At 35.3% G+C, this 253975-nt stretch overlaps 2 protein-coding genes across 6 annotated transcripts; one reads left to right on the forward strand and one right to left on the reverse strand.

The window, feature by feature from the left end:
- Positions 1-575: 575 nt before the first annotated feature.
- LOC140756127 (85/88 kDa calcium-independent phospholipase A2) lies at positions 576-21555 on the reverse strand. 2 transcript variants are annotated; one of them, XM_073091564.1, is made up of 18 exons: positions 20804-21555; positions 19886-20119; positions 19294-19524; positions 18938-19115; positions 14114-14324; positions 13717-13807; positions 12499-12666; positions 12126-12257; positions 11223-11391; positions 9493-9934; positions 8617-8790; positions 7859-8127; positions 7106-7249; positions 6207-6333; positions 5519-5664; positions 4698-4813; positions 3063-3273; positions 576-2302 (listed from the first exon to the last, which is right to left on the reverse strand). In XM_073091564.1, the coding sequence occupies exons 1-18, from the start codon at positions 21371-21373 to the stop codon at positions 2283-2285; spliced, it is 3633 nt and encodes a 1210-aa protein (XP_072947665.1). In that variant the 5' UTR covers positions 21374-21555; the 3' UTR covers positions 576-2282. The 2 variants fall into 2 exon arrangements, with proteins under 2 accessions (XP_072947665.1, XP_072947664.1); XM_073091563.1 differs by lacking the exons at positions 18938-19115; positions 19294-19524; positions 19886-20119; positions 20804-21555 and adding an exon at positions 14424-14600.
- Positions 21556-22277: 722 nt separating this feature from the next.
- On the forward strand, positions 22278-159048 carry Eip63E (cyclin dependent kinase Eip63E). Of its 4 annotated transcripts, none has more exons than XM_073091573.1 (11): positions 22278-22489; positions 75609-75695; positions 114236-114394; positions 129212-129420; positions 134681-134772; positions 143741-143915; positions 147334-147458; positions 149041-149177; positions 149645-149784; positions 152118-152379; positions 152958-159048. In XM_073091573.1, exons 1-11 carry the CDS (start codon positions 22420-22422, stop codon positions 153023-153025), a joined length of 1524 nt encoding a protein of 507 aa, XP_072947674.1. In that variant the 5' UTR covers positions 22278-22419; the 3' UTR covers positions 153026-159048. The 4 variants fall into 4 exon arrangements, with proteins under 4 accessions (XP_072947674.1, XP_072947676.1, XP_072947675.1 ...); XM_073091575.1 differs by lacking the exon at positions 22278-22489 and adding an exon at positions 31880-32415; XM_073091574.1 differs by lacking the exon at positions 22278-22489 and adding an exon at positions 40083-40522.
- Positions 159049-253975: the final 94927 nt, after the last annotated feature.

The raw sequence follows: 253975 nt of genomic DNA on the forward strand, positions 1-253975 counted from the left end.
AGATCATAAAGTTAGTTAGTAATATTATGCGTCATACCATGGTCATATTATGCGATGTTAACGATATTTATATTTTAAATGTAACACCTGCTGACGGTCAGCTTATTTATCAACGCTGGATAACACTTCTAACTAAAAAAATCGAAACAATGTTATTGGCATAAGATGTTATAAGTTTTAAGTTTCTTAAAAGATTGCGCAAATTTCTGCCATTTGGTCGATAGGAGCTTTACTTATAGTAAAGTCTCTTTTGTCATCATTATACTTTGTAGGTTACACTATACCCGAATTTCATTTTAAATTTCAACAACTTTTTTACATACATACGCTTTGAAACATTAACTTAACAGTATATTAAAATGAATTTTTGAATGAACATTGATTTATAATTAGTTATAAATACAAATGTAAAATAGAATTTGACGTCAATATCTTCAAAACGCATTTTCGACAAGGCCATACATAAAAATTAATTGCAATTTCAAATTAGACTAATATGGAATTGAAAATAAACATTTGTTTAAGCAACTGAATATCTAAATTATCTAAAACAATTAACACAGCTAGTATATAATCTTACATATAAAGCGTATATTGTTAAAACACCAATTTTAATAAACTATTTATAATTCCACATAATTAATATATTTTTTGTCATATTTAAGTAATTATAAAAAAAATTCAACCTAATAATTAAATACAGAGTTAAGGTCAAAACAGTATAAATTAAATAATTTCAATAAATTTAATACTTCAATATTTGTTGAATTCCCAATAGAACGTCATTTTAAACATACATGTATATTATGTCCATTCGAGACAAGTCATATTTCCATTTAAATTAACGCTACGCCCCCTTTTGTCTTGGAATAAATCGTTTGTCGAATTTATTATATTTAGTCAAACGGTCTCTCTCAATATGGAACAACTATAGGAATATAGAATTAAAGCGTATGATCTCATCTGCAAGCGAAATGAAGCATGAAACCATACGTTAAACATGGTACCTATTTTATATAATTATCTATTTAACCAAACAAAGTAACTCTTATACGAAATTAGCCATACAAATGCGTTCATATAACAGTTGACGAACATGAATGTTTAGATTGTACTCTTAGATTCGAATTCCTATATGATGGATGCGACTTTAGTAGTTGTTTTATTTTACTTTTAAGTATAAATACATTTAGATATACGCTACATAATAATTATGCGAAATCTCAACCATTGCATTATTAATACATCACAGAAAGTTAATTATTATTTTCAAACAATTTTCATATATTTGACAGACAAATTTATAATAAAATTATCTATAATGCTGGACTTTTTAGGTGAATAAAAAGTTCTAATCAATAATGATGAGTTATGACAACATAATAACAAATTCAACAACAAAGTACATAATGTACTGTACGTAATGAACACCTATAATTATGGAATTATTGCACAGGTACAGTGATTGTTCGAAAATATACAATTAAACAAGCGCTACCAAAACACTTCAAATCATTACCACGTTATGAAAATATTCATTTAAATAAATTCTTACTTTATATCTGCACATAAAAAATAAGTTTTTATAGAACAGGTTATCTATCATTATGCTTCCATGCTATGTATTATGGTAATATATTATGCTAATTTAAGAAATATAACATCTACCCATTGGTAAGTAATTAATAAATAATGTCACTTATACATAAGTATGTCAAATCGTGTGAGCCGCGCATTGGGCGAATAATTAAGTCAAGTCAGATTATTCACCCTTTGTGACAAGTATTTACCGACATTGCCAAAATAATTACTATAATTTTTAAAACAATGAACGTTGTATTTGTAAGTAATTAATAAATAATGTCACTTGTACATAAGTATGTCAAATCGTGTGAGCCGCGCATTGGGCGAATAATTAAGTGAAGTCAGGTTATTCATCCTTTGTGACAAGTATTTACCGACATTGCCAAAATAATTACTATGATTTTTTACAACAATGAAGGTGTTTTTAAGACAATCATCTTACCGATGCTTACTTTTGGCAACGTCGACAAATGCATCCAACAGTGCGACTATAAATTTAACTAAATTCATACCCGTTAGTTAAAAATAAACAACAATAAATAATTATTATACATAAATCTCTCACTATATCTACTTATACTATATACCCAAGCTACAGTATACATTTCATAATATGAGAAGAATACACACACAGTTTAAGCGCATTTACCTCAAATGAGTGAGATTTACTGAAATTGTACGAATGGACCATAGATTTATTATTTCTTTTTATTGTCATCTGAAATGAGAAAAAAGTACTTTTGAACATATATAACATACAATTACAAATACTTACAAATTAAATACATGTGCATGTCTATTTGTACATACGCGTATGTCTATTTGTACATACGCTTAAGTTCTTACATATCTTTCATGCACACACACATGTATTTGCCCATATGTGCATAAGTGCATTCATACTCACACACATACACACATGTTCCATGCTCAGATCCACAATACAAATAATAATGTATTATTTAGATGTGTGCTGGACATTAATCATAATCAATTATTATACTTAACATGTAATTTTATATTTGCTCGCTTCAAAGGCAAAGTAAGACTAGTAGATATAGTACATTTTAATGCATATCATGTTTACACCTTATTTAGCAAATAAAGATTATGATTAAGTTTTTTTTATAATGTGTGATAAGCAGCGAGCATGCAATACATCTGTAAGTGGCTTTTGCTGGTCATTGTAATCAATCTCATATAAGATTAGATTATTTTCTGAGGTCTATGGACTAAGCTGAAACGAAAGAAGAATGGCTCTCTTACCATACCCATTAAAACAAAGTGCTTAACACTGCTGTTAATAGGCAAAAATAGATTAACGTATGTATATCTTTTTTTGGCCTGTGTTAAAGGCAAACTAAGACGATGTTGAAATTCTTTTAACACCTATCAGCTTACTTAGCAAATAGAGGTTATGATTACATGAAACCGATGTTACGTCAAAAAGGAAAAATCAAGTTTAAAGATGATATTACCCCTGAGGAGGTGCGCCAGCTCCCTGACGCGGTCGCGGTGGTCGCGCATGTAGGCCTGCGCGTCCCACAGCGCCGCCACCAGGCACTCGTCCGCGCGCTCGTCCATCGCCACGTCGCGCGCCAGCCGCGGCGAGAACCGGTAGTACGGCGCGCCCAGCGCCGCGCACCACGCGCGCGCGCGCTCCACCACGCGCCCGTCCGCCTGCGTGGCCTGCGGGCAGCGGGGGGTCAGTGCTGGGCAATGTGGGGGAACCGGTAGTACGGCGCGCCCAGCGCCGCGCACCACGCGCGCGCGCGCTCCACCACGCGCCCGTCCGCCTGCGTGGCCTGCGGGCAGCGGGGGGTCAGTGCTGGGCAATGTGGGGGAACCGGTAGTACGGCGCGCCCAGCGCCGCGCACCACGCGCGCGCGCGCTCCACCACGCGCCCGTCCGCCTGCGTGGCCTGCGGGCAGCGGGGGGTCAGTGCTGGGCAATGTGGGGGAACCGGTAGTACGGCGCGCCCAGCGCCGCGCACCACGCGCGCGCGCGCTCCACCACGCGCCCGTCCGCCTGCGTGGCCTGCGGGCAGCGGGGGGTCAGTGCTGGGCAATGTGGGGGAACCGGTAGTACGGCGCGCCCAGCGCCGCGCACCACGCGCGCGCGCGCTCCACCACGCGCCCGTCCGCCTGCGTGGCCTGCGGGCAGCGGGGGGTCAGTGCTGGGCAATGTGGGGGAACCGGTAGTACGGCGCGCCCAGCGCCGCGCACCACGCGCGCGCGCGCTCCACCACGCGCCCGTCCGCCTGCGTGGCCTGCGGGCAGCGGGGGGTCAGTGCTGGGCAATGTGGGGGAACCGGTAGTACGGCGCGCCCAGCGCCGCGCACCACGCGCGCGCGCGCTCCACCACGCGCCCGTCCGCCTGCGTGGCCTGCGGGCAGCGGGGGGTCAGTGCTGGGCAATGTGGGGGAACCGGTAGTACGGCGCGCCCAGCGCCGCGCACCACGCGCGCGCGCGCTCCACCACGCGCCCGTCCGCCTGCGTGGCCTGCGGGCAGCGGGGGGTCAGTGCTGGGCAATGTGGGGGAACCGGTAGTACGGCGCGCCCAGCGCCGCGCACCACGCGCGCGCGCGCTCCACCACGCGCCCGTCCGCCTGCGTGGCCTGCGGGCAGCGGGGGGTCAGTGCTGGGCAATGTGGGGGAACCGGTAGTACGGCGCGCCCAGCGCCGCGCACCACGCGCGCGCGCGCTCCACCACGCGCCCGTCCGCCTGCGTGGCCTGCGGGCAGCGGGGGGTCAGTGCTGGGCAATGTGGGGGAACCGGTAGTACGGCGCGCCCAGCGCCGCGCACCACGCGCGCGTCCGCCTGCATCGCCTTGCACAACTAAGGGTGAATACTATACCAACGCGCTCGTCCCTCTGCATAGTCATAAAGGTTAGTGCTTCGTCATGTTTCCAGTCGCCTGCGGGCACAAAGGTGCGTTACTGCTGTGCGTCATCGCTTAAAGGGAAGAGGGGCTAGTTGTTCATCACGTGGCCGGGCTGTTGTGCACACAGCGGGACTTTAGTACCGTACCACTGTCTGGGAGGAAGTAGACTAAATAATGCCTACTTAGGCTGGAGGGTTGATGATACACTAACTCGTAAGTAATGATTTACCTGATCGACCAGGAGACTGCCTATCGCCGTCAGCCCCAGAGCCAGGCGCGCCGTGTCCCAAAGGCTCTCCGGTTTAAACACATCTATATCTTTTAACTTCGTTACTGGAGGCATGCCTGGAATGAATCATATATGAAATATTATTTAATAATGAGATACCTTTATAATCTTTACTAATACGTATCGGCAAGTTGACGAGCATGCAGTCCACCTGATGGTAAGAGACTACTGCCGTCTATGGGCATCTGTAAACAATCCCAGATAGGATTAGATATTCCTACCTGCGGTCGATCACAGATGCGCCGCTACCCTAGAGGATTAAGCTGGAACGCCTCGGAAAAGTATGTCTCCCTTACCACACCATTCAAACCATAACACAGCAGCGCTATACTCCGCTGTTATGAGGCAGAAATAGATGTGGCGGTGGTGTCGCCGGAGTCGAATCATAAAGAGTTCTACCACATTCAGAGCTGCTGGAAGAGATTTCATTTTGAAATAAGCAGTACTTTGTACTGTATTTATATCTCCATAACATTTCCGTGTACAAAAACTTATAAATAAATAATAATTATTATTTATACACAGAAATCGCTAATCGCTTGCTAAACGGTGAAGGAAACATCGTGAGGAAACCTGCATACCTGAGAGATCTATAAAAAAAAACTCTAAGGTATGTGAAGTCTACCAATACGCATTTGGCCAGCGCGGTGGACTATGGCCTAATCCTTCTCATTATAAGAGGAGACACGTGCCTAGCAGTGGGACAGTTATGGGTTGTTGATGATGATAGACAGAAATGCATTAAAATGACTGTTCAATACCTGTTCCGCAGGATACGACGACCTTCAAGTAGGTCTTCTTAGCGGCTTCCATCTGGCCGGTGCCTTCCAACGCCAGCCGTAACTCGGCCAGCTCAGTCAATGCGTCCAATGTCGGGTTGTTGCCCATTAATCCACCGTCTAAATACCTGCAAGATTGCAATATAGCTTCATTACAAAATGAGTTGAAGTACGAACGCTTTCAATAGCCGTATTTTTATGTGTTACTCATCATACAAACGATCTATTAAAATGTATTGCTTTTTCGAACATTTTTACGAATTTGATGAATATCGGTATTAATTCTAAATCGGTGCGACCACACATACCGTTGTCCTTTCCGGGGTCGCTTACTGGACGGTTCGAGTTTCCACTCTTGCCGCCCGCAACCCCGGAAGCTCCCTTTTAGTCGCCTCTTACGACATGCAGAGGATACCGTAGCCCTATTCTAGTTCCGGAACTATAGGGACAACGGAGTTCAACAGAGTATCTGTAGTTGTGTTGGACCGCATTGTCTGTCTGACTATACCTGCGCGCATGAACTTCGGAGCAACACTAAGCCCGCTCCACATTCTCGCGAGAAGGCGAGAAAAACCCGGTTCGTATCGGCTCCACATTCTCGTGCTTTTCTCGCGTTCTCGCGTTTTCGCTGGAATGTAGAGCGGGCCTAACAGTTTGTCGTGCAGTGTACCTGCCGGAGGCGCGGAAGTAGGAGGGTGCGGCGCCGGTGGCGCGCGCGGCCTGCCACTGCAGCTGCTGCGCGGGCGGCGGCGCGCGGCCCAGCGCGCCCGCCGCGTCGCCCGCCTCGCCGCGCGGACCTGCACACACACCACGTTACTTCAGGCCCGGCCAATAGATAAGTATAGATATCTCACCGCCTTGTAATTGAAAGAAAACATTAAATGGCTTAACCGGCTGACAAATATGTCAGCAATTTAATGGCTGTCATGGTATAATTTACGCGGAACGATGCCGACACGCGCTGTTAAGTGGTGCAAAAACACGAAATCGAAAAAAAAGTGCGGAGAAATATCGTTTCATTCGTGATCTAAAAACTACATTTTTTAATATTTTTCAATCACGAAAATAGATGACAGTGACCATCTGAATTGTCAAAACTGGTAACATTTTCGTGTTAGGATTGAGTAATCTTTACTTATCTATGCATAACGCACGCAACTTTACTCGCGCGAAATATTTTTTACGATTGCATACCCAAAGTCCCAAAGGATTATGAAATTAAAAAATAAACTTGAGAATAAGATATTAAAAATAAAATTGCAATTGGTCTAGAAACACTGGAGTTACTCATGATTATATAAAATCGTGTTTTTCTAATTTTCCATTAAAATTGTCTAGAAAACATCTAATATGAAAATAACCAAAACCCCATTCAAATTGAACCAGTAGTTCTTAAGAAAATCACGGAAACACAAATTGGAGTGGATTAAATAAGGAACCCAATTACTAATCTGCCATCTGTCCTTCTGTCACAAGGCTCTATCATTTATAAACAACATGATTTTTCCAGTTTACTTATAAAATTAAAACATTTTGATACAGATAACATAATACTCAATGTATACTCACTGATAGTCCCATTGTACTCGTCGAGAATATCTTGTGCAGACTGATAATTTCTGAATATGTGCAAATCCACCGGCTTTCTGTCCGCTAGCAACGCCAAGATCATCAGCTTCGGGTGTTCGATATCAGCCATTACTCTATCGGTCCCTGGAAATATACAAAAAAAAATATTTGAAAAAATGACATAAGAATGACAATAAAAATTACACCATAATTACATATAAAAGTCCGTACAACTAGTAAAATTAAAACCATAAGTTTTGTTTTTTTATGACATTGGTAAAGTAAACATTGTTTCTAGTAAGTGATGTCAGAGTTATGATGTGCAATATGGTAAATTTTATCGACAAATGTCTCAACTATTATGAAATTGCGACAAATTAAGCAAATTACATCTATTATTTTACAAATTCATCTACTATTTCTTTTTAATTTCTACATTTTAACTGTGTACACAGTTCCGACCACGTTATTTATTTATGTATTTATTTAAATTAAAATTACAGCTAACGTTACAGGTTTATACCTAATACGTTAGAGTAAGAAAACATAATTGTTATACATTAATAAATTTAGTGCATATAGTCAATTATAGTAAATTTCAGATAAATTGGTACATTTATAATCAAGTAGGTACATCGTTACTTACGTCAGTCATAATTAATTATTACATAATCATTATCTAATTTCCACATTACATTAAATTCATAATTATAATAGGTTACAAAAAAATCAGACCTAACAAATACCAGTTACCCAGACAGTCCTGCAGGATGGCCTCTAGCGCCTCGGAAGGATAGGGCCGCATGCCAACAAACGCATGCTCCTTCATCCGGAAGTACAGCCGCTGGCACTGGCGCAGGCTCTTGCCGCTCGCCAGCGCCAGCGCCAGGATGCCGCCCGTGCTGGTGCCCGCCACCCAGTCGAAGCACTGGATGATGGGCACCCCCACCGCCGCCTCCAGGTTGAGGAGCAGTTGCACTAGCACCAGGCCCTTGATGCCGCCGCCGTCCAAGCACAACAGGCTGAAAAACAGATAAGGGATTTCAAAGTAAATGAAATTTAATGAAGATACCTTTCATCAAAACCTATAATTAAATCATAGCTCATCATAGCATATTTTTAAGGTGGTAGAACTCTTTGTGGTTTCACTCCGACTCTGACTGCACATCTATTTCTGCCTATTAACAGTAGTGTCAAGCGCTGCTGTGTTTTGGTTTGAAGGATGTGGTAAGGAAGACATACTTATCCAAGGCATTCCAGCTTAGTCCTCAGGGGTAGCGGCGCATCTGTGGCCGACCTCAGGTGGGAATATCTAATCTTATTTGGGGTTGATTACAGATATTCATGGACAGCAGTAGCTTACTATCAGGTGGACTGCTTGCTCGTCTGCTACACCCATATTATAAAAAAAAATATCTAACTATAAATAAAATAGGGATTAAGGACGAAAATTAAAATGATAGAAAAATTATCAGCTAAGAGGTGATATTAGTGACGTAGTATGGTCGTACCGTCCCTGCTTTTGCTCGGCATCCATGGCGGCGGCCTTGGCCATGGTGGCGGCGGTGAGCATGTCGTTGATCATCTCGCGCGCGGAGCCCTGCGCCACGGGCGGCGGCGGCACCCCGTTATACTCCCCGCGGGACGAACAGCTCGGCCCGCACCCCGGCGTGTCCGACGAACATCTGACGATAGGCATTACTTTTAAACTAATAAAAATAAATTGTTAGATACTTAATTGTATCAGGTGTTACTGTGCGGAAATCCATGCTTTTAAGTTAAGATTAAACCTTATCCTGACGATCCTCCGTTTTGGAGCGAAACACGTATTTGTGGTTATATGTATGGTGGTGTATATTTTTGATTTTTTTCATTTGCACGGCTCCTTTGTGGGAGGGAGGGTGATACATACTACATAGTTTAAAATATATACCATCATACATATTTGTAGCGGATTGTTGCCAAGTAGTTTTAATGTTAACTTAAAGCAAACTGTCGTTATATTTCATAAACCATAGACAATAAAACTACCAGAATTACCTTAGAAAATGCTCCGTTCTGTTTGCACAGAAATATGTTACAATATTTATTTCTTTCCAAAACAGACTAAGATTCCTTTTATAAACATTAAAACGCTTTTATGAATTCGAATTTTGTAACTTAAGCTATTAGCACTTAGGGAGGTGAATAAGTATCATTTAGTTTTAAGACTCACAATTAAGATCAATCGATTATTCAAAATACATGGCTACTATTTTATAGTGACTAATATACTAAACTTCAATGCATGGTAAATACGATAAGAACCCAACGGCGCATCCGCTACAATATTATCGTTTCGAAAATTCCTTGCCATTGAGTTTAACTACGAAAAATTTATCAGTCACCTTTCGGCTCCAACAGCGTGCAGAACGTACAGTATCTTATCGAAGGTCCCGTTCGACATATCCGTTGGGACCGTATGCCGAGGGGTATATCCGGCGTTGTTTCTCGCCTCTAGATCCGCCCCGAACACTATCAACGCTTTCACAATCGTTATGTTCATCTGTTTCACTGCCAAATGTAGGGGTGTGTTGCCTTCGTTATCGCCTACTGAGTGCTCTGCTCCTCGAGATAGGAGCGCCATGGCACACTCCAGTCTACCGCGTAGTACGTGTATATGTAACGCGGTCCGGCCATCGAAGTTGATAGAGTTTATGTCACAGTTCTTGTCGGCGAGCGCCTCTATCACTTCCCTGGATATCGCCCAGTGGAGAGGCGTGCCTCCACGCTTCATGTCCTGCTGGTAGAGCTTCGGCTGGTTCACATTTACTATGTCGCCTACAATACCTGTAACACATACGTTAATACGATCAGTAATTTAACAGTTATATCTACACATTTGCTTTTCTTACAACGCGGCATTTTACAAATGCCATATACGCGCTCTTTACTATTCTTATAAAATGGTAATAAAATACTCAAACCGGCACTTAAAGGTCCCATTTAGTTTAGTCATTTTAATTGATAAACCATATTGTTTAACTTTAATACAAATAATTGCAATTACAAAAAAATTACCCGCTACTTCCGACAGAAAACACTGATTAGAACACATTGTTACAAATAATTTTACATAACCAGTATCACTTATAGCATCCTTTGGAAGCATATGACAATAATATATCATGCTTCGTCTACTTATACCACTCATAATGTTAGAACACTATAGGTTTGAATTATTCATTTAAATTATATCATGGAGACAAATTAATTTCGAACAATATGCAATTATCTTTTCCACAGCCATAAAACATTAGTCATAGTACATTTATTATTTCTTTTATAGGTTTTGAATGGCGTTTGCTCTCTCGGTTACAAATGGATTGCCAATTTCAAACTTGTGACATCAGGATCAATGGAGCTTTGGCTTTTGGTTTGATTGTTCGATAGCATGGAAAATTTATATATTAATAAATATGGAATGCATTCCATTCAGTAAAGGAAAGTATAGTCATGGAATTAAAAGAGATTCTGAATTTTAATAACAGCAACACCTTTAGGGTCTAACAAAGAACGACGAATGTACGAATAAACTGTACTATACGGTATAATAAAATTAATAAATAAAAATAGAAAATTTATATTATAAGACTGTATGTGGTAAAAATATAGTTTTCGTAGTTTTTCCTGAAATTTCAATATTTCTGCCTGGTTTACCAAAATTTATTAATAATATTTTACTAATATTGTAAGATGGGAAATTTCTTGACTGAATAAAACCAAAATGTTGATTACGACTTCTGTGGTCACCTCGATCCCCATAACCCTACTACTATAGCATACCGGGTAGCGTGCTGGTGATGCGGTTTTTTTTATAATATAGTAGCAGACGAGCATGCAGTCCATCTGACGGTAAGTGGCTACTGCCGCCCATGGACATCTGTACCTGAGGTCGGCCACAAACGCGCCGCTACCCCTGAGGACTAAGCTGGAACGCCTCGGAAAAGTATGTCTCCCTTACCACACCCTTCAAAACGGAACACAGCGCTTAACACTGCTGTTATGAGGCAGAAATAGATGCGGCGGTGGTGCCGCCGGAGTCGAACCACAAAGGGTTCTACCACCTTCAGCATACCGGGCAGGGTGCTGGTGGTGCGGCTGTTGGTGGAGAGGTTGACGTCGGCGCCGGCGAGCAGCAGCGCGCGCACGCAGTCGGGCGCGTCCGCCAGGCACGCCACGTGCAGCGGCGTGTAGCCCTGCCGGTTGTACACGTTCAGCGACGACGTGTTCCGGGACGCTATTATCTGGAACAATTGATATTATTTATTTATTTATTTGAACTTTATTGTAAAGAGAAATGTATATATATATAGGGTGAATTTTTCAAACAATTATTGCACTTCATCATCATCATCGTCGACAACCCATTACTGTCCCACTGCTGGGCACGGGTCTCCTCTCATAATGAGAAGGATTAGGCCATAGTCCACCGCGCTGGCCAAGTGCGAATTGGTAGACTTCACATACCTTTGAGATATTTTTTTATAAATCTCAGGTATGCAGGTTTCCTCACGATGTTTTCCTTCACCGTTTAGCAAGTGATTATTAATTATTATACGCACATAACTTTGAAATGAAATGAAATTTATTCTACGATAACCTGTTAGAATGATCGGTTGAGATGGTTCAGACTAAAATTTAATACGACAAGTAAACAGCAGATGGTGACAGGCAAGGTGGAGGGCAAGAGACCCAGAGGACGCGGCCCAAAACGTTGGTCAGACCACGTATCGGACAGGTCAGCGAGACGATACACCAGGCCCTTTATCGCAATCTGAAAAGACACTATACAGCAAAGAAGTCACGATCGTCAGCCTTGAGGGACCCACTAAAGAGAAATAGAGGGTCATTTAGTATGTAGGTACAAAAGAGGTACAGGCTAAATAAGACGTTAACATGAAATAATTTTGCAATGTTATATTTCTTTTTTATAAGATAAGGTACTTAAGATCAAGGTTAGGTTGAAGGCAATACTCACATTAATGATTTCCTTGTTACTCGCCGATGCATAATGATAAACTGTGTTGCCATCAGTGTCCACTGTATCCAAAGTACACTTGAGGGAAATGAGACTTTGGACCATTCGTACATTGCCTGTTTTAATTGCCACCTGAAAGAGATTATTTATTTCAAAATATTGGTTTGTTTCTCTGAAATATTAAAATGCAAATGATATGTTATCATACTTTCAAGGATATTTTAAGTGTAAGTCTCATTTCGAAACAATTTGAAACGAAAACCTATATGAAGATGATTTTTTATGTTTATTTTCACCTCAAAATTCCTCTAACTATCCTTGCATTTCTTCATATTAATACTATTATTGTAAAATTGAGGGCAAGAAGACTTACCATAAGTGGTGTGGCGCCAGTCGTCGGGTCCACATCATTGATGTGTTTCTGAACATCTGGCTCATTAAAGAGTTCATAGAGCCCAAAATGCGCAACCAAATGTGCTATTGTCCACGATTTGTTTTCACTTAGTGTGTCGCAAATCTTCTGTAGACTAGCTACTGTGCACTGCAATTTGATGTTTGTTGTGATTAAAATAAAAGCATTATGTTAGTTAGTATGTTATATTATTTTCTTTTAAACGCGGACAAAGCCGCGGGCAAAAACTAGTAGTCTATAGTTGAAGTTATTACAAATGTACCACCCTGCATCTTCACAACTGATTTAAGAATATACCTACTAATAATTCAAATCTAATTTGAAAGTGGCAGCTTCCATAATATTTTTAAGCATTCAAAGAATATTGTCGTCAACCCTTCACTAAGTGCTGAGGATAGGCTGGCATGAAATCTTTTCCAATATTGTGACAGTTTCAAACCATAGTCGTAGTCATTCTCGCCAAGTATGAGTTAGTAACCTTCACAGCAGCTTTGAAAACTTTTTAAAGAACACTCAGGTGTACATAGGTTATCTGGTAGGTGTTTGAATCCAATTAATATAGTTGTCAAAGAGCCACATTGATTGTACATAATGAATCAAAGAATATACTGTGCCAAATCTACATATACAATTTATTGTAGTTATATAATAATAAGACGGAAATCATGATTGTACTAATCGATGAGATATAAAGATGACTAAGCTACACATGACACCATTGACCTAATTAGATTATGATTATATTTGTACATTGAACCCTCGAGAAATAGATGGCAGGTTGACATTAAAGAAAACATTACTTATGTAGATAATTCATAAATACTACAAAATAATTATTTGAGCCAAATATTACTTTTTAAATTACAATTAATGAATATGACGGTAATCATTATTAATTTCATTTCATCATTATATGATGGATATTGTTTGAACAATTTGTTAGATAAAGTGTAGATCAATAATCATGCTACTTTAGTAGTTATATAAATAATTTAAACATATATTGTCATTTAAATTAATCCTTTAATCTACAAACAATAGCAGATGAATATTTTTGGTGTAGCCTTTGAGTTTGTAAGATTTGTGAGTAGTGAGATTTTTCCAAAAACTTCAAAAAATAAGATATAATGAAAATTAAGTATTACATAATTTAATGAAAGCAAATATTATATAGCTTACCTCTTTTGTAATTTTGATGTACAGAGGTATTTTATCCTTAAAAACAATAAATCTTTCTTCAGACACTTCAGGATTCTCCGATCGGTACAAACTGCAAATTTAATTTAAAAGCAATTACAATGTAGAATTTTTAGAAGAAAAATTGTGCATTAAAAATTTCATAGTCAATCACGAAATTTTAACTTAGATTCTATTCATGGTAAAGCCTGATCTCTGCTCTGAAATTACTCTTATATTCAGATATTGTGGTTTGTAGTTTGCCTACAGCCACACCTCTCACTTATGATCCTACCTTGATACAGCAGCATGGTTTAAAGGGATGGCCGATCTCAGATAATAACTTAACTTCAGATAAGCTCATTTTCAACTTCAATAAAAAAAACAGCATTAAACTAACCTGTACATTTGATGCAAGCTCTCTGTGAATGGTTTTTGTAATACGATTTCATAGTATTTGTCTTTATTATTTTTTCCATCTGAAGGAATTTTAGGACCGTAAAGTAATATAGAATCCTCTCTGTATCTTATCGGTCTTGAAATATAGTTGTCGGAGCGCACTTCTAGTACTTTGGACGGCGATTCCTCCGTTCCAAGGAGACCACGAAAAACTACAAAAAATACACTATTATATTTTCTTACAAAAAGCAATTATTTCACAACAAAAAAAAATAAAATAATATTTTAATCAAAGCGCAATATTTACTTACAAGAGTTCAGCATTTTTGGTCGCAGTAATCTAAACTCTTTATATTGTTTATGCCGATATAATATATTCAGGGATTTTACACAAAATGCAATGCTAGTTATTGAATTTTCTTATGGTCTCTTGTCATTTTCTTTTTCAGAAATCAGACAAGTTGAAATTATTCTGTCAATTACTGACAATCGGTTATCCGTCATAAGTCATTGTATTATTGTTTGTGTTACCAGATATCGATTTTAAAATTACGTCATTTATACAAAAAGTTTACAAATACGTGGACCAAATTATATCTTAAATTGAAAATTTCCTAATATTATACAAATGATTAATTTCTTAGCGGTAAAATAAAATAATATAAATATTTTTTACGATAATAAATTACAAATATAATTATACATTGTACTAAATCAAAAAAGGTAAAATAATTCAAAATTTACATGTTTATATACAACTTTACTTATAGTATAAACTTGTTTGAAAAAAAACTACACTGCCTTTTGCACCATGCAAATAAACTCTACTTTTTTAGTGATTAATTGTGAAATAATATCAAGAAAATTTTCCAAGATTTTTAAATTATATATTTGTAGTGTAACTACTTATTGCTTAAATCTATAAATTTAAATATCAATACATTGTAATATATTTAGAATATAAATAACAATATAATTTCAACACGTAAATAACATAAAATTGTATACTGTAAGTCATATAATTCATTAATTGTATAAAATAAATCATGTATGTACGCCGGACAAACAGTCCCAACTTTATATAGGTAGTTTCGCCGCTCTCTGCTCTTTGCGCAGCTCTCGTGTGCAGGTCTGAATGAGCGGCGCGAACGCCATTTGCAATACGATTGAATGTAAAAGAAACAGTTCTCCGTTGGCGCCAATTGGCTACTTGACACTTTTTGGGAAAGTATTGTAATGAATTAGTATACGTATTATATATGCCTTTCATTGATCACTTTTTCGAAAAAAGGGCTATTTATTAATAAAAAACAAAGTTTCTTTACGGTAAACGGAACGTCGCGTTAAATCAGGCGGTCAAGTGTCATTTTGTGGCGAAACGTCATTATACTGTAAACAAACAACGCTCGGAAGAAAATAGGGAGTTATTTAGCTTTTATAACTAAAATTCAAATAAATGACAAGTTATAAGACGTGTGCAGTGACGATGTGTACAAGTACGATCGCTAAATATCCTAACAAATTTGCTTATACACGTTCCAAAACCGAAATCTCATAAACGTTAAAAGAACTTGCAGACAGAGGATTCAAACATATAATAGAAGTATTAATGAGAAAAAAGAATAAGGAGATTCCTCTGATTCCTCTACTCTAAATCATCAAACCCGTATGTAATCAGAACAAAACAGCAAGTTAAAGTATTCATATATTTCATATATTATAAAGATGTCTACGATAAGAATAGAGTTAGAATAGTATTAGTTAAGAACAGTTCACATAAGAATATAAGTATAGTTTAAAAAGCTTGATAATCACTTAAAGACAACCTTTTTTCTATCGGAAATCGGTTAAGAAATGTTTTAACTGTCCCAAATGATTAAATGTAAATATAAAGAATATTTTACTTACGTTGTTTATTTGTGATTTCCATAGGTCATTTCATGGAAGTTTTTGTATTCATTTTTATTTATTGCATTGTATATCTTCTTTAAGCAGATTCACGCTATCAGCTTTAATATACTGTGGATTCATTTCGGTTCACAACATAAATTCAACCAACTCTAACAGCAAACGATATCATTTTTATTTGTCTTGTTTATTATGCGTGTGGTGACGTCACCTGACATTTAAGGCAGCACTGTCACCGTTTTGGGATTTAAAATCCACGGATAAAAAATCGAAAATTTCTTTTAAAAAATTAAAATACTTAGAACATATTAAAAATTAAACTAAATACTGCATAATTTATGTTTACTTATACGCTATCATATTGGATATATTTCATATTTTATTGTTATAACTGTCAAGTACCCAATTTGGTAAGCACGCATCGCTCCCTAAATATTCATGACGACCCGCATGGCAGAACAGTCACCATACCGGTCTGACACGCAGCGGGCCCCGGGCGGTTCCCGGCCATACAGATTCCAAATGATGAATTTAGATGCCTGTTTCTACAAGTTTGTTTAAATCCCATGGGTGTGGGAAAATTGTTTTCTCAGGGCAACACAGAAAAGAAAGTCCAATAAATATAATTTTAGTAGTTAGTAAAGAAAAAATGAGTTTCCTACATTCTTTAAATGTTGAAATCTTATAGTGTGACTTAGTGTCATTAGTATTAAAATCAATATTTCGAAAATATATTATAAGTTTTGAACTATGTTGAAGTCACAGATATTAAATACCAACAGGTTAATACAGGTCTGTGGTTAGGTTCTAGGGCGTAACATGGGCATAACCCGCGAAAATGAAAATTTTTGATTACTTCAATTTTAATGTTCCAGAATTATATTTAAGAATTTCAATATTATATTTATACGAAATCTACTCTCTCAAAATTGAAATCTTAAATTTCAACACTTTCTATTTGGGTTATTGCGCAAGGCCCCTGCATGCGAGGTTCTGGGCGGTAGCCCTGATCACCATCCTCTAAAGCCTTAACACTTTCATAATGAGCTAAAGGTAAAATGTTATAGAATATTGTTTAGATTCTCACTTCTGCTATTAAGACTAGTTCTTACCAACTACCAGTAACTTATAAAATTGATATATTGTACATAAAACAACAAAATTAAAATAGCAAATTAATATTTAATCATTTATTTATTGGTTAAATAATAGTAGGAATACACAGTGATTGTCAGATATATGGAAAATAATATAACTCATTTAGCACTACGTAACATAATTATAATAATATAAGAAAAATCTTTGGTAAGTACCTATATTTTATTCAATACAATTCAATTAAATGACTAGCTTCCAAATCTTGGCAAATAAGTACATAACATAGTTTAAGTTACAATATTTAGGACAATGTGTATAAATAAATTCGAACTACAGGTGAAGATAATATAAAAAACGCATTAAACATTTTTTTTATCCATTTGGGAATAGCTAGTGTTACATCATATGGTTGACGCCTATAATATATATCTTTCTGCAACTGTATGATAAAAATCGAATTCGCACCACTACTGGTGGTAAAACATATGAGTTACGTGTTGTTGCATATTTTAAACCACAGAAAGACTTGATAAAGCTTATAGTATTTACAGGACATGTAATAAGTATTCAGTGGTCAGATTGGTGCAAGAATTTAAAAAAAAAAAAATATGATTTAACTATATCTATCGAAACTAGCGGTATAACAATGTAATGTTTGTACTGCTATGTCAGTAAAATGATAAAACAAGCATTAGAAAACCGTTGTATAAATTACCAACTATTACATCAATCTATAATATTTCAGCAATTTACATTACATTACACATCAATCAATTTGTACATTATATTGTATATTTCGTTTCTTATAAAGTGGCCTCAATATTTAAGTCTAGACAATAATAACATAACTATATTACACCAGAAAAATTAAACATAAAGTAAAATGATTATATTAAAAAAATCATTGGTCACAGGTATAACAATTCTTCAGTACTTGCATAACATATTTAAAAAGGTAAACATTTAATCTCACGAATCTTTCAATAATTAAACAGTTTTGTGTGAAAAATTCACATCATATACTGCAGTTATTGAACATTTTCAGATCTCAATATCACATTCAGGATATCTCAAAGAATTTAAGTGGATAAGTGGTGGTAAGTGATAGATTATATTACCAAGAAATAATGATTGCTTCTTCAAAAATGTCATATTTATATTTTCGAATTGTGATTTATATGTATTTGTGTATTATAGTACAATTATGTAATAGTATATTTAGTACAGCTTTTGTACATATGTAAATACACAAGTAACACAAAAGATGTAGTATAACTAGTATAGTATTATTCATATATGTCATTTTGCATACTATAACATTCTTCCATATTAACATAATAGTATATTTTTAGATAATTATCTACATTTCAATATGATTGAAGTAAATAATACGAATTACTATAAAACAAGCAAGCTAATTGGATTTCTGGTTTTTTTTAAATCACATGTCAAAAACAAAAGTACTGTAATACTGTTAACTTTTCTTCATTATAAAATAAAGAAAAGGGGAAATATATTTGGAATGTGTAGAAATATAAGCAGTATCATGCTCACAATTTATGAACGAGAATGTATGTGATGCTGGATACATTTATCATGTTCACTCCTTAGATACTTAAACAATATTTAGATAATGTTTAGAAATGCACTAACAAAATCAACTTATAATCATTAGAATAATTAGGTAGAATTTACTTGCATTTACTTTATTAACCATTCTTGAATTATTTGTATATATTATTTGTAAGGAGTAAACATTCTGTACAGATCTAGTAATGAGGGAAAACCTGACGTATCTAAGCTGCATGACTTTGGTTACTGTTTGAGCCGGGTAAATTATCTGGGTTAGAAAGGGGATCGAGTTCAGCAAACAGTTTGAACCAAGCTGCTTTATCATCTTTCTTTGGCACCGTAACAGCTTTTTGAGGAGACGTAGGACTCTTATTAATGTTGTTAGCTTCTGGAGCCAATGGACCAGACATACCAGGACTAAGATTCTGAAAAAATAAGAAATCCTTGTTAACTATAGGTATTCATAATAATGTTAGATGAATATTACAGATCTTTCCCATACATCAGGTATATATGTTATAATATAAAAGATATAAGGTTACTGAGTATTGCTTTGCTATTGAAACTATTGAAAAACCTTTGAAGCGCCCAAATAAAACCCACCTGTATCAGATGTGCGGGCATAAAGTATGCATAATTAGTAGGCATGTTGCAATCTAGACTCAACCCAGCCAAATCAGAGTTCACACCACTGCTGCTAGTTGATGCATCGTTTGCGGTGTTGATCAGGTCAGCGGATGTTGAAGGTTCCTCTGAGCTTGTTTTTGGTGCTTCATCGGGATTGGCTTTTCCATCTGCTTGAGATGTTTCTGGCTGCTCATCTCTATATTCATCCTGAAAATTAATTTTGTAGATTTTATTTATTGTGATGTTAGATAAAATTAAACTGCAACTATAGGAAATATTTATGAATCTTAGTCCTCTCATAATTCCTCAAAAAATACTCCAGTGAGTTTTGTTTTTCCATTTAAATAGGAAACATATTGTATACCACGTTGGCAACATTCTTTGAGATATACATAAGTGAGAGCCTAGTATGTTATTGATAAAGTATGCAACATTTTTTTCCCTAACTATTGCATGTCAACAATATTTTGTATACACTTGTTGTTCTCGTATCATCGTCATATAAAATAGTTTTCCTAAACTCTAAAATATTACTTTCAGTGTTTGTTTATTTAGGTTTTAGAGTTACCTGAAAGAATAGCATCTGATCACTGTCTGGAGGTGTGTCTTCTTCTTGGTCAATTTCAGGTTTACCCAGAGTACTCTTTAGTATGTTAAACTCGTACTGGGGAGCTGCATTCATTGTATCTACAGTGGTCAACAGAGTGTGGGATACTTTGGATGCAAAAGTCATGAAGGAGTTCTGGTAAGATGACAACACATGGGAAAACATGTTGCATCTTGCTGCAGCCAACAAGTCTATCTGAAAATTAGAAAAATAAATAAGCACAAGGACTACTTAATACTTACAAATTTAATCTGTATACAATCTCACAATTATATCAATGATCATTAATATAATATTAATATAATATTGAAGACTATTGTAATAAAAGTATATGTAATGTAAATTAATAAGTAAAAAAACCTAAAGTAAAATTACTTCACATATTAAGAGCAAGTGTAACTGATAAAGGTGGAAAGATGCAGGAAGTCTAAGTAAAGAACAAATAATTATAGTTTAAAAACTAAACACCACGCTAAAATTGCACAAGGAAAATCATTAATTCCTGACGATCCTAATGAGGTGAATGTATGAAAATTATTAAAATCATGTATGTATTGTCATCGTTTTTTCATAAGTGTTCAAAACTTTAAATTAATCGGATCATTAAAAATCGAGTTTAAAGGTTTTGTTACATACATACATACAGGTTGAGCTAATAGAAGTGTGGTAAAAAGATACAAAGCAAAAAACTTCAAAGGGAAAAAAAATATGACGGTATTCTGTGACTTTGATCCACGTTATGCCATATAAATTATGTGAATAATCAATATAATATAACATCAGTAAATAATATATATGCGGAATAAATAAAACTTTCTCCAGTATGGTGTCCTTTTACTACTTTTACTACATAGTAAGAATAACATTTGAAGTACCTACCTTTTGTAGAACATCCAAAGTAAGTTTATCAAAAATCTTTTTGCTTTCGCGTACTTGTCGCTGCGCTTTCCTGAAATTATCCAGGCCGCGGCCGGTGTCCGGGTCCAGCTGCGCACAGGTCGACTTCATCCAACTCAGCGCCGCACGGTACTCAATACGTGCCTTCTCCATAGCTGACACGGTCGCCCGCATATCTTTTACCGCGCGACATCTAAACGTTTCAACTTCGTGATACAGTCTCAATAAAGGCCCGCGCACACCTAATCGCTGTTGTCCCGAATAAGAGATCGCTTTGCCAGCTGACACCATGTGTTTGCCAGCCGCATCGTTACTCTTACCAGCTTCCCGCAAGAACTTCCCCAAAGAATTCTCTTCCTGCGCCAAAAGGCACAGTCGCTGCTGGTACTGATCTAAAACTCGTTGCAGCTCCAAGCAACTATCCGATATTGATCGAAACAACTCTAATTTCGCATCTAGTTCAGCGTCAGATGCCACAATACACTCGTCTTCCTTGGTTCCTAATTTATTCAACACAGTCTTTTTTGTTACCCAGTATTGATGTTGCATCATATTTACCTAAAATTGTGTATATTTGGAATGAAAAATGAGATAATAAACTAAGATTGTGTGATTTATATTATTTCCTTTTATCTAATCAGTGACATTTGCCATAGCCACACCATGAATCCATGACACCATAGCCAGCCACACCATCTGACTTTTTGGCACAATGTAGACTATAACAAACTGATAAGTTCTGTCATAGACATAGAGTACCATATATACTTCACAAGAAATAGGGATGCTCGATAATATGTCGATCTAAATGAATATTATTAAAAGCAATAACATTGATGTCGTTATATTTAAATAATTGAAACGTTACTTTTATGAATACCATAATCGAATACTTCACTATCTGTTTGGATTCCAAAATTACAACATTGAGATTAATTGTCTAAAGTCAAGAAAATTTTTAGTTCTTAAAATCAATACATTTTATTAATCTCTGTTATTATTTACTTAATAACCTATTTCTCTAGGCTTAGCAAGCAGGCTTGTCCTAGTAGAAATTTATTTACTCTATTGATGTTTATATTGATGTAAAGACCATCGATTATTACAAACAAAATTTGTTTTCTATGTCGATACATATCGATAGTCGCATTATCGATTTTTAGTTAGTGCTGATAAAATCGAAGTCCTTATGCTAAATAAATAGTTACTTACTGGTGTTACCGACTTATAAATTTTAACATCTCCATCAGTTTAATTTTGGAATTTTATTACTATATGATTTATATAAAAATATATTAGAATATTTTATAAATATAAATTTCTAATGGAAACATTAGAAAGATATTTATGATTTTTTTGAAATTATTTTAATTGCATAGGCAAGCAATAGAGTAAATCTGTCTTTTTCGCCGGTCCAAAAATAGCCTAATACATCTATTGTCTATGATACCATATTTACAATCGGAATGTGGTATGGCCGCCGTGTTTCGCATTATGTGAGAATGTATTGCGTTATCAATTTAAATGCTAGATAATAATATGCAATATTTTACTAGATGAGAGTTATTTAATAGCACAAACTTGTGGACATTGTTACAATGTACTGTGCGAGTGATAAAACTATAGCCGGAGTGTCATCGTCACAGTCTTCGAAGAATGTCAAAGATGGTAAGTTTGTAGTTGTCAGTTTTTTTAGTTGAGATTTTGGTTATGTTGATTGATCTTTTAAATTTATAACAGGCGCACGATCGATAAGATAAAACTAATACGTTGGATCAAGTTGTATTAATACCTGTCAAAAGTTTCTATAATTTAAAAAGTTCGTAAAAACTAATTCGTTTACATGAATCGGTGTTCTTTTTTGTTTTTACACATCATAACTGTTTTTAGCTTAAATTTTATTTACATCAAGGTGCACATTATGATGTACCCGCATAGGTACCCGTTTAAAATTATAAATTTTAACCAAACACATTGATGTTTGCCTTGAAATGTCTTTGTAATGTACTTGGTCTCAACTAAATACATTCTCGTATGATTTTCGCTGTAACAAAATCTAAAATTAAAGATAAAGATTAAAGATAAAGCCTCAAGGTTAGTGTAATATTTTAGGATAATTAAGTACGATTATGTTATTTTTTAAATTTTAGGATAAAAAAGTGAATGGACTGAGTGTAGGAATATAGTTAGAACATGCAGTTTTATTACACTGCCTTTCACTGTCACCTTTGGGCTCATTACCATTTTCTTGATCATAAGATAAATGTTGCTTGCATTCATTACTTAGTATCACTTTACTATTATATAATTCTAATTAGTAACTTAAATTTTAATGAGATACATTTGTTGTTTTCATTAATTAAAAAAAAATACCTCTACTTTATCTACTTTAATGGTTTAAAACTTTAAATATTATTTGGACAACAAATTGATTGTTTGACTCAGATGAGTTTGCATTATAACTTTATGTTAAAAGTGAATATATATTTTTAATGTTTGACTTGAATATGTGCTTTTATACTATAAGCCTTTAGCTCATATAAATAAAGCCCTAAAGATGGTCTTAGTGCCCCAACAATAAATATGTAACATGTAGATAAAACATTTGCATATTTGCTTTGTTGAAATTGCACTCTTTTACAAGAAACAACTACTGGATTACTTTATGGCTAAGGGTATGGCTAGTTTTAATGATGGAAATAATTTACCTTGTAGAAATAAGTGTAAACTTACCCAAATGCATTATAATTACTCAATATTGTAATGCTTATTTATTTTATTATATCAATATTTTATTAAATAAAAGTGCATAAATAAAATTAATGGAAATAAAAAAAAAATACTAGTACTTTTTAGTAAAATTATTATCGGTATAAACTGGACATAAAATTTATGGGTCTGGTCTGGAGTTCTCAGAGACCTTGAATCTAAATGAAAATTAAGAAAGTGGAAAAATACATGTAGTGGGAAAATACTACATGTATCTCTTTTTTTACAAATCTTTCAATGGTATAAAAATCTCTGTAGATTATCTATTTAACTTTAATACCACAAAAAATCTGTCCATTTCACGGATTCCACAAGAATATAGAAAATATTGAACAGTACAAAATTATAAGAAAATTCGGAAAAACTGAAACTTAGCACACAAATTTTAGTAATTAACACAAAACTTAAAGTTAGGTAGGTTACAATTATTCTTGAAGAGTTCCACTATAAAAAGTTTCCATTTTTCAGCAATATATAACAATTTCGGCACAGCTTAATAATTTTTATATGTTACATATGTTAAGCTTTAATTTGTATAAATATATGAAAGAATTAAAAATAAGTGACAAATAGTGAGTGTTTTCTGTTAGGTGAAATTGGCTGTAACCAAATTTCTATGTCATTCTGGTAAAAACATTCCACCATAGAATTTTATATGTATGATTAGACCACTAATCCATGACATTTTAGTATGATGGCGTGGTTCCGAAACGTCGCGGAAAGGGTGGCGGGTCAAGGACGAGCGGCGCCGCAATTCGTAAAGTCGCTTGTCTTTTTGACGTGCTTGCATCGATCTGGCTATATTAAGATCTAGTGAGAGTTCTAGTGGGAGGAACTATTTTTAACGTGCTTGTTTTGTAGCTACCCCTGTGTTTGGATACAATGCAATTTTAGAACGTAACGAAGCTTTAGTTTCGTCGTTTTGTTCTGTAGTTCGGAAAAGCGCGGCGAGTCAAGGACAAAGATAATATCGGTATTTGTAGTCGATTGTCTCCTTGACGTACTTCATCGATTTTATTATACATATTAAGATTTAGTGAGAAATTTGGATTTAATACTGACATTTTAAGTAGCATGTTTGAAGGTTGAAAAAGATGTCCAATGTCAATCGTTGAAAAATAAACTTATAACTTATCAAGAATATTGAAGTAGTTCAGCAAATGTAAATTTAAAATCTTAATAGTTTCTTTTACGCGATACTTAATAAATCGTAGATAGTAAGAGACTTTATCGGTGATCAGCTAGGAGATAATCTTGGTAGGTACGAGCCCTTTATTGGATAAAGAAATTTCTGATCGCGAAATCAGATTACATCAGCACTTTAGGGATTTATAGTCGACGATTTAAAATAGTTACTAGGTCCAAGAATGCGTTGATTTTTATTTATTATAATATTGTAGCCAGCTTCTTTTAACGACCTTAAAAACATCTACCCAGTGAACATATTTTCTACACAATGCTAATTTCCTTGCGCATTGTCAGTTCAATTTCGACACTTTACAAGTACACGTGAATTACGTTTTAATAGAAATAGCCACTAATCAGTTTTATCGTTCCTATCAACCGAATTACGTACATTTTTATCCCAACGATAACGTCATCAAGTGTTTTATGTAGTTGTTCTGTACTTTTGTTAGTAAATTGCGTCATATTTTTCAAGTATGCCAAATTTTCATACGTATGACTCGAAGATATGATGCCAGGGGTTGGACTAACTATGCCTGATTTCAAACGATTTCAGTCTTCAAATCAATTCATCTAATAGATGGAGACATGAGCTATAACTTGAAATATAATCTATACTAATATTATAAAGAGGAAAACTTTGTTTGTTTGTTTAATTGTAATGAATAGGCTCAACAACTAGTTGACCGATTTTAAAAATTCTTTCACCATTCGAAAGCTACATTATCCACGAGTAACATAGGCTATATTTTATGTGAAATATATTTGATAAATAGATTTTGAGGCGGTACAAAGTTTGCCGGGTCAACTAGTTTTCATATAAAAGGAGATCGTTGTATTTATGACGTAAGTAAATATAGTTTTCATCATGTTTGTGTTTACATAGTTGCTGCAGATGGACTACAGGGTTTACTTACTCTGAACTAAAGTTAAAAGTATATAAATATCCATGTAAAACTTTGTGTTTCCACTTTTAAAAGCACTGTCACTGTATTCGCTAGTGAAAAAACTTTTCCGGTAAAACAGCATACACAAATTCACAAGCAACTATATCTATGTACGTCAGTTTTTAAAACTTTATTCTACTGTTTTCTGGTCCTTTATGAATAACTTTTTAGCTAATAAATCCGGTCATTAAAATCATTCAATCATAATTTAACCAACTAAGATCGAAAATTGACAATTTGTAGTACACAGGAATTTTCTTGTATACCTAAGTACTATGCTCATCGAATAGTATTTTTAATCTGGGTAGGTAACTAATACTAGTATTTTATCACGTTTATAATCTTTATGATCTAATTTTGTCATCGAAGGCGTTTTTCCGTAGAGAATTTTTTGATTTGTGAAATTAAAATATACACATGAGTTAAACCAATAAAAAATTAGGTACATACAACTCTCATAGCTTTTAAGCAGAATTTGCTATTTACGTAGATATCTACATGTTTTCGAGCGCTAAAGTAAACTCGAACTTTGCCCCAGTTTGAAATAACATTTCCAGGTTTCAGGTAGGGTTGTTAACCCCGATTGGCATGATATAATTTTCTTATTTAATGAGCAAACAAATTCGTCATGAAATATCCGGGTACGTTGTATACTAAATTTGTAAGTAAATTAATTATAAAATTTACTGGTACTTAGTGATAGGATGGCTATGTTTTTATTTTTTATACTATAGGAGTAGCAGACGAGCATGCAGTCCACCTGATGGTAAGTGGCTACTGCCGCCCATGGACATCTGTAATCAACCCCAGATAGATAGATAGATATTCCTACCTGAGGTCGGCCACAGATGCGCCGCTACTCCTGAGGACTAAGCTGTAACACCTCGGTAAAGTCTGTCTCCCTTACCACACCCTTCAAACCGGAACACAGCAGCCTAATAACGCCTAAGCCTGCTGTTGTTAGGTAGAAATAGGTGTGGCGGTGGTGCCGCCGGAGTCGAACCACAAAGGATTCTACCACCTTCAAAAGGTACCACCGCTACTTCTATTCCTAGTGTTATACGTTTACTCATAGATTAGTAAAGATTACCCACTCCTAACAAGAAAATGTACCCAGTTTTGAGAATTGAAATAGATGCGTAAAAAAGTTTTGCTAGGTTTCGGTGCTAAAATGTCCCTAAAATATTTGAAATTATTATTATAAATTATTTAATTATCATGTAAATTACGCAGTATTAGTTATTTATTCGTAAATTTTCTCTAAAAATGTTTTTATTTGTCAAAATTCAAAAAAAGAACTTACTATAATAAGCCATTTGCAGCTTCATTCAATTTCAAGGCGGCGAAGTATCTTTACTAATCTATGCGTTTACTGTGAAAGATCGTGGCTGTTGGTGACTTAGATATGAGGCGGCCATCCTAGTTGTCTGCAGTGGTATAGCATACGTGATCGGCTTCAGGTAGAGTCTCTGCTCTGTTTCGAGTTGCTTACAGTCAATAGTGACCACTTATCATCAGATGGACTAATACTCGTTTGCTAATACAATCTTTGAAAATAAACTTATCTCAATGTACCAATCTGTGTTTATTATACATTTTAACTATGTTTGCTTGAAATTACTTGTGTAGTACGTGAGGAGACCTAAGTTCCAGGTTATTGGCCAGTAATGTTCGCTTTCTAAATGTCACAGGTCGATGTAAGACTCGATAAAATGGAAGATTGGTGGATACCTCATTACGGGGAATTGAATTCGTTGCTACGATAAATTTATTTCTCCACCGCGCAGTCGTTCGTGCCCGTACTTTATGTATCGGTCGAGACGTTATTAAAAGGCAGTGTGGAAATTGTACTTTTTAGAGTTCCGCACCCAGTCTGTCTATGTGTCTGTCACTTAAGGCTCTATCCCTTAGACTGTGGTAGACTGACACATTGAAATTTGTATAATCTGATGACCAACTAAACCAACAAACCCGAAAAATAAAAAAATAGCCGCACAGAGTGGTTTTAGTTGTCCATGGGCGTCGGTAACCACTTACTACCAGATGAGAGTTATAATAGATAGATGCGTGTCAAATAGAAAATTGAGTCGTTCAAATTGTCGTACTTTTCACTTACTTCTGTGTTACGATATTACAATCCCGCCTACCTGACCCGCTTCTGCTTATCGAATTTACTTGGAAACTGCACGATTTAGTCCTAACCTGTATAATTTCTCAACATAATGTTAATTCAACGGTTGCGTTTTGCTCTGATGTTTAATCGAGCCTTCGAATACGAAACATTTCGTATCAAATGAGGTATACTTTTATGTTTTGTGTAAAGGCAACGTATAGGAACGAGGGTTGTCGTATCTTGGTGTTGTCGTGAAATGTATTTATGGGTTTTCGGAATGAAACGTCGTAGAACGATGTAAAAATAAAGGATACCTTGCTACCTAACGGTTAATTTGTAAACGCGAGAAGGACATATATTTTCAGGTACAGATGACATATCGTTCCAGGTCAGAGATGAACGAGATAATAAAGCTGCATGTATGTCAAGACCATGAATTTACATTAAATGAAAATCAAGCGATTGCCAATTGGACACATCACACGTTAGCTACCTCGCACATCTCTAGAATAGGCACCCTAATTATAAGTAAATTAACTAGAAAATTATTATAAAAACAAGAAAATACTGTTTAATATAGCCTATATCACTCCTACAATTTAATGAATCTAACGACTTATTATGTTAATATCCATCAAGCCGTTTAGGGTGCAGGCGAGCCAAATAATAACACATACATACATACACACATACTATTTTACGAATATTATTACTCTCTGCAGTCGGGTAAGAAAATAAGATAATGGATACATCAGGTATATCAACAAGTCAAAATCTGCGATCAATTATGTCCATTAACATAACGATTTCTAGTTATTCGAAAGTGAGTCAAGTAGTTAGTCATTGCATTAGAGTTACCTACAAGTACTGTTGAGATATTCTTCCGCGAAATAAACTGAGGTCATCAATACATTTGTTCATTATTTTTATTACTCAATCAAAAGATTAGGTGAATAATTTTCCTGATGCCATTATCATATGATTTTTAAATTTACTAGGAATTGGGAACATTTAAAAAAAATAATTCTCATAAATCAAATTCGTTAAACGTTAACAATACGAATATTATTAATATTAATAATACTATTATTAACGATGATAATAAAGAAACAAAGTCACCTAGAATCACAAATAGTAGGGCTTAGGGTATCAAGCCGCGGTTACCCTTAGGACTTGTAGTGTAATATCTTCGTCTTCTGAAGCCAGATAGAAGAGTAACAGTAATCGTGATTGAAACAGCATCATTATTCATTCAAAATTGTATAAAGTGTATTTCGTTGGAGTTATGCATATGTAGCAGTAACTTGTGAATGAATGGCGTTCGATTTTATCGCTTACCGGAGCGTGGGAGGCGCTCGTTGATCGTCATCCACCAAATGGTACAGTCAGACCTCCACATCCGTTATCACCTCCATTCAGCTGTATTTTTGGCAAGGAACGCCGTCTTTAACGAATTTTCTTTCAATATCAACATGGTCTGTTAACGTTAACAACTTTTCAAATTAATATTCAATCTATTAAATTTTTGCCTATCAAAGTTTAAAAGACATTTTATAGTCGACGCTTTCTCGATATCTATTAATAGTAAAATCCTAAAATTATGATGCCAACTATAGAATTGTTATTTGGAACATAAATCTTTTTATTAACTGGAGTAAACTCATCATTGCGGTAGTTACACTGATGTTAGCTTACTTGGCTGCAACCTTACAGCATGAAATCGGAGCCAAAGTTTATCGTCCCTCCCTCAATATGGAAATGTTTATCAATATATGCCAAGAACGGTGACTTCTACAACGATCTGGTGTACTATGTTGCTTAAATTAGCGGATCGCTTGCAACCGAAAGTTACTATAGTTTCATATGAATACTATGTTGTTGTAGGAATTCCATACATCAAGAACAAGAAATCGAAGTATGTATTTAAATCCTGTTCAACACATTAGGACACCGAATTTCATATAAAAATAGTAGAATAGTTCAGCCTAGAAGTGATACTTAAATTAATAAAATTAAAGTTCTCAGAGGTATGTGAAGTCTATCAATTCGCAATTGGCCAGCGCGATGGAATATTGGTTAAGCCTTCTAATTTTGAGAGGAGCCCCTTGACCAGCAGTGGGACAGTAATGGGTTGATGATGATACAGCATCAATCAAGAGCTACACTACATCATGCTACAAAACCTTTTGTAATTGGTTTGCTCTATTGCTAATGTACATCCGAAAAGGCCGTATAAATATTTAAATAGGTAAATAAAATTGCTTTATAATAAAACAAGCTCAAATTATCAAGAACGGCGAACACTCACAGGGACCTTTCACGCCACGGATTCCCTTTGAAGGCATCCGTATTCTATTTGTATAAATTTACCGATTCAGCGTTTGTGGTCGCGTCGTGGCCTGTTTGAGGCGCTTTGAGGCGCGTTCGAGTGAGGTCGTGTTACTCAACCATAATGATAATCAGATCATTTCGAGTTTACGCTTTCTTTTTTCGGTATGATTTAAGAGCAGAAGCGTGGTTGAGCTAACTGAATAGACGACTTATGTTAAAAAAATCGGAATACATATTAATGGTTTGTCTTTTTGTTGTAGCAATTTTTGTACGAAACGAAGAAATGCTTCACATGTGAAGTGTGATGAGAAGGCACCGTCCTGGTCTCCTTCATTGAATACCTTAGTTTCCACGTACGATATTCGACGGAAAAATAGGAGTGATTTTAAAAGGATGCCAATTAAAAGTATATAATATCACCATTGTTACCAGTATATGAATGTAATCACATGTGATATAAATATCTATGTACCCTTGCATTCAGTTTACGCTGCTGAGTACAAATACTCGTTAGATTTTACACACTCGTGACCCTACAAGCGATGCTGCCGTGTGTAAATGAAAATGTTGATTTAAATGTGAAGCTCCGTGTAGTGCTTTGCGAACTTACGTTGTCGGAGCTTTCGTTAAGTGCTTTCAAATAGGAAAAAGCACTAAATTCACTTAATAAGTAAACTAATTTTAATTGCAGCTCGTGTCGATAAAAAGTGATAAAAACATCCAGTATTTACTACATTGGATGTTTTTATTAGTTTTTATACGTTGTATTGACGTGGTAGAGTATTCCAGTTGTAGTCTCCTAGTTGTAGAAAAAATGTGAAATAGTGTGGCAGTTCATGATGGCATTGATGGCAATCGAAAATGGTTGTATGAAATATTTTCCACAACTGTATTGTAATCTGCCATACTTAACAATACTCTGATATTTTGTAATGTTCTTTAAGGAAAATAGCGGTAAAGCCAATATGCACATTATATCCGTTATATATACCAACACAATTATACAGGACAGGTTATATTAGGACGTTGTAATTAATTGTGCTATATAGGCTTACCTCTTCCTATCCTATCAACTTTTAGTACAAACCATTAAAATGTATTATAATTTGTTTCATACAAATGTATATTGTGAACAAATAAAAGGAAAAATCACGGAGTGCTAAGAGTAATAATTAGCCAAATTTCCTTATTTAATGAATTCCGTATTTAATTAATTTAAAACGTTTGCACATCTGCTTTCGCTTCTTTAATTAGGCATTTATCTTTACTGCTACAAATCTAAATTACAAATCAAATAAGTTGTCTTTGTCTAAATGTGTAAGGCAGAAAGTTTAACTTAGTATTAAATTGACCGACCGTGTTTCATAATCCACAGCAACATTTTAAGATGATGAATTAAAATTAATTACTTTGCTTACAAGGTATTTTCCGCTTGGTAGGTGACTCTTATGAACTTTCTTTATTTACCGCTACATTATAAATTCAACCTCCGACGTCAGCTGTGGCATTAATCTTTCAGAGATAATAGCTTGTGAGCGGCAATTACAAATTGCCGGGTATGCATACGGTAACGAATGTATTGATGCGTCGAGCGCGGAGCGCAGAGCGAGGTGTATTCATGAAAGGCCGGGGTGCTCCGGGTACCGTCTGACACAATTCCGGGCGCCGGCGCGGCGGGTCGGGAGACTGCAACCCGGCCAGACGGCACGCGGTCACCCTCACGAACGCTCCCGCCCTACTGAGCTCCCGTGTTTTGCGATCGCGAACTTTTCCAACGAAATTTAAATTTCAAATCCCTTCGATTCCGTTCGAAAATAATGCCGTTCTGACTCGTGACCATTGTTCGAGTAAACAATGAAACGTGTGTAGTCCCACTTCCTGGATTCGATTATTGAAGCGATTGTTTCTGGACGGGTGAAGAGTGCGCGCTGGCTAAAGTCCGGATAATAGTGGAATAGGACAAAGCATTTTCGGACCTGCGCTTCATTTATTCCCTCGGTGTGTGTTGTGACAATCTATTTTCATTGTGTGACTATATAGCACGAACTTTGCGAACGGTTTTCGGCCGAAGCGAGCTAAAACTTCGACTGGAGTTTCTCAGTACTGACGGGTAAAGTTTTAGTGAATAGACGGCTTTCATAAATCGGTCAAACTGTATTCCTTCGAGAGCTTTAAGGTCTACGAGTATGACGAGGACAGAACTTACAACGGACACGATGAAGATAGGTTTGGAGGCACTAATAAGAAAAGTAAGTTATAGGAATAATAACATTTAATCTGTTTTGTTTTATTGTTTTTTTCATTTAGTCATAATTTGTGATAATGGCCGTGCCGTCTACATATTTACAATATTTCAATATCACAGATTGTTAGTAATTATCTCACGTAGACATTTTACTGAAGTTATCGATTTGCGTGATTCAGCACAAGACTCAATATAAATATGGCGCTGATTTAATAACAATGGATTTCTTCAAATTTATAAATGATATAATGCAGTCTTATCTATTACTTTTACTAATGGTTTTGTACTGATCATCAAGAAATTATTGATTTTGCCGACAAGCAAGTTAAGGGATTTAAAAATTGTTTTTCAACGTATCTTATGATTGGGAAAATTATATAATGAGGTCGAACAGGTAAGTATGTATTTTATATAAGTAAAGGTGTTAGCTCGTGTAATTTATATTACAGCTATATGATTTGAAACATACACTATTGCGGAATTTATAAAATTTTATTGAATAACCGGTACTCACGATAAGAGTTTATATATTTCGATGTTCTGACCTACTTCCATCGATCGTGGTCACGGCGAAACTCAATGTATACAACAATATTTTTATTTACGCCCAATACACGATTACCTCAAATCGGCCAAGTGCGAGTCTAGCTCGCACACGGAGGATTCCGTAACACCATGAAATATTTAACGCTATATTTTAAATTAGTATTTTTAGTATTTGTTACCATAGCAGTCATGGAAGTAGATGCAATGTGGCTTGAAAGTGTCTGACTATTATAGTTCAATAGAGAAACCAAAAAGCCTTGAAAAAACTGACATGTTGTTTTGGTAATTGGGCACATTGTAAAAAATATTTAGTGTCAATCTAATACGCTTCTTGGGATAGAACACCGCGGTGGCTTAGTACCTGATACCGTTTTTACTCTTTGGGCACGGAACCCAAAAAACGTAGCATAAGAGATTTACAAGTATGTCGTGGGCACTTGCCTCATGAAATTTTAACGATAACATGAAATTTATGAACGGTAGTCAATCGATAAATACGAGTCATGATGTTTTCGCATGCGATTGTATCTTTGCAGATATACATATTTTTAATTAGATACTTACTTGATTCTGTAATATTTATTATAGCTTTTATTGACCGATTTGTAGAACGATATAATTATTTCAATATTGTCTCAATTTTGAAAATTAAAATAATTAACTTAAAAAACTATGACTAACTGATAGACAGACAATACACTGTTAAATAGGCGACTCTAAAAGTATAAATGAAATCTAAAATAGGATGTTTAAAAATGTTATTTATATACAATAAGTGGCACATGCAAGAAGAAAGCATCCTAATACAGTCGTTAATTATGTCCCATTCACTAAATGGCCTTAACATATTTATATAAATATTATAAATAGTTTTTGATAATATCGTAGTCTTTTATCTAATATCGTTTCATGAATTATGTAACGAACCAATGCGGAAATATTTCTTATGTAAACAGTGAATCCCAAACATTTACCTATAAAGAGTGACTCAACGTTATTGTTTGCATTTCGGTAATATATTAATAAATGTTTTGGTTTCGGTTTAATATTAGCGTTCACGCGATGACTGTGTGAGTATCGCGCGGAAACATTAACCTCTGGACCATAATAACTCCTAGCAATCGCTTATCTATGAGCGAGAGCAATCTGCGTATTGGCTTGGCCTCTTTCCGACTGTATGGAGTTATAGATTTTGCTATTTATGGCGGATATACGAGTAACAAAGAACTCGATTCAAACAACCCTTATTTGCGGTTTTCCAGAGGTGGGTGTTACAAAGAAACAGATTGCCTATAAAGGGAGAACGATATAAACAACACTAAATGCTAATGAAGCTATATATGGAGTAGGTAATAAATAAGATAAGTGCTGTCAATTATTGCATCTTATGTCGTGTAATTCATTCACCTCGCTGTAGGTTAGGTGCGAGGAAAAGACTATAATTAAAGCTTCTAAGTCTTGAGTACTTTATCGCTGTTGTAATGATTGTATGTGTCCTATAGACTTATAGAAAGCTCCTATACTTGTGATACAATTTTGTTGATTTTTAAAATATACTGTTAGAGTATGGTGACGGCAAACGATGAATCAGAATGTGGTAAATCGTGATATCACCTTTTTCCGTATCGAATTGAAATTCAGCCTGATAGGGAGTTTTGATAACCGAACTGGCAGTGAAAATATTAATGGTAAAGGCAATTTTGAAAAGTGGTAGAACTGTTATCGTTTGACCGAAGGGATACCACGATGGATTTGTTAGTATTACCGCATGTAAAGCACAGTTCTTGCATTTCTGTGGTAAGGTGTTAATACCAGCTGTTTAACATGTAATACCACCATGGTAGATCTCAGGAGTCCCAAGTATCTATGTCCCTGTTCGATATGGAGTTGGTTACGATTATAAGTAAACTAGTTGTCCCGCAAACGTTGTGTATCCATATAATTAAAAAAAATGTTAAAGGTGAACAACCCTTATCACTTAGGGGTATGAAAAATAGATAGTAGCCGATTCTTAGACCTAAAAAAATATAATACTATAAATATTCCTATAAAACTTGGTGAAAATCGGTAAAGCCGTTTCGGAGGAGTACGGTCTATAATTGTGACACAAAATTTTATATATAAGATTAACCATCAGATGGACAGCAGCAAGGCCATTACTAAATTAATCGTATAATTTTTTTTTAAAGTGTTAACTAGAACTTGCACTTCATGTACTTTATTCTGCAAAATGTCTTTTAAAGTAAATATAGTGTTACATGCGGCATTTACCTGATTCTGCAGTATTCAGCTCCACCTGGCTCGCTGGAATTTATATTTCCCCTAGCTTTGATATTAACCGCGCTTGCACCGAACCACGTAAAGTTCATAGAAATAAATATAAAGAGTATTTTCAGGTAGTGCGATAAATGTTTTTGAACGGTATCGCTACTTACAAAGTGTTTATAAGTAAGTTTAATTGAAGGCCAGGTGATATGGAATCTACCTACTTTTATATTCTAAGTAATAGTTGATTTTTGTTGGATATTTTGCATTTCGCAGGAACCGAAAATTGTCAACTACATTAATACAGTTAAAATCTAATTTAAAATTATCATCCGTCCTTTTCAAAAGCGTTAGAAACTTTACATAACCAATGTCTGTAATTCCTTAGTATAATTTAAAGTGATGCAATTCTCTTCTTACTTATGACGTCATATAATATAACAATAACACATAATTATAATTGTTTAAGAGTATGACGTTGCATTAAAATGAACTGAACGACTGTAATAATCATATAATTTTTTAATTTAATAATTACCAATTTTTGTACAATTACGTGGCAACTCTGAATAACACTACTAAAACGGCCGATATGTACATGTTACATATAATAATGTTAATTAAATTATTACGTTTACTTCAGTTATTTTACAAATCTTATGAATGTAACTTCACCTGCGATATGATTTCAATAGTACTGTATTTTTAACTATTTTATGTTCTTTTTGTGACGTCAAAACCGCATTAAATCTACCTGCAGTTGCGGAGGAGTGTTACGTAGGAAGGAATCTGATCTAGAACTATTCTTAGGAAGAGCATTGTAGTTAATAGTTTACACGCTTTACACGCTGTTAATACCTTGACCTATGTTTGTCCTTAACCATTAGCTTCTACGAACTTAATTATTTTAAACTGCAAACGCTCATGTATTAGGTGCTGTCCCAAAGGAACTCTTATTTCTCCCGGCAGTTAGTTTATACAGATAAATGGAGCACCCCACGCTTTTTTCACAACTATACTATTTACTGTTCCTTAATTTATTCCTAGATTTAAAATGATTTTCTACTTTTTAGTTGATTTTATTATAAAAGGATGTTTTTTAGTTTTTTGAACTATATTTATTATAATCATAGAAATATTATTTTCCTGTTATATTATTTATGTTATTATAATATATAAATTACAACTTCCTTTAATATTGCACACAAAGTTGTGGTTTTACTGTATACAAGTAAACATTTAATGATTGTGGGCCGCTAACATATTTGTTACAAAGTTAACAATGATCTGCGAATGCGTCGGCAAAGACGCTGAGTCAACTAATTAGCAGCTAACGTTATATCGGCACAACTGTAAACATAGTGTTCGTTGAAATTCCATTTGGGATTTACAGCCGCTCACGTGATTTTTAATTTCGTTTCTTCCCTTGTTTTAAGATACTGAACACCAGTAATGCTTTCCATCTTGTAAAGCAGTTGAGGTAATTCTTTTGTTTAAATGTATAAATGAGTTTTGTATATGAACACCAAAAATAAAATAGAGATTTTTAACTCATCTTGAATAAAGGTGCGTTTCTCCTTTCTACCCTTGATGTTGGAATTGGAAGGCCCTGCTCCTTTGTTTAATTTTTAATAATCTACCGTATAATATCCAAGTTATTTACAAGGTGTAAACGGAATAAATCCTCAGGAAACAACCTAAATATTAGTGAAAATCTGAGCTCACAAACGAACAGACAGATAGCCGCTCGGAGACTTTTTCTTAGCTGTGTGAAGATAGATGAAAAAAATTTACCACGAATGAATTTACGCGTCATTAGCAACGTAATTAGTTCGATAAAAGATAGAAACAATTATATCTTTGAGATTGCTATTTATATTATAAATGTAAGTCAAGACATCACTCGATTGGAATTTGTAGCCTTATCTTATAATTGTGGCGAATATATATTTTACAATGTTTCAATGTAATATTATAGCTTTGCATACATTTGTATTAAAATGTAAATGTTTCTGATACGTGCGCTAAGAAAGCATTTTCTTATGCTATCTGCACTGGCTTTCTATCGCAATTATGTATGTTATAAGTTTATAACCCTCTTTCCAAATCTATTAACAATGAACTTATGGTGGAATGAAATTGTTTGTTATATTCTCCCTATGGTTAGTATCTATCGTAATTTCAAAATTTGTCATTAGAATTAAGCAGATACCCTAACTCAAAAAAAAAATGATCTCGTCATAGAGCGCTATCTATTGACTGTACAAGTATGCCTTTTCTTTCAAAATGGAATCGAAATCATACACGAAGTCATTTCAGAGATTGACGTGTAGGAAATAGGAATACAGTGACATGTTATTTATTATATATATTATACATTTTTTAATACTTTGCATCTAGGTACATAGATCATCATAATACATGGTATTATGTTACCCCACCCACATGACCGCAACTAATCTGCTACAAAATGAAGCGCCCGATGCAAAATTAATTACATTCCATCCGAATGTAATTGATCTCTATTACATTAATAGTGAGCTTCAATTAATTTGGACGGAATTAATTTAAATTTTTGATTAGATCTATAACATGTTACAGATAAGTAATGGAGTGGGTAAGCTACACGTCAACGTTAATAAGTGATTTATTTGCACGCTTGTACGCTGACGTAGAGGTAACACTAAATAAACCTGAGAATTATTTATGTGATTCTGTTCATACATTTGGTTGTAGTCGATTTCATATTTTTTTTATAATATAGGAGTAGCAGACGAGCATGCAGTCCACCTGATGGTAAGTGGCTACTGCCGCCCATAGACATCTGTAATACACCCCAGATAGGATTAGATATTCCTACCTGAGGTCGGCCACAGATGCGCCGCTAACCCTGAGGACTAAGCTGGAACGCCTCGGAAAAGTCTGTCTCCCTTACCACAACCTTCAAACCGGAACACAGCAGCGCCTAACACTGCTGTTATTAGGTAGAAATAGGTGTGGCGGTGGTGCCGCCGGACTCGAACCACAAAGAGTTCTACCACCTTCAAATGGTAATTAACTATCTACCCATAGCGTTAAAGCTGTTTGTCTGTGAAATAAGTTTGAACTTTTTTACCTAGTACAAGTATTAGACTGATGAAGATTGAAAGCTTGAGATGAGCGATCTGGAATACTACAATGCGTTCAAATTTATTTCCAAGAGCCGTAACGATCTTAAGTTATGATTGCACTTGCCATCAGGCTTGTTTGATTCTTCGCATACGTTAAAATCTGAACATGTACCTCCTTCTTTTCTAGCCTGTAAAAACACAAATTTAGTAAAGTTCTTATTGATCGTAAACGTAGTATATCGCAAATAGAATCGGATTGGTTACCTTACAAGTAAAGCAGTTACCTCGAATAGAGGCTGCGCACTCTAGACTAATATAATCGTATTTATTGCTTATTTCTGTAAACTAGGTAGGCATATACCTACGCTTTATATTCTCAATTGAAGCTGTAAATGTATTTATAATATATGCTTATTATAAATTTCATCTATAGCGCAATATGGAGTTGTAAACTTCAACTGAATATTACATAGGTTCTACTCTACGTATGTATATACTACGTAATGGCATTGAATAATGTACAGAACCGTCCACTCGAGAATATTAATGATAGAAGTTTCTATTGAAATCTGAAATAAGTTGGTATTGAATGTGAATGCAGTATAGCAGTCGCGCTAGAGTAGGTTCAGTGCACTTTATACCTAAACCAGTTGCGCAGAGACCTGGCCGAGTGCCTACGCGCTCTAGCTCAGTGTCGTATGCAATGTAGTATCATAGAATCTCAGAATTTAAACTTTTTTTACCCGAGTGGTAATGTATTTCAAGCGTATGTATGTCTTAACCTTTTGTACTCCCTACAATCCAAACGGCTTGATGGATTATAACATATGAGGTGTAGTGGGATTCCTCTAAATTGTAGCAGTGGGTATATGTTTCAGTAGTCGGGTTCTTTGTTTTTATAATTATTGCATTGCAAGTTCTACTTGTTTTATTTGTGATGTCCCTACCTGCGCAAACGCACTTACGTGCATTACTCCAAATTTTACAATTTATCACTAAACTTGCAAATTTTTAGGGGTAAATTCAATCATTATTCATCCTTGTACATTCCTCCTTCACATTAGTATCGTTTAAATTATTAGGCCGCACTCCAATAGATAAAATTAAAAAATATGTTGTATCCCTGAAAACAACCCCAATAATCAACCCCAGATAGGATTATATATCCTACCTGGAGTCGGCCACAGGTGCGCCGCTACCCATGAGGACTAAGCTGGAACGCCTCGGAAAAGTCTGTCTCCCTTACCCACACCCTTCAAACCAGAACACAGCACCGCTCAACGCTGCTGTTATGAGGCAGAAATAGGTGTGGCGGTGGTGCCGCCGGAGTCGTAACACAAAATATTCTACCACCTCTAAAATCTTAAATAAGAGGATTTTTTAGGCGACACCAATTTCAAAATGTGTCATATTTCAATTTAACAATTTAGTTTTGGTATTAGCAATAAAAAGAAAAACAATTATTTAGTCCATTCGATTTTAGGTAGTCTATAGTAGCTGGGCAATCCGTATACGTCGCAATAACCCCAAAAACTGGTATTTGACCAGCTGTTTATCACATTGATACATACCTCGGTGTCAATGCCCACTGGGAAAATTTGTCCTAATTTCTGTGTGGCGTCTGCATCGCTCAATGTAATACGATTGTTTATGTTTGCCTACTTGCACGCGTAACTCACGCGACAACCTCCGCGGTCGTCGCCTAGTCGCAAGATAAGAGTAGGTAAACGGGTGGTGAACGGCCGTCGATCGAGTCGCTCGACGGTGGAGTGGCTGTCGGCCGGGCAGTAAGCCCCGGCGCCTCGACGCGGAAGGACGGCGTACGCGCAGCTCTCGACTGCAACAAAACCAGGCCGCTCTCATGTGATAGTTCGCATTTCTCTCGCTCATTATGGGAAAAAGTGCGCAGTGACCACTCCGTTTCATAAACCCGTTATCTTCACACAATTTCACGGTTTACGTTACCGCATGTGCATCAGAATTCGATCGCCGAAAGCGTTGTTTGGCGTTGGTTGATTTTTATCTATGTGGGCTACGTGATAAGTGAAGTGTGTGTTGTATTGTTGGTGGTCGCGGATATTCGCCATCTGCGAACGTTTCTCAAAAGTGCTGAATTGGTTTTGTGAATGAGTCAGCTAACGGGCGTCGGGATTGTTAACTTCGTCAACGTCCTGCCCACGATCTCTGAAGGTAATGTAACTGGCTCTTTGTGATAGCGTTGTTTGTATAATAGATACGACAGTGTTGTGTTCAATTATTATACTATTAGTCATATTCAAAGTCTATCGAAGACAAGTGTTGCATTGTTTTGTAATAATTATAAATGAAATAACATATATTAAACTATTATCATATATGTAGCTTGAACGGTTCTGTCAATGTAGATGATGATTGTCTATTTAGATTTGTTTTGCCACTTCATCTAACTTTTACAAAAAAATTGTTTTCACAAGTATTTGCCCCTACAAAAGCGAAATTAGAAGCGAAATTAAAAGAAGTGATTGAAAGCAGATGCCACTGTTAGCGCGTTTGTAAAATGTTAGAAAATTTCATAAATACTATGTATTAATAATATAATTGCAACCGAATATTTTAAGTGAGTGAACCCCGGTCTTCCGAACATACATACATACATACATACATACATACATACATACATACATACATACATACAGACATACAGACATACATACATACATACGTACATACATACATAGGTACTATTATAGTCGTAAATTCATAATGAATATATTATGTTTTTTTGACAATTAAAATGTAAAGTAGTAACTGAATTACGTGTTTATTTGTGTTTAATTAATGAGGAAGTTTATGTAACAATCTTTTATCCTTAAGTGTACTCAAAACTATAGGTACAGTACGTATATAATGCAATTTTTGTATCATATAATACTATTGAATAACATACACCTACTTATTTATTTATTTATTTATTTACGATTATACTATTAATCATACTATTCTATACTACCCGAAGATGCTGAATCGATGCAGAATTTGATACGTATACAAATACAAAATATACATAAAAATTATAAACTTTTCGTTAAGGCAATTAAAACCGTTTTAAACACGTTAACATGGTGTTGTTTTCCCGTCATCGTAAATGAATGTTTGAATTGTTTAAAAACCATAAATATTGTGAGTGCAACTATGTAAATATTTTGCATTATTTACTTAACAATACACAAGAATACTCACATGTATGTATACTTCCATGCTAGCTTGCAAAATAACCTGTCACTATATAACAATAAATATTCTATCTAGTTATTTAAAATGTATGCATTCCAATAAAAATATTGTTAACACCTCAGAAATCCAACAAATGGGCGTGGCTGAGGTTTCCATTTACTTTAAAATTACCAAAATTACTACTATGTAGTTCGTATATGAAATTAAATGGATTGACTCACTAAAGATTAGATAATCTATATTAAACTTATCAAAGGATATTTTTTCATACCACGAAATTCAATGAGTTGTTTTTGTAATACTCACCAATTTAACAGCGTGTTGTCGCTGTTGAATGTAACCCTGGAAATAACTGTCTGCTTATTTTTTACTGCCAGTCTCGAGTGGTCACTATTAAAAGTGTATTTTTCTTCTCCACCGCTGTAATTTAACTCTTAAAATACACTTTGCACTTTCGTTAAACTATTACTATACTCACTTGTCGGGAAAATTTGATTTGTAGCTTAAATAAGCTATTGTTAAATTATATAATTTAAACACTAGCGGCACTTGTCGAAACAACAAGAACTTTTAACATCAACAACATCACCATGATAAATGTTGTTTACTTAAGGCGTTGCATCTGATGATCTGGGTCCATTATCAGCTCAGCTCAATAATCCCATTGTAACATTGTCACTGAAGTCACGCAGGTATTAAAAAAGCTCAAAAGGCGAATGCCCCTTATTTACAATCAATCTATCAAATTTTTGCCCGCCAAAAATCGAAATTTGCAATATTCTCATTGAAAACATTTGATAATTTCGACATTTTGTGAAAAAAAAAACCATATAGATTGAGCATTACTAAAGGCATTAAGTGAAAATTGTTAAAAATTTGGTCGCAAGATACATATTTTCATACCAAATTAATAAAAATCTTGTTAAAATCACTCCAGACAAAACTTTAGCCTGCGTAAAATATTTATGGTGTGTCAAATTCAGTTCACATCCTGATTTGGTTTGACAGGTTCAACCGTTATTAATGGGCGCAGCGTTGAGAAAGTTATCACATGATGATTAATGAAGTCTTAACGTAATTAAGATAGCTTCATTTTTATAAATAAAAAATAAAATTAATTTTATTTTTTATTTATAAAAATGAAGCTTTTATAATTTATATAAATAAAATTAAGTATCTGAAGGTGATGGTTATAAAGCTATAGATGGTTATATACTAAATAATTATAAGAGTGTTGGCACTAAACGGCTTTTGCTCGTTAAAAATCTATCCAAATTTATACCAAAGATCGAATTTTTACACTTTCTAGTATGAAGTAAATATTATATGCCGATGTTTGGTAGGCTAAACATTTAATATATTGAGGTAGAAGTAGATTTTGCATAGAACAGTAAAGGTTACTATTATTTGGGAAATATTTAAGTTCACTATATAAACATTGTAAAGTTTAACAATGTATCTATTAAGACTTAAATCAACAGAATACCTTTGTCACCGTAAGCAAAAAACGTTTTACTTACGCTGGTGGTACTCAGAGCTTTTGGGTCTTGTTTATAAGAATTTGGCTTTCTCGTTCGAAAAAAAGAACTGTTATTTCTGTTTTAACAATATTATTTGTATAAAATATTTCATAAATATTTATGAAAAGCAAATTAATTGATTGGTAAAGTTTATTATCGATTTAATCGTGAGTGATTTCGAATTTTCGATTAGCAACAAAAACGTTTTATAATGCATAAGCGGGAATTATTTTTGAAATTGTTTACAAAGGTTTACAACATAGTTTTGATGCAATTTTAAATGTTGAAAATACCAAAGAGTCAAACTTGTAATGTCTAGATGTGGTATAAAGTTAAGATAAGCAGAGTTTTTACGAGCGCTCGGTAGGTTGCGCGAGCGTGGAACAATACTTAGGGTTGTCAACATTTTCAAATGGTTATAGTATTTTTTAGGAATAGGCCACGAAAATATGGTACAGTCCAAATATATAGATCGTGACAAATATCTAAGAATGGAGAAAATAATAAAGATTCGTGTAGTATTTTGGCGTATTATATATTTTTCTGCAGTGTACAGTACAGTGCACGGGGGAATAAAACAAACACATATGCAAGGCTAAATAAAAAAAAAATGTGAAAAATGTTACGTAACTCCTTCCAGCATTTTTCGCTAATACATAAGCATTCGACGCTATTAAAGTTTAGTATTTCACCATGCACAATTCACTCTGTATATAATACACAAATCTCGAATATGTTATTGAATGTTACAGCGCGGTTAGCATCCCTACGTATACTGCAAAGGTCACTTCCTTTTTTTGCTTTTTCTTTGGCCGTTCGATTGCACTTACATAGTTTGCAATCTTAACGGTCTTTTGTGAACTGAGAACAGTTGCTACATTGTCTCAGAACGATCGTATTAGTATTTAACTATGACAATAGTTCCATGTGGTATTCGATCTTTCCCTAAGGGAATTTTATGTAACACGAGCTTCCTTGCCGCGTAAGATGTACCATGTGTTCTTTGATAAGTAAAATAAAAAGATACTTCACCGCTGTGAAATTGAATGAAGCCACAAAAGGGTGATTTTATCGTTTATTGTTTAAATTCTTGACAAAAAACATTTTTAGAGCAAAATTTACGTATCAATAACAAATACTAATCAATTTACGTAATAAATAAATATTTAAAACAATATAGAGTCCTTTTAGAACGGAGACGTGACAACACTTTATTTACGCAACAATTTCAATTCTCAAAACTGGTCACACTTTCTTGTTAGGAGTGAACTATCTATGTATTTTACTCATCTAAGCACGTGTTGCTCTTTATGAAAACATTTATAATTTCTTGAAAGTCAGTTTTATAGTCATTTGACTAACCCGAACTTGCAACTTCAGAGAAAACTACTTTAAAATATACACGTGTGGGCGTTGGAAAGCTCAACAACCTATAAATCATTGTTCTCTACATTTTGTTTATTTGTGTTTTTTAATGTGTGTACTGTGCATGGCAAGTTTATGTTTTTGCATCTACTCGTACATCTACAAACGTGGTAGAACCCCTTATCGTTTGACTCCGGCGGCTCCACCGCCACATTTCTGCCTAATAACAGCAGTGTTAAGCGTTGTTGTGTCCTGGTTTGAAGGATGTGTTAGGGCAACAAGCTTTTCCGAGGCATTCCAGCTTAGTCCTAACGGGTGGTGGGGGTCCGTATAGACTTGCAATTAAGTCGATTATTTATTCGTAGGGACTAGCAGAACATCTGTGATCGGCTTCAGATAGGATCTCCCTTCTTTATGGACTTGGTTTCAATTAATATTCTTTGACGATAGTGATCACTTATAATCTTGTAGACTGAATGCAAGTTTTCTCCTTCAATAAAAAAAAATGTATATGCTCAATACTGATATAATAATTAGTTTTGCCTCAATAGTGCACACGAAGAATCGTGATCTGTGCTAGCGGAAATATAATTGTTTCTTCCTCGTAGAAACGGAAACGTCGTGACATTTGACGACATTGTCCTTTGAGCATGTTTGACTTAATAACTATAGCAATTTAATAACACGGTACATTTTCTCGTATGTCTATAACAACCGTTTAATCTTATTAATTCTATTAGTGTCTCATTTTTATCGTCTGTTAAACTGTAATATTTCAGTTTTCATTATCACTAATTAAGATGTTAAGAACATCAAGACAAGTTATTTTATTGTTAGTATTAAATTTTAATATTTTTAGCCAAATTTAAAGCCATTTAGATTATAGTAAACGCCAAGTAGAGAGCTTTAGGTTAAAGAATTGAAGATTAGATATGTCTAGTCTAATAACGTTCTCTCGTTATAACAAAGTGGTATAACGATATATTAATATTTTAACAACAAAACAAGGGACTCATTATTCATTCGCTTCGTCGTGTCCTTTGTCTAGTTTATGATGGACAGAGCGATCACTGTTTAAATTTAAACAAGGAACTTCAATCTCAGGGTTAATGCTTGTGTAAATATAGTTTGTTCAGAGAAAAATATCTGTGGTGTTATTTTACTCAGTTACTATTTAACGATGTTGAAATATATCCTATCCAACCCTAGATTGAATTTAATATTCGATTTATATTTCTTATCCAAATCTTCAACTCCATTCCAATAATTGAATATTTAATTAAAAGGTATTTTGATTCTTTAAGTAAATATAAAGGAAAAGTGAATCCAGCTGTGGTGCGCCGATAACGAAATACGCCAACTACGGAAACGTGGAATGTGATTTTAACAGTACGCTCTGTATGTAGAGTTCTAGTGGGCTATGCAGAATCCACAGAAATATGCTCTTATGAAATTAGTTATATATGTTCTAACGGTAATTGTAATTGCTATTATAGTAGCTAGATTTCTTTGAGCATACATAAACGTATATTTCACATAAAAACGGTTTAACTCGTATGTTTTCCGGACAACCAGTTCCACCTGACCTCCGCCGCGACCTCGCTGCACGATAATGACATGATCTCGAACAAGACTATGTAGTGGAGCTCTAATAAAATAAGGCTTACTTTTTATCTAAAGAAAATGTATCTATCACATAATCTTTTCTACGTTAAGACAGGTTATTTTATTAGGCTGTTTTTAAAGATGGGGATAAGCTTGGGTATTACTGAATGTAATAGGACAATTTGAAAAAAATCTTTAATTAATAACAAACAGCTCAAAACAAAGGTCTAATCTAAAAAGATATTGTAGAATTATAGAAGCATGAAACGAAATAAAATTCCCCTAACTTTTAACTTTTTCCTATTCGAAAGCAATGGAAGTACAAATGACTGTCGAAAGTGTGGGCGTCACAGGCCCAAGCTCAACTCAATTAATGGGGCTTGTAACGATCAGACTGCCCTCCGCCCTCGTGGTCTCTGCAAACAGTGACACATCCACAAAGGAACAGAGAACAGTGCCAGGTGCGCCACCCGGATGCGCCGCCAACGGAAACGAACGAAATCTGTGAATGTGTACGATGTTGTCAACACGACCTTGGCCACGCATCCGCCATTCGACATGCGGCAGACAGAAGATGGCATTCGAGGCAGGTGCCGGCGGCAGGTCACCGACCCCGCCGGACGTGGACGATTAATCGCGTCGTAAATACAATCGCGACAACCCGGTTACATCTTCCGATAAGTGTGCTGCATACGGCATGCCTTATCACCACTAGGACGTACCTACGTAGCTACGATTACGTCTCCTTTGTTTCCGTTTTGGGTTTGTGTGTCAATGTGTTATGTTCACAACTTTGCACTAGTAACAGAGATTCGATGCTCTCGGAAAAACTCCCATTATATAAGCTCATTTACTTACATTCAAAATCAAAACGTGATTTCCATTTTATTATTTTATTTTATGCGTTTTTCTGCCTATCGTATATTTGGTTACTTTTTTTGGTAAAGAGATCAAGAAGCACAAATTGCGTTCCCAAAATCCGGCTTAACATACTTTGATTTAATTTATCAGTAGTTTAATCTAACACTGATTGTTTACCCTTATTCCTCTACGAAAGCAAGGGTTAATGCTAGAATGATTCCTATTAAAGAAACGCGTAAAAGACTCAGTATAAAACCAATTAAATAAATCCAACATACGCTACCCATAGGCGGTTCCTGTTAAGTTTCTTTGATTTGCGGATGTGTGTCTAAGTTAACGGCCGTGGTAAGTGGTAACTAGATGTTTGTTTAATGGCTCTCGATATCTGGACCTTGGGAAGAAATCTACGTTTGTATGTTGTTGTCCAGTTGTGGAGTCAGACATTTAATTATTACTATCAAAAAGGCTTCTTGATTTATGTAATCTGTTCTTTAACTTTTTATAACAAATTAAACGTGAGAATTACTATTAAAACAAGAACCCACTGCTAAAAAAATGCTAATGTGACTCCTTCAATTTTGACGAATCCAACGACAACTATATTTTACAATTCGTCAAGCCATTTGGGCTTCAAGTCGTGTCAAAGAATGAAACATACATACTTATGCTCAAAGAATATTACCCTCCGCGGTCGGATAAAAAATTAGTCGTTTTATGGTTTTATGGATTGTACAGTCCGCCTCCGACATCTGTACGATTAACACCAGGAAGTAGTTTCGAGCAATTATAGACAATTTTCAAGATGGCTACGTGTATTGATACTCGTTAGCCCGGTTACTTCTGTCCACAGCGCTTCCTCCGCTTCACGGTCCTTTGAGAATAAACTTCTTTGACATTAACGAACGTCATTAAATGTTTTAACGACGGTATTAATTTCTTCTTGAATAACTTCTTCTACGTTATCATTTTGTCTTGTCTTATCTAATCATCTAATTGAATTATCTAATCTTATTGTTTAAGCTGTCTATTACTACCTTAAAACGTAAATTGTAGTGTCATTTTCCGTGTGTTGTAATATAGCCGGTATATACCCTTATACCGTACGTTCAACTCATTTGCTTTTACTTTAGTATATTATGTTCTCTGTTTTATCTCCCTCACGCACTCTCACCTTTCCCCCTTTCCCCTTGTTTCCCTCTCTCCACACAACTAAGAAGCTTATGAGGCATTATCAAACCGCACAGTGGATTACAAGACGCTCAAAACTTTCCTACAACCACCGACGTTTGTTTCGCAGTGGCGTCGTTGACAGCACTTAATGTATGGTCGGGATCCTCAGATTTTATCTTTACATCGTCGCGTGTAAATATATTGCTTTCCTTAACTGCCGCTGCTTTAAAACTGTAAGAATTTATATTTTCATTAATATGTCAAAATATTGTGATAATTTGTGATGTTGGTTGTTGATTGGCCCATAACAAGAGTATGAACTTGATGGTAAATCACTTTTAGGTAGTAGTGTAGGTTAATTAGTCGTTAGATTAGACGTTCTTGATATTAAAGCTGAAAGAAAACTTATATAAAACTGTAAAATGTAAAAATGCAATTGTTATGAATGTCTGCAGTATTTATTTGGTTTCATTTATTTTGATTAAAAATTTTAAGGTTTATTTAATCGTATATTATACGAGTATGTCTTAAACTAACTACAAGCAATTTTAATCGAAATCTACGTGAGTCTTGGATACAAAGAAAATGATTAACATGGTACGTGTCGTTACGATACACATTCTCACGTACACCATCATGTTTGAGATAAGTACGAAATTACGTATTATCAAAATTTCAGTAATTTTACGCTATTATATTATCCGTCTACTATATCAACGTATTAACAGTCACTATCTACTTTTATCGCTTAATATATTTTCTTGGTATTTATCAAAAACATTTTTTTCCTCGTAATTAAGAATTGTAAATATGGATTTTCATAATTTGTAGTTGATAAGTTAGATACGTTTTAGAAACCACTTTAGAATTTAATTTGTTGTATTTCATTTAATGTTTGAGTTAAATTAATTTCATATTTAGACATTATAGAACTACACAAAACTTTTTCGATATATCGAGATAGCCGAAACATAGGTGAAATTCTTATAGGTACAATTGTTTTTCGATTTCTATTATATTGCAATAGTCGAACTGGTATCAAGAGGGAACGCTTCGCTGGCCACAGTGCAGAGCAAGTTGGTTGCGCTTCGATAACCCCGCTCTTACGTTATTTGGAGTATATTGGGGTGTAGTATAGTGCAGTGTACGAAGAAAACTGTTCTCTATATTGAGTTTTAATTAAATATACAGTTAGCAGTCTGGTAGTCTGGAAATTATATTACATAAAAAAGCTTAAAAATACATTTGAGCGTTCTATGCATTATTAAATTTTTGCCTAGAATTTTTATAATAAGCAGTAATAGCTTAATGGCACGTATAAATTCCCTTGTTTCATGGCCGTGAAGTCGTGCGTGTGTTTAATATGGCCTACATTTTAAAATGTTGTTTTATTCGCAGAGCGAGCGTGTATATTCATTATGTAGAGTGGTCACTGCAGTATTGACGAATAAACCTCGAATATAAATTCAAAAGTATTACCAGAACATTTCAGTAACCATATTAATGCACTAACATTAAATTCAGAACCAGGTATCAGCCTTCTAATACATTTAAAATGATTCCACCGGGGTATTTCAGTGCTGTGTAGGAAGAAATATCTAATTTGAATGAAGTATAAAACGTGGGTCAGACGGAAGGCATGCGAGTCGCGGAAAGAATCGGAAACACGTTCACATAAAACGATAACAAAACTACACAAACTACGAGCCGTTTCTATAATGTAAATAAATAAACCGGGCAAAAACTACGTCTCCTGTCCGCGCCTAACGTCGCTTCTGTGTGACTTGAGCTGCAGATGCAAGATGATCTGACGAGTAATAAATCGAATTGCAACGGTGAGCGGTATCCGAGTAACGAGTGCTAAACATGCGCAATGTTTCGCTTTCTTGCCTCCAGTTGTTTTAATATCTCTCCACAGCATTGTTTCACTGTTTTCATTTATTTTATAGATGGAAATTTTATTATACTCTTTGCAAATGATTTTGGTGAGTGTATTAAACTTTTTGCCTGCCAAGTGACGTTACAAAACCTCAGGTGTAGTAAATAGCAGTACCTGGAGTTAGACTGTATTATTACTAAAGGCTTTGACAATAGGTTCTATCTAATAATTTCAAATAAGTATCCATAATTTATATAAACTATTTTTCGATATATTCTTCAACGATTTGCATGATATCATTTAGCTTATTACTTATTTAATTATATTAGAATGTCTAGTAAGGTGCCTAAAATATTTGTGGTACACAAAGCGCCTTCTCAAGGTACTTCTGTGATATTCTTAGCCACTAAATATTGCGTCAAAGGTTCATACGACGAACTCAGAGCTACTAAGACGGCTCGGGTACTCTGTAATTAAATTAGGCTTACCTTTCTTCGCTATATCTGAATATTTTAAGACTAATAAGGGTTCTTTTATGTCTAAAATAGCCTCGCGGAGACGTACGTATCGGCCAAATTGTGCAGAAAAAATATGATGACTGTGACTTGTTATATATGCAAATATTGAATGTTTTCTCAAATACCTTCTAATGTTCTTACTGAAATAAACGTAATTACAATTTATTCAGTGGAAAAGTAGAACGGAAAATCGGTCAAGCTGTTAGTTCCAGTTCTGAAATCTAGTTCGTGTTAATTTAGTATTAATTTGATCGTTGCCTCAAATTTGTTTGCAAAACATCGGTACTGAAAAAGAAGTATGCAATGTATTTTTAGTTACTCCTGAGTTATTATCAGTTTACCGCATTCGTTGTGTAAACTAAATACTGGTACATTATGTTTTTGTGTTTACGATGACGACACTTGGTTGTTTCGTATTTCTGTGATCATGTTCGTTAAATAACTTGTGTTATTATAGACAAAATCTGCAAAAAAAATCCTAATTTAGCAATAGATTCATCTTCGTTGAAGGATTTTAATTAATCTTACATTTTATTAAATAATATCTAGTCTCTCTATTTCTGTTTCGTTGGGCTTTGGAGTAGGTATTGCCCGATTCGTTGTTTCGTTATACATAGAGTTTGACTTAAGTAAACGTCTTTAAGTTATGTAATACAGCAGTAAGTACATATAAGCACAAAGGCGCCATTCGAGCGGCAACTCGACCTCGAACCTGCGACCCTGCGCGTACCGCCAATTGTGATGCTAATGCGGTTTGAACTGCGCACTGGAAACTGTGTTCGTGTATGTGGCACGGTGTGTTGTTAAGTCAACATTGGGTTTGTTTTTCAACTTTTGAAAGAAGTAAATTTAAGATGTGTACACCTTTCAACTTTGATTTGGATGCGTATTGCATATGCAAGAGCATGAAAAAGCGTTAAGTAGTAATTTTTAAATAGAACCATGTTATAATTCCGTTTAGAAAACAGATCAGAAGAGTTCTTGCGACAGAAGAGAATTTTAGATCAGTATTATTGTATGAGACGAGAACTGAGAAGTCTTAGGTTTAGGATTTAAACATTTAAGTATCTTTTCCGTGTTACCTACTTACAATAGCCGCATCGTCTCATCATAGGCCGCTGCCGCAATCCAAATTGCTCGGAAGTCGTTCATTGTACCTACTCAAATTGTACACAATGAATAAATATTCCACAAACGTACCACTGACGTGGGTATGTTCCTGTCCGGGCGTACTTTGTTGTTTTTATAACGTTTTATTGTCGTACCACAAAAACCGACTCGTACCCATTGTGTACGCCGTCGTCACCTTAACCCTTTAATGGTCTGAAACGTATAAATTAAAATTATAATTCAATTCTTGCGCCTTTTTCGGTTAGTAATTATCGAGAATGGTAGACGACTTGACCTCACAGATAATTCGAACCAGACTACCGCATATTTTACAAGCTTTTATTAACACTTAACTGCCGTCGATAAAAACGTTCATTAAGTTATTATTCTTGTATTTTCTGTATTAACATCTTCCCGTTCCTTGGTATATTAAGTTTTTTTATTGTTCTTATAAAGCTTACAATCTAGCTTGTAATATTTAAATAATAAGGTTCCAGAAAGTACCAATCTAATTATTTCAGTCGATATGAGTATGTACGATATGGACGAGACAGTATGAATTTTTAATTGCACTACGTTATTTTTATACAATTAAGTCAATTAATATACTACTTTAATTTCATCTCATTAGGGATAAGTTTTCCTTAAATGTTTTGACAAAGCCACGTCTAATTATAGAATGGTTGAGTAGTACGCAGACCGCAGTTAATCGCTTTTAATCGGTAGTAGGCAGTTCAAGTTCAGTGTTAATTGTGGCTTTAACTGAATGATTGTCTTCCTCCGGTGAACTTCGGTACACAACCAAAGCAATTAATAGGTACATTAATTTTATTGTTTTTAATTTATCCCAGAACTGTTTCGCGCGCGGACATATCCGTATGTTATTTTCCAAGATTTTTTTTTGTTTTTTATCTAGGTTGAAAAGTAGTTAAATAGTCTAAAGTATTATTTCTGTATGATCCCGATTAACCGTGGTTCCATTTCCGTTGCCATTCAAGGCTCAAAACAAAGTGGCGCTAGACACTGGTGTATTTGAAGGCTTTTGAGGATGATGAGAGAGATGCACAGGACGCACTAATACGCGACATTTCCAACTTACACCTTTAATTAATAAAGTCGACATTTGACAATTTCTGCTACAAATTGTAAAATTTCGATCTATGGTAGGAAAAAATTGGCTAGATTGCTGTTTTTATAGTACAAGAAAATGAGTTTAGCGGTTCCTAAGACTAGACCATATAGAAACACACACAGGTAAGAATGTATTATCTAACATCATATAACAATTATCTTACAAAATACAAAAGTACATATACATAATAAGGTAAAGTAATTAAATCCAATCGCAAACATGCCGTGTTAGCGAACCACTAAACGGCTTCATTTGATAATTATGTCATACGAGCGTAACATGAGTTAACACTCTGTACGGCGCGGGTACCTTTGTTATCAGCGGTACGGGGAAATAAGTGTGACATTTCAGTGATTGCCACAAACATCGGTAACGACGGGGAAAATAGGTCTTATCGAATTTCTATTTAGACAAGGTATGGTATGAGTAGGTATGAGTTTTACGAAGAATTCTGAATAGCTAATTGTAGGAACGTATGTGTGAGTTATCTGTTTAGTTGAACGTAACGAGTATAAAGTAAATAATAGTTTGAATGTAGTATTCGGAGTCGCTGCTTAATGTTAATGATTATGTTAATTTGAGTAACATTGAATATGCAATACAACTTTACAGTTATTAGTGTCTCAGCTGAATTTAACTTCAAGATATTAGCAGTAAATTTAAGTCTTACTTTCATAAATTTTGGTAACAATTTATGTAAATTAGTAGATTTTGTATACTCATAAATCATAACATTTAATCGAAACTAGTTGGTTTACTGAGCCTCGCTTTGTAATTATTAATTTTACCTGAATAAGCTAATTTTCCTTAGAATGTAGTCAATTAGGATTAATTATGACATTCAAAAGACCTTAGAAAATGTAAGCTTGGGACAATCAAGTTAAAGATCCTGATATTACGTCGTCGTCTAAAGCCGACCACCATCTCATTCATCAAAGATCTAATTCAGACTAATCTATCTAAGATCGAACCGACACAAACTGGTGTTATGCTATAGGGATGTGACCATGTTGCTCTTATTGATCAGCGATTCTGAAATATTGCTTTGTATTTTGTATAGGTATACTAGCTGACCCGGCAAACGTCGTGTTGCCATATAAAAAAAAATGTTTAGGGTGAACAACCCTTATCAATTAAGGGTATGAAAAATAGATAGTAGCCGATTCTCAGGCCTACTGAATATGCATATAAATTTGGTGAAAATCGATAAAGCCGTTTTGGAGGACTACGGTAACTAACATTGTGACACGATAATTGTATATATAAGATGTTTACAATGTCCACGTAAATAATTTCAAATCAATCGGATGGTGCCTTTTTGTAGAAAGAGACACATACACAAATATTCGTTTAAAAGTAGAAGATAAAGTGCAAACACAAGCTGTTGGCGAGGAGCTATTGAGGCTCGTAGAGTCGTAGACACTCGCAAACAATCTCGAACAAAGGACTCGCAGTTATATTTCCTCTCCGAGCGCTGGATGGACTGCCTCTTGTACCGGTAATTATAGTTGCTCTCTTGCCTTTCCAGCCGGAACAAGGTAATGTGCATTGCTTTCTGACAGAAATAGGCAAGGGGTGGTAAGCATACAACGAGTATATTCTCTAAAATGCTCCCCTCGTTTACTCCAAAAGTGAGACATTTCAATGTAACTGGTCCTAATAATTTACAGTAAGGGAAAACCTCTTTCTTTCCACAATTTATTTTATGATTCCTTTAAAGACCAGACCATTATTCTAATATCCCAATTAAAGCATAAAATTTTATGGTTCGGCCATAAACATCTCGTGTAAAATACCTCCGCAATTTATGGATTTTGAAAGGATACTGGTCGCTTACAGCGGGTTTATTCTTTATGTTTACAAGGCAAAAAATGTGTATTTGTCATACATTATTTCGGGCATATTTTTGTCAATTCTTAAAATCCAAAATAAAACAACACATTGAACTATATTATTTTATTTTTAATTTATAAGAAGAATATTTCATTACAAGATTTGAACTTATAAATCGGACTTTGTTTAAATCAATTTCAAACAACTTATTTACCATATGCTTTCGAGAACTGTCACTGTATCCTACTCATCATTGCTTACGGACGTGAGATTTTGTAATTAATTTATTTTTATCACGAATTGTAAGACTTATGTATGCATAAAGCGTTTTACGTTCGACAACATTAAGTTGTTTGTGGTTTAAAATAAAGCTTGTATAAGTATAATGATAGTCAGTTTAAAAATATAAAAATAAAGTGCAATGTTTATCTTAAGCCGTTTATTTCATGACCATATATTACCGTGTCATTGAACAAAACATCGTATCGTGGTAGCATGTCGGTTGCATATCTAAAAGCAATTGAATTATAGTTCAAACAAAACACCAGCTATAGTAGCTCCACTTTACCCACTAAAAAGCTTAAGATTAGGTGTCTAGATATAATGGCGAGTGGTTCGTCAGTTGAGGAGCCACAATGTAATACCAATTGAATTACATTATGTGTTTATGATATCAGTGCAATTACAGAGTTCATTGGCGTTTGCCTCCGAATGAAAACGCCTCGCTATTTTTAGAGTCACGTGATTTCCATGCGAAATCGTTACTTTGTGTCTCACGTATATGTTAGTTTATATTGGGTTATTATTAAGCTAAAATGTTCTACATATTCAATATACCTAACACAGTTCAGAATTTGATGTTTAAGGCAAAAATTGGCCGAGATTGATTATAATTATTTATTTTTAATGACGGGCGTGAGATTTTTTGTGCTTCTCTACAATATCGTATGAAAAATAGAGTAGTTTTTTTTTTTTTTTTTTTTTTTTTTTTTTTTTTTTTTTTTTTTTTTTTTTTTTTCTTTTTCGCGGGTAGGAGTGAAATTAACAACACACGTTTTTAGAGCTCTAAGTGTAATTTAAAATTTAAAATATTAAAACATCCCTACATGTGTACATAAGTGTATGTAAGGGTTTAGTACCTACCAGCTTATAATCCTTTTAAATAATTCCAACTTCTATTTACACCACGGAACAAACAACAAGATTTACACTGATCACTACTCTGACATAGAAAATATGGAGTCTGTCAAAGAATCCCTTGCTGAGATGACAGAGCTTTTCAACAACAGGATGAACGAGTTCCAGAAGGAATTAAAGAAGACCAGTCCCACAGCGGTGTCCACCACTTCTTTAGCGTCGGAGTTCACAGCTTTTAAAACTTTCATCCTGTCAGCCCTAAGCACCCTTCAGCGACAAGTGGAATTCCTTGGACATGAGATGGACCGTGTTGAAACTAGGGCACGACGAAAAATGCTTCTGTTGCACGGTATTCCTGAGGAGAAGTCGGAGGATACTGTATCTATTGTTGCTGGGATTATGAGAGATAAACTCAACATATCTACATTTTCTTCAGCCTCCATTAGTCGTTGTCACCGGTTGGGTCGTCCCATGGAAAAGAGGCCGCGACCAGTTATTGTTAAATTCCGTGAAGCTCCTCTGCGTGACAAAATATGGTTTACAAAAACCAAACTCAGGGGCACGGGGATCACATTGTCTGAGTTTCTGACTCAAACTAGGCATGCTGTGTTTATGGAGGCTCGCCGGCGGCATGGTGTCAAGCAATGCTGGACTCGCGACGGCCTGATCCATGTTCTGGCGGCGGATGGCTCTCGCCACCAAGTAGACAGCTTGGTGGGTCTTGATGCCGTTCCCAAAGCGCCGGCTTCAGTTTCCCCGGCCCAGACGACCAGTGATGCACAAAAGCAGGACCGGATTGCTTCCCGCCTCAAAAGAACCCAGAAGAAGTAATGATATGTATTCTCAATGTTTCTTTTCTTACTATTTCATTACATTACTTTTTTCTGCACTGTTGGTAACAACTAATTCACTGCTCAATTGTTTACATCACTATTTGCTTTTGGAATGTCTTTATTCGTACCATTGGATGCGATATTTTGCAATGTTTCTTCGAAATTTTCTTATGTGGGTAAAAATAACAAAATACAACTATTTACAATTTTATAGTACTTTGACTTTTGAGTTGTGAGACTTGTGACAATGACAACTGACGTGCTGTCAATTGACTGCCTCACGGTGCCCAGTGCGGTGACGTCTGTTAGTTGTCTAACCTGACGTTTAGTGTTTACCAATGTAGATTGCGTTCCGTTTTATCATTTTCTTTATCTTATTACCATTATTGTTTTAATTGTTATTTTTAATTAGTAATTTTATAAAGCGTAGTGTATTTCAGTATTTGTATTATGTTTATATTTTAGTTACATATTACCTGTGATTCATAATATGTAGCTGGTAGGTGTTAGACCTAAATGATTAATGTTTGTTTGTTATAATTATTATTTTAATATTGTTTGCCTTTTTTAGTATAATAGTTGTAGTTTAATAGTAATATTTATTTTCATGTTATGTCAGCAACTAGTAGTAATGATAGCTTGCCTTATGTATCCTTTTCTTCATCTTCCGACGAGTTAAGCAGCGATGACAGTTTTCAAAGCATTTCCTCCCTACATACCACGTTAGAAACTCATTTTTGTAATTTGCAGAAAAATTTCAATGTCTGTCACATTAATGCACAGAGTATTCCAGCACATTACCCCGATCTCATTAGTACTTTTGATAGCAAAGATATTCATGCAGTCCTTGTTTCAGAGTCATGGTTGAAACCATGCCTCCCATCTACATCTTTCTCACTTCCGGGCTTTCACTTGATTCGCAATGATCGCACTGGCCGGGGCGGTGGCGGTGTTGCTATTTATTTACGTTCACACATCCCCTTTTCCATTGTCCATATGTCAACATTATCTCAACCTGGAAGTGAAGCGGAGTGTCTCTTTGTCGAAGTTTTATTCTCCAATGCCAAGTTACTCTTAGGAGTATTTTATAGTCCCTCTTTAAACGTAGACTACTTCTCCTCTTTCGAAAAAATTTTGGAAGATCTTTGTCCCATTTATTCTCACTCCATACTTATGGGAGATTTTAATACATGCCTTCTTAAAAACGACATAAGAGCTACTCGTCTGAAATCTTTAGCAGAAGCAGCCAATTTACACATTCTACCTCTTTCTGCAACTCACTCATTTCCAAATTCTATCCCGTCACTTCTTGACTTGATATTTGTATCCTCTCTTGACCATGTATCTAAGCATGGTCAATGTGCTGCTGACGCTTTCTCCTACCATGATCTCATTTTTCTATCTTATAAACTAAAGCCTCCCAAAGCTAAGTCAAGGATACTTCTTCGGCGCAATTTTAACAACATGGACATCGACGCTTTCCGTTCTGATATTGCCAAAGCTGATTGGAGCCCCATTTATAGTGCTGACAACATTGACGAACAGGTGGCTATCTTTAACTCTCTTCTAGTGCAGATTCTTGATTTGCATGCCCCTGTTCGTCCTGTTCGTGTCCGTCATCTTCCTGCTCCTTGGTTGACTGAGGAGATTAAAGCAATAATCGCCAAGAAGAACAACGCCAAGTCGAGGTACAAGTCAGATCCTAGTAATAAAAACCAACTAAAATATAAGATCATTAGGAATCGTTGCAATAAGGTGTGTAGAGTTGCACAACGACGCCATATTCACAATTCTATTCAAGATACAGATCCGGCAAAAGTCTGGAAGTTTCTTAGATCGCTAGGAGTTGGGAAACCGCGTAACAATTCCTTCCCTAGTAATATTAGCCTCAACTGTCTTAACCAGTTTTTCTCAACTATTTCTTGCATTGATAGCAACTTGAAACAAACTACTTTGAACACTCTTTCTGTACGGCCCGCTCCTGACTATCCCGCTTTTTCATTTAGTCAATTCGACAGTCGTGATGTTAAGAAATGTATCCTCTCAATCCATTCGGATTCCGTTGGCAGTGATGGCATTAGTCGTAATATGATCATTCCCATCCTAGATCTTGTAACACCCGTCATCACATACATCCTTAATTATTCTATTTCCCGTAGTTTATTTCCCTCAGTATGGAAAGACGCTCAAATTATTCCCTTACCTAAAAAGACAAGTCCTGTTTGTTGTTCCGATTTCCGTCCAATATCCATCCTTCCATTTCTATCCAAAGTTTTTGAGCGTCTTATATATAACCAGCTTAGTTCCTTTCTTTCCTCGCACAATCTTCTAAATCCTTACCAGTCCGGCTTCAGACCTGGTCATAGTACGACGACTGCTTTACTGAAAGTTACGGACGACATCCGTTTGGGAATGGACCGGAGGGAGGTAACTGTGTTAACATTACTTGATTTTAGCAATGCATTTAATACAGTGGATTTCGACATCTTGCTTGCTACTTTACAGTCTCTTAACATATCTCCGGCTGTGATTGACTGGTTTCAGAGTTACTTGTATGGGCGCAGACAGCGAATAATGGTTAATGACAGCTGTTCAACTTGGTCAACCATTACTGCTGGCGTACCGCAAGGTGGCGTGTTGTCTCCTCTCCTCTTTTCTATTTATATCGATTCAATATCTCATAATTTATCTTCATTCTACCACCTTTATGCCGATGACTTACAGATTTATTATAAATCCCCGATTGATGACTTACCTAAAGCCATCGGTATTATAAATACTGATCTGACTCGTATCTCGAACTGGTGCCAGTTGCATGGATTAAAAGTAAATCCAGAAAAAACCCAAGCTATTGTAATTGGTAGCTCTAGATTATTGCATAAGGTGGATTTTGCTCATCTACCTTTAATTTTCTTTGACGGCATCCACGTACCTCTAAGAGAAAAAGTGAAAAACTTAGGTATCTACATGGATTGCTATCTTTCATGGGTTCCTCAGGTCAACGAGGTGAGCAGGAAAGTGTTTTCGGCCATGGGATCCCTCCGGAGGCTTCGCAATTTCCTACCAATTGCGACGAAAATCTCGCTTTCATTATGTCTACTGCATCCTATCCTTGACTATGCAGATGTTTGCTATCTAGATCTAACCGTGGAGCAATTAAATAAGCTTGAGCGTATCCAAAACTTATTTATCCGATTCATATTTGGAATTCGTAAATATGATCACGTCTCTGAGTATCGTAAAAAACTCAAGTGGCTCCCAATTCGCCTTCGTCGGAATACTCATATACTTTCTGCTTTATACTGCATCCTGTTTAACCCTAACACACCTAATTATTTAAAAGAGCGTTTCCATTACTTGCATCTGTCTCATGATACACATTTACTGCGCTCCAATAAAAACCTTTCCCTATTAACTCCTTCTTCTTCTTCATCATTCTTTAGTAAATCTTTTACTTCAGTGGCTGTGCGCCTATGGAATGCCTTACCAATTACTATCCGACGTGCGCAGTCACTGGATTCTTTTAAAAATCAGGTAAAAGAATTTTATCTATCATTATAATCTGCTTCCTAGTTACTCTGTTATTTTTATACTATTCTATTATTTCCTACTTTATGTATTCTCCTCTTTCTTTCCTTTTCTTCCATTCTTTACTACTCTAGCTGCTGATATATTTAAAATATAACTCTCGCTACATTATACATATGTACACCCCTACCCTGGATCTCTTTTTATACAGTATTACTTTCTTCCTATTTGTAAACGGTTGCCTGGAAGAGATCGCTATTTAGCGATAAGGCCGCCAGTTGTACCTTTAATTAATTTTTATTGTGTATTTCTGTTTGCTACTAAATCTGGTGTACAATAAAGAGTATTGTATTGTATTGTATTGTATCGTATATATCATTATTACGGTTTTCTTTTTATTATTTGTGACATCAATTGTGTGACGTTAAAGCAAAGCAGATTGAGCCGCTTCCATACAATATTTTAACTAAAACGGCATTGTAATAAACATTTGATTTGCATAATGGATTTGCTCGTATGGAAACAGTAATAAAATTTGCTCCGCCAATTGTGACGTAATACGTCGAGAATTAAATATGAGCGATTTATCCATTATATTTAACGGTAGATACCTAATTGGCAATCCATGTATGATGTAAACTTTATTATTTGTACAACAGTTATCGTAATTAGTTCGATTTATTACGGTGAAAAGAACAATAGTTATCTAGATTTGAAGTAATAGATGCGGTATTCAGTTACTTAGATATTTAGGATCCTATAGCATTAATAGCAAAGCGTATAGAAGTGACACGACTGGCTTATTTCTGAATGTGGTAAAAAATACAATACGAAGAGATAATCTTTTTCAAATGGGAAGCCGGGTAGAAATAGTTTTATTTTCTCTACATTATAACACAAAGTAAAAGTCGTTTTTATTTTGTGATTTTAATGCGATCCAATTTAGCCTTTAAGGGTAGTAGGTATGAATCAATAATCTTGAATGTCCGTGGGCAGCGCTGTCCATTTAATATAAGGGTAAGTACAAGCTATGTTACACAAAAACACACGTTCTTGTTTATCGACACAAGTGTATCCATTTCTTTCGACACTTTTACATAAAGGTCATGTTGCATTTGCATCAATATGGAGTTCCATTTCCGTGAATCACTGCTTAGTGGCCGTTATTTGAGTGGTGACGCAATCCCCGCACGAACATCCAATTGTAGTAATTCAGAATTCCGATTTAGTATTGAGGAAAACGGTAATTGAGCTCGAGTACTGGCGGTGGGCTGCGGCTCGGGTTCTGTGGACGCTGAATTTAAATGTCCCCTTTGTGAAATTGTGGTAGTAATTACATGTTATAGGTCGATTGGGCCCACTACTGATTGTCCCGTACCTGTGAGGTAGAATTTGAGCGCGCTTTTCTCTTCTATTTTCCTTTTATCGTATTTCTGAAGGTTCTACGTCGTTAATCAGAAGCGGAGATAAACCCGTGTCCAGTAACGGGACATAATAACATACCTATGTACACTCGCTAGAACGTTCTTAGAAACGATTCCTAACAATATACAGTTAATCTGAGATTAAATAGACTGGAAAATATTCAGTACAAACACTAAACAACGTCGAAACCCACGCGCTTGTTAGCAGTTATTAAGTATTTTATGAATACAGTTTATTATTAACTGAATCACAATGTTGGCTCCAAGTTTTTCTTGTGTGAACTTTTACTACGATTCTATGCATAACGGAAGGCATTGTTTGTTGTTTTTGTCGAACTTGTGACAGTTTATACGACTGCTATAATGAGATCATTGCCTTGAAGTGAAACTGAAGGTTGTTTTAATGTTTATTTTAGTTTACGCTTGCATCTTTGAAGCGCGCATAGTCGCGTGAAAATTGCAAAGGATTTTCAACAAAACATGCGTCGTTACTACGAGTACATGAAGGTGAGGTTAAACGACGGTCGGTTTTTAGGTATTGAATAGGTGACTACTAGTAACTAAATCTCAAGTGATCTCTGAAACATACTTAAGCTGTTTCACTTCTGATAACAACTTTGAATTATCATCAGTCTAGACTAAGACGAGGGCCGATTTCAAAATATCAAATTGCTAAATATAGCAAAGAAAAAGTAATAACGACACTTCAACGAAATTCATCAACTTGAGTCTTACTCAAGGATGTTGTTCGGAATCTTGATAAAATTCTCATTCCGACAAACCTAACTTCACGACGCGGATTGATATAGTTGGCATTTCGAAGGAATCTCGAAAATGCTCCCTAGTTTAATGGAACGTGTGTTTAGAGAAATACACTCTTGGCTGCCGTTCAAATATCTCCAGGCTATGCTGCAACGCGGGCCGGCGCTAGCCCTGTCGACGTTCATCAATAATTTATCCCCCCTAAATGCTCTATCCGAATGCGTTGGTGCAACATCTGTTAGTGTCTTATTAGTAAATTACTCGTATCATGCGTTCGCGGCTTCGCCCACGTGCTCCATCGCTCAAGGATTTTTTAAATTTTACGCAAAGGCTCTAAGGTTTCTTAGAAAAGGACTGACTTGGATGAAATATTCCTAGGGCAAATTTGTGAAATTGTATTTTCAGTATATTAACCGTATTTACTTATTAATGTTCATATGTATTGGATCACGTCAATACAGTGTATTTTACTAAGAACGTTTCTTACTAAATATGGAATAGCACTTAATATTCTGTAAGGTGCAATTCTCCAGTTACGCCTTTCGAAATATTTCCTCATTTCCTTCAGACTCGTAGACACAAATTAATTGCCACAGATAAAAAGAATCCCACGCGCTTATTTAATTTCCCTTGTGTGGGTGTCTGTAATGTACAAGAAAAATATCACCTTATCTATTCTACTTAATTGTTTAATTAAATTATTAGTCGTAAACTCAGTTTATTAAAAAAATAACTTTGTTATGTTATTACCTTTCATTTTAAGGCTTACTGTACAATACAACATATTGTTTAGCAGATGTTCTGCTGATATTCTACAAGATGGAATTATGCTTAAAAAATGCAAAACGGCTGTAGAAATCATAAAAGCAAACTTATAAAATGCATTTCTAAAGTTTTGCCGTGGAGCGAATCCTTATGCAAAAGTTAGTTCTCTGTATAATGAGAGTTGTACTACGAGGATAGGTAACTAGATCTGCTTGATACTACTATCTATGTCTTAAGAGCTAGTTTCTCGATAATGTTTACGCAGACAACTGAGACAGCCATCGAAGCTAACGATCGAATGCTAACGATCGCTTCGGCTTATGACGTCTTATCTCGAGCACGCCAATTCGTAATGAAACTTTCTTGATTATAAGATCTTTATTGCATCCTGGACCTCACTGAAACTAAAACTTTTTTAACTGTGAAATCTCTTCGCGAGTTTTATGTACTTGTGCTGAAAGCAATGGAGTTTTAGTGATGATTTTGAGGATTAGTATTTCCATTGAACCGTTAAGCGATAAAATGAACATTAACAATAAATAAACCGATTTGTAGTTTGTAAGATTAGCTAGCTAAGGAAATTGTTGTATATTTTACCTATATCCGACATTATTTACTTTACTACTTTCATGTTACTGAATGCATCTGATGATTATATACCTTCTGACGTATACTATTTGATTTTTAAGTTTTGATCCATACGGATAATACAGACGGGTAGGCATAGGAATTATGTCATTAAAGCAATATTTACATCTAGAAAGCAAACAAACTAAACAAGGTAGAGTTACGTCACCAACGAAACAGCGACAAGGTGCACACAAGCGCGAGTGCACCAGTTTGTTTACCGGCGATCGTGCTCGGTGGGCGGAATGGCACGCGGCGGGCGCAGCGTCGCCGGCAAGGTCGACGGACGACTTTCGCACGCCGCACGCCGCTCGCTCGCCCGCGCTCAGCGCTCGTCACTCGCAAGCGAAGTTGCTAGGGATGGCGACTCTTTCCGAAAAAGATCGATTCGATTTATTGATAAATCGATTCTCAAAAAAATTGAGGCACAGAATGGATTGTCCAAAAATCGATTTTTAATCTTTTCAGGTAAAAAAAGGCGAAAATAGCGAAAAAAAGGCATCATCAGGACCAAAAAAACACTGAAATATGTGTCCGTCAACAAAATGTCAATAACACTTTCAACCAACTTTGAAAAGATCGACTTTCGATTCTGTAGGATGAAAGATCGATCAATTGGCCCAAAATATCGAATCTTCGATTAATCGATCTCAGATCGCCATCCTTAGATGTTGCTCGATCTAATCCGACGGCCGCGATCCACAACGCTCAGCAGTAAAGCAGTAGCTGAGTTGCAAGCGTCAAGCGTTAAAGACAAATATTGGTGAAATCTGCTTGGATGTCAAATGATGCTTGAATCGAATAGATTTCTCCAGTGGACGCATGTTTATATTGGCCCATAGATTTGTTGCTGATGACTCTATCTAGATATTCTCTGTTTAGGTAACTAGTAGTAGCTAGATGGTATCGTTGAATGTATGAAATTTTTTGAATCAAATTTACAATAGGAACTAACTTAATTCATAGCGTTATGTTCCTTTATGTATGTTTATCATAAAATGTACGATTTTTTTGTAAAATCGGGTTTATTACTTTTACAGGTATGCAGACAGAAATTTCTACAAAAATCCTTAAAAAAATAAGACGCATTTGAAAATATGTAGATCACTTAAATGCGAAGGTTTATTTATTTTGACTTCACTGTAAAACACAAGAAAATATAAAGTAACCATTAAAGCCTACTAGACTATCCACCAATATTTCACCTTAAAAATGTTTTTCTTTTTTTTTGTATAAATAAACAATTGTATAAAGTATATATAGTAATAAGTATAAAGTATATTTTATTTAACGACACCCGCAAGGTCGACGAACGACTTTCGCACGCTCGCTCTACACGTCGAAGCCCGATTTGTCATACTTGTACTGCTTGCTTGGTTTACTTTGCCACTCCAGCTAGATTTTTCTGTTACGAGTGTTGGACTTGATTTTAAGTTCAAAATAAGTAGGTTAAACTCATATTTGCGGTGTAAACATTTACATCGCAAATATGAGTTGCGAACGTTTTATACAAGTTGAAAGCACTAAAGATCATTGTATTAATCTTTATTATTGTAACGTTCTTAAACAGTATTTCATTTGGGGAGTGGAAATAATGTATACCGTAATATAAATGTCACACAGGGTAATTTTTTTACTCGGCAGTAACTTGGAAGTGTAACGGTAAACGTTTTATTGGTTCAATATTTTATTTTATTGGGGTCGTGAATACATGCATTTTAATGTAACATTTTATAAATGTGATCTTCTTTTACTGTTTCTTTTAGTACAGTTGTTCTTATTTTTTACCAATACAATAATTTTGTTAAAATATTCCTGATCTGGAATATATCTGTCATGTCTTTTGCCAACTTTCTGCAGAAAATAACTCAAACGCTTAGATTTTAAAAATCGTAACTGTAGAGTGCTTTTGCTTACATAGGGATTAAAATAGTTGTTAATAATGCTTGAAAATGCACTCGTTTGTATTCGCATTGAAGCGTGGTTTAAAATTCCTTTTTACAGAGCCCGTTTCATGCTAGGTATTACATGCCATTTTTCACAAAGTGTAAAATTTACAAAGTAGTCTCTGAAAAAATATGTGCTGGCTAGTGGCCGATTCAGTGTACAGCAGGCGTGCTACGTTGAAGTTTAAAATATTTCTCTATGTATTTAAAAAATAAACAAGCACACCTTATTTTTAAATGGCAACAGAAATAATTTCGTGCTGAAAAATTATAACCAACTTTATTATAACCAACTTTAGTATAAACGACCTAAATCTCTTGTTCAGAATATAGATCTTAAGATTATTTAGATTGAGCTACAGTTACCACTTGACACCAGGTTAACTGCTTGTACGAATCCATATATTCGGGGGCGCTGGCTAATAAATCCCATTGCATATGAGTTGGGAGTAGAGATGGGCAGAGGGTTTAAACCCAATGGGTGGATACGGGTTTAAACCGGGTATTTTGGGTGAAATAGGGTTTAAACCCAAATAAACACCCAAACAGCGGGTGTAAACTATTGTCATTCATATTTTTATTTTCTTCGTGTAATATCATTTTTAAAATAATTTTGTTAACAATTCACTAAATATGCACTCTAAAAGCACATATTTCATTTAACTACGCTGTTATAGTCATGTTATAGTCCATTCGGATGTGTTACATTTGGGTTGCAATTTTCGAAGACCCAATTTTATTTTATAGATGTCAATGATTAGTGTAAAGGGCTTAGTGTACAGTTCAATCCTAATTTGTGGAGTCCCAACTGTTGTCCCTCGACCGCCATCTTGAAAAAAGGGGCACAAAGCGTTTTTACGCTCTACCAGGCAAACTATTTGTCGCACAGAAATTTAGTAAGAACAATTATGGTTTCAAATTGATTTATCTATAATTTTAGTTCTATAACTTTTTGTCGTTAAACCAAAAATAACAAAGATAATAACAATAATAGATTAAACTTTGGGAAGACTTTTTTTAACTTTTTTCTACTTAATTTACAGAAAATGACATTGAAACATTTTGATAGCAGAGTTTTTATAGTCCGGTTAATTTAGACATAAAAATAGTAATCAAATAACATAAAGCTAAATTTCCGTAGAGACCTTGGGTTTACCATCACAAGTAAAGTTCCAAAAGTCCTCATCGATGTGTGTGTCGGCACTTATTCGGAGTCAAACGTCAAAATTTTCGGGTTTCTGGATTTTTCTCGAAAACGGTAAATTTTATCGAAAAGTACCTTGGACCAAAGTTGTAGCACTTAAATTTTTTTATAAAATAATGTTTATATTTTTTTGTTAAAGCTATTATTATTAAGATATTACGTAAGAATTACATTTTACATTATATGCCCATATTCCCACACCACCTGTGCAATAGTATACGAGAGGTATATTTATTTGTTTTAGTTGTGCGCTATTTGTTTCGTCAAACAAATAATAATTAAAAAATAAAAATGTAATAAAAATAGATGAACCCCTAAAAATGTAATATTTAAAAATGTAAAAACATTAGAAATACAGTAAAAACCTATAGTATATCTATTAAATAAACATTTGAACTATTTTAAAAGCTTTGTGTAGATTTTATTAACTCATTTTATAAACACCCAGATAAATACCCAGTGGGAGGAAATAAACGGGTATTTATTGGGTTTAAACCCTGCACAGGGTTTAAACCGGGTTCTTTGCCCATCTCTAGTTGGGAGCATCAGTTCCGCATGCCGGGAATGTCCGTTGAACCCGTACGCCCACGCGCGGCCGGGCGCCTGCTGTGGTGACATATATCGGAATAGACCTGCTTGTGATACCAGATGGTGATGTCTCTTTTAAGTTTATATATAACACTGTCGAAAATGCTAACCCGATTTTTTAAGTATGCTCTTGACGGGAAAATTGCCGCCATCAACCTAATAATGATAGCGTTACGTAGCGAAGCGTATTTCATTGTAAGTTGTCTTAATACAACTTGGTGCGTTTTTACTTCGACTATCACTCTGTATGATGCTATTGATGACAACGGTTGCGTTGCTATATTTCATTCTGGCATACAAAGACTATTTAAGTATCAACGAATGTTTGAAACGAAGCGTATGCATGCATATATTTTGTATACTTTAGTTATTATTTCCAAATTTCTACCAGAAATGTCGAAGGCAGTCCGCCCACCAGAAAAATTCGAATGCTTTTGGAACGGATCCGTCGTAAATCTTAATCTTTGAAAGTTTACGATTGTAACCAACATTCGATGTCGGGATGTTGCGGCGACTGCTACTCACATCGCGGTGCGGTTTATGAATCGTAAACTTGTGCATAACCGACCTTAACATGCCCGTTTCGTGAGTTTTACATCATTAATAATGGATAACGGTCCTAAATTGGCAGTTAAACGTTCCCTTCAGTGAGTTACGAGGAGCGGTGGAAAATGCGTGAGGGATGCGTACGGTCCACGCACGAATATTTGGTGTGTCGTGCCTTTTTGTGGTATTTTTATGTACTCTATAGTAAATGGTAGCTACTGTCGTTATTTATGTTATATCGTTTTCATCTTTTCGCCGGATTAATACGTATGACCAACGTCACCCACTTACAAACTGTATATTTCAACATTCGAGATATTAGAAGTGTTTATCTAATCATAATTCAATAACTTGTCAATAAATTGTACCCACAAAACAGGTAGCCCATCTGTTTGCGAGAACTATTGGTATTTCGAAATGTTGCTTCATTAGTCATCGACACTTGCAATAGAACCTGTGGTTTAGTACGCTTATGACATAGACTGCATCGCTTACTCTACACAGTATATTCTGTCAGAAGTCAGCGATCCACATTTACGAATGCTTTGTTTAATCCATAAAAAAGTTACTAAGGTTACGTCTCATGAAGTCACTCACCACACTTTGCAAATTAAAGTTCGGAATCCCAAAAGCTTAAATACGGTTCATAGGTACTGTTGGTCATAGGATCAGATAATTGATAACCAATTAAATAGCGGCTCAAAGAGTACCTCGCCTAGAATGTTATTTAATCCAACCCCTACAGGCAAATAATATTCTGTCCGAGTTGTAGTCGCAGACGCAAGCCGCGCGCGCGAGCCGCATACACAAATTGTGTCAAATAGCATACGTTACGTTACTATGTTACTGTCGCGTTTCAGATTAGATAGCGTTGACAGCGATGTTTGCTCATGGTGGCCGTGTTTGCCCGGGGGTTGTTGACTGACGCGCTATAATTGTGGCGCCAAATTTGCTATATATCGGCCCGATACTAAACCCTATCCACCTATGGCACGGTTCCAAATTGACCGCTCGCGACACTACTCGTCGAATATTGTACTTGTGCGACGAATCTTTATCGGTCCTTTTCTGGCTCAGGTACGGGTTATTGCCTTATATGTGCCCGATAATTTCTTGAATTATAAAATGGAAATAGTTTTCTAATATGCGACAATAAAATTTTATCCAACTTATTGCCTTTTTGGATATAAAAACATATTTCTTCGAAAATATGTCTGGAACTATTGGGACCTTAAACGTATTTGGTAATTGAAGGGATCTGAATACATAATTTAATTATCTAGGTTCTGAGGCATCCCAAAGTAACTTTAAATAGATTTTGTATTTTCATACCACCCAATCCCCTGTTTCTCGAATTTGACTGATAAACTCCGTGTTATTTAGATTGTTTAAATAGGTTTAATCAACCTATTCATTGGTACCATAGAGTTTGCGTGTATCAAACGTATTCTATATTTATGATTCACTTAACGGCAATGTTACTATCATACAAATATCGTTATTATACTTTACTTTTATTATCATTTGGCAGTAATTTAAGTGTCTACGACATGAAAATAGAATGAAATTTGGTATTTTTTCATAAGTAAATCTAAAATAGTTTTAATAAAAATGTTGTTTATTTAAGTAAAGTCGCCCTGATTCTATAATGGATTAGAGTTTTAATCTTGTTGTGTGAGTCTTGTCGCGTCGGTATACCCACAGAAAAGACAGTCCACAATAAGGTGAATTTAGTACAAATATTTAAATAAGTAATTAAAATAATGACGTTACTGGAAATCAAATCCGAAACCTGTACAACACACGGCCACAAGGACAACTGCGCAACGCAGTCAGTGATCCTTATCCGGGGGCAAATGAAATGGCGTTAAATTAACAGCATTAATTAAGCGAGATGCGAGTTTAATCTCGAGCGGATAATTCGCTTTCTAGGCCAATGCAGACTGATTTAATGCAATTTGTCTGTGATGAACCCGCCTGAATGACTGCGGTCTTGTCTAGGATTGGGCCGCGAGCCAAACTTAAGAAAACAGCTCGGTTTACAGCGGGAAGCCAATTTTTGCTCGCTTCATAACTCGAGGCGTTAGTTTGTTTCAGTGTCGTTGGATTTTTTTCCAGACTTATGATTTCGTTACTATGAATTATTTAATTTAAGCTTAGAATGATGGAATTATTTTAAATCAATTATTATGTTTTCAAACGAATCCTAGTTATCAATACGCTTACGCAGCTTGTTCACATTTTAGGGCTTATATATATCCTTTGGACCGTAATGGGTAGGGTAGGTGAGCCTAGCTATTTAAAATACTATGGTCGATAATAATAATATTATCATTACATTCAGATTCTTAAATTTTACTCATGTGGAGCTCTCATTGTGCAAATAAGACTTACTCGCAATGTTTGATTTAAATCTAACAATGTATCTTTGCAATTTCCGTTGTTTCTCAAACCTTCTCACGATATCGTAGTAATAAATTCTATACCAACCTATCTTCAGTATTTCTTCGCGTATCTAAGAAGAGCTACAGATATTACGCGATGAAATGGCTATAAATGATTTATTTCATAGTTGTATTGTTAGATTCGCGTGGGCATTATAGCTACAGGTTTCTAAGATTTATGTTTGGTGCCTAGTTACATGGAAACACGTTTATTGAGACCAGTCTAAAGATTCTATAAGATATGATCAAACTACATCAGAACTTGCTCAAAGTATTAATGCTTTGTACGAACAATAATGCTCTCAGATCGACATAGCTTTTCACAGGTTTTATAAAAATAGGCATCTTGTATTCTGGTTACCCAGGACGGTGGTGCCATTTATTTTTATAACTATTTGTCTTTGAACTTCTAAAATTAAAATAAATAAGTATCAAATTAAACTTAACAGCTTGATATATCGCAATTTCATTATACGTAACTACCACATTAGTCACATTTGAATTAACCTTACTGTCCGTTAAACAGGTCAGTGTCAAAGGCCTTAGCATTGGAATCATAATACGAATGAAACACTCGATATAAAAGTATGTTAATTAAATTTAACGAATATCTTGTGTTGATATTTATTTATGCACAATAATAGATATGAGTCGGTCAGTACTAAAAGTATCGCGATTGATATGAATTACTCAGCTAAAGCTCCCATACTTTATTATATTTACGTCAAAGATTTGAGTCGTCGTACTTTTGAAACATTATTTACTACATTTCGAAAGTATGTTTCTTTATTAACATTTTTAATTGGAGTTTTTATGCAAAAACTAAAACTAATTTTATGATTTTGGACTAATGTTATCAAGGAATTGATTTGTTAAAACGCCAAAAAAAAAAACTTAATTAAAATGTCTTCGATAGGAAATTATTTATCTTTTGTTATATCGATGCAGCTTATAGGTCTACAGCTTACTTGGACTTGTAAGATTATAAAGATTACATTCTCAGTATTATTAGGTACCTACTATATAATGACGTAAATCTTTAATTATATCGTGATCCATAAAACACTTTCCAAGGCAAAGAAAACTATAATAACACGTAATCGTATCGATCTTTGAGGTTATTTCTGTTCTCCGTGCAAAGGGTTGACACAATGGGGCTTCGTTCGTTTCTTACCAATACAATGTCTGTACAATGACATTACGCACCGTCCGGAGCAAATCCACTTTAAAATCACCTGTACGACGTACCTACTTAGAGCTGTTTTATTTAATATAATTTTATTTTCATTATATATCTTATACCACCATTGGTTTAACAGTTCCCTTACCAGAAGCTAATGTTACGTTAATTGATGATTCATGAATTTGCGAACATGGCAAATTTTGAATTTTGACCACCTCACAAGAGATGTGCTGTGTGCTTAGTTATCCTTAATTTGTGTCGTTGCTCTAGTTGAGATAATATTAAAGTAATATTATTAACCCCTTTTGGAATTGCCGATAGTCAAAGTACCTTTTGCTTTTTCATCAGCCGTGTTTTCATTGGTTCGGCGTACACAAAGAGCAATTTTCGTAGCGAGCGTAAAAGATTTTCGAATATCATCAATATCAACATCCTTTGTAACTTTACCTAGCCTGTCGAAAACGCGCTCAAGGGCTGTTTTGCCGCTACACTAATATTCTTTTGAAACAATATACCACTCATGAACAAATATTTTGGTATCGTCCTCTTGTTGTTGATAGACCTGCTATCCTTTAATTAATTCTGTGCTCGTTTATGTTATTATGAAATTAATTTGCCTCATTGTAGAATGTGGTTTTGAATTCACAGACATTTATGGAACTCAGAGAATGCATTAACAGAAAATGTTAAGGTATATGACCGTGCAAGTTTGCGTGGTGCCATCGATCAATCGAAGGTAAGATGCACAGATGTGAAGATACCATACCGATGCGGTAATATGTTAGCAAGAACCTTAATATAAAATTATTAAACTTGCTTAACGAAATAGTCGACATCATAATCTGTTACGTATATTATTTTGTCTGCGGTTTTTAAGATGTTATAAAAAGCTCTTGCGTTCTCTATGACTGACGTTAACAGAAAGGGGCTTAGGATCAATTCCTATGGGATGTGAAATCTTACCCGATTTCCTAAAAGCTTATTATATAAATAGTAACTCATACAAATCAGAATTCTTCCTTTGTTCTCTCACAATATTGTTTGTTATTTCTTCATGCTTATTAAATCATATCGTAACGTAACCGTACTCAAAAAATCAAACAATAGGAGTAGAAATAAAAGTTTTTTCGGAATATTTCGCCTTCCTAGATTATCGCTTAGATGAGTAAAATGAATAGATAGATCACTCCTAACAAGAAAGAGCAACTGGTTTTTAGAATTGAAATTGTTGCGTAAACAAAGTTTTGCCACGTTTTCGTGCTAAAATGTCCCTAAAATTATTGACATACTTATTGATTTGTTACGTAAATTACGTAGTATTTGTTATATGTACGCACATTTTCTCTAAAAATGTTTTTTATGTGTCAAGAATTCAAAAAAATACTGACAAGTCAGGTTTTTGTGGTTTCATCCAATTTCAAGGCGTTGAAGTATCTTTCTATTTTACTTATCAAAGGATTATCGTGTAAGTATATGATCAATATCTGCTTATTACGCGATGGAGCGGTCCCTGGTGAAAAAACCGGTGTAATTAGAACGTGGAATTTGCGCACACGCGATCACCGACGGTGGGTTCTCTAGTGCTATTGATTAATTATTATTAATGCGATGCGGTAGGGATGGCGATCTGAGATCGATTAATCGAAGAATCGATCTATTGAGACAATAACAAAACGATTATTTTAATCGATCTCCAGTAGTCAAGGAGATCGATCGTTGACTTAAGTGTGTTATAGACATTTTTGCTGATGGATACGTATTTCAGTGTTTGTTTGGTCCTGATGACCTTATTTTCGCTTTCTTTGCCAATTTTGAAATGATCGAGGATCTATTTTTGTTAAACTTCTTTGGGTCACGTTTTTTTGTGAATCGATTCATATTTGATTCAAATCGACACTTGATCTTTTTCGGAAAGGATCGCCATCCCTACGCTAGGGCTGGTTTATGTTCTAATTAATTATGTTGTGTGACAGGACTAAAATGCATGTTTGTTCTTTTAAACAGCAATGTAGGATACATTTTTGTTTCATTATCACGACACGATTGAGCCGTCTTATAAACAGGCTTTAGTGATCTTTAGTAATTTATAGTTCAAGCTATTTTATTATCGCATCTTACTACAGTCTTTATTTTTTATCGTAGTAAAATGTACATTAGAAGATTACTTGGTTGGACAAAAACATTTAAATTGTTTTGGTGCATATGTGGCGGCTTGCACATAAATTCAGTATGTTTGACCGTGGGATTTATCCGAGTCATCTATAAATCAAGCGAAATCGTTCCTGGTAATATCCGCCAGTTGACCTCCTTCCGGCAATGCCTTGATCCTCCATTCATGACGTTAGAAATCTCAGCTACTAATTTACGGCGTGTCCCATATCTCCCTTGAGATGTATAATGTTGCTCCCAGCCTTTAGGTTGGCTACGATTTCATATGAGAATATAACAAAAAAGTAATCATGTCTTGGCAATATTGTACGAGTAAATAAATATTAAGGGATTAGTATACCTGAAGTATATCATTACTCATAGTTTAGCCTTGGTGTCGAACTAGGGCAACCTGCCTATTTAGTTAGGCAGGTTAGTAGTTACTAATATTTTATCTCACCTGAAGCCCAAACTCGTGGTCGTAAATTTAAGGCAAGAAAGATTTTGTAGGGATACAGTATTTCCATTTTATTTTGTACGTATTCCACTGAGTATTGGTAATATGAACACTTTTAGTTTTGTTTTCAGTTCTAATTTCTAAGGCTTTCTTGGTCTTTAAGGCGTTGTCCAATAGTTAAAGTGTGCCATATCTTCACACAATTTATGACGGCCCTAGCTATTAGCTGAAGGGGAGGTGCTGGCGTGGTGGCGTGCCTGTGGATTGTAAATCTTCGTGCAGAGTGCCCGTTGCAACGCTCGTTACGTACTACCTGTGTATAAGTGTTGCGAGCGTTATCTAATGATTATTATTCAAATTATTGGAATTTATTTTGCGTGTATGATATAAGTGGAATAATAACTTTAAAGTATATTTGGAATGTGCTAGAACGAGTACAGTTCGATCAGGTAGGTAATACTGACGTTATTTATAACGTGAAGCTGTTCTTGTGTTACGAATGTTACGATGGACGATGTGTGGATACCGCCTCATATGAGACGACCATCATTATCTTCAAAAGTGGTAACGCAAGTAGAACTCTTTTTTTGTATGGAGTTATTCACAGATTTCCATGGGATGCAGTGACCATTTAACGTTAGATGGACTGCATGCTCTTTTTAGACGACGATGCGAACATACGAAGTCATTTCAATTTGAATTTAAATAATTTGTAAAGCTAAACGACATAGGTGCGTTTGCGTCCTACGTCTGCGTTCATCCATTTTTGGACAAAATTTATGCGAAAGTTAAAATAAGAACACTCTCTCTCTCTCTCTCTCTCAATAAGAATACAATGAACTTAAATACAAATTAAACGATAAATATAAGTTAAATTTTACATTCATTATGTTATTGCGTGGAAAAGTACTATTACACTTTATTGGAGCTCGTGCTAATGTATATTGTAATGACGCCCACGAGGTTGGCTGTTTGGCGATTTTCAGGGCGGTAATGAGATCTGAGAGAGCAGTGATTAGAGGTATTATCTTTTTTGGTAATTGAGAACCTTGTATTTTTGTTACTAATTAATACGTCTAAATAAAAATAGTAATTGGGAGATTAAGATGTTTATGAACATTGTTGTTTAGTTGCTCTACTCTTATTTTATATCTGTTTTAATTCTTGTAATTTTTATGTTAATACTAACATTGATCCATGAGAGTTTTACAGCTAAAGAGCCAAAGGTTACCGCGCTGGTTTATTGGGAATTGCCGTACTTTCAGCATTTAGGAAAATATTTTCCGCAAAATTTCGTAAAAATAGTGTGCCAACGTTCTAAGAAATATATTTAGGTTTATTCGTGAATTTTACTTCAATTTACTATTGTCTAAAAAGTCAGAGCTATTGGCAGCTTGTCTGCAGCTTACCTTGTTACTGGACTATTATTATTATTCTTAATATTTTTTATTTGACCAATATTTTATTTTTGTCCACAGGTGTGACAATGCGAGAAAAAAGGGGAGGCGCTATGAGCAAAATGCAAAAGCTCCGAAAGCGATTGTCCCTTAGCTTCGGCAGGTTGTGTAAGTATTATTATTATTCATTGACTACAGTGTGTTGTTGCATAATTAGCCACGTCATAACTAGGATTGCCAACCTTAATTTGAAAAAGAAAATAGTAGTTCTGTCAAAACATGGAAGTGTTACTTTAGAAAAAAATATACTTAGTACACATTTGTTTTCACCTACTGATTATAATTATGATTTTTTCGTTGACTCACTATATTATACCTACGACTATTTTCAGACAATGACGTTGAAAATACAGTTACTTTCTTACTAATAGTACGATACTAGTGTTACATAATCGGATAAGAATCATAATCACAACAAAGAAGAGAACCATACTACTTAATGGTGTTAAATGTTTGCAATCACACTAGGGTTTATAAGTAAACGTAATGTAATGTAATTTTCCTATAGTATTTACAGTTAGGTACTAAACGTTCTTATTCATTCAAACAGTTTAAATTATATTTTTGGCATAGCCTCGCTAATTTATACATAAACATTGCATTGCATTCTATTGAAGTAAATATTTATTTTACTCATAAAAATAATACGGAGTAGGTTTTTCCGTCACGTGCATTTTTCCATTACAAACAGTCACACGATTGACTTACTAAGCACATTTCGTTCTATATAATATTTACGTGTGATTTTACTATATTTAGTGTTGTGCAAGACTAACAAAACTGCGTACTTACATGCAGGAATAATGCATTTATAATAAACATTATATTTTTGTAACGATCTTAAAATAAATCTCGTAATGTACTCATTAAACATGCACTCGTTATGTTTAATACAAGCAATAAATGTCCGCCCACATAATGCATAAACATTTATATCCGATGATTACTGTTGCCATTTTTCGCAAGACACTTTTGGATACTTTATTTTCAAAAACAGTCGCAGAACTGCAGTTTCCATATATTTGCAGCTAAATACATGAAAAAGTCCACATGCTTTTTTGTACGAAAATAAATTTAATCAAACTTTATTATATTTATCTAAGCTTCGTAACATGTAGTAATTCTGACGTGATCAACAGTACATGTGATATTGATTGTAATATGTGAAGGGTAAAGTAAATAAACTTCAATAAGTACAATAAGTTGTACGATACAGACACCAATCGGTCGAAAAGAGACAGTATGTAATCTCCCCAAGGATCAAACACTAGTCTAAAATACACATCTACAACGTATTCCACAATCCAATGTGGAATTGTAGACTTGAATTAATAATCTAACGAATCTCGTATAGTATGGATGAAATGTGCATTGTCTCGGCATTATTAAGGGTAGTTGTGAAATTTTGTCACAGACATCTCGCTGTTTACGTGATTTCCACCGGGACGCCGCTCTGGCCTCCTGCCCACTGCGGATCGTGCCACGCAATCAAATGTTAATTCAAAATGCCCTCTAACGAGCTGCGATAAAACTTAATTTCATTCGGTTGCAAATGAAATGAACTCGCTTACGACTCAATCGGGCCCATAAAATTAAAACGAGGAAGTGCGGCTGGATAGAAAGATGATGGGGTGTTGAAAATAAGTAATTTGTTGAAAATGCATAAGAAAATATCTGAAAGATTTTTCGTCATAATTCATCAGTAATTACTTGTTACTAAGTTATTTTCGTTTATCCAAAATCACGTTTTTGTAATAGACTAGAATGAAACTCGTGTACAATAAATAAGTATCTGATCCCCTAATTTAGAAGTTCTTCAAACGATTTAAGCATCAAAGAGAAATTCAATCGAAATAATTATGATGAATGATTTGCTCCAACGGCCTACTAAGTCACATCGTTATGAAATAATAGTTTGAAATTATAGAAATTCGTAATATATTTTAAAGTAGCTACGTAAACGTTACGTTGGTTTAGTCCGCGCCAAACTGCTAGTCCGCTCTGAAGTTGTTGCGAGCAGGTGTAGGTAGTCATACAATTTGCTACGGCGACGCGATTCGTTTCTATATTCAGAGCGGACTAGCAGTTTTATGCGGACTATATCTGTGTACGTAGTTTATGATTTGTTATGCATACTTATCTATGTTATACATACTAATCACGTCTAGATACGGAATTATTTATAGTGCGACGTTGGGTAAACGAGTTGTTGCGAAGCAAAAACCGAGATATTCGGCACGAGACATGTTATCTATGATAATCGCTACGTAGACGGGTTCGTTACTGCACGTAAGTGATAGGTATACTCGTGTGAATAGTTAAGAAGACATTTCAAACACGGATTCGCTCAGCATTCAGTAGTAGAAACTCAATATTTCATGGTGATGAATAAAGGTAAGTTCTGGTTTTAATTGCCTCGTTTCAATTAGTTGAGCCTTTTTGAAGTTTAATTGTTGACAGGCAGACAAGAGTGTTTTGATGTTTTGACTTGTACAAATTCCCCATGGAATTCCCATGTAAGATTGAAATCGATAATTAATTTGAAATGACTGTAATGGTGTAATTAATACAGTGACAGTAATTCTTTCAACAGTAATTTCTTAGACATAACTAATGTAACTGCATCTCGTAAATCTTGAGATCTGGTCACATCGATATTGGAGCCGACGTTATATTTATGTACCTATATTCATAGGATTTGTTGATGAAATCGAATTAAGATACAAGATTACAAACTCATTTACAACGACTTCAAACTGCAATTAACAACGTCACATCTCGTGTGTAATGTTTTGGTAACCGTATTAGCGCTAAACCGATCTCAAAGTGCGCACAGAAGCGCGTTGGAGCGCGTTAACAGTGTCCGGTGTCAGTACAGCATTGAATGCAGGTTTACGTCAAAGGCTCAAACGTGCATTATGTTAACAGCTTCGGCTACTTAGGTCTAAAATTTAATAGTGTAGTAAGCGAGCGTTTTGATAAGATGCGTTACGTTTGAAATCTGAAATTAATAGTAAAACTAAATTATGTTAGATTAGTATACCTACTACTAGGTTATGTTAGGTATGTATATCATAAACGCGGTACATTTCCATCGGCATAGAAGCTTTTATTCTACAATCACGATGCCGTATATTTTTTATTGCAATATATATTTTATGTGCGTAATGTTGTTATTAATTTTAAAGCCAAAATCAGTCATCTTAATTTACATTAATGATTTATTTGGAATGTCCTGAAGAATATTACCTATGTTAATATTCGAAATCTTATTTTACCAATAACTCCCATCACTTACCTATTGTCCCATTTCTATTTCTTTTCATGTAGATTCTCCCGATATTCCTTTGGGGTAAATAAATTAATTTAAAGGGATCCCTAGTTATTCCCGAATTCTTTTGTTACGATATTTATATATCGAGAAAAGAAAATTAAATTCCATTAATGTAAGCATTTTTATGTTTGCTTCCGAACAAAGAAGACCAAATAAAATTACAAATGTATATAGACATCTTTATTCTACGAATAAATTTTCTCGAATAATTAATTGAACAGACGGGGACCCCTTATCCTTAAAAAGGTCAGGCTAGTATGAATATAAATAAGGTATTTAAGGTTTCAACATATCTGACACTTATACAGGGAACCGCCTTGTTACAATAATGGAGTACCTTAACAATACTAGTTGCAAAAGTTTAATGCTAGGGTATATAAAGCCTGTAGGATATTTTTGTAGATAGACAAAATTTTATAGGAAGGACAAGAAATTTCAACTCCAGCTCTGATTGTTTGTAGTTCACCTTTAAATACTCATGATCTTCAAAAAGATTAAATTTAGGTCTTATTCCTCGAAAGGGTTATTTATAACGACAATTAACACAACTGCATTAAGAGAGGTCGTCAAAAGACGTGCGCCAAGTTAAGGCGCTGAAAGTTCTTTGTGCTCCTCAAGTCAGCTTAGCGCCCGCTCCGGGGACAGAAACACGGGAATATGTCGTGTAACATGCTTTTTAGGTTTATTACGGTTTAGTTTTCTTATCGCAAGTGGATAAGGTTTTATTGGTTGCCTTTTTATAGGTGTTTGGCCCGATCGAAGGCGATGATGTCGCTTTAAGTTTCGGACATGGTGCCTGTTTACTCTTGTACAGGCACTTACTACTGGTACATCTTTATAACCGTCACTGCAATAAACCGCGATACGAATAGTCGGTAAATATGTTGTCATGACGTCAATCCATTAGTGTCCCAATGCATGGGACACCTTTCAGAGTGAGAAGAGTTTATGCCATAGTCCACTATGCCGAGTGCAGATCATCATTTAATAAAATGATAGGTAATCATTAATTTCTAATACGCACAAAACTTCAAAAATTTTTTTGCCTGAAATTTAAACCCAGGACCTCCAAAATGAGAGATCCAATTGAAACAGGCAGTAACAACTTGGATTGATAGATTAGTTAACTTTTGTACCCAATATGTTAGTGTGAAATTGTACACGTAAATTTTCATGAGTAATAGGACGTGTTTATCTTATTAAAGATAAATTTCTAATTAATCACGTGCTTGTTAATATAAGTACGAAATTCTATTTAGGACGTATCAGGGCGATAACGAGAGATAATGTAACTTAAGATAAGAGACGGTTGAAATTTTAATATATAAATATATTAACATGAAGTACATATACCTTTTGAGATTCTGTTTGTGGCATTATTCGTTTATTTATTGAAATAGTTGGAACCCAATCGATAAAATAATATATAAATGGTACTTAATACTGATATTCAAAGCATGTCTACGTTGCAACCATTCGTAATAACAACTATTATTACCTTTAAGGATGTCATACAAATTGCCGACGTCGGACTTAAACTCCGAACAATTCAGAAAAATCGAGATTTTGTCTCGGACACGTCTCTTTTCCGGGTACGCCGTGTGCCAAGATTTTACATTGTGTGGACACGATATATATAGTATAGTATATCATTACCCGAATTTTCTCCGCATTCAAAAACTGACCTGACACATGGACACTTTTGCAGACAGACTGTAGACGCTCTTTAAATTATAACAAATCAAGAGAAATTCACGATGGCAACGCTACCTCTATTAATAATGTAATACGTTATAGCACCTAAGAAATATAAGCAGAAAGCCAACAATCGTATTTATGATCTCACGTTATGAAGGCACAACGAGAGCGATTAAACGGGAGTCTAAATAAACACAACATCAAAAGGAAGAGCAGTAACGGTAGTTTTAAGTACGATCTTCTAATGGGGCGTTTAGATAAAGACGTGTTTAAATCTCCTAAGAGGTAAATGGCCCTTTGAGGAAAATGACTTTATCGATTGAGGCCGGAAAGGGCACGGGCATCCTTAAGGATTACGAGGGCAGCTAAATAAACAGGACGGTGAGTAGAATCGGCCGTTTAGTCAAATGAGCCGGCTCAATATTGACTTGGGGGACAAATTGAAGATTTATGGTGCTTCACTTTTGCTTTGGTGTTCTGTGTTTAAAGGAAATGAAAGAACAATTGATTGTGGGGTCCCATTGTCGGTGTAATTACAGGCACGTGGGATTAAAAAAAAGCCACAAGTAAGAGTAGGCATTACATTTTTTGGGGAATAAAGAATCCCCTTGGAAACTTGGATCGCCCTGTACTCGTCTCGTTGTTTTTCACTTTCTGTTGATCATGAATCATGATGATCTGCATGGTGCATAGTAGCGTGATGTAAGTGGATTTCACTATAGTCAAACCATATGTGAAAACACAGGTTTAATCTGGTAAATCCAGATAATAATATCAATTAATTTATTGAAGGAACCTGAAGTCGTTCTCGGGCATTTTCATATCAGGAGTCTAAGAACGTAGCACAATAGACATTAAACCTTAAAGAAGATCGTGTTATTGGTGCAAGAAGGAAATACAAAATCCGCTTGAAAGTTCCTCGTATTATTTCGTTATATTTTTAAGACAAGAATTCCTTTCTTGCAATAAACTGACAGTTACAGGGATGCTTCTACAGTTGCAAAGAGTCTTTTGCAACTGCGCGCTCACTTCCGACTCAGTCTTTTGTAAGAGTGTTTACCTTTATTTTCCGAGTCTATTACGCTTTCATAATACAATAAGCAATGCCAACGATATTTAGATATGAGCACATACATCATTATTCGAGTTTTACTGCATCATAAATTATTGTTTGTGTTACGTGGTATTGTTTGTAAGCTAGTATGACCGCACTCACAAGGTTGGTTTGGAATGTGTGTGGAATGCAGAAACCATTGGCACACCCGTTCCAGTAGATTTATTAAATGTAGATTAACCCTATATTTCAAGAGATATAGATAAAATTAAGTGACCAGGGTCACTGTCATTTTTATTGCTGTTGCAAAGATATTTTCGTTACATTATAATAACAGGTGCCACAAGTTTATCACTGTCCATGTTGTGGTTTGTTGATATTGAAGACGTTAATCGTCAACGTTCGTTCATCACGTCGCGAATGTATGCATGCATGGTTAGCATTGTCATTGGCATGAATGTACAGCGAGCATGTGGTTATTTATGTTACAATAACCATCAGTGCGGCTGCGTCGTGAACAAGAGAAATCAAGGCAAACTTATTTAGTATTAAATTTTCCAATTCTATTATGTATGTTGGAATACCTCGAGAGGCACATTAATATTCCCTCCAGGTAACCGAGAGGAGGCTGTGTTATTAAATTTTCCGAAGTGTTCGTAATTCTATTCAAGGATATTTATAACTTAAGTCCTGAAACTAAATTGTATGTTAGTGTGCTGTATTTCATGCAAATGTTCTGCTTCTCCTATTACATTATCTTGGTGTATGGTGATGAATAATGCCGCTAATGGACTCAGCGGGAGGCAGCTACGTTTCGTAATAAAATATGGTATAAACATGTTTATTTTCTAGAGAGATGTTTCGCGATAAATCAAGACGTCACGTTTATTTTCCCGCATGAATAGTGGTACATATGTATGAACCTCCCATGCGTCCTTGTAGGCCTGTTCACGAAATTAAGTTAGTGTATAGTACCCGGCCGTACATATCCAACATTGAGTTTAATAAACCACCTGGCTGTAATCGGCTACCTTCGGATTTTTAGAGTTAGATTTTTAGATGCTGTGGTAGTCTTATGAAACAATAACTATATCTGTTAAGAATTGTTACAAGAATAATATGTTTATTATTGGTGTAAATAGTGATTTCTCTGCATTTAACTTATTTTTATAATTGCATTGGGTCTTCTATATTTAAATTGTCATTCCCGTCCATAGATTAGTAAAGATTACTCACTCCTAACTAGAAAATGTGCCCAGTTTTGAGAATTTGAAATACTTGCGTAAAAAAGTTTTGCCACGTCTCCGTGCTAAAATATCCTTAAAATATTTGAAATAATTATTTATTTATTATGTAAATTCATGTAAATTACGCAGTATTAGTTATTTATTCGTAAATTTTCTCTAAAAATGTTTTTATTTGTCAAGAATTCAAAAAAAGAACTTACGATAATAAGCCATTTGTGGCTTCATTCAATTTCAAGGCGGCGAAGTATCTTTACTAATCTACGTTCCCGTCAATAAAACCTTTACATCTTTCTCCTTGTGCCACATAGAATGTTCGTCGTTTGTTGTTTAAATAAAATATTTCTCACTGCTATTTCCACCAAATGTTTATATTACAGCATTGACGATAATATTCTTATACCTTTTTGATACGTACAACAGTCATAAATTTAGATTTGAGTGTACACAATATATTATGGCAGATTTTTATTTGTGACTCCGAAAATAGTGTCGCCCACGGTAAACACAACAACGTGCACCGTACTCTAAGAATAGACTGTAATGTCAACGTAAAAATCAAAATAGCATACTAGAATATTCTTAGAATGGTATTTCGAGCAATGCGGTTTGCGACTTATACTTGCGTAATAGGTTTTAGGCAATAGCCCTGTTACTTATAATTACGTAACTGAACGTGGTATATGTTGAACAAAAATAAAGTCTAGTATGAAAAATATTCGTTATTTATTGTGATATCTTCAGTTCTATTTATATCATACGACACTTCCTGTGGGATGTTGTGTAACATGTGTTATCACTTTTTGTGTGTCCGTCATAGTGTTGGTGAGTCATCGATTAGGGATCATTGAGATGTGCTCAATGACCCTTATCAGTCACTCACACACTCAGGGTTGTCATTCGCGGAAATAAAATTATTTTACACGAGTTAACAGATAATTAATCTTTGATGTTAAATGCTATGAGCTATATGTAGATATTATTAAAGATTAAATTTGATGTGTAAATGTTGTCGTCAACATTAACATTTCGACAAAATTTATTTATCGTCAAATCTTTCTTCGGTTACATAATTACTATGATCAGGGCAGTAGTTAGACTTAACAAGAAAACAAATATGTACCTACCTTGCAAGCAATATTTTGTTTTAATCGATATTTTTTACACATGTTTAAACCTGGTAACCCTGACCTGATATTCGGTTACGGGCCACCGGGCCCCGCGATTAGGACGCAGGAAGGGAACAATTCTTTTAAAACGTCACAAGCACCAATGAACTAGTTGAACTGCTTATTTCGTGTGTGAATACGACGAGGAATACAGAGTTCATGTGTCTTTTTGGCATGTTTGTTTTTATCATTTATAGTAATGGTTAAAATTTTGCGGGTTATTTATTTAAGAAATAATTTGTTTATTGCTGCAGTAAGATAAATTTTACAGTAGCATTTTTAATCATCCAAGCCATAATTATGTATATTGTTTTATTATGAGTTTATTTATGACTATAAGGATGTAACTGGAGATCATCGTACACGCATGATCCAGCGGCTGCGAGAACATCTGCTTAACAAAGTCATAAAAGAAAAACGAAAATCGCAAATTGGCAATTAAGAGCGTAAAGCATAATGGATACGTTACCAAGAAACCACCAGACGTTGACTCTTGTATGTATTGTGTTTAATAACGTCATTACTGGATTCCAAAGATTCGTAAATGATATGTTTCCGTACGTAACAATGGATGTTTACTACCGAGCGGAGACGATTACGTTTTGCGGATGTTTATATTGTTTACAGTTGTTACGATTGTTTACGTATCGTTCGAGTACCTGGCGCTCCGATACGTTTAATGTTTCATATGTTTATCGTGGAACAACAACATGATTGTTGAATCACATGGTAAATATATCAGAAACGGTCTTTAGGACGCGTTTATTAAGAAGAAATGTGTTAACGATAAATATGTTGCTGCTATAATTACTTTCTATACAATAGGTAATGTATGTATACCCATTTTGTTAATTCGATACATAAATAAAATAATCCATATTAAACAAGAATAAGTATCTCTAGATAGAAAACTAGAAACCAAAATAAATTAATGGAAACATAATTACTGATTAATCGAACGATTAGGGTACCATTCATGAATTTATTGAGCATTGAGGTTTATTAATGTCATTAAATTACCTAACAAGATGTAGGCTTTATCGAATAGTGGAACATAACTGGTCTCCTTAATGTCTTGTGCGCTTAGTTTAACTAGCCAAAATTAATATAAGTTCAAGTACCATTAATCATCTCCAATTAAGTGCTTAATTTGTTTAAGTACACAGAAGCTTTTTAATTGACTTGATAAGGACGTTACAACAGTGGGAATAGCTATTTTATACTAAGTTACATCGTTTAAATGTTACCAAATTATTTGAAGCTTTTTATGAACTTGCTATGTTATTATGTTTAGGTCAAATCTTGCAGGTATATTTGTATTACGTCGACTTAACTGAATCAGTTGAGTGAAATACTTAACTAATTTCGAAGATAATGCAGTATTTTTTATGAGCTGATCTAATGATGAATACGAATGTTTAACGTAGCAACGCCTAACATAAAATCGTCGTTGTGTAATGTACGAGCAAGCTCTTATAGTATTGAGAGGCGTATTACTATGATGATGGTTTTATTGTAACTAACTTAATATTACTCCTAACACTAACTTATATACTATACGGCTCAGCTCTACATCACACCTATTTAGGTCTGTCGTTCATATTTATCGCGATAATGGCAACGCCTCAGCTAAACAAGTTATCCTCGTCGTATTTAGGTTTTATTCGACAAGTAGTTTTTGTATTAGTAGATGACCTAAGTAAGAGCTTGCTTTAAAATATATCTTAAGCTATTAAAAACCCCAGTATGTTCAGCGACATTGCACATATGTTTAGGCAATCAATTAGTCACGTAGTACGGCCGGGACCGGTTCGTGTCTGTGGGCGTCGCTCATTGACCATTGAGAGACGCGATTCGCGGCTTTGCTGTGTGACGTTCGTCGATTGCGGCCCATGTAATGAGCTGTTACGACATACGCGAAATAAGCTGCATAATTTTGTTGCTATTATATTACGAGTAGAAGGTTGTCAGAGACAGTGTAAGTTGAGTTCAAATTTTAGATTTAAAGCACTGTTATTTCCAGTGATTTGAGTGTTCGTAATTATATACCAGGTATATAATTCACATTACATACCTTCACTGCTAAAGTAAAGGTATATAATGTGAAGAAACCTGAGGATTCTTCCACATTGTTTGCAAAGATGTGTGAAATCTACGAACTCGGACTAAGATGCTTGACCAGCAATAGGATATTAAATGTTACTTGATTTGTTACAAGTACAAAAATATAACTACCAACAAAACGTCTGGTTATTTAAAAAGACTTGTGTATTTATCACTTTTATTTTTAATTTAGACTATTGATTAAAATATACTCGGTTGACCTTTGAAATTCAGTGTTATCGTATTATTTGTATTATCAAAGGTTGAAAAACAAATGAGGTCCGAACTACACATAAATTAGCGATAGGTATATCGACATTGTATGTAAATAAACGGTTATTCATCACATGATTCATTGTTATTGTTATATAATTTATGGAGCGTTGGCGTCACGAGAGCTATAAAATTAAATAATCTCGGCTAATGTAAATGTAAACATACAGCTAATGTAAACGTAAACATTTATATTAGCCGGTTCTTTAATTATGGAAGATGTTTAATCGCATAAGCAGTCTCTACATTTTGTAAGATAAGCTAAATGTATACTTTGAGACTCGGCCTCTCGATCGTCTCGAAGTTGGCAACCAGTTCGAATCCAGGCACCAACTTCTATTTTTTAAGATTTTTGCGAGTATTATAAATTCATTATCCCTTGCGGTGACGTTGATAAGTGAGGAAACCAACATGCCGGAGACTTCGTTCTTGAGGGCGTGTGAATCGTTCCTACTGGACTATGTACTAAACCTAAATATTGAGGAGACGAAGAGGAGGTCCATCCACAAAAACACTGGATTACTTGTGTTGCATAGCCTGGACACAAAGATTTATATTTCATTGACATTATTATATTTCACTTAATGCATTTTCAATAAGTACCAATAAAGACGGGATATTATAGGCGTACTAATATAAAAGTCAAATAGTAACTTATGTACTGGACGAAGTATAATGTGTACATTTTATCGTAACCATAAAATTGCATTTGCTCGTTACTGTATAGGTATATAAAATCATATAAATTGTAATGTAAAGCGAAGGTTGCATGAATTAGTTTCTGCAGTTACTAAGTGTTATTTAATTTTATATATGAACAGTTCCTATATATGCTACATTCCATTTCCCTCTTATTATTATCAAAAATGCAAATATCGTAGATATGAGGGTCATTCTCTCGACAAGTTGACACAAACGCTAGCTTATTTACGGGGAGAGATTTGTGTCCAGAAGTCGTACGAATATATTTTAGAGCACAAAATCCGTAGTATCCTTAGATTGCTGTCCTTTTCGAACGAGCTTCTCAAAGAATTAACTATATTAGCCATTGAAACAACTTTGGTGTCGCTTTAATCCCGTTCGTGAGAAAATTTGACCAGCACCTTCATCGAATATGTTATTGAAATATGTACTTATGTAATTGTACTTTAGGATACAGCCTATCTTTCGTTAAGGGATGTTTGGAGTGGAGTTGGCGATCATGCATAATGTCCAGCAATTTTTTACAACCAAGTAAAGTAAATATTGTAAGTTGAGACTAGAAGTACATAAGTTCAAAAGAATAAGTCTTTGTGGTCTTTGTCCCGATCGTAAAATAAACAATACTGATTCATAAGTCGCCTAGTCGTCTCGCTTATATGGAAGCATGAGTGAGTAAATAAAAAAAACAAGATACGCTTTTAACGGAAACAGCTAAGTAGCCTATCAGACGAGGAATCGAGTGGGGGCGACCTTCGAGGCGTGAGTCAGCAGATGTACTGACAGACTTGTCTTGGTGCTATATAAGGAAGCTCTGTCTTCGACTCGTTGACTTGTACCGATGTTTAAGAAAATATACTTTGATAATTTTTAATTTAAAGACATGGTACACGAAACACGAAACAAAAATGTCAGTTTTACTTTTGTCTGCTCATGTATTGTACAAGGTAAAGAAAAGGGCTTCGCAGGACAAGGATCTCTACAGAAAGTGAAAAGTTAATATTATTTTCCCAGGAATTAAATGTGTAAACCATAAGAATTGATCCACATTGGTCAGTTATTTTTAATGTGTTGTTTGTAATGTGTTTAATACTTAGTAATATTTAAGCTATAAATAGTTTGACTTCATAAACACCCTATTAGGCACGAATAGTATGTGTTAATGTTCCAACTAAAACGTACATGAACGTGGCGCGATGTTTTCTAAGTAATCGGCGTACCGGAAGCGACTGCAACCCGACACCCTCCAAAACGAGACCTTTCAAACGTATTAATTAATCCAAAAAACACGAAACGCCGCGTCTAAAATTACCCTGATATATGAAATGTATTGTAATATCTTGTTTCGTGACGAAAGTTGGTATTACGTAGGGATGGCGATCTGAGATCGATTAATGGAAGAATCGATCTTGTGGACCAAAAAATCGATTATTCTTATCGATTTCCAGCAATGGATCGATTCAGTGAACCAATCTTTCATCCTAGAAAATGTTTGGTCCCTGATGGTTTTTTTCACTAATTTCGCCGAAAAAATCGAAGATCGTTTTTTGAAGAATCCACTCTTTGGGCTTCGATTTTTGTGAATCAAGTTATTGCACTTCGATTCGAATCCATTCAAGAACCGATACTTTTTCGGAAAGGATCGCCATCCCTAGTATAACGGCGCCGAATTTGGATCTTCCGGCAGCCATCACAGGGGTCCAACATCTCCATTATCCACCCGGTGATTGATAGCAGACTTCCGCACGGGCGATGATAATAGCCGTTTGTCCTACTTGCCCTACGTAGTACAGTAACTATTTATTCTCCTTATTCGTAGCATATTATGAGTATCTTCTTTTTTAACTTTTTGTGAATGTATATATTAATATTTTTACATGGAAAACGTCATAGATTTATTTTTAAGTTTCAATGATAATAAATAATTCCATTGAATGCATTTAATATGCAAAATATAAAATAGTGTTTTTATTTTTGTAATAAATTGAATTTATTACAAAAATAATAACACTATTTTTATTTACTTTCGATACTATTATAATTATACAGTAAAATGAGATTGTAAGTGTCCAAAATTGACTTACAATGGTTGAATTGTGTATTACTTTACTTTTTATGCTACCACAAAAAACATTCGAACATTAATATCCGAATGAGATTCGTAATAACGTATTGATCTGATTTTATAAGGCGTGTTGTTATGTAACAATGGGCCATTCATAAAATCTATCGGAGGTTAAACGACGCTATTGTTGATAGCAGATATATCTGTTGAAGGTTTCGGACATAATCGATACCAAGCGCCGGAGACAAAAGGTTTGAGAAGAACGCTTCCGTCGTCAACGTAGCCCTTTTACTGTAGGCACAATTTTAAGACTTCTTTTTCGTTTTGACGCGAAACTTTCTTAGCCCTGTTCCAGCTGTTGTCAATCACTCATGTTGTCAATTTTTATTAAAATCTGTTAATATCGTCTTTTAGTATGGCAGGTTACTATCCATTAAATTATAATTTGTTGTGCTGTCATCTTTGATACACTTTCGAAAGTTTAAAAATGGTGATCACGTAACATCAGACAACCTATACGCCTCAGCTTGTTTTATATATCTTTTATCGTCTGACAAACAATTTATCTTTAATTACAATATTTCTCTAATTACAAACAATTTTCAAAATATTCAATTGATCTTGATGCGTGAGCTATGATGAAAATTGCCACTTGATAGAGTTCTGTTTTATTACTCCACCGCTTCGCCATCTGATTAATTCTATTTCTGGTGTTTGTTACTGAGATCTTTAGTAGACGCGCCTGGCTGTAAACATTATGGTTTCGAACGAGTATTCGTATAAACTATCGAAATAGAGTACATTATTGTTACGATCACTTCTAACGTATAAATAAATCAAAGCGAATAACAAGAAACACTAAGAAATGAAAATAGTCGAAGCAAGTGAAACGATTTTAATTCTTTCAAAAGAACAAACAAAGGTGCTCTCGAAACGCATCAATAGGGAATATTTGTTATGAAGAGTGTTTTCGGAATAGAAAACAAATACAAGCTGTACAAACGACGACTGCTGGCGTCTCGGTTCTAAAACAACACAGTTAAAGAGGAAGACATTTTCGCTACGCCCCCAACCTATTATTTTTCATGTTTTATAATACAATATGCGGGCTCGTTGAGTCACTCGACCGCCCGGGAACGGCGTATTGTTTCCCCACATCGCGGCAAGTCTGGTAACGCCTTTTGTCGATCCCGCGCCATTGTCTAACACCTATACAAATAGTGGTGTGAGGTGCTTTTTAGTATTCCACGATTTCTTGAGGCCTCAGCTGCGCTTGTTAATTTTCTGTTGCACGCTGCTGTCATAGCTCTTCTTTGTTAACGACGCTGCAATGTGTTACTGAATAGGAGCACACCAATGAAACATGACTACAGAAGCATGTGTGTTCACTGTTCAGACATAAATATCGGTATACACTTATCGATTAGATTCTCCTATCCTATCATAAATGAACATTGAAACCATGGGCTGTTTATTTCATTTGTGTATTGAGTAAGTATTTAATAAGAATATAGTTTAATAGCGTAAGGCAGGATTGTTTAAAAACGGACAACAAACGTAAAATCTTTCTAAAGTACAGTAATTGCTATCTGACAGTATAACGGTATTTGGGTCATATGTAGATAATTTAAAGGTTGTTAAATTTTAAAAATCTTTTCGAAAGATATACTTAAGAAAACAAAACTTTTCTAAATCTGTATACTGTGAAGGTATCACATGACACTTAAGGTATAACCATATAGGCCAATACTATAACATAAGCTCCCTGCAGTTAATTCATGGAATGTGTTGCCCTTAATAGTACATTGACAGTGATTCTCACCCACTTGACTGTGTTTGCCTTTATTGCCTCAATTGTTTGTTGCTTAACCGTCCCCAGCATTACGTAAGCTTAGTGGGGCCTCGGCTGCTGTCATTGTTGTTAAATACTTGAAGTTTAATGTTATCCTTTCGTTTCATTTTACTCTAAGAATATTTTTCATAACCGTTTTTACAAGGTCTGATGAATATTTTTGTTATTTTTCATCCTCGTATTGTCAGAACCTGGATGTCGATGTTCTCGAATAAGCAATGAGGCAAAAAAATATTGCTAAAATAATATGCCAACCAAATGTAGAATTGTTTTTGTATGATAAAAGGGATTTATGAATAAGAAAAAAAACACAAAGCAAAAAGTGTATTGCAACAATAATATATGCCATTAAAAATAAATTAATGACACAGGCGATAATGACGACGACTATATTTATTTAACGATAGCTCTCGGGATATTTAATAAACAGTTCTTCTAATAAGCCTAATAATATAATTTCCTTATTACTTACTTACATGTACGTAAACAAACAAGGGGACTTGTACTCGTTGAAGCATTAAATGCGTCATTACTGGGGATCATCATATCAAAATGTGTATAATGGTCCTCTACTAGTCCACAAGTGTATCTACGTAATGAGAGATACATAAGAAGTTCAGTATCTATTATAGTTGAAACATTATGTTGTCCATTAACGAGGAATTGCATTGATATAAATATAAATTCATCATTTGCATCCTTCGATCAATATCATCATCAAGTTAGTATAAAATTTATATAAAACATTTTGATAAGCCAGTCATTTAAGTTTTGTCCATAATCAAAGCATATCGTGTACAATACAGGCAGAATTACAATTTTAGGTATATATATGCAGTTATTGGAAGGTGGTAGAACCCTTTGTGGGTCGACTCCGGCGGCACCACCGCCACACCTATTTCTACCTAATAACAGCAGTGTTAGGCGCTGTTGGTTCCGGTTTGAAGGGTGTGGTAAGAGAGACAGACTTTTCCGAGGCGTTCCAGCTTAGTCCTCAGGTGTAGCGGCGCATCGGTGGCCGACCTCAGGTAGGAATATCTAATCCTATCTGGGGTTGATTACAGATGTCCATGGGCGGCAGTAGCCACTTACCATCAGGTGGACTGCATGCTCGTCTGCTACTCTTATGTTATAAAAAAAAGTTAATATTTTCGGTGTACCCAACAAACCATGTGACGTTACATAACATTCGTGTTCTTGATTGATGAGGTAGCCTTTGTGTTAATTGGTGTGGGCATGAACCCGTGCCACACGGTTTGGTGAATGTTGAAAGAATGCAACTACAACGTCTTATGTTTTGAGGTGAAGGTTGAAATCATTGACATTCGTTTGTGTTGGTATTGTTGCTTATGGAATTATTAAAAATCGATGCTAGCAATAATTGATAATGTTACATGAGAACACTCCGTCTTGTTACTACTGCTAAGAATTTTTAGATTTCGTTATAAGGTCTTCATCGATATCTATGGGAGAATATTTATTTTTTGCTTGTGACAAGAAAAGCAGTGATAGCCTAGTGGTTAAGAAACGCGGTCTCTCGATCGAGGGGTCCCAGGCACGCACCTCTGATTTTCAAATTTATGTGCGTATTAGAAATTAATTATCACTTGCATACCTGAGAGATTTATAAAAAAAATATCTTAAAGGTATGTGAAGTACCAATACCCAACATGGTAGTGGCCAATACGCACTTGGCCAGCACGGTGGACTATGGCCTAATCCTTCTCATTCTGAGAGGAGACCCGTGCCCAGCAGTGGGACAGTAATGGGTTGATGATGATGATGACGACAAGAAAGCATATTATCACGTTTTCACGCGGATCAAAGTAAATCATGTGGTTTTAATGTAGCGGAAAAGTTTTAATGTGTTTTAACGTTTTCTACACTTTAACCGTAGTGTAATAAATCTGCTATTTCTGCTTATACAGTTGCGTATTCATGGCCCACCAACCGCGGACAATCGATATGACCGCGGGCTGAAGAGATAGTTATCACAATTTATTGCTTCCATAACTTATTAAACTTACATTGCTATTCAATTATCTGTCTTGCAATTTATTTATTGGCCAACTCTCCGTTTTATTCTACGACAACACTATATTTAACCTAATGCCCGCGCCACACGTTTGACAGTATTCGGTTCAGTGAACTCGTTTTATTGTGTAGTGGCCTATTCGTTTGGCAGATTGTCAAGTACTAGTAGGTTAGGTACAATGTATTACAATTAGAATAATCGAAACCGTAAGTATAACGTCATCGGCAGTATGGTTTAACTAAGAACCGATAAAATCGTACGATTATAGAAAACGAAGCGAATATGTGTTGGCTTGTCGCCAATCACTACTTAGAAATAATGTGAAAGCTTTCGCTTGTTTAAAAATTAGTAACAGTAATTAATCTATAGCAAATGCATTTTCTTTTGCTCTACATTCAATTAAACGTTAGTGTAAAATTATGTTTGACAAAAATATTTGTTAAGTTCTTAGTGTTAAATTGTTTGTTTATTCAATTCAAATATATTTTTTATATTAATAGATCCAAAAATAGAAGTAATTTCAAAGATATTGAATCTTGTACATACATCCATTACATAAAAACAAACACTTAATATACAAAACGCACTTGCATCGTCTCATACGGACTCCGTGACACACATATCGCATGACTCACTCGTCTGTCCGTCAGATTGTTTGTATAGCGTCTCACAATGGAGCTGATTGCTTGGCCTGAATTATTTTGTGTACTAATTTCAATGTTTATTGACGGAATTGGATTTAATTGTATGACGTAACCCGCTTCGATGAGAAATGTTTAAAACTTACCACAATTACTTTGATGATGGTTTTGCTTCTATTAGTAATCACTGTTTACGTTTACTATCAATCATCAGTCAATCTTTTTGTTTTTTTATTCGGACTCTAATTATGTTAATTCAAGCATTATACAAGTAGTTTAGGGGTAGGCGTGATCTAATGATGGGCTAATTTAAAAAAATGCTTTTTATTAAAATCGTAATTAGATGTAACAATATAGTTCCATACATATCCATGAAAAGTAGACATATGAAGAAATAGCTCCAGCTGGGCCGTTTACCTTTTGTTTTTCCCCGGTCCTCTTGGCCTAGGAGCGCGAACTGCACTACAGCCAGTACATTCCGATAAAAACCACGACTTGTTAGACATTGTGACACAATTCTCAATGAGTCACGCGTCGTCATGTCAGTTTGTTTGTGAAGCGTCTTCCCCATCGCGTTGATTGCGTGGCCTGAATTGTTTTACGGGTTAATGAATGCCCCTGACTTGCGCTGCCCGGGGCAATAGCACCGTCACCTCTTGAAGTCACTCACCGCATTCTACATTAATATTTAGTGTACGTTGGTCACACGCGTTGGTGATTTATTATATTAACTTACAAAAATAATTGTAAGTCGCGTGGGACGAACGAACTTAAAAGCTCAGATTAGATGAAATCAAAAAAAATCTATATTAATTCTACACTAAGATTTTCTGCATCGTGGTCGCCATGTTCACAAATACCCAGATCCAGAATAAATCTAAATCAGCGATGGAATTGGGAACCCTCTGCGTTTCGGATTGGTATGGACACTGCTTCGCTGCTCGTCTTCGGGTAGCATTCTTCAAACCTCTTTCAGTCTTCAGTGTTATTGGCAGTACTAAAGAAAACCTATTAAGGGTTTTCATGTAAAAAATGCATCGACTCCTTGTGAACCGTTTTCAATTATGGCTTGCAGAAGCACAAGTAATATTACATAATGCTAGTGTAATCGCTACGGAGTCGACGTTATCTCGGGAGCCCGTCTCGAGACAATCTCAAACACATTAAAGCGAGTACCTGCATTAAACCAGAGGTTAACGGCCCCGCCTATTGGTAAACTTAGCCGGGCGGTTTACCGTAAGCTCCTCATTATGTCATTATCATTATGCCTGGTATTGATAACTATGTCAATGTTATGATTTTTACTTTCGCGCGATGAGGAGTAACCGGAATTTTATCGTTATAAACTAAGAAGACTTAATTAAATCGAAGATTATCTATGAATAATGTACAGAGATTAAGAAGTGGGTAAAAACTTTTTCAGAAAAAAAGTTGGGTTTAGAAGACTTTAGTTAAGTTAACTACAAGATATTTCACTTTAACTTTTAGACAACGCTGGCTCCGTTTGTTTGAGTTAATTTCTTCCTAGTTTTAATAAGTTTCTGTTCTTGAAGTTTTGACTTTGATTCTGAGACTTTTGTTTACATTTTACGATTGATATCTTATCACATTATCATAATGTTGTAACTTTTTTTTTATATAATATAAGAGTAGCAGACGAGCATGCAGTCCATCTGATGGTAAGTGGCTACTGCCGCCCATGGGCATCTGTAATCAACCCCAAATAGGATTAGATATTCCTACCTGAGGTCGGCCACAGATGCGCCGCTACCCCTGAGGACTAAGCTGGAACGTCTCGGAAAAGTCTGTCTCCCTTACCATACCCTTCAAACCAGAACACAGCAGCGCCTAAAACTGCTGTTATTTGGCAGAAATAGGTGTGGCGGTGGTGCTGCCGGAGTCGAATTACAAAGGGTTCTATCACCTTCGTGTACAACTGTAGTACATCAAGGCGCGGTGTTTCCGAATCAATGGAGCGGGATATCTACAGTGTCGTTAGACGGCACAAAGGTCGTTTGTGATACTGAGAGGCACCTGAAAGCTCTGGGTTTTGTACATACGCAATAGTATGTACATACATTTAAATGTTAATTTTATTTACATCTACAAATAGTCAACGTGCCAGACAAGGGCCGTTGCAAGCAAAATATTTTAAACGGTTAACGTATTTATATATACGGTAATGGGACTCTGCACTATGCACGGAATGTTTCTATCAATAATATTGTATTGAACAATATTATCTTATTTCAGACGGCCCGTGTCTGGAACGTTTACTGTCTGGAGTCGTATACGAATCGTATGTATTTCTTAACCCTAAATCTGTAGGTACTTCTGATGACGCTCCTTATAGATTTCTATTCATATTCTGATAACTTTGGTATTATAAATAAATAGAATTGGATGAAAACAGGTCAGGATTTCATGCGATGACTCATTCACTTCAAAATTGGTCGATGTTGTTGAACCGAAATTTAAAACTAAAATTACTTATTACAAAATATTTTACAGGAACCATTAACTTATGTTATTTTTAATAAAGATGATAATAATTAATGTTACAATTAAGACATAAAAGGTAATAATATTATTAGTTATTATTAAATCAATAGTATAATGTCTACGTTTAAATTATGATGGATAATTTAAACTAAATGATGCGATAACGAGCCACTGTTCCAATAAGCTAAAGATATTGCTATAATGACGGATAACTTTCGAAAACTTTCTCCAGATACGGTAGATTAAACTTGAAATTAATACCTTTGATAAAATTGTGACAAGAGCGACTTAAGCACTTAGACGATGGAGACTTAACCTTCGTTAGGAGAGCTTGTTGGGAAATTCTCCACTGATTTATAGCACAATACCTGTTACCTTGATATAGTTAATCTCACACAACTTAATGAAAACATATATTTTGGGGATGTACTAACCTATATACTTACTGCATATTTTTGGTGTTGACTCTAATTTAGTATGCAGATTATATGTACCAAGTTGCTGTCCCTACTTATATTTTAAATGCGAAAATTTGTTTGTTGTTTGTGTTTATTTCACGCAACGGTAGTATGGCGAAATGTTGCGATTTATTGATGCGTACAAATAGTCTGTATGCCGAAGAGTAATATACATTTTATTCCAATAAAATAGACTGTTCCCGTGTGATTCGAACTAAGCTGAAAATTTCTGTAAAACTTTGTACATTCAATTTAATATTTTCGGTTTAAGTATGTTTTGAAAACATATTTTTTGACTAAAGTCATAAAGAAGATTACAGCTATCTAATATAAAGATGTGTTGAAGAATTATTTTCAAAAAATAAAGTAAACATGCCTTGCTAACTTCATCGTCTTGATATCATGTCGGCAAGCGCGTTCATTCGTTACATATTAATGGCTCTCATCAATCTCCCTTAACGTCTAAAAAGTAGTTGCAGCGTTGTAACAAACCGCCTAACAGAATTTCCAACTGACATTAAGCGGATGAGTTTCTGGTGCGGATGTGGAGTGCTTGACCAATATTTGCTACATCGTCACAGACAACGCACGAACTAATGCAAAACTGGTGACCCAGTTCCGGCGCTCGGTGTCGCAATGTAAACGGAGCACGATGTGAGCTTGTAATACGGTAATGTACGCCCAACTTGACCTTTACTGGAGACTAAGTTCTGCTTAAGCACCGATATCTTATGCGTATTGTTATTTTTATAGTGATAGATCAACTCTGGCACCATCACCTCCACACCTATATCGATCTCATAACAGCAGTGTTAAGCGCTGCTGTGTTCTAGTTTGAAGGGTGTGGCAAGGGAGACATACTTTTCCAAGGCGTTCCAGCTTAATCCTTAGGGGTGGCGGCGCATCTGTGGCCGACCTCAGGTAGGAATATCTAATCCTATCTGGGGTTGATTACAGATGTCCACGGGCGGCAGTAGCCACTTACCATCAGGTGGGCTGCATGCTCATCCGCTACTCCTATATTATGAAAAGAAAATGTACCTCCAACTTGACCTTGACTGAAGCCTACATTTTGCTTAACGATCGATATTTGCTTCAATGAGCTCATAACTTAGCGTATTGTCACTAATGGGCACTAAAGCCCAAAGGAATAAAAATAGATAAGAGTCCGTTTAGGAATTTATTTGGAGCATTCTTCGTAATCTGTCTCTTCTTATCTTTGTTTATTTACGTAATATTAACTATTATTTACGTAATACTATCAAAGTCGAGTGACCATATAACACTAAATTATTAAGTTATAAAAGTATAAACCTTACTACATAAGGGCACTTATTATTGTAATGTGGTTATATTGTAAAATATTTATTACAGCCAGTAGCATTAAGTTCAAATAAATTGTTACCGTTTACTCAGATACGGAAATGTATATTGATCATTTATATTTATAGTGACAATATAGTTCATAAATCAATATAAAAATGCCATCAAGAAAATAGGTGGTAATTTATAACTGTCACCACAGATACGTTTACCTTAACACTTATATGATGCATACAAATGTTAACTAATAAGTTACTCAGATATATCAGTTTAGCTATAAATTAAAGTGACAAAAAATATGGACAGTTATAAATAGACATGGATTAAAAATGACCTATATAGAGATCTGCTTAGAACATTTCCGGCTGACGTCACGTGTTGGTCACGTGTTATCTTGTCTTCAAATGGTTGCTGTCTGAATTTTTCATAAGTGCCTGTCACGTGACATTGACACGCTGGAAATCCAAACAAATGACATTCTAGCGCGGGGTCGCACATGTGGAGCACACGTCAGGTGGTGCTACACCCACGCTTCACACATTCTTAAGGTAGTTTCGTTAAGACTTTGTTACAAGGTAACAAACACCCTTTACGTCATCACGTCATTGTACCAAGCTAAGAAATGTTTACGAGGTTGTTAATTGGCCTATCCAGCTTCGTTTCGTTCATCATAAATCCATTTATGTCGCAGTGCTGCATATGTGTCTACTGTCATAAATTGCCTAAGTCAATGAATAAATGCCAGCCAAATGCGATTGGTAGATACATCACACACCTGCTTTTTACAAAATTCGTTTTTAGGAGATTCCCTCTGTAGTATATTTGAGAGAGATTTCATCTTCACCGTTGATGCAAGTTATAATTGATATCCATTACATAATTTCGAAAAACAAGAGTTGCGTGGCCGGGATCAGAATCCAGGACCTCTAACTTAAGCGACAGAATGTCAAACTACTACATAAAAACGATTTTCATAAATGGTAGTGGTACAATAAATTGCGCTATTAAAAGATCATTTGCAGTAAGTTCACAAATTTCCATGAGGTAACCGGTGGAAAATTCTTCTGTTTGTAACGCGTACCAAGGATAAAGGTGGGTACAGACTGCTGTAACGTAACATGCAATGTAACACGCAGTGAAATAATTTACGGTCCACATTGTCGCAATGTATCATACAATGTAACAGAATTCTCATAGTGTAGACCCTGTACGCGCACGAACCGTGCATACAACGCGCGCGAATAGAACATTTCAACTCGTGCGCGCCACGATCCGGCATTTGTCGGTTTTTTCGAACATCAACAATCATCGTCGCTAATATTTGGTCGTGACGATCCATTATTTTCGGTGCTCTCGACAGACTGAGCTATGTTTGCCGCGAGCATGCTGGAAACGGAAGCGAGTGGGTACATGCTTAATTCGTGCGCGCGCTGCGTCCACACTCGTGAAAAGCTTCTTTCATGTTACATTGCATTACATTATATTGTTGTATTGCGTTACAACAGTCTGTACCCACCTTTAGGCTATTGTAATGTTGCGCCATTCTCAACGAGCTATTCAAGTTGCTATAGTTTGTCTACAATGTTAAATTAGATACTTAAAACACAATGAGGATAGAGACGCCTCTTTAGATTTTATTTGGCAATTTGTAGAAGAATTCTTATTTTTGCACCTGTAATGTAGGCTTTTATTGCTTATGATTATTTTAGTTACATTAGTGTTTTCAGTGGTATACCGTAAAGGTATACATAAAATTAATCTGTCTATAACTTCGAACCTACTGCGACTTTCTACTTTATTTGGTTAAATGATTTTAGGTATTGAAGTGAGTTGCCAAGATATAAGTCATTATTTACATTACTACAAGCAATTTTTCCCAGGGATATGGTACGATTCGTCTAAATAAAACGAACGAGTGGGCACGTGTAAGTGGTTACTATAAAACTGGTAACATATACAAGATCGTCAATTGAGTAACAACAAAAAACGACATCCGAATAGATTAGGTACTCAAAGGCACTTATAACCCGACCGGCGTATTTGCGTGGAGTTAAACCTTTTGCCGTGATTCTGGCGGTTCCGGCCCTATCGGCGAAATGGGTCCGTGACGTCACGTAATTGCCACTCACGCTGACGTAACCGATAGGATTAGGCTGACCTTCTCATACAATTGCGATTACACCTATTCATACTTTAAAAGTTCAACCATTAGCTCCTTCTGGTGCTTTTAGAGCTTGTTTAAAGGGAAGCAAGAGTTTGAGCTTGGATTGTCTATACAACGATATAAGCGTGATACACAAATTACTTGTCTATAAAAGTAATAGTCCCATTAAGGACTTCATATACTACGAGTAAAATATTTAACAATGGAAAGAGTTATTAACTTTATTCTGTATACATAATGTTATTCGTGTTGTTTCGGAGACTTTTACGTAATTTTAAATCAGTTTTCCTTGTAAAACACTAAGGCTTAGCAAAAGCGCGAAACTTATGATTAATGAAACATTTCGCACTTAGTAACACCGCAGCAAACACGCAATCCGTTGTAAGATAGATTTTCTCATGGTTTTCTACTATTAACTGTTTGATTGATTACACATTTTTCCGCATTCCACACATTTTATTGAACGGAACAACTTGTGACATTTATTGTGCTAGTAACTTAAATATCAGACTACGTTTCGACGGCGACCATGTTCCGGCTGATGTCACTCATTCCAAATTGTAGAACAACATTTATCGGAATATTATGACTGTAGTCAGCTGTGTATGAATATTCATTCCGTTGTATTATTCTGTAGGTCGGTCGAATGAGACACGTTGGTTTGTCATCGTTTAATTGTTATTTGTAATGGTTCACAGCGTGGAGATTCTTTAGTTATTGTTCATATTGTAAAATAACTGTTTGGTCCGAAAGGTATTAGCGTGCTCCTTTCGAGTTGTTTAATCTTAATCTATTTGGGTATTAAGGGACACTTTAAAAAAGAAGTAAGAGACTAGATATACTGGACTAGATATGTTCTAAATAATATAATAACAGTTTGTTATACTTAAGAAAACACATAGGATTACTTGCGTCTGCACTAAAAGGTAGAACTATTCGTTATTCCACTACAGCGGTTCTACTGCCACGCTTATTGCTGCCTTATAAATGTAGTTATCTTTATAAGGCAGTCTTCAATTTTAGTTAACATACTCCTTACTAATATGAGGCGTTTCAATTTAATTTTGAAGATAAACAACGCACTTTCACCGTCAAGTTCCTCCTGGTGGCATGTCTAATTTTGGCTGATTAAAGATATCATGAGCGGTATCGACCACTTAACATATGATAGGTCCTGGCCTGGCTAACCTTTTATTGTACATAAAATAACTATGTGATTTTGGGACTGGAGACAGTTTAGTACAGCTCATATCTTTTATTAATTTACCAAAAGACCAGTTCACTGTCTAAGATAAGCTATGTTCGGGCTTCTAAGACCAACAAACTAATTAAGGATTAATCCACCTAATGTCTAGGTACTGATCCGTCGTAATCTCTAAAACTAACAGATCCTGTCTGGTACCTTAAACTCTATATCTGAAAACGTGGCTGTCTTGTTGTTTCTAAGCAAAGTTTTGATTAAATTGCCTTACAAATTTCAGCGGCTTTTGCTAAATTTGGGGTCTTCGGGTCAAAATTTTCTTTGCTAAGCTCGTCTGAAACAAGACTTAGTGTTAATCTTGGACTTGGAATTCCTTAGTTTCGATTAATGTTGGACTTTACGTCTTTTTATATCTTTGGTGTAATTACTACTAGTCAAGATATCAGTTTTCAATTTTATTTTCTTAAGAGGCGCCAATTCGTCTATGGCTGGTTTAAGCCGTCTCGCCCTCGAGAACAAACAGGTCGAGCCTGGCGCCTTGACCTATATCAAAGTCAAAATGCTAGTTTATTTTTAGTTGTTCTTTGTTCAAAAGTCTGCTATGTAAAATTTATTTCATTTCTTCAATTCTTCTGTTGAAAACTTTGAAAAAGCTGGCATATCCATGTTCGGAAGTTCGGACGTTTGTAAATGGCGATCATTTATAATTTGTAGACATATGAATTTTATTTATTTCTATTTCTATACAGGCCATATGGATTGGTCACAGAGCGGTGACCTACAAATCTCTTTCAATAGGTGAAAGCGATAGCCAAAATGTCTCCATTTTTCCTTTGTCCCGTGCATAAACCTTTTGTGGTCTGCTTTTATGTTGCTGTCAAAAGATTGGCTTATGAGATATTTCCGAAGAATGGAGCTAATGTCCTTAATAGTTTTGGTGACTAAAGCCGTACAGATTTGCTGACTGTGCAAATTTTAGTTAGTTGCTTGTTGCTGAGATAAATAGAAGTTCAATATTGCTTGGTATGGAAAATTTGCCGTGCTTATGCAAAAACTCTTATGACTAGAAATTATTTTAAGAAAATGGCAAATAATCCTTGCAACTTAACAACTAAGGTTCAGTTAAATTAGAACCTACATCACAGATGCGTTAATGCCTCTGAGGACGAAATTGTAGCAGCAGCTTATACCACAGTCCGACCACTAAGAATCCTTCCAGCATTAAATCGAATTAAAACCCATTAACGTCTTATCAGCTCCGATAGTCGATAAGCCATCGCCGAGAGCGGCGCTGACCGCAGCCGCGCGGCCCTCCTCAACTTTGACACCCGCTCAGAACTTCGAGCCATCGGTCATCCCTTTGAAAACGATATAATGTAGTTACAAGTTGGAATGGGTTCGGGATCCGATTCTAACTTATATGACGCCGGTAACAACGGCTGATGTCGGTCTTAAGTGCACTTGTCTGTCTTGTATCGATCGTTTCGGAATAAACGCTTAAAATACATATATAAATCACTCAGTAACTAAAGTAACTTAGATTTACCAGATATTCTTTATTTAAAATGAACAGAAATAAGGTATGAAATACTCGTATGTACCGTATGGAACATCCCTATAATATAACTTATTGTAGGAAGCGTTTGATAAGAATAACTAATAAATTTGATTTTATCGAGTCATCGAATGGTGAGCTGAGTCATATCTCATTATCAAATTTTAAGCCTCCTTTTGTGTACTTCTCGCTAATCTATACTTACGTATTATTGAAAGATATTATTGAATGAGATATTCACATGTTAAAGACTATTGGAATATTAATGTGTTAAAGACAGATACGCAGCTCAGTCTTAAGTCAGGCGCGAGTGACGTCAGATGAGATTCATGAGATGATCGCAATCGAACATAACAAGCCCCATTCAGGAATGCGATTATTCACAACACGTGAGCAGATTGTATCTTTAGCGGCGTGACATCATGACGTATGTCAAACCCAACTCACTTTGCAATTCATGGGAGCCGCCTCTATGAATATTGGAGATCGGTTCGTTAATCCCATCCCTCCATGTTTAATTTCATGGCTAGGAATTTTTCGAATTTCAGATTTATTTCTATGAGTAAAAATATCAAAATTTGTGCAGAAAACGAAATTGAAGTATTTGTTTGTGATTTTAAAATAACTTGCTCTATCTATTTCCATCAAAATATCGGAATAAAAATTCTGAATGAATACTAAATAGCTAATAGTTTTATGTTCTATTAATTTGTACGGATTAGTTTTGGAAAAAGCTCAAAAAAATTTAGTATAAAGTCGGCGCTTATATCGGACACGCCGTTTATGCCGTTATCCAACGAAATATATTGAGCACCGACTTCAGAACTATGTACTAACTCAACATTTATATCATTTTTTTTTTACTTTGTACTGACGTAGAAGTCGGTTGCATTTTTTTTGTTAAAAGTTTTCTTGGAAATATAAAATGTGTCAACCACCTGATAGATAGAATATAAACCATCTCATCGCTGGAAACTGCAGTTTTGCAGTGTAATTTTTAACTTAACTAATATAACTTTAGTTTAAACTTTGAATCCAAATGTTTCAACTAAGTTTTTTGCGTCAGTAAGTCGTGAGTTAGCCAACCATCGCTAATGAGCTGCAGAACTTCTACAGTATTTAAATATTCACTCATTTCTCATTTCAAAGTTGGTCGCGATTGAAACTTAGTTCCGCCCGGTAATGTTGGAAAAGGACTATTTTCATTTGCGTAAGTAAAGTAAATCGGGATATCCGTGGATTAAACTATCTTTAGTTATTCGAATTTTGTTGTTATTTTATTTTTATTAAAAAAACTGATTTAAATTTGAAATTTTTTAATGCAGAGAATTATCGGCAGGTTTGGTTTTTAAACCCCCATAGAGGGGTTAAAGGCACACAAACGGACAGATAGATAGAAGTTATGTTTAGGAATAGGGTTTTTCCTGCCATTTAGTTAGTAATATACGTGCAATAACAAATGATGGTGCTGTGATAAAATCACGGTGTTTAAGTAATTCCCACACTAGTGTTTCCGCTAGTTATTTATAGCTGTAAGATTATATCCATTCAGATTCTAGGTATTTTTATTCGTGTCGAGTGACATCACGTGATCGGCATCAATTTGCGAATTGCCTCGGGATCCTTAATGGCCGTCTGTGTTGGTGACGTATCTCAGAAGTCATTCATTTATGAGTCAGAGAGGTTTGGTTGTGTAAAATAACAGGTTCATTGAGTAACTTGAAGTTGCTAAAACGAAGAGTATACAAATAACATTAAAATAATAAAATACAACCGCGGAATAATATTATATCTTATATTTTTATTCTGTTGTTGGTTTAAAAACTATATTTTAAAAAAAAAATCCTAGCCATAAATTTTAATACCAGTTATTAACTAGGTAATTTTTTACTGTCTTAAAGATAGTTTTTAAATTTTCTTTATTTTAGTCTGCTTTTGAACATAAGAAAGTATTGATTTTACGTATACATATAATTTTGTTAACTTTCATAATTTTATTGTGTAAAGAAGCTGATTAACTCGTACTAGTCGTATGTTCTCCATATCAGAATTAATTAATTTATATTTAACATCAATATACTAAAATCTAACACTTACACGTGTCAATGCACACGTAGGTAAGTCGTACCTTGCGATATGTAAGGATATTCGCATGTAGGTCTGTACTTACGAACGTAACGGCTAGCCAAGTGGTATGAAACCGCAGCCGCAAGGTCGCCGGTCATGCGGTTCATTTCCGCAACTCGACACCAATATGACAAACGATCTTGACTATAAGATACATCTTTGTGAAGTCTTAAGATTAAAGATTTTCAATCTACCTTTTGGTAAGTTTGTAGTAGTTAAAATAACTTCAATTCTATCTTCCAGTGAAAATTCCATCAAAATCAGATTAACTGATTAAATTCTCATTTATAGACTAGGGTAGAAGCCTTTAAAAATAATAAAAAGTGAAATAAAATTGTAGTAGGATGAAACCCATTAGAAAAGGAGGGGAATATTATAAAAATGAAGGGAAAAATAATTTACGGGCGATCTGAGGTCGGGGAGGGGATGGGGGTGAGTCTTTAAGGGTAAAAAACGGTTTTTCTCGATTTCCAGCAAAACTAAAAGTCCTATCGAAAAAAGTCAAATGGCAAAGTTGTAGGTAATAAAAAGATCTAAAACTTTTGTATTTACACTTTTTTCACATAACCTCAAAATTTATGTGAAAAATTCAAAAAACCAAGTTTTTGGTTTTTTATTTTTATCTTTTACAAAAAAAGTCTTATTAAATATTAATTTTATTAACTGATTTGTTTGTTAATTATAGTAGTATATTCTTATTTGCAATTTTTTTTATCAATGTAACATGTAATCTAATGTTTTTCGAGTAATTAAAGTGGTAATTTTAATAAATAGCTCAAAATTTTTTATAAAAATTAAAAAAAAAATTTCGAATTCGAGTTTTTTTTGATTTTTTGCATTTTCTGAGAAGATTTACTATAGTAACATATATTTTTTTTTCACCATCAAAAAGTAGAGATTTCAACGAACAGAAAACATACCAACTTTTTGAAAAAAGCTGATATTTTGACGGGTGAGTTTTCGATTGAAAATTAGGGTGTTTTTTCGATATTAATTCAAAATAAGGTGAAAAAATAAATATTTTTAATCAAATAAATTACAGCGTATTTGGGACATAAAAAGGTAAGTTTTCGCCAAATTTCGTTAAAAAAAAAATTTTTTTGTAAAAGATAAAAATAAAAAACCAAAAACTTGGTTTTTTGAATTTTTCACATAAATTTTGAGGTTATGTGAAAAAAGTGTAAATACAAAAGTTTTAGATCCTTTTATTACCTACAACTTTGCCATTTGACTTTTTTCGATAGGACTTTTAGTTTTGCCGGAAATCGAGAAAAACCGTTTTTTACCCTTAAAGACTCACCCCCATCCCCTCCCCGACCTCAGATCGCCCGTAAATTATTTTTCCCTTCATTTTTATAATATTCCCCTCCTTTTCTAATGGGTTTCATCCTACTACGATTTTAATTGGTTTTAAAATTATCGACCCTGGTCTATATTATACCCATTTCACAGAACAAATTTTATGTGTAATGTGCATACGTACATGAAGTCACGTGATTCCAACAACCACTAGTATTACAATGCTTATGATGCTGATATCTCATCGTTCATTATTCCGTGTACCTACTTAATACGGTCTTACTTTATGTAATACTGTTCTTGATCTGTATAATCTTGAGATCAAACATGAATCGAATAATTAATTGAATAATAAGAGTTTACTACAACACCGCGTAGAACATCCGGACCAGTTGACAAAACAAATTGATTGCATTAAATATTAATAATTATATTATGGGTCGATAAGTTTCCTATTCTCAGATGAATAATTTATTGTTTTGCAGTGCATTTCTTCCATGCGACAATAAAACCAGTGAGTTATGTGTTATGACCTCAGCTTGAACAGTTCCGAGTTTATTATGAGTCACGTTCATATTACGAGGCCCGGTACAACCGTGAACGCAAGTAGGGATGGCTGAGATCGGAATCGAAGCATCGATGTATTGGGCCAAAAAACTCGATTATTTAATTGATCTCCAGTAATGGACCGATTCAGTGACCGATCTTTTATCCTAGAAAATCGAAAGTCGATCTTTTCGAAGTTGGTTGAATGTGTTATAGAATATTTTTGCTAACGGATACATATTTTAGTGCTTGTTTGGCCCTGAAGATCTTTTTTTCGCCTACTTCGCCCTTTTAAGTTGTAAAGATCGAAGATAAATTTTTGGATAATCGATTCTCTGGGCCTCGATTTTTTTTTGTCAATCGATTTATTACACTTCGATTCGAATCGATTCAAGAATCGGTCTTTTTCGAAACGAATCGCCATCCCTAAACTCAAGTTATTGCAGTAATCTAATACTTTACGTGCAATACTGGCTTCTACGTACGCAGTTTAAGGTCTATTGTCGTCCTATGTTATTGTAACGTGATCGGGAAAGAAACACGGTGTTACCTTAATTTTAACTTGAACAAAGGCGTAATTCCCGGCAATGAAAGTGTCGAACAAGGTATTCAAGGCGCTTGGTACTACATTGTATGGATAACATAGCATGGATAATGGATAATCGAAATATTACGAATACTTGTCTTGCAATTTTTACTTAACAGTAGGTAAGATTATAAGTCTTAATTTTATCTTAAAGTGTAGCAACACACTGTACTTTACTTTTTATACTCTTTTGGAAGCCATATTTTTCTATATATCTCAAATAAATACTAAAATATCGACTGTGAACATTAGTTATCTTTGGTAAGATCGCAATCCAACTTGGTATTCCACTCACGCAAACGCCGTTTCTCATGACAAATGGCGAACGTTTGTCAAATATGACGCGGGAAAATTAAGATTGATTAATATGTCCGATAAAATATTGCCAATATTTATCGGTCCGATATTTTGACTGGGGAGGTTGTAACGCCCCACCCATTAGTAGCGTGAAGAAGTTCAGTTCAGCGTTTCGGTAGAAGGATGTGGATGTCGGCTGACTTACGTGTGAGGTCTTAGTCCTCACTCCTCAGGAGACGCAGCACATTTTTTGGATCGTCATACATGCCCATAGGCGACAGTGACCACTTGTGATCATTATGTGTACTGCAAGCCTGTTTGTTTCTCTAATCGTATAAAAAATAAAATAAAAAGTTATGTAGTGAAAACAAGGAAACTGTTTCCTTGTCATTATCGTTAGTGAACGGAATTGTTGCATCAAAACGTGAACGTATACTTTCGTTGTTCTTTGTAACAACACGTAAGCCTTATCGACTTAGCACGTGCCACCTCCACTAATCCAACCGTAATCCAACCCGGAAAATACCCGATCACCATTGTTTCACTAAGATATTTACAATGCATTCAGGTGTGTTTGCTCGAATTATCGTTCGTGTGAACAAGCTGTTACTATTTTAACAACACGGTCTGGTTTTCGCAGCGCATTCCGCGGGGAACGGTCGGCCGGCCTCATCTTTTCGAGTGCTCGTAACTCGGGCCTAATGAACGATACGCGGTTTGGGGAGGGCGGTACGTGTGTTAAGGGCTAATTCCCGTGAATTGCGAGCCATTCCTAACTGGAGCGAGCTCCGTCTCAATTATACGTAGCCTGGCGCGCCCCGGGCACGAGTTGTCGCCTTACTTTGTCTACGTAATACCGAGTGCTTCAGAAAATCGGTTCGCCGGCAGCTGTATGTGAGCTGTGAGTGTTCGAGACAAAAGATAAGCCGCGCAATTTGTCCGCGATTGTGCTCACAAATTTCGGAGAAGAACTAAATTCGCCCGAAATTACTCTGAGGCTTGCCGCCGTCGGCTGCTCTGGAGCACGTGTTGTGTTAATTAATTCTGAGGCTTTGTTCGATTGAATTTAGAAGGCGCAAAATTTGTTTTTTACTCCTTAACCTAATTAAAAAACAGAGTTTTCAGTTGGATAATTTTTAAAACAAGCCACAAATTATCCTAGGGAATTGTTGACCAATTTTGACCATATACTATAATATAATAATGCCAGACTCGTCCTATATCGAGAAGATGTAATAATGAATTCGAGATTCTCTTCGTTTTATATATCAGGTACTTATTGTTTCTTAAGAAAGTTTTATTTTTTTTACTGTAACCAATTTGTTTTCATCTTTTACTTGCGTCTTTTATAATTATCGATGTAATCGAGAGCGTTAAAAACGTACCCTTCGAAACGTCCGTTGCTCACGACGCACAAAAAGCCGGCTCCGGTTGAACAGGTGCAAAGGAACAAATAAATCGTCAGACAAAAAGCTAGGACGAGTTCGCAGGTAGGTCCGCCATATGGCCCCGTTTTCGGTGCAAGCAGTGTTCTCGAACCTACCGATGTTTCGGTACCTACCGATTTTGGCCCTGTCCTACCGATACACCAAAACGCATTGATTTTTCCACGATTTTAGAGAGTGTAAATGATCCCATAATTTTTTACCGATTTATGATGCGGAGTGGCGAATTTTAAGAAATTGTTATATATGATAATTTAGAACTATTTTGGGATGAAGTCAGTTTAGTAAATCGATAGATATTGAAGGGACCGGCTCGCACCATGAATGAGAAAGGTGCACTGGATTCACTCTGCAATGTCATAAAAATGTCGGTGTAATTGAACATGACGTTTAGTTTTCAGAGTTCGTTAAGATTCGACAAGCGAAGCGTTCATATTGTTATGTCACGGTGTGCTGTGAGGGTTATGGTAGACATATTATCGAAAATAAGGGTTTTCCCCACCATAAGGCTGTACGTCTTAGTCCTCATGGGCTCTATATACCCCTTATAATATAATCAACTGTAGCTACGTACTCGTAGTCGTATTTAAGATTAGTTATTGTTGTAGCTACTTTGTTCACAGTGGCGTTAGAATTTTTTGGGATTTTTTTCATTGACAAAAAAGCAGTATTAAAATAACTTCCAGATTTATAGAGTAGGGTTTTATTAAAAATATACGAAGATATATATTCGTAACAAACTATAAACCATATTAGAGTAGATGATTGATTGGGTTACCTTGATAATAAAAGGTATCATACAGTTTGTATGTGTATAGGTAGTTACTATGTATTGTGTCGGAGCTTGGAGCAGCCCAGCCTAATCCATTGTTCATTGTAATCCTAATGCATTATAGATAATGGTTTTAAGTCTCCTTAGTATAGTGACTATATATAATTTAACTATACTTACTATTACTTATATCCCTTGATGATTTTATTATCTTCTATATTATATTAGAAGCAGGAACTGCTCTGAAAGCAATCAATCACTTACTTTAATTATTAACGTACGCAAACACAGCAAAATATTTTTTTAAAGTTACATATCTAATGTGTGTAGGTAAATAATAATTTCCAAAAACCTTGTATGTATGCATTTATTAACCGCGATCGCTTTTCTTATAATTGCCGAAGTATCTTAATTTAATGATTAAATATGTGTTTTGTTCAGACCAAAACAACTCGTGAGCTTAGTTTACATTGAAAGTTTGCTTATAAACCACGATAAGCCTTACGAGTACAAATTGATAGTGAATTAAGCGGTTAATCTGATAACACTATACATAGATGACGCCAAACTTAAACAATTGCCACGAGTAAAGGACTATGGGAAAATTTCATCTTAAGTTTAATCCGATTGGATCTTTAAGCAAGCTGTACGGTGTGTTTTTAACTAGGTCAGTGTAAGGATATCCGTAATCGTAATAAAACACATTCTAATTTCTCAGATATAATTCTTTCTCGGTCTTTTAAGCCCCGATTAAATAATTAGGTAGTACGTGTAATGTAGGTATGTGGTTTTGGATTCTATAAGTACTCGTAATTGCATGTTTAATGACCAACTTGTTTTGTGTTAGGGCTCCCAAAAAGCTAGTGGTATTTGTCGGCAGTTTACATTGTAAAAGAGATATTTAAATATTTACATTAAAAATATTGATAATTTATTAAACTGGACATGTGTTAAATAATAACATCATCGTATAGAATTAGGGCTGATAGACGGACAGACTATTTTGGAAAATAATATTTTATACTATGTACCTACTGATGTTCAAAGTAATTTCGATAAAGTAGAAATAGAAACCACTTCCTATAATCCTTTGCTTCTATCAAATGTTCCATGTCGTTTTGCAAAACGATCTGCATTTATGAAAAGCCGGAAATGACTCTGTGAAACGTGAATATTACGTCGAATAGAAAATTCAATTCAGAATTGTAGTTTTCCGAAAATAAATTTTGCTAAGAGTCGAACCATAACGAAAAACAAATACATGTTCTTTATATAAGAAATATAAAGTTTTTGTATAATTTCCTGTTTCGTATTGTTTATAATGATTTAAATAACTCAGGTTGTTTATTTGTTTTGCCTCTCTGATAGCTTTAGCTTCAACTAGCGTATCAGGGTGGCATACTTGATGTCCATTTTAAAAATAAATAAAGCTGTTACTTTCCGTTGAATATTCAGCATCCAAACAAATCGAATACCAATTAACCTAACAAATGAAATGTCAATACATTTCTACTTACCTACCCGCGTACCTACCGACCTACCTACGTATCTACCGTCGTTAGGGTGGGTACAGACTGTTGTAACGTAACATGCATTGTAACATGAAAGAAGCATTTCATGAGTGTGGACGCAGCGCACGCATGAATTAAGCATGTACCCACTCGCATCTGTTTACAGCATGCTCGCGGCGAACATAGCTCAGTATGTCGAGAACACCGAAAAGAATGGATCGTGACGACCAAATATTAGCCACGATGATTGTTGATGTTCGAAAAAACCAACAAATTCCGGATCGCGGCGCGCACGAGTTGAAATGCACTGTTCGCGCGCGTAGTGTGCACGGTACGTGCGCGTTAGGTATTGCACGATATGTTGCGACAATGTGGACGGTAAACACTGTGTGTAACATTGCATGTAACGTTACAGCAGTCTGTACCCACCTTTACACGTTAAATTCGGGACGCAAAGTTGACAAATGAATCCAATTGACATGCGCGCAACCCACTTTCGTTTTGACAGGCTAATTAATTGAATTTCTCGCGGATACGTGGCGTGGCATGGCGCCGTGTAAAAAGAAATACGGCTGGATTATTCGGGGTTGAAATTTTCGTAATTCGTACCATTATTTCGAGGTGTTCCTACACGTGCGCGCGTTACTTACGCGTGTTGTACTAACTTTACAAAGACCCTCGACGCTCGTTAATTAATTGTCATGTCAACTGCCACTTGTGTTTACGTTTAAATGTATTAGAATAACTAATTTATAAGTAACGAGCGTATGAGTATGAGTAACCATGTAACGAGTACTTTAGGAGCTTTTTTAATTAGTAGTTATTAAACCGTCCAATTGGGAGTGATGTGCGATTCATAGCAATTTAAATATTAAATTAATGAAATTAATTTTGAAAAGGCATATGGGCTAAGAAAAGCACGGTTTTCTTTAATGACTCATGTTACTAATATAAAGTAGTATTGAAAAACATACCGAGTATAACTATAGTGAATATGAGGCAAATAATACTATGTTACAAATTGGTTATTAAATTCAAGGATTATAACATAGACATTCAATATGTGCCTTAAAAAGAAAACAAATATAAAAATAATTTAACCATAACAAGGCAATATAAAAAATCTCCCTTAATTGTTATGGACCGTCGGAATTCATAAGTTCATAAGTGGGTTAACAAAATACCGCCGGCGACTTACTGGATTCCAGCGTCGCGGCGAGTAAATTTCAAGTCAATTGCGCGGTACAAATTCGGCAACAATTCATCAACTATTTGCATATTACAGCGCCCGAGTTTCACCGCGGAGTCGCATCTCAACCGCCACAACGGGACGCGAGTTTGATCTTGGCTTGTTATAACGAAGTAATTATAATTTGTTGCAATATTACATATTTGCCCAACTGTACACTAATCGGGAGCTAGTGGTTAAAGAAACTCGGCCTCTCGATCGCGGGGTCCGAGGTTCAAATCCCAGGCACGCACCTCTAATTTTTCAATGTTATGTGCGTATTAGAAATTAATTATCACTTACTAAAACGGTGAAGGAAAACATCGTGAGGAAACCTGCATTCCCGAGAGATTTATAAAAAAAATTTCAAAGGTATGTGAAGTCTACCAATACGCATTTGGCCTGATCCTTCTCATTATGAGGGGACTCTCGTGCCCAGCAGTGGAACAGTGATTGGTTGATGATGATGATGAGACTAATCGGGAATATTTCAATACATATATAGGCAATGGAAAACTAGCTATAGTTTAGGTTTGTTCATAGAAAAGTGAAAGCTTAATGACAACCTTAAGTAAAGTAAATCTTAAGTTTCTAATAATTACTTTGCATGAGTGTTGTTTTTTGGAAACTCAAAGTATAAAAGATATACCTACAGTAAAAAATGTTTAATGCTAGATATGGAATTCTGAAAATACTGATAAGATAAAATTATAAATGATGGTCTTAAGGTATGTAATGTCTTTTGTTATCATTCCGTCATAATTTACCTCAACTCCGGATTATACACAATGAAGCTATGCTCGACGAAGCTATGCTGCATTTAATAGCCTCTCGACTACCGTTTCAGACGGCCTTCAGATACGGGGGCTGTTTATTCCATTCGTTCCGTTCGTATCATGGTGTGAATGACTCATCCCTGAAATGTTTCTCAACGGGTGACTTGTTTCAAATGAGCATCCAATGTTTGCCGTCAACTGATTCTATTTGTAACGTAAATCAATGATGTGGAACTATTGAGTCACTTACTTAAACACGCGTCTGCTATTGTTAAGTTTGAAGGACGCATGCCCTTAAATACGCCCTTAAGACGTATAATAAAATTAGCAAGGTCAGGTACTTTCAAATTGTTTGAAGTTATTTTAGGCATTCTTCTAAAATGTTGTCTGGAACGATAAGTATTTTGCGTCTTAGTAATTTAGTTTCGTTGCGAATATTTTTGGTTATTTATAAAGGTTATAATTAATTTACAACTTAGTTTCTCCCAAAAATATATCGGAGATTTTATTTTTGTATGACAACCATCTCTTACCACTCGCCAGGAAGAATCTATAACTTGACAGATAACATATACAAAAGCTACTTAGTAAGTTATTGATAAATGTTTTACAAAGCGGTGGATTAGGAGGCCATGTATACAGTATTTTTTTCCCCGTAACAAATTTATAAATTTAGTTTATTTTGTTACAGCAACAAAAGACGAATCGGAGGGCGAGAGTGAGTGTCGCGGGCGGCAGAACGGCGGCGGCGGCGGGCGAGGCAAGCTGCCCTACAACGGCTACTCGGAGGAGTGCCTCGACCGGCTCGAGCCCAACGGGAACATCCCTCACGATAAGGACTCGCACTATGGTAAGCTTTTATGTACAATACTAAAAGCAAATGAACCCTTTGTGGTTCGACTACGACGGCACCACCGCCACGCCTATTTCTGCTTAACAACAACAGTGCTATGCGCTGCTGTGTTCTGATTTGAAGGGTGTGGTAATGGAGACATACTTTTCCGAGGCGTTCCAGCTTAGTCCTCAGGGGTAGCGGCGCATCTGTGGCCGACCTCAGGTAGGAATATTTAATGCTATGTAGGGTTAATTACAGATGTCCATGGGCGGCAGTAGCCACTTACCATCAGGTGGACTGCATGCTCGTCTCTGCTACTCCTATATTATAAAAAAAAATATGTAAAGTTACATACTGTACCGAACATCTTGGAGCGAACCTTAAGTAATCACAATAACGTTCCTACCCTTGAATAAGCTGGAAGCCTTATAGCAGTGCTTACCACGTTACTACACACTGCAAACGTTAACACGAGACACTAGCGCGAATTATAAGGTATTTCAGCCACCGTACACGTTGGCTTAGGCACAAAAAATATATATTATCTATCAAGATTTATTTATCTTTTAAAAATATGTTCAAATCCAAGTATTCTGCAGTAGTTACGGGCTGAGCATATAAATAATCACTTATAACAACGAAAACGGATTTAAATGTGTTGTTTTATTTATGTCTTCAAGAATTTATCTACGGTAATTACGATATTTCGCTTACAACGTAGCGTTTCACAACTCACCCTTGATGGATCCCGCGGGGCATTATTCTAAGCCTGTGACAATTGTAGCTTTTGTAACCACAAATTACTTCTCACGTTAAATGTTATTGTTTAAACAGCAAAAGAAAATTCTTATTTTAAAACGTTTCTCAAGAAATGTTACGCTTTTTTCTGGAGTTTTTATTTTTATTTTGATCTTGGTCTTTTTTAGGGTTCCGTACCCAAAAGGTGAAAACGGAATCCTATTACTAAGACTTCGCTGTCTGTCCGCCTGTCCGTCTATCACAGGGCTCTATCACTGAAACCGTAATAGATAGATATTTGATTTTTTACAGAGAATGCATAATGGTGGCCGCTATAACAACAAATACTAAATATAAAAAAAGTTAAATACAAAAGGTCCCCGTACAACAAAGTGCTATTCGATATTTTTCCAACTTACTAAGGTAGACAAAATTTTCACAATGCGTGTATTTCAATGGCTACTATAATAATAAATACTAAAAATTTAAAAAAAAATGGTTGTACGGAACCCTCCGGGTGCGGGTTTGACTTGCACTTGGCCAATTATTTTAGCATTATGCACATTTACCTACAAGCATTTCTCCGACGAAACTAGTGATGTTGTCCTATAGCTGGATTTGTAAAAATCGCATAGAAACGAAACGTATTTCATTGAAAAGCGCCGACGGTAAATACAAGTAACATTCACTGTATATTTTGCTTTCACGACACAATTAACTTTTACCGCTCGCGGGAAATCCGTGGAAAACGCGCGGTTGTATATTTTTAACAGTTCTCGCAATGGATCCCCGATTCCCGCGAACTAGTTCAGTTTACGGAACTCGTTACAAAGTTACTTCACATTTCTATTTCATTCGACGTTCTGTGAAAGGATTGCACTAAACCAACGTTTTTATAAAGATTTATGGACATATTTTATTAAGGATGCAGGAATAATATCAAGTCATTGTGTGGTGTAAGCTACGTATGTATAATTGTGATATTCTGTTATGAATTTAAATAAAAAAATAAATAATGGTAATGTATGTTTTACGCTACATTTGAAATGAAAGGCGTGTAAAATTTATACTTAGTCTAAAATTACACCTATGCTACGAAATAAATATAAAACCTCCGACGATAACTATATACTTGTCACATTAAAAATTACATGTGTTCTGCTTAGAATTAATTTAATCTTATTCAATAAAAATATAATCTGTGAATAACTGAATATATCCATGTAATAAAACAATTCTACATACTCCTCGGGAAATTCAAACAATTTAGAAGGGTAATCTCTTGTAACAATAAGCGTAACATTAGTACGTGTCTCGTCAGTGAGCTATAAAGGTTGAGTGCCGCTGCGATGTAGCCTCACATAGCACATAATTAAGTTAATCGTTACGCCGGATACATTCATGCGCGACCACGTTTCGGTGCTATGTTGCTGATGGGCTTTATTGTCTTCGGAATTAGGTTCACATTTGTTTTTGGAGTGTAACGAAAAACTGCGTGTGCACTGTTGGAGGTTTTTATTGCGACTAACTATGAAAATAACAAATCGTGTAATATATGCATTCAAATCACAACATGCCGCCCACCAAAGGACGACTGTACTTTACAAAACAGATTTCACATTATATGCTAAAGTTTTAGTTACTTTAAAAATTATTCATCATAATTAATAGGAAAATCACATAGTTTGCCTACTGAGCGTTTCACAATTTCACCATGACATTTAACACTGTAAATACGCGTACAACCGTCTTGTCCAGGATGCTTTGCAGTTATTCTGCCTAATGACCATTTTCCAGGTGGAAGTTGCTCATCTTTTAGTAGAACAACATCTCCTATGTTATATTCTGCCCTGCGTTGTAGCCATTTAGATCTTGTCTGCAATCTTGTTAAATATTCGGTTTGCCATCTATGCCAAAAATCTTTTACTAATTTTTGCGTCAATTGCCAACGGTCCAATCGATTTATATTAACGTCTTTAAATTCAGGTGTAGGTATATTAACTGGCGCTTCCCCTATTAAGAAATGACCAGGTGTAAGTGGTTCCAAAGCATCAGGGTCACTAGTATCAACTGGTGTCAAAGGTATTGAGTTTAAACAGGCTTCTATATCACAAAGTGTGGTCGACATCTCTTCGAAAGTTAAGTTGCAGGTAAGTATTCGACGTAAATGATGTTTTGTTGATTTCACGGCTGCCTCCCATAGACCACCGAAATTAGGACTATACGGCGGAATAAAGTGCCATTGAGTCCCTTCTGATGAAAGGAGTTCCTGTAGATGACCTGGAAGTTGTAGATTTGCTTCTGCAAATGCATCTGCTAAGTCTTTGTTTGCACGGACAAAATTCCGACCTTGGTCACTCCAAATATGAGTGCATTTGCCCCTGCGTGCCACGAATCGTCGAAATGCTCCAATAAATGAGGCTGACGTGAGGTCTCCAACTAACTCCAAGTGAATAGCCTTAATGGACATACAAATGAATATGGCAATATATGCTTTATTCTGTGCAGCTCCACGTCCTCTCGACATTAGAATTTTCAAAGGACCAGCAAAATCGACTCCACAGTGCTGAAATGGACGTGCAGGTGTTGTACGAGCCCTTGGTAAGTCTCCCATCAGTTGGTTTTTAATTAGAGCCTTTTGTCTAGCGCATATTGTGCATCTATGAATATATGCTTGAACAGTGTTCTTTGCTCGTATGATCCAATATTTAGATCGCAGATAAGTCAGGACGAGCTGTGTACCACCGTGCAGTGTCTTCTTGTGTGCGTCGGCGATTATGAAGTGAGTAAGTTCATTTTTATTTCCAAGTATTATCGGATGTTTACTATTTTCAGGCAGGTTTGAGTTGCGTAATCTACCGCCCACCCTGAGGATATCATTTTCATCAAGGTAAGGGTTCAACATTTTTAAGTTACTAGTTTTTGAGATATTTTTGTTTATTTTTAGGTCATGTATTTCATCTTCATGCTCTCTCTGTGCTATCTTGATACATTTGTTCAAAGCTTCGTTTAATTCTGTTGTGCTTATTGGGTGATCTTCAGTGTTAATAGGATTTATCTTGATACGTAGAAACCTGATGCAGTAGGCTATGACTGTTAGAAGTTCGTTTAAATTGTTATAATCTTCAAATCTAATTATATTTTCTTCCTTTAATTTTACATTTACTTGTGTGTTCCTCATTTCTAAGTTAGTTTTAGTAATCCCATGTGGCATTTTATAATCTATTTTTTCATTCTTTAACCATCTTGGCCCTTTCCACCAAATTTCACAGGTTTTTAATTCAGATGTAAGTATTCCACGTGAAGCGATGTCCGCTAGATTGTTTTCAGACATGACATGATACCATTGCTCTTTGTTCACGTTATCCAAAATTTCAACGACTCTATTGGCGACAAATTGCTTCCATCGCATCGGGTCTCCGGAAAGCCATGATAACACTATGGTGGAATCGGTCCATGCGAATAAATTTGTGGGACTAATTCTCATCGCCTGTGCTACGTGTTTTAATAATTTTGAAAGTAGAACGGCACCACACAGTTCCAGTCGGGGTAATGAGACTGTTTTTACTGGAGCGACACGTGTACGTGCAGCAAGAAGTGCAGTTGTTACATCACCGTCATTGTTTATTATTCTGCAATACGCAACGGCTGCATAAGCCCTTTCTGAGGCGTCACAAAATCCATGTAATTCTATTGTATTTTTATTTGTAGTAGTAGTATTTATCCATCTGTTAACTGATATGTATTTTACGTTTTCATAGTCTTGTCTAATTTCTATCCATTCTTCTTTTAGGCGTGTAGGAAGTTCATCATCCCAGTCTATTTTTTCTAACCATAACTTCTGTATTAAAATCTTCACTTTTATTATGCAAGGTGCAATCCATCCTAAAGGATCAAATAATTTTTGTACGTCGGATAAAATAGTACGTTTAGTAATTTTTTCAGATATTTGAGGTAAGTTTAACTTGTAGCTGAATTGATCGTTTTCTAAATTCCAAAGAATGCCTAATGCTTTTATAGTTCCATATATATTTAAATTTAATTCTACTCGTGTTGATCTATTTTCCGGTTCAATTGTTTTCATAAATTCTATGCTATTTGATGACCACTTTTGTAATTCAAAGCCGCCTCGCTTAAGTATTTCTTTCAATTGCTTGCTTATTTCTATGGCTTCTTGTACATTATCAAATCCTGTAAGCAGGTCGTCAACATAAAAATCTTCTTTAAGAATTTTAGATGCAAGTGGATAATCAACTCCTTCATCTTCTGCCAATTGCATTAATGTTTTTACAGCGAGGTAAGGTGCTGGTGCGGTTCCGAAGGTAACGGTAAGTAGACGATATTCCTTTATATCTTCAGATGGATCTCCTCTCCACAAGATGCGTTGGAAATCAGTGTGCTTTTTCGCTACTAATACCATTCTGTACATTTTTTTTAGGTCCGACACGAAGCAAATGGCGTGCATTCTCCATCGCATAATTATACTTCGAAGATCTTCTTGAAGGGTTGGTCCAACCAGCAATTCATCATTCAATGATATTCCATTTTTATCTTTACAGGATGCATCAAATACTACGCGGGTTGGAGTGCTTTCATTATTGGCTCGAATTACTGCATGATGACTTAAATAAACTGCTCTATTTTCATATTCGTTTTCAGGAATTTCTTCAGCGTGATTTAAATTTATGTATTCTTCTATAACTTTAGTATAGTCTTCTTTTAGTTTAGGTATTTTTTTAAATCTTCTCTCTAATTGCAAAAATCTTTGTAAGGCTATTTCTTTGCTGTTACCATCTGGTGAATGCTGCTTTTCTGTTTTAAATGGTAAGTTCACAATATATCTTCCGTCTTCGTTTCGCTTGTGCGTCTTTTCATATATGTCTTCACAGATCCTTTCTTCTTGAGTAAATTTTCTTTCTTTGTCGCTGTCTAATTCCCACATCATTTTTAACATATTGTTCAAATCAATCTGATGGTGCATAACTATTAAATTTTGTGTGTTCGGATTTTTGTCTTCAATTGCACCAAATAAAATCCATCCCAATGCTGTATTTTGTGCACATGGAGTGTCTGGAGGCCCCTTTATGATGCCTGGTTGTAGTATAGCTGAGAATTCTTTTACTCCCAGTAGCAGATCAATGGGTGCTGATTTGTAATACGCAGTGTCGGCTAGTTGTAAATTTTGTAAATGTGGCCAGTCGACAATGTTGATAGATTTAGTAGGTAATTTAGTTGTCACTCGTTTTGTTATTACATATGCATCTGTAGATAAACTAAATTCCTTGTCGTATGTTGAAAGTAATTGAAGTCGGACGACGCTATTGATTTGAGTTTGTGTAGAACCGACTCCTGTAATGGTACCTCGAACTTGTTTCTTTTTTAATCTAAGTAATTGAGTTGCACGTTCACTGATGAAAGATGCCTGGGAGCCTTGATCTATCAGCGCTCGCAAGTATATGGTGTGTCCTTGTTCACTTCGTACCTTCACCATTGCAGTGGCTAATAGAGCATACGTCCGCTTTGCTTGAGTATGAGACGCCATCATTGTATTGACTTGGAACTCACATTCTTCTACATTTGTATTGTTAGGATTCGGTGGCTGTATTTGTACGACATTGTTATGGACCACTGGCTCCTCCGTCTTGGCTTGGTGTAGAAGACTATGATGACGCTTGTGACAAATGCGACAGGACATTGGCAATCGACATAATTTAACCGAATGGCCTATCAGCAGACAGTTATAACACATGTTTTTGTCTTTAACATAATTGTTTCTTTCGATTATTGACATCTTGTTGAATTGTTTACAATGGCACAATGTATGATTTTCGTTACATAACACGCATGTTTTTACTGAAGGAGATGAAATATGGAATGTTCGTTCTCGTGGTTGCTTCGCTCTAGTCTTCTCAGATGTTGCTGCACTGGTTATCGGAGTAACTAACTCGAGCGTTCTAAATTTTGACTCTAAAAAACTCTTTAAGTCATTCCACAAAGGTAATTCGTCCGAGTAATTCTTATTGTATGCAAAGTTCTCCCATTCCTTGTGTGAGTCTTGGTCCAATTTCTGAATGACCAGAAATATAATAATAGGATCCCAAGACTCGGTGTTGACTTGTAAATTCTTTAATGTACTAATGCACTCGTTTGTAGTGTCCAGTAACATTTTTATCTGAACGGCGGACTGAACAGGTATCTTCTTTTGTGAAAATAATCTTTTCAGAAGAGAATTTACAATAACTCGCTTATTACCGAAGCGCTGTTTCAACGTATCCCACGCTTGTGCATAGTTGGAATCTGTTATTTGAACATGTCTGAGAAGTCCTTCGGCTTCGCCCGCTATACTTGTTTTCAAATAATGAAGTTTTTGTACATCAGAGAGTGACGTATTGTTGTGTACTAAGCTGATGAATAAATCTTGAAAGGTGGGCCACTCATCGTAAGATCCCCTGAAGATAGGTAGTTGGATTCTAGGAAGCCTAACTTGTTGTGATACACATCCCACCGAGTCATTACTGCTGTTTTGCGATGAAGTTTGTGGCGACTCCATTTGTATTATTGCATCTTGTATGTCAGCCTTAATACACAGGTACAAATCTTCCAATATGCTGAACTCGTCGTTTGCAAAATAAGAAATTTCACTGCGCTGCATTTGAGGCGTAATTTTGACGAGGGCTTGATGTGTAGAAATAAATGTCTTCCAATAGTCTTCAATGCATTCCATACGAGCACGTAAGTATCCTTTCGTTAATCTACTCTTCGGGCATTTTTTCAAGTTAATTTGTGTCTTCTTCAGTAAATTTGCCGTATCTTCTAATAAACTAAGTAGTTCCATTGTATTAGTAGCCATAATTCCAGATAGTTCGATGCAATGATGTAGTTAATAATACGATGTAAAAATTTTCCACTCCAGATTGAACAAAAAATAATCGTAAACAACTTGCAGAAATAGGTGTCTTCGATAACTCGTTTAAAATGATCTTTAAATCTTCATAATACGATGCAAAATATTTGACTTGGCGTAAACAATTTTTTCATTAGGCTCGAGACCCTTTCTTATCTCTTCTATTGTCTTGCGTTTTTTGCTCGTCGCTGGGAATCCGGCTCGAAGGACCACTATGATGGGCTTTATTGTCTTCGGAATTAGGTTCACATTTGTTTTTGGAGTGTAACGAAAAACTGCGTGTGCACTGTTGGAGGTTTTTATTGCGACTAACTATGAAAATAACAAATCGTGTAATATATGCATTCAAATCACAACAGTTGCATATGTAACCACTGACATGCGAGAGATGAAATTAGTTGTATGTTAGACATGGATATACTATGTCCTAACTTAAACAGTTTCCGTTTATACCTCAATATATATTGATACACTAGATTTAATCAACCGTTATAATGATTGCAATACATCCACAAACAGACATAACCAAATTACATAAGGAGATACTAAATCGTTTTACATCTGTTATCGTCTTGCAACACTAACTGAAGTGTCAAAAACATGCGGAAGAAGAAAGAGAAGTCAACAACATTGATTAGCCGTCAAAACGTATTGCATTATTTATTGGATGTTTCTTAAATAAATAATTGGACCAGCTAATTCGACTGATATTCCAACAAAACAACTTCTCATGGATATGAAAACCAAATATTCAAGTGATATTCGTCTGACATTTTATAAATAAACGGTTTCTCATATCGATATGAAAACCGAATATCCAAGTTATAACAGTTTTCAAATAAAACAGAAAACGTCCACATGTATTTATGTTGTTCAACGTTTACATTTATGATTTACGTGATAGCACGCACGGTTAGCCGCGGGAGTGACGTATCAGCGGTTACATCGGCGGATCAGTGCGGTGTAGTGAGTTAAATATTCATGGTGAGATGTGTTCTTGGTGTCACGTTATGCTAGATAATTGTCTGCGTGTCGCGGTTCGCATTATGATGTGGTTTATCCAGCAAACTTGTTTATGTTGCTGTTTGAAGTTTGAATTGATTCTTTATAAACTGCGATTTCTTGGTTTCTGTTTAAGATGTTCTAAATGACAAAATGTGCAATTCCTAAAATTTCTTCCCTGGCAGGATTGGACTCACGAAAATGCTTAGATGCAAAATTATCGGTCTCTTTAAGCCGTAGTAGAACCGATATTTTAATATTCGGGTATCGAACCTACAAGTTTCAGGTCGGTTCTACTCGATGACCATCTTCTGTAACACATCCACAGAAAATGACAATATCATGGCAACGAATAAGAATGAGTTTGTTGTATCGTTATTAAAATTATTACAAGATTAGCGTTCATCTCGTAAAGTTTTTAAAGTTGGCAAGGAACTGATCTAAAACACATAATAAGCTATTCGGCTCCCGGCTCTCCTGTCTAGTCTTATTAGGCTTAACTCCCGCTGCGATGGAGCTAATTACATTTCGAGCCATTATCCCGAGCTCTAGCTACGTTTTTCACGGCGGGCATCAAGCAAACAATATCAATGTGGATATTTACATTAGAACATCTTTAAATAGAAGACAAGTCCTACTTAAAGTCGGTAACAGGTGCAATGGCCTGGCATGGTGGATGGCCTGTGAGGGAAATTGTACACATTTCCATATCTTGATTGACGATTCTCTTCAGATTCATTGATACAACTCCCACAAGTTAATGTTTGCAAATTGCAGCACTACTATGAAATTTCGGTTTTCATTTTCCTTTCTCGGATGTGCTCCTCCGTCAGCGCTACTACATTTCCTAACGTTATTTTATGTTTCTGGGCTACATTTAATAGGTTGCTTTTCACAAAAATCAAATTTAATATTCAAAAAGCTATTTTTATACATCTCTCCTTGTCGTTTTAAACTACCACCGTATATATTTACTGCAGTGTTGTGGGCAGATCGTCTGTCCATAAATATTTTACGCGGCGCGTGTTGTTGCACACAATTCACTCTTTCGTTCAAGTTTGTGGGGTCATAAATTTTAATACACGTCTCTCGTGTTTGTTTGACGTGAGGATAAACCAAATAATTGTCAGCAAGTGATGTCGGCCACACCGCAGCCGCGTATGACATGTATTCCGTTCGACGCGTGTAAACAAACGCGCCTATATAAATATTTATGAACCCAATAGGAGAGCACGCTCGACGCCAACTTCCAATTCGAACCACTCACGCGTGCTTTTTGTCAACACTTAGCAGGTGTTTGTTGCTGAAGTGAGTTTGAAAGATTTAACATTAAAGTGTTCTAATCTTTCGTTAGTGCAAGTGGCAGAAAAGAAAACAAGTCTGATTGGTAAGTAGGTGCAAGTTTAATAGGTAGTGCTTTAACAATAGAAAAGAACATAGCACCTTTTAAACGGCGAGAAGTTTTGTATTAATAATTATAATAATAGTCACGACAAATAGTGAGTAGTAGATAACTAGCTAGGTAGTTTGTACGTCTGTAAACATAAAGTGAGCGGTCAGATGAAAATTACCAGTTGTCACGTTAACTCACGGGTTAACCTAATTTTTACAAATGTTTTGCTACTAAAAGGAGAGCGTTGTTACATATTTTCATCGACTACAAATTGAGCAAAAAATTAATGTGACAATGGTTAAACCCTATACACCACTTTATAATACAAACCGTTATTAATGTACCTTGCCAAAAATCACCAGATTTCTTCAAACGAATTTTATTAATGGTCTCGAGAATTTCAATTAATTTTCGGAAGAAATTTGTTCAAAAGAAATCTCGCTCCAAACACGATCAAATATTTCCTCTTCAGTAAATCACAGAACCTTATCCATTAAGCACACTTCATTTATATTAGGCGCGTAACTGAAAATTATGGGGAGAGCAATGGCTGTCCACCCCATTATTTTTACAGAGGGAATCCCGCAGTGAACTCGTAAAGGCCTTATGACTTTGTACTTATGTATCACTTACGTTTTGTCTTTATGTTTTCAATCATTTCTAATCTGTATTAAATTGATCATTATCACATGTTTTACGACGAATAAATCTCAACGTGAGAATTGTCCTTTAAAAGTTCTCAACATATGTGAAGTCTACCAATCCGTACAAGGTATGTCTAGAGGTCATGAATTCTTCCATTTTGATTCTGGGTGAGACCCGTACCTAGGAGCGGGACAATAATGGGTCGATGACGATGAATATATGTAGAATATTTCTAGTATTATCTTAGTCGCGCGTGTAGGTAACTACGTACACACATTATTAATTGGTTATACTCCTAAAGTCATTTTGACTGCTTTAAATGTCTTCCTGCAACAAGCAGAAGAACTGGAAACTGATGTGATATGAGTTCGGTAGAATGGAAATGGGTTAATATTCAACGTTTCCGTTTGTAGCAAGATTTCAACGGCCCGGAAGGCCCCTGATAAGATAACGATTGTTACATAATGATATCAACCAACGAATCTGTAGTTTCATACTTACACCCGTATGAAGTCGTACTGAAAAGCTAAGTTATAGACCCACTAAAAATGCTACTAATGAAGCAATAAAACAAAAATCAATCAACATATCTTATTGTTCGAATCACAGCTATATTTAGATTTACTGCAAACAAGACAATTAAAGAACTAATTTTATTAGTTGCCTTTCTAGTCATAGGTAACAACAGATTACGTTCAATGCCATTACAGTATTATTCCTATTGCCATCGACGTTAAACGTATTTCTATGTGATGTTCGCTCCGGGAATCATTGTGTTCATCTTTTTCGGCCGTAAAATAGCAAGTATGTATGTACGTTGTGTTAAGGTTTGATACATTTTTATGAAGAAATTTCTAAAGTAAGAAAAAAATCGTGTAGAATTAAATGGGTCGTTATAGGCAATTTTTCACAAAAGTTTTCGAAAGTTATATCAAGATCAAGTCATGTGTGCACGTTTGAAAATGGGTTATTACGAAAATATTACAATTTACCGTAAAAGGGAAAGAAAAATAAGCAGTTTATTTTATAAAATATTTAGAAAAGTTTCCAAGAAAACTTAATTACGTTGCGGTAAGCTTTGCCTTCGTTTATGCTTTAACATTTTATTTATACTTATGTATATTTACATTTACTTTACTCGCTTCTGCTACTTCAAACATTTTAAAATTATAATTACCAACACACTCTTATATAAATTTCTATATTGTCTATTAGCATGTCGTACTTTAACAAGATTTATGTTTTTGCCGTTGGACTTACATATCGTTTGTGAAAAACTTTGTGAAAAAATTTCTGCGTTTGGTTTTAAAAAGTCCGGCATATGTGGATCTTCCCTTAAGTAAATAAATCTAACAACCAAGGGGAGTTTTTAAAGCACTATGAATACAAACAAGCTAAATGGGGTGGTACTTATTTATTTGTTTTTACTCGCCCAGTATTTTACATGCGGCTTATCTTAACAGTAATGTTTATATTTTGCTTATATTCTTAATTTATTTTATTGCTAATACAAAAAAGTGGTTTTGTGTAAACGCGCATGTACGTGTGTACGGTGTACTTCCGAAAGTAAATTAAGAAATTTTCAAATTATTCTGTATCTGAATAGTATTCTGAAAATTCCTTTCATCATTCAGCATTAATTGTGAATCTAGGATTTTTACATTATTTTCAGAATGTATAATTATGTACTGTTGCACACTGTATAATTAGTTACAAGAACTGTAATTTCTGTCTTTGTTCTACTTTATGTTGTCGAAACAACAATGTAAATTACCTGTATAAGGTTAAAAGGAAAAAGTTTAAATGCTTCCCCGACAATGCCCCTCTTTTGTGGGTCATTTCAACTTTCCTTTTAACCTGATTTACGAAAATCCTAGAATTATTTCCCAACTCTGCTGAATCTGGTCATTGCTATTCCGTTTTAGTCAACTTAGATATTCAGTTTATAAATTAGACTGTGAGTACCCTTATTTCTGCAATGTAATACCTACCCTTATTTCTGTGATGGTTGCAATTCGTATATATTTCAGAGTACGTACATTTTTTGTGGCATCAATAAAATAAGATTTGTAGTGGGCTAATTAACTGAAGTTGTATTATACTGTAGAAAATGCGGCTGTGTATTTCATAATGATAACTTTTGGAAATGCATTGCTGAGCTGGAAATTGTTCTCATACAACAAATAATTCTGATATTTGACGTTTCACCTCTCGGGTATAATTTAAATTGACTGTTGCGAAGTACATATTAAGAAGTAATTTATTTCTTGGATTTTAATGGATTTGTCAGTTCAAGGTTTGCTTCTAAGTTTGACGCTTTCGACGTAATAATTAATTCAGTTCGAATGCTTGTAATTTATGCAGTAAGTAAAATACTGTCGTTAAATACTGAAAGATTTCATATTATAGGTTTTCGGAAAAAATCTTCTGTGGGGCTGAGCTGACCGAAATTAGATTATAAGAATAAAAATGTTTCATATTATTGAATTCGGTTGACCCTTTCAAAAATACCGCGCGGGTATATGACGGACAGCACCCGTCCATTTTAATTAGGGATACTTTACCGAGGCGTGGCAGGTTGACGGGCTTTAGGGCTCCATAAACATTTTTATTCCGTGTTATGAAAAATTACACTCAACGTGATCTTGCAAGTTTGCAGTATACTTGGTTTAACGTAGAAACCTATAAAATGCAGTTAGTCGTAAATGCAAATACCCATACTCCAATGCACAATATACACCCGTAAGATCAAAGGAACTACGGCTTTGATGTAGCTGTAAAACTATTTACGTTGAATATTACTATTTGGTATAAATATTCATATCGCTTGCGAATACCATCAAGATTTTATTAACTTCCGTAAAATTAGCATTGTTTGAAACTTATGTCTTGCCTCTTGAAGACTATTTAACGTTCCATAAATCCAAAGAGGGTTTTAATGATATGATAAGGGGTTTTAAAGGAAATTCAAACATTGAAATGTAATTATGGAAATACGTATGTGTGCAGGTTTAAATGTCAAGAGGATAAGAATGTATTAAAAGTTTGGAAGGCGGCTATTATCATATTATATGGGGGCGCTTCCGCAGCGAGCAGCGCCGGGCGGCCGACCGCGCCCGGTCCTACCCCCGTGACCTATTTACATTATTTATGGAATAGGTGTCTGCAGTACACGTCAAATTGTCATTTCTATTCACTATTCCTTTCTGCTTCGTAACGAGACCTGCAGTTTTTGTACGGCCGAGCCTTTTCCATAACAGTGGTCCGAATGAATATTTATCATAATCCGAATTCGAATATAGTTTGCGGAGGTCCTCCTTATTCATGAATGTAAATTTCTTCCAACATTTTCTGACTTGAAAACTTTTACAACAAAAAATATCGTCAAATCCCTGGAAGTAATTCAAAACATTTCTTACCCGGTTGCCTCGTTTGTATACGATGTAATCGATTGTCTCCGTAATCGATTTGTTAGGTACAACTGATTTCGCTGTCTGCGAATGATTTATTCCCGGCGTGTTTACCGCGCGTCGATATCGCGTCTTTGTGACGCTAACGCGCTTCCAGAGTGCCTCTTAATGCGGAAATATTGACGGCTACGGAAAAATAGCTCCTTTCAAACAACGCCGATTCGACGCCGCTTTTTATTTTGTCGTGAATTAATTTTCTTGCCGAGCACTTGTGGGGAGAAAATTATGACGAGATTCCCAGCTCGTCACTTGCGGAGGCTTTCAATGCTAATGTTTGTGTTTGTAAAGTACTTTGCCGCTTGTTTCGTGAACCGAGTGTCTCGGATACTGAGCTTGATAAATGTATTAGAATCGACGTGACTGTGCACGAACGCTTTGTTTGTTACTTGGAGGTATTTGAAGGATTTCTTTATTTAGCATTTCTTTAAAAGTACGCGGCTTTTATTGATGGGCTAAAATGTTGAGTAAGTCAAAGATACGTTACTGCTCTTGAAATCTAAGTCGACAAACTACCAGTACTATCTTATAACAATGTAGCGCAAAAATTGTGCCGTTTCGTGTAGACAGCAATAGTTATACTGTTTTAATTGCAAGCCATTTACTCTAAATACATCAATCAAGTTCTTCGACTTTCCAAGTTGGCAGAAGAATGTCTTTTTATAAGTTTCCCTTGTTCGCAGATTGGAGCGGCGGCGGTGGCGGCAACGGCGAGTACCGTGTGCGGCGGCAGCTGTCCGTGTCGTCCGACTCAAAGCTACTAGACGAGGGTGCCAGGGAAGACGCGAGGGTGGTGATGAGGCCCAAGCGGCCGCCCAGGCCCAAGTCCGAGGCGTTTCTCGGCCCGCACGAACACAGCAACAGACGCACCAAGCGGTTTAGTGCCTTTGGAGTGAGTTATGCATATTTGTTTCGGAAGTATAAAATAAAAGTATGTGTTACATTAAAAACACGATTATTTTTGATGAAGATGAAATAGCATTCGGGTTATTTCAAAGATTTAGTTAACACATTAGCCGTGTCTAAATTTCGAGTCGAAGGAATTTCAAAAATTTTTGTTGATAAATTTATGTAGTCAAATAACAGGCATAATTTACAAGCAAGAAAATTTTCAATCGAATTTGATTAGTTTAAATAATAACATGTATTTACTTGCTACCTTATAAATATAAAATATCTATTTTCTTGCTCTTTTCGAAAAGTATTAAAAACGGTGTATTAAAAAGAGAACTTTTGTCACTCATTAAGCTTTAAATTAATTAATTTGCGAAGACACTCTTGTGCTCGCCCACACATGGTGTTGGTAATGATAAATATTGCAAAGAGGTCGTAAGTCCCGGAAGGACTTTTGACATTGACAGATAGATGTTTCAACTGTGCACAGTGCTCTTACGATTTTCAACTGTGTGGGTTATTTGCTAATGAAGAGTGAAACGGTCCATAACGGAAGTATTTTGAGAAGAACAGCGCTTATGGGGTGGCGCAAAAGCTAGTTGAGTTCGTGACAGAGACCACACATGGAGATGGTACATATATACCTCTGGTTTCCCCGACTTTGTTTGAGTAGACTTTAGCTTATGAATTAGTGTGCATGATATGACCAGTTGAAGTAAAAATGAATTGCATATAAATGTTTGATTGGTAAAGCAGAGTTGGAGTTAACTACATACGAGTATGTTTTATACAACATCAATTTTTAACCGACTTCAAAAAGGAGGTGGTTATCAATTCGGCCGGTATCTTTTTTTTTGTGTACCAGTATTATATTGCCGTATGAAATTCGAATAGTCCGGATAACGCAAAAGTGTATTTACGTGTTCCAGTTGCGTAATATTCGTACTATGGAAGCATAGCACGCAATGACTGCACGAGCATGAAAATTTTATGTATGTACGTAAAAACAAATGTAGTCCGAATTAATTAGAAGTTAAGGACAAAACGAGTAAAGCGTGCAAGAGGTATTGTAATGCGAAAATAATAATCAATATCTTGCGTGTTCTAGTTATGTTCATACTATTAGAATATAGATCAACATTTATAACTGATTTAGATCTAAAATGTTCCCGAAGATTAACACTGACAATTCAGGATACGAAGCATCTTGATCCTTACTCTTGAATATAGTCAATCACATGCTTGACGTCTTACCCGTTTATTCAATATTTACCTGAGGCGAAGCAAGGGAAGAAAACGGAAAAGTTTTCCGCCGAAAAGGAAATAACTTTCAACTTATGACGGTATAAAACCGTCAATTTGTTTTGCTGCGAAACGCCAAAAGCTCTCGACGCGTGCCGCGCCTTCCAACGAGACGTCTTGAGAATAACTTCACGGCACCCGACAGCTGACACTCGAGAGGCAAAACGGTGGCGCGTTTCCTCATTTAACGTAACGTTACGTTTATAATTAATCTGTGTCACCGTGGAAAGGGTTTTAAAGCGTTTTCGACGCGGAAGTGCCGAACGAGCGTTAGGTGGTCATTGTTGATTATAGACATCCGTTGTCAACACTTAACAAGTCAGGTATCTGTATCTGACTAAGACACAAACGTCACTTGTGTCTTACTTAAGTTTTTGGGAATATTTAAATAATATGCGGCTAGTCACGTGTCATTTTCTTTTGATCTTCTCGGAGGCCTTATGGTCAGATTGTTCACATGGGTTGGGTACTATTTTGATGTGAAACATCTATAGCCGCACGTAAAACCGATTTCTGGCGTGGCGACGCATGCCGTGGCGACGCTACGTCACGCTATACGATGGTATATATATACAGTCTATATGCAGTAGTGTGTACGGTGTGGCGACGCGTCGCCATGCGCAATCGAATTCAATAAATAGTCATCGTTATCTGGAATAAAATCGTAATATTTTATTTTATCATTATGACATATTTAGTTCCTATCACAATATGTTCTTTTCTGCATATTACTTTTACAAAATAATGTCGATGTTTCACATCTGCCATGCGTCCCGTGACGGCTCACATTTTTTTTAACACGCGTTTTTACATCTTTACTTTCCTCCACCAAATGGCATTGGAAAAACGTAGCGTGATATGCTCTAAAGCTTTCTCAATTATTGGATAAGACCGCTACCCAGCGCAGGAAAAAGAGTTGCAGCCAAGTCGTGCCCGCCCATATCTCGAAGCAGCCCGTAATTCTGCTCTCCACACTATATCACAGCCGGTGGCAGAGTTTATCTGCGGCGCGGCGGCTGTTTGTAACGATTAGCGGGCGTGAAGCATCGCCACTCGGCGCTTCGGAACAACGTTTCCCTTTCTTCGCGCCACCAACGTGCCTATAAATATTTGCCTCGGTACAGTGATACTCAAAATTTCCTGCACGCGTGTAAATAGATAAAGGTTGAAGAAAAACAGGTCAACGTTTCTGAGGGGAGTTACTGAGATTTATAATGTGTTTTATGTCTATTTAAGGCTGTTTTAAATTAATATTCTATTGTGGATTATGACGATTGAACAAAATAATTGTGTTACTCTGTGAAAATAATTGTGGGACTGAAGAGGATAAGTGTTTCTGCTTAATAAGAACAATGATGAACGCTTTACATTTGTTGAGGAAGACGTACTAAAAATAGTCGTTGAAATGTATCTTCAGGATTAGCAATGCGCCTGTGTGCAATTTCAAGTAGGACTATAAACCTATCGGGGGTTGATTATAGATGTGCACCAAATATCAGATGAACTGCATGTTAATTTATTGTTATAGTTCGTTACATTTATTACTTCGTTATTCCTGTGATATAAAAAGGCCTACATAATTTAAATACCGTGGTTCGGGAATAAAAAGATCGAGTACTGTTCATCTAAATATTTAACTTTGCTAATACGCTCCGGGATCCAGTTTGAATGCGGGCGCTGAGACGTTGGATTCTGTATCTTCGACATTGATTAATGGCATCTCGGAAGTATGTAAATAATTCTATTACTGTCCCGCCATCGGCACTCGATGTTTTAAGTCTTCGCATGCTTACGTAAGATATGTTCGTAAAGTAATAGTAATTGCACATTGAAATTGTCGGCAATTTTGTTTTTGTTCCCGCTTATTAAATTCCTTACTCGTCTGTGCAATTTAAATTTGCGTTAATGTTAAATTTAAAACCATAGAAGCGTACATAAATCTTGAAACAAAGCGTGAAAAGCTATCTTGTCCATCGATTCAATTCCCACTGCACTCGTTCGAAGCAAACTTATGCAAAATCGCATTTACACACGACGCGACATTGTTGTACATGTGGAGACAATACTACAGTAACATTTCTTAGTATTTCCCGTGTGAATAAAGAATGACGCACGCTGCACCGAGTTCGGACAAGGTACCAATGTCACATACATTTTATATAAATCGCGCTGAAAGGAGTGTCAGCTGAGGAGTGGACGAAGTTCAATGAGATGTTGCTTTTTCTTGATAATTTCAGGAAAAAAATTAAGGTTATAGAATACCTGGTGAATGTGAAGAAGATATCTATATTTTATGACAGTATGTTTTGATATGTGTTTGATTCATGAAGCGTCCTAAATTAGTCGTTAGGAGTAAGACACGAATGTGATCAAATTCAAGTAGATCGATCTCCTGTCTTAGATCTAATTACACCCGTTCAGCAACCGCATTGACCATGTCCAATAGCGAACTATGCACGTTTACTGTTCTCGTCATATACAAAGTCACACACTTACAAAACTAAAGTACAACAACACAAACAAACAAAGTACAACTAATTAAAGTACACTTGATTTTATGTATTAAGTAGTCTTAAAACTTATCATTTATTTGCACCCTACCTATTCATTTAATTCATCCCCTCTTTAACACCTCACCCTAAGGTTGCCTGGAAGAAATCGCTGTGTTAGCGATAAGGCCGCCTTTTGTATCGTCCTAAATTGTATGTTTTTATTTTGTTTACTATATTGGGTACAATAAAGAATATTATTATTATTAAAGTCGCTATCTCACTGGCGTTTAGAAGCGTTGGCGGTTCTCTGACGTTAACGTAGCGTCTGCGGACACGTTTTGGAAACACCAACGCTCGGAAAAGGTTTGTGGGGTATATAATAGTGGCCTAAAGTGCAAGACTCGATATTCCAATTGTAAATTCTATAAAGCAAAAATACAAAGATACGTCAAGAGACTAACATTGCTAGATCGAAGTATTCTGATAAGGTTAGCATTAGCACACAATACTTGATACACCTTTGTATTATATTTATATGCAGCAAAGTCCATCTTAAGGTAGCTGCGATAACAATAGTTATGTACATCGTAGATATTATTATGTATATTACGCGTGGTATAGTTTGAACGGTTACATAGCCGCCACGGTTGCGGAAGTGCCTGAAAATTATGCGGAATAAAAAAGCAAGTCGAACGGAAAGAGACCAATACGTACTATTTGTTTGCGATTTGACCGGATGATGCGCAGAAATAAAATTATTGTACGTGTGTTGCTTGCGGTTCCGCGTATTAGTGCGAAGGAAAAATTTCTTGTTTCGTAGTCTTAGCATTCCGGCCCTGCAAAAATCTAAATTTTGGGTTGTAATTGGTGTTATGGGTTTCCAACGTTATTTATGTCCGTGGAAATCCGTAACAGTTACGATATAGGAAATTCCTAAGAAGTGATGTATATGACGTGTTCTATAATGTTTTAGGAACTCCAAAATAATATAACAGTTACTTCCCTTACGTTTTCGCAATACAGAGGTTCTGTTTTTCCGATAAGAGGTACGCTCTAGACTCCATTTACCTCTCGGCATTGTGCTCTTGGCTTGCCAGGATTCGCTTCAATAGTGCCTTTTTGCAATAAGATTTCACCTTTCTATATTGTTTCTAAAACACGTTTTACAATGGAGAATAGAACCTTTTTAAAGAAATCTTAGAAATATTTGCCGTTGTGTTTCGTGTAGAAAAATAAAATCAGAAATATATTTATTACATTTTATCGTTACTTAATAATGGCCATTACTGAATCATTTTATGCGAGTAGTGTACGAGATAATAGCTTCAAAACTATATCCGTTATTTCGATTAAAATATAGCCTCTTTACTATGGTTCACTAAAATTTAAAAGTGATTTTATTACTTCTATAATTTCATTATAATCTATTGTATTTTTTTACAATAACGATAATTTTGTCAACAGGGTGATTCTCCGTTCGGCAAGTCCGAAGCATATATTAAATTGGAGCCACTCGGAGAGGGGTCCTACGCTACAGTTTTTAAGGGATATAGCAAGTGAGTATAATTATAATAATTTATTAACCTATGCATGTGCCACTGGTCTGATTATGGCTTTTTGGAAAATACCTTATATTTTATAAAATTTTAACAGCATCAATTAAAATAACCTGCTTATCATATTAAAACTAGCTGACCCGGCAAACGTTGTGTGGCCATATAAATAAAAAATGTTAAGGGTGAACAACCCTTATCAATTAGGGGTATGAAAAATAGATAGTAGCCGATTCTCAGACTTCTGAATATGCATATAAAATTTGGTGAAAATCGGTAAAGCCGTTTCGGAGGAGTATGGTAACTAACATTGTGACACGAGAGTTTTATACATATATAGGATTGCTATTTTGTAGGGATTTCGAAATCTTCAAAAAATTTGCTGTTATTTCGTGCTCATTTAATGAGTAGAAAATCGACATGAGGTACCGAAATTAGTGATCCAATTAAAGCCCGATAATAACAACAATCAATTCATCGATTTGTTGCGCAAATATCGATTTTACAAATATGTTTGATATTGCTGTATTAATGTGCAACATGCCTATATTTTGCCGGATCTTTTGTAATTGTAATTAAATTATAGTATTAAATACAGGAAAGCCGTATTTTGTGCACAATATTGGAATACGTTTTAACGATAGCTGATAATTGCGTGGCTTATCTACTTTGTGTTTCATTTGAGCAAGATTTATTGCAATAAATTCTATGAACATACGAGTTATATGGCACATATGTTTCTTGCATTACAATTAATGAAATTTTGTAAGGTGTTAGAACCGCCACATCTATTTCTGCCTCATAACAGCAGTGTTGAGCGCTGTGTTCTGGTTTGAAGGGTGTGGTAAGGGAGACAGACTTTTCCGAGGCGTTCCAGCTTAGTCCTTGGGGGTAGCGGTGCACCTGTGGCCGACCTCAGGTAGGAATATCTTATCTTATCTGGGGTTGATTATAGATATCCATGGGCGGCCAAAAAAGAGCTATTTCATTTATAGTTGTCTGTAATAGTCAGCAAACTGTAATGTTGGGCAAAAAAAATATAACTGATCTGTTGTTCGTTACATAGTACGTACATTAGTATTTCCTAGCAATTGAATAATAAATTTAATGTAGTAAATTTATAACCCGGCCAAGGAGAGTAATGTTTTTACCCGACTGTCCCAGAAGGAAAGTAATGTTTTTGCGACCGCGTAGCCCAAACGGCTTAACGTTACATTCATCATCGACTCGAAAGTATCGTTTCTTTATTCTATAGGCCAGGAGCTTACTGCAAAATATGCGAATATCGACGATTTTAATGTACTCTTTTTTGAGCTCAATTCGCGCAGGGTTTGGTTTTTGGACTCAAATCATTTACCGTATCCGCCAGTCAGTAATAAATCGTTTGTCTATTTTATATTGAAGTACTCTTCGCATTGCAAGCGTAGCGAAATATCGCTATGCTAAGTTTATTTTAAAAACAAAATCATAAAAATACTATACAGAATGTAAGTAAATAAATATTATTTTCATGTTTATATAACGTTGGGTATTTTTCACGAGTCACGTTGCAATAGTGAATAGACATTTAAAAGCGGCTGACTGATGGCAACATAAATTATGTTTAACCGATGATTTACTACCGATGTATTTCTGAATACATCATACGAATAAGTTTCTTTACGTAGCTTTTAAATATACTAATGTTGATGGGACCCATAAGTAGAGAAATTAGGATAAATGTAAATGATATAACAAATGTTTTATTGATTAAAGTACAATTATAAAGACAAGGCGCCAGGGCTCCTATACTGGGTTGGTAGCCCATATTACTGGGTGCCCCGCTCATCACCAGGACAAAAAATTTAATCAAATATACACAAGTTTTAAGAATTATAACTACTTAAATTAAAAGCGTGTCCAACTGTATGAAGTAAACATTTCTAATATCTCATAAACTGCTTTAATTTTGCCGTTTAGTCAAAATGAATCACGTCAGCAGAGTAGTAATAGAGAAGCAATAGACTGTTCCAGAAACACAAATAATTGTATCAAGTTGACAGAGTCAACAATTCAATGAAATCTCGCGGCGAGGCAATGAATAAATAAAAAGCTATCTTCCCTTACAATCCTATCTACCAATCGGATCCCTTTCACACATTCCCATATTTCCCATTGTGCGTTCCGAGAAACAACCGCAGCGAATTATCGGTTTTTTTCCTCTCCTTTATTGCGAATATCCCTTTTATCGTCCTCTTGAACGAGATCTTTGATGTTTAGGTCGTTTTTGGAATCGCTATTCCGATTTTGCCTTTTATCTTCTGGATTGTGAAATAAACAAACGCTTAAGGAATAATTGTTTTCGTTCAAAAAAAGTTGTCATTATTACCTACTTCAGTGATTTAACTGTTTAAAAGAACGATTTTAAAGGGAAAACTTTTCGTCATTTTGAAATGAATTCCTCATCAGTTCTCCGTATGCGTGACATCACCCTTGATGTTAAGGACTCATATTTGGACGCTGTGTCACTGAACAAATCCATGAACCATCCTGTGTATGATAAAGGCGGATTGAAAAAATCCAGAAGATTTGTAGCACCGCATTCCTCAGATGGTATTCTACAGCCATTACCAAGATGCAAAAAAATACATATTGAAGGTGGTAGAACCCTTTGTGGTTCGACTCCGGCGGCACCACCGCCACACCTATTTCTGCCTCATAACAGCAGTGTTAAGTGCTGCTGTGTTCTGGTATGAAGGGTGTGGAAAGGGAGATATACTTTTCCGAGGCGTTCCAGCTTAGTCTAGGGGTAGCGGCGCATTTGTCCGACCTCAGGTAGTAATATCAGATCCTATCTGGGGTTGATTAAAGATGTCCATGGGCGGTAGTAACCACTGACCAGCAGGTGGACTGCATGCTCGTCTGCTTCTCCCATATTATAAAAAAATAGAATACTGATGTTGTTTATGGCTGATAAATAAAACTATCCTTATAAGCACACACGGACGAAGTACCTATGAGGATTCCCTGCGCGTTAGGGCAACACAGCTAATCACCTGTACGTGTCAGACTACGCATAGCAAAGGGTTCCGGGCTTGGGATGAATATTCATTTTAACTGGATGTAAAACTGTTATTTCTGTAGGGAATAAACTTAAATAGTGTGTTTCCAACAATATGTACTCAAAGCTGCATAACATAAGTGATTAAAAAGTTTTATAATATTTTTAGGTATTTTTTTCTGAATAATTTACCCCATCAGAAAAAAGTCAAACAGCAACGATGAAATTACGTTACGAATATAGTTACGTTTTTGTCAATTAACTACAAATCCTTCAAAATTGACTCTTTATTTGTTATGCAAATAAACACTCGGTCCCGTGCTTCTAGTGGGCAGGTACTAATTCAAAGTCGTACACTGCGGTGCTAACAGCGAATGCAAATAGTACTTTAATAAGTCCACATAAACAATAAATAAGTAATGTAAACCGAACGCTTTGTGCCCACGCAAACGTTGGAACTCGTGACTCCGCTTAGATTTCACTTAGCGGCAAATATTTGCCATTTTCTTGTTTGGTTTAAAGTTATATAAAAGTGTTGCTTGTTTGTCTATTTGTTTGGTCGATGATAATGCAAGAATTATTAAACCTATTCTGAAGGATTATTTGTTTATTTATTTTGTTAGTCTTTAAAGGTTTATTTTGTTAGTCAATTTAGAGTAAAATTAGTGTTTTCTGTCGTGACGTTGTCGGTAGGTGAAGATGTGAGATTAAAAAAAAAATATTTTCCAAGAAATAACATCAGCCATAAAGTTAGCTGTTATTTCTAATACAATAATATTAAAAAGAGGTCCGTTATAAGTGGTAGAAAAGCTTCCGGAAAAGTGAATCAGCATTTATGAATCAGCTTTTGCAAAATACACACTGTATGTTGTTTTTGTTTAAAAACAATTATTGATTACTTATGAGTAATGTACTGTTGCAAATGATATAACTAAACCACTGCTATACCTGGAAATATTTCTAGATCTATCTAGCAAAGCCATAATTTTCGTTAATAACAAAGTAAATCTTATTGTGTCCTTTTTTTTTTCTCTTTATTAAGGAGCTTAATCGCGTTGCGATTATGTCACTCCGTAGTATGATTACAAAGTAGTTACAAACAAAATAACATCTAAAAAACTTAACCTGACAAATTTGACAATTCGTATAGTTTGATTAACAATTTTATACTTTGAGAATGGGGATTGGCCAAAATAATATTACAATCAGCAAAGTCTTTTAAAATATACTGACACTTTTCTGTACGGAAGGCGGCGGCATTAAGTCCTCTGGTACACCGCAATGGTCGCAGTTTGGTGATGAGACTTTGCATTCCATTCCATTTCTTCCTTCCTTCCTTTCCATTCCTTATAATTGTGTCCTTATAATACATGGTTTCCGTGAAGTATTTCGAAACATCCCAAGATTGGGGTGATAATGGCTCAATCAGATCAAACATTTGTCTTCATTAAGTGTGAAGGGTGCCGACACCCCTTCCGTTTTGTAATAGGTGACGAATTTGTAAAATATTGCTTCGAATTGTTTCGTCAAGGAGGCACTCGTGATTCGTACAATAGAATTTGCATTATTCGAAAATTTCGCAAATTGTCTTTGGATCATTTTTTGGCACCACAATAATGCTAATTAGAGGCGATTGTTTGCGAAAACCAACAAACAGTTAATTTTGTAACATTCTCTAGCTTGTTAATGACGTTTCTTAACATGTTGAATTTGGCGATCTTTAGTAAGTAAGGTATGTTTTGAGATACAAAAAGTCATGTTTTCAATTCAAAATGGTATAGACAAACCAGAAACTTTCTGTGGTAATAGTACTGGATCATCGACAAAGTCTTTTATTTAACATCATCCTATGATTTTTTTACTATAATGTTGCAAAAGAACCTAGCATATCTCTAATTGTAGTGATCGCTATGGCTAGTATTACTTCAATTAATTGTATCAGGCGTTACTTTGCGGAAATCCATGCTATTAAGTTAAGATTAAAACTACTTCGCAACAATCCGCTACAAATATGTATGATGGTATATATTTTAAACCATGCAGTATGTACCACCCTCCCTCCCTCAAAGGATGCATGCAGATGCAAAAATTAAAAATATACACCACCATACATACCACCACCAACACGTGTTTCGCTCCAAAACGGAGCATCATCAGGGTAAGTTGACTCTACGACGGTTAATCGCTAAGTCTAACGATAAGTAACGGTAAGTTTAGCGATTAACCGTCGTAGAGTCAACTTACCCTGATGATGCTCCGTTTTGGAGCGAAACACGTGTTGGTGGTGGTATGTATGGTGGTGTATATTTTTATTTTTTGCATCTGCATGCATCCTTTGAGGGAGGGAGGGTGGTACATACTGCATGGTTTAAAATATATACCATCATACATATTTGTAGCGGATTGTTGCGAAGTAGTTTTAATCTTAACTTAATAGTATTACTTCATATTATGTTCGGACTATTGATAGAAAAAGTTATCTTCAGCTAGATGTTAACAGCTTCATTTCACAACTCCGCCGCATTAACGAGAGTCAATTTGAAAAACAAAGAGATTTTTAATGGAGATTTTATTTAAAACGAGCTTTGCAATATTCAGGGTATCATTGAGGCTCGTGAATATTTTGCGATGCTTTCAGGTCATGTTTAATACTCGGGGAATTTTTTATGAATTGTAAGAGCTCGCGAAAATATGTCACTATCGCTCAGTGGGAATTTTAAATTTGTTTTTCATTGTACTATAAAAGTGAGTTATATAAAAGCTGATTTTATTGAGTCTGCGCTTGAAAACTACTCGTACTAATATCTTAACATATTGTTACACGGTAGGTTGGTAGTTGATCGCTGAATCACGACATACTCTGTCTCTATCATCAGCGCCGACTTCAGAAGTATGTACTTAACCAGTTTAATTTTTTTTTTCACTTTGTAGTGATACTGAAGTCGGTTCTAGTTTTTGATAAAAAAAAATAAAGATAATATTGTTATTTCTGTAGTCAGTCAAATAAAGACCAATTACCAGGTTTATATGCGTACATACTAAATACTAATTAATTAGTGGCATTATATTATGAATATCCAAATTCTCATATGCCAATCGTTCCAACCCGTTGACTTTCGAATGGATTTTATGGCAATCCCGGATTTACATTAAGCTGTGTATTATTCAGTGGAGCATTGTTTCAGTCCGCGAATATTTTGTGGAATGTTTTAAACATCCCGCTCTCGTGTTCATGTTTAATATTTTGTTCAAATTTTCATTATTTAAATAAGACTAGCTGTTTCTTTTGGTTTTACTTACGTTGATTATTTATTTAGCGCGGCCACCCAGACAGTACAGGGCTACTTTACCTATGATGTTAATTCAGTGGAATATTTTATATCTGAAGCTTCCATCCCAAACTCAGTTAATACAGAAAAATAATGTAGCACTGAAAGTGCAAAAAACCTAACATAATAAGGAAATCCTGCTCGAGATCGACAAGAGATGGTTAAGTTCAAATCCTAACCTTGATTTTTTCATAAGATTTCATTGGACGAGGCCTTCTGAATGAATCGAACAAACGTTTAGTTCATTCAACAGTTACTTTGACAAGTCTAAATTAAAAGTTGCTCACCAACGATCCGTGCAAATACTACTTTTCATATACTTTTATTCCATAAAAATGAATGCAAATTGCGTAATAATCTTATCTTAAGTTAGGAAAGCGAAAACTTTAACCAAAGTTATCGTCATTTGAGCCGTTAACGAGTCGAATGAAAATGTGTACATATATAGCGGTGTATTACGACTAATGAATACGTAATTGTCCAAAGTTGCAGACAGAGTAACGTTCGAATGTGCTGTGAGGACGAAACTTGCCGCCGTTCACTGAAGACTTGTAAACGTCGAATAAAGCTAACTTTACGACCGTTCCCGTATTAATGAGGACGGTTTAGTTGCCAAATTGACGCTTTATAACCCATTTCGTATACGTTTTACGAACTTCCTACTTCCTTATGGTTAAACTTTTCAAAATTTAAAGTCATTATTGTACTTATTTATGTGGTCATTGCAGTTAACCTCGGTGGGAACACTGTTAAATTTATCATAAGTTAGGTAGGTATACATTAAAAATTACTTGATCATATTAAAGAAATGAGAGCAATACCTGTTATAGCATACGTATGTAAGGCAGATCTTCGATATACAACTTGCCACAAATTTATATTTAAGCCAACAAAGTATATACCCTACTAGGTTTCTACAGAAACAAAAATGTTCCCAATTTTACTTGAAACCTTTGCAAGCTCTAGCTAAAATGAATGTTGCAAGATCCGTTTCACAAGTGTCTACTTCTCCATTCATGACTCTAGAATGTCAAATAAAATTTCTTCTTAATAGCGACTGCAGCAGCATAGTGGGAACGTTCTACTTGCCAAATTTACTTATTCATAGCGAATTTTGCAGTCTTACTAAGGAACTTTAATAGTATTGACAGCTTAGTAGATTGAATTGACTCTGTCTCTCGGCATCCTCGGGTTCGAGTCCCAGGCACATCTCTCACACCTTAGACTTTCCAAAAATAATTGCTTATTAAGGAATTATTATCACTTCGTTTAACGGTGAAGAAAAACATCTTAATTCTCTGAAACAAAATAGTTGTCAAAGATACGTGAAGTATAATAAATAATCCACACTTCGCCATTTTTTTGGACTATGGCCTTAACCCTTTTCATTCTGTTAAAATACAAATTTCCAGTAATAGCACAATAAATAACAACTTGTCATCAACTTACAAGAGTCGTAACTCTGTAATATCTACTAATATACCTATCTATCTATTATTAAGTCTTAGGTATATACCCATAGGTACATAACTAAGTTGGAACATACATTCAAGAGATGTGAAGATCGTGGGGGATCAGTGTGAACAAAACCAAATAATCTCCTCACTGATCGAGATACGGCACGTACTGTTAGCATCTTTGATAGTAACCTTGATCGCTCTAATTGATACGTTGTTTGATTTAGGACAGGGAGACGATGACTCGATTTTTTTTGACAAATGAGAATGAGAAGACGATGTAAATAGTATGTTTCGGGTATAGATTATATCTTTTCCTTCCATAACTACAACGTTTAGTCCCTTATTTTCTTCGGTTAGTATTTTTTTCATAATGCCGCCTTATTGGCAGAAAACGTTCGGTACGTTATTTTCGAAACTTTATAATTCAAAAATAACCGTTGAAATTTTACTATACAGTATACACATTTATTATGAAACAAAAAATATTAAAGTTATTGATTGAGAATTGAATACAGAAAGTACACACTTACCGTAGCATAAAAATATTGATCATGAAAGTAGTACGTATAATGTAGAAATTGTATCATGAATATTACTTTATAAGGCCACATATTAAACTTGTAACAACCAACTGTTAACTTTATAAAACGTCAGCGTTACGCGGCGCCGGCGTCTTTGCTGGTGCTCTGACAAATTAGTTTTGGGAATACTTGCTGCCTGGGTAATTAATACCGCGTCAACCCACGCCAAAAGGAAACTTCACTTCGTACTCCGTGTGCGTTAACTTTTGCCATCAGCCCCGTATCGTTTGTATCTATAATGTGTCGCTTTATCACGTAGACAGCTTTCATATTTCGCATTTATGCAGTGTTGTTATAATGGAAATATTTTACAGGAAACTGACGGCGTTACGACGTGTACTTTAAAGCATTTCTCTCATTTTTACGAAAATGTGAATAAAATTTGTGCAATGTAGACGACGGATGAATATTGCTGTAGTCTGTTCATAATACATAATAAAATAGTAAATTTTAAAATATCGTAAAACTGATATCAAATTCATTTTATAGAGAGAAATTTAACGATCCATGGACAACTTTGAAACAAGGCAACATTAACAATAAATTGTATATTGTCAACAGTTTAACGCAGCAAGTGGTCGCGTTAAAGGAGATAAGGTTGCAAGAGGAGGAGGGGGCGCCGTTTACGGCGATCCGGGAGGCGTCGCTGCTGAAGGAGCTGAAGCACGCGAACATCGTGACGTTGCACGACATTGTGCACACGCGGGAGACGCTCACCTTCGTGTTCGAGTTTGTGGTGAGTGACGTCATACCATCTCTTCTTATGTAACGAGGAATTCTTAAATTAAGTAGGAGATTTTTTTTTAATTTTCTTCTTGGAGGTCTTAGAACTCCTAAATCGTCTGTTGTGACATCATGGTTTAGGAAGGTTAAGGTTAAGGAAACTTAGTGTTTTATTGCGAATTAAGTGAGGAGTCGAATAAGTACGTTACATATCGAGGTCGAGGTCTACTGATATTCTTAAGCGTGACTTATATTATGATGATCAAATCTTCACGGGATGTACGGATGAACTTCACAAATGTTCGAATACAGACGCCTGGCATTAATTGTATATGTTCAGTGTGACGAGCTATTCGCTGGCGTAGTTTTACGTCAGATCTATTTAACTGATGTAATGACAGAAAGTGCATTTGACTTGACGAGCAATAGTTTACGTGATCTATCAATAAACTACAAAAAGACCACCCTCCGTTCTATGTTATTTGTTGTATATTCGGAACAGTGTGGCCGTTTAGCGTATGTAGAGTAAAACTCGAAAGCGCTATAATACGCCGGTTTTATGTCTTTACCCCTAAACGTTTTACTACCATTGGAAGTGTTGCGGCCGCCGCAATTTTCTACGAAGTGTTTCTCTATGGTAATTCTGTGACTAATTTTATTTGTTTTCTATTTAATTTTGTTTACTAGAAAAGTAGAGCAAAACTCAACCTACCGTCATGCTTTCGTTCAAGCGTTTAAGCGTAAAATATGGCCGTTTATAATTACGGATTAATTTTAATTTTATTTATTTGTGTTATCGTCGATTCTCATAATCAGTTTATGCAGGTTTAAACGAACTTCCGTTTGAACGAGATTCGTCTTACTTTTGACGTAATATCACAGATTTGAAGTTGTACAAAAATGTCTCGAAAATGCTGTGTTTATGATTTATCTATTGTAGATTGATATTGAGATTTTATTTAACTTGCTATATTAATTTGTAAGTACATATGTAAGGGTCAAACCTTGCAACTGAATTTTAAACCACTATATCTCAATTGAATTTTTGCATCGCACTGATACGTATATAATACTAGTATATATCAAAGGTTAAATATATTTTTAATCATCTCCCTCGCGTTAATATTTCATAAATATGTTTTGTAATATTCTGCGAGTCATACATTAATGCTTATAATTTATTATAATCCACTAATGAGAATGTAGGTCGGTGGTGCCTCAATAAGTACGACTCATTTTGTTAATTATGAAATGGATTCCTAAGAGAGATAAAGGTCACAGTTATGATAATATGTCTTATATTTAATATTTTTCTTATTTGGCAAAATAATACTCGCAAAAATATGTCACTTCGGGGATATCTCTGTTTGAGTTAAGGTTTCTCTTTAATAAGTTTAGCGGTCTCTTGATTACTCTGTACCTAGAGGTAAATAACCTTTCCTTGGCAGTCGGGTAAAAAGAAAAGTTAATGTTTTCATATTTTTCAAAATGGGTTTAGGTTTTAGTTAGATACAAAGCGGCGCTGAAATTATATTAAACATTCCAACGAATATTGTAATGATAATAAAAAATGAAATCACGAGCAGACAGAAAACTCACAAAATCGACTATGAAAATATAATAATGCAAAGGGCTCATTAATTTGTATTTTAATTAAGGCGCACGCAAGCCGTCATTATCCCGTCAGGACACAAAGCAACGTTTTTCATCTCAGCAGCGAGCGCTCGACACCGCCTTAACACACTTAACTTGCCTTACTGCAATAACGCCGGGCCACTTGTTACTGAGGCAAGCATAAATTATAACGTAGGAACTAGGAAGCGTACGAGACGCCAGTGCTCACACTTGTCGTTGGTTCCTGTAACAAAGTACATCTCATTAAGAATTGACATAAAAAACAGGATATATATGTTTTATTTTCGTATTACAACACTTAACTTGCGGTACCTACTGCAATAACCACGGGCCACTCGATAGCAAGGGACGCATAAATTATATTCTACGAATCTTCAGTGCCTGTACTTGACGTCGTTTGCTAAGGCATAGTTTATCTCATTAAGAATAGATAAAAGACTGAATTTGTTTCTTTTTTGCTTTACTATACTTAACTTGACATATTTTAAGAATATCATTCCACTTGTTAAGAAGCTCATGAATTATAACATCGGAAGTACCTATACCAAGCTTCAGTGCTTACACTTGTCGTTCATTCCTGAAATAAAGTATACATCTCATTAGTGATTGATATAAAAATCTGTATTAATATGTTTTATTTTCACTTTACTACACTTAATGTGCTTTGTTGCAATAACGTCGGGCCACTTGTAAGCGGAGCGCGGATAAATTATAACATCGGAAGCCTACGAGGCTTTAGTGCTAGCACTTGTCACTGGTAGTTGGGGGATTTTTTTTCACTTATATTGCCAGTCAGTAAGAATCGAATGGACTAGATATAGCACCTGGTTTTGGATACACTTTCCTGCAATTTATATATGTTGTACAAAAAGAAATGAATTTTGTAATTTGAAAATAATTTTCATTGTCATAATTTGTTGGCGCTATCATAAGATAAAACCCGCATAAAGTCAGTTTGGCGATGGAAAAGAGATGAGAGATGAAAATTCATTTTGACATTATGCGAAATAGGATAATTAGGTGCATGTTACTCCAAAAATATCTCATAGCTATCTATCTCTGCAATAGAAAATCCATTAAGCGGAGGATACCGTATAACCGTGTCGCGTCCGGAAGCACTGAATTCAATAAAACCTTGTACAACACGACGCTCACACCAAGTTATATAGTGGTATAATTATACAGGAATTGCTCATTAATTTAATTTGCACAGTGGAGCCAAGTTTAACACAAGAGTGGTGTCGTCCGGACGTGAGCACTCACTAACCAAGTTATGGAATAGTGAGCCGCTCTTTAGCTCTTGCCAGTTGATTACAATTCTGTATATCACGAGTGTTACGTAGAAAAGTTTCGTGGAACTATAATTATACAGAGAATTGCTCATTAACTTTATACTTGGTGGAGTAGAGTGCAACATAAGAGCATGATTAACCAAGTCTCAGTAATAACTAGCTACATTTGTAACTTGAGACTGAATGCATTTCGTTCCTAGACTATCCGGTAGTAATACTGTTTTTTATTCCTTTCCTGCTTCCCTAGTGATTTACATTAAGCGAATGATTTAGACATTTACTGTAGAAGTGTAGACAAATTGGGTGTCATCAAAATAAACCTATCCAAAGTTATTCAAAAGTTCGTTAACGTTATGCATTATGAAATGAAACCCATTTAACGCCATTAATTAGATTTTTTAAACATGCTGTCTAGTTATTCATTGATTTAAATCTTAAGTTCGTACAAAACACAGTACATAAGTTTTACTATATAATATTTGGTTGTGTCGTTTGTTTGTGCAGGACACGGATCTATCACAATACATGGAGAGGCACCCCGGCGGGCTGAACCACCACAACGTTAGACTGTTCATGTTCCAATTGCTCCGCGGCCTGTCCTACTGCCATCGGAGAAGAGTCTTACACAGGTATGTGTCACGAGTATGTATTATGTGTTACAAGCTGGTCTGGCAGATGTTATAATGCTCTTTTTGGCAAATTGCTCTGTGTTTTTTATATTTAACATATCTTTATGGAGATAGAAAGATAAATTGGAAATCATTGTTAACTCTACCGTGTTGTCACTTATATCTTCTAAATTTGTGATTTTTGTCAGAGCACAAATAAATATTAATTATTCAACAACTTGACTATCGCTTTACCCTTCATACCTTAGATTAACGTGAATCATCGTCTCGACGAGAGAGTTATCCTTAATCGATCTAGACTTTTAAAACTTACACGTTCATTAATAGAAGGCACCCATGAGTTGAAGTTAAATTATTTTTAAACAAAAAAAATCCAAAAGTGCACGACTCATAATGCTCATTTAATTATGAAATATAAAAAAAAAACTTAAGTCGTTCAATATTAATTGCCGAAAAAACAGCTGTAGTAGGAAGAAGGTACTGCACAAGCGCCCCTGGTGGAATAAATGTACATAATATCTATAGATATACTCTTGATAGTCTTGTGGTTTTCGTTTTTTATTAATTGCAATTAAACGACACTGAATTAATTAATCATTCGCATTCAGTGACCTACAATCGTCGATTAGAATTAAAAAAAAAATTACTCAAATGATGGATTTTTTCACAAGTTACAGTGTTTTCAGGTTTCACACATGACGGACAGGAATTTTTTTTGACCTATTTTGGTGGTTTTTCCAATTGTATTGCAGTAAATCAATTTTTAAAAAGTATGGAATTAATCTCCATTAAATTATCTCGACAATAGTATGCAAAATATCTTGATTCCGTGAACTATCAAGGCTATAATAATAAAAATAGCCGCCAAAATGAAGCAAAAAAAATTTTTCGATCGTAAAGCACTCTCAGATGCTTCGCATCATGAGTCGTGCAATACATAGGAATCTAATTACATTTAAGAAAACCAACGTAAATATTTACAAATAAATTGCTTTCGTAATGTGTTATTTTCCTGAATGGATTTCTCAGAGTAAACGTGAAATTATTATGAAATATTCGAATTATGATTCTTTGAAAGTCAATTCTATAAAAATAAATATAATGTAATATTCATATATTAAGAGAGAATATTACTTAAATTGACTTCCCCTATAGCGGTCAATATACCGGTCTGTCACACAAGGTTGGAGACCCGGGCTAACAGATATCTGAATATGGTTTTGGATATCTATCCTGGGTCTGGGTTTTTTTTATAATATAGGACAAGCAGACGAGCATGCAGTCTGATGGTACGTGGCTACTGCCGCCCATGGACATCTGTAATAAATCCCAGATAAGATTAGATATTCCTACCACAGATGCGCCGCTACTCCTGAGGACTAAGTTGCAACGCCTCGGAAAAGTTTGTCTCCCTTACCACACAGTTTAAACCAGAACACAGCGCTTAACACTGCTGTTAAGCGCTGTGTTCTGGTTGCTTCGAAATGTATATTCTTCTCTATGTGTGTGTTCATGGCACCCAAGACATGGACTTCAAGTGTGAGTCTGTGAGTGTAGAAAGTGTTTTATTGTTTGTAACCAGGGACGTGAAGCCGCAGAACCTGTTAATAAGCTCTCACGGCGAGCTGAAGCTGGCGGACTTCGGGCTCGCGCGCGCCAAGTCCGTGCCGAGCCACACGTACTCGCACGAGGTCGTGACGCTGTGGTACCGGCCACCGGGTGAGTGCTCTGCATCATCATCAACTACTACTATTACTCCTACTGCTGGGCCAATAGAATGATTGTAACACTTAAAATATTAAGTACCACACGCTTTGTACTCTGAATTTAAACTCTTTATTCTTAAACTCGTTGTCATTAAAAAATATTTTCTAGTTTTTAGTTCGAATAGCAATAAGAGTGTGTTTTTTAAACTATTATTTATTTTTCATTTTTTAGTCTGTGATGAACTCATAAATTAATTAATTAATTCCCCAATTAATCTAATGAGGATAATGGGATACTGTTATCAAATTATTGCATTGTCATCGGTTCTTGATACGTCTGCAAAGTTTCAAATTAATTAGAGTTGTTGAAATTGGTGAAAATTGAGCTCAAAGATTCCGTTACATACATACATACATACATAGATACAACCGAAGCTAATAAAAGCGTGTTAAAAACGAAATAAATTGTTTGATGTCCAGATGTCCTCCTGGGCAGCACGGAGTACTCGACGTCGCTGGACATGTGGGGCGTGGGCTGCATCTTCGTGGAGATGCTGTGCGGCGTGCCCACCTTCCCCGGCGTCCGGGACACCAACGACCAGCTCGACAAGATATTCAAGGTTTGTCTCACATTTTTCTTATAATGAGGAATAGATAGGGTAATAGATATAGTATATATAGTCTGATTCATAATTAGGTGTCCAAAATGTAAACAAAAGTGTTGACCTATCAAAAGAATACGTTGGAAATGGTAGTTTCTTATTTTTGTCGATTTTAAAGTAATACAACAATAATAAAATAATAATCTAAATAAATTAAGATTAATTCACATTTTCTAATATTTATATCAGCTCAATTTCGATCTATACAGTAATAATAATAAAAAACAAAGTTTATGGTAGAAAATTAAAATGTGATAATGGTAACACAACCGAAATCCAAGACATTTCTTGTGCTGTCATTTTTAAGTTCGATGCTGATATTATAAATTTTCTTGATTGTGATCGAACTCGAATGCTTTCTCGTTTACCTAACGCGTTTGTTAAATTGTGTATATTTGTTAAATTTTCGTTTTTTGTTGAGTTTGTTAAAGTTTTTGTTTCTTGTTAATTTTGACAGTGACATTTCTTTGTTTACATTTTGGACACCTAATTATGAATCAGACTATAGATATAGGTGAGGAATAGATATAGTCGAGGGTAGGTTATTGATGTTCAGAAATTACTCTTCAAAAAATATTTTGTATATTGATTTCGATGCCTTCGTAGTTTGCTTGCAGCGACACGATCTTCATCATCAACCTATTACTTTTCCACCGATGGGTATGGATCTCCTCTCAAAATGAAAAGGATCAGGCCATATTTCACCTTACGGACCAAACGCAAATTGGTAGACTTCACATATTTTTTAAAACTTTCTGTGCAGTATTTTCTTTCACAGCTTAAGCAAGTGATAATTCATTTATAACATTGGAACCTCGATCCTTTCGATTGTGAGGCCACGTTTAAACCATTAAGCTATCACTGCCTCAGTGGTTTTTTTTTGTATCTGTTCTCATTTCTGCCCAAGCAGCACTTGCCAGCATGTTGGACTGTGGCCTTAATGGCTTATCTGAAAAGAGTCTCACGTTTAGGAATGGGAGGATAATGATAATATTGAAATTGTTCTTATTTGAAGGCACTATTTTCAATTTATAACAACAGTATTAAACGCTCTTGTACCAGTGACACATATAAAACTTATTTTAAATAATAATATACTTATATAACTTGTAACCGGCGCACAATGGCATTCCATGCGATTCATGTCACTTTTCAAATACCCACACATTCGACTGAAAACAAGTCACGTTTCCCTATCACGATCGGCGAGCCATAGACGTCGAAACATGCAATTATACTAAAACACCATTTATGGACCCGTTCTACGTATAACGCGCATAGACATTGTAAATATTGCCAACTGAAAGAGATAGACGGAATAATTTTAACATTATGCACTTGAGTTTTGTGTCTAGTACACTTTGTCTTCAGTAGGTTTTTAAAGCAAATAAGGTTTGAAAATTTTAAAAGTAGGATGATAAATGGTGGTTTTAAATGTCTCTGGTTGTGAGAATACATGGCTAGCAGGGAGGATAGTGATATGTGTGGTTCAATTATCTGTGAGTTAAGTTGAGCAGTGATAATTTTAAATTAGGTCACTTAATCGAGATTAAATTTAGGAACGTATGGTTTTTCAAAATGAGGTTTGGATTAAAAATCATTATCGTTTGCTTTAACGGCAAAGTACAATATCGTGAGAAAACTTTCATGACTGAGATTGGTGTTCAAAAAAAAGACAAATAGTGTGATATCTATCAATTGGCACTTGGTTAGCATGAAGGATTTTAGTTTAAGCTTTTTCTGTTCCGAGAGGACTTTTAGGTTCAACCGTGGTATGTCCAGTAGGTAGGTGGTAATGTATTAACGACGACACCTTTTTTGTCGCATGGAAAAACTGTAAGAGGGATATTAACATGTGGTGTGGTTTAAGTAGTTGTCGTTGTGAGGATAGAGCTCTTTGTGGTTTTACTACAGCGGTACCTACATCTGCTTTTTTTTCTTTACGAGGGGGAAAAAGGTACCAGATGTCGTGGGAGCGACGCCGGGTTAGGTGGGATTTTTACCGCACTAAAACTCCCCCGATGGCCGTTCTCGACGCATGTTGGAGAACTCTGGGATCTTCGTCGGAACACAAGCGGAGCAGTTTTCGCTCCTCTCACACCATTTGGTGTTCACGACACCACCATTTGGTGGTATGAGACCACACATACCGCCGTCCTTCCCAGGGTAGTTTACTGGACAATTCGAGCTCCCACTCCTGCCGCCTGCAACCTCGGAAGCCCACTTTCGTTGAGATGATAACTATACCTTGTTCGTTCAGTTCAGTGTAGTACAGCGTGTTGTGTGTGCAGGTGGTGGGCACGCCGACGGAGGAGAGCTGGGCGGGCGTGAGCCGGCTGCCGGGGCTGCGCGCGCACGTGTCGCGCTGGGGCGTGGCGGCGGCGCGCGCGCTGGGCGCCGCCTTCCCGCGCCTGCGCGACGCCGGCCGCGACGCCGAGCGCCTCGCCGCCGCGCTGCTGCAGCCCGACCCCGCGCGCCGCCTGCCCGCGCCCCGCGCGATGCACCACGCGTACTTTGCGTCGCTGCCGCCGCGTCTGCGGGATCTGCCCGACGGTGAGATATACTGCTTTTTTGTTTTCGAGGCGAAAACCTTCAAGAGATAGAGTCCGCGCCAAACTTCAAGTCCGCTCTGAAATTAACGCACAGGTGTCAGTCATAGAGCCAATGCGGTCGAACTACATAGCTACAAGCATAATTATACTCCGTAGCAACTTAGAGCACACTAACGCAGCTATGTATCCGTGGGCGAGAGTGGACGGGTTCCGAGGGGGTCCCGTACACCAAATGCCATGAAAGGGACACGAGGTGTGAAATTTTTATCGTCCCCAACCTCCCAGAGGCTGTTTTCGGTGCTACGTAGAGGACTCCGGGATCTCCATGGAACACCGGATTCCTTTCAACACGCTGTCCCCTCAAAGTCCGCCCAGGTGAAATTGACGCTCACCACACCGTCTGCGAACGACTGTATGCAACTACATACAGTAGTCCTTCCTGGGCTCCGTGAGCAATTCGAGGCCCCACTCTTGCCGCCCACAAACCCCAGAAGCCCCCTTTTATTCACCTCTAACTGGATGAAGCTCTTACAAATACACTACTGATAAACTTAATGAAAGATGTTTGTTTTGTTGCAGAGGTTTCGATATTCACGGTGGAGGGAGTGTGCCTGCAGCCGGAGACGCGCCACGTGGCCATCAAGTGAGTCGCCGGTCGCGGGCCACCGACCTATTCGTTAGTTAGTACCTTCAATTCCTATAGTTGTAATCTGGTCGAAACCTGGTTGACTCGATTCGGTGGACCAAAATCTCGTGATAGCTCCCCTTCGACTCTCGTACCCTCGACCCGAGCGAGCCCCCCCCCCCCCTGCGTTCGATACCCCCCTCGTCTACGTTTGTCCATCCGTCGAACGCTTTCGACTCGACGTTATATTTAGCGCTTGTTAAGCTTCTAACGTAATATCCATCCATATAATTCAATTATTCTATGGTGACAAGGTAAACTGATAGGTATCGAGTGTACGATTTGTATATGTATAAATAAATATATATTAAAAAAATAAAAAATAAACGGAGCAGTGTGCCATGTATATCTATAACTGAGAAGAGTATGACGAGTTATTTTAAAAGATTTTTATGCTGGATATTATATGCTCATAATTTTGGTAAAAATTTTGAAGATGTTTATTTATATTAACTAAGGGATAATTGTCGATGAAACGAACTCGAGCAGTCTTATGAATCGCACCCGCCACGGTATCAACCCTCACGCGAGCCCACTCGTACCGATATATTTTCATTAACGCTACGTTTTAAAGTAACATTATTTTTGAATGCGTCTTTTCTCGATGATAGGTAATCATTTGGACTGATAGTAGGGGCTCTTACATTATAATTGTTGGCGTTCATCAATATCTTATGCACACATTCCTTCCACGGTGCTCAAATAGGAAAGTTAGTATGGCGAGTCGTGTGGAGCCGTAATCGTTTGCACGCTTGTACTCGTAACTCGCTGTCTCTGCGACCTTCGCACCGCGCGGCCGCTCATAGTGATATAACGAGAATTGAACGGCGACGTTTATTACCAAAATTTTATTTAATGACACGACAGATCTCAAATTTTTGATGTGTGGGACCGTCCTCCTGTAAATTGCGAAGTGATAGGAATTTTCATTGTAATAATAATAATGATAAATAATTAAATACTAAAATTAAAATTAATCAGTGTGTAAATGAAAAGGGGTAGTGTAGACGGTAGTTTCCGTCTAGCCTAAAGACTAGTGAATTTAACAGTTAGTGGAATTGTTAGTGATCCCTCACGTACGTTACGTGCAGGCCCGTAGCTCCCGTTTGAGAAGCGAGAGCGATTAGGAAATTGTAAGGATTTTGGATGATTTGGTTTTATAGTTTTTCCCTTATAGTCTTAAAGATATTATATAATACGTCTAGATCCGGCTTCGCGTTATAGACGAGACATGAAAGCTGATTTTTAATCTGATGTGTTCATGACAGCAGTTATTGCGTCCTTATTATGTCTCCGCGAGCGTTGTGCGGCGCCACAAATGAAACGAATACGGACAAAAGCGATATCGTCGAGTTTTAGTCTGCATTTTTGTTTTTATTATGTTCCCCAGACCTGCCACTTCTAGACGTAGGCATGTTATATAATATTTTTGATCACCTGTAGGGTGCGGGCCTGTTTAGGGGTGCAATGTATAGTAGAGTGACCGGTGCATTGGCAACTTGAAATAATTCTTAATGTCAATAGGGTTTTTGAACTTTGTATCGTCTGATAGTGTAGATTACTTCCGATTAGAATGTAATGTAAAGTTGTAACGTTAACACCAATTTGTGCCAATGAGCGAATGATGAATAGACTCCGAAATATAAATAAATACGAATAAAAATTGTAATGGCAATATTTTGTTACTTATATTTCACGTGAAAGTTACGCCTTCATTATATAGTATTGAATTTATTAAAAATATGTTTTTGAAATCTAGCGAATTAAAGTAAGAGTTATAGAATTAAATACATACCCGGTATACATTTATGTTCCTTTATTTTAATCGAAATATAGATGTCAGATGTTGATTTTTAAGCATGTATTATAGCTATGTATAATTTTTGTCTAAGTTCTATTCAAACGCAGTTTAGCACCGACATATACCTACAGATATAGTTATGTATGAGTAACTCGAAGCAATATTCATTGTTAAGTGAAGCGAGTGCTGATGTTGTTTGTGTGGTGGCTTGTCAGATTGCGGTGATATTAGTGAGCGTTTGAATTCACCTTGTCATATATAATTTTCTGTACAAATAGATACAAATCAAGGTATTTTTTGTTCGAACAGAAATCTGTTTTCAGAATGTCTTATATCATTATTTTTACTACAGATTCAAATCGGTAGATAAGTCCTAGAGAAGAATTCTTAAAACAGAGCATCTAATTGTGATTACTAGTTAATTTCTTGTGATCCATTTATTTATTACAGATAAATAATTAGTATAAAATTTATATTGAAATATACCAAGTACTTCATTCCAGTTAAAATGTCATTTACAATCTTTCACTGAAATTTAAATTTAGTCGTTTCAATGCATCTGGGCACATTTATTGATTTGAATCCGTGGTAAAAATGAAACTTGATTTGTAAGTATTTATACGAGTATGAGTAGGTACACTATTGCACGATTAGCACTGCCATTAAATAAGACCGACTCGTAAGTAAAGACTATAATTAGGAAAATATAAATGTGTGTAAACTATACATACAGGGTGGGACTAACGTTGTAAATGTATCGCCTAATATGTATAATGTCATAAAAATCTAAGATCTACTTTATCTAAATACACCAAGTCAAAGTATATAATTAAGGCATATTTTTTGTTATTGCTAAATATTTTAGAGTTGTCACAAAATAAGGCAGTGATTTTTAGGTATACACGGTTGCAGTTTCGCATTTTATCTGCCTGTAACATAATTATTATCTTACTTTGAATTTGTATTCATCTTAAGATTGTTGATAAGTGATGTTTAATGAGAGTAAAAATTTAACCATAAATTATTAGATTTTTCAAACATAATTAAATTGCCAAATATGGGGGTTATTTTCATCATTACAGGTTCTTATTCAGTCGTACTTTTTGATTTTATTTACTGAAGTCTAAAAATGATTTTTCATTTATTTCAAATAAAAATTAGTTAATAATCAGGCGTTTATCTCCACTCTGTATGTATGTGTGTACACACGATATTTATACAGTAGCATCGAGTTGTCAGTGCTCGGAGCGTAGTCCCACGTAGCGTAGCGTGTTCCGCTGTAGGACAGTCGGGTGCGGTGTGACACTCGGCTAGGTTAGCCCGCTTAGTTGACGAAAATAAAACATTTTTCAAAATTTCCATGAGTAATTTTCAATGTTAACAAAGAAATCATTTCGTGCGATGTAGATTATAGTAAATGTCGTTCATTTCGTAGATTGATGAAATTATTTGTAGGCTCAATAAAAGCGTAAATCAGTTTATTTATTTAGCGAAAAATCATGGGATATTTTTACGCGTGTTTAAAAATTACATGCAACTTTTAACGTGCCTATATAAATATTTAGAACAAATTGAACGTCGACAATGATCTCGTATGTAATACGGTGTGAGAAACGTCACAAAGATCGGGTGCCACGGCCGCACTCCCGTAGTTAACGTAATTCGGCTCCGAACACTAAATTAGTGAGTAAATAATAAATAATTAATGAAATATATTGTATAGTTTCTAAAACGCAATACTTTGAATGTACATGATTTGTTGAATTTGTTAACGTTTGGTTCTGACGACTGTGTACGGCGATATTCGTAGCTCGATTGTGCAGTCTTTATGCTATGTTTGATAGGAATTATGATATAATTATTTGTATGGTCAGATCGATATTGCGACAAGTCAACTTGCGTTCATGTAAAGAAATCGCAATTATTCATAGATTTAATATAATGCGTGTACCAGAACTAAAGCTAAAATTTATAACTTGTCTCAAATAAGAATGTAATTGAAAATGATGGCTTTTCTATTATTAACTATGTTTATTGTACTCAGTCATAGAGACCGAGAAATAGAAATGCGGCCCTTTTCGATTACTACATTGAATGAAACAAGTTAAACATAGTTCACTATATCTGTTTATGTATTTTACCATCTGCGTTCAAATATGTCCTCATTACTTGCATAGCATAAAGACTACATACATTTTCGAGCAAAGACATGTTAAACTGTAATTATAAGTCCAATAGACGTGTACACAGTCGTAAGGGTCGAATGTGATTCTTGATGTGTAATTTAGTGGGAGGGAAGTTTATATTTCACCCGTTGAGTGAGGCACCGAGCGCACCCCGTGCGATGTAACATACTTGTATATTGATCGGAGATATGTGGAGCATTTATATAGACGAATGGTGATAGTATCTGTGTTGAATTTGTGAGGCAATTCCGCGGCTCTGTTTAATGACATCGGGGTAATTATTCTACGTCGAACATAGCAAAGGTATTAGTTGGTAATACACTAGTGTCCTTTCACATTTACATAATAATTAAAATAACATGATTAATAATAGGTATATATTGGCAAAAATATCGGTTGAAAACTGTTAAAAAGAGATTGTGTGATAAAACTGTTCAAAAACCGATAAACCGATTATTTATTGTGAAAATGTTTACGAGAATATCCGATGTCGTTAATAAGAGCCCTTACACTCGGGTCATGTTATGGTGATTAATTTTGTCCGGCGACCGAATAAAACCCACGTCAGATTAATTGAATTTTAATTGTAAGGAGTATTTCATTATATGATTTCATATGGTATATGTGTTAGTTCAATTTTATAGTAAATTATAGCATAGTAAAGTAAAGAAACGAGCAATCCGTCGTATAAATCAATGACTAATATACTAGCTGTGAAATATCACTATTTAATGCTTACATGGCGTGCGTTATTCGGCCGTGATTACGAAATTATTCGCCATAAAAACCCGCGAACGAATGAACGGTATGTATGTTAGTATGTGTAATTTGCATTTGTATGTATAATGAAGAACTGATGTGTTGCGGGGTAACGAAACTGTAAATAAGGTACGGTCTAGATGTGATTCGTTTAGTTTGCAGTCCTACATGTTGCCATTGCTGTGCTCTCCGTGACCAGGTGGTTTGTGATAGTATGAAGTATTACCATGTGAGAAAGCTGCGTGATCTTTTGTGGTGTAATCACCGCTTAAACTGCTGTATTCTAGTCTGAAGTTGTTCAAACTGTCCTCAATGTTGAATGTTTCTATGACGGACTTTTGATGGGACAGTTTTGATTAAGATACAAATATCTCTGTGGATTGCAGTGACTATGTATGTCAAGTGCAATGCGTACTTAGTCGGAATTTGTGTTAGAGTAAATTACTGTCGGGTTCTTTTAACAAAAATTTCATGTCGTAAAATCTTGTCACAATAAATAATATTGACACCAGCTTTAGTCCCTCATAGTAACAACTTAATATGTTTATATTATAGAACATCCTATACATTTATTATCTGTATCATCATTGTATTCAAACTTATTCACACTACATAGGGTGTATTAATTTTCAAAATTAACATGAAATACATACTTCATACTATCACAGAATCCTGTATAAGATTAATGTCTGTTAAAATATTCGCATGTGATTGCCGTGTCTTAACATAAATTAGCTAGTTTTAGATTGAGTAAGCGAAATACGACTTTATTGTAATTAGTTAGGGTTCATAATGATGTGCACAATTTTAACAGACATTATTACTTAGTACCGACATGGAAATTTATCATGAGATTTATTTTTTAGTTTTAATTATGTGTTAGAGTGTTTGTCTACCGCCGCCGTCACTGGACCGACACCGAGAACGAGATTATTTCGATCCGACTTTAATATGACGTGAAGGACGTGCGATGGATACGCGGCTATAGTAAATGTATGTATGCTACTTCGGCGCCGTCATCTCGTTCTCGATGACGGTCCAGTGACGGCGGTGGTGGACAAACGCTCTTAGGGTATCTAATGTTTTATTAACTTGATTTTACTACGTATCACGAAATTATTCTGCTGCGCTGATTTTTTTTTATTTTACTGATGTGTAAACAACTGTGCTTTTAATCGTTTAAAAGAATGTAAATATGATATTTGAACTGATAATAATAAAGTTTTTATTTCTTAATGACTTTTGTGTTTTGTTTTTCCGCCTTTTCCTTATAGTAATTGATGAAAATATATTTGCTATAGTTAAGTAAAATAATTATACAGGTTGTATGTAGATTTTGTAAAGTTTTTTTTTTTTTGAAAATACACTAGAACGCCTCTTGTGTTTCTGCCTTCGGCCCTACAACACTGTATAAACGAAAACAGCCGCTTACACTGCTGTTTACGGACAGATGCCGAAATGGTACAATAGAAATCAAACACGACAGATTTTATCCTTAATTTGGATGATAATAATTAACGGATGTAGAAAAAATGACATCGTTATAAAAAAACTCCTAAGATAAGGCAGACTGTAATATCGGGTAAAAGAAAATGAAAATGATATAACAAAGGCTCAGTTGACGGCCGGAAATCGGAAAGCCGTGAATTTCAGCTCTCGCCTTTGGCCTCGCGCCAATAATATAGAAATTTGGATACAGAACCGGCAACTTGTGAGAGATCGTCTCCATGGCAAGTACCTTGAAGCACATTTATGCCGTTATTATTAAACAATATGCCTATTTTTTTCCTATTTCCTTTTAGTAGGCAGAAAATGTCAATGTTTAGTAGGCAGCAATTGTATAGGGTGAATATTATATTAATAAAGAATAATCTTTAAAGATTTTGCTAATTACATATTTTCTTAATAGGAGGAGCAATTCACAAAGATTGAAAGGGTAAAATAAGGTTGGAGTCACACCCCTTGTCAGCCAGATGTCTTGCTACCCCTGTTTTATACAGACTAGAACTAGTATTATTACTCTGCCAACATAAGAGACTCACTGCTGTTTTGTATTTCACAAAGCACGAATACATTTAATCTATATGAATGTTAATTAAGATTCAGTTTCATTGGTAAATAATTTAAATTTTACTATTTATCACATTCCCATTAACTTTCGAATAATGGTATTATTACACACACATTAATAGTATTACGAATAACGACGGCTTATGCCTTACCTACCATTCAAAATTCATTTTTAACGGATGCTAAAAGCTTAACATACTATTGATAAACCGTGGAAACGTTGCCTAACAAAACTATGGTAAGCATTCTATGCTGTGGGTCCGGCGCTCGATGAATTTCCTATTAATATAGTGGCGACCCTGCGAGTTTAATTAAGTCCCCTAAACGTAGGCACTTTGCATGGAACGTGGTCTTAACACAGGGATTAGTATGCTTAGTACTTAATAAATGTTACTTCTGTATCTGCCAATAGATAGATGCCAATATGATTAGTAAATAAATTACTTTAATATTGTTGAAATGTATTTAATGTTACATTTAGAACACAATATAAACATTACATGAAGCGTGTGTTTAATAAAATCATACAAACGTGTATGGCGTTTGTGCGTGTGTTGTACGTGTACGTATATATGTGTGTAGTATATGTGCGTGGGCTTGGAAGTGTGTGAAATTGAAAGAATATGAGCATCTACGCACAAAGTATGAATACCAGCTTCACAATCGACAGTTGCCTTTTCACGATTATCCCCAGCCTTCCTTTCTGAATGAATATCTCGTCAGACGAATTAATTCGCAAACGAGATATAAATCGTCCGTAAAGCTGAATAAAAGTCGGGATCCTTCAAAAGGGCGAATCCGCGCGGCGATATCCGGCCTAATTGTCTTCCTTCCAAACCAGGAAATAATGACGACAAAGCAAAACTTTGCCGCCATTTATACGTATATTGCCTTTGATGTCACTGCTTTTTGTGTTGCAGAAGAAAAAAATCAAAAATATACGGCTATGAAGTTGTTACGAGTACAAAGCTTTTTATGACCCGCGTGGCGCATTGGTCTTCACATCGGGCAAAGGTTTTAATGTTTATAATATGTTTTAGATTTTTTTATAATATGGGAGTAGCAGACGAACATGCAGTCCTGATAGTAAGTGGCTACTGCCGCCCATGGACATCTGTAATCAACCTCAGAGAGGATTAGATATTCCTACCTGAGGTTGGCCACAAATGCGCCGCTACCCCTGAAGACTAAGCTGGAACGCCTCGAAAAAATATGTCTCCCTTACCACACCCTTTAAAACGGAACACAGCAGCGCCTAACACTGCTGTTATTTGGCAGAAATAGGTGTGGCGGTAGTGCCGCCGGAGTCGTACCACAAAGTGTTCTACCACCTTCTAAAATCTGTATTCATAAGCATTTATATAATAACCATATCATATTAATCACTTTGTTGTATTTTAAATATAAATTGTACCAGTTTATACCTCCGAGAGAGAAACGCCTCTACGACTCACTACTGTCAATGTCTATGGGTGCCCAAATACCAATCGATCGATCCCTTAATCGAACTCGATCGATAAAATGACGGTCGACCGATGGAAGATTGACCAGCTGTCGACGTCTTTCCAAATGTATTCAGAGAAAGATGTGGACAGGGACGATCGAGATCAACTGAACCATTTTATCGTCCAATTATATTTTATCGATGTGGTGTTACCACATTAACGATCTAGCGGTTATCAATCGATTGGTTACTAGGCACCTAATAAGCAACAGTGACCACTCAATAGGAGGCTGAATGTTCATTTGCTATTTTTTATAGGGGAAAGTAGGGAAAAACGAACACCTAAGGGAAAACATCAATATAACAGCGGAATTAAGATATCAAGTTTATTTTATTGCTTTACGATCAAGTTTATCGGCATTTATATTTCTTTTATAAAATGAAACATTAACAGAAAACAACTAAATCCCTACATAAAGTAAGCAGTAGTAACTACAAACCTAGATAGGTTTTATTTCACTAACATTATATTAAGCGAGTTTGTGGGTTTAATTTGAGTTCGCGGAGGATTTAACTAATTTCTAACTCGCCTCGTAACTGCCCGTGAACGTTACAACTCAAATTTAACTATGTGCTTAGTTTGTGTTCTCGTAAGTATTAAACCGCGACAACTATTACCAGAAGGTATATTTGTAATAATCTGTTTTAAATGTAATAATACGATTAATATTCTATAGGAGTTTGTTCGTTTCAAATAACAAATATCTCCACAAAAGGTAGTAATCTATTGAAATTGTTCTCAAAATCAATCCGGGTTAAAATAAGTAGATTCTTCACTTTTTGATATCCTAAGCACTTGACCATAATAATTAAATATATTTTGAAATAAGAAACCGACGCCTTTTCATTTATTTTTGTCGATTTCACACCATGAAAATATTGCGTAACTAAGGAATAAATAATGAAGGATAAGGAAGAAAATCAGGAAATCAGTTTTTTTCAGGCCTTTTACAAATTAGGGAAACTTTTGGAAAGGGTCAAGTAGCAATAAAACACAGAAGCTAATTGCGGTCCAGAGACCTGGGAGTAAATTAGAATAATTTAGTCTCGAACTTAAGTTTATTTTTTTGGTTATTTTTTAGACTTTTTTTGTTATTATTGTGATTTTCTCTCGCTTTTGCGAGAAATGCGAGCTTACGCTACGCTTTGCGCAAATATTTTCAGAGCGTTGTGTGAGAAAAGAATTCCATATTCAATTTGTTGTTAAATAAAATGTTAGATAAATTTTTCAAACAAATTTACTGCTTGAACCTACATTATTTCAAATACTCGTAACTACTACCACTACGAGAGCACTATGTAGGTTACCTACGAACATCAGTTATAATAATTATCACGCTTTCTGCGCTCACACAAGTCTACCTTTGTGATTGTCTCCATGAAATCACACAGTATTCACGGAGACAATACAGACGCACATTCACAAATACCTACTTTTATTATAAAACCTAAATTAATCATATAAATCTCTTTTTGACCATAGGTAGGTACTACGAACACGGAATCGTGCGGATCAAGCAATATGGTAACAAAATTATCAAAATTTTGGGATAACCTTTTAGAATACCATGTTAAAACTTGGGGGAAGTATGATAGCTATAATAGTAAAACAATGAACGAATTCGGCAAACTTTAGCTTGCAAAATACGCTAAACAATAATCGCAACTTACGCGACCCACGAGAAAACTAGAGTACCTCTGAGTTGGCAATACGTTGAGGTTAATAAAGAGAAAGTTATCATCCCCTAATATTAAGTGCCGACAAACACGCGAAATAGATATTAAAGGCAACAAAGCCTACACATTGTGTGAGGCTTATCTCATAAATTGCGGTGCGTACGTAGCTTATTTTATTACGAAAGCAATTAATTTTAATACCCATAGATACTATACCCTTTACAGGTTTTTTATTAACTTGGCATGTTATTCTTTGAACTGATGATGAAAGGTCATCATGCCTCCATGTCTCCATTGTCGATACCTTAAATTGACACGATAGTAGGTATATCCTAAAGTATTACAGGGTTATGTTTCTGGATTCATTTATCATCGATAAATACCTACGAGAAATATTCGTGTGCACGAGTAAAATAACAGCTTATTGAACAAAATAAAAAGCATGTCATTATGTAGAGTACTGACTTAAGCATGAGATATATAATAAATGTATGGGAGTCTTATGTCTAAATATTCCTGAGGCGAACATTTACACAAGTAAAGATATGTTTTTTTTTATATTTGAATCTGAAGATAAAGCAGACGTGCTTCCTGATGGAAAGTAGTTAACGTCGCCTATGGACAATTGCAACATCAGAGGAGTCGTCAGTGCATCGCCGGCTTCGAAGGAGAGCTCTATTTGCACCTTTTTTGAAAATATGTTTATATTTAAGTATATGTTTAAGGTATACAAGTGGATCGAATCATTAATGAAATAGATTAAGAAGTAGCCTGACAGCCTATAATTCTAAATATTTGAACATCTAAATAGAAAGTACACGCTTTTATTCATATGGAATCATACGAAATACAATTCTAAAGCAATCCACTTAAACTTCACACTGTGTTGCATTTGTAATAAAATATTAATTAACCAACTCCGAATACCGTCGTAGGCTTCGGAGCGAGTAAGCTTTAAAAACTACTTTACTTGACGAAGTTTTAATTACTGTTAAATTAATTTGAAACTTTCTTGTCAGTAATTGTAAAATAATAATTTCTCAGTACTCTGATGTTTTAAAGCGCTCAAATAATATCTGTACGGTTAAAACATTTTAAATCAAAATAATAATTTGTTCAATGATTTGATAAATTACGTTTCGTAGCAATATTTTTAACAAAAGGGCGGGATAATCTCTAAGGGTCTTTTTGTAAAAATATTTGCATGAATTATTTCCTCGTAGTTAAGCTCCCTAAAGCGGGGGTGCTGATAAAATGGCGTAATTTCTGAAAGAACGGCTTCCGGAGGAAGAGCCTACGGATTGACCTTTCCGGACAGGCTGACTATCGAATTGCAAATTCCAGGACATCGTGGTAAAATAAAATACAATTGCGTAAGAATGTTAGAAATTAAATATATTCTTACAATGCCATTAGTTTAAATCTTCTGAATTAATGTAATGTAATAAGGTACTATGACTATCATTTAGACGGCCGTCACAGATCTACCCTCTTTTGTCATTCGAATTATTTAGTGTGCAGGAGTTGCCGTGCCAGTGCTTATTTGACTTATATTTACTCTGCATTTGTGATTGTGTATTTTAAGTTGAGCATGTTACATTGAGGCGAGAAATTTATATCGTGCGTGTTAAGTGCATTGAGACGATAAAATTGTGTTGTTCTTTTTAATATGTGGACGCAACATATTTTGTTATACGTGTGTCGTGTTACCGTTGAGCCACGTGTTACTCGTTACACCGAGACAAGAAATAGCTGTCACCACGGCACCACAAGGAGACGAGATCAACACGGCGACGACCCGCGTGGCGGAGCGGTCACCATGCCGGTCTGACGCGCAGAGGGTCCCGGGTTCGATCCCCGGCCAGACAGATTTATAAATGATGAATTTAGACTTCTGTTTCTGGGTCTGGGTGTTTGTGTATTTGTCTCTGTGTGTCCATGGCACCCACGATACAGGGAATCCTAGTGTGGGGCTGTGAGTGTAGAAAGCGTTTATTTAAAAAAAAAAATAAAAAAGTAGGTCAGCGACCACATACTACATTCAAGGTAGGTGAAAAATTATATTGCTTATGTGTGCTTCAGCTATCAGGGCAGGGCAGGGCATATCAAATACTCATTAATACAATAAATAAATAGTTCATTTTTTTTAATTAATTATTATCCTTCATGATTCCGAGATCAAGGCCACAGCAACCCATGTAATGATATTTAAAACACGCTCCGCTGATCCCTTTCACGTACAGTTGTAGAGATTCATTGAAAATCACGTCGGAAATAATTTTACCAAATGGAATGGATGAATTAAAGTTTCAACCAGATTACTATTGGAATAATCCTTTTTAGTAGAACTATAGTTTTCTGAGTTAACTCACAAATGCCACATAGGTGGAATCATTACTTTTAAAGACAAATATGAGCAAATTTTTGAAAGTTGTTGTCCAAATTTAAGAATATTAACGAGGTCGCGTGTCGTGAGTGTAGTGAAGGAAGCAGGCTCGTGTGGTATTGAAGAGGCGTCTTGTTCGTTTCAATTCTTGATTCTGACTAATAGAACTCTAATACTAACTTATATAATTCTCGGCTCAGCTCTACATTACCACATAAGTACTTTTTGGAAATGTCCCACGAAATCACAACTAGCCGTCCCCAAGACCATGTCACAAAGAATGTCTTCCAATCGTCTGTATATGACATTTGGCGCCTCTTTAAATTTGCTTCGGAGCAGATTCTATACCGAAGCGAGCCTCATCCGGCCCGTGGGCTGCCTGGTTGAGCAGGGTTATCCATACATACTTTTACTAGAACTTCATCGCAAGACCGCCATTTTAATAGGAATTCTTTAGCCGAATCTCATGATAACATAACACATTGATTATATAAATTTAAATACAAGTATGGTCTAAAGATTAAATTGGTATTTAATCCTTCAAGTCATGCAATCATCGACAAAATGTTCAAGAAAATATAGCCTAACAACAAAAATTTCTGCGCATAAAATCAAATTTGGCTAAAGCTAAGTAAGGCAGTTAAACATTACGGTGCCCCATTAACGCAATAATTACACTACACCGCGCTATACATTACCTTCTAAGAGCGCTATTACCATTACAAAGCACGGATGTCAAGACGTAAGTATGGTGAAGCGAAATTGTGTTACGATGGCGAATATCTTATACGGAACTCGGGTTACTGTTTTGTATTTTTGCTGTTTATGTCCTTGAAAGAAATCTAAATTCGTTTTGTGCATGGATCTCTACGGCTCTAATCTCTACTCTGGACTACGGCGGGGGCGGAAGGGGAGGCCAGCTTCAGTCCCCCGAGTCTGGGGGCCCACAAACACAGTTGCTAACTAACTAAAAAAACGTTGCCGGAATTATATTTGTTTGTCGGTGAATAAATCTATGACACATTTGTAATTTTGTAAAATAAAATCAACTTTTTACACTGGGCCTTCATTTAACTTTCCGCCCCAGGCCTCCAACGACCTTAGTCCACCCCTGGCACGGACAGTGGACACGTGCTAGTAGGTCTTAAGCCCGTTATTAATAACCAATGTATTCACTTTATAGTAGGTGAAACTTGTCAAATTTCCTTCGTTGGTAGGAACAGGAGAACAACCGAATTTCACCGCTCTTAATAGGCATAAATAGGATACGATTAAGAATTAAGTCATGTTTAAAACGTTTACTTGAAACTTTAAATTCTGACAAGTTTAAGTTACAAGCGCCTATTAATAAAGATCAGCAATAACTCCATATGCGAACTATACCGATCAAATGAATACCTAATCCCTATCGCAGTTTCATGGAAAAAATATTCATTTATGCAAGTAATTGGAACCGTCGACAGCTCGGAGAACATCTTCAATCTTCAGTGGAGCATGGCTGTATGAATAAATCAAATCCGTGAGGAATGTTAAAAGACCATAGAAGTGTGAAAATCAGTCGGGATTTAATCTGGCGCAGTTTCCGCGCCATCATAATTGAATAAGTCTACTGAATTGATCAATAACGACATCTATAGCATCTGTGTCAATCCCTGTCGCCTCTGGGTAGTGTGAATGCAGTAGACTGCAGTCTGAGTTATAGATAGTATGAATGTTCGTAGTTCCTATGAACATTCATATTGGATTTGCTCGTGACGTCTAAAGATTTAATTAAGAACCTTTGCTAGCTTCTCCTTAGAGAATACGCTTCACCGTAACGAAGGAGATAGGTATTATAAAACTTACATTATTTTTATATAATCGAAAGTATCAAGTTAATAATATTAAATAAATCAAGTTATAAATATTTTCAGCGTTGGACCTGAGTCGGAACGATTGATTTAAAGGAAGGTCTTCCTCCACGCATACAAGTCAACGCCAAACAAAAAGATAGAAGACGATTATTGGGGAATATTTCAGATTTATTTTATTTATTATCATTTTCTATATGTATATTTAAGACATGGAAATAACACCAAGTAACTGTGACAGTACAAAAAAATAAAAGCCGAAAAACGAAAATGATATGTTTTATTTCTTCATACTAAGAACATCGTTCGTGAAAGGGATCAAAATGGAGCAACAGATTACTCATCTGAAAAACATTCAATATGTCATATGGATTTCTATTCCACATCGAGCATTCATATTGAATTTGCGTGGAGTCCGTGGACGTCAATAGATTCGTATCCTTTATACAACTAGCGAAGTGTGAAAATGATTGGAACATTTAATTTGGCGCGGCGCCACGCTGCCAATACACGTCATAATTCAATCTGTCTGCTGAAACGATTTACAACAGGAAATGTGGACTTCCTAGAAGGCGCTCTTTACGAATTTAATAAAATGTAAGTTGTCTGACGTAATTATGAAATAATATTGAAGTGTTTGGATGCAATATGGTTTTGTAACTTGTCCTCTTTTGAAAGTCTACTTCGTACGTTGCACCAAATCTGTAGTTTCCTACGGAGTTTTGGCAATTTCTTACTGCGAAAGCTATTTTATTAACACTATCTCTTTTGTTCTTCTAAGCTATTTTAAAGTTTCCTTCTCACATTTTACATTTTACATTTTTACCTATCAACAACAACCTGTATGTTGCCTAAGTAAGTTTTTATTTCAGAAGAAATTTCAATAAACGTTGAGCAAAACTAGCTCAGCATCAATAAACTTCCCTCCCATTTCCTCTTCAATCCCGATACAAAATAAAACAAGACGAGAAGTTTAACAAGTCTCGGAAGAAATGCAGGCACGAGGCAATTTGATTTATATTTCTATTTTTGATAACTATTGACGTCGACGTAAATTATGGCGGAAGCCGTGAGCGTTCGCTCGGAACTACGTGGGACTGGCAACGTTAGATGTTGAATGACGTATTTTATTTAATAAAGAAACCTCTACAGATCTGATAACATTTTGAACGAATGGCTCGAACGTTTAACGAAATATTTTATTTCTAATAGTATGTTGTCTGTTTCATAGATAGGGCGGAACTGAACGATTTAGGTTGTTTTAAGAGAAAATCGATTCGAGTTATATACTACACGTGCATTTAAGATGTAGTAGTTTTTTTCAAGAACTGACTTCTATGATTTGTCATTTAACACGAGAAAATTACAAAAATCATAAACTTGGGCCTTTGTGGCAACGCTAGGCTGAACGACCATAAAACAACAATAAAACTTTGACGCGATTTAAACATATGAGCACGTAAGTTATAATCTACATATCACGTTGATTGGTAGTACTAGGGTTAAATTTATATTTTTATATATACATATTCACAATATGAACCCTTCATAAGCAACGATTTTCGAGAGTGTAATATTCTAATATGTCTCGCATAAAATGTATGGTGTCCCGAATATTACACGAAACACGTCAAATATATCAATATTATTATCTGTATGCCGTGTTCGGCTCATGGAATATGAAAGCATTTAATTAATTCTGGCTGAACAACTAATCACACTAAATAGTCGTTCTGATTGCTTTTTGCCCTAAAATAATCATAATCCATATACGAATATTAACCTCTTGAAGGAAAAGATGAACTTTACATTAGCTGTCAATCTTAATGAAACTTGACGTTCCCGGATCAGCATGAGGTGTAACAAATCTAATATTAACAAAAACATATCACAATTTTTCAGCACCATTAAAACAGAAGCCACCGTATGTGATGCTGTCATTTATTTGGATCGAAAGAACAAATGAAGATTAAATATTTTGTTCGGTGGAACGAATGTGAATTGTTCATTAGTGACTATGAGGTTGTTATCAAATATGAACAGGGTTGCCTATATGCGGTTGATGACAACTTGAATTATCTGCTGAACTAAACTCCAAAACGCTCTCAACTCAAAAGAATAGGATTATGGTGGTAAGTCGTATATCTAAGCATTACAGTTGTATACTAAAATTGTTGCAGCTGTTGTACCATCGTTTTCTCACCTATTACATAGCGCTCTATTCCATTAAAGTGGCATGTAAATGAGAAGCAATACGAATACCCATTAATTATAATCTATCTTAACCAATTTTTTCCTCCTGAAGTGGATATTTGACAATTTTACTAGGCAAGTACTGACAAATTTCGAACATAGTTAGGCAAAAATTGGTTAAGATTAATTAACACTAACGGGCATAAGCTAGATTAGTTCCTTACAGGAAATACAAAAGCCCTCTAAGCTGCGATCGAAGAGTTAATCACACAAAGTGGCCGTTATCCAGGCTTGCACCCTGCAATAAGCTGCTAACACATATTGGAACCATTCATGGGACGGGATATTACTTAATACCTTGATATACAAAGGGAAGTAATAATGGGCGTGATCACGTTAGACGGATTTGGTTTAGTAACTACCTATGTGCGCAAAGTAAGTAACTAGTTATTGCCATTGGAGAAATGGAAGTTTAAACCAGCAATTTCTTGCTTATAGTCAAATATGTGATGTCAAACAACCAAGGACCTATAAACAGACATAAACATTTAGAAATAAATTTACGTCGTAAAACGTCGTACCCTATAGGGTATTCCTACGGTGACAGCAGTCCATCTCCTGAATTTAGTGTCCCTAAAGGTACATTTAAACCCATATATAATATTGAAAGGCACGACCCGTGTCTACGCGTGTTACGATAGTTACAACAACATCTACAGAATAGAATATTATCGCAATGGGCGTTTTATTCATGTTTCTGTTATTTATACCTTTGGCACTTTTTTCAATAAAGACTATTAAAACATGAATTAGTTCACTAAAATTTTGTTAGTTAATTAATCAGGTAACAATTTATGACAAGCTTGATGCATAGATTATCTCATAGAGCCCAATTAGGTCTTTTTTCGGCTGAAGAACTGCGTTGCGAAACTTATATTTTTGTACATTTTATGTTTTTTATAGGATAATTTTGTACCACGACCCGCATCTCACAAGTCCAATATGTGTAAATACTAAATAGGTATAAATGGACCAATAGCTTCCTACGACATCCATGGCAACAATCGAGTAGAGTTAATTTTTATCACGTCCTACGTCTTTTTGACTATATTCCGCCATAAACAAAAATACACAAAGATATATTCTCGAGATGAAAGGAGCTCAATAATGAATTCCGTTCGAACAACTAATCATAGTAAGTGGTCGTGGAAACACCCATTAATGCACCCCATAATCTCCGTAGACATAAGTTTGGGGCGCGATGTGAAGAGGCTTAATGTATGGAGATCTTAGGATATTGTTATAATGAAAGAGAAAGTTATTACTATTGATTTAATAACAAAGCCATTACTGTAAATAATAATGGAATATAATAAAATTATAGTTTAGTGTAATTATCTTCAAAGGCTAAAGGTCTATGTATTACTAAGCCTCCGCTGTTACAGGTTACAGTTAAAACTTAGTTGTAATTGAAAGCATCATCCTCCCAAGTGCTCTGTCAACTATAGCTCCATAAGCTTAGGAAGGCGATCGTCGCAGTTGTCGTATAGTCGTCTACCTATACCTAGTCGTCGTCGTATACCTAGCCAAGTGCGAGTCACACTCGCACATGGATGGTTCTGTGCCGTGAAGTAAATACATAGTAAAAAATTGAACTGTCAATCTATTATGGATTAAGAGATAGAACCTTGTAACAGACTGACAGACTAATAGACTGACAGACTGACAGACTGACAAACTGACAGACAGCGAAAGCTAAATAATGGGTTCCATTTCTACTCTTTGGGTACGGGACCCTAAAACCGTGACCATGTGTGTGCGAAAGTTCGTTATACCTTTATAGTACAACATAATTAATATCACAGAATTTACTATCATTATTATTTGTGCTGAGATCGATGTACCCAATTATTCGTAATTATCTCTACACTTTGTACTGTAACCTATATTTTGAGTAATTAAAATTGGTTTTCAAAACTTTGCCTCAATTAAGGAACTGTTTAGTTTCCATTAGCGGTACAGCCGACGGCAACCTCCAGCGTAATAATATCAAAATGTTGGATAAACACAGCTTCGAACGAAGCCTGTGGTGTAAAACGAAGTATATCTTCAATAAAATATTCATTGGAAATGTGAAAGGCTGTAAGATTATCTGTTACAATTTCGACTCGGCAAGTACCTATCTATTTTATTGTATGTTAGAATAATAGTGCCAGTTTCTTTCTAACGTTGTAGGAAATATTTAAACGAGTAATGTTCTTCGGAGAAGTTATACCAACATTATTTTCGGTCACTAACTTAGGGTACCCTGTACGAGTATAATATGACAAACCACTCATAGGTAGATAAATTAGGCAGTTTTGCAATAATACAATTGGTTTCAAAACGATAACTCATTAAAATGAGTTCTCGATGAAAAACCGTGTTCTGTACCTATGATGTAGAAATAGGAAGGAATTGAATTTGTAATATGAAGGCGTACGACTCGTTATTTTTGTCTTGCACTTTTCGAGTATTACTCGTTTCACATACCTGCTTTGATAACGAAGGAATATAATTTTAAAAGACGTTTTCACTTCAGCACAAATACATGAAATTGCAGTATGTTTTTTTTTAATCTGCGTCGGCGTCAAAAGGAAAAGTTAATGTTATAAAAGGACTAGATTTTCACATCTCCGCCAGCCGCCGACATTTTCGAGAGCACGAGTGCACGAGATTCCATTTTGCATCATTATTTTCAAGTGGATGCGATTTTGGAATCTAGTTATCGCAGCCTGGTGTTTGTGAAAACGATTTGGATTAAATTAATTCATAGTACTTAACGACAGTCATATGAAATATTTCTTTAAAGCATTTAACAGGTAATGTTTTTCGTTTCAAGTTTAGTATAAATAGATGGCATATTTCTTTTTCATTTGATTATTTAAAATATGAAGTGCCTATCGTAAAATCTAAAATTTGTATTATTCTGTAACAAAAACATCTAAATGTGGGGAGAAGCGCGCTTGACTAGTTACAAATTCAATTTTAATTATTTCAAGTTTCAAATAATAGGTAGAAATAACTAAATTAAAAATATAACCACTAAAGTAACAATTATGAATAATTCATAAAAAATAGTTTAACGAAATAGAATTGAATGTTTGTATTTAAAAAGAGTACCAAAAAGTTTCATTAAGTAAGCACGTGACCACAATTTTCATTAGCAGTTGGGCGTTCCGCAGTATAAGCCAGCTCGCCGGTCTGTTCCAGGACGAAGGAAACGTGCGTGGACCACTGGTGACCTATTTATTTCGTTTAAATGTTTCCCCTTCCTTTTGTTCTGATGTCCCTCCTATGTGATTTTATTTTTCTCGATATGTTCAATCGGTCTGATGTTAAATACCTGCCTGGCCCAGGAATTAGAAACCATCTGTGCCAAAGAAGAAATGCAGCAGCTGCGAGGCACACGCAGTTAATTCAAGATTTCGACATTATATAAGTAAATCCTGCTGAATATTGAATATTTTATGTTTAGAAATAAGTTTTAAGGTATTGTCTTAGAATCACAATTTTTATCAACAAGTCCTTTAAGGTAACCAATTAGTGTTTTATTAGCTAGCAAAGTGGCCTTACCATATGCGGGCCACAGACTAAAATTACTGCTCAGTTTGTTCTTATCTACTATTGAAATTGGAATTTCAATATATGGAAATCACTGAGCCTGGCCAATATGGCGCGTGGAGTACGTGAGCGGTGGGAAATAGGCCACGAGGTTTTATGGCCACTTCCACACCCAACCTTAACGTTATTACCTAGTTATCTATACAAATCAATAAAGTTGAAGTCCGTTTGTGATTTCATATAAAGTGCTTTTCTGATCTCTGTCTGTATTCAATGTGGCTAAACTTTGCTTTCGTTTCAAACGACATTACCACTACAACATTACGACGGCAGTGTTGCGCTGCTGTATTCTGGTTTGAAGTGGTCTTCAGAGGTTAGCGGCGCATCTGTGGAGGTTGATTACCTACAGATAAAGAAATTTTCTTGAAACGCTATAAAATTGTTCAAACAATATGTAAAACTATAAATTAGTAAAATGCCTAATTCTAAAGAAACATAAATTCTCAACAAAAAAATATTAGTAACCTTTAGAAACTTCTTTAGCAAAGCTAATAAATATAATTGCAGCACAACCAGCTGGAATAAAATGAAGAATTTAGCGACAGTAATAAATTATTGCATAAATAAGTCGTTTTTATTTATAAGACCGTGGGAATTTCAGCGCTTTAATTAGCGCAAACTGAGTACAATTCTAAGTTTGCAATTGCAGGTACATTGTTGCTTATTCTGTTTTAATTTATCGTGACTTTCAAATAATGTAACTACTTATCATTCATTTTCATTAGTTTTTGATTTATTGTCTTCATTAATTGATCTAGTTTGTGTATCTATTATCAAACCATTTCACTATTGTGCAGTTGCGCATACGACGCATTTCATAGACCTTACTGGCCACGTTAGGAAAGTGTAGTTTGAAACATTTTACGCATTTTTTAAAAAGTTATGAAGTACTTTGGCATGTGAAGTATATACTTACCGCTACACCTATTTCTGCCTAATAACAGCAGTGTTAGGCGCTGCTGTGTTCTGGGTTGAAGGGTGTGGTTAGGGAGACAGACTTTTCCGAGGCGTTCCAGCTTAGTCCTCAGGGGTAGCGGCGCATGTATGGCCGATACAGGTTGGAATATCATGGGCGGCAGTAGCCACTTACCATCAGGTGGACTGCATGCTCGTCAGCTACTCCTATATTATAAAAAAAAACTTAATATAGAAGTAGCAAACGAGCATGCAGTCTACATGTAACGTCACATGCAAGTGGCTACTGCGATCCATGGACATCTGTTAAAGTCCTTCCTGAGGTAGGCCTCAGCTGCATGGCTACTCTTAAGGACTACGTTGGAATGCCTTAGATGAGTGCCCTTACCACACCTTTCAAGTGGACACATAACACAACTTAACATTTCTCTTATTCCTCGCGAAGTTTTCTTTCATTATCATCGTCATCATCATCAACCCATTACTGTCCCACTGCTGGGCACGGGTCTCCTCTCATAACGAGAAGGATAAGGCCATAGTCCACCGCGCTGGCCAAGTGCGTATTGGTAGACTTCACATACATTTGATTTTTTTTTATAAATCTCTCAGGTATGCAGGTTTCCTGACGATGTTTTCCTTCACCGTTTTAGCAAGTGATAATTAATTTCTGATACGCATATAATTTCGAAAAATCAGAGGTGCATGCCTGAAATTTGAATCTCGGATCCTCGATTGAGAGGCCGAGTTTCTTAACCACTAGACTATCACTGCTTTTTCTTTCAGTGCGCTTTAATTCATTGTATATCTTTTTGCTAGTTCTTTTAGGATAAAATGGACGTTAATGTTGCAACTGTAATTGAAATCTTCAATGCTCGTCGACAGATTCTCGCTTTTGTTCAGAGGAACTTTCAGGGCTCGCGGTCTGCGGTGGCTTCTTATTGTTGGTTTTATCGCGTGGAAATAAGCTTTTATTTCTCGCTAAACGAGGTTTTATTGTCGCAATGAAAACCCAATTGAATGTTCGTTGAGAGGCTAGTTAGGATATTAAGCAATTAATCATAGATGTAACACGTTACTTTTTATGAACGAATAAATTCTTAGTATAGAATAACCGATTTACTTAGGGTAGATCGCTGGGAAGGTAAAATTACATCAATTTCACAATAACTTATAGTTTATTTATTCCTACGATAGCTACAAATTGAAGAAAACACATATTAAAGGATTTTTTTTTATTTAATAAGGTTTGCCAACAATTGTTACACGAAATGTATTATAAATAATTACAAAACAATGGTCTTATGCTACGTGCACAACCTATTACAGGCAAACACAGCATGCACAACAATTTTAGATACATAAGTGCCAATGCACTTATTACCCAATGGTAATCTAGTAGTGCAAGTAAATTAAATTTTATTTTAACAATATTATAAGTTGATTCTTTTACTATATTGTAAAAGAATACAAAAAAAACAGATGTAAAATATATTAAGAAATTAATGTATTGGTATTGTTCGTTTAAAGTTAAGTTAAAGTCCAAAAGACGAACGTTTTCGCTATGTCTGCGTATATTTCTCCCCAAAAACTTTATTATTAATCCACTGTCCTGGTCCTTTGAACGCCTTTTTTGTAATCTCATTCCATGTCGGGGTTCCTGGCGGTTGGTCACAGGCATTTCTCGTAACTGCACGGAGCCGAGCACCAATTTGCTTTATATTTTCCCTCCAATGGCTGTCGTTTGCGTCCAAAAATTCGTTGTCAACGAAATATCTTTATAAGACGCAACGAGACACGTAATGAGAAATTTCTGCAACATCATTGGTTCTATACGGGATTTGAGATTAAACTGTTTCAATAAACCTTTAATACAGGGGATAAAAAAATATTGTTTATTTCACAATATGAAATATATTGCTGTAATCTTGAATCCTGGCACAATAATTATAGACAAGGTATATAAGCTTAACCATTAAAGTTATGTTCAAAAGTTGCGATTATTAATATAATGATTATCTGTAAATACGTTACCAAAACATAACAACATGTATGTACAACCTAATTTTGAAAGATACAGACCCGAGAAAGATGTAACTTTCCAACAAGGACAGACAACTTGAGAAGAAATAAAGTATTATTAGCAGATATATCGTAAATATTTACAGATCTTGTGTAAAAATTTAAAAACTATGCACGTCCAGAGCCTTCCACGGAGCCGCGCTAAACACTATAACTCAAGATTTCTATCGAAAACTATTTCACCTATGGGTAATATTGCTTGTACGCTACACGGTACACCTGGCTCTCTGCAGTCATTTTTATCGATATTATGTAAGCGTAAGGGCATGAATAGTCACTTCGGACTTTACAACAAAGAAAAGTAGTTCCGTAGTAGTGTGTAATTCGGCATACAAACGCTGTTAGCTATGGTAGCGAATCGTTCTGATGCAAGGATACCACGCGATGTACAGCGCCGCCCTACTGCGCTTCGCACCGCCCGCCCGCAACATTTTGTAAGCGGTAAGCTTACAAAATCTTAGCCTACGAGGCGCCTTGAAGAAGTGCTTCTTTGTTTTATTAACTCTCGCAATATTTCCATATATTACTTCCACAAACTTTGGAATAAGCCTTTTTCTTGACTGTAACCGTTGTGAAAGTGGCTCTACTGTAAACGAACATAAAACTACTTTGTGAAAATTTCAAATGATCAGATGCTAGAGCAATCTGCGTTCATGCAATAAACTCCTACTCTAGTCGATTCCTGAATAGTTATCATTTACGTATTGTCCCATTTAAGTGTCAGTGCTGAATAGGAATTCGGGGAGCATACCTACTCCATGCACTCAAATTAGCGGTCTCATTTGCGGATCAAAATCTCGACCGCGTAATACTCGGCAAAGTTTGCCACTAATGGCTGCGCTTCAAAGAATCGACTGATTTTAGTTGTACAAATATTAGTGTTCGAAACTGTTATATGACTTTTGAAAATTACACATAATCTTACCACATGTTAGTACAAGAAGTAATCAATCTTAAGCACAGACTATCAGATCCGCTTTTTTTAACTTTCTCTATATATTATGTACCTACTTGGCGGGGTCTTGTCGCTATTTTATCTTACACACAATATTTTTACCGACATTGAAAAAGGAGGTTGAGCTATACCTATTTTTTTAAGTAAAGAAATTTTTGCTAACCCCATATTTGATTCAAAATTGCATCAAATGCGGCATACCGAAATTTCCATATGCAAATTCTTTCGCGCCATTAATTCGCGAGGGTGAAACTCAAAAGTGATATAACGAAATAAAAACGATTTACTGCAGTTTTCCACCCTTTCACACACACTCAACTGCTTATCCGGGATGTTTTCGATTGCTGTCATTTCTCATAAAGATTTATTTTTTAGGAAAACCACCCTAGCAAATATATTACTCTTTTACACACGGATGTGAATGTTTCAGAATGTCTATGCAACTATAAAACTAAAACATAAACAAATAAATTGAATTTCAATGTTTGCTTTAAAATTTCAAAGAGAATTTAAGTGCAGTTTAGTTTAGAATGAAACACAGTACTATCATGTACTTATGTGTTGTTAGTGTTATGTGTTAGTTATGTGTTAGTTACTTTTAAAAAATATTATGTCTAAAAATTTGATAATAGCAACACTTACTTTCACAAGACTTTCCCGTTCATGGACGTTATCTCAATAGTGAATAAAGACGTCGTTGAAGTTAATGACTGACTATTTATCGAAGATAACTAGGGTTCTGGAGAAAAAAAGAAAAATCCTACAAGTATCTAAGTGCTCGTCGCCCAATACACTAGGGACCAATAACTTAGCAGTGCATTTCTGTCACAAGAAGACGCTCAAAGGAAAATCCACGACGAAACACAATTTGTACCTCGTTTAAATCCTTCTTTGTCGATACGCAAATAAACCTATTTATCCCTATATATATATATATATAGCTTTGCGGGGTATCATTTTGTTAATCGTACCTACATTTTATTTGAGACAGATCACTCAGAAAATATAAAAAAATAAAAAAATTGACGACATGTGTTACAGGAAAATAAAAACGATAGTAGTTATAGAAATAGAACTACGAAATGAGTTTCTATGCTATAAGTTTACTTAACAAACAAATACCATGTGGACGAAAGTGTAGGCGAAACATAGTACTTATATATTTTACAATATATAGGAAAGGGAAGGATCGAATAACGTCAGGCTTCATTTCCTGCTCCTCGCTCAAAGCAAATTCTACGATCGAACAGCAATTTGTAGTTCGTTCACTTCGTTCGCTGTCAAAGTATTCCATTTTCCTTTGTGGCTGTGCACGAAGATACATATTTATCTTATGTAGCAATAACTCAATTGTATTTTGATATAGTTTCCAATATCCATTATAAAGTAATCTGCTGAATTTTAGAGAATTTTTCCAGACAACAATTTTGCGTATGCCTAGAAAAAAAGTTGTTTTCCTTTAGAACGTACTTATAAACAAAACGAAATGTTCCTTTAATATATAAAACAAGATATTAAATACATAAATAAAAATGTTAATTTCTTTAATATAAACGTAAAAAAATCCTCTATTTCTAGCATGATTCTTTAAGAATACTAAATTCTTTAATTAACCATATACCTAATAGTGAAAAATATTCAAGTAAATTATCTGTTAACTTATGAATTTATGATATAATGTCTTGAATTACAAAACACACCAAACCAAGTCCCAAATGTTTACCAAATCCCTATGGGCAGAATTGTAAACCTACATCTGTAGTATATTTTATATCTAAAATTTCACTTTACATCTGTTTGACATTCTCCATAATCATTTCAACAGTCTCACAGCTAATAGAATTCGACAAACGATACTCACAGCGGTGGATTCAATATTGTTAATTATGACTAATTTATTGATCACGATTGTAACCCCAAACGCTTTGTCGATACTATCGCCTCGTAATTGATTCATAAATGTATACAATTCACTGGGACTTGATATTAACAAATTGAACATTAAGTTATATTCTTAATATCACTTATAATTACTAACATTAGGCGACAAGTTTTATAACAGTTTCCAATCTTTCAAAGAAACAAAATGTATAAAAATGTTTTAATGAAATCTGCTGATATTTGAGATATCTGATATTTGATACAGCTGATATTTGAGATTCCTGCACTAGATAATTTTCTATACATTGTTTGATTCTTATGTATCTACACTAATATTATAAAGAGGAAAACTTTGTTTGTTTGTTTGGTTGTAATAAATAGGCTCAAAAACTACTGGACCGATTTTAAAAATTCTTTCACCATTCGAAACCTACATTATCCACGAGTAACATAGGCTATATTTTATATGAAATATATTTGATAAATAGATTTTGAGGCGGTACAAAGTTTGCCGGGTCAGCTAGTGTGTTATAAATCAATAAAAATAATTCGAATCTAGAAAAGCTACTTTGAGTGGATTGCTTTCATATTGGTCTACAAATTTACGATATGTTACAAAGTGATTAAATTGTAGCGGAGTTCATCTTTACGTGCGGTATAGCAGGCTACATTGGTTATATTTCACCCTATTTTCCACTTTATTTCAACTTCACGGGCTAGCACGTGCAAATAGGGCACGAGTTTTACGGGTCGAAAGAGCTAAAAGCTAGTAGAAATTGGGTCCAAAACGTCGCACTGGGTCAACAGCTAACAGGTAAACAGAAATTTAACGAACTGTCTTCAAAACAAACTCGTGTTGGAGTTGAAAAGGTCAGTTTGCGCCGGTCCAGAAATTAGCAGCCGAGTGCCTCGTAGTTGACAGAACGCGTTTGAACTCCGCACTGTTTTTATTTATTTCTACAAAGTGGATTGCCATCGTGTATTTCGGAAGTTTGGACTCCTTTGCTGCTGTATTTTGAAGTAGTTCTACGTAGTTATTTTAGTGCCTTTTGTTATAGACAATTTATCTTTGTGTCCAAACTATAGAAACGCACTGGCAAAAATGTAAAATTTCTTAACCTATATGTATCATCATGTATCATCACGCAAAAACAACAATGTCGAAAGTTTTTTATAGGTACATAATTACTATCACGGTTTTTAAGATTTGTAGTATAATGAATTATCTATAATTATAACACGGAATTTGGTGGACGCATAGCCGTGCATCTAGACTATGTTACTATTTTTTGATTTGAAATAATTACATAAAATTAACTTTTTAGTCTCCTGGACTTTTATTTTTTTAAACTATGTATGTACTAGGGAAGCATAGACTGAAAGGAGGACAAACTCGTGTTGGAAATACAAAGGTCAGTTTGCGCTCGTACAGAAATTAGCAGCCGAGTGGTGCGCAGTTGACAGAACGCGTTTGAAAACTACGCAGTTTTTTACTTATTTCTACAAAACTGATTGCCATCGTATATGGCGGGTGTACACTGTACAAATTGCGTTTTTCAACCATCAAAGAACTGATTGTAAAATTTAATAACGAAATTCGATAGACGAATGAATCTTTCGATTGGTTGTTAACAAATATAATTTAGTAATATTACACTATAACTTACTGAAGTTACTTATAAACATCATACAGAATTTGAAAGATAACATCCCTTGACTGATGACAAAAATATTTGTCCTAAGACTGATTTCGTACACTTATTCTATCAAGAATTTAAAAACCAATTTGAAGTTTCTTTCATACAAATATATCTCAAATGAAGCTAGATAGCTTGGTTAATATTTGTTACTATTTGTTACTTATTTGTTGAGTTGGATTAAAAACGAAACTGTTACAAATTTAACAGTTGCGAATTGCGACGGCAACTGCACGAAAGTCTACTTTTTATTATGCTATCCCAAACGGGAGTGCCATCGTGTGTCCGGGCGTATGTACCGGGCATCAAATATAAAACCACCTCTTACCAAACTGGATGGCTACATTTCTATCGATTGCTTTGTGAATTTTTCTCTATATTGTAGTGAAATTGATAAACTTAGTAAAGTAAACGTAATGCGTATGTTGTCCACCTAATAGTAAAAGATCCCTTCCGCCCATGGCCTTATAAACCTCAATAACATTGGACTTTTGCCTGGGGTCCATCACTTATTTAAGTATTAAGCGATATTTCTTAAAATACTAATTAAATCATTATATTAATTGTATTCCAAATAATCATCTTCACTTAGTTGTAATTTACATTTTTAAGATAACATATAAATAAATTCATTATTATTTTATTTATTAATAAATTTTATTGATTAATAATAAATTCGTTATTAAAGAAACATTACACTACCATTCAACATTTTTGAAAAGAGCCTCGTGTTTAGCAGTACAAAAATGTGTCGATAGCGATTCTTCAAGTGTCTAATTAATTACGAAAATGCCTCAACGGTCACTCAATCCACACTCAGGCTCTTATAACCCTCGTGAAACCCATTCGACGAAGCAACGCAATAAAAAGAGCCGTTTCCACGCGATAAAGCCAACAATAAGAAAATAAAGCTTAGCGGGCCTCTTACAATGAGAACGTAATCCTCGTAGTACGAATAAGAATGGGGCATGCGAACAAAAGTATCAATTGAAAAGTTGTGAAAGTACTTTGTGGTTCATCTTCGTGGTACCACTGAAACTACTTTCTTTCCAGTAGACGTAGAGAAGCCTTATAGAATATTTCCAAGTGATGATGATTTTAACATTGTTGCGATTTCTGCTGTATTTGTTCAATTCCGAAGTTTTAATGTTTGTTGGGGCGATAAACTATTTACAATGTATTTTATTATATACGAGGAAAGGTAAGTTTTGTTATGCGACGAAATTACACATAAATATGAAGTTATCAAGTTAGATTTTCGAAAGTGGAACTGATCATCTGGGTTAATCTAGGAAAAATAACCAATTTCAGCGGCATTTTACTAACATTTATATTTACTAAAATTTATTTTATTCCATTCCAAATTAGCTGACAGTACGTATTAACGTGGATTTGGTCAGCATATCGCAGTGAATTCGAGGAATCTCCGATCACGTGATCAATACGACACACAACCGAAAATACCTCAATTGCGACGCATTTTGAGCCGACACACAAAGCATTTTGTGCGTTCTGTTACTATTTCGATTGTACAGCGCGTTGTCAAAGGCTCAAAGGAATGTTTGTCCTGACCTCGTAGTTCTGTGGGCGGATACTAAATGCATTTTATTAAACATTAGAGAAGCAAATGGAAATACAGCTCATATAATGTTAATTCGCAAATGTTTTTGGTTAAATACAAAGTTCTGCCATTTTTTCGTTTAATGTCTAAGCATTATTCAATGTCAAACGTAAGTAGGTACCTACATAAAAACAGATGCATACATACATAATAATATATTAATGAGTATTCTCTATACCTAACTATCGACAAGGCAAACAATGTCTAAATTTCCTAAATTAGAAAAGCTGACGGGTTTTTTTTTATAATAAAAATTAATTTCACAAAAAACTATCAAACTGGCAAAAAGGTCAAAACCCGAGAAGCCATCGCATAAACAATAAAAACTATCAAGATATTTAATGTTAAGTCATCATGCATAATTATAATTATTTTGTAATTTTACAATTCTAAATATTATTTTAATAATATCTCGCAATTATAAATTTAGAATTATTATAATATTATTTTAATTTATTAAACATTTTTTTATATTTAAATACTGGCACAAAATTTTATACTGGCAGTAAAAGCAATTATTATAAAAATAACTAAAAAAACAAACGATCGGAATGCGCAGTTGTTCTTTCTTTTTGCGCATTAAGTTTTGCTTTATGTACTTATTAGTCGATATTTATTATCAAATTTGAATATATTGAGTGCTATTGGTAAGTTTTTACACGTATTTTTTAAGACATAATACGATCCATATCGATAATAATGTTTTATTCATTTTTTGTTGTTTTTTGCGATCAAAAGCTGTACTTCCACACAAAGCAGTATTTCAACAGCAGTCAAACAAAACCGTACTAAAATCTGTAATTCCCCAAACAGCTTCGTTACCGTTGTTGGCAGTTTGGCAGTAATCAGTACTACCCCACCTCTTCCCGCTCGTAATTTGTACATCATAATGGACGAATCGGGGTTCATCGGGGTAATTGAAACGATTCGCCGTACTAATTGGAATCGTAGGTGGGATACAGGTCGATATAAAATTGTTATGAATTCAAACGCTATACTTAAAAATACATTTTTTTAATTATTAATATTAAAGGTACATAATGATAAGTTACCTGTACCCTATAGACTTTTGCAGTTATATTGACGAGGATGCGATCGTTAGTTCATTTATATTTAAGATGACTACGTACTAACTACGTAGTTACTGCTACATAATGGCGCGTTATCCATGTAGTTCGGGGACAAGAATAGGGCTACGGTATCCCCTGCCCGTCCTAAGAGGCGAATAAAAGGGGGCTTCTGGGGATGCAGGTGGCAAGAGTTTGAGCTCGAATCGCCCGGCCAACGGCCCCGGGAAAGACTGCGGTATGTATGCTCGCATACCGTCGTACACACCAGACGGTGTGGCGAGCGTTAAGCTCACCTGGGCGTAGCCCAACGGGGCAACGCGCTAAGAGGACTCCGGTTGCGTTCCTTTGGAGATCCCGGAGTCCTCTACGACGTGCTGACGATGGCCACCCGGGGGGTTTTAGTGTGTTAAAAGTCCCACATAACCCTGTGTCACTCCCACGGCATCGGGTACCTTTTGAAGGTTTGCTCCTGGTGAACAAAAAAAAGGTACTGCTACAGAAATACCGAAATACAAGGTAAGTAACATAAGTATGTTACTAATACTTAATATTAAAGAATAAGTACTATATTTTTCTCTTAAAACCTAAAAAAAAATTTCTTCACAAGTATTTGTATAATCAACAGTGCAAATAAATCTTAACGGACATACACCAAATGTTGCGGACCCCATCAACTCAAAAAATATTCGCGTTCCTGTGTAGTTACAGCGTTAAATTACGTGGCACACCCCTGTCTGAAGAGTCACTATTGCGTTTTTCACCGTGCGCCGAATCAGCGGATATCCGTCACCGAACAATTTTGTATTGTGTCGTAAACTACAGATAGGTATAAAATTCGTCTATCTATCTGTGTATGGATGAGGCATTCGTAACATAACTGAACAATTGATGTTTTTAATAATAACTTCAAATTTAAATAATTCCACGTGAGTGTCGTACACGAAAGTATTGCATTGTGTTTCGTTTTGGACATTAAATTGTACCTCGTGATATATATTGGTACCGTACCTAAAGAAATATATGTAATTTAGATAATGTAGGTAATAACCGTTTGTGATATGTATACGTAATACGCCTTTATAAGTATTTTGCAATATTTTAAACTATGTATGTATTAGCAGTTTGGGCTTAAATTGAAAAGACTTGATTTGAAAGAAAATAGAAGCAATACGTTTCTGTTATGAATTCGTCTCGAAGACCAAGAATGTTATGAATTCGGCTCCGAGACCGAAAATATTAAGATTTCCGCGGCCGTTAGAACAAATAAGGAACCGAATGTTCCTCTCGTCGATGGACAGGATGACCGTGTCCCGAAGAAGGTTAAGTGGACTGTATATACGAAAAATAAGATGCAAAGTGCTATAGGGTCACGCACTCACCTGCTGCTGATGGGCGTAGCCTCTTGTACTAGGTATAAGGCACCTTCAACTCACCCTAAACTCGAGCTAGCTAGTCTTACCTCGGAATGGTCTACCGGTTACCTCTACCTTCTTCCTCTTCTCACGTGGCGTCGATCTTACAGCACGTTGCACCGCGAACAGTGAAGTTAACGCGAATTTAAAAGAAACGCTACGAATACGAATAGTGGCTTCTACTTCGGAGTATAACTAAAACGACAAATATGCGCGAGCGCGACCGACGACTCCGAAGCTTCTCGAACAAGTAAAAATTCCGGTGGCGGCATACACCACCGTGAACGACACAACGACAACGACGATCTATAACGAACTATTTCAAACTATAAATCTCTATGCTTTTAATCCTACAGATTAAAATTAATACCAACAACAGATAATTAATACGTAGAACCATAGACAAAACTGAACATTTCTATATATTATAAGACGTCTTATTGAGGTTCACAGAAAAATAGAAGTGACAAATGATTTTCTTAATTAAATAATCAGTTAGCTTCAACTTACATAACAAATTATTTTTTATTGAAAATAATAGTAGTGGGACGTAAGAATTGATTGACTGGCAAGCGTTTTCTAAACTCAATAAATACTTAATGAAAGGATTGGTCAGGACGTAATAAAATACTCGTAAAAAGTTACGTTTTTATACAGTTGTTCCAACAAAAACGATAAAAAAACAGAACATAAAAAAAACAACGATTTTCATCCGCGATTCCGCCCTCATACACTTCCGTAAGCCTTCATTTTTTCAAGGTTCAGTGCGCGTGTCCAACTCGCACTTGGCCGATTTTTTGTAGGATGCTAATCCTATTTACGGTCGGCATACAACTTCCATCGAGAGGAAAATATTTATATAACAATGTTAATGTTAAAATATAACAATGTGTACAAACACATTGTTATATTTCACACTTTTCTGTTTAAAAGCGACTTTGCACTTTAAACCTTTATTCACTTTCCACAGCACGTGTAACTTTATTCCTGACTAGTGTTATATTTTTAAAATGGTTAAAGGGCAACGATTGATCTATTTAAAGGGTTTACAATGAACAATATAGGGAAGTTACAATCAATATCTATAAAAGTGGACAGCATGTAATTTCTTTTTTGTTTTCGCTACGAATCCCCAAGAATAGTTTGTATTATAAATCTAATACCAAACAAATATTTAATACCTCGTACGTCTTTGGAGTCTAAACGTTTAAGTTACAAGAATCCCGTCAATCACAGAACTTGTCAGGGGTGTCTTGTAAAAAGTTTACAAACTTTAGCGACCATATGGCACCGTACTTCGAAAATCTAGCCGTGTAGTGAATTTTAAAATGGAGGCCGTGTAAGCAACTGAAAATTTTATATTTATCCTAGTGAGTCCATCATATTAGGTACTGAAATCTAATAATTCAGCATCTTATTATTAAAATATCTGATATAAATAAATATTAAGGATTAACCGTCGATGTTAAATAAACGCAATAAGTTTTCCTTAAGTATACAGATTCTAATAAAGATCATGATATTTACACACACGCTAAACAAATACTATGTACAGGACAGAAACCACTTAGTATATTCAGGATTGATTTAGAATTAACTCTCCTAAGTGCATCAGATTCAATATTGGTCTACGATATGGCCTATGTATCCATTACGTGCATTAGTGAAACATCAAAGCCTTTGTACACATTCTAGCAATAAGAATGTATACGCGTAATATGTGTCTACTCATAGATATCTTATTAAATTCAGTCTAAAACATGATTTCCTTAATATTACAATAATATAATGTTTAAAAAAATAAGACAGGTACCTAGTTTCCGTACTATCTTATAACCAAGAAAAGTAGAAAACAAAAAGATTCGCAATTTTCCGACAAATGAGAACAAAACCGTTGATAATTTGTCTCAAAGAGCCTTATGAGACCCGAGGGAACAGTGAGATATGATGATAGCGGTACAGCTTTAAATGCGCCATTAAAGTCCGCGACAATGCTTGAAATAATCAATTAGACTGTAAACTTAGTAAGTAGTATACTTGCAGTAAGAATAAGAAAATGGTTTTATTAATATGCGAAACTTACCTTGCGAGATAGTTAATTAAAGTGATTTTTATCTGATTGCGAAGGTAATGTTTTTCGATCGTGTGTATTTATTTATTTTGGCACGTCCCGCAGTTCAAACGGCTTAGCGGATTTTTGCATACGAGGTGTCATTAGAGTGACATAGACTACATTTTGAAGGTTTTTTTTGTCATAATACTACTAGTCCATGGCCTGTACAGATAATGAAATATCGTCACCGACATTGAGTTGATGACTATATTCTCTTGTAGAATGTAGGTTGTTGATTGTTGACGGACGGTGTGGATTAACGAAAATTCATGCCGGATATTTTCCACCACTCACAAAGCCTCCGATAAGATTTAACGACTGCTTTCCAATGATAACAACAACAATCTGGACCAACAGCTTAACGTACCCTCCAAGGAATACAAATATATTTTCTGCTTTCCCTCTGTTATTTTATCGATGAAAATAATTCCCTTGACAAGAATTGTGATTCACCATTAATAGTTCTAAGTAAATTTGTTCTAAATGATACCGCAGTGCTGGGAACAGTGAATTAAGGAAAATAAATTTGGTTTTTACAAGCACCGTTGTTGATGATAGTACTTAGCTCATAAAGCTCGCGCTGCGGTGGAGGCTTGAATAATAAAAATAGAGTTTACATTTGTTAACTTAAAATGTTATTCTGCTTGAATTATTGACGGTTGAAAAGAAATACGGGTTATGTCATAGTTACTTTGTTCATTTCCTCTGGTTTATCGCGACACTTTTATCGTAGGAGTAAACTTTTTTCAATGCGTTTTTCTTTTGTCGTATGACTAAACTAATCGTTTTACGAAAATACGCACCGGCTCGTGGTGATGAATATTCGTTATGAATACATCTATAAAAATTTTAACAGGAAATAATTTAAAGATACCGGACAGCGTAAGTAGTAATCGGCTTCCTATCATTAAGAATTCCTAAAAAAAAACTGTACAGTGTCGTGTACACATGATATATTTGGCAGCGAGCAGAAAGCTCATCATTAATGTTACAAACGTACAAAACAATATGTTTTCGTAATTGAAATCATGAAAATGCTGCGAAATAAGGTGGAAGGCACATTGGCGAGGGATTGTTTTTAAAAATACGAAACTCCGGAAGGCCGCCGGTCGGCAGAGAGCTAATTAAAAACTTTTTCCTTTTCCCCTGCCTCGCTGTAAGTAAAAAAGGTGTACGTATTCAATTTGCGTTGGACCCGCTCTAAATGGAAATTAAAAGACCTATTGAATTGTAATGGCAAGTAATAAGCAGGCGGCGACACGTTTAATGAAGTTATATTACTTAGGTACTTTTTAAATCTCAGAATCTAAATTTCAGATACAAGTTATTCCCTGTGGAGTTAGGGAATAACTTGTATCTTGTCCTTCTTATAAAATTCCTACTAACTTTATGTTTTTTTATGGTCTACGCCATATAAAGACAGCCGATTTAAAATTGAAATAAAACAGATAAAAAGGGAAATAATTTTAAACCTTTTGTCCTTTGACGGCGATATTACTCCTAACATAACGAGAACGCAACGGTCTCGTCGCGTTACATCGAAAGCATAATAATCGCACAAACGATGGATTCACTGCGAAATCGTCTCGTTAGAACCCGCAAATCGCGGCTGTGATAAGACCCTAAGGAATTGATTGAAATATTCCAATATTTCGGTGTCTATGCCACATAAAATCACTCCCTAACGTATTATTTTCGACATTGTCGAATATCTACGAAAGACAACTCATAACATATTGATATGTTATGTTTTACCGGTGACCCGTATTCGGCATCTGTGACTCAATTCCATATCTAATACATACTGAAGTTGATACGAGCACAATAGATACAGGGAGAGTTGAGATGAACGAATCATCACTATAGGTACTAAGACTATACCTTTTTCTTTACTATAGAGATTATAATTTAGCTTGCTTTATTTTATTTGTAGACCGCTTATGTCATCACATTAGAGATTCAAGCCATAATACTTTGGTTTTCAAAGCTTCCGCGTATACAAGCTGTTTCGTCGCTGAATTACGAATGGCGCCTCCATTGCGAAATAAAATCTGAAAAATGCAGACGAAGCGGAACAAAAACGAATTTTAAATTCTGTCAACTCGTGTCTCATTCACTAAAATTGAAAGAGATAGGATTAAAGCCCGACAGAGATTTCCTGCGCGCTCTCACGGAGAAAATGTACAATATTGTCCCCGCGTTTGAAAAGTGCAAAGCTTATGACATCGGCTTTGCAGTTGCTTATTGTTGGCATATTTTGTTGTGGCTGTCGTATTTAAATGTCATGCACATTTTACAAATTTAATACGTAACCACTAAATTTATCATGTTATTGTCAAGTTATTTTAAAAGGTATGGACCTTTTATTTAATAATATTTTATGACGGTACTTTTAGTCATTAGAGTTTTAGGTTTGAATAACAGTTTTACAGAAATTAATTATAATTATATCTAATTCTCCAATAATTTTAAGAATAATAAGACCTCAATACAACTCATGGCACGATGTACACTGTACAGCATTCCGAGCAACGTTCGCATATGTTCCGGGCTGAAAATCAGTTGCCGAGATCCAATCTCGGTTTTTTCTGAGCTCCGGAACCCTTTTCATAGACTTTAGCTGCAACACTAGACTATGTATTTTGTTTATTTTTTATTTTATTTTATTATTTTTAGTGTTTTTATATTTTGTATAATTTTATTTCTTAAGAAAATTTAGTCAATAAGTTCATAATTAATTTTGTGTTTCCATATGTGTATTTTTGGATTTAATTATTTAAGTATTATGTGTTATAAATTGTTGTTGTTGCTTAAGTTCTTGAAATAAATAATCTATCTATCTATCTATCTATCTGTTTATCAATATGGATAATTTATGACTCGACCGTACTCATGCGTTTACGGCAATACTCGTATTTGACGGATTATTGCGTAAATGCCACCCGATGTCTGGCTCATTTCCAAAAAGCGACTATCTATGCGATTTCGGTGAGGCTTATTTTTTGTAAATTCAGCTTTTATTATTATTATATATTTTACTTTGTATGATATTTTTATTTAAATACTCCATCCCCTGCCTTGCTTTATTTACGTATGGTCTAACTGGACTTATTTTTATCTTCTCTTAAAACATAATGACTGTTGGCTGTAAGAAATTAATTTATATAGGTAAGTATATTTTATAAGAATTTTAATTTCATTACGATAATGAATATATTTTTCTGTTTTTCAAGTTTATAACCAAAATTATTCCTGTGACTCCCTATTACGCAAATCCAAATGCCAACTCTGATTAGCTACATGCATTTCCCTCCTAACATTCAAATGGGGATAGATACGTATTCCAGTCTCATAGCTGGACCCTCCGCCTCTAGACGTTATTTGCCAGATGGTCTGGACTAGCGTGGCTCGAGTTACCCGCTACTGAAAACATACAGTTGTATTTAACACACGGTACCGGTATTAAAATTAATTAAATACGTTATTACTAAGCGGTCTATACTGCTTATTTCTCTGCTTAGTTTGAAGTTGAAGTCATATACGAGTATTTATAGCACACGTATTTCTTGATTTCAATTACAAAGTAGTTTCTGATTAAATAACCTTGTTGAAATTTAAAAAAAAAGAATACTTTAGTGTCCTATTCAAAATAGACATTTCTCATTGTAGTATTTGTAATTATTGCACAATTATACTACCATGTATATTTCTAACGGTATGTGCATTAATATGTAGCAATACTATATTTTGGCGTTTTTTCACTGCATTAACTGCACGTAAATCCACCAGATCCTATTTATTTTGAATCAATAACTGGTGAATTTAATGTTTGTTTTATATTATTTCAAATAAAAATAATATTGGCGTCATTAACGGTTATTTTCGAAATATATCTCCGTGTGTGTTTGTATATTTTCAGACATCCCGAATGCGACGTACGCTGAGACGGACCAAGTTACCGCAAACAACTCCCTCCGACGACATGATAATGTGGAAAAATGTTTGAACTACCAACTACTTAGGATAAAGCTGCTCATATGGACGAGAGAATATATAAAGTAGGTACATTTACTTAATGAATATAAAATTATGTTACGTAGATAGTGTGACTTACTAGCTTAACCTATTTATAATTTACCTAAATAATGAAATTATTTATACCTCAGCGAATTTGTAACGTCAGATATCCAAGTTTATATTCAAAGCTGAATTTTTGTGAGTTTAATTATAATAAATTTAATGTAATTAAATATAATTATTATGTAAATTAAACTATGCAAATTCGAGGCCCCTAAGAGGCCTCGTTTTATGGTCCCTGTAGTTCTGGGACCAGAATAGGGCTACGGTATCCCCTGCCTGTCTTAAGAGGCGACTAAAAGGGGCTTCCGGTGTTGCGGGTGGCAAGAGTGGGAGCTCGAACCGCCTGGACAGCGACCCCGGGAAGGACGGCGGTATGTGTTGTCGCATACCGTCGTGCACACCAGACGGTGTGGTCACGTTCACCTGGGCGGAGCCCAACGCGGCAAAGCTCTAAGAGGACTCCGGTTGTGTTCCTCTGGAAATCCCGGAGTCCTCTACGCAGCGCCGAGGACGGCAACCAGGGGGGTTTTAGTGCGGTAAGATTCCCACATAACCCCGTGCCGCTCCCACGGCATAGGTACCTTTTGAAGGTTTAACCATCGTAAACAAAAAAAGGCCCCGTTTTTTAACAAAGTGTGGCAGTGGAACCCTCAAAAGATAACAAACACTATACAAGATATACAGAATTTTAAATCTGCAAAACAAAAATATGGTGTCCAAATATTGTTGTCAGAATGGAATGGTCAGTTATGAAAAGTTATACGAGCGAGATATACGAGTGCGGCGTGGGGAGTGTTAATTGCACCCACTGCGTGTGACAACCAATAAAAGTCAACGTTTGTTTACGGCTTGTGGACTGGAATACTTTCAAACTTTTTTCGTCTTTGGGCGTATCTCAATACACACACACAATACTCGGACACACATTACGTCATACGTACCTATAATATGTACGTGTATGAGAACATTTTTTACGTTTTATAGAATTTGCTTCTTATCTTTCCATTGCAATGGTTTGTCTATCAAGAATACCTTGATGACAGTGTATATAAATAATAAATATAGTATCTTGGAACTAGTCTAGCGATGGTATTAACAAGTTGTAAGGGATCGTTGGGTTTGTCTTGACAAGAATATGTAGGTGGTGTCCAAAATCTTAAGGAGTCTTAACTCGTAACTACTCGTATGTAGGTGAGCACTAGATCTGTTATCTGCTAGCTTCATACAATACATATTTTACTTTGCTTATTATTTCAAACTTTCATAAGTAAAAGTTTCACGCACGCATCACTTCTGTAACTTGTCTTTCCGTATATTATTTTCATTATAAAGATTTATGTCTTATATGGAAATAAACATACGAAATTTTGAAATTAAGGACGGACACCCCTATTTTATTTATTGTGTAGATTATTATTATTATTTACGACCCGTTTTAAACACAGGTAAACCCTTTGATGGAGTAATAAAACGTGTGTAATTGTTTAACAGTGCATGTGACAGCCACCGAGGGTGCCGCGTGGGGTAAATTATTAAAACAACATGGCGGCTGCGGCATCGTGATAACTAGGCGTTACTAATTAAAGCATTTGCGGTGTCCATTATTATGAATTTGTTTGATGTTTAGTGGAAACTCCACTTACCTTAACTGTGCTTTTGAAATCCAAGTATTTTTATTAAGAGCATTCTTGAACATCAATAAGCCGGCAGCTTATTCACGTTCAAATAATCTTCACAGCTTGTCGTTTATAGAGCAGTGACGCAGGAAACTCTATAACATAGGTTAGTAAAATGTCTTAGACGATTTAGTAAAATTTTACTAAAGTTAAAATTTAATGTTAAGAGTGATTTCTCATTTTTTATGCGTAGCAAATTAACTTAAATCTTGGTTAAACAGACATGGAAACTGAAACTTGGTGAGGAAATATAAATGCCTGAGAGCTTTATAAAACATTCCCTAAGGTACAAAAGCAAGCAATCTAAATCTAAAATATACTCTACATCCTGATAGTGTACTTAATAATAAAATGAACTAAAGTGCATAAATAAATCTAACATAACTTTCCGCATCAAATCAAAACAAAGCCTATTTATTATTAAAATGCATTTAACGCCGAACTTATATTTATACACATAAGGTTTCCGAAAGAAATTCTTATCAATGTTTCTTTGTCAACCCGACAACCCAATTCAAATAAAACGATTTGGAAGAATTATAATACCTACGTGGAATAGGGGAAAATGTTTAGGTACCGTATGAAATTGTTTCGATAAAGGAAATAACGTTCTTCTCTGCTTAACGTTTATTATATTATACTTATATTAATAAATTCCGCGAGTGATTTCGCTACGACGATTGTTCAGATTTTTCTTAGAAATCGTAGATGTTTTCGAGGGTAAATGTAAATAGTGATTACTTTCCGTATTTAATATACGAGTATTTCTATTTTTTGAAAATCTCTGAAAAATCGAGTCTATACTTTCCTCTAATTTTATCCATTTGTACATTTTGATAATAATATAATTGTTAATGTTACCTCTGTGAAGTAAATTTCTACCAAAAAAAACATTTTTTACCACGCTTTTATTAGCTTAACCTGTATATATGTATGTAACGGAATCTTTAATCTGGATTTTTATCCATTTTGAACGGCCCAATTAATTTAGAATTTTGAAAAATCATCAAGAACCGATGGAGAATACACGATTTAATTTCATCCCATTTATCCCATCAGGATCGTCAGGAATCAGGATCAACGATTTTCGTTAATTTTAGTTATTAAACTATAATTATTATTTCTGATTACAATTCCAACCTAAAATATTTCAGTCGGTTATAAAATTTTTAGATGATTCAATTTCAAGAAAGATTAAGGGATAGAGAGAATTTTTCGCTGCGCCAATGTTAATTGGGTGGGTTTGTCATTAAGGATCTTGCAACGTAGCGCTTCGACAGTGACACATCGCAGCCGTTTCGTCATCTGTCACCTGTGATTAAATACCTCCACCTCCTGCTCCCCTATGTCGACATATGTTAACGTAGACTAGATGAACTGATAGACTCTTAACTTTTATACAAATGGTTCTGTGATCTTTGCTCCGAGGCCAAGAATAGCAAACTAATCTAATAATTTTGGTAAAGTTCTAAGAAATTCGACTGAAGAAGCAAAAACTACTTAATATCAGATGCGCTGCGAGCTTCTTAGCTTGTTCTTTCAATATTAATAAAACTGTTAAATAATTATAAAAAAATGAATTAAAAGATTATTATTATTTATAATTTCCTTTAAGTTTTAAGCTTTAAGTTTTTATTATTATCCTTAAATAATTTATCTCCTTTACATTAATATTGTACAGATTTTCATAGACTTACACATGTAACTAAAATAAAGTTCGTAAGTAAGTAAGTTTCACGTAAGATCTCTTTCACAGATTTATTATCAGAATATAGTCATTTCGCATAACTACTCTATTCGGTTACTTGGTCTATGTGTTCATATTAACTACTCACTCCGTTTACGTCGGAACAAAACTTTCTTGTACACCCGAACGGATGGAAAAAGAGATGATTGATAAGGTAGAAATATTATCTGCTTAGTATTAGTTTCCGCCACATGGAATTAATTAAGAAACAAGGGGTTAAGTTTGTTAATATATAGATTAATACGTCAGCTGTAGATAATTAATGTACGTTAATTTGATTTGATAATTAATGTTTTGAAGGTGGTAGAACCCTTTGTGGTTCGACTCCGGCGGCACCACCGCCACCTATTTCTACCTAATAACAGCAGTGTTAGGCGCTGCTGTATTCCGGTTTAAAGGGTGTGGTAAGGGAGACAGACTTTTCCGAGGCGTTCCAGCTTAGTCCTCAGGGGTAGCGGCGCATCTGTGGCCGACCTCAGGTAGGAATATCTAATCCTATCTGGGGTTGATTACAGATGTCCATGGGCAGTAGCCACTTACCATCAGGTGGACTGCATGCTCGTCTGCTACTCTTATATTATAAAAAAAAAAAAAAAAAAAACGTATAGGTACTTAACTAGTTATAAACACTGATGAAATATGAAGAAACCTAAAACAATTGTTGAAAAGGACTAAGATGAGTTTACAATTGTAGTTGGTATACCCACTGCATTTAAAAACGACTGGTTTAATGTCATTCTGCAAAATATGTTATCTATGCTTATTTGATATTTATAAAATCAAATTATATGAATTCGACAAAATCTTATAAAGTAAGTGCAAAATCAATATGTATTAAACATTCAGAGCTATTTAAATGTGTTCCTATTCTTACATAATAGGTATTTCTTACTGCATACTGCATGGTTTAAAATATATACCATCATACATATTTGTAGCGGATTGTTGCGAAGTGGTTTTAATCTTAACTTAATAGCATGGATTTCCGCAAAGTAACGCCTGATACAATTAACTATATAATAGGTATGTAAATCATAACAGCAATTTACATTTTAAAGATATACGTTATATAGATTTTTCCTTCTTTAAAAGCGCAATAGCTTCTTCAGAAGCAAATCCTCGAAAGAAACAAAATACTCAATTTCATTTCCCCGCGAAGTATGCAATGACTCAATATATTTTCCCGCCTCTGTCCAATACTAGGGTTGCTTAGCAGTTATTTGGTTGTATTCTTTCATAGTAACAAGTTTATGTGTTCGGAATCCACCATGAATATAAATTGACTCGAAAGGGTCGGCTAGCTCTAAAATATTACTTTCCAGTCTACGCTCCGCTCAGATTTATTGGACTTGTCTGACCACAGAAGATACAATGGCGAAAATTCATTAGCTAGCTACGAATTGGCGATCAATTTCATCAAATCGTTTAATTTTGTTTAGTAGATGGTATTATCTGTTATGTATATAATTTATTATCAAAGGTCTGAATCTATATTCATATGTTTAATTAAAATAGATGTATAAGCCAGTCGTACAAGATAATTAGTACAAATAACCGTTTTGTAACGCCACTTTTCTTCACATGACGCGCTTAAAAAAGGTTACACTTCAAAAACGTTTTATCGCCTCACGAATTATCTTTGGGGGTAAGACCACTTGAATACGCTTCGACTTTGAAAGGAAAGTTTATGAAACGTAAAAAAATAAAATTCTTACAAGTATCCCGTAAACATTCGAGCGATAAATACGTTTCTTACGACGTCCTTAAAAGTTGTAATACCGTAACTCTCAAGTGATTAACTTGTAAATGAAATTATAATTTACACGATTTCGGCCTCATATATTTGATTATCCTCATCTCAAATCTCTTTTAAATCTTTGGGAGTTGAAAATGTACCTACGTAAAGTTCCATTTTTATATTTTGTCTGTAAACAGTCGGCACATAATTATAACGGTATCATTTCACGAAATCCAAGGTTTGTTTTAAACAACTTAAGAAGTATACCTACACATAAACGATTGTGAAAACTAAAGTAATAAATCGCTTCTATTTCATATATTGTAATGGTAACAAGATATATGGATGCTGAAAGGAAAAAAGAAAATGGCTCTCAACGTCAGCAACGCAGTTTTTTGAGCGTAGCAATTTGCGCGCCAGACATTGCAATCGTCCGAAACTCGCGCCAATCATCCCAATCATTTTTTCAATCACTTCAGTCTCACGCTCCCACCCTCTATAACAAAATATACCACTTTGATTTTAACTTGTTTCATATTCCTGCTTGAATGTTCCCGTCTGTGTCGCCTGACTTAGCTTAACAATTTCTTCATTCTTGTAAATCGAATATATGAATACAATGCTGAGTGAACAATCTGATCTTGGAAACCATTTATTGCATAAATTTCATGATTGGCTAGGTAAATACAATACGCTAGAAAATCTTATACATAAAATTCTCGTGTCACAATGTTAGTTACCGTACTCCTCCGAAACGGCTTTACCGATTTTTTACCAAATTTTATATGCATATTCAGTAGGTCTGAGAATCGGTTACTATCTATTTTTCATACCCCTATGTGATAAGGGTTGTTCTCACTTAACATTTTTTATTTATATGGCAATACAACGTTTACCCTGTCAGCTAGTATATGAACGAATGTGTGACAGTCTACATGATTGAAACAAACTTTTTTAGGTAGAACATAAAGAACATTTTTTATTTTTACTATTGATGATGTAAGAAAAGAAACTATGTATGCTTTTTTTTTTTGTTTAATTTTATTTAGCCTTATATTACTCCTTACGCGTATAATAAAGTGTATAATTCTCAGTATTATCTGACTTGTATACAGGGTGAATCTCCATAAAGTGCACATATTGAAACAGGTAAAATTAAACCGCATTTTGTCGACAAAAAAAATATAAAAAAAATAAAAAAATTTTTTTTTTGGATTTTACGACCTTTTGAATTTTTTTTTGGGAATTGTGCACCTGAAGTAAGTAAATCGCTATAACTTTTAAACTAAGAGGGTTATCAGGTTCAAACAAAAATAACAATGATTGCCAATGATAGGCCGTACTGATCCATAAAAAAAAAAACAAAAAAAAATCATCTTCCCAGGAAAAAAATGTCAGATTAGTGCAAAAAAGCACTTTTTTAGGTAAAATTTTCAGTAATCATCAATTTCCTCAAAATAATCTAGGCATTTTATTTTTTTATTATTATTTAATGCAATTCTACGTCGTATTAGCTTTCAAACACTAAAAAAACCACGCCTCTAACTCAAGTATAAAGTTTGCTAGGAACGTTTCAAAAAAGACACGACGCACGTGCGCCCTAATAAAACTGGTATAGTCCGACCCATAATTAGATGTCCAAAATATAAACAAAGGAAACTATCAAAAATATGTTTTAATGGTAAATTCATGGTAGTTTCTTATTTTTGACGATATTAAAGTGATAAAATAAATCTTTAATAATTAAAAAAAAAAACACTAGTTTGTATTAAAAATGTTATTTATTACCAACAGCCTTAAGAACTGCCTTTGTTTAAGCGCTCGTAGGAAACTTTATACTTAAGTTAGAGGCATGCTTTTTTTAGTGTTTGAAAGCTAATACGACGTAGAATTACATTAAATAATAAAAATAAAATAAAAAGCCTAGATTATTTTGAGGAAATTCACGATTACTGAAATTTAACCTAAAAAAATTGCTTTCTTCACACTAATCTGACGATTTTTTTCTGGGAAGATAAACTTTTTTGTTTTTTTTTTCATGGATCAGTACGGCCTATAATTGGCATTCATTGTCATTTTTGTTTGAACATGATAACTCTTTTAGTTCAAAAGTTATAGCGATTTATTTACTTTAGGTGCACAATTCCAAAAAAAAAAACTTCAAAAGGTCGTAAATACCAAAAAAAAAAAATTTTATTATTTTTTTTATTTTTTTTTGTCGACAAAATGCGGTTTAATTTTACCTGTTTCAATATGTGCACTTTATGGAGATTCACCCTGTATAATTCAGTGTATAATTCTCAGTATTATCTGACTTATAATATTTCAACACCAATTAGTTACACTTGAACGCTTCTGATCTTTTTATGCCAACAACAAGTTCCTGAATTTATTAAAAAGGGTATTAATCAAAAGACTCATCAAAAATTTCATTAAGAAAATTCAAAAGAAAGAGTTCGGAAAAGTTTGGGATCAATAAGAAAACTCAAAGTGGGTTCTACAAAGCCAAGGAAGTACAATTTCAATGAAACGCGTGTAAGGCAGTAGATAACAACTTTACTTCACATCATACTGAGCTCTGCGCATTTACGTAAATGATGAATTTCGTTTTTGTGTGACGATGTATTTTTTTACCTTCATATTTCCCATGCAATAAAGATATGTATATTGCTTAAGTGTGTTTACTCGTGCCAATAAAATCTCCGATCAATTTAACAAAAGAAAAAGAAATTAAGATTACTTCAACATAAATCATGTAGCAATTGAATAAGCAGTTTTCCACATATAAAGTAAGATCATATCGCAAAATTAATATACAAAGTTAGGTACTTCGTGAACAGCAATTTCCTAATGTACGCCAAAAATCTTTAATATCCTCGCGAAACGGTCCACCTTCGAGAGCAGCCGTCAAAACAGCGGAAATATGATGACGATGCTTATCTCCTGGGAGCCACCGTCTCATTTTATGTGCCAAATATCCGATAACCACCGCCATTTCAACTTAAACTTTATTTTGAAACTTTAGGGTTGATTTTTGTAAACTTGAAAAGAGCAATATATCTAGAATTAGGTCGGACGTACACAGGTGTATACTGCATCTTCTGACATTTTGATAAATAGGTTTATCCGAGATTTGTGGCGAACGGCCGGCCCCCATTATTTATATTGATATCGTGTCCATACACATAAAAAGTTGTGTACGAGGTTTCACAAACACGTTTAGAGCGCCTGTTATTGTTTTGGGGGCTTAGACTTTTCCGAAAATAGACTGTAATTTTTCTTCGTAAGCTTCTTTTACGAGGGTCGACAATTATGTAGACTTTGCTATCATATTTTTTGTGTACACAATAACAGCGTATTTATCTTTTTTATACGCCTATGGAAATGATATATTCTCGGCATAAATATTTTGCTATCAGGCTTGTTTTATAGTTCTGTTTTTGGGTAATTCTTGAACAGCATAGTAAAGCAGATTTTTCTATTATTTGTCTTCTTTATTTATACATTAGTAATTTGATATCATAAAATTTTAATCAAATGAAACAGTAACCTAAACATTACGTAACACCAAACTTCCAGTATAATCAATAACTTTTCGATATTAATATTGAATTTAGTAGCATAGTCGTGGTTAAACTTTAAAACTATTTGCCATGTTCGATCCATTTGGAGGCCCTCAGTCAACAGCGGCCGGAACCGGATGAGCCGGGCAAACTGTGGTGAGGCCAAAGCTATATTATATCCGGCTCAATTTACACATGAAGTATTTATTTTGTAAAATTAATCTATAGCATAAAATTAATGTGACTTCGTACAGGTGGAAATTTTGTAAAGACTCATAAAGAGATAGGGAGATTTTGAATAAATTAGGATTTATATTTAAAAATACGTACTTTATGTAAAGATTTATTAAGGATAATTTATTTACAATTATAGTTACTATATATATGAAATTGTATGTAATAAAATAAACTATAAACTAAAAAGGACTTATTTACAAAATATACAAGAAAACTATAAATAAAATAAGCCATCTAAAATTGCCGTGTGAGGCATGGTTCCCAAAAATTGGAAAATTACGGAAATGGACGAAGCCACGGAAACATGTATTGATTATATAATAAAATACGATCAAAATGGAAAATAGCATCTGGTATTTCACGTAGTGCGGTAATGGTTAATTATTTTAATTATCTTTAAAACCATTTCCAAGCGGATGTATCGGATTAACTACTCACATCAAATCAATACGAGTATAATACGAGAGAGTTTTCACATCTTGGTGTTTATTGGAATATACACAATTGCACACAATTTTACATTGTTATTTATATACTGAGGTTTAAAAGATACGGTCTCTTAAATGTAACACAATAGATAAACAAACGGACCATACTTAACTGCTCATCATACTCTGGATATTATACAAACGCAAAAGGAAAAAGAAATAAGTTATGGATTTAATGTAATATTTTTTCCATATATGTAAAATCCATGTTAAAGCAGCCTTTTAGAGTAAGCTGAAGACCACGCACATAAAATAGTTTGTAGCCTACAAAGGCAAGGATAGGTGAACGTGGATGAAGTAAAATCTAGAAAAGTATGGAGATACTAGAACTAGCATACTTTAAGTTGCGTACTGTTGACATAGTGGGTAAATGTCTTTCAGACACTAGCTAAAACGGGATAGGGTCAATTACCGTGTTCCTTTATGTCCAGAACTAAAACGTTCCAGAGCTCCATTCAAGTAAGCGGATTCTAAGAGGACTAAGCGACACAAATGCAAATAAACATATAGCCAGCAGTCCAAGAAAGGCATCGTTACCAGAAGTCACGTAGAAGCGTCCGACTTGCAATAAGGAACTTCTGTTTGCAAAACTAACTTTCGGTTCATACTAACGAGCCCTCATAAATACAATCTTATCACAATGTAGTACGGTTTCCTTTGTAATTGTCTCTGAATAGAATGTCAAAGATGTTAGTTCAACTTATAACATCCTTAATGTCTAGACTTGATTTTATTGTTGAACTTATTTTGATGTCCGCAATTTGAAAATTATTTGAGTATAATATATAATGCTTACAAATATTCTTAAAATTAATTGTTTTACGTTATATTTTAACCACTATAGAAGTGTAAATCGTTTAATCGTTCAAAGGGATTTTGTAATACCATAATATCACTATGCTTGTATTTTTACTTATTTTTTAGTTATTTATAAGATTTATACTAATACTTGCGTTTATATACTATTATAACTTAGTGCTCTCGACAATCTTTCTTAAAAATAAGTAACTATCATAAGTGGTGCGCCTATGCGCCATAAAGTGTAATTTTGGATTCGTGAACGATTAACTTTAGCACCTAGTACTAATTGTCTGATATTTTAATGGTAAATTTAACAAGTTAATCTCTAGTCACTGTCTTCTAGTATTAAAACAGACGCGTATTATGAATTTAGTACCTACACAAACTGAGGTATGATTTATGGTTATTGCAAAGTTTTAAAAATAAAAAAGAGATGTAATTTTCGGTCTTTACCGTTTATAATATAGAAGACTGCCTTACACATTTTTTTTAGTGATACAAACACTAAATTATACATCATATTTATAATATTTGGGATAATCAACACTTAAGTATATAAGTTTATTAATTCCAAATGGTTTTTTAAACCATAATAGAATAATATTATTTCAGTGGACTTTAAGAAGTGAAATAATAAGAAGTTTTATCACTGTTTTATCTGTAGCGTGCTACGAGTTGATATCAATTCATTAGTCTACGCCGTAGATCCGAGGATGCGCTACGAAGCTACAATTAATTCGTAATCGGATTTCCGTAGCTTTGCCCGTAGCACTTCGTAGCTTCCGTATAAAATACAATCACTATTTGGAATCACATTTTAACTTTTCGCATCACATAATTAAAGACTTCATTATCAGTAATTAATTTGAAATCGAAGATACGCAAACTTTTTTATGTGCATAGATCATATTTACTTTCAGTATATAACAAACTACAAGCAATAATAATGTATGGTAGTATATCTACCGCATTTTAAATAAAATGGTGCTCACTGCTCAAATGAGAATTAAATTTTATTGGACAATCATACTTATAGGCAATCACGGCTAATTACAGCAACCGCGACATATTCGTAATTGTTCCCGTTAAACATTTAAATCCTTACCAAACGATACCATCATAGTTTGAGTGCGAAAAGTTCTATATGAGGTATTTAATACTTTGTTTATATTTTTACTAATATGTACATGATTCATGGCTCTTTGTAGACATATAACATGCAGTTTTGTTGAGTTTTAGTCACCAGTTAAAATAAAGAATAGTATATCTTATTAAATAAGTAACAAAATACATAGTTACAGTGCATTAATAGCTCGATGAAAATACATGAACAAAACCTTTTTTAGATTCTCTTATGAAGCAATGATATTTCAAGTTCACTTCTACAAAAATATTAGCCTTATTATAGATCCGATACTAAAAAACATTCTCGACATTATATTTCCAATTTACAAGGAGTCACAATAACGCGCTCAGAATAAACATAGGTCACCTTTTTGTTAAGAATAAAATACGCAATGCGTACTTCCAGTGTAATCAATCTCTTTAGGACGCGCTCAAAAAGTACGCGTGACACTTTTTGTATACAGTAATTAATTGTATCATTACTGACAACTCTTTGTTCCTGCGAAGCCTTTTGAACACTGTTTAATGGCGCGTTTATTGGAAAGTGAGAAATTAAAGCATATTCCACGTTATTTATGTTCATTGCGTACATTTTGTACCAGAAATTAAGCGAATTAACCACAGACGAGTGTAATTTAAAATATATAACTTATTTCCAATTGAATGTGCGTTTCCAAAAAACCAAACGTATTTGTATAGTAACGAAAAGATACTGCAACTTATACTACCTACATACATACAGTCCCATAATTGGGCACGGAGATCTTCTCAGAGTGAGACGGGTTTTAGCTACATTATGTATTTTCGAATATTAATGTTATATCGTCACAATACTCGATGGCAAAGTATTAATATATCCTGTATTTGAATTAATTATTAGTATAAGTCTATACTTATATAGTCTATACTATAATCTATAATTCCATCAAATTTTACTAGTTACGAGTATTACAAACAACATATAAAAAATCTTCAAAATTATAAAATTATGTAAGGATTACCATTATTTTATAAAAAATACAGAAAGTTAAAAGTGAAATGTTAAAACTTAATTTACAAATCCACTTTTAAAAATGTAAATCAATTAAAGCCCAGAATAAAAACACATCCAAATAAATCAACGGATTCAACGACAAACATTTGCTTTCCCGATTCCACCAGTGTTCCAATAAACTTGTTTGTTTATTAAAAACAGTACCGTAAAACATTTTAAAAGTTGTTCCGCAAATATTGTGTTTTTGTGGGGAATTCTGTTACGAAAGTGGCCAACATAGAAATGAGATTACACCTTTGTGTACGGTAAATGTGTTGTTAATTGGTTTCCTAGATATAATATTTACTGTTGGACTATTTTTTGATAGAACGTAGGACAAAAAGTGTAGCTTTTTTCAAATTCTGTGGTTATGCTTATGTCATATATTATTTATTTATTTATTTTAAGGGCTACCAACAGAACTATATGTTATACATGACTGAAAATCTTATTTTCTTAAGTAATATAGCTTAGTACACACATTTCCATTTACAGGTAGTCACAACATGCAAAATAGTAAGTGCTTATACAATAGGTAGCTAGTACAGTTGCTTCTAAATTAGCGTTTAGTTATATTTATACAAAAATAAATAAAGTATGAGATTGCAATTAGTTGTTGCAAACTAATATGTTACATAATATAAATGTAGTGTTTATAAAGTAGTATTATTAAGTATTTTTCAAATTTTAACTTTAATTCAGATAGATTGTCACTAATCCTGTTATATCGGATAACGACTATGTTATATCGAATAACGACTCGAGTTTGTCAAACTTTTGACACAGGTCTTTTTCCATAACGGCAGATTGCTTGGAACATACTTTATCACCTTGATTCGATGTGCAGTTAAAGCTGATTAGTAGATCGACTACAAATACTACACTAATATGAACAATCGCGCCGATGACTACAGAAATAAATAATTTCTAAGAAAGGTATCATCTACCAATTGGCGTTTTAGTGCGCTATAATGTACACTAAGGGCGGATAGACTGAGCAAAATTAATCAGTAAGCATTAGATTACATTGCCGTTTTATGTTCTGTATCTATAAATAAATAAAGTATTAAATGATTTAAAGTAAGATTCAGTACAAAATGTGCACAATACATTTAAGATAATTAAAACCGAATCTCCTTTAGTATTCATGAGACAACGTGTTGAAAATTTTGAATTAATTCGTTCATTTTACAATCGGAAACAGTCAGCCAGGATTGTTTCATTGCGGTTTGCAATATTCAATTTGGTAAAATAATTATTCGGAAACTGTATCCGATGAGTTTTTAGCAGCTGTAATGATTACGACGTGCGTCAGTGTAGCCTACGTATTGCAGATAGCCATAAATGAAAATAAACTATTTATCTTTCTACTTATCTAAAACTAGCTGACCCGGCAAACTTTGTACCGCCTCAAAATCTTTTTACCAAATATATTTCATATAAAATATTGCCTATGTTACTCGTGGATAATGTAGCTTTCGAGTGGTGAAAGAATTTTTAAAATCGGTCCAGTAGTTTTTAAACCTATTCATTACAATTAAACAAATTAATAATAAGAGGAAAACTCCTCTCTATAATATTAGTATAGATAAAATAAGTTTACACGAATATGACGTAATTATGTACTTAATTTATTAAATAAAAACTTAGGTACATTCGGAGTCCATGGACATTGGACATCTAATTAACTACAGGTAGGATTAAATTCCTACCTGAGAACAGCTACAGATGCGTTGCTACCCCTGAACACTAAGGTGCACACCCCGTGTATCTTCTTTAGCACACCCTTCAAACTAGAACTCATTGCAGCAATGTTGCGTACTGATGTTATAAGGCAAAATTAGGTGTAGCCTTTTTTTATGTTTACGAAGGGGAAACCTTCAAAAGGTACCCGGTGTCGTGGAAGCGACGTAGGGTTATGTGGGATTCTTACCGCACTAAAACTCCCCCGGTGGCCGTCCTCGGCGCTGCGTAGAGGGGTCCGGGATCTCCAAAGGAACGCAACCGGAGCTCTCTTAGCGCGTTGCCCTGTCGGGCTCCGCCCAGGTGAGCTTGGCGCTCGCCACACCGTCTGGTGCGCACGACGGTATGCGACCACACATACCGCCTTCCTGCCCGGGGCCACTGCTCTCTTAAGGCAAACTACAAGGGCTTTATTACCTTCAAGTTTATTAGTTCATATTTTATTAGTTCCTATACACCTAGCCTATAGCCCGCGGCGTATACGAGAGATCCTCTAATATTTACCCTTGGGCTTACCCACAGTACCCGCCCATTCAGGGTTTACCTTATACAACTAATTAATCCTTTATCACTAACCTAGAATTAAACTTTGTTTATATTAAAGTAGTTTGACCCAAATTAAGTGCTCGCCTAGAATATAAGGGTAATGCTCTATCGATGATAAATATAATCTTCTTCTTCTATATATATATAAGAGATTTCCACGTATATAGTCACTCATCACGATATCTCTGGAACCATTAGAGCTAAAGACTTGAAATTTGGTAGGAATATTCTTTTCACCGAGTAGAGGTCAGCTAAGAACGGATTTTACGAAATTCCACCCCCAAGAGGGGTTGCGGGGGTGTTAATTAAAAAAAAATCACATTTTAAAACTACAGCTCTTATAGGTATGAAACTTAGTCAGGATATTCTTTTTGGCATGTTTGAATTTATTAAAAACTAATTTTATGATATTCCACCCCCAGAGTGGAGTGCGGGGGCGTTGAAAATTAAAAAAAAAATTTATCTTCCAATCTATCGCTTTTAAAACTCTGAAACTTGACCAAAAAATTTTATGAAATATAGCTTCATTTTATAATGTAGATGCGCACTAAGAACGGATTTTTTGATATTCCACCGTTAAGGGGGTTAAATGGGGGTTGGAAGTTAATATGAAAGTCCGTCAGTTTTAAAGCACACTAGATGAAAATTGGTATTTAGCTTTCTGATTTAAAGTAATAAAAATCTAATCTAAGGGTTTTTCCAAAATCAACCCTAAAGGTGGTTAAATAGGGGTTGACAGGTTATTTTAAATTTTGCCATTTTGGAAGCCAGCACTATGAAAGTTAGCCATTGCTTTGCTGGTTAGATATAAAATAACTTTAGTTCTACCGTTTTTGGAAAATCAACCCCTATGTGGGTTAAATAAGGGTTGTAAGTTTGTACAGAATTCCCCCAGTTTTGATGTAAACGCTATCAAAATCGGTATTTAGGTTTTCGATTAAAAATAATTAAATACCTATTTCACCATTTTTGGAAAATCAACCCTTAAGTTGGTAAAATAAGGGTTAACAGCTTATTTTAAAATTTGCCAATTTGAAAGCCAGCACTATGTAAGTTAGCCATTGGCTCACTGGTTAGATACAGTGGAACTATAATTCTACCGTTTAGAAAATGAACCCTCATTTGGGTTAAATAAGGGTTGTAAGTTTGTATGAGAGTCCCCCAGTTTTGATGTAAACTGTATAAAAATCGGTATCTGGGTTTCGATAGAAAATAATTAATCATCAATTTCATTGTTTTTGGAAAATCATCCCTTAAGTTCGTTAAATGGGGGTTGGAATTTTATTTCAAACTCCGTTAATTCGGAAGCAAGGACTATTAAAACTTGCATTTGGCTTTCCTGTTGGAAATAATAGAACTTTTTTAACACCATTTATGGAAAATCTATCCTCAAGAGGGTAAAATAGGGGTTGTAAGTTTGTATGAAAGTCCACCAGTTTTGAAGTAAACTGTATAAAAATCGGTATTTGGGTTTTCGATAGAAAATAATTAAACACTTATTTCATTTTTTTTGGATATCATCCCTTAAGGTCGTTAATTGGGGGTTGGAATTTTATTCCAAACTCCGTTAATTCGGAAGCAAGGACTATAAAAACTTGCATTTGGTTTTCCTGTTAGAAATAATAGAACTTTTTAACACCATTTATGGAAAATCTACCCTCAAGAGGGTAAAATAGGGGTTGTAAGTTTGTATGAAAGTCCTCCAGTTTTAATGTAAACTGTATAAAAATCGGTATTTGGGTTTTCGATAGAAAATAATTAAACACCTATACCATTATTTTTGGAAAATCATCCCTTAAGGTCGTTAAATGGGGGTTGGAATTTTATTTCAAACTCCGTTAATTCGGGAGCGACCACTATGAAAAATTATCATTACAATCAATGAAGCATCTGAGTCACGGTTTTTTTTAGATTTTTAGATCAACCCTTAAGACTGCTATAGAAGGGTGTATGCATTATGCCTTTCTGTTTACACATCTGTTTCAGCATTTTAGCAACTCAACAATCAACCACTATTAGGGTACTATTTTTTTTATACTATAGAAGTAGAAGACGAGCATGCAGTCCATCTGATGGTAAGTGGCTACTGCCGCCCATGGACATCTGTAATCAACCCCAGATAGTATTAGATATTCCTACCTGAGGTCAGCCACAAATGCGCCGCTACCCCTGAAGACTAAGTTGGAACGCCTCGGAAAAGTCTGTCTCCCTTACCACACCCTTAAAAACGGAACACAGCAGCGCCTAACACTGCTGTTATTAGGTAGAAATAGGTGTGGCGGTGGTGCCGCCGGAGTCGAACCACAAAGGGTTCTACCACCTTTAGAAACCTATAAGTAAAGGAAGATTCTTTAAAAACCGTTGTTGAAGTTACTTCCTTTGGCGTGTCTGGAAAAAGAACAGAGTGCACAGAGGTTTAGTGTAGGGTGAAATTCCACGGGCCATCGTAACATATATTTTTAACATGGGAATGTATTACGCGTGTTGAAGTGCACATCGACGGTTTTTTAGGGTTCCGTACATAAAGGATAAAAACGGAACTTTATTACTAAGACTTCACTGTCTGTCCGTCTGTCCGTGTGTCACAGGGCTCTATCTCTGGAACCGTAATAGATAGACATTTGAAATTCTTACAGAGGATGCATAACGGTGGCCGCTATAACAACAAATACTAAAAATAAAAAAGTTGAAAACAAAAAGGGGTCCCCATACAACAAACTGCTATTCGATATTTTTCCAACTAACTTTTAAACCGTTAGAGGTAGACAGTTGAAATTTTCACAAAATGTGTAAATAAAAATTTTAGTTGTACGGAATGCTCAAGGTGCGGGTTGGACTTGCACTTGGTAAATTATTAGTAACGCGCAGACCCGCGGGCCACAAGGAAAAGTCGCGGGCCATACACCACCCGTGGGTGTCGGCTTGCCGACCGCAGGTGTTGAATTAGCTTTCAGAAATTTGATGATAAAGTATTTATTGATACATATGTACATAGGAATGTTTTTGAAATTCTACTAAGGAGGTAAAAGAAGTGTTATATGTATATATACGGGAATCTTTTAGGTTCGAAGTTAGAAACGTAAAATTTCAGATAACGTACTATAAGATATCAGATAACTATTCAGACAAATACACGACAACGTGGACGGGTGCTAATTTCATATATGATAATGCGTAATTTTGGTATACTGATTAGGTACATCGCAACTACTTTGGACACACTGCGTGCCAACATTTTGTCCTGCCGTGGGGTATGGTTGTGGTTATGCGTGGATTAGTGATGGTAATGTGATAGACACATAGACCTTGGATTAAATTTTAGGCTAGAACAGGGCTACAGTATCCCCTGCCTGTCGTACGAGACTAAAGGGGGACTTCGGGAGTTACGGGCAGCAAGAATGGGAGCTCTAACCGCCCAGCCAGCTACCCTGGAAAGAACCACTGTATGTAAGGCCACATATAACATGGACGGTTCCTATGGAATAGAGTAAATAATAATTATTGTGTCCCACATGAAACTTATATTTTAAAGAAAGTTTCATTACAGTCCACTAATTAGAATTTTAGTGTATGTTTCTGAAGAAAGCTTGACCAATTTAGTTACACAGTGAAGAAAAAAAGCTTTTATTAATTAAATATTAATGCTATTTTATCGTTAAAATTGTTAAAGGTACAAAGGAGATGTTTCAAAATGTATGGGCTCCCGGCCACCTTTTGTACACTATACTAAAATTACTACTAAAAATACTAAAACTTGCAAAGAACAATTCGTAGGGGTTCATTTTCTTCAAATCATGTTCGTTTAATTGTTAAAAAACAATAATTTACACTTAAACTTGCAACACAACATCATGGCGGTAGTGATTACCGTAATAATGTCATCTGTCATTCTATTTTAACTTACTATATACTTTATATACTTTTTAATTTATTTTTTACGCGAATGGGAGTAGATATATAAATATTTTTTGTATGTATTGAGAAACAATGCCTATATTTGATAAACATTAATTATATTTACTTTCATAAATCTTGACTTAAAACAAAAATACCAAAATATGTACTTCTATACCAATTTATTTTAGTTAAAACATTTAAGTGTGTAAATAAAACAACTTTAAGTACACATTTGATAATATTTTACTTAGATACATTATTTATTCATTTTCAATATCTTCCCTTATCAATATTTTCGTCCAATCATGTAGCAGGTTCTGTAATATCCTGTGACGAGCTCAGCCCAAACATCAAACAATGGTCATAATGTGAGCGCAACTACCTACGAGTAAGGTTCGTTGCCCAGCGATGCAGTTGCAATAATAACTGATTATTTTGTCATCCCAAGAATGTCCTTGTCTTGCTAATGTAATTATCTAAAAAAAGAGAAATGTAAAAAGATTAGCTTCTCTAGTTTAAAATTATTAACGATTATTTCACGATTAATACAACTAACTGATGTATATTTTACCTGATGATATTGAATCCTTGTCAACACAATCCACAGCGATCGCACGAAAATCACAAGAGTCCATAAAACATAAGCTGGGTAAACAAGTAAGGTAGAATCACTCCAAAATCGTAAGCAGCACAGAGCAGAAACATATTCAGGATTAAAATGGAATCTTCTCATCAGTACATATTTATTCAACGTTTACATTGGAATTCACTGTTGTATAATATGTATATATCCACTTTTACACATATCAAATTGACAACTTCTTCTTTTTTAATTTGACATGTCACTTACATCTATAAAACCAGATACCATTTAAAAGGTGGTTTTGTTATTATTATTATAAATAATTAATTAAATTCAGAAATAATGACGGGATACCCAAAACAAAAGCCAGGTTGTAAAGTACTAAGGTAACAATAACTTTACGACAAAAACAGCGAAATACAGAATTACCGACATCCAAAGAGTATAGTAACCTATGTGTGGGGTACACATAGGTTCCCTGACCGACATCGACAGTTTTGAAAACTTGACATTGACAGTATTCCGCCATATTTAATATTTCAATGAGGAATGCTTATTTTAAATATTTTTAAACAGGAATACTTTAGGTTATAAAAATATATGTGTATTTTTCTTCAATTATACAAATTATTCGTGTTTTTTAGATATAGTGTACATGAGATGGCCGAAAATGAAACATCTCCTTTACGATTACAGTTACGAGTATTTGTCTGTTATATCATATTTTTTTTACGCGGGCGAAGCCGCGGGTTCTGCTAGTACTTACATATTTGAGTCTCATGTTGAATATTTTCCGTCAGTTTTGATCCCATTCAGCTATGTTGCTGCAAGGTTAGTCCTGTCAAATAGCTTTAAATATTTTTTAATACTAATATGTAGTGAATCATTAAGAATAAACGACTTTATTAACTGTATATCTAGTCTACAGGACATGTAGAATTGATGCAGTATCTGAAATCGACCACTGATGTGTGGCTACAAATAATTAGAACCACCTCGTGTAAGTGTTTCTGTATTAGGACACACTTCAAATCAGAACATAGCAGCAATATATGCTATGCATGCTATATGCAGTACTGCATGCTATAAGTATCACCATTTTACTTACTTAATAACAAAACCTTCTACTATACATTACTTTACGAGTATACAAAAGACGTAAATCTTCCAACGGGCCTGCGAGCATCCAATATTTACTTTACACTCGCTCTGGGATTACTACGTCCGCCGAGGACTTACCTTCAACGGCTAATTAAACCTACTTTATTACCGACCACACCAGAGAACGTATTTATATGCAAGTGGCGAAATTTATAGGTGGTAAGGCTATTTAGCCCTAAGTATTTTTTATTTATTTTTTTGTGTAGTAAAAAATGTACAGATAGAACGTACTAATATAGAATACATAAGTCTACGACATGAAACGGTTACCTATTTATCTAATCTTCTATTTATTGTTCACGAAAATTAGTACTTAAAGCAAAATGACCACCATTAAGCACTTTCCATAAGTTTCTAGCTTCTACAATTCAAGGTTTTAATGCACAGGGGAAACAGCAGTACAAGACAGTGTATTATTTTGATATCACAGGAAACTTTAGAGTCTTAACTAGTTAACTCTCTATTTTTTGTTAAGACACAGCAGGAGGATCCTCCATTATCATCAATCTTAGACTTCACGCTTCAGAAAAGTTACAAAACATGCTAACATTTAACTCAGACAGAGTTATGTGCTCCCAAGAGTCCGGGAAACCCTCAATGTTTACACTTTACACTCGGTTCAGATTACAGTTCCGCCGAGGATTCGCCTCTGCAACTAATTGGAGCTAGTTTATTGCTACACGTAACACGAGAAAAGTGGTAATTTATAGCAGGGAGCCCAGACCACAGATAGGTGGATACGAGCTTATCTATACGTATACTGCGCTAACCCGTCAATGACCAATAAATATATCGAGATTGCATTGCAAATTTAAGAAAGGCACTGTGATATAACATAGGTAAATTTTATGATGGCAATGGCGCGTTATATGGTCTATGGTATTATGTTTAATTTTATTGCTGACTGTAATGAATACCCGATTATGTAGACATCTAAACAATAATATCTAGATAGGTAGTTTGATTGTTTAGGAATTTTTATGGAACCCCCGACACAAGAAGTTATAGTGTTCGGTATTATAAGTTTAGACTGCATTAAGTATCAGTTTCAATTGCCGCTCAATCAGAGATACAGGGGTTACCGAAACTCATAAAATACTATACTCATAAATCTCATTATCATATTGACATGCAGTATCTACTATTTCTATAAAACAGAATATTCGTGCACGCGATAACAAACTGAAAATTACCATGCCCTAATTCCCGTAATAAATAGACCCCGGTGAACCAAAAATATAGTGGCACTACCCTCGTTGGGAGACTCGGAGAGTATAACTCATCTTACCTTTCAACTTGATAGCGCAGTCCAAACTTTCCCGCTAGATACTGCAGAAGATGTATACTTAGTGTGACCAAATTTATATAAAAGAATTGAGACATTTCAAGAATGTTGAGCTTTCATAAATTAGTGCGTTTTATTGACATTAGGAAAATATTGAATATCTAATTATTGTACTTGTCATTGAATGTGTTCTGTATGTCTTTATACAAATATACATGTCATGAAAGATATAAATAATATTTTTGTATTGTATATTATTTTTGAAAATTGTAATGAGAGGTAAGGATTGTATTTTTATCATCATTGTACTTAAATAAGATAATAGATTTGCAGAATACGAATAATCTAATATTTCTATAATAAAATGTTGTAAATTAGACGTGGTTTTCTTGGAAAATACTCTGCTTAACTTGTGTATTTTCTTGGAACTTACGATATACCTACCTAGGATTTATTCGAAAACTAAGGATCTCATTTGGTAACAATATACAGGACTGTCTCAGTATAAACACTATGTATGGACACATCACAGCCATGTGCAGCGGCCAAAACTCCGCAAGCAATTACAGCCCAAAGTACTCACACACACGAGCGAAAGTAGCAGTAACGAATAAATTGTACGAGTATAACAGATTCGAGTGCCAAGTTCACATGTAGATAAATGTTCTTAAAGGACCCTTCATGAATCTTTGTAACGCATAGCGATTATTTATGAAAATGTGTCGACCCGTGGGCGACGCACGGATATTTGTAGCGTTATGTACCCTCTCCATAGTCGAAAAAATTCTAAGTCTATGACCCTCTCACTAGGGAATGCACGCCCGTAGGAAATTTTCAATCTCGGGATATTTGCGGGATTGGACATTTTCATTCCCGCTGGATTGCGGTATTAACTGGATCACGCACTCCCAGGACTTCCAGGTAGGACAGCACTCCCAGGACGTTCATGCTTTTTTCTGTGTTGAGCCGAGTACCTATGTTTTCACAGTATGAATTTCACGTTATTGGAATCCCTCGCGGGATTCCGTCAAATTCAGGACTACGATTAACCCCGCATGTAACATGCTTAATCCCGGTATTTAAGAAACCCGGTACTCGATATTGCATATCCTACCTCTCACAATATTATATGTGTTCACGAATATTCTAGCTGTACATTTACATTGTAGTATAGATATTGTTATTATTAATTTACTGTCATTTTCGATCATCCGATCGTCGTTCGTATAATCACAGAGGGTAGTGTTGCATGTCAGCGTATAGCTATATCATTGTCATCATGTTATGGTTAAGTAGAATTCGTATTCGTTAGTCCTAACAATTTTATTGGTTAAAACGGATTTAACTTGCACCTAATTTATTTCTACTTATACAACGCCATATAGGTACAGTGGTGATGAGGTGTAAAAGCTTTTATATTAATTAATAATGCATAAATTAGAGTAATGCAATTTAGATATTTATTAAACATGAATTTCCTTTTTGACCTTTTGAATTTTCAGCGACTCTTCAACTTTGTTAAATTACACTGTAATGAATTCAATTTAGGAAACATGCCTCAGACCGTAACCTAATTTGATTTTCACGAAAAACCAATGTTCATATTTTGGTCCAATATACGTTTGTATATTTTAAGACTTTTTATTTTACGTTGCTACTAAAATAGTTTTCAATAAAGCAATATCGCTATAATGTCCTATGATAATAGTATTTTAAAATACATTGATTACTCAAAAGGCATTCGTCCGCCTGTCTGTCTGTGTATTTGTCCGTATATGCCAGAACTTTACTCAAAGACAATTGGCAATTTGACAATCTTTATATATTATATATATATATTTCTTATGTGCGTGTGTATGTCACTGAACTCCTCCTAAACGACTGGACTGCTTATGATGAAATTTTTTGTGTGTGTTCAAGGGGACTTGAGAATGGGTTTCGTGAAAAAGGTTTATTTTAATTAATTTTTAATTCTGAAGTAGTTATAGAATCGGAAACTATGCATTTGATCAAGTGATGATCTTAAGCAAAGTTGTTGTCCAAGAGCCCACGAAGGTTTGGGAGTTGGTAAGACCAATTTTCGACAGATGGCACCACTGTCATTCCAATGCAGGTACAAATTTTCCGTTTTATGTATGTCATATTATTTCTTTAAAATGCGGGCGAAGCCGCGGGCAGCACTAGTATATAGATAAAATTTGAAAGATACGTGTATTGTATGAGCTATCTTACAATGAATGTATGTAAAGAAAAGTTCTAAATAAAAAATAAGGAGGATCGGAAAAATAAGATGCATAGCTTAAGGAATATAACTGAAAACATATATTTCAATAGATTTTAGAGATTCTATTCAAAGAAATACATATTATCAAAATAGGTAAAATCAAAGAACATTCATATTTGTCGAATACCTACACTTTTGTATCCAAAATTTTTTGCCGTAACATTCCAACTGACTTCCGGTTTAAATATTCCCTAACGTCCGGCGGACGTTTGGAAACGGAAGAAAAGTTGGCTACCTCCTCCGCATCTGAAATATTCAAGAGACCTCTCTTTAGTTATTCAGGTGGGCACCTGTTTCCCGCTTTGTGACCCCGCGATACATTCATACAATGCAAGGCGCGACTTAAATAAATGGTAAAATATTTGTGTGGCCACACTCAGCTTCTAAGAGAATCTATTGTAACATTATATAATTTTCATTCCAAATTAAGCTTTTTTATAATATAAGACAGCATGTAGTCCATCTGATGGTAAATGGCTATTTACATGTACATCTGTAATCAACCTGTGGTAAGATTAGTTTCGTACCCAAGGTCGCTCACTAATGTGCACCGCTGAGGATAGTCCTCGGCTGGCATGCCTCGGATAAGTATGTCTCCCTTACCAAACCCTTCAAACCAGAACACAGCAGCGTTTAACATTGCTGTTATTAGTCAGAAATAGGTATGGTGATGATGCCACCGGAGTCGAACCACAGAAGGTTCCACCTTCCTAGTACAAGTTTGAAGGTGATAGAACCCTTTGTGGTTCGACTCCGACGGCACCACCGCCACACCTATTTCTGCCTCATAACAGCAGTGTTAGGCGCTGCTGTGTTCCGTTTTGAACGTTCCAGCTTAGTCCTCAAGGGTAGCGGCGCATCTGTGGCCGACCTCAGGTATGAAATTCTAATCCTATCTGGGGTTCATTACAGAGGTCCATGAGCGGCAGTAGTCACTTAACATCAGGTGGACTGCATGCTCGTCTGCTACTCCTACATTATAAAAAAAAACAAACCAGAATCTTGGACTACTAAAATTTTAACTAGTCTGTTGCAACTTGCATTCTGCTACGTCTACTACTCTGCTACTTCATTTTTTTTAAAAGTTAATTGCAAAATAAGCTGTATTACCACGAGAGCACGTTAAATATAATTACAATTCCATTTTCATAATGAAGTATTTTTCTAATTTGTTCAACAAAATGTCAAGCTAGGAAGCTTTTACGAAATTAAATTGTCCAAAGTATTTCAACTTCGTCCGTCGGTGAGTCGACAGGTCATACGGAAGCGACGTGCGACGCGGAGAGGACACGAACGTAGTACATTTTCAGGAAAATTATAAGAGATTAAGTACTAACTCTACGTCGCTTCTGTCTGTTTTGCGACATGTTCATTCTGTTTTAAACATCTACTTTAATATAGAGTTAACAATTAAAAACGATGCCTTATCTACCATTCCGTGTTACACAGACCTTCCATTTGTCCTACGCTTAAGTTTCATAATCCTGAGAAAATTTACTCTTTGCATTTTGAGAATTACTTTCTACCTATTTATCTTCTAGATTTTGTTGATGTACATTATATCAGCAAACTTGGGCAATTTATTAACATACTGATAACTGAACTGAGCTAAATTCATTTGTTAAGCTTTTGTTTGAACAAAAAAACTTTAACTCTCTGCGATTTTGTATTTTGATGTTAACTTATTTTCAATCCTAAACGACTCCGTATTATTAAGAAGTTCGTTATTCTAGATCAATCCAATTATCCTTCGAGTTCAAATAGTCAAAACATTCACACACATAAACGCAACTGAGAAAATTCATGATCCATTTCTTTACGAAAAGTGTACATATATCTCTTTACCAGTCCTCCAATTACCGAATATTGGCAGTATGCGGCATAACCTTACCTCTCGGGAGGCTCACTCACATATATTTCGTGACTGTAACGTTTTTCCTCCTCAACTTTCAACTTTTGGCAATTTCCCCACCGCAATGATATTTTTCGAGCTCCTCGTGTTATACGAAATAAACTTTATCGCAAATATAATATATCTAAGTGGTTAGAAATGATATGGTATACAGAAAATTTCATATTAGGTATTTCAATTCCTATAAATAGTAGATTTACATTTAGCAATATGTTTAGAATATTGAATATTGAAAAACCAAAAGATTTGAAAATAATTTCGAATATTATATGGGCCGTTTGTTAAATATCTACTTAATATTATTATGGACTTTAACGGTATTGTAATAAATATTATTAAATTACTTAACTAAATTACGATAATATAGCCTTAATAATTTAATTATGGCTAATATTTAACAGATAACGTTTTCATCAAGAATGCTTTGTTCCAAGTTCTCTTGCGAAGTTTAGTACGAAAATAGACTATAATTCGGCGACTTCATTGTGAGTTTTGTGAGTTCATAATTCAATGAGATTACTGATTAAACGATCTTTCATTTGATTACTTTGAAAACTTTGTTTGAATATTTCGCGCGATATTCTCATTTACCTAAAATATAAATCTTCTTCATGAAATATCTGATTAAGTTTATTTTGAATAAAAATATGTGTACTTTATTTTTTAGAATACAAGAGGTTATGTTATATTTTTAGTACTATAATACATCGATCAAACCAAAATTAAAGAATAATTATCTTGTACGACACTCACGAAATGTCACTTGGTTAGTTGTAAGTATCCCTTACAATAAAATCCGTAGAATCTTAAACATTTGATTTAATATCCTTCTTCTCTTCCTAACCCATAAGACTAACAAATCATCACCTATTGGGCGCTTCAGAAGTTACCCTACGGTCGCCCTTACCCTAATATCTCCAGATAAGAAACTGCTGCATTACAAAAGTTCCCAAGTTGTTATTACCTACGACGTCCCACCAATAATCCCAATGGCTACGAGGATCGCGTGTTACTGTAATGGCTGTTCAGAAAATGCATTAGAGTACCTAAGTACTTTTTGTTTGAAATATCATTAGAATATTAAACTTTATACTGAGGCCCTAAATGTTTTAGAAGTTAAAATTAATAACATCGCATTTCAATTCCAATTAAAGCTTTCTAAAAAGTCTCATCAAAATCGATGAAGCCGATTCAAAAATAATCCCCTACTGTTGGACATTAACATGCATAGTCTGATTACATACATATGATTTGATTTATTCCACAACGCGAAAGTATTATAGCATGATTAAATGATCTGACAGTGATATTTTCGGGTTCCCAAACTCAAACTGTATCAAAATTTGATACATTAGCATAAAGGAGATACGTATTGTCTGAACAGACGACATATACGTACAAAACAAAACAAGAAAGTCACACATTAACAAGTCAGAAAATAAGTTACTGAACAATGAACAGGGGCAACTTCTACTTCTACATAGTACAAGTTTCTTTCATTACCCGTATGTTATTTCGTAGAAAGTATATTTTATTTACGTACCAAACAAGCTTAGTGAGAGAAATAAGTTTCGTGTGCAGTGATCTGTACAATATTGTGATTGGAAATATCAGCATCAGCTTACTTTTGAGAACTGCGTAATTAGGTATTGTTTGTTACATTCCTATATTGTAGTAACTTTTATCTTATTGTTTATCTCCATAGATAAGTAAAGATACTTCGCCGCCTTGAAATTGAATGAAGCCACAAACGGCTTATTTTAGGAAGTTCTTTTTTTGAATCATTTTTAGAGAAACTTTACGAATAAATGACAAATTTACGTAATAATTACGTAATTTACGTAATAAATTAATAATTATTTCAAATATTTTAGGGACATTTTAGCACGGAGACGTGGCAAAACTTCTTTACGCAACTATTTCAATTCTCAAAACTGGGTACATTTTCTTGTTAGGAGTGAGTAATCTTTACTAATCTATGTTTATCTCAAGCTGATTTCATAAGATATAGATGTGCGACTAAACTTCGATATTCATTTCCAATAGGACTTAACTATGTATTATATGCTTGCTTATTAGCAAGTTGACTATCACTGTTATTATACGATAACGCTAACAGTGCCTCCTACATTATACCAATTAGTAGCATGCCTAGATAATATCAATTAGGGCATTCGGTAATTGTGGCATAACTAATGCCCACTATTAATCCAATAAATATCCAATTTTCACCTACGAAGGAACAAAATTTGTCATTTTCTAATACGAAAAGACTGTATTTGACTTTTGGAAAAACATTGGATAGATTGATTATTATAAATAAAGAGGGGAAAGACACAGAGTCACACACACCACACTGAATTTACTGTTATAGTAGTAATCAATAAATGATCAAGGCTTATAAGATTATAACGATTAATTTTTTTCCTAACTTGGAAAGTAATATAATCTACCACGAAGTACCTACATAATGTAATCTGAAATTGTCTCCGAGGCTCCAATTAATAACGTAATATCTAGGCACTTAGATATATAAATATTAGATTTTCTCCTTAAAGTTGTAAGATAAATAAATAACTGAACAACCCGTTTGATTCGTTCATTTAATACTTACCTATACATAGTGGTTAATATTGCAAAGTTTACGACGTAACATGACATGCGGTTTCAAACAAACAATTACTGTTACTGGTTTTGTCTTTAACGCACTGAAATAGATAACGTTTAATATTTAAAGTTAGAATATAGGTAGTCAAAGTAAATCTGTTCACTTGCTATCAACTTGTAGGTGGGTAGATGTAAAAAATCCACAAAAGTCATCTTTGAATTGCTTGCGACCAGTCGTCGTCTTGCGCTCGGCGAGAATATGCAGACGTTCTGTATGTGCCTTTTCTGTTTTGTTTTTAAGTGGACTAGCAGTGATATCGCGTGTGCTTTGTGTAGTGCATCAAAATAATGCCTTAGGAAGACCAGGCCGAGCCTACTTTGTTGATTCGAGTCTGCAGACCATATTGGAAAACAAGGTTAGTAATTTCATCTATTTGTCTGCTTTGATGAGGATTATGTCATAATCTCTTACAATTCTAGACATAATTTAGTTCACTATATTGTCACACACCTAAACCATATCAAGGTTAGGTCACACGGCAAAAAGATAAAAGTGTGTTTTACATTTTGTTGTTACTCAAACACGTATAATAAGGCAATTAGGCAATGTATTTTTCGGTATAGTAATTATAAGGATGTTACGCAACAATTCTTCATATTGTCTACTTTCATAAGAAATTAATACCCATAACTAAGTCAAACTTATTTCGAGATGAAGGAACAAACAACAGAAAGCCTCGTATTATTTACCAAAACAATACAGTTTCGTCGGAGCACGAGTCGTACGCCGAAGTTTGTTGGAGGCGCTTAGATCACGAGCTTCCTTGTGCGTCTACCATGATTTTGCAAAATACTGTCCGATGATTAATAGATTATCTACGACAAATATGTGTATTCATATTGTTTATCTTATGTATTTATCTAAGTAAGCAAATGAAGAAACAAATTAAGCAATAGTGTGTCTGGGGGCTTCTATAAAGTTTTATTTTTGTTGTAACAGATCTGTAAACGTATAAACCTTTTAATAATCGTAGCGTCTTCGACGTACAAAATGATCTTATTTTCATTACAAGGACAATATTTCGTTAACGTATCGTCAAATATTTAGTATTCCGTTTATTTGTACAATTGTTAGTCAATTGCACGACTCATGATGCGAAGCATCAGAGAGTGCTTTACGATCGAAAAAATTTTTTCGCTTCATTTTGGCGGCTATTTTTATTATTATAGCCTTGATAGTTCACGGAATCAAGATATTTTGCATACTATTGTCGAGATAATTTAATGGAGATTAATTCCATACTTTTTAAAAATTGATTTACTGCAATAGAATTGGAAAAAAACACCAAAATAGGTCAAAAAAATTTCCTGTCCGTCATGTGTGAAACCTGAAAACACTGTAACTTGTGAAAAAATCCATCATTTGAGTTAATTTTTTTTTTTAAATTCTAATCGACGATTGTAGGTCACTGAATGCGAATGATTAATTAATTCAGTGTCGTTTAATTGAAATTAATAAAAAACGAAAACTACAAGACTGTATATCTATAGATATTATGTACATTTATTCCACCAGGGACGCTTGTGCAGTACCTTCTTCCTACTACAGCTGTTTTTTCGGCAATTAATTTTGAACGACTTAAGTTTTTTTTTTTTTTTGGAGTTTACTCCTTAAGAAACGATTTGAGTTATAAGGCCCGGTACGGAAATTTTATGAGGAGTAAAATCAAGTGTAACACGAAAAGTTGAGGCGTAACGGAAACCAAAATATGAATCAAGAGTGCTTTTATTAATTTAAAATACAGTAAGTTCAAATCCCATATGAAAGTAATTATTACAATAAAAATAATTAGCAATATATAAAACATTAAAACGTCATTAACTAATTTGTTTACATTTTTGCATAAATTAAGTTATAGGTTTGATCATTTATAAACACTGTGAAAAATATGAACATTGGCGCCATAATATGATTAACAATCTTTTAAGAACGTTTTTAAAGAAGAGTAACATATAAAATCAGTAAGCAATTGAATAAGATATAATATTAGCAAAATAAGTTTTTAACATAAAGAGGCTTTTGTAAGTTACTGATATATTAATTTAACTTATAAAAATGGATGCATTATTGATCAGCACCATCTATCAACGATAAACGGGTAAAATCAAAACAGTATTATTTAATATTTATTACAGAATTATTGCTAATGAATTATGTTCAAAATAAGTTATATAAAATTAGCAATACGTTTTAAATGAATTCTAGAATTATAAATAATATTATTATAAATAATATTTTATAGATGGCAAAGAAATTATAATTATTAAGTTTTAAGTTATAAAACGTTTAACATTGTTTTAAATATAAATAATTATATTATATTAAAATTTACTTTAATATAAACAATTATATTAAGTTACCATTACAATATTTGGAACCAAAATACATAGATTGATAAACTTGCAAACTTACAATTTATAAAACTTGCCACTAGATGGCGCTATTTTATATTATTTTGTAACATACTTTATGTAATACGCATTATTGAAGTAATATAAATAATCCGAATAATTACAGATATATGTTTGTTTCTCTTATCATTTTAGCAGATGCGTTCATTTACCTACCCTTTTTTCTATTCGATATATATCATAATTATCATTCGTAAGGAGTAAACTCCAATCGTGCGTCGTAGCTGACACACACACACTTTTTTTTTTATATTTCATAATTAAATGAGCATTATGAGTCGTGCACTTTTGGATTTTCCAAACTTTTTATTTTCTACTGTTAAATAATATAAGATATCATTGAGCTAAAGTCTTCCTGGATAAATCCAGTCGGAATGCAGGCGCGTGGTAACCCTAAATAAATACTCTTGCTCGTATAAATATTTTATTCGACATACGCTGGTGCATGCACTTGGCCTAATTATTTTGGCTTACAAATAGACAGGTCTTAACGTAACCACACATTTTCGAAACCCATATATTAATACCCTTAATGACTGCACTTTTAGCGTAATGTGAATCCGATAAATTTATAAATTTACAAATATATATTTCGAGGATTAATATTGAACATCCGAAAATTTATAATAACGCGAGTGTTCTACAAAGCTGCAATTGGTCAATGCGGCGATTAATTTGATAAAATCGTCATTTCCTCTGATTGTATTCTGTACATTACAATGGCAAGTTTGATTAAACAGTTTTAATAATTTACAATCGCACATGTCTTACTATAATTATATTAAGGTACGAAATGTGGCAAATAATATTATCCAACGTACATACCCAAAAATATTCTTTTTTTTTCATATTCTCAGTTTTCATATTCTTAGGAAAACTTTCATAAATATCAATAAATAAAACAATTGGTCCACCATTTTGGAACCCACATACATTCAAAGTACCTAATGAGGCAAATTATTTTATTTTATTTAATAGCTTGTAATTCCTTTATTAAATTTTACTTAAACTGAGGCATAATTCTTCTCACACTCATGAGGCATAATTTAGAACAAGAAAGGACCGGAGGCCTTAACTATGCTATAGTCTGATTCATAATTAGGTGTCCAAAATGTAAACAAACAAATGTCATTGTCAAAATGAACAAGAAACAAAAACTTTAACAAACTCAACAAAAAACGAAAACTTTACAATTATTCACAATTTAACAAACACGCTATGTAAACAATAATACATTCGAGTTCAATTACAATCACGAAAATTAATAACATCAGTAACGAAATTTAAAAATGATGGCACAAGAAATGTTCCGGGTTCCGATTGTGTTACCATTATCACATTTTAATTTTCTACCATAAACCTTGTTTTTTATTATTATCACTGTATGGAACGAAATTGAGGTAATATAAATATTTGAAAATGTGAATTGATCTTAATTTTTTTAGATTATTATTTTATTATTGTTGTATTAATTTAATATTGTCAAAAATAAGAATCTACCATTTGAAGGGTATGTTCTTGATAGGTCAACACCTTTGTTTACATTTTGGACACGTAATTATGAATCAGACTATAGAATAAAACACTTTGGTAACAATAATAAAGATAGACAGATAAGTTTATACGCATTGCGTCCCTCGTAAGTTGTCGGTATGAATGGCGGGAACAAACAAATGTATCTAAAGGCCTATAGGGTTAGTGGATCCAAATGTCAAGGGCTCCACTGCGGCGAATTTTGTAGCAGATTGTTTGTTGCTTTTAGGGATCCGTAATAGAAACATCGGCTAGAAACACATATCTACATACCTTGGTTATTTAACATGTCTATTAACTTACATCAGTAATTTCTAAGGAATGTGCCATCATAAATCTTGATTTTAATAGAACTTGAATTATTAAACTCTTTCTGATTTAAAATATGGTACGCTATGCTTATCCTAATTACACCTAATATCCGCATACCTACTTATTTGTGCTGGTCATTGTGAGCAACCTCAAGTAACAAAGTTCTAATTTTAATTTTAATTTCGGACAATCAATATAAACTTGCAGACATTTTCTTGGAAATATGTATTTTTCCTATCAAATTGCAGTAGGAAACAAGCTTGCAGTCCACGTGATCACAAGTGTTCACTGACCATGCCCATGGTAATCTGTAACCAACTTAATCAAGCACAGAGATTTTACCAGAAGACTACCACAGATGCGGTTTTGAAAACTAACTATCCACTGAATTACATAATATTAGTTACTTGCATACACTTAGGTACTCTCCTGCCTACCCAGAACAGATATCTAAATTCATCACTCAGATATCTGTCCGGTCGGGGTTCGAACCTGGAACCCTTGGCGCGTCAGACCGGCATGGCGACTGCTCCGCCACGCCACTTGTAACGTTTGTACAGAAATAGTATTAATGAAATACGTCAGTATTATTTTATAATAAGTATGTATACTACATATTATAAAAGTAATTAATCAAGACCCAAATAATTATTTCTGTAATGACAAGGATTCTAACCAACAAACAAGTCATCTGTCTCAAATTAGAATTTGATATGCTTGTTCGCAAACTACGAGCGTAACTCAAAGTTTCGCAATTCGGCCCACGATACGAAGCTCGCATCAATTTGTGGTTTTCTAAGAGATTCTATAGTCAAACAAGGATACTCAAGTTGGAACATTTCAGATAGATCTTGTTGAGAATATAGATGATGTATTTGAAATAGCAATATTGCAACCGTATTATACTCCCAAAGGATACAGATTACAGAGTAATTCCGGTCCTAATGAATAATATATCAAAAGTACCTAGTAGAATTGTATATGTTACCCAACTTGTGACAGGCATAACAAATTTTACCGATTTGTATACACTAATTAGGTAAAATAATCAGACTGAGTTCAGGACAAAACACAATCTCGGTTAAGTCGTTAGAAAATCTAACAGCAGACTTAAATAAAGATAAGTATAGATTAGAAATAAAACATACATTCATGTCATTCGAGCATGAATGTTACGTCGTTGCAACATGCTACGACACCGACGTGTTATGATGCCCAATTTGTGTGTTATGCGTTTCAACCCATAGCCGGTAATGCGCCATTAAATTGGTTAAAAAAATTCGTCATTACGTAAAAACTTTACATTTATAAATTCACGAATGATACCATTAATTAATCCGAATTTCGTGTATTTTAACAAAACAATACATTTCCTACCGAGCCTACTTCATGTCACGCCCAGCGTCTATTTGTCTACGAGCGTACGCTTTGTATCGTAAACCCATTACTCAAAGATTCAATTGTGAACTTAATTAAACGCTTGCAGGAAGTGTCGGTCGCAAACCTCCATGTTACAGTTTTCCTCGTGGCTTTAAAGTGTTGTATACACGTTTATTAAGTGTACCAATAGTGCCTATAGCAGAAATAGGAGAACTCTTATGAAGCTTAATCTTAGAGACCAAATAAGAAATAGTTTTAAGAAAAAAGTCTTATTATTTAAAGAAAATATGGTCTGTAATTTAAATATCGTTATCTTTATATAATAAGTTTAAAAGAATGCGAAATCTAGCAATGCCTATTTTCTTGTAAATATATTTGTTGTTACATTGCTTATAGACAGAATTTTCAACATTATTTTAGCTCTTTTGTCAACCATGTTATACAAATAAAGCAGATGTTGAAGTTATTTCTCCTGTGAACTCCCGCTGCAAAGCTGGAACTGACATGAATGGAACCCCACTCCCGCTTTGAATACATTCATAGATAAACTGTAATTTGTGCTCTCCTGCTTGTAATTTATTTCCTGAAATGATGAAAATGTATTTATTGGTGGCGTTCTATTTAGATAAAACACCAACATTTTACCTAAATTTTACTATGGTTTAACTACTGTGATAATTGTGTATACCATATTCAAAAAGGCATCGTTAGTATGATACATTTATGGCAACCGATGATCGTTGTTCGTGTTTATTACTAAATTAGTTAAATCCGTAAATTCCGAGAGAACCATGTGTGACTCACTGGATAATAATAAGTATGCAAGTTACCGATTCACGCTTATTTTACTTTGTCAGATGTAATACATAGGCACCAATGTAGCAAATAGTATTAACTGTAACTACACATTAGTGTATTGATCCAAAACGCAATTTTGAGAGCCAATGATATCTGTCCAGTGCGCACTCGTATTATAAAGTGACCGGATATTGGTAATCAATTGGGACTACCGAATGAACGCAATGTACTACGACCGAATATATTTGATACACTTTCGGTTATGTTATTCAATATTTAGACATACATATTATTATGGCAGCGACTTGAATAAAATTACAAAGGCACAATATTAAGTTAAATATGAAAATAAGCAAATAACGAAATTACTAAACGTAGGTACCTATATGTGAGGTACGAAAAGCCAGTAAGTATACTGCTACTATAATGCAGTTACCCTACTGTAATGCAGTTTAATGAAAAAATCTGATTTTTTAACTTTTTCAAATTACAAGCGGTACAATATCAATGTTTATAACGAATGCAAATGCTTATAAAATCTTAAAATAATTGTATTCCAAACTATGTTCGCTGGGATCAAGCAGTATCATCCACCCTTCATGACGTAAGCCGGCCGGCGCGTCTGATGCAGGGATGCAATTGAAATGTCCGTCAAATTATAGGAGCTATCGCCATGTCCAACTACTGATAACTAATTAGTCCCCAAATTGATTGATAGAAAGCTATCTGGTTTTTAGCGAAAACATAGATTCTAGGCTTTTTAATTCAATTAAAATTTCAAATAAAGATTGTAACTTATAAGTACCTCAACTTCAACCAATCTTTTTGAAGGTTAATTGGCAAATTTGTTGATATAAACTTATCGTACACATCGTTCTTGTAAAATATAAAATCGTAAAATATCTTAAAATTAAAAAAGCATACCATATTTAAGATGCTATATAGAAACCTACTCAATACTCATGTGTCCCGTGAAATTACCCGCAAATAAAATACTTCTATTGTACCTATATAAAATAAAAGCTAGGAAGCTCGTACGAAATGCAGCCGCAATTTGGGAGCGCAATATATTTATACGTTCACCATATTTATCAAGTTTATTGAAGCCGTACGAAACTAAACCAAACAAATGGTAGTAGGAAAGATTGCTTTAAAATTTTCACGGAGTCAGCCCGCGAACGGAGACGAGGAAGGCGTGTAGTAAGGTGACCAAACAGCTCTGATCTTGCAGTATACTCTCGTGGTAAAAGAGATAAATGTCAGTAAAACGTAGGAAAAATTTATTGCATTGACCAATGTGCCAATAGTCAGCAATGAACTAAATTTACTAAATCTGTCTTCTGCTGAAGTTATCACTGCTATTACTATTTAATCCCTTTGCTCATCATTATTATACCGTAGTACTGTACAGTAATGTGGATGCTCCGAATAATAGCACAGTGTATAGGTAATCTCTTAAAACATTATGTTTACAATAATTAAATAAACACTAGGGCTAAAGGCGGGCTGGTTAGCTTCACATATCTGTCGGGACAGACTTTAATGAAAAGAAGTTTTCAAAAGGTTTTTAACTAGAGCATCAGTAGGTAGTAGTATTTATTATATTTGTATAAAAATGGACAATTTTAATAACTAACTAAAATAACGACGATAGATACATTTAGTCCCATATCGAACTTGAGAAAGCTGGTATTCTTAGCGTAAGGTATGAATGTTTTAATGAAATCCGTTCGCTGCCTCCAGCCCTGTTGCTTATTAAATTTAAATCTGCCCCAATTCGTTCAGAAGACAGAACCTACCCCAAATGACGCAAGCATTAATCTACATTTAACGTTATGCTGCCTGGGAGAATGTAGTCATAATAATTTTTGAACATTAGTTTCTTTTTATTTCTTTCACGTAAATGTTAGGTAAGTTATTGTTTTAAATTTCAGAAATAACTTTGTACAATGCATAAACATGTTAATAAAAAATTTATTATAAAAACTAAATAAGACTACTTTCTAATAAAGTGATTATGTTCTGTTAAATTATATTATTATTCATGAATAATTAATAAATATATTTATCTGAAGAAATCTACTTAATACAAATGTTTTGTTGTGACCAAATTGTACATCGAGTGGGTTATATTTACAATGGAGTAACAAAACATGCAAAGGGGAGGTTAGGGCTGAATGCTGTAAGGAAAAATTAATCCCTTTAGGGTTGTACCTCGTTTGTCCACACTGAATATTTCAAACCAATTTGTTAACGTCTACGGACCCGGTGCTGTACCGATGTCCAACAGAGAATGGCTAAGCGACTGTTTACAAATGAATTCCAACAAAGAGTTAATTTTTAAATAAAGGTACTAGATATTTATATTTAAACCGTAAGTCATTTTTTGTGGAAATAGAATTTGGAAAAAATCGCGTAATGACGAGATCGCAAACATTCTCGGACAAAACGACGACTTTGGTAAATTTCGATTTTAACATAAGTGAATGATTATTATTAAAATGTTTGTATAATGAAATATTTTATACGGAGGGAGAGGGTTTAGGGAAGGCTTAGGGGAAAGGGTTTATTTATGTCTAGTAGATCACCTCCAAATAATATGACTTTTAAGAACAAGAACAAATTCGTAGTTCAAGCAAGTAGTAAAACTCATTATGGCGGCAGTCCATCTCTATTCGTTCGTTATTCGTGTTTCTGAAAAGGACACGAGAGTTTTTAGAACCAAATTGAATCTGTCTACTAATTAATTAATATAAAAATAAATAAAAGATAGCATATTTTTATGTTGTAGTTTGTTTGTATTTGTATTCGTATGTGTTTATAGCGTAAATTCAGTCACAAGTACATTTTATGATAAGTTAATGTAAAAAAAAAACAGTCATCAATTTATTCATGTCGATAGACTTATTATAATTTCCTCGCTTTACATTCGCTACTCGTATATCGCTTCCGATACAACAAGCCAACGAATAAACCACTCACATTCGTTTTAAAGATTATGCAATTAAAACATTCCCTTTGATACATTTAATGGTCATGAATTATTCTGTGTTTGTGTTATACGAGTATTATTCAATCTGGGATTCTCATTACATGTAATGTAATTGTTAACGACGTAGTAATTATTTAAGATGTTTGGTAAGTGTCTCACTTGGAAACCAAACACAAATGCCTTGATGTTATAAGGACGTATGTATTGTATGTATGTTTCTTCTGACCAAAATCTTGCTAAGGATTAAACTAATCATGGAAAGAAAGAGGGATTCGTACGATGTATAATGCATAGTAGGAGAATAGTTAAACAGTGCCTAGTCAACTAACTTCTCTATGTGCCCAACGTTATACATTTTAATAAACTTACCTACTATTGAAACCACGCCAACTCTGCCATCTATTGATATGCAATTTATAAAGTTAATATTCTACTGTTACCTCGACATGCAAGATAGTTAGATTATAATAACAAAATAAAAATATTCTTAATTACTTGTGTGAAATACATTTTTATCATGCCCCGACAAATTTGAAAATCGTAAATCGGCGGCGTGAGACAAATATCTAATAATAAATACATCGTAAAAATAAATATAAAATGTAGTAAAGGCACAACAATAAAAGTAACGACAATAGTTCAGGACAAAATGACGACGCCGCCACATTTCCTTCCCCTATTGTAGTTTAACAAAACGCTTCCAATCAGTGTCGGTGCGGTCGCATTAACGTTGCCAGGACACTGTGACCATAGCTTTAGATATAAAGGAAGGACAACAGTTCAGCGAAAAGAGTTTTTCACACAATGAGAAAATCTCTTGTCAATTATTAACATTAAGAAAGTTATGCATACGTTTCGATAGGCTAAATAAATAACACTTTCTGCACTCATAGTCTAGCACCAAAATTATCTTTGTTGTAGATATAACGTATGTTCAATCTTCATACTGCCTTCCCTCGACTTGAATCTAAACTCTGGGGCAGGCATATCTCGTTCTGCGTGACACATTTCAATTTATCAGAGAAACTATTGATTAATGAATAACGGATTTCATTCCAAAGTGTACCGTACAATAATGAATAAAAGATATGTATTTCAAAAATATTACAAAATATTATTTACTGTCAATTGCCAGAATGCGAATACATTTTAAAGCAGTGTTTTTTAATCTTATACAAACTCGAAAGAATGGCTACCCTAGCCAGGACACAGGGCATAAATAAATGCAGGATCTTTCGTTTTTCCACTAGAGTGACGTGTTTCCCTGCCTGGGAACTAGGTCGCGTGCACACTACCCACCTGCGGTTTAAAAATACGTCCGTTAACCTATGCCTACAACAATGCGCTTTGACCTGGCTCTTTATGTAAAAAGGATAATCATGTACTAAAAGAGAAAAGGAGCGTAATGACCGCTCGACCATTTTTCCTTTCTGTTTACGTATTTAGGGGTTTATTATGTACGTGATTACATTTATCGGCGCATCTATGTATTTTCATTATAAGTCGTGATGTTCAGTACCTACTAAGTAGTACGGAATAGTTTCATCTGCAGACAATAGTACCACATTTATTTTTGCTTCTTGATCCTCTTAATACGAAACATTGTTTGCGATTGGAAAGGAAACTATACCCTTAAAAATGTTTCAAAGTATTACACGCACACGTCGCTGCTATTACAATATTATAACACAAGGGATACCCAAGCAGAGGTGGTAAAAAGTTTTTAATGGAAATACCGGAGGTAATAGCTTCCTAACGGAGCGGATAAAGCTATATCTATTCATTTTCGGTCGATCAATATACCGTCGCTCGCCACTAATTGAGCTATCGCGGAGCTAAAAGCGAGCTAATCGAGTTACAACAGCTTAGTCAGCGCTTGATAGACAAACTACGGTGCTGATTTTAATTCCATTTTACACAGATTAATGCACATGTTGTTATGATGTAAAAATTTACTCGACTAGCGGATAGACGTAGTGCTTAAATATTTGTGGTATTTTATTCATTAACACGTTCCCTGCGGCACAGATTTTTCTGTACTTTCCATTACTGCGTTACGAGTTGTTTTAAACCTCGTCCTATATCCGACATTGTGGCGGCACGAGGCGTGTTAAATCCCACCGCCCGAAGGAGACTAAAATCCTTTTTTTGGCGCCAAATAAGACAAAATCGACGGCTTTTGTCTTGATTATTATTAACAATGAGTTGATTAACCTAAAACTGCCGCCGCCCTTGGTTAAATTCGTTACTTTAGATTCTATGGGTAAAATAAAATGTGGGTCTAATGCACCTCGGAACGCACTGAAAAATGGCAGGTTTCCATATAATTTAGTGATGGGAAAATAAATATCGATTTTATTTTATTGTTTTTATTTATCAACGTTATGGACAGAAAAATACAAAAAGGGAAAAAGTTATGGATGTTTTTCATTGAAACATTTCAGACAATAAGGTTTTTTGCAAACAGTGCATTCCGTGAGATTTTTTTTTGGTTTTTTTGTCTGCCTCACGACATGTCAAGAATGTGCGGAGTTTTTCGTAGCATCCGACACATCTCTTCTTCTTTGGACCCTTATCGAGATGATGTGCTTTCTTTGCAGTGGATTCTGAAAAGTAGGAGCGAGTAGATAAGGGTAAAGAGTAATCGGAATACTCGGTAACAATTTTGCCTACGTTTCCTATATCAATAATGTAGCTACTTAACTTTTGTTTGAACCATAACAGGAAACGTAATTATCTATAATGTAATTTCTTACTATACGGATATACGCCTAGCCTGCCAAGTCTCACTACTGGACTTTCACCTAGACAGAGTATATTTGTGACTTACCTGTTTTTGAAATATCTTCCTGTATTCTGATTCTGACTCAGATTTTTCAACCGGTTTTTCTTCATCTTCCTCCATGATCAACTTTTTTCGGCAACGTTTCGACATGATAATTTTCAACATAAAGACAGCGGTCCTACTTCGTCGCTACGCAGCCTCGACTGCGTTGCACAACACTAACCACGTGAAGCTAGCGTGGGGTGCGGTACGAGGTGCGTGGGGAAACGAGGCGTTCCCAACCTCGTTCCGCACTGTGTTAGCATTATTATTTGTTCAGTGCGGTACGAGGTCTAACAAACCCGACATCAGGTTGGTGTACCATAGAACTAGGAATCAGTAGCACATCACAAACATATAGTTATCACTCTCCTACACTGAACCAGACGGAAGTTATGCCTCTCGCACCACAGAGAAGTTAAAGTTTTTTCTTACCGCTATAACGACCAGACATGGACGAGGTGTTTTAAGCCGCGTTCCGCAGCTAACGTGTTAACTCATGACAATCAGTTGAACCGACTCTTAAGAAGTAGAGTTTACAATAGTATAAGTACCAGTAGTAATATACCAGTATAGATACCAGTCAAGAAGATCTTGCCAATTGGTTGGTGATAAGTAAAACTTGCTAGTCGTTGATGCTCTTAGTTAGTGCTAATTAGCAGACGAACTATTCAATAATATCAGCTTAAATATAATACCACTTAATTTGAAATGAAAACCACCTAACGTACCACGTATACCTACATAATATGAGCATACCGATTTACTGAAGTACTGAACTGAATAGATGTGGAACACTGATTTATTAAAACAAATATTCCATGGAGAGTTATAAAACAGATTTACCACATCACAAACTACTCGTACGTTTCCAGCATACGCTATTGAGTTTAAACTTTGTTCTGCAAAATGTTGGAACCTAGTTCAATACTGGCTCGGGAGTTAAAAGGCCTAACCCAAAGTTTAATCAACTTGCAATGCATGGCTGGTTCCGATTATCCCACTTTGTTTACGCTTAACTATGTCACATTTGTGTACATATATATATATTTTCTAAAGTACTGGCCCACGAGCCAGCTCTTCATGATATGTTAAATGGTTAGTGTGGTTACTGCCCCTCATGGACGTCTCTTATCAATTTCAAATAGAAATGAAATCCTACAAGTGTTCGGCCACAGAAGCAATATCCTGTGGACTATGTTAGAAAATTTCTTATGTGTTTGTGATTGTACTTACCTTTTTTACACCCTTAAAGCCAGACTACAGCAATATTTACTTAACATGAAATTCAGACCAAAAAGTCAATAAAAGAACTAATCTTACGCACCTACATAAAATACACGTTGTACTTTTTTTAAAATTGTCAAACCCCTTTTATATCACGGCGACCATTTGGCCGATTATGTAAATATTTTCACCGGCTTTTACCGAAAAAAACTCCTTTCAAATCCGCAATGAATAATGTCGTTTAAAATTATAGCTATGGACCCTTTATTCCACCTTCAGCATTATTATCAGCATTTTATTATTATCTTTGTCGCTCTTTGGTCGAAATCACCGCGGTTGGCTGCGTGTATCAGTCATAGAAGGAAACAAAAACTTTGTACAAAAGACGCTGCTGCCCATCTCCTAAATTTATCTCCCAATAAAATTCACATGAAAAGAGAGATCAAATTCTTTAAGGCCGATACATGGGGCCATGTTGAAACACATTAATGCCAAATGCAATTAATGGTTGCTCTATTTTATTTACTTATTTATTTATTAAAAACATAAAAATATCTTGCTGCGTTCGCTGCGTTTTTTTACAATTCTGAATAAAATGTAACCATATCTAAACAATACATGTTATATAGCACTTTATTTGCTTTAATACCGTGCTCATCGCACGCACACAAATTTCATTATAACGTCTCAACAAACGTTCATTATTCAATTGACAATTGTCCGGCCTTTTGTGTAAATTGTTTTGACTCGGAGACCGTACAAAAATCCGGTTTTGCCAAATTCGCCATGAATTATATCATTTTAAATTATGACACTAATGGACGCCCGCTGTTGTACTTTTTCCATTCTCTCTGTGAAGAAAATCATATTTATGTTAGGTTAGGTTATTGTTACTGAAATTGAATATTGTTGATGCAAATTAATGTTGATCAAATTGACAGTGTTTAGAATTGATGTTTACGTCTTTATAATGAAAAGATTTTATGTCCGTAGACTAAATATCCGGTTTCTGCTTACAACGTGAATAAAAATCGATAAATGGGAGTTGAAGGTGTCGATGTAAAGGAGCCGATCTATATGTGCCCGGCTTATAATAAGTATTTATCATATTCGTTCTTTGTTAAAAATGTTTTTTCTACGGTAATTACTTTCAGAAAATACTAGTACGCATTGAAAAATTTATGGAGAGGCACTTATACGAATAGACAAACGAACGGAAAATACGTCAGAACATAATTTCATAGAGAAGCTCTAAAATGAATTAAAAAGAAAAAAAAACTAAGTAAGACAGTACAAACGACCTGAAGAAAAAGTTACTTATTTTAAATTTATACGCAGACACTTGCAGATAAATAATGTTTCAAGCAAACAAGTTTTACCTTTGTAGCAAACGATAGTAAGTACTCACAGTGCTCATTAAAAATAATAAGCATGGAATAAACTGTGCAATCTCTTTGTTTGCCTGTAATTGAAAAGCACTACTAGTGGATAACACAAAACATCCGATTGGTCCAGACAATTTCAGGGAAGACCAGTACTGTTTTCAATTCGAACATGATACTGAACGATAACGATCCGCACAAAAATCCATTCATCATTTGCAATTTCTAAAAAAAAATGATATGTATAGGTAAGTATGTACACCGTTAAATATGAAGCGCATGTTTTAATAAGTTTTAGGTATCTATTAAGATCGTATTCATAAATTTATACGGATCTCGTAGTTATCCTGTAGGTAGTATGTAAAAAGTGTAGTTTTTTACCAGATAAGTACATATTTCTATATTGTTCTGACCATTTCTAGAAACCTAAGAAACCTCTGTTGTTAAGACTTCCAAATATAAAATGAATCAATATACTTTTGGATTTATTCTCAAACTTTTGTTATTTTGTCGATTTTGCTGCATTATATTAAGCTTATTCATCTTCATCAAGTATCTCATTTTTGTGACTCCAATATTGATTGCTTATCGAAACCTCTAGCCTATTTTCTATTGCAGGCGGTTTTGAATTCTTGATGTTTTAATTATAACTAACAAGTAGAACTGAATGGATAAGTCTGTTTGAATATTCAAGAAGTAAGTTACGAGATGGCGGGCAGAACTTTCTCTGTGTACCGTAATAGGGGGCAATCCTAACATCGTCTAAGTTCCTTTTCTTTGTACAAAGAACGGCGAACTTTCAAACGATGTTCTAAACATAAAAGCGTTTTAAGTATGAGAAGGTACGGCAATATGTTTCAAAGAAGTTAAACATTTGTTTGGTAATTAATGCTAGTGCCGCCATTCTACGAAGTACAAAATAATTTTAATAATTTTATTGTAATGTTGGTTAGGTATACAAATTTTATATTCTGGTCGTAATTTTGAATGTAGACAAAAAACTTAATTTTAATAAATAAATAAAACCATAATCAATACATAAAACATAGTATTAGGTACTTACCTTCGGCTTCAATGACGCAACAGAGCTTGAAGAGACAATAGGAACAATAAAAGCTGGGAATCCTGCGAAGTGATTTGTCTCTTTCGAGGAGAGAAATGTTTTTGCTGAGAAAGTTATCTACGAAGGCAATACATTTCTGCTTTGTCTTATTCTCTTGGTTTTTGCCAAATTATTTATAAGACTCCTAAGTAAAAATAAGAAAGTTACGAGTAGATGCAAATCCAGTAAACAATATATGATACTAATTATACATTCCTATTTTGTAAAAAGAAGTTTCAGTAAAACTTTTATTATTAACTGTTATTAATATATACGCATAGATTAGCACTTATCTATGTACTAGCAGAACCCGCGGCTTCGCCCGCGTAAAACAATATTATATGACATACAAATAACTGTAATCGTAAATTTGTACCTTTAACAATTTTAACGATAAAGAAGCATTAATATTTAATTAATAAAAGCTTTTTTTTTCGTCACTGTGTATCTAAATTGGTCAAGCTTTCTTCAGAAACATACACAAAAACTTTAATTAGTGGACTGTAATGAAACTTTCTTTAAAATATAAGTTTCGTGTAGGATACAATAATTATTATTTACACTATTCCATAGGAACCGTCCATGTTATATGGGGCCTTACATACAGCGGTTCTTTCCAGGGTCTCTGGCTGGGCGGTTAGAGCTCCCATTCTTGCCGCCCGCAACTCCAGAAGCCTTCCCCCTTTAGTCTCGTACGACTGGCAGGGGATACTGTAGCCCTGTTCTAGCCCAAAATTTTAATCCAAGGTCTATGTATCTACCACATCACCACCACTAATCCACGCATACCCACCACAACCATACCCCGCGGCAGGACAAAATGTTGGCACGCAGTGTGTCCAAAGTAGTAGTAGCGATGTACTTAATCAGTATACCAAAATGTAGGCTAAATTGAATAAACTTACGCATTGTCATATATGAAATTTGCACCCCTTCAACGTTGTCGTGTATTTGTCTGAATAGACGTTATCTGAAATTTCACGTTTCTAACTTCGAACCTAAAAGATTCCCGTATACATACATATAACACTTATTTTACCTCCTTAGTAGAATTTCAAAAACATTCCTATGTGGGTGTGGGCGTGTGGCCCGCGACTTTCCCTTTTGGCCCGCGGGTCTGCGCTTTACTAATAATTTGCCAAGTGCAAGTCAAACCCGCGCCTGGAGGGTTCCGTACAACCAAAATTTTCATTTTTTTTAATTTCTAGTATTTAATATTGCAGCAGACATTAAAGTACACACATTGTGAAAATTTGAACCTTTAACGGTTCAAAAGTTAGTTGGAAAAATATCGAATAGCAGTTTATGTTGTATGGGGACCCCTTTTTGTTTTCAACTTTTTTTATTTTTATTATTTGTTGTTATAGCGGCCACCGTTATGCATCCTCTGTAAGAATTTCAAATGTCTATCTATTACAGTTCCAGAGATAGAGCCCTGTGACACATGGACAGACGGACAGACAGCGAAGTCTTAGTAATAGGGTTCCGTTTTTATCATTTAGGTACGGAACCTTAAAAAACCGGTGTTCTGCACTTCAGTACGCGCAATACATTCCCATGTTAAAAATATATGTTACGTCGGCCCATGGAATTTCGCCCTACACTAAACTTCTCTGCTTTTTTCTTCTATGTTCGTTTTTAGACACGCCAAAGGAAGTGACTTCAATAACGGTTTTTAAAGAAACTTTCTTTACTAATAGTACCCTAATGGGGTTGATTGTTGAGTTGCTAAAAATGCTGAAACAGATGTGTAAACAGAAAGGCATATGCATGCATACACTCTTTTATAGCCGTCTTAAGGGTTGATCTAAAAAAAAACAGTGACTCAGATGCTTTATTGAGTCTAATGATAATTTTTCATAGTGGTTGCTTCCAAATTAACGGATTATAAAATAAAGTTTCAACCCCTATTTAACGACCTTAAGGGTTGATTTTCAAAAAATGGAAAAATAAGTGATATATTATTTACAACCAGAAAGCAAAATACCAATTTTCATAGACTTTGCTTCAAAATCTGCGGACTTCTAAACTAAGTTTCTACCCCTATTATACCCTCTTAAGGGTAGATTTTCCATAAATGGTGTTAAAAAAGTTCTATCATTCCCAACCAGAAAGCCAATTACCATTTTTTACAGTCCTAGCTTCCAAATTAACGGTTTTTAAAATAAAGTTCCATCCCCTATTAAGTAAACGTCCTTAAGCGTTAATTTTTCAAAAACGGTGAAATAGGTGTTCTATTATTTTCAATCAGAAAGCAGAATACTAAATTACATAGAATTTGCTCTAAAATCTGCGAAATCCTAAACGGAGTTTCTACCCCTATTTTATCCTCTTAAGGGTAGATTTTCCATAAACATTGTTAAAGAAGATCTATTATTCCGTACCAGAAAGCTAAATCCTATTTTTACAGTCCTTGTTTCCAAATAAACGGATTTTATATAAAATTCCATCCCCTATTAAACGACCTTAAGGGTTGATTTTCCAAAAACTGTAAAATAGGTGTCCTAGTATTTTGAATCAGAAAGCCAAATAACCATTTTCATATACTGCTTAAAAAGCCGCGGACTTCTAAACGAAATTTCCACCCCTATTTTACCTTCTTAAGGGTAGATTTTCCATAAACGGTGTTAAAGAAGCTCTACTATTTTGAACCAGAAAGCTAAATGCTATTTTTACAATCCTTGTTTCCAAATTAACGGATTTTAAAATAAATTTATATTCCCTATTAATCAAACTTAAGGGTTGATTTTCCAAAAACGGTAAAATAGGTGTTCTATTATTTTCAATCAGAAAGCTGAATACCAATTTTCATAGACTTTGTTTCAAAATTTGCGGACTTCCCAACAAACTTTCAACCCCTATTTAACCCACATTAGGGTTGATTTTCCAAAGACGGTAGAATTAAAGTTCCACTATATCTAACCAGTAAGGCAATGGATAACTTTCATAGCGCTGGCTTTCAAATTGGAAAACTTTAAAATAACCTGTCAACCCCTATATTACAACTTAAGGGTTGATTTTCCAAAAATGATGAAATAGATGTTTATTATTTTCTATCGAAAACCCATATACCGATTTTCATACAGTTTACATCAAAACTGGGAGACTTTCATACAAACTTACAACCCTTATTGAACCCATATAAGGGTTGATTTTCCAAAAACGGTAGAATTAAAGTTCCACTATAGCTAATCAGTAAACAATGACTAACTTTCGTAGTGCTGGCTTTCAAATTGGAAAACTTTAAAATAACCTGTCAACCCCTATATTACAACTTAAGGGTTGATTTTCCAAAAACAATGAAAAAGGTGTTTCATTATTTTCTATCGAAAACCCAAATACCGATTTTCATACAGTTTACATCAAAACTGGAGGAATTTCATACAAACTTACAACCCTTATTTAACCCACATAAGGGTTGATTTTCCAAAAAAGGTACAATTAAAGTTCCACTATATCTTACCAGTAGAGCAATGGCTAACTTTCATAGTGCTAGCTTTCAAATTGGCAAATTTTAAAATAAGCTGGCAACCCTTATTTTACCAACTTAAGGATTGATTTTCCAAAAATGGTGAAATAGGTATTTAATTATTTTTAATCGAAAACCCAAATACCGATTTTATAGAGTTTACATCAAAACTGGGGGAATTCCATACAAACTTACAACCCTTATTTTACACACATAGGGGTTGATTTTCCAAAAACGGTACAACTAAAGTTCTATTATATCTAACCAGTAAAGCTATGGCTAACTTTCGTAGTGCTGGCTTCCAAAATGGAAAAATTTAAAAAAAGCTGTCAACCCCTATTTAACCACCTTTAGGGTTGATTTTGGAAAAACCCTTAGATTCGATTTTTATTACTTAAAATCAGAAAGCTAAATACCAATTTTCATCCAGTTTGCTTTAAAACTGACGGACTTTCATACTAACTTTCAACCCCCATTTAACCCCCTTAACGTTGGAATATCAAAAAATCCGTTCTTAGTGCGCATCTACATTATATAATGAAGCTATGTTTCAAATTTCATGATTGTAGCTTCAGTAGTTTAGTCAAAACCTTGATTAATACGTTTTGAACGTGAGTATCTTTTCGCTTTTATATATATAGATAGATGTACTCCTCCGAAACGGATTTACCGATTTTCACCAAATTTTATATGCATATTCAGTAGGTCTGAGAATCGGCTACTATCTATTTTTCATACCCCTAAGTGATAAGGGTTTTTCACTATTAACATTTTTTTATTTATATGGTAACACAACGTTTGCCGGGTCAGTTAGTACAATATATCAATAATACAACATATACAAAAAAAAAATAGAAAGGAAAAAAATCGTTAACTATTAATTAAAAAAAATATATCTCCGAATTAAATAAGCCCCTTGATTTTCAGTTATCAAGAACGTAACTGCATTGCACCAAAGACTACGTTGACCAAAGCTGATACCTACCGTATTATATTTAACTCTTTGTCTTCACATCATTCCATTTTATTTCTATTTACAAGCGCGTTGTACGACTATTCAGAAGAAAATTAAAAAGAAGTTTAAGCTGAAAGAAGCACTTAAAGCGCCATTAGGGTTGCTACTCGCCTTATTCTGGAATAAAGTATTCTGTTCTAAGAAGCTTAACAACGGGGCTAACTGCTTGAATAGTTAACTATTATTTCAGATATTGTTTTATTTTCTTAAAATAGGAAAGTCGTTTCTTACTAAGTTATGTAACTAAGTTACGTTTCGTGACAAAATCTTCTAAATATATTTAACCGGCCGTTTAGAAGAAAATGTAGATTCTTAGATAATTAACTTAATCTACTCGGGTGCAAAAAGGGTACTGACCACAATGCTCGTCCATTCTCCGCGAAAGGTCAAATTTTATCGCGAACTCAAGTACTACGTGTCTGTATTCGTGCGAAGCGTTTACATACTCGCCCATAGATAAGTATAAATATCTCACCACCTTGTAATTGAAGGAAGCCATAAACAGCTGACAATTCTGTCAGCCATTTAATGCTATCATGGTGTAATTTACGCGGAACAATGCCGACACGCGTAGTTGAGGCACGAAATCGAAGAAAAAGTGCGGAGAAATATCGTTTCATTCGTAAATTATCTAAAAACTACATTTTTTATATTTTCAAACACGAAAATAGATGACAATGACAATTTTAATTGTCAAAACTGGTGACAATTTCTTGTGAGGAGTGAGTAATATTAACAAATCTATGTATTCGCCATTATTCGTTGAATTACTCGGCGAATTAAAAGCCGTTTATCCTCTCAAATCATTGAAACGATTTTGACGAGACCTACTCGGGAAAGCCCGCCACACTACCATGAAAGTCAAACCACTTTGCAGGGAGTACATATACATAAGTCTTACCTTCAATGTACCTTATATTAGTAAAAATGACTAGTATGTTTGGGTCAACCACAATAATACAATTCAGTTACAAGCTTTTTCTCAAGTGGCTTACAGTGGCAGCAAAAGCCAGAAGTTAAAATTTAAAGTGTATTATAAGAAAACCACAGAACATTTCCGTAAAAGGAAACTGTACCGGGATGACCTACTTTAACCCCATTCCCCGAAGAGACATTCGTAGAAAAAACGGGCATCTCGAGAAAACGTGTTTCTTTATTTTTCTTATATTTGTTATTTTATCTTTTATACATGTGCATAATTTCATACAGATGCTTTCTCTATTTTTGTTGTTATTGCATTTCATATCAAATTGTAACAAAGTACACATATTAAATCACTTTTACAACCCTGTTATTACATGGAAGTGCGATAAATGTAAAATCGTTGTAAAGAAATTACGGTATTATTTCTGAATAATTTCAGAATCATTTTAGAGTTAACTCCATATACAGTGGTAAAAAATATCAATTATCTTGTGTGATTGTTCCATAATCCTTTAAAATACTTTTTGCTACGTTTTTTTCTACCAGTATTAAAATCAGTGTGATAATTTTATTATTGATTATATTTATAAATATACACAAAAAATTGCCATCAACGTAAAGTTCGCGACAAACTGCTAGTCCGCTCTGAAGTTGTTACGAGCAGGTGTAGTCATACAATTTGCTATGGTGATTCATTTCTATATTCAGCGCGGATTAGCAGTTTTACGCGGATTATACCTACTCAATAACTTTAGTACTTTACAATCGCCGCCGTGCCGATCTGTGCCGTGTGGCTCCGGCGGCGAATAGACCACCCCATACCTGCCCGTGGGTGTCGTAGAAGCCGACTAAGGGCATCTACCGGGTAGATGGGCAGCAGCGTCTACTCGGGCATTTAACATCCTACTGCGACGGTCCCACTGGTTGCTGGGTCTGACACCGCCTGGCGTAATTCCCGAAGGTGTCTCGCTTGGTGGTAAGATCTCTTCGTGGGATCTGCCTGGCTAGCTACCACCCTCAGGTCGGAGTCTACCGCTAATAACGACTCGTCGTGTTTCGGTAGTGCGCCTGGGAGCCAGTTCATCCCCTTATCCCTCCCTTCCCATCCCCCTGTGGTGCTTCCGACGGCGTACTTTACGGGTCCGTTGAGTCTCTTTAAGCATCGTTGCCCCCGGGGGCGTGGTGTGTTGGCGCGGGGGCCAGGGAGACCCGGTGAAACGGTTGTCCGCTGGCCGCCCGCCGGTTAGTTGGGGACCCGAACCCGGGCAACACTGTTAACCTCTGGCCCGGGAGGCTGTCCCGCCAACCGGCGAAAAATCCCGTTGCGCGGCTACCTTGCCGGAGTAAGAGACCGGAGTGGAGCCGGGTAGTCGTGCACGGGGGGGACCGGGGGCCCTTCCGTCCCCCGCGCCAGCATCCCACATCACCTCCGTAGGCTCGGTGTCACGAGACTCATACTTTGTCCCGTGAGGCGTCGGCGGAGCATTGCAAATCCTTTCAAATTCCCGCCCTTTTTGGAACAACCACCAACTATGAGAAAGCCAAATAAAAAGAAGAAAAGTTGCACAGCGGCGACCTCTTCCACATTTACTGTGGATATGTGCAATATCAGAGGAGTCCATTCCAATCTGAATGCCGTCCACCACCACCTTGAGACGGTAAAGCCGGCTTTTCTCTTTTTGACGGAGACGCAGATATCTACCCCGGACGATACATCGTATTTGGAATACCCCGGTTACAATTTAGAACATGCCTTCAGGCGTCGTGCCGGGGTATGTGTGTATGTTCGGGGGGACGTCTGCTATCGCCGTCTCAGCTTTCTCGAAGACAAGGACCTATCATTGTTGTGGCTGCGCGCGGACGTCGGAGGTCTTACCCGTGTCTACGCGTGCCTGTATAGGTCCTATAGCGGAGACGTGGAGACAACTCGATTATTCGAGCACGTCCAGTGGGCAACCGACAGAATGCTGCAGCAGTGTCCTTCGGCAGAGTTGGTGGTTCTCGGTGATTTCAACGCTCATCATGTTGATTGGCTGGGATCCCGGACCACCGACTTTGCCGGGAGATCTGCATATGACTTCTCCTTGGCATATGGGCTCTCTCAGGTCGTACCTGGTTTCACTAGGGTGCCTGATGTAGAGACCCATACTGCCTCTTTGCTGGACCTACTGCTGACTACCCATCCGGTGGACTACCAAGTAATGGTCAAGGCTCCCCTTGGATCCTCTGACCATTGCTTGGTAAGTTCGACTGTGCCCTTGTCGTACCCCGTGGAGACACGTCCCCCCGGGAGACGACAAGTTTGGCATTACAAGTCAGCAGACTGGGACGGATTCCGGGAGTTCCTGGCTTCGTACCCGTGGAGGCAGCTATGTTTCGTCTCGGGTGACCCTAGCTCGTGTGCTGAGTCTGTAACCGACGTGATACGGCAGGGTATGGAGTGTTTCATTCCAAACTCTGTCGTGTCCGTCGGCGGGCGGAGTCAGCCCTGGTTTGGTGGGTCTTGTGCTAAAGCGCTAAGCCTTAAGCAGGAGGCCTTCCAAACCTGGGCATCAGCACACGCTAGCAAGGACCCAAAAACCCCCGAGCTCCGAACCGCGTTTAATGCTGCCTCCCGTTCAGCGAAGAAGCATATGGCCAAGGCGAAGTCTAAGCACATCGGCAGAATTGGCGAGCGGCTACTTGGTTACCCCTCCGGGAGTCGAGCCTTCTGGTCGCTGGCCAAAGCTGTCGAGGGTAATTTCTGCCGGTCTTCACTACCGCCCCTGCGGAAACCAGATGATTCTCTGGCCCACACGGCAAAGGGGAAAGCCGATCTTCTTGGTACCCTCTTTGCCTCAAACTCGACTCTTGATGACACAGGGGCCACACCGCCTACCATCCCGCGGTGTGAGAGCTCTATGCCGGATATTCGCTTTACGCAGAAGGCTGTCAGGCGAGCTCTATTGTCCCTCGATATCAAGAAGTCGAGCGGGCCAGACGAAATCCCCGCAGTGGTGCTCAGGACGTGCGCTCCCGAGTTGGCTCCCGTCTTAACGCGCCTATTCTCGCTTTCCTACACCACAGGACAAGTACCGTCTTCGTGGAAGGTTGCCCTTGTACACCCTATTCCCAAAAAGGGTGACCGCAGCGACCCGGCCAACTATAGGCCTATAGCGATAACCTCCCTGCTCTCAAAAGCTATGGAGCGTGTTGTAAACACGCAGCTCCTTAGGTACCTGGAAGAGCACCGGCTGATCAGCGATCACCAATATGGTTTTCGCAAGGGCCGATCAGCTGGTGATCTTCTTGCGTACCTCACTCACCGTTGGGCGCAGGCTGTTGAGAGCAACGGGGAGGCATTGGCCGTAAGCCTGGACATCGCTAAGGCCTTTGACCGGGTCTGGCATAGGGCCCTTCTCGCGAAGTTACCATCTTACGGTCTTCCCGAGAGGTTGTGCACATGGACTGCCAGCTTTCTGTCTGAGCGGCATATTAAGGTCGTAATTGACGGGTGCTGCTCAGACACGAAGCTCATCAACGCTGGCGTGCCCCAAGGGTCTGTATTATCTCCCACGCTTTTTATTCTGCATATCAATGATATGCTGCTAAAAATCGGTGGCATTCATTGCTATGCAGATGATAGCACGGGAGATGCTGTGTACACAGGCCGTGCGAACACCTCTCGGACATTCGTGGAAGAAAGCAGAATCCGACTTGTGTCTGAAATCGAGAACTCTCTGGAGCGGGTCTCGGAATGGGGTCGTCTTAACCTTGTTGAGTTCAACCCCTCGAAGACACAAGTCTGCGCGTTTACCGCTAAAAAAACCCCATTCGTCATAGCGCCTAAGTTCCAAAGTACCCCGCTCACCATTGGTAAAAGTGTAGGGATCCTGGGAGTCGACATCTCGTGCGACGTGCAGTATCGGAGTCATTTGGAAGTTAAAGCCAAGTTGGCTTCAAAGAAACTGGGCGTCCTAAACAGAGCCAAGCAGTACTTCACTGGGGGGCAACTCCTGCTGCTTTATAAAGCGCAAGTGAGGCCCCACATGGAGTACTGCTCGCATCTCTGGGCAGGGGCACCACAATACCAACTTAACCCACTTGACTCCGTACAGAAACGCGCGGTGCGAATCGTCGATGACCCAGTGATCTCTGATCGGTTAGAACCCTTAAGCCTTCGGAGGGACATAGGTTCCCTCTGCGTGTTCTACCGACTTTACAATGGTGAGTGTTCTGAGGAACTGTTTGATCTGGTGCCTACGTCGCCTTTCCTTCATCGCACCACTCGCCGAAGGATGAAGTTCCATCCACATCAACTGGACCCGTGGCGGTCCTCCACGGTTCGGTTTAATAGATCATTTTTGCCGCGTACGTGCAAAATGTGGAATGAACTTCCTCCTGAGGTATTCCCTCAGGACTATGACATGGGGCTCTTCAAGAGGGGTGTAAAAAGAGCTCTCCTTCAAAGCCGGCGATGCATTGGCGACTCCTCTGGTGTTGCAAATGTCCATAGGCGACGGTGACTGCTTTCCATCAGGCAGCCCGTCTGCCTTATAACATACATATAAAAAAAAAAGTAGGTTACATATAAAAAAAAAAAAAAAAAAAAAAAAAAAATCGCCATTTGATTATATTTCCTACGTTACGTGTATTCACCAACGAAACAATAAAATCCTTTCACCGGATCATATCTTGGGCAAACAATAAATTTTTCAATTTAATTAATTTATACTTTAATATTACTTTCAAAACGCAAAAAATATTAAAGGTGTCACAAATAAGATTCTATACATTACATAATTTCCACAGTGCTTGGTTGTCCTCGTTTATCACATAGAAATAATAACATTAGTAGATATTAGTTTTAATAAAATATCGCTTTAAATCTGTTCCGACCTTATAACATTGTTATCTGTTTATATGGAGTATCAACATCATGTCTTGCAATATTACTACAATTTGGCCGGAGATGCTTTATCCCGGCTATTTGTAGTACCTCGTCGGCTCAGATACGACATCTCGCGAGCTTCATCTTTCAAGAAAACCATTACCAAGTGCTTCGGACAATTCCGTTTTTGTACACAGCCTTGTTACTTCAAAGGCCATTTTGTATTAAGCGAAATGTAGAGATTTTCCGGTGTAAGATGTAATGGTTATAGTGTATAATCTATGGATGTAATTAAAACGGAATAAAAAAATGAGGAATATATCGAACGTAAAAAGAAATCTTAATAAATCGTACTGTTACTCAATATATCGACTTTCATCACAACTTATTTTTACTTCATCATTAAAGCAAAGAATATTTTGGTCACGTATAGTAGTACGGTCCACGCCTAACTGCTAGTCCGCTCTGAAGTTGTTGCGAGCAGGTGTAATCATACAATTTGCTATGGCGACGCGATTTCTATATTCAGAACGGACTAGCAGTTTTACGCGGACTATAACATGTATTATTTTTTGACTTCCTAGAATATAATTTTGTAAAAGGTAAACAAATAAAACTAAAAAAAATCTTCAAAGTATGCTATTAATTATCTAAGTTTGTAGCGTCGCATTCCAAAAAGTTGTACGTGTTTGTTGTGTCGCGGATTATTACGAAATTGTTTTAACGACTTAACTAACACTGGCACAAAACTTGATTTGTATTCATAAAAATAAATTAATGCAAAAAATGTGAAAAAACAAATGAAGTCTGTAGTCTTTTGTTCTTTCCATTTCGCTAATAAAACGGTTGCAAATTTAATGCGTATTAGTCGGTGCATTATAATAAAATCTCAAATCAGTGAGTGTGTTTACAGCTTGTATATTTTTTTATAAGAAAGTGTAATTTGAAGCATGCTTCTCATTTTCTCTAGAGGTGGCTCAACAGGGCGCTGCGACGCATAAATTGCAGAAAAACAGATTCATGCACTGGGTTGCATATAAACTGGCATATGATGTATGGTCACGTACTGCCGTGAAAACCATTAAAAACTTGTTTTACTAGGGAGTAAACCCTAGCACCTAGAAAGGTTTTAATTTTTTTACCAAAAAATGCAACCGTTAACTTTATTGCCGAAAAAGATAATGAAAAAGTAAAGAATATATTTATTAAATAATATATTTAATTAACTAGACAATTATTTTATAATCTTTCAAATTTAAATTTAGTAATTGCGTTATATACAAATGGTGGTTTAGAGTGGGTTGCAATAAGAGGTCTGTGATAAGAACACGTAGAGCGTAGTCACGGCGCTTATTCAGGTAAAATAAATAAAAAATCTAAAGTATTAAGTATGGTTTATTACGTTTTGATAGATTATAACACACCTTTCTTTACAAATAACTCAGACAACTAATAAAACTGAAATAACAACCAATTAGCTCATAAAACCAAATTATCTAATGGACTACTAAAAATATGTACCTATAAGTCTTTGAAAGTCATATTAAGCAGTCCATAATATTTAAGTTTGGAAACATGATTTTCTCTCCGTAGTTTTATCTAGGTATACCAGAGTAACATTCGGCAGTCCAGCCAAAGCTCATTGATGTCTCCACTAAGCCACAGTAAGAGGATTACTGTGTGGATGTGTACGGTGAATTAAACACGTTAGTATTCCTTCTTATACCATACCATATGTGGTATGGTACTGACTCTCAAGACTCTCAACATTATCTTCTTGCATATAAATATATTTATGATTTATATGTATTTAAGTGTGCTATTTAAAAAGTAATTGGCCAAGTACGAGTGGAACTCGCATATAGAGGCTTCCGTACCTTCAAATGTTCAATTTTTTTTTATCCTAAATCCTAATCCTACGTTTAATTTTTAGTACAATAATATTACTTTGAATTAATAGAAATAGTCGCCAACTCCTCAGAATACTTAGTTGTAAAATTAAAATTACTATATTAAAATATTTTGTTATTCTTATTTGTATTTATTATAATAGCAGTTATAGTAGGATACGGGTTGTAAAATGTCACTTGAATTGAAAGTGTCTATCTATTACAGTTCCGGAGATAGAGCCCAGTGACAGGCGGACAGACAACGAAGTAATAGGGTTCCATTTTTACCCTTTGGGTACGGAACACTAAAAACACACTTAAAGAGCTAAAACGTAAGTAAGTTGTGTAGTTGAAACGCACCCTTCATGAACAGTTCTACGGCCTTTGGGTTCATAGCACTGCTATCATCCATCTCCGCTACATCTAGTTCCACCTTACCACAGCAGTGTTAGTTTTACTTTGAGAGTTAATAAGTTGTAAGCAGCATCCGCACACACAAGTTACTCCCACTATTTAAAAACACATCAAAATGTTGTTGACTTTCTTTCATTTGAATAGCAAATCATTTCGAGTTGTATTTATTAACCCATCTACTTCTACACATAGCAATTTAATTTATAACATAGATATTGATTAAGGACGATAGTTAGGTATAACTGTGAAATAATCAAATTCTTTCATTTTCACAATATAATATTGCATCAGTCACCATAAATCGTAATTGATATTCTGTTCCAGTATTATTTAACATTCCGATTCAGTGCTGTGCCCCAATGTCCCCAATCCGTTCCGTAGACCACGATCCCCTAGGGGGTCCACGTTACGAGTGAACAGCCTGTTTAAACGGATACTGGCATCTCAATCGCTAAAAATAAAATCAATACAAGTAAGTATTAAAGTGAAACGTCTGTCTTCTCAGTTTACGCTCATTAAATTCGTGAAGTATCTTAACACTTCTTCTAATTAATTTAATTTTAACCAACTTCCCAAAGAAGATAAGTTATATCTTTAGAGTTTTCTATATTTTCATTTAAGAGTAACCTACCAACATCAGTTCACTACTTTAGTCAATGCGGACATTTTGAGTTTTGCTGTCTACATCAACTTAGTTTAAAATATTATAAGAGAAATTGATATTAAATTTCAAAGAATATAATGTTCTCAAATTAGACTCGACCGTCATAAAGATAGCAAACTTTCAGAATCTATAGAAAAACTAGGTCGAGAGTAAAACAACCATTAGACAAGTTGAAAAGAATATTGAACTTTACTCATTATAATGATAATAAGCCTCGTTAAAAATATCTTAGCGGTTCAAAGCTCGTTTAGTGATTCAAGAACACGCTTTAGGAAAACTTTTCTTCGATTTACATTATATGCATCAAACTACATCTTACAGCGAAATCTTGAAAAAAAATTCTTAAGTATTTTAATAGCTCCGTCATTTATAGGGATTTCTTTCTTTTTTAACAAATTTTCTGCAAATGGAAATAAGTTAGCACCAAGCGTCTGTTATAATTGAAAGTACCTATTGGTCTTTTCAAGCATTTGGAGGAAGAAGCACACAGGAAATTAGATTGTAAGAACATGAAAGCGTACAATTTAAAACAATTACTTTAGGCATAAACTTATGTACCTATTTACGGTTAACAATCCAGTAGCACTTCCTTTATTCTTCGTTAACTCAAAATCACCAAGTCTGACCCTCAGTTATATGTTGACATCAATTCTCTTTCATCTCTATGCTCGTTTTTTCCTCATCCATCCTTACTCGCAATAGAAACACTGACGAGTAGTTGAGTACCCGCTTAACATCACATCTTTAGCAAACCTGTTTTAGAAAATGTGTCGCAAATGGAAACGTATTTCGGTAAAGCGTAAATCCGATGTAGGTTTCAGCTTAACGCCGTTTTGTGACACACTCCATTAGCACCAAGTTAAGTAGATACATACATACAAACATATGTGTATTACCGTCTAAAGATGTTTTTAATAAAGGTCCCAGATCACAACATGTTCTTTGTAAGTCCTCTTGCGTAACAATCTTATAAAATTCAGAACCTAAATATTGTTTGCTTTGTCTTGTTCTATATAAATCGTTATAAGATCCTTATCCAATTTACGAGTGTACGCATTTACCTTAACTGGAGACGTCCATTCCATCCCACCATCAATCATCTTAAATTCAGAACTTATCAGTGTCTCATAGGTATGTTTGAATACAATTAAACAATTTAGCATTCACATTTCGAAGACCTTTAGCCTGCGGCTTCATACGTCGAGCCACGCGTTGGAGATTGTGTTAAAACAAATATCTACCTCTCTACATAATAATATTTTATTGTTCGCCCGAGCCGGCCTTAGCGATTTACATATATTTAATGTGTCGTTACAATCGCATTGCAACCGCCAGTGCGGCTGCGGCCTTACACAACACAAACTGTCAGATTCGGTGAAGCGGATGGATATCACTGATGCTGACGTCAAAGGGAGTAATTACATTCGAACAAAGTTCTCTTTGAGCGTGACGCTTTTATTGTTTACGTGCACTCGTACGCTCTCACCGAACTCCATCCGAAGAAACACGTTCAGTGAATACCGTGCCCAAGTTGATGTTTCGTTTGTCAAAGCACCAAATAATCTCCCGCTCGCTTTGCAGCACACATTTAAGCGCAAAAGCTATTGAAAACGGAAGCACGAGCGATTTTAATTTACATTTCGACACACAAACTTTATTCGTATCTTGAACGATTAAGTATGTTGAATTTGCATGAGCTATATAAACTAAATACTGACCCGTTTAGGTGGTTTAATTTTTTTAATTTACTAAAAGACAAAACACAAATTTAAATAAAATTTCTGAAGTTTCCCTTTTTTAAGTCATCATGTTTTTAAGCAAAATTGTATGACAAAAAAACCACTAGATTAAGTTAGAACGCTCAAGTCAAGCATACTTACGCGTGAATCCCTCAATATCACCTACTAACCTCTGTCAAGGTCTACGGTCACTTGTTAACGAGTATCAAAGTAGTTTGAAGAGCAATTACTGAACTCCTTGCTGTATACAAAGTGGAAGAACTTGAATATAGTAGTGACTTGCACTTGTAGTGTAACTACTAATTGTATAAATCTATAAATTTAAATATCAATACATTGTAATAGTATATAAATAACAATATAATTGCAACACGTAAATAACATAAAATTGTATAAGTCATATAATTCATTAACTGTATAAAATTAATTATGTATATACGCCGGACAAACAGTCCCAATTTTATATAAGTAGTTTCGCCGCTCTCTGCTCGTTGCGCAGCTCTCGTGCGCAGGTCTGAATGAGCGGCGCGAACGCCATTTGCAATACGACTGAATGTAAAAGAAACAGTTCTCCGTTGGCGCCAATTTGGTAAGCACGCATCGCTCCCTAAACACTCAAACTTCATAGTCGATATCATCGTGGTTTAAAACGAGTAGAACGATAATGACTTCATGTGACTTTCTTATTATAAGTTATTACTTTCTTAATACACGCTTATTTCACTTTGACTCGCTGCTTTTCCTGTAGGTTCAGTGTACCAAAATAATGTCAAAATTCGTATACAGTAGGTACTTAAAATTTTATTCAATAACTTAGTTTCTTGATGTAAGACGTCTTTTGTTTTAATTTTGACAACGGTCCATTATATTAAAACAATGTAATAAATAGCTAAAACAATATTCTGTACAATTTATTCTTATGAAGATAAAATGGTTGTGGTTTTTATATTTCATATCACAGACCTCAAAGCGAGGGTAATTTAATTGCCGCCGTCAACATTATAAATAGAAAGCTCTGAGCTTTTCTTTGACGTGGCTTCACTGCTATTTGAAGAGACGTAATTTAATATTAGACTAATTAGATAAAACCACAATATGAATACTTTTTATCGACTTCGACAAAAGAGGTTACTTGAGGCCAGAGCAAATACCTGTTATAATAGTTTTTCTGACTTGTAAATAAAATCTAATTTCAAAATTGTACCTATACCTACTTATTTACTTAGAGTAAGAACTCACGAAGCGTTTTTTTCCACACTACTCACGAGACCGCAATTTTTTGCGGTTACGTAGCCGTGCAGCAAAAACAGCTTTTTACCGCGCACGGACCGGAAATCGCGCCGTGAAAACTTCAGCCGAAATTTATTTTCATGTTTTAGGAGCTTTGCGGTTCCGCATCCGGCGGCGGAGATGAGAGAAAAATGCTGTATAAGTCCATTGACATGACAAATTGAGAAATTCTCTTCGTTCTCCTGTCCTAGGAGATTGTTAACTAGAAATGAATGATTATGTTAAGCTATATACTTATTATTATGTATCTACAGTTTAACGATTTCCAATCTGGGGTAACGAAACAAGGTAAAATATATACCTACTTATTCAAATCGAGGCTATAATACAGAGACACTGCATAATATACAATATGGCCTTCGTACGTGGGTCATATCGTGAGGCGTAGAGCTCGTACCCTCGCACGGACGGCGCCTACGTGACCGCTTCGCGTAGTCCTAGTAGTCCTACGCGCGATATCACATAAACTACGAGTACGCTTACCACCTAAAGCGTCAAGGGGCCAATTTGCAAGTTATTATTATCGAATATACGCATATTATTGTCTTGCATTCCCATTTTATTTTGGATCCACGAATTTATAACATCGATGCATAGATTAGAATCTATAGATTAGAATCTATGCATGGACGCAATATTATCGGCCAGTTTTTGGCTAGATTTATGATTATGTTTTTATTTCCAAAATTAACTTTAATATTTCATTTCATTTACGTACCTACCCTGATTAAAAAAATCTGTCCGAAACAATCTTACATGCGGACATTCATACGTATACACCATAGACTAATTAATTACTAATTATATAGAACAACTTTTTTTTTACTTTCTTTAGAGTGTATTTCAAATTTGGAAGTGTTAGTCTTGATGTTTGTTTGGCGGGAAGATGGACATGAAATGACAGCTAATGCTGGACTGTAGAATTTAATGGATTCTATATTACTATTGACAGTGAATAATAAACTTGTTAAATTGTATTAAATCAGTGGACATCAAACAAGAGTGTTTATGCACGATTTAACCAATGTATCATGTGATAACTGAAGGTAAGGTATTATTAGGCTGCCAGCTGAGTTCCCGCCATTTTTGTAAATTTAAACATATCGCACGTCCTCAAATGTTTATGGCCTAAAGTTTATGTGTATGATTTATTTAATTTAGTTAAATTTTCGGATAATTAAAATTGAATATAAAGTTACGATGCTTGGAGTAATAATTGGGTGAATGACCATTCAAGTCAGAAAGCATGTGATTCCTACCAAAGAGGTTATAGTCGGATAATACATAACATAAATAGTAATATATTATGTTTATTCATAGATTAGTAAAGATACTTCGCCGCCTTAAAATTGAATGAAGCCACAAACGGCTTATTTTAGTAAGTTCTTTTTTTTAGTAAATTCTTGACAAATAAAAACATTTTAGAGAAAATTTACGAATAAATAACTAATACTGCGTAATTTACGTAATAAATAAATAATTATTTCAAATATTTTAGTGACATTTTAGCACGGAGACGTGGCAAAACTTTTTTACGCAACTATTTCAATTCTTAAAACTGGGTACATTTTCTTGTTAGGAGTGAGTAATCTTTGCTAATTTATTATAATCTTTACTAATAAAGTGTTTATTACAAAATACACCTAAAAATTACGGGAACATACCTGTCAACGTATAAAATTATTTAAAAAGTAAACAAAATTTTGGCATTGTTGGTTCATATAATTTATTAGCTGGTAAATACATAACATAACATATGAAATTGGTGACAAATTATTTTGACGATTCGAATTACATAATAAACATAAAAACCTCATAATTTATTTACATGATTTCGGTACATAGCTGTCAAAATCTGGTAATTATTATTTTAATAGTTAAGTGATTATGTCATATAAACATCAATTATTTATGAAGTCGTAATAACGGCTAATATCAAACTAGCGTTGTTTCCCCAGCAACATTAGTACAATATATCTACATTTGTATCCTCTATAGATTTACATATTACATCAATCCAGAATTCCATGTGACGTGTATTCATGGACACTTGTTCGTAATATTAAATTAAGATGCTTGACCAAAGATTGAACCCTATGCATGGAAGATTTTTAATGATTCTTAAAGCATATTTTTTCCAATAGATGTTTACTCTGAAAATAGATAAAGTAGTAGTAGATACGTATTAAAGTTTCTTAATAACTTTACGTTAAAAAATACGATCTGTGAAATATCCTTTTAAATGGACGAACCAATGTAGAACAACGAAACAATGAAT

The sequence above is a fragment of the Epargyreus clarus genome, unplaced genomic scaffold (assembly GCF_041222505.1).
Source record: "Epargyreus clarus isolate Ecla_fem2 unplaced genomic scaffold, WU_Ecla_fem_2.2 ptg000034l, whole genome shotgun sequence".
Lineage (NCBI taxonomy): Eukaryota > Metazoa > Arthropoda > Insecta > Lepidoptera > Hesperiidae > Epargyreus > Epargyreus clarus.

Excerpts from the sequence above, each read along its gene's own strand:
- Eip63E (XM_073091573.1), top strand. The coding sequence starts at position 22,420 with ATGTACTGTGCGAGTGATAAAACTATAGCCGGAGTGTCATCGTCACAG. Across the intron at positions 149,178-149,644 it reads GCTGTGGTACCGGCCACCGG|ATGTCCTCCTGGGCAGCACG; the intron begins GTGAGTGCTCTG and ends TTTGATGTCCAG. Across the intron at positions 149,785-152,117 it reads AGCTCGACAAGATATTCAAG|GTGGTGGGCACGCCGACGGA; the intron begins GTTTGTCTCACA and ends TTGTGTGTGCAG.
- LOC140756127 (XM_073091564.1), bottom strand. The coding sequence starts at position 21,373 with ATGATGCAACATCAATACTGGGTAACAAAAAAGACTGTGTTGAATAAA. Across the intron at positions 9,935-11,222 it reads CACCACCAGCACCCTGCCCG|GTATTGTAGGCGACATAGTA; the intron begins GTATGCTGAAGG and ends TATGTGTTACAG. Across the intron at positions 5,665-6,206 it reads TACTTCCGCGCCTCCGGCAG|GTATTTAGACGGTGGATTAA; the intron begins GTACACTGCACG and ends GCAATCTTGCAG.